At 46.5% G+C, this 285,047-nt stretch overlaps 8 protein-coding genes and 1 long non-coding RNA gene across 13 annotated transcripts in view; 5 read left to right on the forward strand and 4 right to left on the reverse strand.

Moving 5' to 3' along the window:
* LOC135415252 (collagen alpha-1(VII) chain-like) overlaps positions 1-109,877 on the forward strand; it is a 136,794-nt gene extending 26,917 nt beyond the window's left edge. Inside the window, exons 22-80 of the mRNA XM_064656912.1 lie at positions 1,012-1,137; positions 1,832-1,906; positions 3,342-3,422; positions 3,509-3,535; positions 4,668-4,712; positions 7,109-7,177; positions 7,264-7,368; positions 7,597-7,623; positions 7,743-7,796; positions 9,837-9,908; positions 11,950-12,009; positions 12,218-12,253; positions 13,005-13,040; positions 13,295-13,330; positions 15,057-15,089; positions 16,869-16,922; positions 17,009-17,068; positions 21,376-21,411; positions 23,436-23,471; positions 24,654-24,725; positions 27,874-27,909; positions 28,509-28,544; positions 29,338-29,391; positions 30,605-30,643; positions 30,783-30,818; positions 32,184-32,318; positions 33,281-33,397; positions 35,523-35,651; positions 35,870-35,986; positions 42,981-43,181; positions 47,403-47,447; positions 49,684-49,728; positions 51,311-51,346; positions 52,753-52,788; positions 55,108-55,167; positions 57,358-57,483; positions 58,531-58,602; positions 59,359-59,394; positions 59,662-59,721; positions 61,215-61,259; positions 63,407-63,442; positions 64,474-64,509; positions 67,741-67,797; positions 67,912-67,983; positions 76,888-76,959; positions 79,333-79,368; positions 84,944-85,024; positions 90,754-90,807; positions 90,943-90,996; positions 92,826-92,966; positions 93,161-93,442; positions 94,408-94,524; positions 97,734-97,811; positions 99,689-99,742; positions 101,513-101,561; positions 103,243-103,491; positions 105,396-105,467; positions 107,331-107,501; positions 109,587-109,877. Of these exons, the coding sequence (XP_064512982.1) occupies positions 1,012-1,137; positions 1,832-1,906; positions 3,342-3,422; positions 3,509-3,535; positions 4,668-4,712; positions 7,109-7,177; positions 7,264-7,368; positions 7,597-7,623; positions 7,743-7,796; positions 9,837-9,908; positions 11,950-12,009; positions 12,218-12,253; positions 13,005-13,040; positions 13,295-13,330; positions 15,057-15,089; positions 16,869-16,922; positions 17,009-17,068; positions 21,376-21,411; positions 23,436-23,471; positions 24,654-24,725; positions 27,874-27,909; positions 28,509-28,544; positions 29,338-29,391; positions 30,605-30,643; positions 30,783-30,818; positions 32,184-32,318; positions 33,281-33,397; positions 35,523-35,651; positions 35,870-35,986; positions 42,981-43,181; positions 47,403-47,447; positions 49,684-49,728; positions 51,311-51,346; positions 52,753-52,788; positions 55,108-55,167; positions 57,358-57,483; positions 58,531-58,602; positions 59,359-59,394; positions 59,662-59,721; positions 61,215-61,259; positions 63,407-63,442; positions 64,474-64,509; positions 67,741-67,797; positions 67,912-67,983; positions 76,888-76,959; positions 79,333-79,368; positions 84,944-85,024; positions 90,754-90,807; positions 90,943-90,996; positions 92,826-92,966; positions 93,161-93,442; positions 94,408-94,524; positions 97,734-97,811; positions 99,689-99,742; positions 101,513-101,561; positions 103,243-103,491; positions 105,396-105,467; positions 107,331-107,501; positions 109,587-109,600 (4,326 nt within the window). The 3' untranslated portion in view covers positions 109,601-109,877. The remainder of the gene's footprint in view (positions 1-1,011; positions 1,138-1,831; positions 1,907-3,341; positions 3,423-3,508; positions 3,536-4,667; positions 4,713-7,108; positions 7,178-7,263; positions 7,369-7,596; positions 7,624-7,742; positions 7,797-9,836; positions 9,909-11,949; positions 12,010-12,217; positions 12,254-13,004; positions 13,041-13,294; positions 13,331-15,056; positions 15,090-16,868; positions 16,923-17,008; positions 17,069-21,375; positions 21,412-23,435; positions 23,472-24,653; positions 24,726-27,873; positions 27,910-28,508; positions 28,545-29,337; positions 29,392-30,604; positions 30,644-30,782; positions 30,819-32,183; positions 32,319-33,280; positions 33,398-35,522; positions 35,652-35,869; positions 35,987-42,980; positions 43,182-47,402; positions 47,448-49,683; positions 49,729-51,310; positions 51,347-52,752; positions 52,789-55,107; positions 55,168-57,357; positions 57,484-58,530; positions 58,603-59,358; positions 59,395-59,661; positions 59,722-61,214; positions 61,260-63,406; positions 63,443-64,473; positions 64,510-67,740; positions 67,798-67,911; positions 67,984-76,887; positions 76,960-79,332; positions 79,369-84,943; positions 85,025-90,753; positions 90,808-90,942; positions 90,997-92,825; positions 92,967-93,160; positions 93,443-94,407; positions 94,525-97,733; positions 97,812-99,688; positions 99,743-101,512; positions 101,562-103,242; positions 103,492-105,395; positions 105,468-107,330; positions 107,502-109,586) is intronic.
* An 11,152-nt stretch (positions 109,878-121,029) lies between these two features.
* Positions 121,030-127,606, forward strand: UCN3 (urocortin 3). Its single transcript, XM_064656606.1, has 2 exons — positions 121,030-121,219; positions 126,866-127,606. The coding sequence occupies exon 2, from the start codon at positions 126,867-126,869 to the stop codon at positions 127,347-127,349; it is 483 nt and encodes a 160-aa protein (XP_064512676.1). The 5' UTR covers positions 121,030-121,219; position 126,866; the 3' UTR covers positions 127,350-127,606.
* Positions 127,607-132,358: 4,752 nt separating this feature from the next.
* Positions 132,359-158,647, reverse strand: TUBAL3 (tubulin alpha like 3). Of its 3 annotated transcripts, none has more exons than XM_064656609.1 (5): positions 158,326-158,647; positions 155,517-155,703; positions 136,594-136,837; positions 134,340-134,488; positions 132,359-133,713 (listed from the first exon to the last, which is right to left on the reverse strand). In XM_064656609.1, exons 3-5 carry the CDS (start codon positions 136,793-136,795, stop codon positions 132,721-132,723), a joined length of 1,344 nt encoding a protein of 447 aa, XP_064512679.1. In that variant the 5' UTR covers positions 136,796-136,837; positions 155,517-155,703; positions 158,326-158,647; the 3' UTR covers positions 132,359-132,720. The 3 variants fall into 3 exon arrangements, with proteins under 3 accessions (XP_064512679.1, XP_064512678.1, XP_064512677.1); XM_064656608.1 differs by lacking the exon at positions 158,326-158,647 and adding an exon at positions 156,796-157,058 and having other exon boundaries at positions 155,517-156,765; XM_064656607.1 differs by lacking the exons at positions 155,517-155,703; positions 158,326-158,647 and adding an exon at positions 144,722-144,908.
* Positions 158,648-158,831: 184 nt separating this feature from the next.
* Positions 158,832-226,161, forward strand: NET1 (neuroepithelial cell transforming 1). 3 transcript variants are annotated; one of them, XM_064656610.1, is made up of 12 exons: positions 158,832-158,962; positions 192,583-192,649; positions 198,277-198,336; positions 216,140-216,247; positions 217,405-217,572; positions 219,034-219,096; positions 219,829-219,925; positions 220,026-220,102; positions 221,339-221,596; positions 221,908-222,078; positions 222,890-223,076; positions 224,601-226,161. In XM_064656610.1, the coding sequence occupies exons 1-12, from the start codon at positions 158,853-158,855 to the stop codon at positions 224,966-224,968; spliced, it is 1,734 nt and encodes a 577-aa protein (XP_064512680.1). In that variant the 5' UTR covers positions 158,832-158,852; the 3' UTR covers positions 224,969-226,161. The 3 variants fall into 3 exon arrangements, with proteins under 3 accessions (XP_064512680.1, XP_064512682.1, XP_064512681.1); XM_064656612.1 differs by lacking the exon at positions 224,601-226,161 and adding an exon at positions 223,864-224,589; XM_064656611.1 differs by lacking the exons at positions 158,832-158,962; positions 192,583-192,649; positions 198,277-198,336 and adding an exon at positions 208,833-208,967.
* Positions 214,363-214,873, reverse strand: LOC135415079 (uncharacterized). The gene is made up of 3 exons (XR_010430965.1): positions 214,733-214,873; positions 214,551-214,593; positions 214,363-214,496 (listed from the first exon to the last, which is right to left on the reverse strand). It is a non-coding gene; the product is annotated as an uncharacterized LOC135415079 (long non-coding RNA).
* Positions 226,162-233,896: 7,735 nt separating the features above from the next.
* Positions 233,897-236,667, forward strand: LOC135415080 (calmodulin, striated muscle). The gene is made up of 2 exons (XM_064656614.1): positions 233,897-235,561; positions 236,386-236,667. The coding sequence occupies exon 1, from the start codon at positions 235,086-235,088 to the stop codon at positions 235,533-235,535; it is 450 nt and encodes a 149-aa protein (XP_064512684.1). The 5' UTR covers positions 233,897-235,085; the 3' UTR covers positions 235,536-235,561; positions 236,386-236,667.
* Positions 236,668-256,656: 19,989 nt separating this feature from the next.
* Positions 256,657-268,224, reverse strand: ASB13 (ankyrin repeat and SOCS box containing 13). Its single transcript, XM_064656644.1, is given in 7 exon segments — positions 256,657-256,917; positions 259,241-259,432; positions 259,827-259,961; positions 262,276-262,321; positions 262,323-262,427; positions 264,057-264,244; positions 268,066-268,224. Coding segments are annotated over 7 exon segments (837 nt in total). The 5' UTR covers positions 268,109-268,224; the 3' UTR covers positions 256,657-256,789.
* Positions 268,225-271,012: 2,788 nt separating this feature from the next.
* LOC135415097 (uncharacterized) lies at positions 271,013-274,764 on the reverse strand. Its single transcript, XM_064656653.1, has 2 exons — positions 274,704-274,764; positions 271,013-274,586 (listed from the first exon to the last, which is right to left on the reverse strand). Exons 1-2 carry the CDS (start codon positions 274,762-274,764, stop codon positions 273,565-273,567), a joined length of 1,083 nt encoding a protein of 360 aa, XP_064512723.1. The 3' UTR covers positions 271,013-273,564.
* LOC135415081 (protein TASOR-like) overlaps positions 274,596-285,047 on the forward strand; it is a 17,835-nt gene continuing 7,383 nt past the window's right edge. Inside the window, exon 1 of the mRNA XM_064656615.1 lies at positions 274,596-275,999. Within this exon, the coding sequence (XP_064512685.1) occupies positions 275,948-275,999 (52 nt within the window). The 5' untranslated portion in view covers positions 274,596-275,947. The remainder of the gene's footprint in view (positions 276,000-285,047) is intronic.

The raw sequence follows: 285,047 nt of genomic DNA on the forward strand, positions 1-285,047 counted from the left end.
AAGCACGGACATAAGCACGGACATAAGCACGGACATAAGCACGGACATAAGCACGGACATAAGCACGGACATAAGCACGGACATAAGCACGGACATAAACACGGACATAAACACGGACATAAACACAGATTAAACACAGACTTAGACTTAAAGACAGGCTAAAACACAGACTAATCCACAGATTTAAACACAGCCTTAAACACAGCCTTAAACACAGCCTTAAACACAGCCTTAAACACAGCCTTAAACACAGCCTTAAACACAGCCTTAAACACAGCCTTAAACACAGCCTTAAACACAGCCTTAAACACAGCCTTAAACACAGCCTTAAACACAGATTAAACACAGACTAAAACACAGACTAAAACACAGACTAAAACACAGACTAAAACACAGACTAAAACACAGACTAAAACACAGACTAAAACACAGACTAAAACACAGACTAAAACACAGACTAAAACACAGACTAAAACACAGACTAAAACACAGACTAAAACACAGACTTAAACACAGACTTAAACACAGACTTAAACACAGACTTAAACACAGACTTAAACACAGACTTAAACACAGACTTAAACACATATTAAAGCACAGACTTAAACACAGACTTAAACACAGACTTAAACACAGACTTAAACACAGACTTAAACACAGACTTAAACACAGACTTAAACACAGACTTAAACACAGACTTAAACACAGACTTAAACACAGACACCGCCTTATACTAAACGACAGACTAAACCACAGACACGCCTCCCAAATTTGAGTGGGAGCTCCCAAAAATCCCATCCCTTCATCTTCTCTTCCTCTTCCTCATCTCCTCTGCCCCTTTATCCCCCCTTCTGGAATTCCCAGAAATTTCCAGGGGGCTCGAAGAGACCCTACCTTTGTGCCTGTCGGGCTCGAGGGAGGGCGAGTGGGGATATTAAAGGATATCAAAGCTCCTGAGACCTGTTGGAAGTCGGTTTTCGATCCCTAATCCGAGCCCAACTCTGTCCCCAGGTTGCCAAAAACGAGGCCCCGGAGCCCTTTGGTGACACGGAGCCCAAGGCCCAGGACCCTGATCCGTCATCAACCCAACCACACATCCCAAAAGAGCAGGAGCCTTGTGGGCCTTGGTGTTCCCAGGTGAGAATCAGATCTCAGGGGGGCACATTTCAAATAAAAATAGGCTTGAAATGATTAGTCTTTAAATGATTAGTCTTTAAATAGACTTGAAATAAAGAAAAAAAAAATAGTCTGAGGAGATGAAAAGGTCTCCTGGGTGGGCAACTCGGCCTCTTCCTTTTGTTGCACGAGCCAAGGAGTGTTTTAGTCTGTGTTTTAGTCTGTGTTTTAGTCTGTGTTTTAGTCTGTGTCTAAGTCTGTGTCTAAGTCTGTGTCTAAGTCTGTGTCTAAGTCTGTGTCTAAGTCTGTGTCTAAGTCTGTGTCTAAGTCTGTGTCTAAGTCTGTGTCTAAGTCTGTGTCTAAGTCTGTGTCTAAGTCTGTGTCTAAGTCTGTGTCTAAGTCTGTGTCTAAGTCTGTGTCTAAGTCTGTGTCTAAGTCTGTGTCTAAGTCTGTGTTCAAGTCTTTATTTAAATCCGTGGTTTAGTCCGTGGTTTAGTCCATGGTTTAATCTGTCTTTTAATGTGTTAAAACCTGCATTTTAGTCTGCGTTTAAGTCTATGGTTTAGTCCGTGTTTAAGCCTGTGGTTAAGCCTGTGGTTTAACCTGTGGTTTAGTCTGGGTTTAGTGTCTGGTCTGGTCTGAATTTATTTGGCATCTCCTGCCGGATTTAATTCCCTGATCGTTTTTCTCCCCCTGTTTTCCTTTGCCTTGGAAGAGCTCCAGGGCTCCGGCAGCTCCCAGAGGCTCCGACCCCAACGGCTCCACCACGAAGGGGGAGAAGGGGGAGAGGGTGAGTCCAGCACTTATCCAACCACTTGGATAAGGAATATCATGGAATGCTTTGGGTGGGAACGGACCCCAGGGATCATCCACTTCCAACCCCAGGGACACCTCCCGCTGTCCCAGGTTGCTCCAACCCGGCCTTGGACACTTCCAGGGATCCAGGGGCAGCCACAGCTTCTCTGGGAATTCCATTCCAGCCCCTCCCCACCCTCCCAGACAGCAATTCCTTCCCAATATCCCACCTATCCCAATATCCTCTGGCACTGGGAAGCCATTCCCTGTGTCCTGTCCCTCCAGGCCTTGTTCCCAGTCCCTCTCCAGCTCTCCTGGAGCCCCTTTAGGCCCTGGAAGGGGCTCCAAGGACTCTGTGGCCCCATTTGGAACTGGAATTTGGGGGTGGTCTGTGCCAGGAGCATCCAGAGCTTTGTTTTTCCTCCTGGATCCAGCATTTCCCTTGGCTGGGAATGGTTAAACTGGAGAGAGACCTGAAAGCACAGGGGATGGATCCTAAACCCCCTCATTTCTTAAAATCCTGGAATGGTTTGCATTGGAAGGGACCTTAAAGCCCATCCAGTTCCAACTCGAGGGACACCTCCCACTCTCCCAGGTTGCTCCAACCTGCCCTTGGACACTTCCAGGGATCCAGGGGCAGCCACAGCTTCTCTGGAAAAACCATTCCAGCCCCTCCCCACCCTCCCAGCCAGCAATTCCTTCTCGATATCCCACCTATCCCTGCCCTCTGGCTCTGGGAAGCCATTCCCTGTGTCCTGTCCCTCCATCCCTTGTCCCCAGTCCCTCTCCAGCTCTCCTGGAGCCCCTTTAGCTACTGGAAGGGGCTTCAAGGATTCAGTGGCCCCATTTGGAACTGGAATTTGGGGCTGGGCTGTGCCAGGAGCATCCAGAGCTTTGTTTTCCCTCCTGTATCCAGCATTTCCCTTGGCTGGGAATGGTTAAGCTGGAGAGAGAGACCTGGAAGCACCGAGGGTGGATCTTAAACGTCCTAATTTCTGAAAATCCTGGAATGGTTTGGGTTGGAAGGGACCTTAAAGTCCACTCAGTTCCAGCCCCAGGGACACCTTTCACTATCCCAGGTTGCTCCAGCCTGCCCTTGGACACTCCCAGGGATCCAGGGGCAGCCACAGCTTCTCTGGGAAATCCATTCCATCCCTTCCCCACCCTCCCAGCCAGGAATTCCTTCCCCATATCCAGTCTAACCCTGCCCTCTGCCACTACACCCAACTAAATTACTGGAATTAAGGAAGAGCTCCAGCAAAGAATCCTCTTGGGATCTTCCGGGTTGGATTTTGAAAATCAGGCCAAAGGGAACAAACGTGTTTTATATGCGTGCTCTGGAATTTTTTGGGATGCTCCCAAGCATTCCAGAAAGAGTTGGAAGACCCAAGGCAGTGACTTTTCCACGCTGTTTCCTTCCCTGCCTTTAGGGACTCCCTGGGAAGGATGGAATTCCCGGGCTGCCGGGCAGGCCGGGCCGGGCGGGTCCTCCCGGTCCCCCCGGAGTCACGGTGGGTGTTTGTTTGGACTGACTTTGTCACAGTGTCACTCGGGAGGGAGGGTGGCCCTCAAATACCTCCCTCTCCCTGTTTTCCAGGGTATTCCCGGCGTCCAAGGCGATGTTGTGAGTATTTGGAATCATGGAATGGTTTGGGTGGGAAGGGACAAAGCCCATCCAGTTCCAACCCCAACATTTTCCACTCTCCCAGGTTGCTCCAACCTGGCCTTGGACACTTCCAGGGATCCAGGGGCAGCCACAGCTTCTCTGGGAATTCTGTTCCAGTCCCTCCCTGCTCTCCCAGCCAGGAATTTCTTCCCAATATCCTCTGGCAGTGGGAAGCCATTCCCTGTGTCCTGTCCCTCCATCCCTTGTCCCAAATCCCTCTCCAGCTCTCCTGGAGCCCCTTCAGGCCCTGCAAGGGTCTCCAAGGACTCTGTGGCCCCATTTGGAACTGGAATTTGGGGCTGGGCTGTGCCAGGAGCATCCAGAGCTTTGTTTTCCCTCCTGCATCCAGCATTTCCCTTGGCTGGGAATGGTTAAGCTGGAGAGAGACCTGGAAGCACAGAGGATGGAGCTTAAACGTCCTAATTTCTTGGAATCCTGGAATGGTTTGGGTTAGATGGACCTTAAAGCCCATCCAGTTCCAACCCGAAGGACACCTCCCGCTGTCCCAGGTTGCTCCAACCTGGCCTTGGACACTTCCAGGGATCCAGGGGCAGCCACAGCTTCTCTGGGAATTCCATTCCAGCCCCTCCCCACCCTCCCAGCCAGGAATTCCTTCCCAATATCCCATCCATCCCTGCCCTCTGGCACTGGGAAGCCATTCCCTGTGTCCTGTCCCTCCAGGCCTTGTCCCCAGTCCCTCTCCAGCTCTCCTGGAGCCCCTTTAGCCACCAGAAGGGGCTCCAAGGACTCTGTGGCCCCATTTGGAACTGGAATTTGGGGCTGGGCTGTGCCAGGAGCATCCAGAGCTTTGTTTTCCCTCCTGCATCCTGCATTTCCCTTGGCTGGGAATGGTTAAGCTGGAGAGAGAGACCTGGAAGCACCGAGGGTGGATCCTAAACCCCCTCATTTCTGAAAATCATGGAATGGTTTGGGTGGGAAGGACCCTAAAGTCCATCCACTTCCAACCCCAGGGACACCTCCCACTATCCCAGGTTGTTCCAACCTGGCCCTGGACACTTCCAGGGATGGAGCATCCATGGTTTTGTGGGTGATTTCCTGTTTAACCTTCAGAATCTACTTCTAATTCCAGGGATCTCCCGGCTACCCAGGACCGGCGGGGCCAAAAGGAGACAGAGTGAGTTTCATTCCCGGGTTTTATTGGGAAAAAAAAAGCTATTTTGGAGCTCTGATCCCTGTTTTCCAAGCATTTTCCCAGTGATCTTGGGTGAACCTGAACTTCTAAGCTGGGTCTAACTCCTAATCTTCACCTGGGGGAGTTGTCCATCAGTATTCCAAGGAGGAATTTTCTGTCTTTGTGGAGAAATCCCGGGACTTGGCACATTTAATTGGCTGTTCCCAGAAGAAGGTGGGACTTGGATGGGTCCTTCTTCCCGCTCGAGTTTCCAACGGGAACAAACCCACTGTTCCTGCATTTGGGGCATCAAAATGTTTGAATATCCCAGGAGCTTCTCATCCTTCCCTTTTCTCCCAGTGCAATCCCAGGAGCTTCTTATCCTTCCCTTTTCTCCCAGTGCAATCCCAGGAGCTTCTTATCCTTTCCCCTTTCTCCCACTGCAATCCCAGGAGCTTCTTATCCTTCCCCTGTCTCCCAGTGCAATCCCAGGAGCTTCTTATCCTTCCCCCGTTTCCCAGTGCAATCCCAGGAGCTTCTTATCCTTCCCTTTTCTCCTACTGCAATCCCAGGAGCTTCTTATCCTTCCCTTGTCTCCCAGTTCGATCCCAGGAGCTTCTTATCCTTCCCCTTTCTCCCAGTGCAATCCCAGGAGCTTCTTGTCCTTTTCCTGTCTCCCAGTGCAATCCCAGGAGCTTCTTATCCTTCCTTTTACTCCCAGTGCAATCCCAGGAGCTTCTTATCCTTCCCCTTTCTCCCACTGCAATCCCAGGAGCTTCTTATCCTTCTCCTTTCTCCCAGTGCAATCCCAGGAGCTTCTTATCCTTCCCCTTTCTCCCACTGCAATCCCAGGAGCTTCTTATCCTTCCCTTTTCTCCCACTGCAATCCCAGGAGCTTCTTATCCTTCTCCTTTCTCCCAGTGCAACCCCAGGAGCTTCTTATCCTTCCCCTTTCTCCCAGAGCAATCCCAGGAGCTTCTTATCCTTCCCTTTTGTCCCAGACAATCCCAGGAGCTTCTTATCCTTCCCCTTTCTCCCAGAGCAATCCCAGGAGCTTCTTGTCCTTCCCTCTTCTCCCAATGCAATCCCAGGAGCTTCTTGTCCTTCCCTTGTCTCCCAGGCAATCCCAGGAGTTTCTTATCCTTCCCCTTTCTCCCAGTGCAATCCCAGGAGCTTCTTATCCTTCCCCTGTCTCCCAGTGCAATCCCAGGAGCTTCTTATCCTTCCCCTTTCTCCCAGTGCAATCCCAGGAGTTTCTTATCCTTCCCTTGTCTCTCAGGGCAATCCCAGGAGTTTCTTATCCTTCCCTTGTCTCCCAGGCAATCCCAGGAGTTTCTTATCCTTCCCTTGTCTCTCAGGGCAATCCCAGGAGTTTCTTATCCTTCTCCTTTCTCCCACTGCAATCCCAGGAGCTTCTTATCCTTCCCTTTTCTCCCAGTGCAATCCCATGAACTTCTTATCCTTCCCTCTTCTCCCACTGCAATCCCAGGAGCTTCTTATCCTTCCCCTGTCTTCCAGTGCAATCCCAGGAGCTTCTCATCCTTCCTTTTTCTCCCAGTGCAATCCCAGGAGCTTTTTATCCTTTCCCTGTTTCCCAGTGCAATCCCAGGCAATTCCAGGAGCTTCTTATCCTTCCCTTTTCTCCCACTGCAATCCCTGGAGCTTCTTATCCTTCCCCTGTTTCCCAGTGTAATCCCAGGAGCTTCTTATCCTTCCCCTTTCTCCCAGTGCAATCCCAGGAGCTTCTTATCCTTCTCCTTTCTCCCAGTACAATCCCAGGAGCTTCTTATCCTTCTCCTTTCTCCCTGTGCAATCCCAGGAGCTTCTTATCCTTCCATTTGCTCCCAGCGCAATCCCAGGAGCTTCTTATCCTTCCCTTGTCTCCCACTGCAATCCCAGGAGCTTCTTATCCTTCCCCTTTCTCCCAGTGCAATCCCAGGAGCTTCTTATCCTTCCCTTGTCTCCCACTGCAATCCCAGGAGCTTCTTATCCTTCCCTTGTCTCCCACTGCAATCCCAGGAGCTTCTTATCCTTCTCCTTTCTCCCAGTGCAATCCCAGGAGCTTCTTATCCTTCTCTTTTTTCCCAGTGCAATCCCAGGAGCTTCTTATCCTTCCCTTTTCTCCCACTGCACATTCCTGCTCCTTCCCTGCATCCCCCTGATATGTCAGTGTGACTGAAAACCGGGAATGGATCCTTCTGAAATCCAACCTCCTTTTTTTTCCCCCCTCTGGAATTAATTTTCTTCCAAACCTTCAAACAAATCCCGTGTCTCGGCCACATGGTTTTGCTGCCAAAGGAGATGGTTTGGGTCCAACTTTGCTTTCCCTGCTGATGGAATCGCCCCTAAATCATCAAATTCCCAGATTTCCCAACGTTTCCTCCCGCCTTTGTCCGCAGGGCGAGCCGGGATACGTCCTGGGAGGAGTGGAGGTGATTCCCGGCCGGAATGGGCAACCGGGCCCCCCTGTGAGTATCAGGGCTGGAGGAGAAGCAAAAGGAGAGATGGGAGAGATCCCAAATCCCTTCCCTCTCCTGGTTTTCCCTCCTTTCAGGGACCCAAAGGGCAGCCAGGTGTTCCTGGGGCGGCAGGACCGCCGGGATCACCGGGAATGCCGGGACCACCGGGAATGCCGGGACCTCCAGGGATCTCCATCAAGGTGAGAGAGGGGGGTTGTTGCCTTTGATGTGCCCCAAGAAGAGGGGACCTGACCCCAAATCGTGCAGGTTGAGGTGTCTGGACTCCTTTGCCTTCCCTTGGGAGTGGGAATTTTGGGTTTTTGGGCTCGTCAGGCCCCAGGAGCTTTTCTTTTTATGGGTGAAGTTGGGAGAGGAACCTCTTGAGGTTCCACATCCCAGGTTGATTGTCCTTGTCCTTCGTGTTTCAGGGCCAACCAGGGGATTCAGGAGCCAGGGTAAGTCCTGAGGTTCACCTTGGTGACAATGAAAAGCCCCTTTTTCCTCATTATTTCCGCCAAACTTCCCGAAAATCCATGGAAATGCGTGGAGTGAGAGTGTGCTGTGCTCCATGCAGGGCCCTCGGGGGAGGAGCGGCCTCAAGGGGGACAGAGGAGGCCCAGGAGAGCCGGTGAGTGGTCCAGGGATGGCTCCAGGAGCTTGGGAAGAGCTGCCCAGCCATGGTGGGAAGGGGTTGGTGGCCTTGGAATGTCCTCTGGAATGAGGGGTGGGTGTAGAGGGACAGTGTCTGCTGCCACATCTCCTGTTCTTCCTCCTGGAATGTGACCCTTCTCCTTCCCAAATCCCACCTCCCCTGGGCTCAGTGGCCCTTCTCCTTCCCAAATCCCACCTTCCCCAGGGTCAAGAGATCAGGGAAATCCTGGGATAGATCCAGAGGAAGGAGAAAAGGTGGGACAGCAAATCAGGCAGCAGATTTCACAAAATCCCGGGATATTCTGAGTGGGATCCACAGGGATCATCACCCAGAGCAAGAGAGGTGGTTTTTCCCAGAAGAAATTCCACAGGGATGTTTGGGAAGGGGTTGGTGGCCTTGGAATGTCCTCTGGAATGAGGGGTGGGTGTAGAGGGACAATTCCTGCTGGCAGATCTCCTGCTCTTCCTCCTGGAATGTGACCCTTCTCCTTCCCAAATCCTACCTCCCCTGGGCTCAGTGACCCTTCTCCTTCCCAAATCCCACCTCCCCTGGGTTCAGGAGGTCAGGAAAATCCTGGAACAGATCCAGAGGAAGGAGAGAAGGTGGGACAGCAAACCAGGCAGCAGATTTCACAAAATCCCAGGATATTCTGAGTTGGATCCACAGGGATCATCACCCAGAGCAAGAGAGGTGGTTCTTCCCAGAAGAATTCCCACAGGGATGTTTGGAATGTGGGAGGTTGGAGCTGAAGGGGAGAAAAGAGAATTTGAAAGGTTCAGGGAGGACTAGATAAGAAATAAAAGGTAATAAATGAAAGGTAATCAATAAAAGGTAATCAATAAAAGATAATAAATAAATGTAAACAATAAAAGGTAATCAATAAAAGATAAGAAATAAAAGATAATAAATAAAAGGTAATCAATAAAAGATAAGAAATAAAAGATAATAAATAAAAGGTAGTCAATAAAAGATAAGAAATAAAAGGTAATAAATAAAAGGTAATCAATAAAAGATAATAAATAAAAGGTAATCAATAAAAGGTAAGAAATAAAAGATAAGAAATAAAAGATAAGAAATGAAAGGTAATCAATAAAAGGTAATCAATAAAAGGTAATCAATAAAAGGTAATCAATAAGAGATAATCAATAAGAGATAATCAATAAGAGATAATCAATAAGAGATAATCAATAAGAGATAATCAATAAGAGATAATCAATAAAAGGTAATCAATAAGAGATAATCAATAAGAGATAATCAATAAGAGATAATCAATAAGAGGTGATCAATAAAAGGTGATCAATAAAAGGTGATCAATAAAAGATAATAAGGTATTTAGATAATAATAAAAGAAAAGAAAGTTTGGGCAATCCCTGGATTACCAAAGGCTGGAAGCCGCGGGATTCCTGAGGGATCACGTCCATGTCCTGTTCCTGCTCCTTCCCAACTTTCCTGTTCCTGCTCCTTCCCAACTTTCCTGTTCCTGCTCCTTCCCAACTCTCCTGTTCCTGCTCCTTCCCAACTCTCCTGTTCCTGCTCCTTCCCGACTTTCCTGTTCCTGCTCCTTCCCGACTTTCCTGTTCCTGCTCCTTCCCAACTCTCCTGTTCCTGCTCCTTCCCAACTTTCCTGTTCCTGCTCCTTCCCAACTCTCCTGTTCCTGCTCCTTCCCAACTCTCCTGTTCCTGCTCCTTCCCAACTTTCCTGTTCCCGTCCCTCACGACCCACGGGGCCTTTTTTCCTTCCCATTTCCATGCTGTGGAGCTGTATCCCAGGGATCAGCCCTTTCCATGGATTCTCTTCCCATCCCAGCCAACACCTCCTTATTTCCCCTTCCTCGGCAAAGCCAGTGATCCGTAACTCATTTCTGCAGGAAAAGGGAATTTGGGAATACCCTCCAAACCCTCAGTTTAGGGTGGGAATATCGGGGGAGATGTTTCTCTGCTCGGGCTTTTTGCACTTCAAAATGAACCTTTTCGGGCTGGAAGGGAAAGATTTGAGGCTGGATCTTCCTTTTTTAGGGAAAACCTGGTTTGCCAGGCCCTGTGGGGCTCCGTGGAGTTCCTGGACTTCCTGGACCACCGGGAGAAAAGGTCACGTCCCAACATCAGATGTTCCCTGAATCCATCGGCCCCGGGGGGAGCTGAGGGCAGGGAGCCCAAGGAACAGCAGGGGGGAGTTGTGGGAAGGCAGGTTGGGATCTCCCAACGTTCCTGGAGCAGCCAAACGTTCCCGGAGGGAATTTCTCCCCCTCCTGGGGGAGGAACTTTTCCCAAGGGAATGATCAATAATCCTTGTTCCAGCAGCTCCCTCCCCCGGCTCCTGTGGGACCTGGGCAGGGAGGGCAGAGCTGGTCCCCGAGGTGTCCCCTGTGCTGCTGGAGGGGAACTGCTTGGATTTCCCAAATCCCAGCCGGGCTCAGATCCAGTGGATCCCTTTGTTGGAGAGTAAAACTCGGCTCAGGGCTCAGCTCTGGGGCTTCAGCTGATCCCTGTAGACTTAGACCCCGCCTAGAGCTTGGGGAAAGGCTTAACTGAGCTGAACTGCTGGGTTTGGGGGTTCCCGGTGCTCTGTGCTCATCCCACACCTGACCGGGGGATTGGGATACCGAGGGATGGGGATACCGAGGGATGGGGATACCGAGGGGTCGGGATACTGAGGGATGGGGATACTTGAGGGATGGGGATACTTGAGGGATGGGGATCCTGAGGGATGGGGATACCGAGGGGTCGGGATACTGAGGGATGGGGATGCTGAGGGGTCGGGATGCTGAGGGATGGGGATACTCGAGGGATGGGGCTACTTGAGGGACGGGGATACTGAGGGATGGGAATACTGAGGGGTCGGGATACTGAGAGATTGGGATACTTGAGGGATGGGGATACTGAGGGATTGGGATACTTGAGGGACGGGATACTGAGGGATGGGGATACTGAGGGATGGGGATACTGAGGGATGGGGATACCGAGGGGTCGGGATACCGAGGGATTGGGATACTTGAGGGATGGGGATACTTGAGGGATGGGGATACCGAGGGATGGGGATACTGAGAGTTGCGATACCGAGGGATTGGGATACCGAGGGGATGGGGATACTCACCGTTGGCTGGCCCCCAGGATATCTTATAGTGAGTTATCCCAGGAAGCCCCTTCCAGGAGAGCTTCAAGCTGCTCCCAGCGGTGTCGGTGACCCTCAGGTCCTGGATGGGCTGGATGGGCTGGGATTCTGCAGGAGGGGCTGGAGAAAGGAACCAGGGGGAGATGGCTGAGGGAACAACCCCAAGGTGGAAGGGGGCAGAGCCACAAATCAAGGAATTCCCAAAGCAAGGAATTCTCAAAAACTCAAGACCCCAAGTTGGAAGAGGCAGAATCACAATTAATTCCCAAATCAAAGAATTCCCAAAATCTCAAGACCCCAGGTTTGGAAGGGGCAGAGCCACGAATCAAGGCACTCCCAAATCAAGGAACTCCCAAAACTTCCAGACCCCAAGTTCGGAAAGGGCAGACCCACAAATTAAAGAATTCCCAAAACCTCAAGACTCCAGGTTGGAATGGGCAGAGCCACAAATCAAGGAATTCCCAAATCAAGGAACTCCCCAAACTCCAAGACCCCAAGTTTGGGAGGGGCAGAACCACAAATCAAGGCACTCCCAAATCAAGGAATTCCCAAACCTCAAGACCCCAAGTTTGGAAGGGGGCAGAACCACAAATTAAAGAATTCCCAAAACGTCAAGACTCCAGGTTGGAAGGGGCAGAGCCACAAATCAAGGCATTCCCAAATCAAGGAATTCCCAAACCTCAAAGCTCAAGGCTCAGGGCTCAGCTCTGGGGCTTCAGCTGACCCCTGTAGACTTAGACCCCGCCTAGAGCTTGGGGAAAGGCTTAACTGAGCTGAACTGCTGGGTTTGGGGGTTCCTGGTGCTCTGTGCTCATCCCACACCTGCCCCAGGGGATTGGGATACCGAGGGATCGGGATACTCATCCCGGGATATCCCGTGGCAAACATTTCCAGAGCGAATTTCTCCCCTCCCGCTTCGTGGGGAGAGCTCCGAAGCAGATTTTGGGGAGGGGACAAAACGCTCTGGGACAACTTCGGGAAGCGGCTTTTCCTGAGAATTCCGCGCTTGCCTCGCAGGGAACGGCGGGAACGGGAATTCCTGGCGCTCCAGGCTCCAAGGGGGAAGAAGGAGAGCAGGTGGGTCGGGAATTTTGCGGCAAAATTTGAATTTAAAGCCCCCCTGGAGGCTCCAGCGTCTCCAAATTCTCCTCCAACACCAGGATTTTTCCTGGAAGGTGAATCCTGTGGTGAATCCTGCGGTGAATCTCCTGTGGGAATGTGGAGAAGAAGGGAAAATGTTGGGATTTAAACTCAGAGCTTTCCCCATTTCTCCCGTCGTTTCCAGGGGCCGACGGGACCTCCGGGAGCACCAGGACCGAAGGTAGGCACTGAAATCCCGAATTCCTGCCCCTGGTTTCAGGTGCCAAGGGAATTTTTTATCCCTAACCATCGTCAGGGGCTGTGGGAATCAGGGAATCGTGGAATAGTTCACTTTGGAAGTGACTTTCCAAGGTCAAGGAGATCTTCAACTGGTCTTTTCCAACCCGACCTCGACCCTTTTTTTTTAACTCAAAAAAGCAAAGAAAGGGGATAATTTTACACCTCAGCAATTCCCTGGGCTGTGGAATTCCGGCTGCAGAGACCTGGGATGGGGTGGGAAGATGGGATATTTTAATAAAATAAACTATATTTTAATAAAATAATAAATGTCACTTTTGTAAGACCCCCCAGAACTGCAGAATTTCACCCCAAACGTGGTTTAGGAGGCGAATTGTCTCCCACCTAAATTTGGGAACGCCTCCCTCCGAACATTCCAGGCCCGGATTCTGCTTTCCAGCGGGGAAATTCCAGCCCTGTGAGAGGTGATCCCTCATCCTTGATGGATTTTTCCCTGGGAAAATGGGACCGCACCGCGCTCCTGGTAGTTGGAAATCAAAGCTTTCCCGGGCTTGGGAATTCCCATTTTTCAGCCAAGAGCCCCCTCTGGAAAAAATATCTTGGAATTAGTGGGAAAACTGGAGGCTGAAGAGCTTCATCCTCCTCCTCTCCCTCTTCCTGGGAAGGTCTCCCAAAACCGGGAGCGAAAGCGCGGAATCTCTCCTGAATCCGGCGGGATTTTTGGTGTCTTCCAGGGAATTCCAGGAGCTCCAGGGCAGAAGGGAGAGCAAGTGAGTGAGACAGGAAGAGGGAGCAGCTCAGCTGGGGGTATCCCGACTTTTTCCCAGCTGGATCCCAAGCTCTTGGAAGCTCAGCTTGGTGGGTGAAACCACCGGGAACGTCCTCGAGCTCGGCGTCTCCTCCGATCCACCTCGCGCTTCCCGGATGAGTTGGGAGCGGTTTTAAGGGAAGAATGGGGGGGGAAAAACCAGGAATGGGAAGTTTTTGCCGCCCCACATTCCTCTGATGTCCTTTTTCCTTGCAGGGAAACCCGGGAATTCCAGGTGCTCCGGCTGTGGGGGTAACTATGAGCGGGATCCCGGACCTCGAGTCACCCCCATGGAGCGGGAGGGACGCATCCCAGAATTTCAGGAATAGCCCACAGGCCTTTTCCATGACCTTCCAGCCAACTCCCTCGCTCCACTCCTCGTATTCCCAACCCTTCGTGTATTCCCAGCCTTTTTTTTTTCTTGGTATTCCCAGCTCCTCCTCAAAGGAGCTTCCTGGAAAATCCTTCCCTGGAAAATCCTTCCCTGGAAAATCCTTCCCTGGAAAATCCTTCCCCGGAAAATCCTACAGGGTGACACGAGAGTGCAAAATTCCACCTTTTTTTTTGGGTTGTTGGGAAAGTAATCCAGTTATTAATCAGAAAAAAAAACACTGGGAAACTTTAAATTCCCGTTTTCTCCCGTGGATCACCCAGGGAATGGGAGCAGGACGAGGAGACGATGGAATCGCTTTTCCAAGCTCCGAGTTCTCCCCAGATCTCTTTCCAGGGAATATTTATTACCCCAGTGGGGTTTTTTTCCCAGGTTTTCCAGCCCTGAGGCAAAAAAAGGGGGGAGAAATTCCCGCACGAGGGAAAGAAAAGACCGGATTTGGATGAGGAAGTTGTTGGAGATCATTCCATGTTGGTCTTTTTTTTTTCCAAGTAACAAAAAATGGGAGAAGGGAATATTGTTTTCCTCTGGTTCCTGCTGGAGAACCCTCAGGGGTGTCCCATCCAATTCCAACTGGACTTCCATCCGGGAATGGGACCACCCTCAGGGACTGGGAGCGCCTCCAGCGTCCTGGAGGATGTTTGGAGGAGCAGGAATTCCCTGTGGGAAGGTCTGGGTGTGTCACCCAGAGCAAGAGAGGTGGTTCTTCCCAGAAGAAATTCCCACAGGGATGTTTGGGAAGGGGTTGGTGGCCTTGGAATGTCCTCTGGTGGGTGTGGAGGGACAATTTCTGCTTCCAGATTTCCTGCTCTTCCTCCTGGAATGTGACCCTTCTCCTTCCCAAATCCCACCTGCCCTGGGATCAGGAGATCAGGGAAATCCTGGGATAGATCCAGAGGGAGGAGAGAAGGTGGATGAAGAGGGTGGGACAGCAAACCAGGCAGCAGAGTTCACAAAATCCCGGGATATTCTAAGTGGGAAAGAACCCACAGGGATCATCACCCAGAGCAAGAGAGGTGGTTCTTCCCAGAAGAAATTCCCACAGGGATGTTTGGGAAGGGGTTGGTGGCCTTGGAATGTCCTCTGGTGGGTGTGGAGGGACAATTTCTGCTTCCAGATCTCCTGCTCTTCCTCCTGGAATGTGACCCTTCTCAAATCCCACTCTTCTGCTTCCCAAATCCCACCTCCCCTGGGCTCAGTGACCCTTCTCCTTCCCAAATCCCACCCTTCTCCTTCCCAAATCCCACCTCCCCCCCGGGAAGGACGAGCAGGAGGACGTTTGGACGAGCAGGAATTCCCAGTGGGAAGCTCTGGAAAAAGCTCTTCCTTGGGAGGGGTCATCGATCCCCGGAGCCAAAACCTCCGGCGGTTCCGTGGGATTCTTCCCGAGCTTCTCTGCATTTGGGATTTCCCTCCTAATAAATCCCAAATTTCGGGAATTTTGGGGGTTTGTGGAGCCCTTTCTGGGTTTTCTATCCCAGGATAAGGCTGAGATTCCTTTTTCCCGGGAAAACAAGGAACACAAGGAAGGGAGATCCTTTTGTTTTTTAATCCCAAAGAAAATCTGGGAATTCTCTTCCTCCGCAGGTTTTGGGACCTCCAGGCAAAAAAGGGGCCAAGGTGAGTTCATTATCCAGGAATTGGAACTGTCCTGGAAAAGGGAATGTTGTACCATGGGGGGGTTTTTAATCCTATTTTTCTTGGGATTGCTGGAAAAGAGAGGTTGGAAAAGTGGGAATAATCTGATCCTGGAGGGGTTTTCTGGCTTTTAATCAGATTTTGGGCCTGGGGTTGTTTTCCAGCCTTGATTTGTGGGGAAATTGGGGATTTCCACGTGCTCTTTTCCCAGGAAAAAAATTATAACTATAATTAAAATTATAAAATTATTATATACAAAAATATTAAATTATAACGTGCAAAATATATTATTATATAAATATATAAATATATAATAATATATTAATTTACATTAATAATATATAATTTATATAATATGCAATACGATTACAATAATAAAATCAATAAATTTAATGAATTAATTATTAATATAAAAAAATTATTAATAAAATTACCTAGTAAAATTACATAATAAAATTATATAATCATATAATTATATATCATATTATATATATAATAATTATATATAATGATATAGTATATATTATATTAATAACACAATATATAATCTGTAATCTACATTATAGATTATTATAGATTATTATTGTAATTAATGTTATAATTATAGCATTTTAATAATGTAGTATAACTATAAAATCTAATAATAGTATATAAGTATATAATATAAATATTAATATAATATAAATATTAATATAAATAATAGAATATCATAATATAAGTATTATGATATAAATATATTATATTATAAAGAATATAAGATAAAACAATAATATAATAATATAGTTATATTATTATAATTAATATTATGTTGAGAATTAATATATAATTATATATATTTCTAAAATAAATATATAATTGTATATTAATAATTTATATTATATAATATATAGTGATATAATTATATGTAACTCTAAAATAAATATATAATTAGATATTAATAATTTATATTATATAATATATAATGATATAATTGTATCTAACTAAAATAAATATATAGTTACATATTAATAATTTATATTATATACTATATAATAATATAATTATATCTAATTTTGAAATAAATATATAATTATATATTTATAATTTATTTTATATACTATATAATTATGTAATTGTATCTAATTCTAAAATAAATATATAATTATATATTAATAATTTTTTTATATACTATATAATGATATAATTATATCTAATTCTAAAATAAATATGTAATTACATATTAATAATTTATATTATATACTATATAATGATATAATCGTATCTAATTCTAAAATAAATATGTAATTATATATTAATAATCTATATTATGTACTATATAACGATGTAATTGTATCTAATTCTTTAATAAATATGTAACTATATATTAATAATTTATATTATATATTATATAATTATGTAATTGTATCTAATTCTAAAATAAATATGTAATTATATATTAATAATTTATATTATATACTATATAATGATGTAATTGTATCTAATTCTAAAATAAATATGTAATTATATATTAATAATTTATTTACTATATATTTACAAAAATCTATCTAATTCTAAAATAAATATATAATTATCTATTATATAATTTATATCCTCTAACCTATATAATTATTAATAATTGTTGTAATTATCATTATTACTTTATTACTTTACATTATAATTATTACTTTTTATTTTCCATTATCATAATTTCATTAATTTATTCCCTTTTAATATTGAATTTCTTCTCCAGCCCTCGTTTCTGACGGAATATTTTTATTCCAGGGAGATCCTGGAGCCCGAGGAGAGCCAGGAATCCCGGGAGACAAAGGGGAGAAGGTGAAAAACTGGAATTTTCCAGCCCATCCTTCATGGAGTTGAAGCTCCAAAAATGACAAATCCCTGGGATTTTTTTTTTTTCCCAGGGAAGTCCAGGATTTGGGATTCCCGGTCAGCCCGGGCTGAAGGGAGACACGGGAGACAGGGTGAGTGGGGGGAAAATGTGGGAAAGGGAGGGATAAAGGGAAAATTGGGAGGTTTGGGGGAAAATCAGGAGATTTAGACACAAAATGTCAACTCCAGGCAGGGGGGGAAATGGGAAAAAGGGAGGAGATAAAGGGGAAAATCAGGAGGTTTGGGGACAAAATGTCTCTTGTGAACTCCATGTAGGGGAAAAAATGTGGGAAAGGGAGGGAAAAAGGGGAAAATCAGGAGGTTTGGGGAAAAATGTCTCTGTCAACTCCATGTAGGGGAAAAAATGTGGGAAGGGAAGGGATAAAGGGGAAAATTTGGAGGTTTGGGGACAAAATCAGGAGTTTTGGGGACAAAATCAGGAGATTTAGACACAAAATGTCAGCTCCAGGCAGGGGGAAAAATGGGAAAAAGGTAGGGATGAAGGGGAAAATCAGGAGGTTAAGAGAGAAAATCAGGAGGTTTAGAGACAAAATGTCTCTTGTCGACTCCAGGCAGGGGAAAAAAATGTGGGAAAGGGAGGGATAAAGAGAAAAATCAGGAGGTTTGGGGACAAAATGTCTCTTGTGAACTCCAGGCAGGGGGAAAAAATGTGGGAAGGGGAAGGTTTAGGGGGAAAATCAGGAGGTTTAGGGACAAAATCAGGAGGTTTGGGGACAAAATGTCTCTTGTGAACTCCAGGTAGGGGAAAAAATGTGGGAAAGGGAGGGATTAGGGGGGAAATTGGGAGGTTTGGTGGGAAAATTAGGAGATTTGAGGACAAAATCAGGAGATTTAGACACAAAATGTCAATTCCAGGCAGGGGGGAAATGGGAAAAAGGGAGGGATAAAGGGGAAAATTGGGAGGTTTTGGGGGAAAATGTCTCTTGTGAACTCCAGGCAGGGGAAAAAATGTGGGAAAGGGAGGGATTAGGGGGAAAATCAGGAGGTAAAGAGAGAAAATCAGGGGGTTTGGAGACAAAATGTCTCTTGTCAACTCCAGGCAGGGGAAAAAATTAGGAAAAGGGAGGGATAAAGGGGAAAATCAGGAGGTTTAGGGACAAAATGTCTCTTATGAACTCCAGGGGAAGGGAAGGGATAAAGGAGAAAATCAGGAGGTTTGGAGACAAAATGTCTCTTGTCGACTCCAGGCAGGGGAAGAAATGTGGGAAGGGGAGGGATAAAGGGGAAAATCAGGAGGTTTAGGGACAAAATCAGGAGTTTTGGGGACAAAATCAGGAGATTTAGACACAAAATGTCAGCTCCAGGCAGGGGGAAAAATGGGAAAAAGGGAGGGATAAAGGGGAAAATCAGGAGATTTGGGGACACAGTGTTTCTTGTCAGCTCCAGGCAGGGAAAAAATGTGGGAAAGGGAGGGTTTAGGGGGAAAATCAGGACATTTAGAGATAAAATGTATCTTTGAACTCCAGGCAGGGGAAAAAATGTGGGAAGGGATAAAGGAGAAAATCAGGAGGTAAAGAGAGAAAATCAGGAGGTTTGGGGACAAAATGTCTCTTGTCAGCTCCAGGCAGGTGAAAAAATGTGGGGAAGGGAGGGATAAAGGGGAAAATCAGGAGGTAAAGGGACAAAATCAGGAGGTTTGGGGACAAAATGTCTCTGTCAGCTCCAGGCAGGTGAAAAAATGTGGGAAGGGGAGGGTTTAGGGGGAAAATCAGGAGGTAAAGAGAGAAAATCAGGGGGTTTGGAGACAAAATGTCTCTTGTCAACTCCAGGGAGGGGAAAAAATGTGGGAAAGGGAGGGATAAAGGGGAAAATCAGGAGGTTAAGAGAGAAAATCAGGAGGTTTGGGGAGAAAATCAGGAGATTTAGACACAAAATGTCAACTCCAGGCAGGGGAAAAATGGGAAAAAGGGAGGGATAAAGGGGAAAATCAGGAGATTTAGACACAAAATGTCAGCTCCAGGCAGGGGGAAAAATGGGAAAAAGGGAGGGATAAAGGGGAAAATCAGGAGGTTTGGGGACAAAATGTCTCTTGTGAACTCCATGTAGGGGAAAAAATGTGGGAAGGGGAGGATTTAGGGGGAAAATCAGGAGGTAAAGAGAGAAAATCAGGAGGTTTGGAGACAAAATGTCTCTTGTCGACTCCAGGCAGGGGAAAAAATTAGGAAAAGGGAGGGATAAAGGGGAAAATCAGGAGGTTTAGGGACAAAATGTCTCTTGTGAACTCCAGGAAGGGGAAAAAATGTGGGAAGGAAAGGGATAAATGGGAAAATCAGAAGGTAAAGGGACAAAATCAGAAGGTTTGGGGACAAAATGTCTCTTGTCAACTCCAGGGAGGGGAAAAAATGTGGGAAAGGGAGGGATTAGGGGGAAAATTGGGAGGTTTGGTGGGAAAATTAGGAGGTTTGGGGACAAAATCAGGAGATTTAGACACAAAATGTCAACTCCAGGCAGGGGGAAAAATGGGAAAAAGGGAGGGATAAAGGGGAAAATCAGGAGGTTTGGGGACAAAATGTCTCTTGTGAACTCCAGGCAGGGGAAAAAATGTGGGAAGGGGAGGATTTAGGGGGAAAATCAGGAGGTAAAGAGAGAAAATCAGGGGGTTTGGAGATAAAATGTCTCTTGGGAACTCCATGTAGGGGAAAAAATGTGGGAAAGGGAGGGATAAAGGGGAAAATCAGGAGGTTTGGAGACAAAATCAGGAGGTTTAGAGACAAAATGTCTCTTGTCGGCTCCAGGCAGGGGAAAAAATGTGGGAAAGGGAGGGTTTAGGGGGGAAATTGGGAGGGTTTAGGGGGGAAATCAGGAGGTTTGGGGACAAAATGTCTCTGTCAGCTCCAGGCAGGTGAAAAAATGTGGGAAGGGGAGGGATTAGGGGGGAAATTGGGAGGTTTGGGGGGAAAATCGGGAGGTTTGGGGGGAAAATCAGGAGGTTTGGGGACAAAATCAGGAGATTTAGACACAAAATGTCAACTCCAGGCAGGGGAAAAAAATGTGGGAAAGGGAGGGATAAAGAGAAAAATCAGGAGGTTTGGGGACAAAATCTCTCTTGTGAACTCCAGGCAGGTGAAAAAATGTGGGAAGGGGAGGGTTTAGGGGGAAAATCAGGAGGTTAAGAGAGAAAATCAGGAGGTTTGGAAACAAAATGTCTCTTTTCAGTTCCAGGGAGGGGAAAAAATGTGGGAAGGGGAGGGATTAGGGGGGAAATTGGGAGGTTTGGTGGGAAAATCAGGAGGTTTGGGGACAAAATCAGGAGATTTAGACACGAAAGGTCAACTCCAGGCAGGGGGGAAAATGGGAAAAAGGGAGGGATAAAGGGGAAAATCAGGAGGTTTGGGGACAAAATGTCTCTTGTGAACTCCAGGCAGGGGAAAAAATGTGGGAAGGGGAGGATTTAGGGGGAAAATCAGGAGGTAAAGAGAGAAAATGAGGAGGTTTGGAGACAAAATGTCTCTTTTCAGTTCCAGGGAGGGGAAAAAATGTGGGAAAGGGAGGGATAAAGGGGAAAATCAGGAGGTTAAGAGAGAAAATCAGGAGGTTTGGGGAGAAAATCAGGAGATTTAGACACAAAATGTCAACTCCAGGCAGGGGAAAAATGGGAAAAAGGGAGGGATAAAGGGGAAAATCAGGAGGTTTGGGGACAAAATCAGGAGGTTTAGAGACAAAATGTCTCTTGTCGGCTCCAGGCAGGGGAAAAAATGTGGGAAAGGGAGGGTTTAGGGGGGAAATTGGGAGGGTTTAGGGGGGAAATAGGGAGGTTTGGGGACAAAATGTCTCTGTCAGCTCCAGGCAGGTGAAAAAATGTGGGAAGGGGAGGGATTAGGGGGGAAATTGGGAGGTTTGGGGGGAAAATCGGGAGGTTTGGGGGGAAAATCAGGAGGTTTGGGGACAAAATCAGGAGATTTAGACACAAAATGTCAACTCCAGGCAGGGGAAAAAAATGTGGGAAAGGGAGGGATAAAGAGAAAAATCAGGAGGTTTGGGGACAAAATGTCTCTTGTGAACTCCAGGCAGGTGAAAAAATGTGGGAAGGGGAGGGTTTAGGGGGAAAATCAGGAGGTTAAGAGAGAAAATCAGGAGGTTTGGAAACAAAATGTCTCTTTTCAGTTCCAGGGAGGGGAAAAAATGTGGGAAAGGGAGGGATAAAGGGGAAAATCAGGAGGTTTGGGGACAAAATCAGGAGGTTTGGAAGAAAAAATGTCACTTGTCAACTCCAGGCAGGGGAAAAAATGTGGGAAAGGGAGGGTTTAGGGGGAAAATCAAGAGGTTTAAGACCTCAGGACACCCCATTTCCCCCCTCTCTGGTTTTCCTGCTGCTGCTATTCCAGTTATTCCCCCTGTGTCCTCCTTGCCCTGGCACTGATGGTCTCTATTCCTGCAGGGAAATGTGGGTTTGTCTGGAAAACCGGGTCAGAAGGTGAGTCCTGGGGGGATGAAACGCATTGTTCCCTGGGAGGGTGGGGAGGGGCTGGTTTCTTAAACCCTTCTTATCCCAAACTTGGCCAACTTGGCTTTGGAAAATCACTCCAAGCACAGCCAGGGAGGACCTTTCTCCAGTTCCAAGGGCTGGGTTATCCCTGGATATCAGGTGGAAAAGGATCCCTCTTAAAAATCTTAGGATCAAAAACATCAGGACTGGCCACTGGAAAACTGTTTTTTTAAAACTCTTCTTATCCCCAACTTGGCTTTTGGAAAAACTCTCCTACAGCAGGGCCAGGGAAGACCTTTCTCCAGTTCCAAGGGCTGGGTTATCCCTGGATATCAGGTGGAAAAGGATCCCTCTTAATAATCCTCTCACAGAAACATCAGGGCTGGCCTCTGGAAAACTGGTTTCTTAAACCCTTCTTATCCCCAACTTGTCCAACTTGGCTTTGGAAAATCACTCCAAGCACAGCCAGGGAAGACTTTTCTCCAGTTCCAAGGTCTGGGTTATCCCTGGATATCAAATGGAAAAGGATCCCTCTTAATAATCTTAGGATCAAAGGAGGTGTCCCCTCACAAAAACATCAGGACTGGCCTCTGGAAAATTGTTTTTTTAAACTCTTCTTATCCCCAACTTGGCTTTTGGAAAAAGTCTCCTAAAGCAGAGCCAGGGAAGACCTTCCTCCAGTTCCAAGGGCTGGGTTATCCCTGGAAAAGGAGCACCAAGGAAGTCACAGAAAAAAACCAAGGCCGCGGCCTAGTCGGTGATTTCCCACCAAAATCTCTCGGTCTGAGGAGAAAATTCGGAATAAAAATCTCTTTTGTGGCTGGAAATGTCATCCCAGAGTCCCCAACTTCCCGGGAAGCCCTGGGAATGATGGAAAAGCGGGATGTGCTGTGCCAGAGGTGGTTTAATATCATGGCTTTGAGAGCCCTCTGGGGATTAAATTCCAGGATTTTAACGCCCTCGACCCCCTGGGGCAAAAAATTCCACGTTAATTAATTAAACAGCAGCTGGAAAATCCAACCCCTTGATTCATCTTGAAGAATTTATCTCGTTTATTTTGAAGAATTTCTCTCATTTATTTTGAATAACTTATTTATTTTGAAGAATTTCTCTCATTTATTTTGAATAACTTATTTATTTTGAAGAATTTCTCTCATTTATTTTGAAGAATTTCTCTCATTTATTTTGAAGAATTTCTCTCATTTATTTTGAAGAATTTATCTCGTTTATTTTGAAGAGTTTATCTCGTTTATTTTGAAGAATTTATCTAAATTATTTTGAAGAATTTATCTAAATTATTTTGAAGAATTTATCTCGTTTATTTTGAAGAATTTATCTCGTTTATTTTGAATAACTTATCTCATTTATTTTGAAGAATTTATCTCATTTATTTTGAAGAATTTATCTCATTTATTTGGCCTTAGATGAGGCTCTGGAAAATCCCCTTCCCGGCTTTGCTTCCTTTTTTTCCCTCTGTTTTCCTCCTCTGGACCTAAAAGCTGTAAGGAAAAGGCCAAAAAAAACAACTAAATTGCTTTTTTTTAGCTCTGGGAGATGGTTCTTTATGTTCTGCACAAACAAAAACGTGGAATATTCCAAGTTGGAAAATCCCACTTTATCCCTGAGGGCGTCATCCCAACATTCCCAGAACTCCTAATATTGGGATTTGGTGGAAATAACTCCTTAATATGAACATTTAATTATCATTTTAAATATATTTATTTATAATTTATATTATAATTTATTGTTTGTTTATTTGTTTATTTATTTATCTTAATTTATTTCTTCATTAAGACATCTCAGATGACATAAAGTCACCTTTATTTTGATTTTTCCAAGGATTAAGAGGAAATTAAATCCCTGGGAATGGTGGGTGGGTTTGGTTCTCTCCCTGAACCTGCTCCAAGTGCATTAAAATCAGGGATAAAATCGGGGATAAAATCAGGATCCCCAAGGAATGTTGAACTTGGATGGAGGAATATTTTAAAACTGCTTTTCCCTCTCTTTTTCAGGGAGAAGCTGGAGAACCAGGAGTGAGAGGAATCAGGGTAATAATTATTGTAATTGTTGTAAAAATTTATTATGATTGTTATAAAAATTACTTTTATAGAATTATTATAGAAATTATTAGAAAATTAAGAATTATTTTAAAATCACAATTATGCTAAAAATATAATTATTATATGAATTATTAAAACTATTATAAAATTATTATAATTGTTATAAAATTATTAACAATATTATTAAAATTATTATAAAATAATAATTATTATAAAATTATAGTTATTATAAAATATAATCATTATAGAATATATTATAATAATTATAAAATTTTCATAAAATATTATTATAAAGTTACAAATATGATTAAAATATAATGTTAATAAAAATATTATAAATATTAGAACAGTTATTGTAATTGTTATAAAATTGTAATTAGAAAAATTACTATGAAATTATTATAATTATTATAATTATTACAAAATTATAATTATTATGAAACTATTGTAATTATTATAAAATTATTAATTATTATGAAATTATGATTATGATAAAATATAATCTCCATAAATATTATAATTGTAATAACAATTATTATAATTTTTAGAAAAATATTAAAATTATTATAAGATGATAATTGTTATAAAATTATAATTCTGCTAAAATATAATCATTAAGAAATTATTAAAATTGTTATAAAAATTATTATGTTTGTTCTCAAATTATTATAACTATTATTAAAATTAATATAAAAATAATAATTGTTAAAAATTATAATTCTGCTAAAAATATAATTATTATGAAAATATTATAATTATTATAATATATTTTTATTATAAAATTATAATTATTACAAAATATTATTTCATTAAATTATTATAATTATAATAATTATTTCGAGATTATTATTAAAATTATTATAATTATTATTAAAATTATTATAAAATAATAATTTTTATAAAATTATGATTCTACTAAAAATCTAATCATTGTGAAATTATAATTATAAAAATTATTATTCTTATTATAAACTTATAATTATTATAAAAATTATACATATTGTAAAAATTAAAAATTATTATAATTATTTTTTTAAAAAGCTGAGCACCAGGGGAGACTCAACTTCTGCCCAGGAGAGGATTTTCCTTCTCCATCCCACTGGGAATCCCAGTTTTTCTGCCCAGGTTTTATTCCTGATTTTTTTTTTCTCTCTGTTTCTGCCCTTGCAGGGCCCTCCTGGAATCCCGGGCCGACCCGGAGAGCGAGGAATGAAAGGAGACACGGGACAACCTGGAAAGGATGTAAGGAATTCCCTGGGGGAATTTCCACAGGATGGGCTTGGGAATGGGGCAATTCCAGAAAAAAAATTGGATTTATTTTCTGCCTTAAAGTTTGCAGGGTGTGAAAAAAAACCCCACCCTCCTCTCCTGTGGAGCGGGATCTCCTCTTCCAAGGGAATATTGGGATTTTCCACCTTTTTGTTTAATAATTAGGACGTAAATTAATATAATTGGAACATAATTAATATAATTGGCACATAATTAATATAATTAGGACATAAATTAAACGAAAAGCTGCTGAGATCCCTTCCCACAGCTCCTCCTCATCCTACCTCTTCTCCCTCTCATTCCCAAGGAATCCCTGGAAGATTCTCCCAAGGGAGGATCTGATCCCAAGCTCGAAAACCTTTGGAAAACACCGGCCCAGACCGGATCCATTGTCGGGGTCTCCAAGGCTTGGTGTTCCCGAATATTTTGTGGAACTGAGGAGAGGAAATTCCCTGTAGAGCCCAATCCCTGAGGAGCAGGAAAATGAGGATAACAAGCTCATTCCTAATGAAATCTCAGAGAATTCCCATGCAGGGGAAATTTAGGGAAATCCAGATTTCCTGAGCTCACTGTTCATCCATCAGATCCTGAGATCCCTTCCCACAGCTCCTCCTCATCCTGCCTCTTTCTCCCATTCCCAAGGAATCCCTGGAAGATTCTCCCAAGGGAGGATCTGATCCCAAGCTCTAAAACCTTTGGAAAACACCGGCCCAGACCGGATCCATTGTCGGGGTCTCCAAGGCTTAGTGTTCCCAAATATTTTGTGGAACTGAGGAGAGGAAATTCCCTAAAGAGCCCAATCCCTGAGGAGCAGAAAAATGAGGATAATGAGCTCATTCCTAACGAAATCTCAGAGAATTCCCGTGCAGGGGAAATCCAGGGAAATCCAGATTTCCTGAGCTCATTGTTCATCCATCAGATCCTGAGATCCCTTCCCACGGCTCCTCCTCGTCCTGCCTCTTCTCCCTCCCATTCCCATGGAATTCCTGGAAGATTCTCCCAAGGCAGGATCTGATCCCAAGCTTGAAAACCTTTGGAAAACACCGGCCCAGACCGGATCCATTGTCGGGGTCTCCAAGGCTTAGTGTTCCCAAATATTTTGTGGAACTGAGGAGAGGAAATTCCCTAAAGAGCCCAATCCCTGAGGAGCAGAAAAATGAGGATAACGACCTCATTCCTAATGAAATCTCAGAGAATTCCTGGGCAGAGGAAATCCAGGGAAATCCAGATTTCCTGATCTCATTGTTCATCCATCAGATCCTGAGATCCCTTCCCACAGCTCCTCCTCATCCTGCCTCTTTCTCCCATTCCCAAGGAATCCCTGGAAGATTCTCCCAAGGGAGGATCTGATCCCAAGCTCTAAATCCTTTGGAAAACACCGACCCAGATCGGATCCGTTGTCAGGGTCTCCAAGGCTTGGTGTTCCCAAATATTTTGTGGAACTGAGGAGAGGAAATTCCCTAAAGAGCCTGATCCCAGGAGAAGGAGGATAATGAGGATAATGAACCCATTCCTAATGAAATCTCAGAGGATTCCCATGCAGGGGAAATCCAGGGAAATCCACATTTCCTGAGCTAACTGTTCATCCATCAGATCCTGAGATCCCTTCCCACAGCTCCTCCTCATCCTGCCTCTTCTCCCTCCCATTCCCAAGGAATCCCTGGAAGATTCTCCCAAGGGAGGATCTGATCCCACTCTAAAACCTTTGGAAAACACCGACCCAGACTGGATCCATTGTCGAGGTCTCCAAGGCTTGGTGTTCCCACAAACTTTGTGAGGAAATTCCCTGTAGAGCCCAATCCCTGAGGAGCAGAAAAATGAGGATAACGAGCTCATTCCTAATGAAATCTCAGAGAATTCCCATGCAGGCAGGGGAAATCCAGGGAAATCCAGATTTCCTGAGCTAACTGTTGATCCATCAGATCCTGAGATCCCTTCCCACGGCTCCTCCTCATCCTACCTCTTCTCCCTCTCATTCCCAAGGAATCCCTGGAAGATTCTCCCAAGGGAGGATCTGATCCCGAGCTTGAAAACATTTGGAAAACACCGGCCCAGACCAGATCCATTGTCGGGGTCTCCAAGGCTTGGTGTTCCCAAATATTTTGTGGAACTGAGGAGAGGAAATTCCCTAAAGAGCCCAATCCCTGAGGAGCAGGAAAATGAGGATAATGAGCTCATTCCTAAAGAAATCTCAGAGAATTCCCGTGCAGGGGAAATCCAGGGAAATCCACATTTCCTGAGCTCACTGTTCATCCATCAGATCCTGAGATCCCTTCCCACAGCTCCTTCTTCTCCTCCTGCCTCTTTCTCCCATTCCCAGGGAATCCCTGGAAGATTCTCCCAAGGCAGGATCTGATCCCAAGCTCGAAAACCTTTGGAAAACACCGGCCCAGACCGGATCCGTTGTCGGGGTCTCCAAGGCTTGGTGTTCCCAAATATTTTGTGGAACTGAGGAGTGGAAATTCCCTAAAGAGCCCAATCCCTGAGGAGTAGAAAAATGAGGATAACGAGCTCATTCCTAATGAAATCTCAGAGAATTCCCATGCAGGGGAAATCCTGGGAAATCCAGATTTCCTGATCTCATTGTTCATCCATCAGATCCTGAGATCCCTTCCCACAGCTCCTCCTCATCCTGCCTCTTTCTCCCATTCCCAGGGAATCCTTGGAAGATTCTCCCAAGGGAGGATCTGATCCCAAGCTCTAAAACCTTTGGAAAACACTGGCCCAGATCGGATCCATTGTCAGGGTTTCCAAGGCTTGGTGTTCCCAAAAACTTTGTGAAGAAATTCCCTAGAGGCCAATCCCTGAGGAGCAGGAAAATGAGGATAACGAGCTCATTCCTAATGAAATCTCAGAGAATTCCCATGCAGGGGAAATCCAGGGAAATCCAGATTTCCCGAGCTCATTGTTCATCCATCAGATCCTGAGATCCCTTCCCAAAACTCCTTCTTATCCTGCTTCTTCTCCCTCCCATTCCCAGGGAATTCCAGGAGACAAGGAAGAATCCATAGGTTTGCACCTTCCCATTAAGATTTTTGCCTGAGGGAGAGTTAATTTAAGGGATAAAATGTTGAGTTTCTCTTCTCCCTGTTTTTTTTGGGGGGATGTTGTGTCTCCACAGGGGGAGCCTGGACTGCCTGGAATTCCTGGAAGTGTGGTGAGTTCCACCCATTTCTGCTGATTTTTGGATCTCAGCCCCATTTTTGGGGTTTTTTTTGTCTATTTGATCTCTTGTCTCTTGTTTATCCCATTCCACCTGAGCTCTGGAATATTTGGGAGTGGGACACGGCGAATCCAAGCATCTCCTGCTCCCTGAAAAACTGGGAAGAGCTTTTTGTTCCAGGGTTTTTTTTGCCTATTTGGTCTCTTGTTCTCTTGTTTATCCCACACTCCTTGAGCTCTGGAATATTTGGGAGTGGGACACGGGGAATCCAAGCCTCTCCTGTTCCCTGAAAAACTGGGAAGAGCTTTTTGTTCCAGGGTTTTTTTGTCTATTTGGGCTCCTGTTCTCTTGTTTATCCTGCTCTACTTGAGCTCTGGAATATTTGGGAATGGGACATGGGGAATCCAAGCACCTCCTGTTCCCTGAAAAACTGGGAAGAGCTTTTTGTTCCAGAGTTTTTTTGTCTATTTGGGCTCCTGTTCTCTTGTTTATCCCTCTCTACTTGAGCTCTGGAATGTTTGGGAGTGGAATATGGGGAATCCGAGCACCTCCTGTTCCCTGAAAAACAGATTTTTCCCTGTTTTTTTTCCCAGATAACTTCCTTGGAGAACATCCTGAAAGGAGACAAGGTAAGACCTTGAGCTCTTCCGAGGGTTGGAAGCTCCAGGTGGGATTATTTTTCACATCTCCTGTATTTTCACTCCTTTTATGAGTCAAAGATCCCCAAAACAGCCTAAAACTCCTGATTTCCCGAAGAAAATTCCCACTTCCAACCACAAAAATCCTCCCAGTGCATCGGTTTTGGGTGATTGGTGGGACAAGGTGAAGTTTTCCTTCCACATTCCCACAGGGAAAAACCAGAGGGATTTTCAGCCCAGGAACCAGAGGGATCAATCCCATGCTCCATTTCCCTGATTGCTTTGGGAAAACAGGGAATAAGATGACTTGGAATGCTGGGATAACTCCAGTTTGTGGAAGACAAAGAGCTTCCAAGGAATGTGGGTCTGGAAGCTCCCAAACCCCACTTAAAGCTCCCAGGCCCGGCTTTTCCAAGGAAACGACGTTGTTCCATCGGCCAGGCTGGGATTACAAGGAAGTGGAGGCAGAGTTGGGTTGGGAATTCCATTATTAGCCCAAGGAGGGGAAAGGAAAAGCAGGAAAAGCGGGAAAATTCTCGGGAATATGAGCTGTAGGTCGAGCGAAGAGTTAACGGAAAAACGGGAACGAGCGAGATCCAAGGAAAAGCTCCTGGTCCACCTGGAAAAGGTGGTGTTAATTCGGGGCCAGCACGGACCAGGACACAAGGAATGCTGGAATGGATGAAGAATGGATTCCTCATCCAATGGGAATCCATTCCAGCGTCATCACCACCGGGAATTTTAGAAGGGACAAAGAACTAACACACATTCCTGCTCCTTCCAGGGGGATCCCGGGAAGGACGGATTGAGAGGGGAAAGAGGCCCCCCAGGCCCAAAGGTACGTCCTGGGTGTTGTGTCCAGAGGGGGAAAAACCCCCATTCCAAGCTTTTCTGACCCCCCCCAAAGGGGGTTGGGTTTTCTGGGATGGACTCCCAAACCCGTAGGAGGAAAAATGTTGTCCAAGGAGCGGAATGGGATCGAATTCCAAAGGGTTCGGAGCTTTTTTTCCTTCTCTCCTTCCTTCCTGCGAGCTCAGGAAGGGCTGGAAGGAGAAGTGGCTTCAGGCACCACACACATCCTGGGATCTCTAGAGGGGGGGACCAACCCCTTCCCAAAAAAGGGGAGGGAAACGCTGCGGGAAGAGGGTACAGGTGGATTTTCTGATGGGCAGGAGATCCAGGGCTCTGGAGAGCAGGACTTGGCCAGGTGACATGAACAGGCTGTGCCTCAGACATTCCTAGTCCAGCCAGTCCATCCCTCCATGGTGGATCAGACATTCCCAGTCCAGCCAGTCCATCCCTCCATGGTGGCTCAGACATTCCCAGTTCAACCAGTCCATCCCAGTTCAGCCATTCCATCCCAGTCCAGCCAGTCCATCCCAGTCCAGCCAGTCCATCCCAGTCCAGCCAGTCCATCCCTCCATGGTGACTCAGATATTCCCAGTCCAGCCAGTCCATCCCAGTCCAGCCATTCCATCCCAATCCAGCCAGTCCATCCCAGTCCAGCCATTCCATCCCAGTCCAGCCATTCCATCCCAGTCCAGCCAGTCCATCCCAATCCAGCCAGTCCATCCCAGTCCAGCCATTCCATCCCAGTCCAGCCAGTCCATCCCAATCCAGCCATTCCATCCCAGTCCAGCCACTCCATCCCAGTCCAGCCAGTCCATCCCAGTCCAGCCAGTCCATCCCAATCCAGCCAGTCCATCCCTCCATGGTGACTCAGACATTCCCAGTTCAGCCATTCCATCCCAATCCATCCCAGTCCATCCCTCCATGGTGGCCCAGACATGGAGAAGGGGGTGGTGCAAAGGCCTTGGCCCAAATTTCACGGCTGGTTCTGCTCCAGGCTTGGAAAATCCCGGGAAACGACCGTGTCCGATGGAGTGAAGGACGAGCAGGGTGGGATTCCAACCCCCCCTCTGACCTGCCAGGGATTTTTCCGGGATTAATATCCCAGATATGGGATTATCCCCCTTCCTCAGAGCTTTCCTTCTTGCTCCTCATGGAATTAACAACTTAATTAATTTTTATTAATTAATGTTTATTTGAAGGGAGAACCTGGTCCACCGGGCAGAGCCGTGGAACTGGAGGTAAATCCAACCAAAATTATGGAAAAACCTCCCTGTCTGGAGTTGGGGTGGCAGACGGGACCTGGTGCCCCCGTAGGATCCCCTTCCTGGGCTGGAGGAGAGAGGGGGGAGAAGTTCTGACCCTTCCTTCCTCTTCCAGGACCTGGAGAAGCTCTTGGAATCCCACGGGATCAAGGTGGGTGATGCTTTGACCTTCCTGCCGAGGGGGTTGGAATTGAGCTTTTCCAGCTGTTCCCTGGATCTGAGGCCCAGGGAGACTTGGAGCTTGGACTCATCCAATTCCAACCCCACACCTTCCACTCTCCCAGGTTGCTCCAACCCAACCTTGGTCACTTCCAGGGATCCAGGGGCAGCCACAGCTTCTCTGGGAAATCCATTCCAGCCCTTCCCCACCCTTCCAGCCAGCAATTCCTTCCCAATATCCCACCTATCCCTGCCCTCTGGCACTGGAAAGCCATTCCCTGTGTCCTGTCCCTCCATCCCTTATCCCAAATCCCTCTCCAGCTCTCCTGGAGCCCCTTTAGGCCCTGGAAGGGGCTCCAAGGACTCTGTGGCCCCCTGGAGGACACCAGGGCTGGGACGTGGAGGGACTGGGATGGACACTGAGTCCTGGGGGAGCTTCCAACAGATCCCTGGAGAACACCAGGGCTTGGACAGGGACGGACTGGGATGGACATTGAGTCCTGGGGGAGCTTCCAAGACATCCCTGGAGGACACCAGGGCTTGGACATGAAAGGAACTGGGATGGACACTGAGCCCAACAATCCCTGGAGAACACGAGGGCTGGGACATGGAGGGACTGGGATGGACACTGAGTCCTGGGGGAGCTTCCAGCAGATCCCTGGAGAACACCAGGGCTTGGACAGGGACAGACTGAGATGGACATTGAGCCCAACAATCCCTGGAGGACACCAGGGCTGGGACATGGAGGGACTGGGATGGACATGGAGGGACTGGGATGGACATGGACGGACTGGGATGGATGTTGAGTCCTGGGAGAGCTTCCAACAATCCCTGGAGAACACCAGGGCTCAGAGATTTAGGGACTGGGATGGACATTGAGCCCAACAATCCCTGGAGGACACCAGGACATGGAGGGACTGGGATGGACACTGGGCCCAACAATCCCTGGAAGACACCAGGGCTTGGACATGGAGGGACAGGGATGGACATTGAGTCCTGGGGGAGCTTCCAACAGATCCCTGGAGGACACCAGGGCTGGGACATGGAGGGACTGGGATGGACATTGGGCCCAACAATCCCTGGAAGACACCAGGGCTGGGACATTTAGGGACTGGGATGGACATTGAGCCCAACAATCCCTGGAGGACACCAGGGCTGGGACATTTAGGGACTGGGATGGACATTGAGCCCAACAATCCCTGGAGGACACCAGGACATGGAGGGACTGGGATGGACACTGGGCTGGCTGCCCTCACAGGGCAATGTGGGAGGAGCAGGGGGGTGGCACTGGGCCTGACTGGTGTGCCCTGGGCATTACTGGTGTGCACTGGGCCTTACTGGTGTGCACTGGTCCCAGCTGGCCCTGCTGAAGGAACTCTCGGACGCGCTCCTGCGGGCCGGGCCGGACGGGCTCCGGTGGCAGTTGGGGACATCCAGGACGAGCCAGAGCTCCAGGAAGGGCCAGGCAGGCCTGGCTGGCACCAGCCACGGCGTGAGTACCATCATCTGCCTCCCCTGGGGACGGACAGACCCCCCCAGGAACGGGAGAGGGATGGAAATGAGGCGTGGGAGGCTTCGGGGTCACCTCTGTCACCGTGAGGCCCAGGGGACAGTGGCACTTGGAGCTGGGATTCATCCAGTTCCAGCCCCAGGGACACCTCCCACTAGCCCAGGTTGCTCCAGCCTGGCCTTGGACACTTCCAGGGATCCAGGGGCAGCCACAGCTTCTCTGGGAAATCCATTCCAGCCTCGCCCCACCCTCTCAGCCAGCAATTCCTTCCCAATATCCCATCTCTCCCTGCCCTCTGGCACTGGGAAGCCATTCCCTGTGTCCTGTCCCTCCAGGCCTTGTCCCAAATCCCTCTCCAGCTCTCCTGGAGCCCCTTTAGGCCCTGGAAGGGGCTCCAAGGACTCTGTGGCTCCATTTGGAACTGGAATTTGGGGCTGGGCTGTGCCAGGAGCATCCAGAGCTTTGTTTGTCCACCTGTATCCAGCATTTCCCTTGGCTGGGAATGGTTGAGCTGGAGAGAGACCTGGAAGTGCTGAGGATGGACCCTGGGAAATCCATCCCAGCCCTTCCCCGCCCTCCCAGCCAAAAACTCCTTCCCAACATCCCACCTAAACCTCTCTCCTTTCAGTTTTAACCCCCTGGAAAAAGCTGGGCTGGAAGAGACTCCCGGCTGGCCCGAGGATCCGGGATCTTCGGAAGAGCCGGAGGGATCCCGGGGGGGTTGGATTTGCCTGGAAGGAAGGGTTTGGACGTGGCCAGCGAGGAATTGTTGACTTCTCAGTCCATCCTGGTTGAGAAAAGGCCACCAGGTTGGACAGAACACGCTGGAGAGGGGTGGGAAAGCCATTGGGAATAATCCATCGGGATCCAGATCATCAAATGTGGGAATCTTGCCAGCTCAGGTTGGTCCTGGCCCCAGCAACCCCCTTCTTTTGGTGTCACAGGATCCTCTGGGGTTGGATCCTTTTCCCAGTGTCCTGGGCAGTCCTGAGGGGCCAAGAGAAGCCCAGAGCCTGGAGCTGGAACCTCTGGAATTGCCGGTGTCCGGAGGAGTCTCCAAGGTGAGGATAAACAGCGGGACACACGGAGAGATGAAGGGTTGGGGTTTTTTGATGTGTCCCTCAATTCAGGAAGGGAAGGGGGCTGGGAAGGGTCTGGAGAATTCCTGAGGGAGCTGGGGGGGCTCAGCCTGGAGAAAAGGAGGCTCAGGGGGGACCTTCTGGCTCCCTAAAATTCTGTGGAAGGAGGTTGGAGCCGGGGGGGGTCAAGCTCTGCTCCCAGGGAACAAGGGACAGCAGGAGAGGGAACGGCCTCCAACTGTGCCAGGGGAGGGTCAGGTTGGATATTAGGGAAAATTTCCTCATGGAAAGGGTGGTGAGGCCTTGGCAGGGGCTGCCCGGGGAGGTTTGGAGTGCCCATCCCTGGAGGTGTCCAAGGAAGGCCTGGATGTGGCACTCAGTGCTCTGGGCTGGGGGACAAGGTGGACATTGGGCACAGGGGGGATCCATGGGCTGGGAGGGCTTTTCCAACTTAAATAATTCTGGGAATTGTCTCTGCTGCCCTGGCAGGGAAGGATCTGATCCTGCTGTGGGGATGGATTGAGATTGTCCAACAGAGGAGTCCACGGTGGGGCTGCCAGAGCTCCAGGAGTGTCTGGACAACGCCCTCAGGGACAGGGTGGGATTGTTGGGGTGTCTGTGCAGGATGATCCTTGGGGGTCCTTTCCAACTCAGGATATCCCAGGATTCCAGAGCTTGAGTAACCAGACTAATTCCCAGAGACAATCAACTCACCTGCAACTGCAATTAAGATAATCAAGTCCTCTGCCATTGCAATTAACACCTCATTTTTATGGGAATTAGGGATTTATTAAGTTAAGGCTTCATCTCCAGGCTGGGCCCGAATTCCAGGGACAGCTCCAGGAGTGCCATCAGAGGGCTGTATCCAGGTCACCTCCCAGAGCTGCAGGAGGATCTTCATGGATCTTAATCCAGGAGGATCTTCGTGGATTTTAATCCAGGAGGATCTTCATGGATTTTAATCCAGGAGGATCTTCATGGATCTTAATCCAGGAGGATCTTTGTGGATCTTAATCCAGGAGGATCTTCATGGATCTTAATCCAGAAGGACCTTCATGGATTTTAATCCAGAAGGATCTTCGTGGATTTTAATCCAGGAGGATCTTCATGGATTTTAATCCAGAAGGATCTTCATGGTTTTTAATCCAGGAGGATCTTCGTGGATTTTAATCCAGGAGGATCTTCATGGAGAGGATCTTCATGGATTTTAATCCAGGAGGATCTTCATGGATCTTAATCCAGAAGGATCTTCATGGATTTTAATCCAGGAGGATCCTTGTGGATCTTAATCCAGGAGGATCTTCATGGATCTTAATCCAGGAGGATCTTGCAGATCTTAATCCAGGAGGATCTTCATGGATTTTAATCCAGGAGGATCTTCGTGGATTTTAATCTGTCCCTTCTGGACAGGCCTGACAAGAGATATCCCAGGAAACAGCCCCTGGAGCTTTTCTCATCCTCTTTTTAGGGCATCCGAGAAGTGTCTCCACTCTCCAAAAACCCTTCCTGGCAGGAAATGTTGTCTCTCTAACTGGAGGCCCAAGAGCTTGTGGGATATTTGGGATATTTGGAACCACAGGGATGTTTGGAAGCATCTCCTGACGGGTTTATCTCCCTCCTTCCGCTATCCCAGGTCGTTCCAAACCCCATCCAACCTGGCCTTGGACACTTCCAGGGAGGTGTAGACACAAGAATAGACCTTTTTAACCTTTCCACGACCCAACAGACGGGTTAGAAACCCAGGAAAACAAATTCCCTCCTTTTAATTACGGATTCAGGGATTAATTAAGGAGATGCCGACACGTAGAATCCGGAAAACTTATTTTAAAAGGGATTTTGGAAAGGAAAAAAGGGGCTGGGAGTTGACCAGAAAGGTGGGATGTGCCTATGGATAGATGATTTGATCCTCATGGATTGAGCTTTGAGTGCCCTGCCCTCTCCACCTGCGTTGTATCCATTCGTTTTTCCAGCCTTTTAAGGTGGAATCTGGGATAACGCCAGGCTTGGGAGATCACTCGGCACACGCTCCAGAATTACTGATTTTCGGCGTTTTCCATCTGGAATTTTGACCCCCAAAAAAGCAGGAATTTCACATTGGTCTCCACAGGGTCCACCTGCTGGTGGTGCTGAACCCAACCACCAGTTCCTGGGAAACCCTCCTGAATCCTTGGAGAAAACACCCGAGGAAAGCCAGGAGGAGAGAGACTCGAGAGGGAGAAACTCTTCTCTCCTCGGGGTAAGGAAATTCCCGGTCAGGGACTTGAAATTCCTTTTCCATTCGAGCTGATTCCGATTTTCTTGGAATTTCGTTGCAATCCGGAGTTTTGCCCCCGTTTTCCTGCTCGAGTTGGAGAAGGGATAAGGATCAATGGCAGAGCTTGGGAAAGGGCCTCGCTGTCCCTCCTCTGCTCCGGGAATTCATGGAATTGTGCTGTCACTTGTCACCCTCTGCAGGGCTTGGCTGTGCCCCCAAAACTCCCAGGGGATGATCTGCAAGGAAATCAGTCCCTGGAGCTTCCCGAGCCCTTGGAAAAGACAGAGGAAGCACAACCAGAGCTGGAGGCCAGCCAGGTCTGTGTGTCCCGGGATTCCTGGGCGGTGTGGGGATGAGGGAGGGACTGGGATGGACTGGGATGGACCTTGAGTCCTGGGGGAGCTTCCAACACATCCCTGGAGGACACCAGGGCTGGGACATGGAGGGACTGGGATGGACACTGAGCCCAACAATCCCTGGAGGACACCAGGGCTGGGACAAGAAAGGAACTGGGATGGACACTGAGTCCTGGGGGAGCTTCCAAGAAATCCCTGGAGAACACCAAGGCTGGGACATTTAGGGATTGGGATGGACATGGAATCCTGGGGCTGCTTCCAACAATCCCTGGAGGACACCAGGGCTTGGACAGGGACGGACTGGGATGGACACTGAGTTCTGGGGCTGCTTCCAACAATCCCTGGAGGACACCAGGGCTGGGAGATTTAGGGACTGGGATGGACACTGAACCCAACAATCCCTGGAGGACACCAGGACTGGGACATGGAGGGACTGGGATGGACACTGAGCTCAACAATCCCTGGAGGACACCAGGACTCAGAGATTTAGGGACTGGGATGGACACTGAGACCAACAATCCCTGGAGGACACCAGGGCTGGGACATGGAGGGACTGGGATGGACATTGGGCCCAACAATCCCTGGAGGACCCCTGGCTCAGCCCCGGAGCTGGGCAGGAGGCCAAGGGCCCAATTTGACCTTTCGGGAGTTCCCAGAATATCCTGAGTTGGGAGGGACCCCCAAGAACCCCCCAAATCCAACTCTGGAGTGAATGATCCACGCAGGGATCGAACCTGAACCCCCAGAACCTTTGGCCAGTGTTTGGTTGGTTAATTCCCCACTTTTTTGGGGGGGATAAACCAGAAAAATCCTTTTCTGATCCGATCCCACCTGGCCACCCCATCCACACTATTATTTGGGCTTGGTTGGCTCAGTAGTTGTTGATTCCCAACACTGGTTTAAAACTGAGTTTTTATCCTCCAGGGATAGAGCAGAGCCAGGACAGGGAGTTTAAAACATCCCCCCTGACGAGGGAATTCCTTTTCCTTCTTGTTTTCCATGGATAATCCCCAGACCCTCAGGTTTCCCTGCACAGAGTTAGTCCTTTACACCCTGGGAGAAGATCCATATTATAAAATTTCCAGCCTAGCTGGAGGGTGTATCCAGGCTGGAGATGGGAATTATCCCGGCTCAGCTGATGGACAATAATTTGTGGTTGTTTTCCGAGCCCTGATATCCCATTTCCTTCTTTTTTCCTGCCCTCTGAGGGCCCAAATCCTGCTCCAAACCCAGCACCCTCCAGTCTGACCCTCTCCTGGGGGATGGAGGGAATGCTTTCCTTGGAAAAACCCAGAGCCAGGACACCGACAGCCCTAAAAAGTGACCAGGAAAAAAATCCCTGGAATGTTTCCCGGCAGCTGCTGGAATATTAACAAGGATATTTTTAGGAATAGCAACTCCAAGCGTGGCGAGTGAATCTCGCTCTGATTCAGGGAATCCGGGAAACACTCGGTCCCGTTCCCATCCCTTCCTCCTTTTCCTGCCTCTGCCAGTTCCGCTCGGAATTCCCGGAGCTGGAATGAGGGAATGTTCCTTCCAGCAGCCACGAGAGGGCTCCCGGCACAAACACAAACACACCGCGGCCGTGCCAGGGGCATCCAGAGCTTTGTTTTCCCTCCTGGATCCAGCTGGGAATGCTTAAGCTGGAGAGAGACCTGGAAGCACCGAGGATGGAGCTTAAACGTCCCGATTTCTTGGAATCCTGGAATGGTTTGGGTTGGAAGGGACCTTAAAACCCACCCAGTTCCAACCCCAGGGACATCTCCCACAATCCCAGGTTGCTCCAACCTGCACTTGGACACTTCCAGAGATCCAGGGGCAGCCACAGCTTCTCTGGGAAATCCATTCCAGCCCCTCCCCACCCTCCCAGCCAGCAATTCCTTCCCAATATCCCATCTAACCCTGCCCTCTGGCACTGGGAAGCCATTCCCTGTGTCCTGTCCCTCCATCCCTTATCCCAAATCCCTCTCCAGCTCTCCTGGAGCCCCTTCAGGCCCTTCAAGGGGCTCCAAGGACTCTGTGGCCCCATTTGGAACTGGAATTTGGGGCTGGGCTGTGCCAGGAGCATCCAGAGCTTTGTTTTCCCTCCTGGATCCAGCATTTCCCTCGGCTGGGAATGGTTAAGCTGGAGAGAGACCTGGAAGCACTGAGGGTAGATTCTAAACCCCCTCATTTCTGAAAATCCTGGAATGGTTTGGGTTAGAAGGGACCTTAAAGTCCACCCAGTTCCAACCCCAGGGACACCTTCCACTATCCCAGGTTGCTCCAACCTGCCCTTGGACACTTCCAGGGATTCAGGGGCAGCCACAGCTTTTCTGGGAATTCCAACCCAGCCCCTCCCCACCCTCCCAGCCAGCAATTCCTTCCCAATATCCCATCCATCCCTGTCCTCTGGCACTGGGAAGCCATTCCCTGTGTCCTGTCCCTCCCTGCCTTGTCCCAAATCCCTCTCCAGCTCTCCTGGAGCCCCTTTAGGCCCTGCCAGGGGCTCTCAGCTCTCCCTGGAGCCTTCTCTTCTCCAGGGGAACATTCCCAGCTCTCCCAGCCTGGCTCCAGAGCCGAGGGAATCCAGCCCTCGGAACATCTCCGGAGCTTCCTCCGGACTCTTTCCAGCAGCTCCACCAGCAAATCCAAGGTTCCCCATTTCCTCAGGAACTTTGTAACACTGAAAAAACCCCCCCAAGTTTTTTAGGACACTTCCAACCCTCCCCAGCACTGGGATCTGCACCCCAGGGGTTGGTGTGGAACCCCCTTTATCCCGAGGAGGAGAAATCGGGATCCCAAGGCAAGGAAAAAGCGGGAATGAGCCGGAGCCGGTTGTTTTCCCGGCAGCAATCCCGGATTTTGCCTGTTCAAAGGTTCCTGGGGCCCTGGCAGCCCATAATAACCCCGGAGCTTCATCCCACGGGATGCAGTTTGTTCATTAGGGAGGGAAATGAGGGGCTGGAAAAGGCGGGATGAGCACGGGAACGGATCCTTGGATATTCCAGGATCACCCCCCCAACAATTCCAGCCTCCCCCACCTCCCAGCTGCTCCTTTCCAAACTTAATTCCTATAAATTCCCCTTCATTTCCTTCCTTTTCTCTTACTCTTTTTCCTCTTCTTTCTTATCATAAATATTTTTCATTTTACTCCCCCTTTAATTCCCATTTTTTGCTTTATTCCCACCCTAATTTTCCCTTGTTCCTTTTCTCCCTTCTCCCTTTTTTCCCTCTTTTTTTCCTCACTTTTCCTTCTTTTTTTTTCTCCCTTTTCTCTTTTCCTTCTTTTTTTTTCCTCTCTCCCCTCCTTTCCTTTTTTCTTTTTGTTTTTTTCTCCCCTTCCTGCAGCAAATCATTCCTTTAGAAAAACAGCTTTTCTTTGGCTGGAAATGGTGGGATGGTCCCGGGAATGGATCCTTGGATATTCCAGGATCACCCCCAACAATTCCAGCCTCCCCCACCTCCTCATTCTCAGACTTAATTCCTATAAATTCCCCTTCATTTCCCTCCTTTCTCTTGCTCTTTTTCCTTTTTCCTCTTTCTTTTCATAAACATTTTTCATTTTACTCCCCCTTTAATTCCCATTTTTCGCTTTATTCCCGCCCTAATTTTCCCTTGTTCCTTTTCTCCCTTCTCCTTTTTTTTCCCTCTTTTTTTTTCTCACTTTTCCTTCTTTTTTTTTTCTCCCTTTTCTCTTTTCCTTCTTTTTTTTTCCTCTCTCCCCTCCTTTCCTTTTTTCTTTTTATTTTTTTCCCCTGCCTGCAGCAAATCATTCCTTTCGAAAAACAGCTTTTCTTTGCCTGGAAAAGGCAGGATGAGCCCGGGAACGGATCCTTGGATATTCCAGGATCACCCCCCCAACAATTCCAGCCTCCCCCATCTCCTCATTCTCAGACTTAATTCCTATAAATTCCCCTTCATTTCCCTCCTTTCTCTTGCTCTTTTTCCTTTTTCCTCTTTCTTTTCATAAACATTTTTCATTTTACTCTCCCTTTAATTCCCATTTTTCACTTTATTCCCGCCCTAATTTTCCCTTGTTCCTTTTCTCCCTTTTCTCCCTTTTTTCCTTCTTTTTTTTTCCTCTCTCTGCTCCTTTTTCCTTTTCTCTTTTTATTTTTTTCTCCCCCGCCTGCAGCAAATCACTCTTTTAGAAAAACAGCTTTTCTTTTGAGCACCAAACTGCTCTGAAATTGCCGCAGGAATTTGCGGAATGGAGTCATTACCCCCCGGCAATTTTCCCGGCGACCCCCAGGAAATTGGGATTTCACGGACACGGGGCCCAGCCCGACCCTCAACGAGGTCTTGGCGACCCTTTGGAGCTGTTCCCACGTCTGAGGATTGAAGGAGGAGCTGAGATGAGGAGAAAAAAAGAGCATTTTCCAGCAGAGAAACCCGAGCCAGGGCCTTCCAGCCAGGAATTCCTTCCCAATATCCCACCCATCCCTGCCCTCTGGCAGTGGGAAGCCATTCCCTGTGTCCTGTCTCTCCATCCTTTGTCCTAAATCCCTCTCCAGCTCTCCTGGAGCCCCTTTAGGCCATGGAAGGAGCTCCAAGGTTTCCCTGGAGCCTTCTCTTCTCCAGGGGAACATTCCCAGCTCTCCCAGCCTGGCTCCAGAGCAGAGGGATCCAGAACTATGGAATCCCAGGATTGTTTTGGGTTGGAAGGGGCCTTAAAAACCTCCAGTGCCACCCCTGCCATGGGCAGGGACACCTTCCACTATCCCAGGTTGATCCATCCTGGCCTTGGACACTCCCAGGGATCCAGGGGCAGCCACAGCTCCTCTGGGAAATCCATTCCAGCCCCTCCCCACCCTCCCAGCCAGGAATTCCTTCCCAATATCCCATCCATCCCTGCCCTCTGGCACTGGGAAGCCATTCCCTGTGTCCTGTCCCTCCATCTCTTGTCCCAAATCCCTCTCCAGCTCTCCTGGAGCCCCTTCAGGCCCTGCAAGGGTCTCCAAGGACTCTGTGACCCCATTTGGAACTGGAATTTGGGGCTGGGCTGTGCCAGGAGCATCCAGAGCTTTGTTTTCCCTCCTGAATCCAGCATTTCCCTCGTCTGGGAATGGTTGAGCTGGAGAGAGACCTGGAAGCACAAAGAATGGAGATTAAACCTCCTAATTTCTTGGAATCATGGAATGGTTTGGGTTGGAAGGGATCTTAAAGCCCATCCAGTTCCAACCCCAGGGACACCTCCCACTATCCCAGGTTGATCCATCCCGGCCTTGGACACTTCCAGGGATCCAGGGGCAGCCACAGCTTCTCTGGGAAATCCATTCCAGCCCCTCCCCACCCTCCCAGCCAGCAATTCCTTCCCAATATCCCATCTATCCCAATATCCTTTGGCACTGGGAAGCCATTCCCTGTGTCCTGTCCCTCCATCCCTTGTCCCAAATCCCTCTCCAGCTCTCCTGGAGCCCCTTTAGGCCATGGAAGGAGCTCCAAGTTTTCCCTGGAGCTTTCCCTTCTCCGGGTGAACATTCCCAGCCGGATCCGTCTCCGGATGGATGGGAACATCCCTGTGGTCTTATCCCATGGGATCTCTGAGCCCCCAGATAAGCCTGGAGATGTTTCTCTTATCCCAAAAAAACCCTGGATGGGTCCTCCCTGTTCCTCTCTTTTATTCCTCCTTTTCCCACCCTCGTCCTTCTTCAGGAATTTCAATTTTCCTCGGATCGATCCCAATTCCCTTTTTCCCCCCCTTTATGTATTTGAAATAGATTTGTTTTATTTATATTCTTATTATTTATATTATTCTTATAAGGTCTCGAGGTTCCTAATTTGATTTTATAGATCTGGTTTTATATATTTATAGATTTATATAAAAATAAATATAATTATATATATAATGATTGATTTATTTCTATAAATGTATATAAATAAAACGATATAGTATTTATTTATATAAATATATAGAAATAAATATAATTCTATAGAATTATTTGTTTATTTAAATATAGAAACTAAATTTTATAGAATTACTTATTTATATAAATATATAGAAATAAATGTAATTCGATAGAATTATTTATTTATTAAATATAGAAACTAAATTTTATAGAATTATTTATATAAATATATAGAAATAAATTAACATTAATATCGATTTAATGCTAATAACATTAATGTTGGTGATCAACAGAAACAAAGAAAATATTAATTTAAATTAATTTAAATAATTTGGTTCTAATGTTAATGGTGTTAATAATAATTAATATCAATATCAATTTAATGTTATTATTTTTAATAATATTAGTAACAAATATTATTTTTATTATTAATATTATTATTAATATTATTACTTTATATATTTTTACTTTATATATTATTAATATATTAAGATATATTATTATTTTATAGATTTCATATCCTGTTCATATTAATTTAATTGATATTGATATATATTCATATTAATTGATATTAATATCAATTTAGTGATAAATATTCTTTTTGTAGATAAATATTTCTCTTTAGATAATGGAGAAATACATATTAATTTAAATTAATGTAAATAAATTGGTTCTCATGTTAATGATATTAATAACAATTAATATTAATAACAATTTAATGTTAATATTTTTAACATTAATAATAAATATTTAGATAATGAAGAAATTTAAATACATCAACGGAAATAAATAAAATAATAATTTACATTAATATCAATTGATTGGTTCTAATGTTAATGGCCTTCATATTAATTAATATTAATATCGATTTAATGTTGATATTGTTGAATTACACAAACAGGAATAAATAAAATATTAATAATGTTAATAATGTTAATATGAATTGGATTTTAATAATTTGTTAATAACAATTTTTAATAACAATTATTAAATTATTGGATAATTATTAGATAATTATTAATAATTAATTTAAACAATGTTTATGTTAAATAATTTCAATATTAAATATTATTAATTAATATTTTAATATTTTTTAATAATAATTACTATTTTCCTCGTCACAGGAAAACCGGGATTCAGGGAACGGCTCCGCATTCCCGAGGCGCATCCGAACCAGGAGATCTCCCGCGGAACACACGGAAAAAATCCCCTTTCCCAACCCTTTGGAAGATCCCGGAGGAGCCAACGCCCCTTTGCCGGCGGCTCCGGCCCCGATCCATCCCCCCGGAGCTCCGGGAGCTCGGAAATTCCCGCCGGGATCCACGGTGAGCATCGGGATGAGCGGGAAAGGCGGGAGGGGGAAAATTAGGGATAAATATTCCCAAATAAAACCCTGTAAATCCATATTTTTTTTTACGGCAGATCCCTCGGGATCTTCTTGGAATATCAACATTAATCCAGGAGGGAATAAAAAAAAGTTGGGATAACTGAGAGGGTGTTTTGTGCCCTGAGATATTTGGGGTCGGATCCAGGAAATTTGGGAGATGAGAAACTTTTCCTAAACATTCCCTGGAACGCCCAGACGGTCCCGTCGGACTTTAACGCGACATTCCAGGGAGGAAAAGGGCAAGGAGTTGGTTTTTATGGAATTGAAGAGGAAAACACCTGTTTATGTGGATATAAATATGGATACAGGGGTTGGTATTTAAGGGAAGATGAGGAAGGGTTAAGGAGGGAAAATCGGGAATGATTTTCCCTGGAATGAGTCTCAGAGTGATCCCCAGCCTGCATTCCCAGCAGGAATGGCAGCACTGAGCTGGGATATCTGGATGAACGGGAATGGTGGGAGTGTGAAAATTAGGGATAAATATTCCCAAATAAAACCCCGGAAATCCGTCTTTTTTTTTTACTGCAGATCCCTTGGGATCTTCTCCTTGGAAAAGCAAAGTTGATCCAGGAGGGAATAAAAAAAATCCAGGGAATAATTGGGAGGGTTTTTTGTGCCCTGAGATATTTGGGGTCGGATCCAGGAAATTTGGGAGATGAGAAACTTTTCCTAAACATTCCCTGGAACGCCCGGACGGTCCCGTCGGACTTTAATGCGACATTCCAGGATGGAAAAAGGGCAAGGAGTTGGTTTTTATGGAATTGAAGAGGAAAACACTTATTTCTATGGATATAAATATGGATACAGGGGTTGGTATTTAAGGGAAGATGAGGAAGGGTTAAGGAGGGAAAATTGGGAATGATTTTCCCTGGAATGAGTCTCTCGGAGTGATCCTCAGCCTGCATTCCCTGCAGGAATGGCAGCACTGAGCTGGGATATCTGGGAGCACGGAGGCTGCTCCATATCCAGCCAGGAGCACTTCCATGGGATTCTGGTGCTCCTTGGGAACCCTTTCCATGGGATTCTGCTGATCCTTGGGAATGCTTTCCATGGGATTCTGCTGATCCCTGGGAACCCTTTCCATGGGATTCTGGTGATCCCTGGGAACCCTTTCCATGGGATTCTGGTGATCCCTGGGAACCCTTTCCATGGGGTCCTGCTGATCCCTGGAAACCCTTTCCATGGGCTTCTGCTGATCCCTGGTCTGCTGATCCCTGGGAACTCTTTCCATGGGATTCAAGTGATCCTTGGGAACTCTTTCCATGGGGTCCTGCTGATCTCTGGGAACCCTTTCCATGGGATTCAGCTGATCCCTTGGAACCATTTCCATGGGGTTCTGGCGATCCCTGGGAACCCTTTCCATGGGTTCTGCTGATCCCTGGTCTGGTGATCCCTGGGAACCCCTCATAGGGATTCAGGTGATCCTTGGGAACCCTTTCCATGGGATTCAGGTGATCCTTGGGAACCCTTTCCATGGGATTCTGGTGATTCCTGGGAACCCTTTCCATGGTATTCTGGTGATCTTTAGGAACCCTTTCCATGGGGTCCTTCCGATCCCTGGGAACTCCTTCAGTGGGATTCAGGTGATCCTTGGGAACCCTTTCCATGGGGTCCTTCTGATCCCTGGTAACCCCTTCCAGGGGATTCAGGTGATCCTTGGGAACCTCTCAGTGGGGTTCTGGTAATCCTTGGGAATGCTTTCCATGGGGTTCTGGTGATCCCTGGGAACCTTTTCCATGGGGTTCTGCTGATCCCTGGAAACCCTTTCCATGGGCTTCTGCTGATCCCTGGTCTGCTGATCCCTGGGAACTCTTTCCATGGGATTCAGGTGATCCTTGGGAACTCTTTCCATGGGGTCCTGCTGATCTCTGGGAACCCTTTCCATGGGATTCAGCTGATCCCTTGGAACCATTTCTATGGGGTTCTGGCGATCCCTGGGAACCCTTTCCATGGGGTTCTGCTGATCCCTGGTCTGGTGATCCCTGGGAACCCCTCATAGGGATTCAGGTGATCCTTGGGAACCCTTTCCATGGGATTCAGGTGATCCTTGGGAACCCTTTCCATGGGATTCTGGTGATTCCTGGGAACCCTTTCCATGGTATTCTGGTGATCTTTAGGAACCCTTTCCATGGGGTCCTTCCGATCCCTGGGAACTCCTTCAGTGGGATTTAGGTGATCCTTGGGAACCCTTTCCAGGGGATTCTGGTGATCCCTGGTCTGCTGATCCCTGGGAACTCTTTCCATGGGATTCAAGTGATCCCTGGGAACGCTTTCCACGGAGTTCTGGTGATTCCTGGGAACCCTTTCCATGGGGTCCTGCTGATCCCTGGGAACTCTTTCAGTGGGATTCAGGTGATCCTTGGGAACCCTTTCCATGGAGTTTTAGTGATGCCTGGGAACACTTTCCATGGGATTCTGATGATCCCTGGTCTGGTGATCCCTGGGAATTCCTTCAGTGGGGTTCTGGTGATCCCTGGGAACCATTTCCCGGGAGTTCTGAAGATCCACAGGAACCCTTTCTATGGGATTCTGCTGATCCCTGGGAACCTTTTCTGTGGGGTTCTGGTGATCCCTGGGAACCCTTTCCATGGGATTCAGGTGATCCCAGGGAACATTCCTCATCCCTGGAGATTCCATGGGATTCTGGTGATCCCTGGGAACCTTTTCCATGGGGTTCTGCTGATCCCTGGGAACTCTTTCAGTGGGATTCAGGTGATCCTTGGGAACCCTTTCCATGGAGTTTTAGTGATGCCTGGGAACACTTTCCATGGGATTCTGATGATCCCTGGTCTGGTGATCCCTGGCAATTCCTTCAGTGGGATTCTGCTGATCCCTGGGAATTCCTTCCATGTGATTCAGGTGATCCTTGGGAACCCTTTCCGTGGAGTCCTGCTGATCTCTGGGAACCCTTTTTTTGGGATTCAAGTGATCCCTGGGAACCCTTTCCATGGGTTCTGCTGATCCCTGGTCTGCTGATCCCTGGGAATTCCTTCAGTGGGGTCCTGCTGATCTCTGGGAACCCTTTCCATGGGATTCAGGTGATCCCTGGGAACCCTTTCCATGGGATTCAGCTGATCCCTTGGAACCATTTCTATGGGGTTCTGGCGATCCCTGGGAACCCTTTCCATGGGGTTCTGCTGATCCCTGGTCTGGTGATCCCTGGGAACCCCTCATAGGGATTCAGGTGATCCTTGGGAACCCTTTCCATGGGATTCAGGTGATCCTTGGGAACCCTTTCCATGGGGTCCTGCTGATCTCTGGGAACCCTTTCCATGGGATTCAGGTGATCCCTGGGAACCCTTTCCATGGGATTCAGCTGATCCCTTGGAACCATTTCTATGGGGTTCTGCTGATCCCTGGAGTGGTGATTCCTGGGAACCCTTTCCATGGGATTCTGCTGATCCCTGGGAACCTTTTCTGTGGGGTTCTGGTGATCCCTGGGAACCCTTTCCATGGATTCTGGTGATCCCTGGGAACCCTTTCCATGGGATTCTGCTGATCCCTGGGAACTCCTTCCATGAGATTCAGGTGATCCTTGGGAACCTCTCAGTGGGGTTCTGGTAATCCTTGGGAACGCTTTCCATGGGGTCCTGCTGATCCCTGGGAACCCTTTCCATGGGATTCTGCTGATCCTTGGGAACCTTTTCCCTGGGGTCCTGCTGATCCCTGGGAATCCTTTCCATGGGATTCTGCTGATCCTTGGGAACCTTTTCCCTGGGGTTCTGCTGATCCCTGGTCTGGTGATCCCTGGGAACCCTTTCCATGGGATTCTGCTGATCCCTGGGAACCTTTTCTGTGGGGTTCTGGTGATCCCTGGGAACCTTTTCCATGGGATTCAGGTGATCCCTGGGAACCCTTTCCATAGTGTCCTGCCGATCCCAGGGCACACTCCTCCTCCCTGGATATTCCAGCCTCCTCCCCACTTCCTTCCCATCCCCTCCCTCCCCCGAGGAGTCTTTCCCACCTTTCCCTCTCCTCTTTCCCACCTTTCCCTCTCCTCTTTCCCACCTTTCCCTCTCCCCTTTCCCATTCCAGGCGTCTCCAGGCCCTCCCCATCCCAGGAAAACGAAGGTCCAGCTCCCAATCCATCCTCCTCTTCCCCGGGAGGAGGCGGCCGATCCCGAATCCCGGCACATCCCGGTTTTTTTTTTCCTTGCAGGAGGAGGGAACGATCCCGGCGGATCCCCCTTCCCGGGGAAAAAAGGTCGGTGCTTTAATGACAATTTTAATGGAAAATAGGGATGGATGGAAATGGGAATATGGGAGAAATGGGAATAGAGGATAGGGAGAAATGCTGGATAAATAGGAATTTATAGGGATATGGGAGAAATAGGAATTTATATAAATAATTGGTAAATATAAATATGATATAATATAAATAATATAAATATTATATGATATAAATAATATAATATAAATATAATATAAATAAAATATGAATAATATTATAAAAATATTATATTATACAAATAATATAATATAAATATGTTATAAACATGATATAAATAATATTATACAAATAATATATGATATAAATAATATAATAGAAATATAATATAAATATGATATGAATAATATTATATAAATATTATATGGTAACAATAATATAATATAAATTTAATATAAATTTAATATAAATTTAATATAAATATAATGTAAATAACATTTTATAAATATAATATAAATATAATATGCCATAATATAAATATTATATAAATATTATATAAATAAATAATAAATATAATACACAATATATAATAATGAATATAAATATATTATATATATAATATAAATATGTAATATATAGAAGTATAGGATAAATATGAATTTATATAAATATACAGTAAATATAAATGTATAAAATAAATATAGAATATATATTGATATAGGATCAATATAAATTTGTACAAATATGTAATAAATATAAATAGAGAATAAATATAAATATAGAATAAATAGAAATTTATACAAATATATAATGAATATAAATATATAATAAATATACCCTATATAATAAATATAATTGTAGGATAAATAGAAATTTATAGAAATATAGAATAAATATATATTTATATAAATATAGGATAAATAGAAATACAGGATGAATAGAAATTTATAGAAATATAAAATAGAAATATAAAAAATATGAATGTAGAATAAATATAAATTTGTACAAATATACAATAAATATAAATAGAGAATAAATGTAAATATAAGATAAATATAAATTTATACAAATATCAGAAAAATATAAATATATAATAAATATAATTACAACATAGAGATTTAGTTAAATATATGATAAATAGAAATATATAATAAATAGAAATATAGGATAAATAAATGTATATTAAATATAAATTTATACAAATATGGAAAAATATAAAAATATAATAAATATAAATATAGGAAAAATAGAAATTTATATAAATATATAGTAAATATTAATATATGACAAATAGAAATATGTAATAAATACAAATATTAGATAAATATAAATTTATACATATATATGATAGATAGAAATATATAATAAATAGAAATATAGACTAAATATAAATTTAGATAAATATATGGTAAATAGAAATATATAATAAATAGAAATATATAATAAATATAGGATAAATAGAAATTTATACAAATATATGGTAAATAGAAATATATGACAAATAGAAATATATAATAAAAAATATTGGATAAATATAAATTTCTACAAATATATGATAGATAGAAATATAGGATAAATAGAAATTTATATAAATATATGGTAAATATAAATATGGGGAAAATAGAAATATATAATAAATAGAAATATATAATAAATATAGGCTAAATATAAATTTATACAAATATATGGTAAATAGACAGAAATATAGGGTAAATATAAATTTCTACAAATATATGATAAATAGAAATATATTTAATAAAAATAAACATAGGATAAATATAAACATATAGTAAATGCAAATATATGATAAATAGAAATATTAAATAAATATTAATATAGGATAAATATACATTTATGCAACTATATGATCGATAGAAATACAGAAGAAATAGAAATATAAGATAAATAGGAATTTATATAAATATATTGTAAATATATGATAAATAGAAATATATAATAAATATAGGGAAAATATAAATTTATACAAATATATGTTAGAAATATAAGATTAATATAAATGTATATTAAATATAAATTTATACATATATCAGAAAAATATAAATATATAATAAATATAATTATAGGATAAATAGAAATTTATATACGTATATGATAAATAGAAATATAGGATAAATAGAATTTTATATAAATATTGGGTAAATATTAATACATGATAAATAGAAATATATAATCAATAGAAAGATAGGATCAATAGATATTTATATCTATATAAATTTGCAGTTGAAGGGATGATTCCCTGTTTTTTTTCCAGGGAGAAACGGGAGCTCCCGGAATGCGCGGGGACAAAGGAGAAAAGGTAGAGGTGGTGGTTTTCCCAAAATTCCCTGGAAAGGGAGAGGCAGCTGGAACATCCCGATGGAAACCGGGATTGCCACGTTCCTGCCTTTATTCCCAAACCGCTTCCCTCCTTCCGGCAGCGCCGCCGCACTCGGGAATAATCCATAATCTTGGAGGGGAATTCCAACCTAAACAATGGAATGATCCTCTTCCATGAGTCTAAAAATCCAGGAGGGCCTTTCCTGGTTTTCTGCTGGATTGGGAAAGACGAGGAAATGCAGGGATGGAAAAAAGGCCTCAAAAAGCCCAATTTTGGGAATGTTTTTGGCAGGAAAATTTGAAAGGGACCCATAATCTTGGAGGTGAATTCCAACCTGAACGCTGGAATGATCCTCTTCCATGAGTCTAAAAATCCAGGGAGGGCCTTTCCTGGTTTTCTGCTGGATTGGGAAAGACAAGGAAATGCAGGGATGGAAAAAAGGCCTCAAAAAGCCCAATTTTGGGAATGTTTTCAACAGGAAAATTTGAGAGGGATCCATAATCTTGGAGGTGAATTCCAACCTAAACGCTGGAATGATCCTCTTCCACCATTCTAAACATCCAGGGAGGGCCTTTCCTGGTTTTCTGCTGGATTGGGAAAGACGAGGAAATGCAGGGATGGAAAAAAGGCCTCAAAAAGCCCAATTTTGGGAATGTTTTCAACAGGAAAATTTGAGAGGGATCCATAATCTTGGAGGTGAATTCCAACCTAAACGCTGGAATGATCCTCTTCCACCATTCTAAACATCCAGGGAGGGCCTTTCCTGGTTTTCTGCTGGATTGGGAAAGACGAGGAAACGCAGGGATGGAAAAAAGGCCTCAAAAAGCCCAATTTCGGGAATGTTTTCGGCAGGAAAATTTGAGAGGGATCCATAATCTTGGAGGTGAATTCCAACCTAAACAATGGAATGATCCTCTTCCACCACTCTAAACATCCAGGGAGGGCCTTTCCTGGTTTTCTGCTGGATCAGGAAAGATGAGGAAACACAGGGATGGATGGGAATGGAAAAAAGGCCTCACGAAGCCCAATTTCGGGAATGTTTTCAGCAGGAAAATTTGAAAGGGATCCATAATCTTGGAGGTGAATTCCAACCTAAACGCTGGAATGATCCTCTTCCACAAGTCTAAAATTCCAGAGGGGCCTTTCCTGATTTTCTGCTGGATCAGGAAAGACGAGGAAATGCAGGGATGGAAAAAAGGCTTCACAAAGCCAAATTTTGGGAATGTTTTTGGCAGGAAAATCCGAGAGGGATCCATAATCTTGGAGGTGAATTCCAGCTTAAACACTGGAATGATCCTCTTCCACCACTCTAAACATCCAGGGAGGGCCTTTCCTGGTTTTCTGCTGGATCGGGAAAGACGAGGAAACGCAGGGATGGAAAAAAGGCCTCAAAAAGCCCAATTTTGGGAATGTTTTCGGCAGGAAAAGGTTGAGAGGGACCAAACAGCAGCTCTGGGGTGGTGGGACACGGATTTTCAGGAGGAAGACCAGGAAGAGGGAAGAAGGAAGGGAAGGAGGGAGGGAGAAGAAGTTCTGGAATGTGATTGGATTTGCCTTGCAGGGACAGTCCGGAGAGGCGGGAAAACCCGGAGAAAAGGTGAGGTCTGGAATTCCCACGGGCTGCAGGACAATGTTTCTATTTATCCTATTTTTCTATCTGTCATATATTTGTATAAATTTATATTTATCCAATATTTTTATTTATTAAATATTTCTATCACATATTTGTATTTATCATATATTTATATTTACCCTATATTTCTATAAATTTCTATTTATCCTCTATTTCTATTTATTATCTATTTCTATTTCTCCTATATTTCTATAAAATTTATCCTGTATTTCTATTTATTATCTATTTCTATTGCTCCTATATTTCTATAAATTTCTATTTATTCCGTAATTATATTTATTATATATTTATATTTTTACTGTATTTATATAAATTTCTATTTAATATACATTTCTATTTATCCTATTTTTCTATCTGTCATATATTTGTATAAATTTATATTTATCCAATATTTGTATTTATTAAATAGTTCTATTTATCACATATTTCTATTTATCATATATTTATATTTACCCTATATTTCTATAAATTCCTATTTATCCTATATTTCTATATATTACCTATTTCTATTTATCTTATAGTTATATAAATTTCTATTTATCCTATCATTATATTTGTTATATATTTATATTTTTGCTGTATTTATATAAATTTCTATTTATCTTCTATTTCTATATATTATCTATTTCTATTTACCCTATATTTATATAAATTTCTATTTATCCTATATTTCTATTTATTATCTATTTCTATTTACCCTTTATTTCTATAAATTTCTTTTTTATCCTATATTTCTATTGATTATATATTTCTATCTATCATATATTTGTATAAATTTATATTTATCCAATATTTTTATTTATCACATATTTCTATTTATCATAGATTTGTATTTACCCTACATTTATATAAATTTCTATTTATCCTATTATTTCTATTTATTTTATATTTCTATTTATCCTATATTTCTATAAATTTCTATTTATCCAATATTTGTATTTATTTCCTATTTCTATTTATCATATATTTACCCTATATTTCTATAAATTTCTATTTATCCTATATTTCTATTGATTATATGTTTCTATTTATTATATATGAATGTAAATTTCTATTTATCCTATAAATATATTTATTATATATTTATATTTTTCTGTATTTGTTTAAATTTCTATTTCTCCTGTCATTATATCTATTATATATTTATATTTTTCCTGTATTTGTATAAATTTCTATTTATCCTCTATTTCTATTTATTATCTATTTCTGTTTATCCTCTATTCTATTTATCCTATATTTCTATTTATCTTATATTTCTATTTATTATCTATTTCTCTTTCTCCTATATTTCTATACATTTCTATTTATCCTATAATTCTATTTATTATATATTGATATTTTTCCTGGTGATTCCCTGTTTTTTTTCCCAGGGCTCCAAAGGGGACACGGGAGAAGAAGGTCAGAAGGTAAAAACCGGAGTTGGATGTCTCTTCTCCCGGTGGGAATTTCCCTCCTGCTCCCCTTTTCCCGTATCCCTTTTCCTCCTCATCCCATGGAAAGGTGTCCAGGTGACCTCCGGAGCTGAGGAATCAGTGAGGGCGCTGTGGAATCCAGTGGGATCAGCTCCTGGAATGTCCCGGGAGCAGCATCCGGTTGTGGGATCCCTTGGGATCATCTGGGAAGGACTTGGATGTCCAGGGAGCAGCATCCGGTTGTGGGATCCCTTGGGATCAGCTCGGAAGGACTTGGATGTCCAGGGAGCAGCATCTGATTGTGGGATTCCTTGGGATCAGCTCCAAAGGCCCTGGGTGTCCCGGGAGCAGCATCTGGTTGTGGGATTCCTTGGGATCAGCTCCAAAGGACCTGGATGTCCCAGGAGCACCATCCGGTTGTGGGATCCCTTGGGATCATCTGGGAAGGCCCTGGGTGTCCAGGGAGCACCATCTGGTTGTGGGATCCCTTGGGATCAGCTCCAAAGAACCTGGTTGTCCCGGGAGCACCATCTGGTTGTGGGATCCCTTGGGATCATCTGGGAAGGACCTGGTTGTCCCGGTAGCAGCATCTGGTTGTGGAATCCCTTGGGATCACCTCTGAAAGATCTGGGTGTCCAGGAAGCACCATCCAGTTGTGGGATCCCTTGGGATCAGCTCTGATGGAGCTGGGTGTCCCGGGAGCACCATCTGTTTATGGGATCCCTTGGGATCAGCTCGGAAGGACTTGGGTGTCCCAGGAGCAGCATCTGGTTGTGGGATCCTTTGGGATCATCTGGGAAGGACCCAGGTGTCCCAGGAGCACTATCTGCTTGTGGGATCCCTTGGGATCATCTGGGAATGCCCTAGGTATCCAGGGAGCACCATTTGGTTGTGGGATCCCTTGGGATGAGCTCTGATGGAGCTGGGTGTCCTGGGAGCACCATCTGGTTGTGGGATCCCTTGGGATCATCTGGGAAGGATCTGGGTGTGCTGGGAGCAGCATCTGCTTGTGGGATCCCTTGGGATCAGCTCGGAAGGTCCTGGGTGTCCCGGGAGCACCATTTGGTTGTGGGATCCCTTGGGATCATCTCGGAAGGACTTGGATGTCCAGGGAGCACCATCTGGTTGTGGGATCCCTTTGGGATCATTTCGGAAGGACCCGGGTGTCCCAGGAGCAGCATCTGCTTGTGGAATCCCTTGGGATCACCTCTGAAAGATCTGGGTATCCAGGGAGCACCATTTGGTTGTGGGATCCCTTGGGATCATCTCGGAAGGACTTGGATGTCCAGGGAGCACCATCTGGTTGTGGGATCCCTTTGGGATCAGTTCGGAAGGACCTGGGTGTCCCAGGAGCAGCATCTGCTTGTGGAATCCCTTGGGATCACCTCTGAAAGATCTGGGTGTCCAGGAAGCACCATCTGGTTGTGGGATCCCTTGGGATCATCTGGGAAGGACCTGGGTGTCCCGGGAGCACCATCTGGTTGTGTGATCCCTTGGGATCAGCTCAGAAGGTCCTGGGTGTCCAGGGAGCACCATCTGGTTGTGGGATCCCTTGGGATCACCTCTGAAGGATCTGGATGTCCAGGGAGCACCATCCAGTTGTGGGATCCCTTGGGATCATCTGGGAAGGACTTGGATGTCCCGGGAGCACCATTTGGTTGTGGGATCCCTTGGGATCAGCTCGGAAGGATCTGGGTGTGCTGGGAGCACCCTCTGGTTGTGGGATCCCTTGGGATCATCTGGGAAGGCCCTGGGTGTCCAGGGAGCACCATCTGGTTGTGGGATCCCTTGGGATCAGCTCCAAAGGACCTGGGTGTCCCAGGAGCAGCATCTGGCTGTGGGATCCCTTGGGATCAGCTCAGAAGGTCCTGGGTGTCCAGGGAGCAGCATCTGGCTGTGGGATTCCTTGGGATCATCTGGGAAGGACTTGGGTGTCCAGGGAGCACCATCTGGCTTTGGGATCCCTTGGGATCAGCTCTGAAGGATCTGGTTGTCCAGGGAGCACCATGTGGCTGTGGGATCCCTTGGGAACATCTGGGAAGGACCTGGATGTCTATGGAGCAGCATCTCATTGTCGAATCCCTTGGGATCAGCTCGGAAGGACCTGGTTGTCCCAGGAGCACCATCTGCTTGTGGGATCCCTTGGGATCATCTGGGAAGGACCTGATTGTTCCGGGAGCACCATCCAGTTGTGGGATCCCTTGGGATCAGCTCAGAAGGATCTGGTTGTCCAGGGAGCACCATTTGGTTGTGAGGGACCCACAGGACTAATCCTGGACTAATCCTGATTTTTTCCTCACCTTCTATCCACAGGGAGAACCAGGAATTGGGTTCAGAGGTCCCATTGGTCAGGCTGGGCCACCTGGATTTAAGGTGGGACATTCTTCTCTTCCAGGTAGGATCTCACCTGGGGAGGTTTTTTTGGGATTTGTCTCTCTTTATCCTTTGTTTTCCACCGCTGGGTGTTGGAAAACAAAGGCTTTGGAGCTGCAGCTGCAGGGATAAAGCACCAAAGGCAGGAAGGGAAGCCTGGGAAGGCAGGAAAGGCGGGAACACCATTCCATGGGATTGGGACAATGTCCTGTGTCCTCCAAAGGGCCTTTTCAAAGCCTTAAGGTCCAGAGGATAAATATCATGGAATCACAGAATGGTTTGGGCTGGAAGGGACATTTCAAGGTCATCAGTGAGCAGGGACAGCCTCAGCTGGATCAGACTGGGAAAAAATATCCAGGGAATTGTGGGTTCAGCTCGGTTTCAGTGATTCCTTGGGATGTTCCGGGTCAGGAGGGTTTGGATTCACCTCTGAAGGTCTGCAGGGTTTGGATTCTCCTGAAGGTCTGCAGGGTTTGGATTCTCCTGAAGCTCTGCAGGGTTTGGATTCAGCTCAGATGGATCAGGCTGTGAAATAGGACTGGGAAAAAAAAATCCAGGGAATTATGAGCTCAGCAGCATGAGTTTCAGTGATCCCTTGGGATGTCGAAGGGTTTGGATTCCCCTCTGAAGGTCTGGAGGGTTTGGACTCTCCTGAAGGTCTGCAGGGTTTGGATTCACCTCAGCTGGATCAGGCTGTGAAATAGGGCTGGGAAAAATATCCAGGGAATTGTGGGCTCAGCTCAGTTTCAGTGATCCCTTGGGATGTTGAAGGGTTTGGATTCCCCTCTGAAGGTCTGCAGGGTTTGGATTCTCCTGAAGGTCAGGAGGGTTTGGATTCTCCTGAAGGTCTGCAGGGTTTGGATTCACCTCAGCTGGATCAGGCTGTGAAATAGGGCTGGGGAAAAAAATCCAGGGAATTTTGGGCTCAGTAGCACGAGTTTCAGTGATCCCTTGGGATGTTGAAGGGTTTGGAATCCCCTCTGAAGGTCTGCAGGGTTTGGATTCACCTCAGCTGGATCAGGCTGTGAAATAGGGCTGGGGAAAAAAATCCAGGGAATTGTGGGCTCAGCTCAGTTTCAGTGATCCCTGGAGATGCTGAAGAGTTTGGAATCCCCTGTGAAAAGAAATCCAGGGAATTGTGGGCTCAGCAGCAACGAGTTTCAGTGATCCCTTGGGATGTTGAAGGGTTTGGATTCTGCTGAAGGTCTGGAGGGTTTGGATTCTCCTGAAGGTCTGCAGGTTTTGGATTCACCTCAACTACATCAGACTGTGAAATATGGCTGTGGAAAAATATCCAGGGAATTTTGGGCTCAGCAGAGATGACCCCTTGGGATGTTCCAGGTCTGGAGGGTTTGGATTCTGCTGAAGGTCTGCAGGGTTTGGATTCACCTCAGATGGATCAGGCTGTGAAATAGGGCTCCGAAAAAAGATCCAGGGAAGTGTGGGCTCAGCAGAAATGAATTTCAGTGATCCTTTGGGATGTTGGAGAGTTTGGGTTCTCCTGAAGGTCAGGAGGGTTTGGATTCTCCTGAAGGTCTGGAGGGTTTGGGTTCTCCTGAAGGTCAGGAGGGTTTGGGTTCTCCTGAAGGTCAGGAGGGTTTGGGTTCTCCTGAAGGTCTGCAGGGTTTGGATTCTCCTGAAGTTCAGGAGGCTTTGGATTCTCCTGAAGTTTTGCAGGGTTTGGATTCTGCTGAAGGTCTGCAGGGTTTGGATTCTCCTGAAGGTCTGCAGGTTTTGGATTCACCTCAACTACATCAGACTGTGAAATATGGCTGTGGAAAAATATCCAGGGAATTTTGGGCTCAGCAGAGATGACCCCTTGGGATGTTCCAGGTCTGGAGGGTTTGGATTCTCCTGAAGGTCTGTAGGGTTTGGATTCACCTCAGATGGATCAGGCTGTGAAATAGGGCTCCGAAAAAAGATCCAGGGAAGCGTGGGCTCAGCAGAAATGAATTTCAGTGATCCTTTGGGATGTTGGAGAGTTTGGATTCTCCTGAAGGTCAGGAGGGTTTGGATTCTCCTGAAGGGTCTGCAGGATTTGGGTCCTCCCTTATGGACCAGGACTGGAAGGGGTGTCCCAAACTGGGGTCGTGTGAACTCAAGGAGACCCCCCAGGCTTCCCCCTGGACTTTTAGAGGGACACTTAAAATCCCACCTAATCCCCCAAATTCCTTGTGATTCGCTCCACAGGGCGAGCCGGGAGCCCCGGGACCTCCAGGAGCTCAGGGCATCCAGGGCATCCACGGCAACGCCGGAATTCCCGGATCCCAGGGGGGCAGAGGGGCTCCAGGTCTGCCTGGGATGCCGGGACAGAAGGTGAGGGGACACCATGGGTTGGGTTTGTCACCTCAGGGTGGGAATCCAGGTCTCCAGATCTCGATTCCACACGGGGTGAGGAAAAACAGGAACAAATCCTTGCAAAAGGAGAGGGAACAGCGTTGATGGGATCAAAGAAAGGAGATAAAGACCAAAATAAAGGCCCCAAAATGTGGGGCAGGGGGATGTCCCCCGAGGTGAAAGAACCCCAAAGCTGTGGAGCTCCAACCAAATCCTTGGGTTTCACCTTTTAAATTTAATTCTGGTAATCAGAATCTCTGGGATCCAGATCCATGGAGACTTCTGGATCTTTGAATCTCCTGGATCCAGGTCCATGGAGAGTTCTGGATCTTTGAGACTCTTGGATCCAGATCCATGGAGAATTGTGGATCTTTGAGACTCTTGGATCCAGATCCATGGAGAATTGAGGATCTTTGAGACTCCTGGATCCAGCTCCATGGAGAATTCAGGATCTCTGAGGCTCTTGGATCCAGATCTGTGGAGAATTCTGGATCTTTGAGGCTCTTGGATTCAGATCCATGGAGAAGTCCTCAATTTTCTTTGAGGCTCCTGGATCCAGCTCCATGGAGAATTGAGGATCTTTGAGGCTCTTGGATCCAAATCCATGGAGAATTGAGGATCTTTAAAGCTCTTGGATCCAGATCCATGGAGACTTCTGGATCTTTGAATCTCCTGGATCCAGCTCCATGGAGAATTGTGGATCTTTGAGACTCTTGGATCCAGATCCGTGGAGAATTCTGGATCTTTGAGGAGGTGACTGGGAAGAACAGGGGTGTTGAGCACCGGGGGGTTGGGATCAGGCACCCTCAGGAACAGAGGGATCAATGGATAAGTCTCTTTTTAGGGATGAGGGGCATCGACATTCCTCAACTGAAGGTCCTGGCGTAGCTGGAATTCCCTCTCCTTGAGGCTCTTCCTCCTCCTTGGGGAACACCCAGAGCACCAGCTCCTGCCTTTTATCCAGATGAGGGAAAGCAGGACCTTTCCCATCAGCGTGTTCTCCTCTCCAAGGATTTTGTTTTCCAGGGGGAACGCGGGAGGAGAGGTCGGAATGGAATCCCTGGGCCCGCGGGAGCGTCGGGATCGCCGGGAAAAGAGGTGAGTTTGGGACATTGTGCCGGTGCCTGGGGGAGAGGTCGAGGTCCTGTGGACATCCAGCATCCTGCTTTGGGTGTCCTTTTGGGTATCCTTCCACCCCTTTGGAGCGCTGGGATAGGAAGGAATTGAGGGAGGTCACCGGTGGTGTCCCCAGGGATCAGGGCCATGCCCAGTCCTGTTCCATGTCCTTATGGATGACCTGGAGGAGGGGATGGAGGGAACCATCAGCACATTGCAGGTGACCCCAAGCTGGGGGAGTGTTGATGTGCTGGAAGGCAGGAGGGCTCTGCAGAGGGCCCTGGCCAGGCTGGATCCAGGGGCTGATTGCAAGGGGCTGAGGTTCCCCAAGGCCAAGGGCCGGGTCCTGCCCTTTGGCCACAAGAAGCCCCTGCAGCTGCAGGCTGGGCCAGAGGGGCTGGAGAGCAGCCAGGCAGGAAGGGAGCTGGGAGTTGGGCTGGGCAGGAATCATAGAATCCCAGAATCAGCTGGGTTGGAAGGGACCTCTGAAATCATCCAGCCCAACCCTTGATCCAACCCCGCCGTGGTTCCCAGCCCATGGCACTGATGCCACATCCAGTCTGTCCTTAAACACCTTCAGGGATGGAGAATCCCCCCCTTCCCTGGGCAGCCCATTCCAATGGCTGAGCACCCTCTCTGGAAAGAATTCCTTCTTTTCCAACCCAACCGATTCTGGGATTCTGGGATTCCATGCCTTGGAAAGCAAAGTCCTCCTATTTTGTTTTCCTTGTCCTCCAGGGGATTCCCGGGACACCCGGACCCAAAGGCAACAAGGTCAGTGCCAACCTCCTGGGGTGGGAATGGGACATCCCACTGCCCTTCCTGGCTCCTTATCCCTGTCCCCATCCAGCCATTCCAGCCCCAGTTCACCTTCATTCCCTCCTTCCCTGTGGTTGCCGGAGGATCCTCCGGAGCGAGCAGGAATCCCATGGAATTGAGTCTCCGGACTCTTCCTGTGACCAAACTCATCGGGAATTCTGGGATGGGGTGTCTTTGCTCCCGGTGTGACCTGGGGGGGGGGGGGGGGTCTCTGCTCCACAGGGAGAATCCGGCGTCGGAGCCTCCGGCCCCAGAGGTCCCCGTGGAATTCCTGGCCCTCGGGTAGGTCCCTCCGGAAAAATTCCTGGCTCGGCTTCCTGCATCCAAGCCCTTCCTTGTTCCATCACCTCCCGCTCCCGCATCCAGGGTTGATCCCAGAACCTCCTTGGCCCGGGAATGTTCGTTTTCCTCCTGCCCCTGGAGAAGTTCTGGTCTCCTTCTGACCAAGACCCTCCGGAGTCACATTCTCTGGAATTCCTGGAGTTCCCGGCGGGATGGTTTGAGGAGCTGGGATCTGAGGGGGTGTGGTGGCCATCAGTTGGCCTCTCCATCCTTGGAATTCTGGATCTTTGAGGCTCTTGGATCCAGATCCATGGAGAATTGAGGATCCATGGAGAATTGAGGATCCATGGAGAATTGAGGATCATTGAGATTCTTGGATCCAGCTCCATGGAGAATTCTGGATCTTTGAGATTCTTGGATCCAGATCCATGGAGAATTGTGGATCTTTGGATCTCCTGGATCCAGATCCATGGAGAATTCTGGATCTTTGGATCTCCTGGATCCAGATCCATGGAGAATTGAGGATCCATGGAGAACTAAGGGTCTTTGTGATTCTTAGATTCAGATCCATGGAGAATTGTGGATCTTTGAGGTTCCTGGATCCAGATCCATGGGGATTTCTGCATCTTTGAGGTTCTTGGATCCAGATCCATGGAGAATTCCTCAATTCTCTGTGAGGCTCTTGGATCCAGATCCATGGAGAATTGAGGATCTTTGAGGCTCTTGGATCCAGATCCTTGGAAAATTCTGGATTTTTAGGCTCTTGGATCCAGCTCCATGGAGAATTCTGGATCTTTGAGGCTCTGGGATCCAGATCCATGGAAAATTCTGGTTCTTTGAGATTCTTGGATCCAGATCCATGGGGATTTCTGCATCTTTGAGATTCTTGGATCCAGCTCCATGGAGAATTCCTCAGTTCTCTTTGAGATTCTTGGATCCAGATCCATGGAGAATTGAGGATCTTCGAGATTCTTGGATCCAGATCCATGAAGACTTCTGGATCTTTGGATCTCCTGGATCCAGATCCATGGAGAATTCCTCAATTCTCAGTGAGACTCTTGGATCCAGATCCATGGAGAATTGAGGATCCATGGAGAATTGAGGATCTTTGGGACTCCTGGATCCAGATCCATGGAGAATTGAGGATCCATGGAGAACTGAGGATCTTTGAGATTCTTGGATCCAGATCCATGGAGAATTGAGGATCCATGGAGAATTGAGGATCTTTGAGATTCTTGGATCCAGATCCATGGAGAATTGTGGATCTTTGGATCTCCTGGATCCAGATCCATGGAGAATTGAGGATCTTTGGGACTCTTGGATCCAGATCCATGGAGAATTGAGGATCTTTGAGGCTCTGGGATCCAGATCCATGGAGAATTGTGGAAGTTTGGGAATCTTGGATCCGGATCCATTGAGAATTGAGGATCTTTGAGGTTCTTGGATCCAGCTCCATGGAGAATTGTGTATGGAATTCCTCTCCATCCCCCCAGGGTGACGAGGGCCTCGTGGGACTCCGGGGTCCCCTGGGAATGATGGTGAGTGTTAATTATATATATATAAAATATAAATAAATCATATTTATTTTATGTTTGGATTAATTATTTCTAATATAAATAAATAATATTTAGGTTATATTTATATTAATTATATATAAACTAAATTAATAATATTTATTTTGTATTTATGTTAATTATATCAAATCTAAATAAATAATATTTATATTATGTTATATTAATAATATATAATTAAAATAAATAATATTTCTATTGTATTTATATTAATTTTATATAATTAAAATAAATAATATTTCTTTTGCATTTATATTAATTATACATAATCTAAATAAATAATATTTATATTACTAATATCAATAATAAGAAATCAAAGAGATAAAAGTGAAATAGAAATGAAATTAAAGATAACAGTAGAAATAAAATGAAAAATAAAATCGAGGGACTTCTTTAAAAAATAAAATGTGAAAAAAGTGAAAAGGAATTGAAAAAAGGAAATAGAAAAAATAAAAAAAAGGAAAAAAAAAGGAAAAGTAAATTAAAAAAATTGAGGGGGAAAAAGGAAATAGAAAAAGTGAAAAAAAAATAGAAAAAAGGAAAATTAAATGAAGAAAACTGAGGAAAAAACTTCAAATTAAATTTTCTTTTATTTATCAAAATAAAAATAAAATGAAAATAAAATAAAAAATAAGATAAATAAAAAATAAAATAAAAATAAATAAAAGATAAAAATAAATAAAAGAAATTAAAATTAAAATTAAAATAAAAATTAAAATAAAAAAAGAAAAAGAAATAAAAAATAAAATAAAGATAAAAATAAAAAATTAAAATAAAAAAAATTAAATAAAAATGAAAATAAAAATGAAAGAAAAAGAAATAAAAATAAGAAATAAAAGAAATAACAATAAAATTAAAAAGAAAATAAAAAAAATAAAATAGAGATTAAAATAAATGAAAGAATTAAAAATGAAATAAAAATAAAATAAAATAATAGCCCTAAAAATAAAATGAAAAATAAAATAGAGGAACTTCATTAAAAAATAAAATATGAAAAAAAATGAAAAAGAAATGAAAAAAAGAAAATAGAAAAAGTAAAAAAAAAAAAAGAAAAAAAGCAAAATTAAATTAAGAAAACTGAGGAAAAAGATTTTTCCATGTGCAAGAGATTCTGGAGTTTTCCAAGAGCTTGTGCTGGGCAGGAAACTTCAAACTAAATCTTCTCTTATTTATCAAAAATAAAATGAAAATAAAACAAAAAAGAAAAAAATTTTAAAATTAAATAAAAATAAATAAAAGATAAAAATAAATAAAATAAATAAAAATTACATAAAATGAAAATAAAAATAAAAATAAAAGAAAAAGAAATAAAAATAAAAAGAAAATAAATAAAAAGAAAATTAAAAAAGAAAATAAAAAATAAAACTAATATAAAAATAAAGAAAAATTAAATAAAAATATAAATTAATAAAATAAAATAAAATAAATAAAATTGAAATTACAAGACAATAAATAATAAAGAAGAAAAATATCAATATAAATAAAAATAAATAAAATAAATAAAAATGAAATAAAAAAGAAAATGAAAAATAAAATAAATATAAAGAAAAATTAAATAAAAATATAAATAAATAAATAAATAGAAATGAAATTACAAGAAAATTTTAAAAAGAAGAAAAATATCAATATAAATAAAAATTAAAAAAAAGTAAAAATGAAATATAAAAAATAAAAATAAAAATAAAATAAATATAAAGAAAAATTAAATAAAAATATAAATAAATAAATTAATTAAAAAAATGAAATTACAAGAAAATAAAAAAGAAAATAGAGAAGAAAAATAAATATGAAAATAAAAATTAAAAAATAAAGGAAAATTAAATAAAAATAAAGATAAATAAAATTTAAATAAAAATAAAAATAAATTAAATAAAAGTATAAAATCAAATAAAGTAAATAGAAATGAAATTAAATGAAAATAAAAAAGAAAACAAAGAATAAAAATATCTATGAAAATAAAAATAAAAAAGCAGAGGAGAAGCTCATCCAGCAATTCCTCCCCGGTGGAGCCCGGAATTCCATCCTGGGAAACCTTGGGATGGAATCTCCTCTTCCCTCCCCCCTTCCCCCTTCCAGGATTCACCTTCTCACCCGCTTTTCCCGTTCTTTTCCAGGGTCTCAAAGGATTCCCGGGAGCCAAAGGGGAAAGAGTAAGATCCGTCATCTCACCCACCCCGCTGATATTCCCGTTAAAACAGTGGGAATAATCCCGGAATCTCTGGGGGGGGGGGGCTGGGAGGGCACCTGGGGCAGCTCCCTGCGCTGGCTGAGGGGATATCCCGAGGATTTTTGGGAAGGAAAAGTGGGATTCTGGGCAGAAAGGGACCTCTGGAATTCTCTGGGCCATCCCAAGACGTGGAATCCTTGGGAAGAGCTGAGAACCACACCCCAAATGTGAGGAATAGGCCACTGGCAGAGAGATCCCGACAGCTTTCCCGCCCAGAATTCCAAGTTTTAAGGCCTGTCTCCACATTCCTGATCCTCACAGGTTTCCCCCCTGGGGGAAGAGGGGTTGGGATTTGTCCTTCAGGCCGAATTCCCACCTGGAAACCCCCACCCTTTAGCTGGAATCATCCTCCCCTTGGCCTCCTTCTCCCACATCCCACCCGGAATCCTTGGGAAGAGCCGGGAACTGTGAGGGATAGGCTGCTGGCAGAGAGATCCAGGCAGCTTTCCCACCTGGAATTCCCGGTTTTAAAGCCTGTCTCCACATTCCTGGTCCTCACAGGCTTCCCCCTTCTGCTCTTCCCACACCACCCAGAGCACTTATTCCCACCGGGAATGAGTTCCCTCCCTCATCCTCACGTTCCACGATATTCCAAAGGAATCTTCCGGGAACAGCTGATGCCACATTGGAGTGGAAATTCGGGAAAACCTTTCTGCTCCAGGGATTCCATCCCATCCCAGATGTGGGATAGGCACATCCCTCCATCCTGGAGATGCTGCATCCCGCGGGAAGGCCGAATTCCGGCGGCGGATCCACGTCCTGGAATCGCTGAGCTCCAAACCCCTCAGGCCTCCGGGTCTTCGTTTGTTGCCCATCCAAGAAATTTTGGCTCCACACGACACTTTTTTTCCAGAGGGCCCAGAGGAGTTAAATTCCATCTGGGATAGATTTTAATGGGAATCAGTGGCCTGGGAAAAACTCACTGCCTTTTTTTTTCCACTTTCCCGTTTTTAGGGCGATCGGGGACTTCTGGGAGCCAAAGGAGAAAGAGTAAGGACATTCCAGAGGGGGAATTTTTGGGATGGGATTGGGGGGGAAAAAAGGGTTTCCAGGGTTTTCCAGGGAATTGTTTAAATGAGTCAGAGATCCTACAAGGCAGGGGCGTAAACGGGGAAAAACTTGGACAATGTTTTCGGGCACAGGGTGGGAATTCTTGGGATCGGGGAGTTGGACTTGATTGCCATTCCAGCTCAGGGTATTCCATGATTCCACGGTTCTGTGGGATGTTTATACGTGTTTTCCAATGTCTGGAGCTTCAGGAATTTTGTGGGATTTATACTGGGGGAGTTTAGCTCTAAACAGGGTTCCCAGGATGCAAATCCCTTCCTTAGGAGAGGACTTTAAATCCTGCCTTCCATCCATGATGTTGTGCCTGGATTAAGATCCCACTGCCAATGGAATCTTCGGGATTTGAGGTCCAGGATTTCCTGTGTGTCCTTCTTGTCCTTTAAATCCTGCTTTCCATCCATGGTGTTGTTTGCTATCCCTGTTTCTTGGATTAAGATCCCACTGCCAACGGAATCTTCAGGATTTGAGGTCCAGGATTTCCTGTGAGTCCCTCTTGTCCTTGCTCAGGCATTTGGGAGAGGTTTTTCCTTCTGTCCCACTGGAGTTTCCCTTGGAAAACTCTTTCACTCCAACAAAAACCTGGATCCACTCCCTCCATATTCTAGTTGGAATGAGGAGAAGACAACCTACAGATCCCAAACTCATTTTTTGGGATCTCCACCACTCCAAACGCCCTTTGTTGATCCCATCCCTGCACTGGACAAGATTCCAGGTGATGGGATGCAAATCCCTTCCTTAGGAGAGGACTTTAAATCCTGCTTTCCAGCCATGGTGTTGTGCCTGGATTAAGATCCCACTGCCAATGGAATCTTTGGGATCTGAGGTCCAGGATTTCCTGTGTGTCCCTCTTGTCCTTGCTCAGGCATTTGGGAGAGGTTTTTCCTTCTGTCCCATTGGAGTTTCCTTTGGAGCAGCTTCTCTTTTCCCTCCAAGAAAAGTTTGGACCAACTCGAGAAACCACAAGTCCGAGGTTCTGATAGCAACCTCTTATCCCGAAAAATGTTTGGGATCCTCTGGGATGGCCCCAGCCTGGTTGTCAGGGGTGGAAATGGAGCTGAGCACGGAGCCAGCTTTCGATTTGGGCCTGTCAGAGGTGGGAGAGATCCATGGATTTGGGGCTGTCAGACATGGGAAGGATCCATGGATTTGGGGCTGTCAGACATGGGAAGGATCCATGGATTTGGGGCTGTCAGAGATGGGATGGATCCAAGGATTTGGGGCTGTCAGAGGTGGGACAGATCCATGGATTTGGGGCTGTCAGAGGTGGGACAGATCCATGGATTTGGCGCTCGGGGTGAGGGGTTTCCATCTCTTCCCGGGGTTGGGAGCTGGGAAGGGGCAGGATGGGGAAGGGATCTGCCCTTGGAATTGGGATTTCTGGCCATGGAGTGGCACCGAGGGCACCCTCAGAGGTGGCTTTTGGAGGGACAGACCCCCCAAAATTCCATCCAGGGAATCCCACCTGGAAAGGGTTTGGGAAGGATTCCCTTCCCGCCCTGCAGGGCTGCAAACACAAATCCCTGCTCGGGGCGGTTCTCTCGCTGCTGGACTCTCATCCACCCACATTCCCAAAAATCCGATCTTTTTTTTTGGCATTTTATCCAACTCATCCCAGCAGGACCCCGGCCCTGCTTTAATATCCCAGGGTTTAATATCCATGGGTTTAACATCCCCTCCCGCTTCCCAGCTCTCTGTTAAACATGGGATGGGGCTCTATGAATTTTTGGGAGCAAAAGGGAGGATAAAAATCCCTCAGTTTACGCCACAAACCCCGGGATTCACATTCCCTGTTGGATCAAGGCAGGATAAGAAGCAAAACCGAGAAAGGAACAAACCCAATTATCCCAATTATCCCCCCTCCTCCTCCTCCTCCCGTTTTTATCTCGGATTCCACCTCATCTTTTGTTAAGGAAAAACGCATCGCACATTCCTTCGGCCCTTTACAAAGAGGCAAATTAAGGGTTGATTGGTCTCCGGGAGAGGAAAATTAAGGATTGATTGGTCTCCAAGAGAGAGAGCGAATTCCTTTTTTTTTTTTTTTTTTTTTCCAAAAGCAGCTTCCTCGGAGAGAAAAAAAAAATAAATAAAAAAATCGGGGGCTTTAATCATTTCACATCTCATGACTCAAAAGGCAGAGTCGTCATTTGAGGATGGGTTGGGCTTTTTTTTCTCTAAAAACCTCATTTTCTAAACGAGCCGTTCCAGCCGGGAAGGAACAAAAAAAAACCCCGGCTTTTTTTTTTTTTCCCGGCAGCGAATTTTTCCGGCTGTTATTTTTCGTTATGACCCGCTCGGGGCTTCTGGAAAATTGGGTGATTGGGCAAAATTTGGGGTCATCCCCCGAAATCAGGGAGGGAAAATTTTCTCCCGGCTTTAATTTGCAGGAGGGATTTTTTTGTGTAAACCCCCCCCCCCCCCCTCCGGGGGAAATAGTTCCCCCAAAATGATTTTTCATGTTGGTTTTGGAGGATCCCGTCAAAATTTATGGGCCAGGCAAAATTCGAGCCCTGGAGAGGGGTGTCCTGGGCAGGGATGGGATCAATAAAGGGGGTTTAAAAGGGTGGAGATTCCCAGGAAGGATTATGGGATCTGTGGGTTGTCTTCTCCTCATTTCAGACACAACATGGATCCAGGTTTTTCTGGGAGTGAAAGAAGTTGTTCCAAGGGAAACTCCAATGGGACAGAAGGAAAAACATCTCCCAGATGCCTGAGCAAAGACAAGAGGGACACACAGGGAGTCCTGGACCTCAGATCCCGAAGATTCCGTTGGCAGTGGGATCTTAATCCAGGCACAAGGATAGCAAACAACACCATGGATGGAAAGCAGGATTTAAAGTCCTCTCCTAAGGAAGGGATTTGCATCCCATCACCTGGAATTTTGTCCAGTGCAGGGATGGGATACACAAAGTGGGTTTGAAGCAGTGGAGACCCCCAAGAAGGAATTTGGGATCTGTGGGTTGTCTTCTCCTCATTCCATCCAGAGGGGGTGATTAACCCCAACAATTAACATTTTGGGGCGCTCGTGCCTTGGATGAGTTTGGGAAACGCTTTTGTTCATGTGGGAATTCCCACTTATTCCCTCCCTTTCGCCCTCGTCATTCCAAGGACATTCCCACCCCTGTGTCCATCCCTCTCCGTGTCTCCTTTTTCCAGGGGGACACCACGACTATTTTTGGACCTCAGGGCTACAAAGGCAGCAAAGGAGATCCCGTAAGTTTGTCCCTGGTGGATTTTGGAAGTTGTTCCTTCCCTGCCGTTGGTGGATCCAACGGGATCCTCCCGGGATCGATGCGCCCATCCCAGAATTCCCGTCTTGCCTTCCAGGGTGAACAGGGACTGCCGGGATTTGACGGAGACAAAGGAGAGAAGGGAGAGGATGGACCTGTGGGAGACAAGGTAGGAACATCCTGGGGCTGTGGGGACACTCCCTGGATCCCTGGAAGTGTCCCTGGATCCCTCGGAGCAACCTGGGATAGTGGGAGATGTCCCTGCCCGTGGCAGAGGGTGGGGCTGGATGATCCTTAAGGTCCTTCCCACCCCAAACCGTCCTGTGATCCCATAATTTGCCCACTGGAAAACCCAGTGTGAGGACAAACTCCCCCAGTTCCAGCCTGGAAAGGGAGAGGAGGGAGCCAGGCTGGGATTTGGGAATGTGATCCACACCCCCTTTCCCAAATCTGAGCCCAAATGGTGCCACAAATGGTGTCTTTGGGGCCCATTCCTGCAGGGCAGAATCTCTCTGGGATAGGAGGGAGCCAGGCTGGGATTTGGGAATGTGATCCACACCCCCTTTCCCAAATCTGATCCCACAAACAGTCTCTTTGGGGCCCATTTCCTAAGGACAGGGTCCCTCTGGGATAAGGGACCATCCAAGTCCTGCTTCCCCCTCTCCCTCCAGGAGCTGCTCCTTCAATCCCTGCAGCCTTTGGGAATTCCTGCTTGGCTTGTCTGCGAGGACAAATTCCCCCAATTCCATCCTGGAAAGGGAGAGGATGATGCCAGGCTGGGATTTGGGAATGTGATCCACACCCCCTTTCCCAAGTCTGATCCCAAATGTTGTCTTTGGGGCCCATTCCTGCAGGGCAGGATCCCTCTGGGATAAGGGATCATCCAAGTCCTGCCTCCCCCTCTCCCTCCAGGAGCTGCTCCTTCAATCCCTGCAGCCTTTCGGAATTCCTGCTTGGCTCCTCTGCGAGGACAAATTCCCCCAATTCCATCCTGGAAAGGCAGAGGAGGGAGCCAGACTGGGATTTGGGAATGTGATCCACACCCCCTTTCCCAAGTCTGATCCCAAATGTTGTCTTTGGGGCCCATTTCCTAAGGACAGGATCCCTCTGGGATAAGGGATCATCCAAGTCCTGCCTCCCCTTCTCCCTGCTGGAGCTGCTCCTTCAATCCCTGCAGCCTTTGGGAATTCCTGCTTGGCTCCTCTGTGAGGACAAATTCCCCCAATTCCATCCTGGAAAGGCAGAGGAGGGAGCCAGGCTGGGATTTAGGAATGTGATCCACACCCCCTTTCCAAAGTCTGATCCCATAAACAGTCTCTTTGGGACCCGTTTCCTAAGGACAGGATCCCTCTGGGATAAGGGATCATCCAAGTCCTGCCTCCCCTTCTCCCTCCAGGAGCTGCTCCTTCAATCCCTGCAGCCTTTGGGAATTCCTGCTTGGCTCCTCTGCGAGGACAAATTCCCCCAATTCCATCCTGGAAAGGGAGAGGAGGGAGCCAGGCTGGGATTTGGGAATGTGATCCACACCCCCTTTCCCAAATCTGGTCCCTCAAATGGTGCTTTGGGCCCATTTCCTAAGGACAGGATCCCTCTGGGATAAGGGATCATCCAAGTCCTGCCTCCCCCTCTCCCTGCTGGAGCTGCTCCTTCAATCCCTGCAGATAAAAGCCTATCTATGACATCTGTTGTTTAAATTAAAAAAAATACAGAATAAAAAATAATACATAATAAAAAATAATGCATAAAATAACACATAAAAAGCTCCTAAAGCAGGAAGACTCTTGGCCAAATATCTGACTTTTAGCTGTGGAGGAAACCCTTGGAGATGCTCCCATGGGGTGGGTTTTAAGTCAGATAAAAACCCATTTATGATTTCTGTCAGTTAAATAAAAATAATACATAATGAAATATAATATATATTAAAAAATAACACATAAAATACCACATAAAAAGCTCCTAAAGCAGGAAGACTCTTGGCCAAATATCTGAGTGAATTTGGATTAGGAAGGAAACCCTTGGAGATGCTCCCATGGGCGGTTTTAAGTCAGATAAAAGTCCATCTATGACATCTGTTATTTAAATAAAAAATAATATAAAATAAAAATAATATATATTAAAAAATAATATATAAAATACCACATAAAAAGCTCCTGAAGCAGGAAGGCTCTTGGCCAAATATCTGACTTTTAGCTGTGGAGGAAACCCTTGGAGATGCTCCCATGGGGGTTTTAAATCAGATAAAAACCCATCTGTGACATCTGTTATTAAAATAAAAATTAATTCATAATAAAAAATATTATATAATAAAAAATGACACATAAAATAACACATAAAAAGCTTTTAAATTAAAAAGACTCTTGATCAAATATCTGACTTTTAGCTGTGAAGGAAACCCTTGGAGATGCTCCCATGAGGGGCTTTTAAGTCAGATAAAAGTCCATCTATGACATCTGTTATTTAAATAAAAAATAATACAAAATAAAAATTAATATATATTAAAAAATAATATATAAAATAACACATAAAAAGCTCCTGAAGCAGGATATTTGGCACTCTTGGCCAAATATCTGACTTTTAGCTGTGGAGGAAACCCTTGGAGATGCTCCCATGGGGGGTTTTAAGTCAGATAAAAGCCCATCTATAACATCTGTTATTTAAATACAAAATAATACAAAATAAAAATTAATATATATTAAAAAATAATACATAAAATAACACATAAAAAGCTCCTAAAGCAGGAAGACTCTTGGCCAAATATCTGACTTTTAGCTGTGAAAGAAACCCTTGGAGATGCTCCCATGGGGTGGGTTTTAAGTCAGATAAAAACCCATTTATGATTTCTGTCAGTTAAATAAAAATAATACATAATGAAAAATAATATATATTAAAAAATAACACATAAAATACCACATAAAAAGCTCCTAAGCAGGAAGACATTTGGCCAAATATCTGACTTTTAGCTGTGGAGAAAACCCTTGGAGATGCTCCCATGGGGTGGGTTTTAAGTCAGATAAAAGCCCATGTGTGACCTCTGTCAGTTAAATAAAAAATAATACAAAATAAAAAAGAACATATATTAAAAAATAATATATAAAATAACACATAAAAAGCTCCTGAAGCAGGAAGACTCTTGGCCAGATATCTGACTTTTAGGTGTGAAGGAAACCCTTGGAGATGCTCCCATGGGGGGTTTAAATCAGATAAAAGCCCATCTATGACATCTGTTATTTAAATAAAAATTAATTCATAATAAAAAATAATATATAATAAAAAATGACACATAAAATAACACGTAAAAAGCTTTTAAATTGAGAAGACTCTTGGCCAAATATCTGACTTTTAGCTGTGGAGGAAACCCTTGGAGATGCTCCCATGGGGTGGATTTTAAGTCAGATAAAAACCCATTTATGATTTCTGTCAGTTAAATAAAAATAATACAGAATAAAAAATAACATATATTAAAAAATAATACATAAAATAACACATAAAAAGCTCCTGAAGCAGGAAGACATTTGGCCAAATATCTGACTTTTAGCTGTGGAGGAAACCCTTGGAGATGCTCCCATGGTGGTTTTAAGTCAGATAAAAACCCACCAGTGATATCTCTTATTTAAATAAAAAGTAATACAGAATAAAAAATAATATATATTAAAAAATAATATATAAAATAACACATAAAAAGCTCCTAAAGCAGGAAGACTTTGGCCAAATATCTGACTTTTAGCTGTGGAGGAAACTCTGGGAGATGCTCCCATGGGGTGGATTTTAAGTCAGATAAACCCATTTATTATTTCTGTCAGTTAAATAAAAATAATATGTAATAAAAAAAATTATATATTAAAAAATAATACATAAAATGACACATAAAAAGCTCCTAAAGCAGGAAGGCTCTTGGCCAAATATCTGACTTTTAGCTGTGGAGGAAACCCTTGGAGATGCTCCCATGGGCATTTTAAGTCAGATAAAAGCCCATCTATGACATCTGTTATTTAAATAAAAATTAATTCATAATAAAAAATAATATATAATAAAAAATAATACATAAAATAACACGTAAAAAGCTCCTAAAGCAGGAAGACTCTTGATCAAATATCTGACTTTTAACTGTGGAGGAAACCCTTGGAGATGCTCCCATGGGGGTTTTAAATCTGATAAAAACCCATCTGTGACCTCTGTTATTTAAATAAAAATTAATTCATAATAAAAAATATTATATAATAAAAAATGACACATAAAACAACACATAAAAAGCTTTTAAATTGAGAAGACTCTTGGCCAAATATTTCACTTTTAGCTGTGGAGGAAACCCTTGGAGATGCTCCCATGGGGGGTTTTAAGTCAGATAAAAACCCACCTGTGATATCTCTTATTTAAATAAAAAATAATACAGAATAAAAAATAATACAGAATAAAAAATAACCCATAAAATAACACACAAAAAGCTCCTGAAGCAGGAAGTCTCTTGATCAAATATCTGACTTTTAGCTATGAAGGAAACCCTTGGAGATGCTCCCATGGGGGGTTTAAATCAGATAAAAGCCCATCTATGACATCTGTTATTTAAATACAAAATAATACAAAATAAAAATTAATATATATTAAAAAATAATGTATAAAATAGCACACAAACAGCTCCTAAAGCAAGAAAACCTCTTGGCCAAATATCTGAGTTTGGATTGGGAAGGAAACCCTTGGAGATGCTCCCATGGGGGGTTTTAAGTCAGATAAAAACCCATAAATGACATCTGTCAGTTAAATAAAGAATAATAAAAAATAAAAAATAATATATAATAAAAAATAATACATAAAATAACACATAAAAAGCTCCTAAAGCAGGAAGACTCTTGATCAAATATCTGACTTTGGATTGGGAAGGAAACCCTTGGAGATGCTCCCATGGGGGGGGTTTTAAGTCAGATAAAAACCCATTTATGATTTCTGTCAGTTAAATAAAAATAATACATAATGAAATATAATATATATTAAAAAATAACACATAAAATACCACATAAAAAGCTCCTAAAGCAGGAAGACTCTTGACCAAATATCTGAGTGAATTTGGATTAGGAAGGAAACCCTTGGAGATGCTCCCATGGGGGGTTTAAATCAGATAAAAGCCCATCTATGATATCTGTTATTTAAATAAATATTAATTCATAATAAAAAATAATATATATTAAAAAATAATACATAAAATAACACATAAAAAGCTTTTAAATTGAGAAGACTCTTGGCCAAATATCTGACTTTTAGCTGTGGAGGAAACCCTTGGAGATGCTCCCATGGGGTGGATTTTAAGTCAGATAAAAACCCACCAGTGATATCTCTTATTTAAATAAAAAACAATATATAATAAAAATAATATATATTAAAAAATAATATATAAAATACCACATAAAAAGCTCCTGAAGCAGGAAGACATTTGGCCAAATATCTGACTTTTAGCTGTGGAGGAAACCCTTGGAGATGCTCCCATGGGGTGGTTTTAAGTCAGATAAAAACCCACCTGTGATATCTCTTATTTAAATAAAAAATAATACAGAATAAAAAATAATATATATTAAAAAATAATACATAAAATAACACATAAAAAGCTCCTAAAGCAGGAAGACTCTTGGCCAAATATCTGACTTTTAGCTGTGGAGGAAACCCTTGGAGATGCTCCCATGGGGGGTTTAAATCAGATAAAAGCCCATCTATGATATCTGTTATTTAAATAAAAAATAATACAGAATAAAAAATAATATATAATAAAAAATGACACATAAAATACCACATAAAAAGCTTTTAAATTAAGAAGACTCTTGGCCAAATATCTGACTTTTAGCTGTGGAGGAAACCCTTGGAGATGCTCCCATGGGGGTTTTAAATCAGATAAAAACCCATCTGTGATATCTGTTATTTAAATAAAAATTAATTCATAATAAAAAATAATATATATTAAAAAATGACACATAAAATAACACATAAAAAGCTTTTAAATTGAGAAGACTCTTGGCCAAATATCTGACTTTTAGCTGTGGAGGAAACCCTTGGAGATGCTCCCATGGGGTGGGTTTTAAGTCAGATAAACCCATTTATTATTTCTGTCAGTTAAATAAAAATAATATGTAATAAAAAATAATACACAATAAAAAATGACACATAAAATAACACATAAAAAGCTCCTGAAGCAGGAAGTCTCTTGATCAAATATCTGACTTTTAACTGTGAAGGAAACCCTTGGAGATGCTCCCATGGGGGGTTTTAAATCAGATAAAAGCCCATCTATGACATCTGTAATTTAAATTAAAAATAATTCAAAATAAAAATTATAACATATTGAAAAACAATATATAAAATAAGATATTAAATGCTCCTAAAGCAGGAAGACTCTTGGCCAAATATCTGAGTGACTTTGGATCAGGAAGGAAACCCTTGGAGATGCTCCCATGGGGGGTTTTAAATCAGATAAAGGCCCATCTGTGACCTCTGTTATTTAAATAAAAAATAATACAGAATAAAAAATAATATATAATAAAAAATGACACATAAAATACCACATAAAAAGCTTTTAAATTAAGAAGACTCTTGGCCAAATATCTGACTTTTAGCTGTGGAGGAAACCCTTGGAGATGCTCCTATGGGGTGGTTTAAGTCAGATAAACCCATTTATTATTTCTGTCAGTTAAATAAAAATAATATGTAATAAAAAATAATACAAAATAAAAAATGACACATAAAATAACACATAAAAAGCTCCTAAACCAGGAAGACTCTTGGCCAAATATCTGACTTTTAGCTGTGGAGGAAACCCTTGGAGATGCTCCCATGGGGGGTTTTAAGTCAGATAAAAAACCATTTATGATTTCTGTCAGTTAAATAAAAATAATACATAATGAAATATAATATATATTAAAAAATAACACATAAAATACCACATAAAAAGCTCCTAAAGCAGGAAGACTCTTGACCAAATATCTGAGTGAATTTGGATTAGGAAGGAAACCCTTGGAGATGCTCCCATGGGGGGTTTTAAGTTAGAGAAAAACCCATCTATGACATCTGTTGTTTAAATAAAAAATAATACAAAATAAAAATTAATATATATTAAAAAATAACACATAAAATAACACATAAAAAGCTTTTAAATTGAGAAGACTCTTGGCCAAATATCTGACTTTTAGCTGTGAAGGAAACCCTTGGAGATGCTCCCATGGGGGGTTTTAAATCAGATAAAAGCCCATCTATGATATCTGTTATTTAAATAAAAAATAATTCAAAATAAAAATTAATACATATTGAAAAATAATGTATAAAATAAGATATTAAATGCTCCTAAAGCAGGAAGACTCTTGGCCAAATATCTGAGTGACTTTGGTTTAGGAAGGAAACCCTTGGAGATGCTCCCATGGGGGTTTTAAATCAGATAAAGGCCCATCTGTGACATCTGTTATTTAAATAAAAAATAATACAGAATAAAAAATAATATATAATAAAAAATGACACATAAAATAACACATAAAAAGCTTTTAAATTGAGAAGACTCTTGGCCAAATATCTGACTTTTAGCTGTGGAGGAAACCCTTAGAGATGCTCACAGGGGGTGTTTTAAATCAGATAAAAGCCCATCTGTGACATCTGTTATTTAAATAAAAATAATACATAATAAAAACTAATATATATTAAAAAATAATATTTAAAATAAGACATTAAATGCTCCTAAAGCAGGAAGACTCTTGGCCAGATATCTGACTTTTAGGTGTGAAGGAAACCCTTGGAGATGCTCCCATGGGGGTTTTAAATCAGATAAAAACCCACCTGTGATATCTGTTATTTAAATACAAAATAATACAAAATAAAAATTAATATATATTAAAAAATAATGTATAAAATAGCACACAAACAGCTCCTAAAGCAAGAAAACCTCTTGGCCAAATATCTGAGTTTGGATTGGGAAGGAAACCCTTGGAGATGCTCCCATGGGGGGTTTTAAGTCAGATAAAAACCCATAAATGACATCTGTCAGTTAAATAAAGAATAATAAAAAATAAAAAATAATATATAATAAAAAATAATACATAAAATAACACATAAAAAGCTCCTAAAGCAGGAAGACTCTTGATCAAATATCTGACTTTGGATTGGGAAGGAAACCCTTGGAGATGCTCCCATGAGGGCATTTTAAGTCAGATAAAATCTCATCTATGACTTCTGTTATTTAAATAAAAATGAATACATAATAAAAACTAATATATATTAAAAAATAATACATAAAATAACACATAAAAAGCTCCTAAAGCAGGAAGACTCTTGGCCAAATATCTGACTTTTAGCTGTGGAGGAAACCCTTGGAGATGCTCCCATGGGGTGGGTTTTAAGTCAGATAAAAACCCATTTATGATTTCTGTCAGTTAAATAAAAATAATACATAATGAAATATAATATATATTAAAAAATAACACATAAAATACCACATAAAAAGCTCCTAAAGCAGGAAGACTCTTGGCCAAATATCTGAGTGAATTTGGATTAGGAAGGAAACCCTTGGAGATGCTCCCATGGGGGGTTTTAAGTCAGATAAAAGTCCATCTATGACATCTGTTATTTAAATAAAAAATAATACAAAATAAAAATAATATATATTAAAAAATAATATATAAAATACCACATAAAAAGCTCCTGAAGCAGGAAGACTCTTGGCCAAATATCTGACTTTTAGCTGTGGAGGAAACCCTTGGAGATGCTCCCATGGGGGGTTTAAATCAGATAAAAGCCCATCTGTGACATCTGTTATTTAAATAAAAAATAATTCGAAATAAAAATTAATACATATTGAAAAACAATATATAAAATAAGATATTAAATGCTCCTAAAGCAGGAAGACTCTTGGCCAAATATCTGACTTTTAGCTGTGAAGGAAACCCTTGGAGATGCTCCCATGGGCATTTTAAGTCAGATAAAAGCCCATCTATGACATCTGTTATTTAAATAAAAATTCATTCATAATAAAAAATAATCTATAATAAAAAATGGCACATCAAATACCACCTAAAAATGCCAAGGGGATTTAAGAGGTGGTTTCCAATTTCAGGGGGTCAAAGGAGAAGCTGGAGCCAAGGGGGCGATGGGGATTTTCGGAGCCAGAGGCCCCGTGGGACAGAAGGTGAGAGAACGGGAATCTCCAGGGATGGGCTGGAAGAACTGGGGGGAAAAGCACAGAAAATGGGAAAATCACCCGAAATTGGGGTGGGAAATCACTCAGGAACTGGGGTGTAAAGTCACACAAAGCTGGGGTGTAAATCAGAAAAAATTGGTGTGTAAATCACACAAAAATGGTGTGTAAATCACAAAAAATTGGGGTGTAAATCACACAAAAGTGGGGTGTAAATCACAAAAAATGGTGTGTAAATCACAAAAAATTGGTGTGTAAATCAGACAAAACTGGTGTGTAAAATCACACAAAATTGGTGTGTAAATCACAAAAAATTGGTGTGTAAAATCAGACAAAACTGGTGTGTAAAATCACACAAAATTCATGAGTAAATCACACAAAATTGGTGTGTAAATCACAAAAAAATAGTGTGTAAAATCACAAAAAATTGGTGTGTAAATCACACAAAAGTGGGGTGTAAATCACAAAAAATGGTGTGTAAATCACAAAAAATTGGTGTGTAAATCACAAAAAAATGGTGTGTAAATCACAAAAAAATGGTGTGTAAATTGCACAGAATTGGTGTGTAAATCACCCAAAATTGGTGTGTAAATCAAACATAATTGGTGTGTAAATCACAAAAAATTGATGTGTAAAACCACAAAGAATTGATGTGCAAAATCACAAAAAATTAAAGAGTAAAATCACACAAAATTGGTGTGTAAATCACAAAAAATTGGTGTGTAAAATCAGACAAAACCAGTGTGTAAATCACCCAAAATTTGTGTGTTAAATCACCCAAAACTGATTGTAAATCACTCAAGAACTGATATTTAAAATCACACAAAATTGATGTGTAAAATCACACAAAGCTGGTGTGTAAATCACAAAAAAATGGTGTGTAAATCACAAAAAAATGGTGTGTAAATTGCACAAAATTGAAGTGTAAAATCACACAAAATTGATGAGTAAATCACACAAAATTGAAGTGTAAAATCACACAAAATTGGGGTGTAAATCACAAAAAATTGGTGTGTAAAATAACAGAGAACTGATGTGTGAAATCACCTAAAACTGCAAAATCACCCAAAATTCCTGTGTAAAATCAGATGGAACCGTGTGGGAATCACTCAGGAACTGAAGGGTAAATTTACCTCAGCTCCAAATATTCCCTGATTTTTGATTGTCTCATCTCCAAATATTCCCTGATTTTTCTCCAAATATTCCCTAATTTTTGATTATCTTATCTCCAAATATTCCCTAATTTTCAATCCCCTCATCTCCAAATATTCCCTGATTCTTGATTGTTTCATCTCCAAATATTCCCTGATTTTAGATCCCCTTATCTCCAAACATTCCATAATTTTAGATTCCCTCATCTCCAAATATTCCCTGATTTTAGATCACCTCATTTCAAAATATTCCCTGATTTTTCTCCAAATATTCCCTGATTTTAGATCCACTCATCTCCAAATATTCCCTGATTTTAAATCCCCTCTTCTCAAAATATTCCCTGATTTTAGATTGTTCCATCTCCAAATATTCCCTAATTTTAGATCCCCTCCTCTCCAAATATTCCATGATTTTGGATTTCATCATCTCCAAATATTCCCTGATTTCCAATCACCTCCTCTCCAAATATTCCCTTATTTTAGATCCCCTCATCCCAAAATATTCCCTGATTTTAGATCACTTCATCTCCAAATATTCCATAATTTTAGATCCCCTCATCCCAAAATATTCCCTGATTTTAGATCACCTCCTCTCCAAATATTCCCTGATTTTAGATTGTTCCATCTCCAAATATTCCCTGATTTTAGATCCCCTCATCCCAAAATATTCCCTGATTTTAAATCACTTCATCTCCAAATATCCCCTGATTTTAGATCCCCTCCTCTCCAAATATTCCCTGATTTTAAATCACTTCATCTCCAAATATTCCCTGATTTTTTATTTAATTATCTCCAAATATTCCCTGATTTTAGATCCCCTCATGTCCAAATATTCCCTGATTTTAGATCCCCTCTTCCCAAAATATTCCCTGATTTCAGATCTTCTCCTCTCCAAATATTCCCTGATTTGAGATCATCCCATCTCCAAATATTCCCTGATTTTAGATCCCCACATCCCAAAATATTCCATGATTTTAGATTTCATCATATCCAAATATTCCCTGATTTTATATTATTTCATCCCAAAATATTCCCTGATTTTTGATGTAATTATCTCCAAATATTCCCTGATTTTTGATTTAATTATCTCCAAATATTCCCTGATTTTTGATTTAATTATCTCCAAATATTCCCTGATTTTTGATTTAATTATCTCCAAATATTCCCTGATTTTTGATTTAATTATCTCCAAATATTCCCGTTTTCCTTGCAGGGAGAGCCGGGGGAGCCGAGTCAGCCGGGCCCTGCCGTGAGTTTATCCCAGGAATAATTTATACATCCTTAAAAATTGGAATATGGGTCATTTATCCCAGGAAAAATTTCTATATCCTTAAGAAATTAGACTGAGGGTTGTTTATCCCTATATTTTATATATCTTTTTTTATATATATAAATATATATTTTATATATATATATATATTTATATATATAAAATATATATTTATATATATGTAAATTAATAATATAGATTAATTAATAATATATCTAATTAATATAAATATATATAATATAATTAATATAATTAATATAATATATGTAATTAATATAATTAATATTTATATATAAAAGTAATAAAATAATTTTATATATTTTATATATCCCTAAAAAACTGGACTATGGGTTGTTTATTCCATGAAAAAATTATATATCCTTAAGAAACTGAACTGTGGGATTTTTATCCCGTGAAAAATTTTATATATCCTTAAAAAATTGGATTATGGGTTGTTTATTCCAGGAAAATTTGATATATCCTTAAGAAATTGGACTATGAGATTTTTCTCCCAGGAAAAATTTATATATCCTTAAATATTGGAATTTTTAATTATTATTGTTCTTTTTAATTATGATTTTTATTTTTAATTATAATTTTTACTTTCTAATTATTATTTTCATTCTAATTTTTTATTTTTAATCATTATTTTTACTTTTAAATTATTATTATTAATTATTATTTTTACTTTCTAATTATTATTTTTATTTTTAATTATTATTTTTATTTTTTAATTATTTTTATTCTTAATTTTTTTATTTTTAATTATTATTTTTTCCTTTTAATTATCATTTTCATTTTTTAATTATTCTTTTTAAATATTATTTTTATTTTGTCATTATTATTTTTGTTTTTAATCATTATTTTTATTTTCAATTACTTTTTACTTTTTCATTATTATAAATCATTTTTTTTACTTTTTAATTATTATTTTCATTCTTAATTCTTATTTTCACTTTTTAATTATCATTTTCATTTTTTAATCATTATTTTTAAATATTTTTATTTTGTCATTATTATTTTTATTTTTAATTATTATTTTATATTTTTATTATTATTATTAAATTCCTTTATTTATTTCTTTAACTTTTCTTCCCCTTGGCAAAGGACTCCACATCTGCCCTCTGCCTTCTCTCTCTTTCTAATTATTATTTTTATTTTTTAATTATTATTTTCATTTTTAATTATTATTTTTACTTTTAATTATTATTTTTATTTTTTGATTATTATTTTTATTTTTAATTATTATTTTTTCTCTTTATTATTTTTATTTTTCATTATTTTTTTATTTTTTAATTATTTTTAACTTTTTCATTATTATTTTTATTTTTAAATTATTATTTTTACTTTTTAATCATTGTTATTATTTTCAATTATTATTTTTATTTCCAAATATTATTTTTATTTTTAATTATTATTATTTTTAATTATTATTTTTACTTTTTAAATTGTTATTTTCATTTTTAGCTTTTATTTTTTCTTTTTAATTATTATTATTATTTTTTTAGTTATCATTTTTATTTTTAATAAAAGAGGAAAAATGTTCAGCATTTTGAAAAGGGGAAGGAGCTGAAAATAAAAATAATAATTAAAAATTAAAAATATTTAAAAATAAAAATAATCATTAAAAATAAAAATAATCAAGAATAAAAATAATAATTAAAAATAAAAATAATTATTAAAATAAAAATAATCATTAAAAATAAAAATAATCATTAAAAATAAAAATAATCATTAAAAATAAAAATAATGATTAAAATAAAAATAATTATTAAAAATAAAAATAATCATTAAAAATAAAAATAATTAAAAATAAAAATAATAATTAAGAATAAAAATAATAATTAAAAATTAAAAATAATAATTAAAAATAAAAATAATAATTAAAAGTAATAATAATAAAAATAAAATTAATAATCGAAAATAAAAATAATAAATAGTAATAATGAAAATGTAAAAATAATACTTAAAAATAAAAATAATAATAAAAATAATTATAAAAATTAAAAATTAATAATTAAAAATAAAAATAATAATTACAAATATAAATCATAATTAAAAATATAATATTTAGAAATAAAAATAATAATTAATAATAAGGAAAAAGAAAAAATTAGAATTAAAAATAATAATAATTATTAAAAATAAAAGTAATAATTAAAAAATAAAGATAGCAATGAAAAAGTAAAAATAATGCTTAAAAAATGAAAATAATAATGAAAAATAAAAATAATAATTAAAAAGTAAAAAATATAATTAAAAATAATAACAATAATTTAAAATAATTAAAAATAATGAAAAATAAAAATAATAATTAAAAAGTAAAAAATATAATTAAAAATAATAACAATAATTTAAAATAATTAAAAATAATGAAAAATAAAAATAATAATTAAAAATAAAAATAATAATTAAAAGTAAAAATAATTAAAATTAATAATAATTGCAAATAAAAAATTAAAATAATAATTAAAATGAAAATAATGATTAATAATAATAATGAAAAAATAAAAATAAGGATTTAAAATAAAAATTAAAAAGTAAAAAGTAAAAATAAAAATTAAAAATAATAATTATTATTAAAAATAAATGTAATAATTAAAAAGTGAAGATAATAATTAAAAATAAAAACAATAATTAAAAATAAAATAATTATTAAAAATAAAAATAATAATCAAAAATAAAAATAATTATTAAAATAAAAATAATAATTAAAAATAAAAATAATAATTAAAAATAAAAATTGTAATTAAAATAAAAATAATAATTAAAAATAAAAATAATAATTAAAAATGAAAGTAATAATTTAAAAAGTAAAAATAATAATTTAAATTTATAATCATTGAAATTAATAATCATTAAAAATAAAAATAATAACTAAAAATAAAAATAATAGTTAAAAATCAAAATAATAAATAATAATAATAATGAAAAAGTGAAAATAAGAATTAAAAAGAAAAATGAAAAAGTAAAAAGTAAAAATAATAATTAAAAATAATTATTATTATTAAAAATAAAAGTAATAATTAAAAAGTAAAGATAAGAATTAAAAATAAAAACAATAATTACAAATAAAAATAATAATAAAAATAATAATTAAAAAGTAAAAATTATAATTAAAAATAATAACAATACTTTAAAAATAAAAATAATAATTAAAAAATAAAAATAGCAATTAAAAATAAAATAATGATTAAAAAAAAGAGAGAGAAGGAAGAGGAAAAATGTGGAGCCCTTTGCAAAGGGGCAGGAGCTGAATGGAAATGGAAATTCCTCCTCTCCCATTTCCATCCTGGCTCCTGCCAGGGAAAAAAAACCTGGGAAAAAAAGCAGTTCCACGGGAATTTCAAGGAAAACTCATCCCAGAAAACCTTAAACCCCTCCAATTAATGTCAGGATCTTTCAGGCTCAGCCTCCAGAGGAGCCTTTTATTTTTATTTTTTAGCCCTTCCCTTCGGGAAAACCCCTTGGCCAGATGGGCCCTGCCCGGAGAGCTCGGAAAATTCCGGCCTCTCCTGAGATTCCAAGGAAACCCCGAGGCTTTGTTGGCTTTTAACCCCCCCACCAACTGCTTTATTACCCTCCAAACGAGCCCTGTTCCCGTTATCCCTGAATTTTATGGCCCCTTTTACGGAATATTCCCATTATCCCTGAATTTTATGGCCCCTTTTACGGAACATTCCCATTATCCCTGAGTTTTATGGCCCTTTTTTACGGCCCCAGCTGCAACTTCCCCCTGTCAACAAACAGGGAATAATTCCCAGGAGACAACATTTGTTGCCTGAGGGTGCAGGTGGATTTTTCCCCTCGTCCTGCAGAGCCCGAAAAGCTCCCAAAATCTACTTTTTCCTGGGAAAAAAACATAAATTTTTTCATAAAAACCCATAAAAAACATTAAAAAATTCAATTTTTTTCCATCTGGGATTGAAAATTTGGTGTGTGAGGGACCCTGGGCTGGTTTTTTTGTCCCCAGGAACAGTTTGAGCTGTTGCCAGGGAGAGTTTAAATATTATTTTCTTGTGATAAATGTGTTTCCTTCCCACCTCCTACAGCAAATTAATGCCGGGGAGAGGATGTCACTCCTCGTCCCTCTGATCTGCTTTAAGCAGCCAAATTGGTTTTCCCTGGGCACTCGGTGTCTCAAGAGGGGATAAAATCCCATTTTCTCACATCCAGAGGGTGAAAAATGCCAGGAAAATTGGCCAGGATGTGGTAAAAAAAAACTATATATTGAATTTCTTGTGGTTTTTATTTGAGCCCAAATTAAAGGCAAAGAGGTCTGGAATTAGACATAGAATCTGGTTCTATTAGAAGTATAATCTGGTTTTATTAGAAATAGAATATGGTCCTATTAGAAATATAATCTGGTTTTATTAGAGATATAATATGGTTTTATTAGAAATAGAATATGGTTTTATTGGAAATATAATCTGGTTTTATTAGAAATATAATCTGGTTCTATTAGAAATAGAATATGGTTTTATTAGAAATATAATCTGGTTTTATTAGAAATATAATCTGGTTCTATTAGAGATATAATCTGGTTTTATTAGAAATATAATCTGGTTCTATTAGAAATAGAATATGGTCCTATTAGAGATAAAATATGGTTTTATTAGAAATATAATCTGGTTTTATTAGAAATATAATCTGGTTTTATTAGAAATATAATCTGGTTTTATTAGAGATATAATCTGGTTTTATTAGAGATATAATATGGTTTTATTAGAAATATAATCTGGTTTTATTAGAGATATAATATGGTTTTATTAGAAATATAATCTGGTTTTATTAGAGATATAATATGATTTTATTAGAGATATAATCTGGTTTAATTAGAAATTTAATCTGGTTTTATTAGAAATATAATCTGGTTCTATTAGAGATATAATTTGGTTTTATTAGAGATATAATATGGTTTTATTAGAAATATAATCTGGTTTTATTAGAGATATAATATGGTTTTATTAGAAATATAATCTGGTTTTATTAGAGATATAATATGATTTTATTAGAGATATAATCTGGTTTAATTAGAAATTTAATCTGGTTTTATTAGAAATATAATCTGGTTCTATTAGAGATATAATTTGGTTTTATTAGAAATATAATCTGGTTCTATTAGAGATATAATATGGTTTTATTAGAAATATAATCTGGTTTTATTAGAAATATAATCTGGTTCTATTAGAAATAGAATATGTTTATATTAGATATATAATATGGCTATATTAGAAATACAATATGGTTCTATTAGAAATGTAAGATGGTTCTGTTAGAAATAAAATATGGTCTATTAAAAATATAATATGATTCTATTAGAAATATAAGATGGTTCGATTAGAAATATAACCTGGTTATAACCAACTCCCAGGTTTTATTTACATATTTATATTTATTTTATATTTATATATCCAACCCTCCAAACCCAGGAGGGGTTTGTGCCCGATCCCACCCTCGGAATCCCGGACTCCCGGGATCTTCTCGTCGAGTTCCCACCCAGCTGATTGTTCCCACTAAAATCCACGTGGCTTTTTCCCACTTTTTTCCGCAGGGGGCCGCGGGTCTCGACGGGAAGAACGGGAACAAGGGAGCCAAAGGGGACAGAGGATTCCAGGGGCAGAAGGGGAAACCGGTGAGTGGTGGGAAAGGCCACGGATCGTTCTGTGGGAAGAGATTCCATGCCCATATTCCTTTCTCTTCCCACACCCTATCCCTCATTCCCACACCTCATTCCTGGAATCAAGTCTTTCCCAAAGAGAAATCACTCCTTAATCTCCTGGAAAAGCCTCCAATGCCCTTCTTGGCCTGATTTTTAGGAGGATCCTAAAAGATGGAAGGGGCAGGGAAAGGCCTTGGATCGTTCTGTGGGAAGAGATTCCATGCCCATATTCCTTTCTCTTCCCACGCCCTATTCCTCATTCCCACACCCTATCCCTCATTCCCACACCTCATTCCTGGACTCAGGTGAGTCTTTCCCAAAGAGAAATCGCTCCTTAATCTCCTGGAGAAGCCTCCAATGCCCTTCTTGGCCTGATTTTTAGGAGGATCCTAAAAGATGGAAGGGGCAGGAAAGGCCTTGGATCGTTCTGTGGGAAGAGATTCCATGCCCATATTCCTTTCTCTTCCCACACCCTATCCCTCATTCCCACACCTCATTCCCGGAATCAGGTGAGTCTTTCCCAAAGAGAAATCACTCCTTAATCTCCTGGAAAAGCCTCCAATTCCCTTCTTGGCCTGATTTTTGGGAGGATCCTAAAAGAGGGGAAAGGGCAGGGAAAGGCCTTGGATTATTCTGTGGGAAGAGATTCCATGCCCATATTCCTTTCTCTTCCCACGCCCTATCCCTCATTCCCACACCTCATTCCTGGAATCAAGTGAGTCTTTCCCAAAGAGAAATCACTCCTTAACCTCCTGGAAAAGCCTCCAATGCCCTTCTTGGCCTGATTTTTGGGAGGATCCTAAAAGAGGGGAAAGGGCAGGGAAAGGCCTTGGATTATTCTGTGGGAAGAGATTCCATGCCCATATTCCTTTCTCTTCCCACATCCTATCCCTCATTCCCACACCCTATTCCTCATTCCCACACCTCATTCCTGGAATCAAGTGAGTCTTTCCCAAAGAGAAATCACTCCTTAATGTCCTGGAAAAGCCTCCAATTCCCTTCTTGGCCTGATTTTTGGGAGGATCCCAAAAGAGAGAAGGGGCAGGGAAAGGCCTTGGATTGTTCTGTGGGAAGAGATTCCATGCCCATATTCCTTTCTCTTCCCACATCCTATCCCTCATTCCCACACCCTATTCCTCATTCCCACACCTCATTCCTGGAATCAAGTGAGTCTTTCCCAAAGAGAAATCACTCCTTAATGTCCTGGAAAAGCCTCCAATTCCCTTCTTGGCCTGATTTTTGGGAGGATCCCAAAAGAGAGAAGGGGCAGGGAAAGGCCTTGGATTGTTCTGTGGGAAGAGATTCCATGCCCATATTCCTTTCTCTTCCCACATCCTATCCCTCATTCCCACACCCTATTCCTCATTCCCACACCTCATTCCTGGAATCAAGTGAGTCTTTCCCAAAGAGAAATCACTCCTTAATGTCCTGGAAAAACCTGCAATGTCCTTCTTGGCCTGATTTTTGGGAGGATCCTAAAAGAGGGAAGGGGCAGGGAAAGGCCTTGGATCGTTCTGTGGGAAGAGATTCCATGCCCATATTCCTTTCTCTTCCCACACCCTTTTCCTCATTCCCACACCTCATTCCTGGAATCAAGTCTTTCCCAAAGAGAAATCGCTCCTTAATCGCCTGGAAAAGCCTCCAAGGCCCTTCTTGGCCTGATTTTTAGGAGGATCCCAGAAGGGGGAAGGAGCAGGGAAAGGCCTTGGATCGTTCTGTGGGAAGAGATTCCATGCCCATATTCCTTTCTCTTCCCACGCCCTATCCCTCATTCCCACACCTCATTCCCGGAATCAGATGAGTCTTTCCCAAAGAGAAATCACTCCTTAACCTCCTGGAAAAGCCTCCAATGCCCTTCTTGGCCTGATTTTTGGGAGGATCCCAAAAGGGGGAAGGGGCAGGGAAAGGCCACGGATCGTTCTGTGGGAAGAGACTCCATGCCCATATTCCTTTCTCTTCCCACACCCTTTTCCTCATTCCCACACCTCATTCCCAGAATCAGGTGAGCCTTTCCCAAAGAGAAATCGCTCCTTAATCTCCTGGAAAAGCCTCCAATGCCCTTCTTGGCCTGGTTTTTAGGAGGATCCTAAAAGGGGGAAGAGGTGGGATGGGAAACCGGTGAGTGGCGGGAAAGGCCACGGATCGTTCTGTGGGAAGAGATTCCATGCCCATATTCCTTTCTCTTCCCACACCCTCATTCCCACATCTCATTCCTGGAATCAGGTGAGTCTTTCCCAAAGAGAAATCGCTCCTTAACCTCCTGGAAAAGCCTCCAATGCCCTTCTTGGCCTGGTTTTTAGGAGGATCCCAAAAGGGGGAAGGGGCAGGATGGGAAGCCGCTGAGTGGCAGGAAAGGCCTTGGATTTTTCTGTGGGAAGAGACTCCATGCCCATATTCCTTTCTCTTCCCACACCCTATTCCTCATTCCCACACCTCATTCCTGAGGTCAAGTGAGTCTTTCCCAAAGAGAAATCACTCCTTAACCTCCTGGAAAAGCTTCCAATTCCCTTCTTGGCCTGATTTTTGGGAGGATCCTAAAAGAGGGAAGGAGCAGGGAAAGGCCTTGGATTATTCTGTGGGAAGAGATTCCATGCCCATGATCATTTCTCTTCCCACACCCTATCCCTCATTCCCACACCTCATTCCTGAGGTCAGGTGAGTCTTTCCCAAAGAGAAATCACTCCTTAACCTCCTGGAAAAGCCTCCAATGCCCTTCTTGGCTTGATTTTTGGGAGGATCCCAAAAGGGGGAAGAGGTGGGATGGGAAGCTGGTGAGTGGCGGGAAAGGCCTTGGATCGTTCTGTGGGAAGAGATTCCATGCCCATATTCCTTTCTCTTCCCACACCCTATCCCTCATTTCCACACCCTATTCCTCATTCCCACACCTCATTCCTGAGGTCAAGTGAGTCTTTCCCAAAGAGAAATCACTCCTTAATCTCCTGGAAAAGCCTCCAATGCCCTTCTTGGCCTGATTTTTGGGAGGATCCCAAAAGAGAGAAGGGGCAGGGAAAGGCCTTGGATTGTTCTGTGGGAAGAGATTCCATGCCCATATTCCTTTCTCTTCCCACACCCTCATTCCCACATCTCATTCCCGGAATCAGGAGAGTCTTTCCCAAAGAGAAATCACTCCTTAACCTCCTGGAAAAGCCTCCAATGCCCTTCTTGGCTTGATTTTTAGGAGGATCCCAAAAGGGGGAAGGGGCAGGGAAAGGCCACGGATCGTTCTGTGGGAAGAGATTCCATGCCCATATTCCTTTCTCTTCCCACACCCTGTCCCTCATTCCCACACCTTATCCCTCATTCCCACACCTCATCCCTCATTCCCACACCTCATTCCTGGACTCAGGTGAGGCTTTCCCAAAGAGAAATCACTCCTTAATCTCCTGGAAAAGCCTCCAATGCCCTTCTTGGCCTGATTTTTGGGAGGATCCCAAAAGAGGAAAGGGGCAGGGAAAGGCCTTGGATTGTTCTATGGGAAGAGATTCCATGCCCATATTCCTTTCTCTTCCCACACCCTCATTCCCACATCTCATTCCCGGAATCAGGTGAGGCTTTCCCAAAGAGAAATCGCTCCTTAACCTCCTGGAAAAGCCTCCAATTCCCTTCTTGGCCTGATTTTTAGGAGGATCCCAAAAGGGGGAAGGGGCAGGATGGGAAGCCGGTGAGTGGCAGGAAAGGCCTTGGATTTTTCTGTGGGAAGAGATTCCATGTCCATATTCCTTTCTCTTCCCACACCCTATCCCTCATTCCAACACCTCATTCCTGGACTCAGGTGAGTCTTTCCCAAAGAGAAATCACTCCTTAACCTCCTGGAAAAGCCTCCAATGCCCTTCTTGGCCTGGTTTTTAGGAGGATCCTAAAAGAGGGAAGGGGCAGGGAAAGGCCTTGGATCGTTCTGTGGGAAGAGATTCCATGCCCATAATCATTTCTCTTCCCACACCCTCATTCCCACATCTCATTCCTGGAATCAGGTGAGCCTTTCCCAAAGAGAAATCACTCCTTAACCTCCTGGAAAAGCCTCCAATGCCCTTCTTGGCCTGATTTTTGGGAGGATCCCAAAAGAGAGAAGGGGCAGGGAAAGGCCACGGATCGTTCTGTGGGAAGAGATTCCATGCCCATATTCCTTTCTCTTCCCACACCCTCATTCCCACATCTCATTCCCGGAATCAGGTGAGTCTTTCCCAAAGAGAAATCGCTCCTTAATCTCCTGGAAAAGCCTCCAATTCCCTTCTTGGCCTGATTTTTAGGAGGATCCTTCTCCAGCTCTGTCCATGTCTCCAGATTTCCAAGTTATCCCATTTTTCCAGCCTGAGTTTTCCTTGCTTTCTTGCCAAGGCCCAAATTTCAAATTGTTTCCCTGTTCAGTGTTGAGCTGCCTGGTGGAGAGAGCAGGGAAGGAAGGAATCATTCCCTAGAAAGCCCTCATTACTAAAAAAAAATCCCCAAACCAAGACAAACAAAAAAATCCCCTCTAAAAAAAACAAAAACAAAAACAACAACAACAAAAAAAACCAAACAAAAAACCCAAAACAATCAAAAAAACCCAAAAAAACCCACCAAAAAACAAAAACCAAAACAAAAAAAAATTTTAAAAAGAACAACAAAAAAAAATAATTAAAAAAAAAGAAAACCACAAAAAAACCAAAACAAAACAACCAAAAACACCCCCTCGATCCCAAAGAATTTCCTGCTTGTGGATGGGAGACTTTGGCCCATAATTACTAAAAAAAAACCCCAAACCAAGACAAACAAAAAAACCTCAAACCAAAATAACAAAAAAATCCCCCCCAAAAAAAACCAAAACAAAAAAAAAAAAAAAGAAGCCCAAAAAATCACAAAAAAAAACCACAAAAAAACCACAAAAAACCAAAAAAAATAAAAAAAAACAAACAAAACAAACAAACAAACAAAAAATAATAATTTCCTGCTCGTGGATGGGAGACTTTGATCCATAATTACTAAAAAAAACCCTGAACCAAGACAAACAAAAAAATCCCCTCCAAGAAAAACAAAACAAAAACAAAAAAAAAAAACCCAAATGATTTCCTGCTCGTGGATGGGAGACTTTGACCCATAATTACTAAAAAAAAAATCCCCAAACCAAGACAAACAAAAAAATCCTCTCCAAAAAAAACCAAAACAAAAAAAATCCAAAACCAAAAACAACCCCACCAAAAAAACAAACAAAAAAACCCAAAACAACCAAAAAAAACAAACAAAAAACAAACAAAAAAAACACAAAAAAATTTTTAAAAAAAACAAAAACAAACAAAAAAATAATAATAAAAAAAGAAAACCACAAAAAAACCCAAAAAAACCCCAAAAATAATTAAAAAATTTAAAAAATAAAAAAATTAAAAAATAAAAATAAAAAAAAATAAAAAATTTTAAAAAATTAAAAAAAAATAAAAAATAAAATAAAAGAAATGCATCTTCAGGGTGACGTTTCCTGGGAATTTTCTGCTTTTTCCGTTTGGTTTTTCCAAACTTTTCCCATCCTCTCCCACTTCCCTACAGCCCTGCCCTTCTCCCAGGTCATTCCCAGTCCCATTCCAGCAACAAATTGACCACGAGCTCCCAATTTCCCAGGATCTTCTGGCGTTGGAAAACGCAACAAAAAAACGCAAAATTCCTCCCGAGTTATCCCCCGGGGTTGGATCCTTCCCCATGGAATGTTTATCCTGGTTTTTTTTCCCATGTAGGGATGGAAAGGTGATCCCGGGACCGCCGGTGACGCCGGGCAGAAAGGAGCAAAGGTAGGAGATGGGGGGGAAATCCTATGGAATCTCCACCCTTGGAGAGATTCCAAAGCTTTCCGGGCTTGGTTCCCGTCGGACATCTCGGAATTCCTTGATTTTACACCGACCTCTGGGATCTTCCTTTATCCTCAGGGATTCCCAGGACTTCCAGGCCTCGCCGGCGCTCCCGGAGCAAAAGGCACCAAGGTGGGATAATCCCGAATTCCCATTTCCCAGAGCCAAAGGCACCAAGGTGGGAGAATCCCGAATTCCCATTTCCCAGAGCCAAAGGCACCAAGGTGGGAGAATCCCGAATTCCCATTTCCCACAGCCAAAGGCACCAAGGTGGGATAAAATCCCCAATTCCCATTTCCCAGAGCCAAAGGCACCAAGGTGGGATAAAATCCCGAATTCCCATTTCCCAGAGCCAAAGGCACCAAGGTGGGATAATCCCGAATTCCCATTTCCCAGAGCCAAAGGCCCCAAGGTGGGATAAAATCCCGAATTCCCATTTCCCAGAGCCAAAGGCACCAACGTGGGAGAATCCCAAATTCCCATTTCCTGGAACCAAAGGCACCAAGGTGGGATAATCCCGAATTCCCATTTCCCGGAGCCAAAGGCACCAAGGTGGGAGAATCCCAAATTCCCATTTCCCAGAGCCAAAGGCACCAAGGTGGGATAAAATCCCCAATTCCCATTTCCCAGAGCCAAAGGCACCAAGGTGGGAGAATCCCGAATTCCCATTTCCCAGAGCCAAAGGCACCAAGGTGGGACAATCCCAAATTCCCATTTCCTGGAACCAAAGGCACCAAGGTGGGAGAATCCCAAATTCCCATTTCCCAGCAGGAAGAACCCACCCAGCCCCGGTGGGAAAAATCCCTCTGGGAAACCCATGAGGAACAAGGAGAAGAAATTTTAGGATTCCAGGGAACTCCTGGATAATCTGGGACAAAAACTACCCCAGGCCTGGCCTAAATCCCCTCCTGACCCGTGGCTTAGCAACGGCCTGGGCTCAGTTCTAGTTCCTCATTAGTCCTCGCTCCGTAAACAACCGGATAATGACCCTTAATGAGCTTTTTATGGGAGGTTTTAAAATCTTGGATGAGGAATCAGGGAGCTGTTGGGGGCTGAGCCCGTGGGATGTGGCTTTATTGGCGTTATAATTGTAATTATTATTGGTGTTGCTGGGAATGTTTTCCTTTGGTTTCGCTCTCCGCCTTTCCTTGTCCTTTTCTCTGGGATGATCCCCGATAATTCCGAATTCCCGGCTCTCCCAGAGCCTTTAAACAAAGTCTTTTAGTCTGGAATTTTGGGGAAAATGAGGAAAAATCCCGATTCATCTGCACCCTCTGGATTCATCACGAACGAGGGAACGATCCCAGGAAACGCAGCAGAAGGAAAAACCCAACCCCCAACCTCCTGGAAAACAGGGATCTGTGGGAAAGAGGAGGGCAGGAGAGACATTGGGAATGATGTTTTCCCAAAAAAAAATCAGTCAAAGCGACGACGACCCCTTTGAGATCCCAAATCCCACGGGAGGCAGGAAGGGCGTTAAAATTAAAAGGGCGTTAAAATTAATATATTAAGATTTTATTCATATTTTTCACGGCAGAACTGGAGGCAGGAAGGGCGTTAAAATTAAAAGGGCATTAAAATTAACATATTAATACTTTATTCATATTTTTAATTAATATTTCCCACATTTTTTTTCCCCCATTAATATTATTTCATTGATATTTCCCTCGGAATTTTCCCCACCTACTTTCCCGGAGCTGAGAGACGACCTAAAATCCGTGGTGATTTAAAATGAGCCGAGTTAAATTACTCTCAATTAATTCCAGGAGTCTAATTAGTGAAATTAGGCCTTAGTTAAATTTAGATCTAAAAAAATTTACGGCCTTAATTAAGACTTTACCTGCACTTTGATTTTCCCCCTTTGATTATCCTTCTCCTTGCTTTTTCCAGAGCCACTTTTCCCAGTTTTTTCAGGGCTTCTGTTTGTCCTCACGGCCCATCCGCTTCTTTTCCACCCACAGGGAGAAAGGGGAAGTCCTGGAAAACCGGGAACGCCGGGATCGGATGGACGGCACGGAGCGAAGGCGAGCGTCTGGAATTGTGGGATCACAGAGGGTGGATTTGGGTGGGAAGGGACCTTAAAACTCCCCCAGTTCCATAAATAAGAGGTTTTCCCAAAAGCTTTGCTGCAAATCCACCTCTGCCAAGTGTTTATTCCTTTCAAATTGGGATTATCGGGAATCTGTTCCCGTAAATCGACGTGGATCCGGGTGGAGACGTTTGGACGCTGGGATGGGGGATTTTCCTCCTCTCCACGAGTCAGGTTTCCCACTCCCATCCCCCAGGCTGACCCCAGAAAACTGGGATTCAACCAGGGAATGCTTCTCAACCGGCTTCATCCACCCCCCCGGCCCTGTTGGAATTCTCAAGGAATGGGAATTTTTCACGGAATTTTTCCCTCTCCTCAGCGAATAACTCCGTGACCCAAAGACAAGGAAATTCCTCGTTCATCCAGGAAATTCCAGCCTTGCCAGGGCCACATCAGCCACCATTTTTTCCTCTTGGCTCCTTCCAGGGGGAACGGGGAGCGGCGGGAAACGCCGGAGCCTCGGGAATTCCGGGGGAGAAAGGAGAAAAGGTCGGTGCTCCCCGGCCCTTCAGGGAAAAGCAATTCCCACATCCCTCAGGTCGGGTTAACGAGATTCCCTCTTTTTTCCATCACATTCCCAGAGGGCAGAGGGCAACTGTCTGGAGCAGGAAAGGCTGGGAATGCAGCTGGAAAAGGCAGGAGAGGGAAATCTCCTTAAATCCCGATGTACAGAATTCCAGGGGATCCTGGTTTTTTAGGAAAAACCACCCCAAGGCCCCGATTTTGGGATTGGCAGAGTTTATCCCGTCACCATTCCTGGGGTTAAAGGGTTCCTGGGATGCTGTGGGGTGGAAAAAAATGTGGGAGTGGCAAAAGTTTCCGAGCTTCCCCGAGGGAATTCCCACCTGGATCCCTCCCCGTCGAACTCCCTCATCTGCGTCGCTTCGTTTTCCGTCGAAAAGATTGGAATTGAAAGTTAAAATTCTTCTATTTAAAAATTCTTGAATTTAAAATTCTTTAAACTGGAAAGAATGTGACCAAAAAAAAAAAATTTGTGGCTTTTCCATGGAAGGGAGGGGGGGAAAAAATGGGATTTCAGTTAAAACAGTAACTCCTTGGAAAAAAAAAGAAAAGGAGAAAGGAAAGCATCCAACAATTCCAGCAGGTCCCATCCAGTGGGGTTTTTTTGGCATTTTCCAGCCCCTCGGGCCCTTCCTGCATCCCAGTGGGATTTGGGATCTCATTCCCTGTCCCTCCTGTCCTCCTCCTTCCCACAGATCCCTGTTTTCCACCCTCGCTGGAGGTTGGGGGTTGGGTTTTTCCTTCTGCTGCATTTCCTGGGATCGTTTCTCGGGATGAATCCCGGGGGTGCAGATGAGTCGGGATTTTATGGATCGGTGCTCCCCGTTTTTTCCAAGGTTCTAGATTAAAGGACTCTGGGAGAGCTGGGAATTAGAAATTGGATGATGTTTGGCTGGAACATCTCTAAACCCACCTCTGGTGGTGATTCCCAGGGAGCCAAAGGAGTTCCTGGACTGGGAGGCTTCAAGGGACGGATGGGATGGCCCGGGAAGGCCGGAATTGCTGGAGCAGACGGACCTCAAGGGCCACAGGGAGAACCAGGACCACAGGTGAGATGGGCTGGGACCAAACCCTCCCAGATGTGTCCCCAGATGGGTCCCCACATCCACATCTCCCTCCTCTTCCAAGCTCCTACATCCACATCTCCCTCCTCTTCCAAGCTCCCACATCCACATCTCCCTCCTCTTCCAAATCCACATCTCCCTCCTACACCCACATCTCGCTCCTCTTCCAAGCTCCCACATCTCCCTCCTCTTCCAAGCTCCCACATCTCCCTCCTCTTCCAAGTTCCTACATCCACATCTCCCTCCCACATCCACATCTCCCTCCTCTTCCAAGCTCCCACATCTCCCTCCTCTTCCAAGCTCCCACATCCACATCTCCCTCCCACATCCACATCTCGCTCCTCTTCCAAATCCACATCTCCATCCTACACCCACATCTCCCTCCTCTTCCAAGCTCCCACATCTCCCTCCTCTTCCCATCTCCCACACCCACATCTCCCACCTCTTCCAAGCTCCCATATCCACATCTCCCTCCTCTTCCAAGCTCCCACATCTCCCTCCCACATCCACCTCTCCCTCCTCTTCCAAACTCCCACATCCACATCTCCCTCCTCTTCCAAACTCCCACATCCACATCTTCCGCCTCTTCCAAGCTCCCACATCTCCCTCCTCTTCCAAGCTCCCACATCCACATCTCCCTCCTCTTGCAAGCTCCCACATCTCCCTCCTCTTCCAAGCTCCTACATCCACATTTCCCTCCTCTTCCAAGGTCCCACATCCACATCTCCCTCCCACATCCACATCTCCCTCCTCTTCCAATCTCCCACATCCACATCTCCCTCATCTTCCAAGCTCCCACATCCCATATCTCACTCCTCTTCCAAGCTCCTACATCCATATTTCCCTCCACTTCCAAGCTCTCACATCTCCCTCCTCTTCCAAACTCCCACATCCACATCTCCCTCCTCTTCCAAGCTTCTACACCTCCCTCCCCTTCCAAGCTCCCACATCTCCCTCCTCTTCCAAGCTCCCACATCCACATCTCCCTCCTACACCCACATCTCCCTCCTCTTCCAAGCTCCTACACCTCCCTCCCCTTCCAAGATCCCTCATCCACATCCCCCTCCTCTTCCAAGTTCCTACATCCACATCTCCCTCCCACATCCACATCTCCCTCCTCTTCTCATCTCCCACATCCACACCTCCCTCTTCTTCCAACCTCCCACATCCCCCTCCTCTTCCAAGTTCCTACATCCACATCTCCCTCCCACATCCACATCTCCTTCCTCTTCCAATCTCCCACATCCACATTTCCCTTCCACATCCACATCTCCTTCCTCTTCCAATCTCCCACATCCACATCTCCCTCCTCTTCTTCTAAGCTCCCACATCCACATTTCCCTCCCACATCCACATCTCCCTCCTCTTCCAACCTCCCACACCTCGCTCCTCTTCCAAGCTCCCACATCCCCTCTTCCCATGGGATCTCACTTCATCCCTCTCTCCCATCCCCTCTTCCCATGGGATTTCACTTCATCCCTCTCTCCCATCCCCTCTTCCCATGGAATTTCCCTTCATCCATCTCTCCCATCCCCTCTTCCTGTGGGATTTCCCTTCATCCCTCTCTCCCTTTCCCCCAGGTAGATTTTCCTCCTCCTTCCCTCCCTCCTTTCCCCGTTTTCAGGGGCGAGACTCGACCTTTCCAGGGATAATTTCCAATTATCCCGCCCTCCAGTGCCCCCCTAATTATCCTAATTACCCCTAATGATCAGAGTGCTCGTGTTTAAGGAGCATCTCAGCCTTCAGGACACGCTGGGAACCTTTGGAAAGGGAATAAAAAGCCTTGGAAATGAGGATTTAATGGAGTTTCCGAGCGGGGTCGGGAGGCGCCGGTTGGGTGATAATGAGGAGGTGCCAAAACAAGGGAGGGATTAATTCAAGATGGGAAGGAATGAAGGGTTTTTTTCAAGGGAGAGAGGGCTGGGAGTTAAAGTTTTTTAGGGTTGAAGTTGTTTTGAATTAAAAAAACAAAGAAAACCAAAAAAAAAAAAAAAAACAAACAAAAAAACCCAAACAAAACCAAAAAAAAAAACCAAAACAAAAAAACCCAACAAAAACCGAAAAATAAATTTAAAAAAAAAAAACAAAGAAAAACCAAAAAACCCCCAAAAAACAGACAAAACCCCCCAAAACAAAACAAAACAAAAAAAAAACAAAACCAAACAAACAAAAAAAAAAAACAGAAACGAGACAAAAAAAAATTTTTAAAAAAAGCCAAAAAAACAAACCAAACTAACAAAACCCAAAAAACAAAACCAAACAAAAAACCCCAAAAGAAAAAAAAAAAACAAACAAAAAAATCAAACCAAAACAAACCAAAAACCCCACAAAAAAACACAAAAAAGACAAAACAAACAGAAAACCAAACAAAAAACAAACAAAAAACCCACAAAAAACCACCAAAACCAAAACAAACAAAAAACACACAAAAAATAAAAAACAAACCGAAACAAACAAAAAACCCCACAAAAAAACCCAAAACAAACAAACAAAACCCAAAACAAACAAAAAAAGAAAATAAACAAAAATCCAAACAAACCCCCAAAAAACCAGAAAAAAATCAACAGGAAACCAAAAAAACCAAAACAAACAAAAAAACCCAAAAAAACCCAAAAGAAAACAAACAAACAAACAAAAAAAAAAAACCACAAAAACCCCAAGCCAAAACAAACAAAAAAACCCAAAAAAAATCCTGAAAAACCCAAACCAAAACAAACAAAAAACCACAAAACAAGACAACCAAAACCCAAAAAAAAACCCCAAAAAAAACCACAAAAAAATCCAAAAACCCCCAAAAAAGCCAAAAAACCCCAAAACAAAACAAACAAAAAAACCAAAAAAAAAAACCAAAACAGACCAAAAAAACCCACAAAAAATTAAAAAAAATAAAAAATAAAAATAAAAAATAAAAATAAAAAATAAAAAATTCCCAGCCAGGAATTCCTTCCCAATATCCCACCTAACCCCACCCTCTGGAATTTTGAAGCCTCTTTCCCCCTTTGTCACTCCCAAGCTCTTCCAAATATTCCCTTTCCATCTTTTGTTTTTGGCTCCCTTCAGGTCCTGGAAGGCCCCAAAAAACTGGGTTTCCTTTCCAGGCTGAACATTCCGTGGGATTGAAGGGGAAAATCCCCCTTGGAGCTGTGGGATAAAGGTCTGGAAGGGGCTGACTGAGCTCTGCTTTCCCTCTCCAGGGGCCTCCGGGGAAAAGAGGGAAAAGCCGGATCGGCCCCAGGGGACCCCCGGGAATGGACGGACCCAAGGGAGCCAGGGTGAGTGTGGGATGATCCCAAAGGAGCCAGGGGGAGTGTGGGATGATCCCAAAAGAGCCAGGGGGAGTGTGGGATGATCCCAAAGGAGCCAGAGTGAGTGTGGGATGATCCCAAAGGAGCCAGGGTGAGTTTGGGATGATCCATCTGTATGGGATGATCTCAAAGGAGACAGGATTGGGATGGGATGATCCCAAAGAGTCAGGGCCAGGATGGGATGATCCATCTGTATGGAGGATCCCAAAGGAGACAGGGTCCCTATGGGATGATCCCAAAGGAGCCAGGGTGAGTTTGGGATGATCCCAAAGGAGCCAGAGTGAGTGTGGGATGATCCCAAAGGAGCCAGGGGGAGTGTGGGATGATCCCAAAGGAGCCAGGGGGAGTGTGGGATGATCCCAAAGGAGCCAGGGGGAGTGTGGGATGATCCCAAAGGAGCCAGGGTGAGTGTGGGATGATCCCAAAGGAGCCAGGGTGAGTGGGGGATGATCCCAAAGGAGCCAGGGTGAGTCTGGGATGATCCCAAAGGAGCCAGGGGGAGTGTGGGATGATCCCAAAGGAGCCAGGATGAGTTTGGGATGATCCCAAAGGAGCCAGGGTGAGAGTGGGATGATCCCAAAGGAGCCAGGGTGAGGATGGGATGATCCCAAAGGAGCCAGGGTGAGTTTGGGATGATCCATCTGTATGGGATGATCTCAAAGGAGACAGGATTGGGATGGGATGATCCCAAAGAGTCAGGGCCAGAATGGGATGATCCATCTGTATGGAGGATCCCAAAGGAGACAGGGTCCCTATGGGATAATCCCAAAGGAGCCAGGGTGAGTGTGGGATGATCCCAAAGGAGACAGGGTGAGTGGGGGATGATCCCAAAGGAGCCAGGGGGAGTCTGGGATGATCCCAAAGGAGCCAGGGTGAGTTTGGGATGATCCATCTGTATGGGATGATCTCAAAGGAGACAGGGTTTGGATGGGATGATCCCAAAGGAACCAGGGGCAGGATGGGATGATCCCAAAGGAGCCAGGGTGAGTGTGGGATGATCCCAAAAACCAGACAATGGATATGGGAATTCACTTCTCCAGCTGGGACAATCCCGGGATTCCTGGGGGCTTCCAGTTGTTTTTAAATCCAGTTTCTTTGGGAAAACCCCATATTTTGGAGCAGCACATCCTCACTGACTTTCCCACAGAAAAGCAGGAAAAAAACCCCAATATTCCACCTTTTCCTGCCCATCAGGGAACACAAACAAGAGCCTCACCCCACAGTCCCAAATCCCAGCTCCTGCCAACCATTTCCCGGGATTTTTGGGATCAGGAAGCGGCTCTGCTTTGCCTCCATGTGCTGCTGGGAGTTAATGCGATTTTCCCCCTCATGTTCCAGCCCTTGGATTGAGAAAAATGACCCTCCCTGCCCCTAATTCGGGTCGTTCTTCTTGTTCTCCGCGTCCTTTAATATTTTTAAGCGGGTTTTTTTCACCCACAAATCCGGTTTTCGGGGACATTTTTCAAGGAATTTAATCCCTTGCTGACAAACTTCCCCCCGGGGGGGTCGCTCCTGGTTTTCCACACCCTCTCCCCGCCCCCACCCGAGCGCTTTTAACCCCTTAAAAACCCGAAAATAAATAAATAAAACCCGGCTGTGTTAAAAATCTTTATTTTTTTGGGAGTCGAGCAGAGCAAAAAAATCTCCCCTTCCCCCCCCCCAAAAAAATCCAGGAGCTCTGCTCCACGCTTTTATTCTTATTTTCTTGCACAGATATCCCTAAAATTCGTAGGGAAATAAGAGTGTTTTTCGGCTCATCTCCTGGAAATGAGGTGAATTTTATTCTCGAGAGCGTTTAAGGCTCGAGCTGCCTTTTGTAATGACTTTAAGTGGTTTTTTAACAGGGTGAAAATGGCCCGGCGGGACCCAAAGGAGAAAAGGGAGACCCTGGGCTGACTGTGAGTGATTTCATCGTGTTGGGAAGAGGGGAAATAGAACCAACTAGAATAGAAAATCCCTGTTGCAGATCCCTTAAAATTTGGGTCTCCATCCTGTTGAAAATTGGGGTTTGTGCCATCTAATTGATGCTTTAATTTTTCCAGATCAGGGGAAAATCCCTGTTGCAGATCCCTCAAAATTTGGGTCTCCATCCTGTTGTAAATTGAGTTTTGTGCCATTTAATTTATCCTTTAATTTTTCCAGAGGGTTTAGGATTAATTTGAGCAATTCCTGCTTGGCCCCAGGGCTGATCCAACACTTGGGAAGAGCAGGAGACAGGAATGTGCCCCATTTTCCAAGCCCTCTGGGAGCAATCCTGAAGGAAAAGGAGTGGTTGACCCACATGGATCAGGGGAAAATCCCTGTTGAAGATCCCTTAAAATTCAGGTCTCCATCCTGTTGCAAATTGGATTTTGTACCACTTAATTTATCCTTTAATTTTTCCAGATCAGGGGAAAATCCCTGTTGTAGATCCCTGGAAATTTAGGTCTTTATCCCATTGCAAATTGGGTTTTGTGCCACTTAATTTATCCTTTAATTTTTCCAGAGGGTTTAGGATTAATTTGAGCAGCTCCTGCTTGATCCAACACCAGGGAAAAGCAGGAGACAGGAATGGGCCCCATTTTCCAAGGCATCTGGGAGCAATCCTGAAGGAAAAGGAGTGGTTGATCCACATGGATCAGGGGAAATTCCTGTTGCAGATCCCTTAAAATTTAGGTCTCCATCATGTTGCAAATTGGATTTTGTGCCACTTAATTTAAATTTTTCCAGATCAGGGGAAAATCCCTGTTGCAGATCCCTTAAAATTTAAGTCTCCACCCTGTTGTAAATTGAGTTTTGTGCCATTTAATTTATCCTTTAATTTTTCCAGAGCGTTTAGGATTAATTTGATCCACCTAAGTATAAAGAATAAATCAAATGCCACAAAATCCATTTAGGCAACAGGATGGAGACCTAAATTTTAAAGGAGATCCAGCAGGGATTTTCCTCCTGATCCACGTGGATTTTTTTCCTTCAGGATTTATAAGCCTGGAAAAGCAGCTTTTCCCTACTGGCACATTCCTGTCTCCTGCTTTTCCCAAATGTTGGATCAAGCAGGAGCTGCTCAAATTAATCCTAAACCCTCTGGAAAAATTAAAGGATAAATTAAATGGCAAAAAACCAATTTGTGACAGGATGGAGACCCAAGTTTTGAGGGATCTGCAACAGGGATTTTCCCCTGATCTGGAAAAATTAAAGCATCAATTAAGTGGCACAAAACCCAATTTGCAACAGGATAAAGACCCAAATTTTAAGGGATCTGCAACAGGGATTTTCCCCTGATCCATGTGGATCAACCACTCCTTTTCCTTCAGGATTGCTCCCAGAGGGCTTGGAAAATGGGGCACATTCCTGTCTCCTGCTCATCCCATGTCTTGGATCAGCCCTGGGGCCAAGCAGGAGCTGCTCAAATTAATCCTAAACCCTCTGGAAAAATTAAAGTATAAATCAAGTGGCACAAAACCCAATTTGCAACAGATTCAAGACCCAAATTTCAAGGATCAGGGGAAAATCCCCATTGCAGATCCCTCAAATTTTAGATCTTTATCCCATTGCAAATCGGGTTTTGTACCATTTAGTTGATAATTTAAATTTTCCAGAGTCAATCCACTGGGGGAATGAGCAGAGGGATTTGCTGCCAGGGTGGAAAAATCCCGTTTTTAATCCCTTTTTTTCCTGCCTTGGCACAGGAGGAAGAGGTGAAGGAGGTGGTGAGGAGCGAGCTGAGGTGCTCCGGGGGTGAGTTGGCAGCTGCCAGCGGCTAAATTGGAGCAATTTGGGAGCTGGCACAAGGCTCAGCCATGGAAATGTCACCCCATTAACAGCCCGGGGGAGCTTTGTCACCTCTCCCCGCTCAGAAATGAGGCCAAAATGTCTTTTCATCCCACTGAAAGTCCGATTTTTTTCCCCCTTAAAACCCCTTTCTTCTCTTTTCTTTCCCTGCTTTGATCCCTGTTTTCTCCCTGCTCAGAAATCAGGGTGGAATTCTGAGCCACAACATCTTTTCATCCCACTGAAACTCTCATTTTTCCCCCCTTAAATCCCCTCTCTTCCCATTTCTTTCCCTGTTTTTTTTTGTGGTCATACATTCTTCCCTCATCCCATCCATCCCTCATTCCATTCATCCCTCATTCCATTCATCCCTCATTCCATCCATCCCTCATTCCCTTTATCCCTGATCACTGAAAGTTTGGAGCTGCATTTTCCCTCCTAACCCCCTTTAATTCCTGCTTTAATCCCTGTTTTCCCTCTGCTCAGAAATCAGGGTGGAATTCTGAGCCACAACATCTTTTCATCCCACTGAAACTCTCATTTTTCCCCTTAAATCCCCTCTCTTCCCATTTCTTTCCCTGTTTTTTATGGCAAATCCTTCCTTCCTGCTCATTCCATCCCTCCCTCATTCCATTCATCCCTCATTCTATTCATCCCTCATTCCATTCATCCCTCATTCCATCCATCCCTCATTCCCTTTATCCCTGATTACTAAAAGTTTGGAGCTGCATTTTCCCTCCTAACCCCCTTTAATTCCTGATTTAATCCCTGTTTTCCCTCTGCTCAGAAATGAGGGTGGAATTCTGAGCCACAACATCTTTTCATCCCACTGAAACTCTCATTTTTCCCCTTAAATCCCCTCTCTTCCCATTTCTTTCCCTGTTTTTTTGTGGCAAATCCTTCCTCCCTGCTCCTTCCATTCATCCCTCATTCCATTCATCCCTCATTCCATCCATCCCTCATTCCCTTTATCCCTGATTACTAAAAGTTTGGAGCTGCATTTTCCCTCCTAAGCCCCTTTAATTCCTGTTTTAATCCCTGTTTTCTCCCTGCTCAGAAATCAGGGTGGAATTCTGAGCCACAACATCTTTTCATCCCACTGAAACTCTGATTTTTTTCCCCCTTAAATCCCCTCTCTTCCCATTTCTTTCCCTGTTTTTTGTGGCAAATCCTTCTTCCCTCCTCATTCCATTCCTCCCTCATTCCATTCATCCCTCATTCCCTTTATCCCTGATTAGTGAAAGTTTGGAGCTGCATTTTCCCTCCCAACACCCTTTAATTCCTGATTTAATCCCTGTTTTCCCTCTGCTCAGAAATCAGTGTGGAATTCTGAGCCACAACATCTTTTCATCCCACTGAAACTCTCATTTTTTCCCCCTTAAATCCCCTCTCTTCCCATTTCTTTCCCTCTTTTTTATGGCAAATCCTTTCTCCCTGCTCATTCCATCCATCCCTCATTCCATCCATCCCTCATTCCATCCATCCCTCATTCCATCCATTCCTCATCCCATTTATCCCTCATCCCATTAATCCCTCATCCCATTCCTCCCTCATTCCCTTTATCCCTGACTACTGAAAGTTTGGAGCTGCATTTTCCCTCCTAACCCCCTTTAATTCCTGCTTTAATCCCTGTTTTCCCTCTGCTCAGAAATGAGGGTGGAATTCTGGGCCACAGTGTCTGGAATCCCACTCCTGGAGATGTCAGGAAGCATTTGGATGCTTGGAAGGGGGGGAATAAAGGCTGGAAAACAGGCCCTGAAAGCGTTTGCTGCCTGGAAAAATCAGGATTTTGTTGGAAAATCTTATTTATACCCGGAAAAACGGAGCGAACTCGGCCCTGCCTTTGGTGTCTTTGCAGATTGTGGAGGGGAGTCGGGAATGGTGCTCCTGGAAAAGGGTAAGGAAATCCAGGGAATGCACAGGAATTCACCCAATGGGACCCCGGGTCACCCAATGGGATCTTGGATCACTCAATGGGATCTTGGATCACCCACTGGGATCCTGGAACACCAAATGAGATCCTGGAACACCAAATGGATCCTGGATCACCAAATGGAATCTTGGGTCACCCAATGGGATCCTGGATCATTCAATGGGATTCTGGGTCACCCAATGGGATCCTGGGTCACCCAATGGGATCTTGGATCACCCAGTGGGATCCTGGATCACCCAATGGGATTCTGGGTCACCCAATGGGATCCTGGGTCACCCAATGGGATCTTGGATCACCCAGTGGGATCTTGGATCACCCAGTGGGATCCTGGATTACCAAATGGATCCTGGATTACCAAATGGGACCTTGGATCACCCAGTGGCTCCTGGAACACCAAATGGATCCTGGATCACCAAATGGAATCTTGGGTCACCCAATGGGATCCTGGATCATTCAATGGGTTCCTGGGTCACCCAATGGGATCCTGGAACACCCAGTGGGATCTTGGATCACCAACTGTGTCCCCTGGATCACCTAATGGGATCTTGGATCACCAATAGGATGCTAGGTCACCAAATGGGATCTTGGATCACCAATTGCACCCCTGGATCACTCAATGGGATCCGGGATCATCCAGTGGGATCCTGGATCACCCAATGGGATCCTGGATCACTAAATGGGATCCTGGATCACTAAATGGGATCCTGGATCACCAAATGGATCTGGGATAACCTAGTGGAATCCTGGATCACCCAATGGGATCTTGGATTACCAACTGTGCCCCTGGATCACCCAGTGGGATCTTGGATCACCCAATGGGATCCTGGATCACCCAATGGGATCTTGGATCACCAATTGTGAGCTTGGGTCACCAAATGGGATCCTGGATCACCCAATGGGATCTTGGATCACCAAATGTGACCCCAGATCACCAAATGTGACCCCAGATCACCAAATGGGATCCTGGATCACCCAATGGGATCCTGGATCACCAGCGGTGCCCCTGGATCACCCAATGGGATCCTGGATCACCCAGTGGGATCCTGGATCACCCAATGGGATCTTGGATCACCCAATGGGATCCTGGATCACCCAGTGGGATCCTGGATCACCCAATGGGATCTTGGATCACCCAATGGGATTCTGGATCAAATTCCACCCTCAAGCCCTGAAGGGTTTTGGAGCTGAGGAGTGGAAATCCAGAGGGATGCAAAGATTTGGACACAGCCCAGAGGGTCCCATCCTCCACGGGACAACATTCCAGCCCTTGGGAAGGGTCACAGCAGCTCCAGTGGCAAAACAGGGGGTTCTTAAAAGTCTCCTGCCCAGTTTGGGAACGCTGAGCTCGGATTTCCCTGGTTTGGGGTGGAAGGATTCCCCTCATCCCACAATATCCCACCTTCTGCTCCCCATGACAATTCCCAGGGCAAGGAACAACCTCTCCTGAGGTCGGTGTTGGACATCCAAGGTTTGAATTCCCTTCCTGCCAGGGCAGGATTTGGGATCCGGGGGCCGTTCCCACCCCGTTAAATCCCGCCCCATAAATCCCCGTGGCTCCCTTGTCGCCGCCGAATTACGATCGCTCCCGGGTTTTCCAAAGGCTCCCGGGTTTTCCAAAGGCTCCAGGGCTTTCCAAAGGCTCCAGGGCTTTCCAAAGGCTCTGGAGCTTTCCAAAGCTCCAGCCCTGACATTTCTCTCCCCACAAACAGCCACTCCCATTTTTCCCCGGAGCTGTTTAACCCCATTAAAGGGGTTTTATTGTTCCGTCCCTCGTTATCCCGGGAAGGCTCCGCCCGATCCCTGTTTTAAGTGGGGAGTTAATTAGTTTGTGAGCCCTCATTAAGAGTCATTCCCATTTGCTCCCGCAGAGACGACTCCAGAGGAGGCAACAAATCCCCGGGAGCGGGAGCAGAGCCAAGGAATCCGCAGAGAATTCCCGGGTGAGGCAAAGTGACATTTAGGGAATCCAATTCCCTCCCGGGAAGGGGTTTTTTTGGGATGGAGGGACGTGGGGCTGAGCCAGCCGAGCTTAAAGCTGGGTTTAGGACTCGGCTTAAAGCAGGAAGGATTCCCCTCATCCCACAATATCCCACCTTCTCCTCCACTTGGACGTTTTCCCTGGGCAGGAGAAGAGGATCCATCCCAAAAAATGTACAACAGGGGAAAAAACCAGGATTCAAAATTCAAGGATTGGTTCAAAATTCCGCTCCCGGGTCCTCGAGGCTTTTGGAGGTGTGGAGTGGGAATCCAGAGGGATGCAGAGGTTTGGTTTTCATCCCATCCGGATCCCACCGGGAAAATCCGCAGGGAGAGTCCTCCGGGCACTTCCCCAAATCCAAACATTCCTCCTCCTCCCAGGATTCCGGGATTCATCCCCTCCTTGCAAAGGTCACAGGCACCACAGGGGTGGGTTATTCCCACCGGGAATGTGCTGCTGGATGCCCTCCTTGGTCCTTGCTTCCCCTTTTTCCCCTGCCAACCCCGTTTCTTTGGGATCAGGTGGGGCTGTGGATCCCTAAATGGTGGGTTCCTAAAACAACCCCACACGCTTTTCCTGGGAAAACAGGGCTGGCAGAGCGTGGCCTTTTCCCAACTCCACATATTTTCCTGGGAAAACGGGACTGGCAGAGCGTGGCCTTTTCCCAATTCCCAATTTTCCTGGGAAAACGGGGCTGGTAGAGCGTGGCCTTTTCCCAACTCCACATATTTTCCTGGGAAAACGGGACTGGCAGAGCGTGGCCTTTTCCCAATTCCCAATTTTCCTGGGAAAACAGGGCTGGTAGAGCGTGGCCTTTTCCCAACTCCACATATTTTCCTGGGAAAACGGGGCTGTCAGAGTGTGGCCTTTTCCCAATTCCACACGTTTTCCCAGGAAAACGGGACTGGCAGAGCTTGGCCTCTTCCCAACTCCACACGTTTTCCTGGGAAAACAGGGCTGGCAGAGCTTGGCCTCTTCCCAACTCCACACGTTTTCCTGGGAAAACGGGGCTGGCAGAGCGTGGCCTTTTCCCAACTCCAAACATTTTCCTGGGAAAACAGGGCTGGCAGAGTGTGGCCTTTTCCCAATTCCACACATTTTCCTGGGAAAACAAGGCTGGCAGAAAGTGTGGCCTTTTCCCAATTCCACACATTTTCCTGGGAAAATGGGGCTGGCAGAGCGTGGTCTTTTCCCAATTCCACATATTTTCCCGGGAAAACGGGGCTGACAGAATGTGGCTTTTTCCCAACTCCACACATTTTCCTGGGAAAACAGTGCTGGCAGAGCGTGGCCTTTTCCCAATTCCACACATTTTCCTGGGAAAATGGGGCTGGCAGAGCGTGGTCTTTTCCCAATTCCACATATTTTCCCAGGAAAACGGGGCTGGCAGAGCGTGGCCTTTTCCCAATTCCCAATTTTCCTGGGAAAACGGGGCTGGCAGAACGTGGCCTTTTCCCAACTCCACACGTTTTCCTGGGAAAACAGGGTTGGAAGAGCGTGGCCTTTTCCCAATTCCACACGTTTTCCTCAGAAAACTGGGCTGGCAGAGCGTGGCCTTTTCCCAACTCCAAACATTTTCCCGGGAAAACAGGGCTGGCAGAGTGTGGCCTTTTCCCAACTCCAAACATTTTCCTGGGAAAACAAGGCTGGCAGAAAGTGTGGCCTTTTCCCAACTCCAAACATTTTCCCTGAAAACGGGGCTGTCAGAGTGTGGCCTTTTCCCAACTCCACACGTTTTCCTGGGAAAACGGGGCTGGCGGAGCGCGGGGCCTTTTCCCACCTGGATCCAACACGTGAGTTGGGATTTGGGGATGTCCTCCCGCAGCCTCCTGCCTGCAGCCCATGGATGAGGGATCCTGCCAGGATTATTCCCTGCTCTGGTACTTCCACCCCCAGGCCAAGGCCTGCAGGCCCTTCCTTTTCGGGGGATGCCGAGGGAACGGGAATCGCTTCCCATCCCGGCGGGAATGCGAGCGGCGCTGCGGAGCCTCGGCAGGTAAGGCAGCCCCTGGAGTCCTCCAGATCCAGCCAGGAGGGAGGGAAAAGCAGGAAAACCTGGATCACCAACTGGGACCCTGGATCACCCAACGGATCTTGGGTCACCCAATGGGATCCTGGATCTCCCCGTGGGATCCTGGATCACCCAATGGGATCCTGGATCACTAAATGGATCTTGGAAAAGCCCTCCATGGCCATCCCAACCATCCCACTCCCATTGCCTTCCCCTCACCGGGATCGGGAGAAGGCTCGGAGCGACGTCCCTAATTTCCAAGGGTTTGTTCCCCTCTCATTCCCAGCTGGATTTGACCCCTTTCCAGGAGCTCCTGGGCATCCCTTCCCTCGGGCCACTTCCAGAAAAGCAGGAAAACCCTCCATGGCCATCCCAACCATCTCATCCCTATTGCCTTCCCCTCACCGGGATCGGGAGAAAGCTTGGAATGCTGTCCCTAATCTCCAAGGGTTTGTTCCCCTCCCATTCCCAGCTGGCTTTGACCCCTTTCCAGAAGCTCCTGGATGTCCCCTCCCTTGGGCCACTTCCAGGAAAGCAGGAAAACCCCTCCATGGCCATCCCAACCATCCCACTCCCATTGCCTTCCCCTCACCGGGATCGGGAGAAAGCTTGGAATGCTGTCCCTGATTCCCAAGGGTTTGTTCCCCTCCCATTCCCAGCTGGCTTTGACCCCCTTCCAGGAGCTCCTGGATGTCCCCTCCTTGGGCCACTTCCACTGGTGGCCCTGTGGGTGACGAGGAGGGTCCAGCTGGGATGGGTTGTGCTTTCCGAGGGCAGGAATTCCAGGAATTCCTCTGGAATTCTCCATCCAACCACCTCCTTGGCATCTCCAGCCACCAAGGGCTCCAAACCTCCTCCAGACCACCTTGTGAGCAGCTCCAGCCTTGGGCTCCCACCTAATCCAAGCTTTCCATGGCAAAAACTTCCCTCCCGGAAGCGCGGCTGGGCTTCCGTTGCCGGATATCCGGGATTTGCGTGGATTTTCCTGGTCTCCAGGGGAAAAGGGCCCTGGCAGGGAGTCAGACCCTCTGATGCCAAGCTTTGCTGGTTAAAACCAGCATTCCTAGAAAGATTTTCCTCCTGGGCCTGGAGACAATTCCTCTGGGAAGCGGAAGCGGGAAAAAATTCATTTGTTTTCCGGAATACATTCCAAAAAAAATTCCCCCCCCGGGAGGTTCATCTGCTCTGGGTTTGGAGGCCAATTAATAAAGAGAAATAAATCAGAGATGGAGATCTACAATTCCAGGAATTCCTGAATTTCTACGATTCCAGAAATTCCCGAATTTCTACAATTCCAGAAATTCCCGAAATTCCATTTCGGAGCTTTCTGGGAACTCTTCGGTCGGTTTTTTAGGGCGGGCACCTCTCAATCCTAAAAATCAACCTCCCGGGAATGTTCTCATCCCCCTGGAATCTTCCCGAGGTGCTAAAAGGGGCTCTGGGTGGCCAAACATTCCCGATTCGGAAGGAATAAAGGCAGGGAAAATATTCCAGGTGGCCCTGGAAAGCTCAGGAGCTCTCTGGGAAGGGCTGTGCCGGTCGGGAATTAGGGATTTGCTGTCCCGGTGACCGGAGGCTTGGGATCCATCCAGCCCAAGGCTTGGGATCATTCCATGGAAACCATTCCCAGGGCTTTAAATCCGGCACCGGGGAAGGAAGGAACCTCTTCCTGGGGTTTTATCCCAGGGAATGACACTGGGAGACACTGTGGGATCGGGAAGCAGCTGGAGGTGCCTCCAGCACTGGGGATGGAGTGGGATTCATCCAATCCCACATGGATTGGGATTCATCCAATCCCACATGGAGTGGGATTCATCCAATCCCACACGGAGTGGGATTCATCCAATCCCACATGGAATGGGATTCATCCAATCCCAACAATCCGCGGGGTCGTTTCTCCGAGTGGTGCCGGGATCGGGATCCTCTCATCCATGTTTTCCTTCTGGCTGTTGGATGTGCTGGGACATCACCTGGCACAGGCGATCCCAGGGTGTCCCGAGCCAGCTTGGGAATTCCAAGAGGGATTCTGGCATTCCCTTCCTTTCCTCTTCCCTCTCTTCCCAACGCCAGGCAGAGGGAGCTGAGCAGCTGGAATTCCCTGGGAATTCAAATCCCAGGGAAACGGAGCTGGGAGAAGGTTCTCCGGGACGTCTCGGACGAGCAGGACAAACCTTTGGACAGGAAAAGGTTGGGAAAACGGGAATTCTGAAGAGGAAATCCAGCGGGATGAGGGGAGGGAAACACCCCTGGAAAGGGGGGATGTCCAAAGGCTCCCGACTTCATCCCACGGGATGGGAAGGTGGGAAAAAAAAAACCCCGGAGTGTATTTTTGGAAAATAAAAGTGTGTCAACGCTGCGGAATTCCCGTTGGTTCGCCTGGGAAAAGGAAATCTTGGGAAAGACCTCAAGGAAAGGTGGGAATATCTGATTTCAGCCTGATCCTGACTTTGGGAAGTCCCTCCTCCTCCTCCTCCTCTTTCCCTCGATGGTTTTCCCTGGGCAGGAGAAGAGGATCCATCCCAAAAAAATGTGTAATGAGAGAAAAAAATCGGGATTGGAAACTCAAGGATCGGCTCAAAATTCCAGCCTCGAGTCCTGGAAGTTTTTTGGAGCTGAGGATTTGGGAAATCCAACCAGAGGGATAAAAAGTGTTGGTGGCCACGTGGCCACAGCTCAGGGGGACACACCTGTCCCACATGGGACAATATTCCATTGGGAATGTTGGGAAGGGTCGCAGCAGCTCCAGTGGCAAAGGAGTTATTGAATATATAATTATATATATTATATATATAATAATATTATATGCTATTAAATGTAATACATATTAAAATATATAATAATATTATATATTATATATAATATTGTATATTATTATATATAATAAAATTATATATAATAACATTATATTATGTATTATATATTATCTATAATAAAAAATATTTTATTTTATTATATATATTATTTTATATATTATATTATGTATTATATTTTATTATATATATTTATTATATATATTCTACATAACATTATGTATATTACATATATTATATATTATATATTATTATATATTACATAATATATATTATATATATTTTACTATAAATATGTATTATATTTTATATATTATTATATATTATATATATAATTATATATAAAACATAAAATATATTACTATATATAATAATACATCATATATGATATTATACATAATATATATTACAATATACATTATATATCATAGCATATAATAGTATATATAATAATATTATATACTATCATATATTATATATATTATATATTATAATATATAATATATATATGTTATGTATAATTTATATATTTATATATTTATGTATTTATGTATTATTTATATACTTTTATATATTTATATATTTATGTATTATTTTTATATTTGTTATATATAATATTACATATATTATGTATAATATATGTTATTATATATTATAAAATATATTATATATAACAGTATATAATATAACAAATATAATAGTATATAATATTATTATATATTATAATACATTTTTATATAATATACTATATATTATACATACTAATAATATATTATTATATATAATATATAGTAATTTATAATATACAATAATATATATTATTATATATAATACATATTATATATATTATGCATATATAATGTATAATACATAATATATAATATATAATGTATAATATATAATATATAATATATAATATATAATATATAATATATAATATATAATATATAATATATAATATATAATATATAATATATAATATATATTATATAATATATAATATATAATAGTAACAAGGGGTTATTAAATCTTTTCCACACCGAGCTCAGATTTCCCTGGTTTTGGGGTCATCCCGTTGCCCTGGTAGAATTCCCTTTATCCACAATATCCCAGGCACTGGAGGAGGGAGATTTGGTGACTTTTATTCCCCTGGCAGGAAAACCTTTTTTTTCCTTAAAAAAACCACCAAAACCAACCCAAAATCTGATTTTTTCCTTGGTGACGGAACTTTCCCGGGAATTCTGAGGGCTTGGGATGCCTGCAGAGCCCCCAGCCAGGCTGGGAAGCTTCCGGAATTCCCAGGAAGTAGTGGAGGGATTGGAATTCCAGAGACCATCCGGGGGGGGGGGGGGGGGGGGGTGAAGAGTTTGGAACCATCCGGAAAAAACGCGTCGTTCCGGAATTATACGGGAAAAATAATCCCTGTGGGCAGGAAAACAGGGAAGGGCGGAGCCACAGCTGGAAAAGGGAATCGTGGCACGGCAAAGCAGCTGCTCCCAAGGGGAGAAAGGGAATTAATTCCCAGTTTTTCCCTTCTGGAAAGACTTTAGGAGCAAGAACGGGTTTTTGGGATGGAGCTGCTCCCAAGGAAACAGAGTGACTCAATTCCCATTTTTTCCTTCTGGAAAGACTTTAGGAGTGGGAGCAGGTTTTTGGGATGGAGCAAGGAACTGTCCACCTGGATGGAGCTGCTCCCAAGGGAACAAAGTGACTTAATTCCCATTTTTTCCTTCTGGAAAGACTTTAGGAATGAGAGCAGGTTTTTGGGATGGAGCAAGGAACTGTCCACCTGGATGGAGCTGCTCCCAAGGGAACAAAGTGACTTAATTCCCATTTTTTCCTTCTGGAAAGACTTTAGGAATGAGAGCAGGTTTTTGGGATGGAGCAAGGAACTGTCCACCTGGATGGAGCTGCTCCCAAGGGAAAAAAGTGACTTAATTCCCATTTTTTTTGTTCTGGAAAGACTTCAGGAGTTGAGAGCAGGTTTTTGGGATGGAGCAAGGAATTGTCCACCTGGATGGAGCAGCTCCCAAGGGAACAAAGTGACTCAATTCCCATTTCTTTCTTTTTGGAAAGACTTTAGGATCGAGAGCAGGTTTTTGGGATGGAGCTGCTCCCAAGGGAACAAAGTGACTCAATTCCCATTTCTTTCTTTTGGGAAAGACTTTAGGATCGAGAGCAGGTTTGGGAATTAAGTCCCTTTGTTCCCTTGGGAGCAGCTCCATCCCAAAAACCTGCTCTCGATCCTAAAGTCTTTCCAGAATGAAAGAAAAAAATGGGAATTAAGTCGCTTTGTTCCCTAGGGAGCAGCTCCATCCCACAGAACTGTTCTTGCTCCTGAAGTCTTTCCAGAAAGAAAGAAAAAAATGGGAATTGAGTCACTTTGTTCCCTAGGGAGCAGCTCCATCCAGGTGGACAATTCCTTGCTCCATCCCACAAACCCGTTCTCATTCCTAAAGTCTTTCCAGAAAGAAAGAAAAAAATGGGAATTAAGTCCCTTTGTTCGCTTGGGAGCAGCTCCATCCCAAAAACCTGCTCCCACTCCTAAAGTCTTTCCAGAAGGAAAGAAATGGGAATTAAGTCCCTTCATTCCCTTGGGAGCAGCTCCATCCCGGTGGACAATTCCTTGCTCCATCCCAAAAACCTGCTCTCGCTCCCAAAGTCTTTCCAGAAAGAAAGAAAAAAATGGGAATTAAGTCCCTTTGTTCCCTTGGGAGCAGCTCCATCCCGAAAACCTGTTCTCACTCCTAAAGTCTTTCCAGAAAGAAAGAAAGAAATGGGAATTAAGTCCCTTCATTCCCTTGGGAGCAGCTCCATCCCGGTGGACAATTCCTTGCTCCATCCCCCAAACCCGCTCTCGGAATTCCCCGTCCGGGCTCCGGGAGCTCTCCCGGGAATTCCAGAACCGGATTCTTTGGAATCCCTGGGAGCCCTGGAACGTTCCCGAGGGATTTTTCCCTCCCGGACAATTCCGGGAAGGGCTCCTGGGGGGCGGTTTCCTTGGAAATGGCTCGTCCGGTTCATCGGGTTTCCCGGCGGGATTGGGTTCGCGGCCTCGGGGGAGGGACGATTCTCCCGCTTTTCCAGGCTCCGGGAGCCGCTCCGGGAGTCGAGGAATTCCTGGATGAGTCAGGGAATTCCTGGATGAGTCAGGGAATTCCTGGATGTGTCAGGGAATTCCCGGATGTGTCAGGGGTTGGAAGCTCGGGAAGCAGGGAAAGGAGGGATCGGGGAAAAGTGGGGGGTTATTTCGGAAAATTCAGGTTTTATCGGGGAAAATTGGGGTTTTATCGGGGAAAATTGGGGTTTAAAATAAGAAAATTGGGGTTTAAAATAAGAAAATTGGGGTTTTACTTGTGAAAATTTGGGGGTTATGTGTGAAAATTGGGGGTTAAAATGTGAAAATTGGGGATTATTTGTGAAAATTGGGGGGTTATCTGTGAAAATTGGGGGTTTGAATGTGAAAATTGGGGTTTAAAATATGAAAATTGGGGGTTTATCTGTGAAAATTGGGGTTTATTTGTGAAAATTGGGGGGTTATCTGTGAAAATTGGGGGTTTAAATATGAAAAATTGGGGGTTTATCTGTGAAAATTGGGGGTTTGAATGTGAAAATTGGGGTTTTAAATATGAAAATTGGGGGTTATTTGTGAAAATTGGGGTTTTATCTGTGAAAATTGGGGTTTAAATGTGAAAATTGGAGTTTAAAATATGAAAATTTGGGGTTTATCTGTGAAAATTTGGGGGTTATTTTTGAAAATTTGGGGGTTTACTTGTGAAAATTTGGGGTTTATGTGTGAAAATTGGGGGTTCTCTGTGAAAATTGGGGATTATTTGTGAAAATTGGGGGGTTATTTGTGAAAATTGGGGGGTTAGGTGTGAAAATTGGGTTTTTTTCTGTGAAAATTGGGGTTTATTTGAGAAAATTGGGGGTTTAGGTGTGAAAATTGGAGTTTAAAATATGAAAATTTGGGGTTTATCTGTGAAAATTGGGGGTTTACTTGTGAAAATTGGGGTTTATTTGTGAAAATTGGGGGTTTATCTGTGAAAATTGGGGTTTAAAATATGAAAATTTGGTGGTTTAAATGTGAAAATTGGAGTTTAAAATATGAAAATTTGGGGTTTATCTGTGAAAATTGGGGGTTTATTTTTGAAAATTTGGGGGTTTATTTGTGAAAATTGGGGGTTTATTTGTGAAAATTTGAGGTTTAGGTGTGAAAATTGGGGTTTTAAATATGAAAATTGGGGGTTATCTGTAAAAAATTGGGGGTTTGCTTGTGAAAATTGAGGGTTTATTTGTGAAAATCGGGGGTTTATTTGTGAAAATTGGGGTTTCATCTGTGAAAATATGGTATTTTAAATATGAAAATTGGGGATTATTTGTGAAAATTGGGGTTTATTTGTGAAAATTGGGGGGTTATCTGTGAAAATTGGGGTTTTAAATATGAAAAATTGGGGGTTTATCTGTGAAAATTGGGGGTTTGAATGTGAAAATTGGGGTTTTAAATACGAAAATTGGGGGTTATTTGTGAAAACTGGGGGTTTATCTGTGAAAATTTGGGGTTTAGGTGTGAAAATTGGGGTTTTAAATATGAAAATTTGGGTTGTACTAGTGAAAATTGGGGGTTTATGTGTGAAAATTGGGTTTTTTCTGTGAAAATTGGGGTTTATTTCAGAAAACTGGGGGTTTAAACGTGAAAATTGGGGTTTTATCTGTGCAACTTGGGGTTTATTTGTGAAAATTTGGGGTTATTGGTGAAAATTAGGGGTTTATTGGTGAAAATTGGGGTTTATTTGTAAAAATTGGGGTTTATTTGAGAAAATCGGGGGTTTATGTGTGAAAATTGGGAGTTTAAAATATGAAAATTGGGGTTTATTTGTTAAAATTGGGGTTTTATCTGTGAAAATTAGGAGGTTATTTGTGAAAATTGGGGGTTTATCTGTGAAAATTGGGGTTTTAAATATGAAAATTTGGGGTTTAAATGTGAAAATTGGGGTTTAAAATATGAAAATTTGGGGTTTAAATGTGAAAATTGGAGTTTAAAATATGAAAATTTGGGGGTTATCTGTGAAAATTGGGGGTTTATTTTTGAAAATTTGGGGGTTTATTTGTGAAAATTGGGGGTTTATTTGTGAAAATTTGAGGTTTAGGTGTGAAAATTGAGGTTTTAAATATGAAAATTGGGGTTCATCTGTAAAAAATTGGGGGTTTACTTGTGAAAATTGAGGGTTTATTTGTGAAAATCGGGGGTTTATTTGTGAAAATTGGGGTTTCATCTGTGAAAATATGGTATTTTAAATATGAAAATTGGGGATTATTTGTGAAAATTGGGGTTTATTTGTGAAAATTGGGGGGTTATCTGTGAAAATTGGGGTTTTAAATATGAAAAATTGGGGGTTTATCTGTGAAAATTGGGGGTTTGAATGTGAAAATTTGGGGTTTTAAATACGAAAACTGGGGGTTATTTGTGAAAATTGGGGTTTTATCTGTGAAAATTTGGGGTTTAGGTGTGAAAATTGGGGTTTTAAATATGAAAATTTGGGTTGTACTAGTGAAAATTGGGGGTTTATGTGTGAAAATTGGGTTTTTTCTGTGAAAATTGGGGTTTATTTCAGAAAACTGGGGGTTTAAATGTGAAAATTGGGGTTTTATCTGTGCAACTTGGGGTTTATTTGTGAAAATTTGGGGTTATTGGTGAAAATTAGGGGTTTATTGGTGAAAATTGGGGTTTATTTGTAAAAATTGAGGTTTATTTGAGAAAATTGGGGGTTTATGTGTGAAAATTGGGAATTTAAAATATGAAAATTGGGGTTTATTTGTGAAAATTGGGGTTTATTTGTGAAAATTTGGGATTTAAAATATGAAAATTGGGGTTTATTTGTTAAAATTGGGGTTTTACCTGGGAAAATTTGGGGGTTATTTGTGAAAATTGGGGGTTTTTCTGTGAAAATTGGGGTTTATTTGTGAAAATTGCCGGGGGGTTTATGTGGGAAAACTGGGGGTTATTGGTGAAAATTGAGGGTTTATTTGTGAAAATTGTGGGTTTAGGTGTGAAAATTGTAGGTTTATTTGTGAAAATTGGGGTTTATTTGTGAAAATTGGAGTTTTATCTGTGAAAATTTGGGGGTTTTATGTGAAAATTAGGGGTTTAGGTGTGAAATTTGGGGGTTATTTGAAAAAATTGGGGTTTTATGTGGGAAAATTGTGGGTTTGTTTGTGAAAATTGGGGTTTTAAATATGAAAATTGGGGTTTATCTGTGAAAAATTGGGGGTTTACTTGTGAAAATTGAGGGTTTATTTGTGAAAATCGGGGGTTTATTTGTGAAAATTGGGGTTTCATCTGTGAAAATATGGTATTTTAAATATGAAAATTGGGGATTATTTGTGAAAATTGGGGTTTATTTGTGAAAATTGGGGGCGTGAATGTGAAAATTTGGGGTTTAAATATGAAAATTTGGCGTTATTTGTGAAAATTGGGGTTTTATCTGTGAAAATTGGGGTTTACTTGTGAAAATTGGGGGGTTATCTGTGAAAATTGGGGTTTAAAATATGAAAATTTGGGGGTTAAATGTGAAAATTGGAGTTTAAAATATGAAAATTTGGGGTTTATCTGTGAAAATTGGGGGTTTATTTTTGAAAATTTGGGGGTTTATTTGTGAAAATTGGGGGTTTATTTGTGAAAATTTGAGGTTTAGGTGTGAAAATTGAGGTTTTAAATATGAAAATTGGGGTTCATCTGTAAAAAATTGGGGGTTTACTTGTGAAAATTGAGGGTTTATTTGTGAAAATCGGGGGTTTATTTGTGAAAATTGGGATTTCATCTGTGAAAATATGGTGTTTTAAATATGAAAATTGGAGATTATTTGTGAAAATTGGGGTTTATTTGTGAAAATTGGGGGGTTATCTGTGAAAATTGGGGGTTTAAATATGAAAAATTGGGGGTTTATCTGTGAAAATTGGGGGTTTGAATGTGAAAATTTGGGGTTTTAAATACGAAAACTGGGGGTTATTTGTGAAAATTGGGGTTTTATCTGTGAAAATTTGGGGTTTAGGTGTGAAAATTGGGGTTTTAAATATGAAAATTTGGGTTGTACTAGTGAAAATTGGGGGTTTATGTGTGAAAATTGGGTTTTTTCTGTGAAAATTGGGGTTTATTTCAGAAAACTGGGGGTTTAAACGTGAAAATTGGGGTTTTATCTGTGCAACTTGGGGTTTATTTGTGAAAATTTGGGGTTATTGGTGAAAATTAGGGGTTTATTGGTGAAAATTGGGGTTTATTTGTAAAAATTGGGGTTTATTTGAGAAAATTGGGGGTTTATGTGTGAAAATTGGGAGTTTAAAATATGAAAATTGGGGTTTATTTGTGAAAATTGGGGTTTATTTGTGAAAATTTGGGATTTAAAATATGAAAATTGGGGTTTATTTGTTAAAATTGGGGTTTTACCTGGGAAAATTTGGGGGTTATTTGTGAAAATTGGGGGTTTTTCTGTGAAAATTGGGGTTTATTTGTGAAAATTGGGGGTTTAAAATATGAAAATTGGGGGGTTTTCTGTGAAAATTTGGGGTTTATCTGTGAAAATTTGGGGGTTTATGTGGGAAAACTGGGGGTTATTGGAGAAAACTGGAGTTTATTTGTGAAAATTGGGATTTATTTGTGAAAATTGTGGGGTTAGGTGTGAAAATTGTAGGTTTATTTGTGAAAATTGGAGTTTATTTGTGAAAATTGGAGTTTTATCTGTGAAAATTTGGGGGGTTTATGTGAAAATTAGGGGTTTATTTGTGAAATTTGGGGTTTATTTGAAAAAATTGGGGTTTTATGTGGGAAAATTGTGGGTTTGTTTGTGAAAATTGGGGTTTTAAATATGAAAATTGGGGTTTATCTGTGAAAAATTGGGGGTTTATCTGTGAAAATTGGGGGTTTATCTGTGAAAATTTGGGACTCCAAACTGGGAGGTTCCTGGGACCCCAAACTGGGAGGATTCTTGGACCCCAAAGTGGTACTGGGAGCCCGAACTGGGAGGTTTCTGGGACCAGAGTTCTACTGGGATCCCAAACTGGGACCCCAAAGTGGTACTGGGACCCCAAACTGGGAGGTTTCTGGGACCCCAAACTGGGAGGTTTCTGGGATCAGAGTTCTACTGGGATCCCAAACTGGGACCCCAAACTGGGACCCCAAACTGGAACCCCAAAGTGTTTCTGGGACCCCAAACTGGGCGGTTTCTCAGACCCCAAACTGAGACCCCAAACCGGGCCTCCAAATTGGTGCTTGGACCCCAAACTGGGAGGTTCCTGAGATCACAGTGGTATTACTGGAATCCCAAACTGGGAGGCTTCTGGGATCCCAAACTGGAATCCCAAACTGGGACCCCAAACTGGTACTGGGACCCTGAACTGGGAGGTTTCTGGAACCCCAAACTGGTACTGGGACCCCAAACTGGGAGGTTTCTGGAACCCCAAACTGGTACTGGGACCCCGAACTGGGAGGTTCCTGGGATCACAGTGGTACTGGGATCCCAAACTGGGAGGTTTCTCGGACCCCAAACTGGAATCCCAAACTGGGAGCCCAAAGTGGTACTGGGACCCCAAACTGGGAGGCTTCTGGGACCCCAGAGTGTTACTGGGACCCCAAACTGGGATCCCAAACTGGGACACCAAACTGGGAGGTTCCTGGGACCAGAGTTCTACTGGGACCCCAAACTGGGAGGTTTCTAGGACTCCATACTGGGAGGTTTCTGGGATCAGACTGGTACTGGGACCCCAAACTGGGACCCCAAACTGGTACTGGGACCCAAACTGGGAGGTTTCTGGGACCAGAGTTCTACTGGGACCCCAAACTGGGAGGTTTCTTGGACCCCAAACTGGGAGGTTTCTGGAACCAGAGTTCTACTGGAACCCCAAACTGGAACCCCAAACTGGGACCCCAAAGTGTTACTGGGACCCCAAACTGGGAGGATTCTGGGACCAGAGTTCTACTGGGATCCCATATTGGGACCCCAAAGTGGTACTGGGACGCCAAACTGGGAGGTTTCTGGGACCCCAAACTGGGAGGATTCTGGGACCAGAGTTCTACTGGGATCCCAAACTGGGACACCAAACTGGGATCCCAAACTGGGACCCCAGAGTGTTACTGGGACCCCAAACTGGGAGGATTCTTGGACCCCAAAGTGGTACTGGGAGCCCGAACTGGGAGGTTTCTGGGACCAGAGTTCTACTGGGATCCCAAACTGGGACACCAAACTGGGACACCAAACTGGGACACCAAACTGGTACTGGGAACCCAAACTGGGAGGTTTCTGGGACCCCAGACTGGGAGGTTTCTGGGACCAGAGTTCTACTGGGACCCCAAACTGGGACCCCAAAGTGGGAGGTTTCTGGGACCCCAAACTGGGACCCCCAAACTGGTACTGGGCCCCCAAACTGGGAGGATTCTTGGACCCCAAAGTGGTACTGGGAGCCCGAACTGGGAGGTTTCTGGGACCAGAGTTCTACTGGGATCCCAAACTGGGACAGCAAACTGGTACTGGGAACCCAAACTGGGCGGTTTCTGGGACCCCAAACTGGGAGGCTTTTGGGACCCCAAAGTGGAACTGGGACCCCAAACTGGGCCACCAAACTGGGACCCCAGAGTGTTACTGGGACCCCAAACTGGGAGGTTTCTGGGACCAGAGTTCTACTGGGATTCCACACTGGGACCCCAAAGTGGTACTGGGACGCCAAACTGGGAGGTTTCTGGGACCCCAAACTGGGAGGTTTCTGGGACCAGAGTTCTACTGGGACCCCAAACTGGGACACCAAACTGGGACACCAAACTGGGACCCCAGAGTGTTACTGGGACCCCAAACTGGGAGGTTTTGGGATCAAACTGGTACTGGGACCCCAAACTGGGAGGATTCTGGGACCCCAGAGTGTTACTGGGACCCCAAACTGGGACTCCAAACTGGGAGGATTCTGGGACTCCAGAGTTCTACTGGGATCCCAAACTGGGATCCCAAACTGGGCCACCAAACTGGGACCCCAGAGTGTTACTGGGCCCCCAAACTGGGAGGATTCTGGGACCAGAGTTCTACTGGGATCCCAAACTGGGACCCCAAAGTGGTACTGGGAAGCCAAACTGGGAAGTTTCTGGGACCAGAGTTCTACTGGGATCCCAAACTGGGATCCCAAACTGGGACCCCAGAGTGTTACTGGGACCCCAAACTGGGAGGTTTCTGGGACCAAAGTTCTACTGGGACCCCAAACTGGGAGGTTTCTGGGAGCAGACAGACGGGTCAGAGCAGGGCCCCTCTGTGGGGTTTGAGCCACCACCTGGTGCCAAAACCCTTGGAACAAACCCCAGGAAAAGCGGGAATAACACCACAAACGCAGGCCGAGCCCCCTCCCCCCTTCCCTCGGCACCATAATTCGATTTAATAATTCAATTTAAACCCATTTCGAGCTTTTAAAACCAACCCCTCCCCGCCCCGAGCGCGGCCGTGCGTGATCCTGCTGACGACAACCCCCCAATTTGGGGGGCTCAGACGTCTTTTCCCCCCCTCCCTTTTCCCTGTTTTTCCCTATTTTTTCCCCCCTCTGGATGCGGGAGAGGCTCCGTGACGTCCCTCCCGCTCCCCCGTGATGTCACCCCGACGAAAAAACTCGGGAATTACGACTCCCAACCCCGTGATCCCGGGTTTTTTTCATGTTTATTTATATATATATGTACACGGGGAAAGGGGGGAAAAGCGTTTCCAAGGAGAGGGAAAACTATCCCAGCCCTCGGAAGGGATCATAAAACCCGAATCCCAGGGAACAGGAGTCGAGGGGAGAAAAAAAGGGGGGGGGAAAAAGCACCTGATGCCTCTTTCCCGGGAGTGAGACGGCGGCAAGTCCTTCCCATCCCGACAGGAAAAGCAGGTGAGTTCCCGGGATTTCATTCCTTAAACTGCTCCGGATTTATTGGGAATGTTTCAGTGCTTCCCTCTGGGAGAGAAGCTTCCAGGTTTCCCTGGGAAAAAAAAGTAGGGAAGGGAAAGGCAGGATGTTAAAATGACATTAAAATATTCCCCTCAAGTCCTTCCCATCCCTGGGATTTCATTCCTGAACCTGCTCCGGATTGATTGGGAATGTTTTGGTGCTTCCCTCTGGAAGAGAAGCTTCCAGGTTTCCCTGGGAAAAAAAGCAGGGAAGGGAAAGGCAGGATGTTAAAATGACATTAAAATATTCCCCTCAAGTCCTTCCTATCCCTGGGATTTCATTCCTTAACCTGCTCCGGATTTATTGGGAATGTTTCAGGGCTTCCCTGTGGGAGAGAAGCTTCCAGGTTTCCCTGGGAAAAAGAAAAGCAGCAGGGAAGGGAAGGGGAAAAATAAGGAAGCAGGGAAGGGAAGTTTGGGATGTTAAAAGGATATTAAAATATTCCCCTCAAGTCCTTCCCATCCTGGGCACAAACAGGTGAATTCCTGGGATTTCATTCCTTAAACTGCTCCGGATTTATGGGAATGTTTTGGGGCTTCCCTTTGGGAGAGAAGCTTCCAGGTTTCCCTGGGGGAAAAAAGCAGGGAAGGGAAGTTCAGGACGTTAAAATGATATTAAAATATTCCCCTCAAGTCCTTCCCATCCCTGGGATTTCATTCCTTAACCTGCTCCGGATTTATTGGGAATGTTTTGGGGCTTCCCTTTGGGAGAGAAGCTTCCAGGTTTCCCTGGGGAAAAAAAAAGCAGCAGGGAAGGGAAGAGGGAAAATAAAGAAGAAGGAAGGGAAGGTTTGGGAAGGTTTGGGAAGGGAAGGGAAAAGGGAAGGGAAAAGGGAAGGGAAAAGGGAAGGGAAAAGGGAAGGGAAAAGGGAAGGGAAAAGGGAAGGGAAAAGGGAAGGGAAGTTCAGGACGATAAAAAGATTTATTAAAAGATTTCCCCTTGGATATTTCCTGGCATCAGGGAATTTTTATTTTTAAATGATTACAGGAATTTTTTCGGAGGCCCGAGAAACGTGGGAAGGGTTTGGAAAAGCCTCGAGGGGGGAAAACAGGGAGAAGACAAATCCTTGTTGTCGCTAAAGGGGGTGGGGAAGGAGAGATTCCAGCCGGAATTTTTAGGGAATCGGCGCCGCCGGGAGAGACTCGTTAGGGAAGAGAGACTTTCAGAAGTCCGCAGGAATGATTTTTTTATTCCAGACTTACTTTTTCCCAGGGAAAAAAAAAAAACCAGCTCCATCCAGCGGCTCCAACCGGTAAATCCCTCCCGCTTCGCCGGGAACAGGTTGGATTTCTCTCCTTTCGAGCCCAGATGCCATTCCCGTAAAATTCCCGGCGCTATCCCAGCAAATTCCCACCGGCTGGAGCGGGAAAAGCTCCCCCCGGGTCGCGGCGGGATTAAAATCCACCCCGGGGGGGGAGGAATTTTCTTAATTTTCTTAATTTTCTTCTTTCCCTGCTTTTTTTTTTTTTTTTTTGAGCAGGGAGGAAATCCCGACTCCAGCTTTTTCCCCCGCTCCATAAAAACTTGGAGGGGGCAAAAATAACCCCCCGAAATCCAAAATATCGGCGGCCAAACGCTGCTTTTCCTCGATTTTTTTTTTTGTTTTTTTCCCCCTTTTTTTTGTGCCGGGATTTCCGGGAAAGTGGGAGCTGGGTGTGGATGGGTTTGGTTGGTTTTTTTCCCTGCTCAGCCGAGATTCCCAACGATTGGAAAAGCCTCGGGAAGCGCAGGGACGAGCCACAGGTTTCAGCCGGGGGAGAGGAGAGGGGGGAGAAGCTCTTCCAGAAGCTCTTCCAGCTTCCCGGCATTCCCATTCCCGGCATTCCCAGGACAGCAGGGCTGCGGGGGGTGGGAAAAATCGGCAATTCCTAAATTTCCCCTGGGAAAAAGGAGCAATCCCTAAATTCCCTGCCCCGAGGAATTCGCCAGACTTACTTTTTTTCCTGATTTATTTTTCTTTTTCCTGATTTATTTTTCTTTTTCCTGACGGGAAATCCCATCCCGAGCTCGAGGAGGAGGAGGAGGAGGAGGAGGGAGACGCTTCCCTTGGGAATGAAAAAAAACCAGCCGGGAATGGGGCAGGTTTTGGGGTGGGGAAAAAGGATTTTTGCGTGGAAAACCAACCCCCGGGATGTCCCGATTGTCCCTAAAATCCCCAAATCTGATTTGGGGTTCAAGGGAGGAGGGTTTGACGTCCTGGGAAGGGTTTTCCTGCCCCATCCCGAATTTTCCAGCTCTGTTGGTGCTGCCCGGGTGGATCCAGGCGGGTTTTCCGGGATGCAGGGAAGGGGTGGAGGGGTTGGATGTTGCCCGAGGAGCTCTGGGGGGTTTTTTTTGGGGAGGAAGGGAAGTGGGAATGGAGGAAATCCCTCAAATCCTGCCGGTTTGAGCCGCCCCAAATCGCTGCCCTCGAGGGGGGGGAGAGGGGAGAATTAAGGGAATAAACCTGCCCAAAATTCCCAATCTGAGGGACAGCAAAGGGCAGAATTCAGGGAATAAACCTGCCCAAAATTCCCCCTTTCCATGGACAGTAGAGGGCAGAATTCAGGGAATAAACCTGCCCAAAATTCCCACTCTGAGGGACAAAAAAGGGCAGAATTCAGGGAATAAACCTGCCCAAAATTCCCACTCAGAGGGACAGCAAAGGGCAGAATTCAGGGAATAAACCTACCCAAAATTCCCACTCTGAGGGACAACAAAGGGCAGAATTCAGGGAATAAACCTGCCCAAAATTCCCCCTTTCCATGGACAGTAGAGGGCAGAATTCAGGGAATAAACCTGCCCAAAATTCCCACTCTGAGGGACAACAGAGGGCAGAATTCAGGGAATAAACCTGCCCAAAATTCCCACTCAGAGGGACAAAAAAGGGCAGAATTCAGGGAATGAACCTGCCCAAAATTCCCACTCGGAGGGACAAAAAAGGGCAGAATTCAGGGAATGAACCTGCCCAAAATTCCCCCTTTCCATGGACAGTAGAGGGCAGAATTCAGGGAATAAACCTGCCCAAAATTCCCACTCTGAGGGACAGCAAAGGGCAGAATTCAGGGAATAAACCTGCCCCAAATTCCCACTCGGAGGGACAGCAAGGGGCAGAATTCAGGGAATAAATCTGCCCAAAATTCCCCCTTTCCATGGACAGTAGAGGGCAGAATTCAGGGAATAAACCTGCCCAAAATTCCCACTCTGAGGGACAAAAAAGGGCAGAATTCAGGGAATAAACCTGCCCTGATCCTACTGCCAAAGACATGGCAAAGGGTGGAATTAAGGGGATTAAACTGCCCAAAATTCCCCCCTCCATGGACAGCAGAGGGCAGAGTTTTAAGGTGATAAGTCTGTCCCGATTCCATCCCCCAAGACATGGAAAAAGGTGGAATTAAGGGGATTAAACTGCCCAAAATTCCCAATCTGAGGGACAGCAAAGGGCAGAGTTTTAAGGGGATAAACCTGCCCTGATCCTACTCCCCAAGACATGGCACAGGGTGGAATTAAGGGGATAAACCCCAAAACCCCTCTAGGACTCCCAACCCCCCCCCACCAAGGGACGCCCCAAGACCCCCGGGACACCCCCAGGACTGCCCAAGACCCCCCAGGACCCCCTGGGACCCCCCAATGTCCCCCTCCCATCCCGAGACCCCCCCGGGACCCTCCAACCCCCCAAACTCTCCTGGGACCCCCCGGGACCCCCCCGGGACCCCCAGTATTCCCCCTCCATCCCAGGACCCCCCAAAACCCCCCAGTGTCCCCCACACACACACTGAGACCCTCCCGGGACCCTCAACCCCCCAAACTCTCCTGGGACCCCCCCCGGGACCCCCCAGTATTCCCCCCCTATCCCGGGACTCCCCCGGGACCCTCCAATGTCCCCTCCCCATCCCGGGACCCCCCCGGGACCACCCCCCAATGTCCCCCCCTCCATCCCGGGACCCCCCCCGGGACCCCCCCAGTATTCCCCCCCATCCCGGGACCCCCCCGGGACTCCCCAATGTCCCCACCCCATCCCGGGACCCTCCTGAGACTCCCCAATGTCCCCACCCCATCCCGAGACCTCCCCGGGACCCCCCAATGTCCCCGCTCCATCCCGGGACCCCTCCGGAACCCCCCGGTGTCCCCACCCCATCCCGGGACCCCCCTGAGACCCCCCAATGTCCCCCCCCCATCCCGGGACCCCCCTGAGACCCCCCAATGTCCTCCCCCCATCCCGGGACCCCCCCGGGACCCCCCAATGTCCTCCCCCCATCCCGGGACCCCCCTGGGACCCCCCAATGTCCCCCCTCCCATCCCGGGACCCCCCAAAAGCCCCCCGCGAAGCCCCCCCCGGGACCCCCCAAATCCCGGGAATTGCCGCGCCGCGTCTTTGCCGCAAGATGGGGCCCGAAGATCGGGAACGGCAGCCAGGATTGGGAATTCCAGGGCCGGTTTTCCCATCCTGGACTCCCGGCAGGAGGTGACTCGTGGGATTCCAGGGATTTCTGAGCCTCAGACACCCCTCAGAGCAGACAGCTCAGACCCCAGAGCAGCTCCTTGGAGGAGGAGGAGACCCCAAGGCAGCTCATTCCCAACTGTCCTAACCTTGGGATGGGATCTGGGAGATGAAACTTGGGATGGGAGCTCAGGGAATGAGGGAGGACGAGCAGAGGGTGGATCCCTGCCCCAGATCCCGTGGGAAGCTCCTGTCCCTGGGTGGAGACCTGGGAGTTTAAGGGAGTTTAGGGAAGGGGGGAGGACGAGCCTCTAGAGGGTGGATCCTTGTCTCAGATCCCATGGGAAGCTCCTGTCCATGGGTGGAGACCTGGAAGTTGAACCCTGGGATGGGAGTTTAGGGAATGAGGGAGGACAAGTAGAGGGTGGATCTCAGCCCCAAATCCCATGGGAAGCTCCTGTCCCTGGGAGCTGAACCCTGGGATGGGAGTTTAGGGAATGGGGGGTGGTTCTGTGCCCCATATCCCACAGGAATCTCACATTCCCAGGTGTCCCCCTCCACTCCAGGATGTCCCAGCCCAGGCTGATCCTGACCCTGATGCTGATCCCGATGCTGATCCCGATCCTGATCCTGATCCCAATCCCAGCCGTGCCCTCAGGCCCTACAACACCGAGACCCCAAAGCAGCTCCTTGGAGGAGGAGGAGACCCCAAGGCAGCTCAATCCCACCTCTCCTAACCTTGGGATGGGATCTGGGGGATGAAACTTGGGATGGGAGCTCAGGGAACGAGGGAGGACGAGCAGAGGGTGGATCCCTGCCCCAAATCCCGTGGGAAGCTCCTGTCCCTGGGTGGAGACCTGGGAGGTGAATCCTGGGATGGGAGTTTAGGGAATGGGAGAGGATGAGCCTCTAGAGGATGGATCCTTGTCTCAGATCCCATGGGAAGCTCCCGTCCCTGGGTGGAGACCTGGGAGTTTAAGGGAGTTTAGGGAATGAGGGAGGACAAGCAGAGGGTGGATCTCAGCCCCAAATCCCATGGGAAGCTCCTGTCCCTGGGTGGAGACCTGGGAGCTGAACCCTGGGATGGGAGTTTAGGGAATGGGGGATGGTTCTCTGCCCTGGATCCCATGGGAATCTCACATTCCCGGGTGTCTCCCCCGCTCCAGGATGTCCCAGCCCAGGCTGCTGCTGCTCCTGACCCTGCTCTGTGCCCAGCCCAGCCGCGCCCTCGGCCCCTCCGCCGCCGCCTCCTCCCTCCTCAGCTGCCTCCACTCCGCCCTGGCCCAAATCCAGGAGAACATCCCCCAGGAAAACTCCGTCCTGGACAAGCGCGGCAGCGGCTTCGACCTCCTCCCGCCGGCCCGGGAGGCGTCGGAGGAGCGGGAGCGGGAACGGGAGCGGGAACGCGGCGGAGAAGCGGAGGAGGAGCTCGGGAAAAGGACATTCCCGGGGGAAGGGCGCTCCAAAGCCGCGTCCCGGGCGCCGGCCAAGGGCAAGGCGGCCCCCAAGAACCGGGCCAAGGTCACGCTGTCCCTGGACGTGCCCACCAACATCATGAACATCCTCTTCGACATCGCCAAGGCCAAGAACTTGCGGGCCAAGGCGGCCGCCAACGCCCACCTGATGGCCCAGATCGGCCGCAGGAAGTGACCCCGAGGGGCTCAGGGGGGGTCTGGGGGGTCCCCACAGGAGACTGGGGGCCACGGGTGGGGTGGTTCTGACCACCCCGGTTTCATATCTCCTCCTCCTCCTCCTCCTCCTCCTCCTCGTCCCGCCCTCCCCGATCTCCGTCGATCCCGGACATTTCCACGCGCTCCAGGGAAGAGGCTCCGGCCCACGAGGGACGTGTCACCTCCCCCCCTCCCCGGGAAGGGTCCTGATTAAAGCTGCGGTCTCTTGGCTTTCCAGGGGGTTCTCCCACCAGTTTGTTCTCCCACCAGTTTGTTCTCCCACCAGTTTGTTCTCCCATCGATTTGTTCTCCCACCAGTTTGTTCTTCCACCAGTTTGTTCTCCCACCAGTTTGTTCTCCCACCAGTTTGTTCTTCCACCAGTTTGTTCTCCCACCAGTTTGTTCTCCCATCGATTTTTTCTCCCATCGATTTGTTCTCCCATCTCCTGTTCCTGGTGCTCCGTCGGGTCCGTGTGGGCCTGTAGGGTTTCCAAAGCTTCTCCTAATTCCACAAATCCCCACCACAGTCCAGATCCTTTTCCCTCCTAATTCCACAAATCCCCACACACGAGCTGTCCCTGCACACAATTCCTTGGGAAAGGAAAAGCAGGACTGGCCAGAAAACCTCAGGAGGGATTTCCCAGTTTTTCATCACAGAGATTCCCTGGGGTTTAAGGTTGTTTTGCATCCACTCCAGGGCCTGGAGGGTTTCCAAAGCCTCATGGTCTTGTCCCCACCACGGTCCAGACCCTTCTCCCTCCCAAATCCACAAATCCCTTTAACCAAAAATTGCGTCCCTGCACACAATTCCCCAGGAAAGGAAAGAGACATTTCCCGATTTCTCCTCCTGGGAATTCCCTGAGGTTTAAGGTTGTTTTGCATCCACTCCAGGGCCTGGAGGGTTTCCAAAGCCTCATGGTCTCATCCCCAACACCATCCAGATCCTTCTCCCTTCTAATTCCACAAATCCCCACCACAGTCCAGACCATTCTCCCTCCTAATTCCACAAATCCCCACACACGAGCTGTCCCTGCACACAATTCCTTGGGAAGGGAAAAGCAGGAAGGTCAGGAAACCTCAGGAGGGATTTCCCAGTTTCTCCTCCTGGGAATTCCCTGGGGTTTAAGGTTGTTTTGCATCCACTCCTTCCCCCACCAGCACCTCCAGGGCCTGGAGGGTTTCCAAAGCCTCGTGGCCTCACCCCCAACACCACCCAGACCCTTCTCCCTCCTAATTCCACAAATCCCCAACAACATCCAGACCCTTCTCCCTCCTAATTCCACAAATCCCTATATACAAAAATTGTGTCCCTGCACACAATTCCCCAGGAATGGAAAGAGACATTTCCTGATTTCTCCTCCTGAGAATTCCCTGTGATTTAAGGTTGTTTTGCATCCACTCCAGGGCCTGGAGGGTTTCCAAAGCCTCATGGTCTCATCCCCACCACAGTCCAGATCCTTCTCCCTTCCAAATCCTCAAATCCCCAACACCATCCAGACCCTTCTCCCTCCTAATTCCCCAAATCCCCACACACGAGCTGTCCCTGCACACAATTCCCTGGAAAGGGAAAAGCAGGACTGGTCAGGAAACCTCAGGAGGGATTTCCCAGTTTCTCCTCCTGGGAATTCCCTGGGGTTTAAGGTTGTTTTGCATCCACTCCAGGGCCTGGAGGGTTTCCAAAGCCTCGTGGTCTCGTCCCCACCACAGTCCAGATCCTTCTCCCTCCCAAATCCACAAATCCCCACCACAGTCCAGACCCTTCTCCCTCCTAATTCCACAAATCCCCAACACCATCCAGACCCTTCTCCCTCCTAATTCCACAAATCCACACACACAATTCCTTGGAAGGGAAAAGCAGGAAGGTCAGGAAACCTCAGGAGGGAACTCCTAGTTTCTCCTCCTGGGAATTCCCTGGGGTTTAAGGTTGTTTTGCATCCACTCCAGGGCCTGGAGGGTTTCCAAAGCCTCATGGTCTCATCCCCACCACCATCCAGACCCTTCTCCCTTCTAATTCCACAAATCCCCATCACCATCCAGACCCTTCTCCCTCTCAAATCCCCGAATCCCCACACACGAGCTGTCCCTGCACACAATTCCCTGGGAAGTGAAAAGCAGGAAGGTCAGGAAACCTCAGGAGGGAACTCCCAGTTTCTCCTCCTGGGAATTCCCTGTGATTTAAGGTTGTTTTGCATCCACTCCAGGGCCTGGAGGGTTTCCAAAGCCTCGTGGCCTCGTTCCCATCACAGTCCAGATCCTTCTCCCTTCCAAATCCACAAATCCCCAACACCATCCAGACCCTTCTCCCTCCCAAATCCACAAATCCCTCTACACAAAAATTGTGGGAGGTTTATCAGTTAAGCCTGACCTTGGACTCGGCTTTATGGGAGGCTGAGGCTGCCAAAGCCCGTGAATTCCCAACCCAGCTCCAGTTAAACTTCCAGGCAGGCCCAGCCCTGGCAGCCAGGAGGGCCGGCTGTGTCCTGCTGATCGAGGAATCACCGGAAAACCATCGGAAAAACCGGATTTAGCCCAAAAGCCGAAGCGTGACGAAGCTCCCCGGGGAGGCTCAAACTCACCAGGAGGTCAAAGCACGGAGAAAAAGCAGATTAAAAGCTGAGTTTAGTTAATCTGAGACTAAAACCAGCCCCAAATTTGCCGTGGGGGGGCTGGGGATGGAAAAGGGGGAGGGCAGGGAAGGGGGAGGAGAAAATAAGGGAGGATTTCCCAAGGGTCAGAGCGGAGCCCTAGACTCGACCACCAGTTTAGGACTAAAGGTTTGAGCAGCACTTAAACTCACCAGCACTTAATCCACAGCCTAATTTAGACCATTGAACAATTTATCATCACCATTGAAGAATTTACCATCAGCACACCAGGAACTCACTCCTAGGCCTGGCTTAACCACGGGTCTAATGGACTAAAGGTTTGAACAGCACTTAAACTCATCAGCACTTAATCCACAGCCTAATTTAGATCATTGAACAGAAAATCCCACAGAATTTACCATCAGCACAACAGGAACTCGCTCCTAGGCCTGGCTTAACCACGGGTCTAATGGACTAAAGGTTTGAACAGCACTTAAATTTACCAGCACTTAATCCACAGCCTAATTTAGACCATTGAACAAAACCCCACAGAATTTACCATCAGCACACCGGGAGCTCACTCCTAGGCCTGGCTTAACCACAGGTCTAATGGACTAAAGATTTGAGCAGCACTTAAATTTACCAACATTTAAACCACAGCCTAATTTAGATCATTGAGCAAAATCCCATCAAATTTACCATCAGCACAACAGGAACTCACTCCTAGGCCCGGCTTAACTACAGCACTTAAACTCATCAGCACTTAATCCACAGCCTAATTTAGACCATTGAACAAAACCCCACAGAATTTACCATCAGCACAACAGGAACTCACTCCTAGGCCTGGTTTAACCACGGGTCTAATGGACTAAAGGTTTGAGCAGCACTTAAACTCACCCACACTTAATCCACAGCCTAATTTAGATCATTGAACAAAATCCCACAGAATTTACCATCAGCACACCGGGAGCTCACTCCTAGGCCCGGCTTAACCACGGGTCTAATGGACTAAAGGAAAATAAACACAAAAAATGAAGCCCAAACTTGGTTATTCCAAGGAAAATAAACACAAAAAATGAAGCCCAAATTTGGCTATTCCAGGGAAAAATAAACACAAAAAATGAAGCACAAACTTGGTTATTCCAAGGAAAATAAACACAAAAAAATCAAGCAAAAACTTTGCTATTCCAGGGAAAAATAAATACAAAAAATAAAGCCCAAACTTGGCTATTCCAGGGGAAAATAAACACAAAAAATGAAGCACAAACTTGGCTATTCCAGGGAAAATAAACACAAAAAATGAAGCACAAACTTTGCTATTCCAGGGAAAAATAAACACAAAAAGTGAAGCACAAACTTGGTTATTCCAGGGGAAAATAAACACAAAAAATGAAGCACAAACCTTGCTATTTCAGGGAAAAATAAGCACAAAAAATGAAGCCAAAATTTGGCTATTCCAGGGGAAAATAGACACAAAAAATGAAGCACAAACTTTGCTATTCCAGGGGAAAATAAACTTTCTGAGAGGGGTAATTTTGCCTCCCAAAATATTGTCCAGGTCCTTTCTGAGGATGTTGATTTTCCCTCCTAAAATACTGCCCAGATCCTTTTTGAGGGTGTTGATTTTTCCCTCCTAAATTAATGTCCAGATCCTTTTTGTGAGGGTTGGTTTTCCCTCCTAAAATTCTCTCCAGGTCCTTTTTGAGAACATTGATTTTCCCTCCTGAAACACTCTCCAGGTCCTTTCTGAGAGGGGTAATTTTGCCTCCCAAAATATTGTCCAGGTCCTTTCTGAGGATGTTGATTTTCCCTCCTAAACTAATGTCCAGATCCTTTTTGGGAGGGCTGATTTTCCCTCCTAAAACACTCTCCAGGCCCTTTTTGAGAACATTGATCCTCCTTGGGGTCCAACTTCTGCCTGTCCACGCTGTCACCACCTGGAATTTTAGCTCCTGGGCTCCTTCCACCTCCCCAGGAAACATTTTGGGAGCATCTCCCAAGTCTCCAGCCCCGCCTCAACAACCAGGACACAGCCCAGAGATGGTGGGGAGGCAAAACCCCACCAAAAAAAGCACTTTTTAACCCCCAGTTTGGCCCCGGTCACAGTGCAAAAACCCCGGGGAGCGAAGATTCCGTTAAAAAACCACCGGGAAAAAGGGGGGGGGGAATTTATGGATTTAATATCTAATCCCAAGGGTTTAGGGGAGATTTTTTTTTTCCAACCAGTTACTCCTTTGCACCCACAAAAAAAAAAAAAAAGAAAAAAAAAAAGGTGCCACTCGTGCTACTCTTTAAATAAAGTTTCCAGCTGGATCAGCCAGAATTTTTCACGGGTTGCAGGTTGGTTTTGGTTTTTTTGGGGTGTTTTTTTTTAATTACACCAAGGAATTCTCTGAGCCAAAAAGGCAAAAAAAAAGGTCTTTATTCACATACAAAAAAAAGGCGGTTGCATAGAAGGACAGGCGCGTTCCTAACCCAAAAAAAAAAGTGCTTTTACACTCAAAAGCCAGAGCCAGAGTTTTGCCATTCCAGCCAAAGCAGCTCGTAGCATTTTTCCCCCCCTGGAGCAGGAGGAGACCGGGATCATCCTGCCTGGGCGGGACACTAAGCCGGGCCTTAACTCAGCGCTAAAACAGCAGCGTGGCAAAGCTCAGGACACCCAGGACTACGCGAAGCGGGGGAAGGTTTAACATGCCAAGGGATGGTCCCGATGCCTCCAGGCCCTGGGCACGGAAGGTCTCTGAGGTTTGGCTCCGCTGCGTCCCCTCAGTACTCGTCCTCCTCGGCCTCCTCCTCCTCCTCCTCCTCCCCGTCGGCGGAGTCCCTGCCCACCTCCTCGTAATCCTTCTCCAGCGCCGCCAGGTCCTCCCTGGCCTCGGAGAACTCGCCCTCCTCCATGCCCTCGCCCACGTACCAGTGCACGAAGGCCCTCTTGGCGTACATGAGGTCGAACTTGTGGTCGAGGCGGGCCCAGGCCTCGGCGATGGCCGTGGTGTTGCTCAGCATGCACACGGCCCTCTGCACCTTGGCCAGGTCGCCGCCGGGCACCACGGTGGGCGGCTGGTAGTTGATGCCCACCTTGAAGCCCGTGGGGCACCAGTCGACGAACTGGATGGAGCGGCGCGTCTTGATGGCGGCGATGGCGGCGTTGACGTCCTTGGGCACCACGTCGCCGCGGTAGAGGAGGCAGCAGGCCATGTACTTGCCGCGCCGCGGGTCGCACTTCACCATCTGGTTGGAGAACTCGAAGCAGGCGTTGGTGATCTCCGGCACGGAGAGCTGCTCGTGGTAGGCCTTCTCCGCCGACACGATGGGCGCGTAGGTGGTCAGCGGGAAGTGGATGCGCGGGTAGGGCACCAGGTTGGTCTGGAACTCGATGAGGTCGACGTTGAGGGCGCCGTTGAAGCGCAGCGAGGCCGTGACCGAGGAGACGATCTGGCCGATGAGGCGGTTGAGGTTGGTGTAGGTGGGGCGCTCGATGTCCAGGTTGCGGTGGCAGATGTCGTAGATGGCCTCGTTGTCCACCATGAAGGAGCAGTCCGAGTGCTCCAGCGTGGTGTGCGTGGTGAGGATGGAGTTGTAGGGCTCCACCACGGCCGTGGACACCTGCGGGGCCGGGTACACCGAGAACTCCAGCTTGGATTTCTTGCTGTACTCCACGGAGAGCCGCTCCATGAGCAGGGAGGTGAAGCCGGAGCCGGTGCCTCCCCCGAAGCTGTGGAAGACCAGGAAGCCTTGGAGGCCGCTGCACTGGTCAGCCTGCGGCAGAACGAGGCCTGTTTATCTCTTAGTTACCCCAGCCCTTAATCCCAAAGAAAATCCCAAAGAAAACCAGGGACGAATCCCGCTCGGAGCCCTTTCCTGAAGGGATTCACTCACTATATCGCCAGGCCCAGCACCTCCATTAAAGCTTTGCTGAGCCCCCAAAACAAATCCCAGCAGCAGCAGCCCTTGGAAATCACACAAATATGGGGGGTTTTTTGGTTCTGGTTTTTTTTTTTTATTTTAAGACTTTTCTCCCAAACCCAAAGTTCAACCGCGTCGTCCACAGACGAGTTATTTATTTAGAGGTGTTATTTTAAACGTGTCAACTTAAAATTCATCAGGATTCGTAGTGATAGGATAAAGAATCAAATCGAAAAAAGGGGGAATTTAGGTCGGATAATGGGAATTCTTGGTGCTGAGGCCCCTGGAACAGGCTGCCTCATCCTTGGAAGCATCCAAGGCCGGGTTGGAGCAACCCGGGATAGCAGACCCGCTACAGGGAGAGTTGGGATATTAAGTTCCCCTTAATATCCCATGATTCCTTAATATTCCTTAATATTCCACAGTTCTAGCCCCCCCGATATCCCAGGATTCCACGGCAATCCCGACATCCCTCTCACCATCTTGCGGATCCTGCTGAGCACGGTGTCGATGATCTCCTTGCCGATGGTGTAGTGGCCGCGGGCGTAGTTGTTGGCGGCGTCTTCCTTACCGCTGATGAGCTGCTCCGGGTGGAAGAGCCCGTGGTAGGGGCCGGTCCTGATCTCATCTGGAAAAGGGGGAGAGGAGCAGAGCACAGTTACGGGGCCGGGACGTCGCCGGGACAGAGCGAAACACGTGGGGATTGAGTCCATCATCAGATGACCCCAAGCTGGGGGAGTGTTGATGTGCTGGAAGGCAGGAGGGCTCTGCAGAGGGCCCTGGCCAGGCTGGATCCAGGGGCTGATTGCAAGGGGCTGAGGTTCCCCAAGGCCAAGGGCCGGGTCCTGCCCTTTGGCCACAAGAAGCCCCTGCAGCTGCAGGCTGGGCCAGAGGGGCTGGAGAGCAGCCAGGCAGGAAGGGAGCTGGGAGTTGGGCTGGGCAGGGAGCTGAAGAGGAGCCCGAGTGTGGCCAGGGGGGCAAGAGGGCCAAGGGCTGCTGGGCTGGCTGAGGAAGAGTGTGGCAGCAGGAGCAGGGCAGGGCTTGTGCCCCTGGGCTGGGCGCTGGGGAGGCCACCCCTGGAGTGCTGTGTCCAGCTCTGGGCCCTGAGCTCAGGAAGGCCCTGGAGGGGCTGGAGCAGGGGCAGAGAAGAGCAGCGAGGCTGGGGAAGGGACTGGAGCCCAAGTGCTGGGAGGAGAGGCTGAGGGAGCTGGGGGGGCTCAGCCTGGAGAGGAGGAGGCTCAGGGGAGACCTCCTCACTCTCTGCAACTCCCTGCCAGGAGGGGGGAGCCGGGGGGTTTGGGCTCTTTTCCCAGGCAACCATCAGCAAGACAAGAGGGCTCGGTCTCAAGCTGTGCCAGGGGAGGTTTAGGTTGGATATCAGGAAGAATTTCTTTGCAGAGAGGGTGCTCAGCCATTGGAATGGGCTGCCCAGGGAAGTGGGGGATTCTCCGTCCCTGGAGGTGTTTAAGGACAGACTGGATGTGGCATCAGTGCCATGGGCTGGGAACCACGGCGGGGTTGGATCAAGGGTTGGGCTGGATGATCTCGGAGGTCCCTTCCAACCCGGCTGATTCTGGGATTCTGGGATTCTATGAATGGTCACCAAAAAGGGGCAGTTCCAACCGGGAATGACGGAAGGGGCAGGAATGACCGATTTGTCAAAGGTCCTGCTGCCTCTCCTCCGTCTTCCACCTCGAGATCCCAAATTAGCCCGGCTTAAGGAGTTCGGACCCTGCCTGTGCTCCCAGTTTTTGTGGGATTGGTCACCACAAGAAGCTGGTTTTCCGGCTCGTTCCCAAAGCATCTGGAAGAGTCTGGAAGCTCCTCAACACAAGGCAAAGGGCTTCCAGTGTTGATCCAGCTTCCAAGACAGGCATCAGGAGCAGTTTTCCCTCAGCTGAGGTTGGAGGCAGCTCCAGAGGGTTTTTGGATCCGCTCAGTCCCAACACTGGATACACTTCATATCCTACAGATTCAATCCCTGCACTCCCAATTGAATCAAGATTAATAATTAAGCTGAGCCCAAACAGAAGTCTGCACTCCTTTCCTTGGATGATCCAGTGACTCCCACATCCCACAGGGGGGGAGAGGAGGAGAATCCCGGGAGGCAGAAGCAGGGGGAGGGATGCAGGAGCCTGGGTTGGGAATGATTTCCACCAATTCCTTGAGCAAAAAAAAAAAAAGGAATTTGTTCTCCAGGGAGGTGCCACGACTGAGTCAAACACCCAGGGATCACCAAGGAAACTGGGAATGGAAGGGGAATTGGAAGTCTTGCAGGAGCAAGAATCCCACGAGGAATTAGGTTGGGAAAAGACCTCCAAGGTCGAGTCCGACCTTTGACCGAACGGGACACCCCGTTCCCAAAAAACCACGGAGTGGTGGCACCAAAGGTGCTCCAGGGGGGGCATCAGAACCAGGTTTAGTTTAATTAAGCCCAGGTGTGCCACACCTGGATGGCGCAATTCCATCCAGGAGCACCGAGGCTGATAAATCCAGGATAAATCCAGGATAAATCACTTCCCACCCGCTGGGAAGAACGGGCCTCAAAAGGGGGGATCAACCAAAGCCGGGCGTGGTGACAGCATTTGTCACCCCCAGATCCACTTGGAAAGGCGAATTCCACCTCCTGTGGACGGCTGGGAATGTTTTATTGGAGCGGGATCTGCCGGGAAACACGGGCGGCAACCCGATTCCCAAGGAAGAAGGGCGGGGAATCCCCAAAAACCCTCTTACCGATGACCGTGGGCTCCAGGTCGATGAACACGGCCCTGGGCACGTGTTTCCCGGACGCCGTCTCGCAGAAGAAGGTCTCGAAGGAAGAGTCCGCCTGCTCCGAGCCGGGCTCCGGGGATTTGCCCTGCTTGGGTGCCGGGATGGTGCCGTCGGCGCGGATGCCGTGCTCCAGGCAGTACAGCTCCCAGCAGGCATTGCCCATCTGCACCCCGGCCTGCCCGATGTGGATGGAGATGCACTCCCTCTGGAACGGGAAACGGGCTCGTCAGGGAGAGGGTTTGGACACCCTGCGGCTCGGGAGCAGGAATTCCAGTCCCGGTTGGAGTGGTTTGTTATGGTGGATAAGGAGGAAAACAGGCGGAAAACAGGAGGAAAACAGGAGGAAAACAGGAGGAAAACAGGAGGAAAACAGGCGGCTTCCACCCGCTGCGGGGAGCTGGAGTTGGGATCAAACCAGGGCAGCTGGAAACAGCATCTATAGGAAGGGGACAGCATTCCGAGGAAGGGGACACGGCATCCATAGGAACGGGACACACAGCCCGAGGAAGGGGACATGGCATTCCTAGGAAGGGGACACAGCATTCCTAGGAAGGGGACACGGCATCCCAAGGAAAGGGACACGGCATTCCTAGGAAGGGAACAGCAATCCTAGGAAGGGGACACACATCCCTAGGAAGGGGACACAGAATCCATAGGAAGGGGACACACATCCCTAGGAAGGGGACATGACATTCCTAGGAAGGGGACACGGCATCCCAAGGAAAAGGACACGGCATTCCTAGGAAGGGGACACAGAATCCCAAGGAAGGGGACACACATCCCTAGGAAGGGGACACACATCCCTAGGAAGGGGACACACATCCATAGGAAGGGGACACACATCCCTAAAAAGGGGACACACATCCCTAGGAAGGGGATACACATCCCTAAAAAGGGGACACACATCCCAAGGAAGGGGACACACATCCCTAGGAAGGGGGGACAGCATTCCTAGGAAGGGGACACAGCATTCCTAGGAAGGGGACACGGCATTCCTAGGAAGGGGACACAGAATCCCAAGGAAGGGGACACAGAATCCATAGGAAGGGGACATGGCATTCCTAGGAAGGGGACACAGAATCCATAGGAAGGGGACACACATCCCTAGGAAGGGGACATGACATCCCTAGGAAGGGGACACGGCATCTCAAGGAAAGGGACACGGCATTCCTAGGAAGGGGACACAGAATCCATAGGAAGGGGACACAGAATCCATAGGAAGGGGACACAGAATCCATAGGAAGGGGACACAGAATCCATAGGAAGGGGACACACATCCATAGGAAGGGGGGACAGCACTCCTAGGAAGGGAACAGCAATCCTAGGAAGGGGACACACATCCCTAGGAAGGGGACACACATCCCTAGGAAGGGGACACACATCCCTAGGAAGGGGACACAGCATCTTGAGGAAATAGACACGGCATCCATAGGAAGGGGACACACATCCATAGGAAGGGGACACACATCCCTAGGAAGGGGACACACATCCCAAGGAAGGGGACAGCATCCCTAGGAAGAGGACACACATCCATAGGAAGGGGACACACATCCCAAGGAAGGGGACACACATCCCAAGGAAGGGGACAGCATCCCTAGGAAGAGGACACACATCCATAGGAAGGGGACACACATCCATAGGAAGGGGACACACATCCCTAAAAAGGGGACACACATCCATAGGAAGGGAACAGCAATCCTAGGAAGGGGACATGACATCCCTAGGAAGGGGACACACGTCCATAGGAAGGGGACACAGAATCCATAGGAAGGGGACACATATCCCTAGGAAGGGGACACACATCCCTAGGAAGGGGACACAGCATCCATAGGAAGGGGACACATCCCTAGGAAGGGGACACGGCATCCCTAAAAAGGGGACACGGCATCCCTAGGAAGGGGACACACATCCCGAGGAAGGGGACACACATCCATAGGAAGGGGGGACAGCATTCCTAGGAAGGGGACACGGCATCCATAGGAAGGGGACACACATCTATAGGAAGGGAACAGCAATCCTAGGAAGGGGGGACACATCCCTAGGAAGGGGGGACACATCCCAAGGAAGGGGACACACATCCATAGGAAGGGGGGACAGCATTCCTAGGAAGGGGACACGGCATCCATAGGAAGGGGACACACATCCCTAAAAAGGAGACAGCATTCCTAGGAAGGGGACACACATCCATAGGAAGGGGACATGGCATCCATAGGAAGGGAACAGCAATCCTAGGAAGGGGACACACATCCCTAAAAAGGGGACACAGCATCTTGAGGAAACAGACATGGCATCCATAGGAAGGGGACACACATCCATAGGAAGGGGACACACATCCATAGGAAGGGGACAGCAATCCTAGGAAGGGGACACGGCATCCATACGAAGGGGACACACATCCCTAGGAAGGGGACATGGCATCCCAAGGAAGGGGACACACATCCCTAGGAAGGGGACACGGCATTCCTAGGAAGGGGACACAGAATCCATAGGAAGGGGACACAGCATCCCTAACTCCTTGGATCTGACCCAATCCCTAGGAAGGAGAAAGGAAGGAGGTGGGAAGGCGGGAAGCAGCCGAGCGGCGCTGGCTCCTCGCTCGGCCGGAGCTTCCCTGGAGATCCCGGAGAAACGGGACACCAGGGACAACAGCTCCAGGCTCCTGACCCAAAAAAAAGGGAGAAGCCAAGCTTGGGAAAGCCACATCCGAGCTTGGAAAAGCCACATCCAAGCTTGGGAAAGCCACATCCGAGCTTGGGAAAGCCACATCCGAGCTTGGGAAAGCCACATCCGAGCTTGGGAAAGCCACATCCGAGCTTGGGAAAGCCACATCCGAGCTTGGGATCCCAGCAGGAAAGGCTGGAGGAAAGCAGCAGGTGCCTGGGGCCACAACAAGGCCCCGGGAGCGGCTCCGAGTCCTGGTTCATCCAGGTTTATCCAGGTTTATCCAGGTTTATCCAGGTTTATCCAGGTCACTCCAGGAGCTTCTGACTCCAGGGAATCCTGAAGGCACCGGAGACTCTCCCAGGGGACTTTTGATGGCTGAGCATTCCCGGGATAATTGGCACCTGCTGCCGGGATCAAAGGGATGGCGGCGCCTCCCATCCCATCCCGGCTCCCCGGCTGGGAGAATCCCAACTCCTGCCGCCCCGGGAAGCTGGGAATCCCACCTGGGAATGGCAAAGCGGGCACTGAGCCCACCAGTGTGGCACCTTGGCTTAGGTCCGGCCTAACTGCACCGAGATAAGCCCGGCTTAGTTAGTCCTGGGCACCAGATTTTCCTCTTTCTTTCTTTTTTTTTTTTTTTTTTTTTTTTTTTTTTTTTTTTTTCCAGATTTTCCTCATTTTTTATGAATTTTTTTGGCAGATTTTCCTCATTTTTTATGATTTTTTTTGCAGATTTTCCTCATTTTTTCATTGCTTTTTTTGCAGATTTTCCTCATTTTTTATGAATTTTTTGCAGATTTTCCTCATTTTTCATTACTTTTTTTGCAGATTTTCCTCATTTTTTATGATTTTTTTTTGCTTTTTTCCTCATTTTTTATGAATTTTTTTTGCAGATTTTCCTCATTTTTTATGAATTTTTTTGGCCGATTTTCCTCATTTTTTATGATTTTTTTTGGCAGATTTTCCTCATTTTTTATGAATATTTTTTGCAGATTTTCCTCATTTTTATGAATTTTTTTTGCAGATTTTCCTCATTTTTTATGATTTTTTTGGCAGATTTTCCTCATTTTTTATTACTTTTATGCAGATTTTCCTCATTTTTCATTACTTTTTTTGCAGATTTTCCTCATTTTTTATGAATTTTTTTGCAGATTTTCCTCATTTTTCACTATTTTTTTTGCAGATTTTCCTCATTTTTTATGAATTTTTTTTCAGATTTTCCTCATTTTTTATGAATTTTTTTGGCAGATTTTCCTCATTTTTTATGATTTTTTGGCAGATTTTCCTCATTTTTTATTACTTTTATGCAGATTTTCCTCATTTTTCATTACTTTTTTTGCAGATTTTCCTCATTTTTTATGAATTTTTTTGCAGATTTTCCTCATTTTTCACTACTTTTTTTGTAGATTTTCCTCATTTTTCATTACTTTTGTTGCAGATTTTCCTCATTTTTCATTACTTTTGTTGCAGATTTTCCTCATTTTTCATTACTTTTTTTGCAGATTTTCCTCATTTTTATATGAATTTTTTTGGCCGATTTTCCTCATTTTTTATGAATTTTTTTGGCCGATTTTCCTCATTTTTTATGAATTTTTCTGGCAGATTTTCCTCATTTTTTATGATTTTTTTTTGGCAGATTTTCCTCATTTTTTTATTACTTTTTTGCAGATTTTCCTCATTTTTGATGAATTTTTTTTGGCAGATTTTCCTCATTTTTTTATTACTTTTTTGCAGATTTTCCTCATTTTTTATGAATTTTTTTGCAGATTTTCCTCATTTTTTATGAATTTTTTTGCAGATTTTCCTCATTTTTCATGAATTTTTTTTGGCAGATTTTGCTGATTTTTTTTACGATGTTTTTGCAGATCACGCAGATTTTTCCGTATATTTTTACTGATTTTCCTAATATTCCATGAGTTTTTGGGGCAGATTATACTGAGTTTTGACTAATTTTTTGGGGGAAAATTTTTGACGAATTTTTTTGCAGATTTTTGCTGATTTTTTATGATCTTTTCGCGGATTTTGCTGATTTTTTAAGAATTTTTTTCGGCATATTTTCCTCACTTTTTATTACTTTTATTTTCAGATTTTCCTGATTTTTGACGAATTTTTTTTTGGCACATTTTCCTCACTTTTTATAACTTTTTTTTCAGATTTTCCTGATTTTTGACGAATTTTTTTTGCCGATTTTCTGGTTTTTGATGAATTTTTTTTGCTGATTTTTTAATGACATTTTTGCAGATTACGCAGATTTTTCCACATATTTTTAGATTTTTGATATTTGACGAGTTTTTGGGCAGATTAAACCGAGCTTTGACTACATTTTTTTTGAAGCTTCCCACTGAGTTTTTTTATGATCTTTTAGCGGATTTTCCCGATTTTTCCGACGTTTTCGCGTATTTTCGCTGACTTTCGATGACTTTTGCAGATTCCACTCATTTTTCACTGCTTATTTTTGCACATTTTACTGATCTCTGATCAAACCCTCTTTCCCAGCTGATATTCCCTCTCTCCCAGCTGACATTCCCTCTTTCCCAGCTGACATTCCCTCTCTCCCAGCTGATATTCCCTCTTTCCCAGCTGATATTCCCTCTCTCCCAGCTGATATTCCCTCTTTCCCAGCTGATATTCCCTCTCTCCCAGCTGATATTCCCTCTCTCCCAGCTGACATTCCCCCTTTCCCAGCTGACATTCCCTCTTTCCCAGTTGATATTCCCTCTTTTCCAGCTGACATTCCCTCTCTCCCAGCTGACATTCCCTCTTTCCCAGCTGACATTCCCTCTTTCCCACCTGATATTCCCTCTCTCCCAGCTGATATTCCCCCTTTCCAAGCTGATATTCCCTCTCTCCCAGCTAATATTCCCTCTCTCCCAGCTGACATTCCCTCTTTCCCAGCTGACATTCCCTCTCTCCCAGCTGACATGCCCTCTTTCCCAGCTGATATTCCCTCTTTTCCAGCTGATATTCCCTCTCTCCCAGGTGACATTCCCTCTCTCCCAGCTCATATTCCCTCTCTCCCAGCTGACATTCCCTCTCTCCCAGCTGATATTCCCTCTTTTCCAGCTGACATTCCCTCTCTCCCAGCTGACATTCCCTCTCTCCCAGCTGATATTCCCTCTCTCCCAGCTGACATTCCCTCTTTCCCAGCTGATATTCCCTCTTTCCCAGCTGACATTCCCTCTTTTCCAGCTCACATTCCCTCTCTCCCAGTTGATATTCCCTCTTTTCCAGCTCATATTCCCTCTTTTCCAGCTCATATTCCCTCTCTCCCAGCTGATATTCCCTCTCTCCCAGCTGACATTCCCTCTTTCCCAGCCGATATTCCCTCTCTCCCAGCCGATATTCCCTCTTTCCCAGCTGATATTCCCTCTTTTCCAGCTCATATTCCCTCTCTCCCAGCCGATATTCCCTCTCTCCCAGCTGATATTCCCCTATTCCCAGTTGATATTCCCTCTCTCCCAGCTGATATTCTCTCTTTCCCAGCTGATATTCCCTCTCTCCCAGCTGACATTCCCTCTCTCCCAGCTGACATTCCCCCTTTCCCAGCTGACATTCCCTCTCTCCCAGCTGACATTCCCTCTTTCCCAGCTGACATTCCCTCTCTCCCAGCTGACATTCCCTCTCTCCCAGCTGATATTCCCTCTCTCCCAGCTGATATTCCCCCTTTCCCAGCCGATATTCCCTCTTTCCCAGCTGATATTCCCCCTTTCCCAGCTGATATTCCCCCTTTCCCAGCTGATATTCCCTCTCTCCCAGCTGATATTCCCCCTTTCCCAGCTGACATTCCCTCTTTCCCAGCTGATATTCCCCCTTTCCCAGCTGATATTCCCCCTTTCCCAGCTGATATTCCCTCTCTCCCAGCTGATATTCCCTCTCTCCCAGCTGATATTCCCCCTTTCCCAGCCGATATTCCCTCTCTCCCAGCTGATATTCCCCCTTTCCCAGCTGACATTCCCTCTTTCCCAGCTGATATTCCCTGTTTTCCAGCTGTCATTCCCTCTTTCCCAGCTGACATTCCCACTATGTTGGAAATGCTGCCCACCCCTCCCAGCGGGATGGTTGCAATAGTTCCCAGCCCCCGGGTTTTTCGGGATCAGCTGTTCCCATCTCCTCTTATCCCACATTCCCAGCTCCCCACATTCCCAGCACCTGCTGGCTCCTGGTAATTCCAGAACCCGGGAACGGGAACAAAGGAAAGGGAAAAAACCCAGGAAAAAAAGAAAATTAAAACCATAAGGAACCCCAAAAAAAAAAAAAAAAATCAAGACCTGCTCTAAAGGAACAAAAATGCAGCTTTTTGGGGCAGTTTTTTCAGGGTTTTTTTTTTTTCCCCTCCCACTTTAAATATCCCAGAAAGTTTTGGGTTTGTTGGTTTGTTTGGGGTTTTTTTGTGAGATCCCAGATCCAGACAAATTTGCCTCTGGTTGTTGTTCTCCAGCTGATTTTTCCCATTGGGAAAAAAAAAAGAAAAAAAAACAAAACCATATAAATATTTAACTGTTTTATAGCCCAGACAGCCCAGGCAGGAGGAGATTAAAGGGAAAAAAAAGTTCAAAAAGCTCCGTGGCTTTGAAGTTTTCTCCCCCCCCCCCCCCCCCTCAGTTTTTCCAACATGCAGATTTTTTTTTTTCCAACCAGTTACTCCTTTGCATCCACAAAAAAAAATAATAATAAAAAAAAAGTGCCACTTGTGCTACTCTTTAAATTAAAGTTTCCAGCTGGATCAGCCTGAATTTTTTCAGGGGTTTTGCAGGTTGGTTTTGGGTTGTTGGTTTTTTTTTTTTTTTAATAATCCACTTGAATTTCCACAGCTGCGAAAATTCCATTAAAAAAAAAAAAAAAAACACCGGGAAAAAGGGGGGGAATTTATGGATTTAATATCTAATCCCAAGGGATTTTTAAGAGCAGACAAAGGCAACATGGCAGCTCCTTCTTAAGGAAAAAAAAAAAAAGGGGGGGAAAAAAACTTAAAAATTGGGATTTTAGTTCTCGGTTTAAAACATTTGAGGTGTTAAATTTAGGGGGAGGGGGGAGAAACAGCGAAGTTTAAATTTAGAGTTGAGCTCGGGATGGAGATAATGATCTTTCAGCCCCCAAAAAAATAAGGAAATTAAACTCAATTTGTCGTAAGGAGACGGAAACTTTGCAACCCGGAGGCCGCCCCGAGCCACATCCCTCGACTTTTTCCCCTTATAAAGGAGCAAACCCCCAATCAATGAAGGCAGAAGTTAATGAGCAATTAGAGCAAAAAACCCGCCGGGAGTGAACAAACCCCGGCAGGAAGGGAGGAGAGAAAGAGGGGGGGAAAAAAAAGAGGAAAAAACTTGGAAAAAAAAACAACCAAAAAAAAAAAAAAAAAAAAAAAAAAAAAAAACCCGAGTTTTGTATTTTTTTTAAGTGGAGCTCGATCCGGAGCCGCTCTTACCATGGTGAGGCTTGGGAAGATCCAAGGAAAACAGCTGCTGCTCCTGCCTCTCCCTCCCCCCGCGATTTTATAGCCCGGGAAAGGGCTTTGACTCCACCTGGATGGCGAAGTTTTGCGGGGCTTAAAGGAGCAGAGCTCCTTTTCCTTCCCCTCCCTGGGAAAAGGGGATAAAATCACCCCCGGGGTTAAACCCGGCTCAGCGGGAGGGTTTGGTTTTGGTTTTGTCTTCAAGAGGCTCAGCTCGAGGGGGGAAAAATGTAGAGGTGGAAATGTGGGAGTTTGGGGGCGGCTGAAAAAGCGGGAAACTCCAGGGGAGGTTGTTGCGCCCCCCAAATAATTCGCTTTATCCCGGGAAAACGGCCGCGCCCTCATCGTTATCCAGAGCGTTTGTCTGGTTTTAGGCACAATCCCACAGTTTTGGGGCTTTGTTCCTGGATTCCATGGGAATCTCCTGGGTGTTGCACTCAGGTTTGGGCCCTTTTCCTGATTTTCTGAGCTTTGGGATTCGGGTTTTTTGTCCTCCTGCCGAAGGATCGAGAGCCGGTTTTGGCCCCGTCCTGCGAGACTTCCTTGGATTCTTGAGGATTCTTGGATTCTTGGATTCTTGGATTCTTGGAATCTTGAGGATTCTTGAGGATTCTTGGATTCTTGAGGATTCTTGGATTCTTGGATTCTTGAGGATTCTTGGATTCTTGAGGATTCTTGGATTCTTGAGGATTCTTGAGGATTCTTGAGGATTCTTGGAATCTTGAGGATTCTTGAGGATTCTTGAGGATTCTTGGATTCTTGGATTCTTGGATTCTTGGATTCTTGAGGATTCTTGGATTCTTGGATTCTTGAGGATTCTTGGAATCTTGAGGATTCTTGAGGATTCTTGAGGATTCTTGGATTCTTGAGGATTCTTGGAATCTTGAGGATTCTTGGATTCTTGGATTCTTGGAATCTTGAGGATTCTTGAGGATTCTTGGATTCTTGTATTCTTGAGGATTCTTGAGGATTCTTGGATTCTTGAGGATTCTTGGATTCTTGAGGATTCTTGAGGATTCTTGGATTCTTGAGGATTCTTGGAATCTTGAGGATTCTTGAGGATTCTTGAGGATTCTTGGAATCTTGAGGATTCTTGGATTCTTGGAATCTTGAGGATTCTTGAGGATTCTTGAGGATTCTTGGATTCTTGAGGATTCTTGGATTCTTGGATTCTTGGGGATTCTTGGAATCTTGGATTCTTGAGGATTCTTGAGGATTCTTGGATTCTTGAGGATTCTTGGATTCTTGAGGATTCTTGAGGATTCTTGGAATCTTGAGGACTCTTGGAATCTTGAGGATTCTTGGATTCTTGAGGATTCTTGGATTCTTGAGGATTCTTGAGGATTCTTGGATTCTTGGATTCTTGAGGATTCTTGGATTCTTGGATTCTTGGATTCTTGAGGATTCTTGAGGATTCTTGGATTCTTGAGGATTCTTGGATTCTTGGATTCTTGGATTCTTGGATTCTTGGAATCTTGAGGATTCTTGAGGATTCTTGGAATCTTGAGGATTCTTGGAATCTTAGGATTCTTGGATTCTTGAGGATTCTTGGATTCTTGGAATCTTGAGGATTCTTGGATTCTTGGATTCTTGGATTCTTGAGGATTCTTGGATTCTTGGATTCTTGAGGATTCTTGAGGATTCTTGGAATCTTGAGGATTCTTGAGGATTCTTGGATTCTTGAGGATTCTTGGATTCTTGGATTCTTGAGGATTCTTGAGGATTCTTGGATTCTTGGAATCTTGAGGATTCTTGAGGATTCTTGGAATCTTGGATTCTTGAGGATTCTTGAGGATTCTTGGATTCTTGAGGATTCTTGGATTCTTGAGGACTCTTGGAATCTTGAGGATTCTTGGATTCTTGGATTCTTGGATTCTTGAGGATTCTTGGATTCTTGGATTCTTGAGGATTCTTGGAATCTTGAGGATTCTTGGAATCTTGAGGATTCTTGGATTCTTGAGGATTCTTAGAATCTTGAGGATTCTTGGATTCTTGGATTCTTGGAATCTTGAGGATTCTTGAGGATTCTTGGATTCTTGGATTCTTGAGGATTCTTGGATTCTTGGATTCTTGAGGATTCTTGAGGATTCTTGGATTCTTGAGGATTCTTGGAATCTTGAGGATTCTTGGATTCTTGGATTCTTGAGGACTCTTGGAATCTTGAGGACTCTTGGAATCTTGAGGATTCTTGGATTCTTGAGGATTCTTGGAATCTTGAGGATTCTTGGATTCTTGGATTCTTGGATTCTTGAGGATTCTTGGATTCTTGAGGATTCTTGGAATCTTGAGGATTCTTGGAATCTTGAGGATTCTTGGATTCTTGAGGATTCTTGGAATCTTGAGGATTCTTGGATTCTTGGATTCTTGGAATCTTGAGGATTCTTGAGGATTCTTGGATTCTTGGATTCTTGGATTCTTGAGGATTCTTGGATTCTTGGATTCTTGAGGACTCTTGGAATCTTGAGGACTCTTGGAATCTTGAGGATTCTTGGAATCTTGAGGATTCTTGGATTCTTGAGGATTCTTGGATTCTTGAGGATTCTTGAGGATTCTTGGATTCTTGAGGATTCTTGGATTCTTGAGGATTCCTTGGATCTGATCCGTCCCTAAATCCCGGCAGTGCCCGGCGGACAAGAGGCTTTAGTGGGAATTTATTCCACTAAAATTCCCTAATTTACCTCTGGATTTTCCCACTAAAAATTCCCCCAAACCGCTTTTGGTTCATCCAGGTTGGAAGGGCCGGGGTGGGGGTGACGACGACGTCACAAATGACGTCACAAATGACGTCACAAACGACGTCACAAACGACGTCAAAACGAGCAAAGGAAAGAAGTTTTTCCCTGTTTTTAGATCCTGGGAGATCCCAAAGATTGGGAGATGTTGGATTTTGGAATCTGGGATGTGGGAGGGCAGGGTGAGCGTGGAGTTGGATGATCCTCAAGAAGGGAGAGTTTTAAATTCTCCCTGAAATTCACCCTTTAAATTCTCCCTTAAAGGGAGACCTTTAAATATAAATTCTGGGGAGATGTTGGAGCAGGAACACAAAAAAATGTGGGAATTTTGGAATTTTCATCTCCTTGGATGGGCCCAAAACTCCCCGAGTGACCTGTTCTAAAGGTGACCTCAAGGTGGTTCAGGAGGGAAAATCAACCCTCCCAAAAAGGAGCTGGAGAGGGTTTTAGGAGGCAAAATCAACCCTCTAAAAAGGACCTGGATATTTTTTTAGGAGGGAAAATCAACCCTCTAAAAAGGACCTGGATATTTTTTTAGGAGGGAAAATCAACCCCCTCAAAAGGGACCTGGGCAGTGTTTTAGGAGGGAAAATCAACCCTCCCAAAAAGGACCTGAAGAGGGTTTTAGGGGACAAAAATGACCCTCACAAGAAGGACCTGGAGAGGGTTTTAGGGGACAAAATCAACCCCCTCAAAAGGGACCTGGAGAGGGTTTTAGGAGGGAAAATCAACCCTCCCAAAAAGGACCTGGATTTTATTTAGGAGGCAAAATGAACCCCCACAAAAAGGACCTGGGCAGTGTTTTAGGAGGCCAAAAACCCCCCCAAGCTCCCCAAACACGTGCCCCAAACCTGCTGGTCGGGCCAGATCTTCGCCTCTTCCCAAGAGGAATCTGCTCCTTGGCAGGAAAGGAGAAAACGAGGAACTTGGGTGACTTGAGAGCATGAAACGTTTATTTACTCAATAAATCTATTTAGTAAATAATTTATTTATAATAACATATAAATATATTATTGAAATATATGGAAATATATTGAAATTTATTGAAATATATTATATAATATATAAATATATATAATATATTATATATTACATTATATATTGTATATTATATATTATATATTATAATTATAATGATTTATAATATATAATAATGTATAATATATAATATATATTTATTTTTACATATTTTATATGTTGTATAAAAATATGTAAAATATATAAGATATATTATATAAGATATATTATATTATATTATTTTATATATTATATTATATATATTAGATGTATTATATTTTATATATTATATTATATATTATATTATATTATATATATTATATAATACATAATATACAGTAATATATTATTATATATTATTATAATATATTATTGTATCTCATATATTATATATTATACTTTATATATTATATATTATGTATTATACATTATACATTATATATTATGTATTATATATTATAAATATAATTATAATAATTTATTTATTTACTAATAACTTATTTATCCACTAAAGAAATTTATTTACTTAACGAAACAAATACTATTATTAAATAATTATCAAATAAAAACAATTATCATTAATAATTATTAAATATTATTCCTTATAAATTTATTTCCTGAATAAATTTCTAAACTTCTGGTCAACCCCGAGTTAAAACTGTCGGGCGTGAATTCTGCCTTTTCCAGGGGGGAAAAATGGAAAGGAAAACAGGGAATTGCTGGCTCTCAGCTCCAGGACATATTTGGAATTAGCAGCAAGGGCAGAGCCCACCCCACCCCAACCACCCAGGGCACCTTTTTATAGCCAACCCTGCAGCTGCTGCCTCCTTCCCGCTCCCACAGCCCAAAGATTCCCGCCCGGCGCTCCCACAGCCCAAAGATTCCCGCCCGGCTCTTCCCGGGGCTTCCCGGCGCTGTGGTCGGGCAGCAGCTGCTCTCTGGGGAGAGGGAGGATGGGGGAGGTCCCAAAAAACCACAGGGATGAGAGGCTGGGGAGGAGCTGGGGGAAATGTTTGACCCCCAACTGTAGGGACCGTCCTGTGACCGGGGGGACATCGGGGGGAGAGACCACCCTGTGCCCGGGGAGGATTCCCCGCTGGAGCTGGGGGAGGCAGGAAGGAGGCCCAGGATGGAGCAGGAAGGAGGCCCCGGATGGAGCAGGAAGGAGGCCCAGGAAGGAGCAGGAAGGAGGTCCAGGAAGGAGCAGGAAGGAGGCCCAGGATGGAGCAGGAAAGAGCAGGAAGGAGCAGGAAGGAGGCCCAGGATGGAGCAGGAAGGAGGCCCAGGATGGAGCAGGAAGGAGGCCCAAGATGGATCAGGGGGATGCAGGAAGGAGGCCCAGGATGGAGCAGGAAGGAGGCCCAGGATGGAGGCCCAGGATGGAGCAGGAAGGAGCAGGAAGAAGGCCCAGGATAGAGCAGGAAGGAGGCCCAAGATGGATCAGGGGGATGCAGGAAGGAGGCCCAGGATGGAGCAGGGGGATGCAGGAAGAAGGCCCAGGATGGAGCAGGAAGGAGCAGGAAGGAGGCCCAGGATGGAGCAGGAAGAAGGCCCAGGATGGAGCAGGAAGGAGCAGGAAGGAGGCCCAGGATGGATCATGTGGATGAAGGAAGGAGGCCGAGGATGGAGCAGGGGGATGCAGGAAGGAAGTCCAGGATGGAGCAGGAAGGAGGCCCAGGAAGGAGCAGGAAGGAGGCCCAGGAAGGAGCAGGAAAGAGCAGGAAGGAGACCCAGGATGGAGCAGGAAGGAGGCCCAGGATGGAGGAGGAAGGAGGTCCAGGATGGAGCAGGAAGGAGCAGGAAGGAGGCCCAGGATGGAGCAGGAAGGAGTAGGATGGAGGCCCAGGATGGAGTAGGAAGGAGGCCCAGGATGGAGCAGGAAGGAGCAGGATGGAGGCCCAGGATGGAGTAGGAAGGAGGCCCAGGATGGAGCAGGAAGGAGGCCCAGGAAGAAGCAGGAAGGAGCAGGAAGGAGGCCCAGGATGGAGGAGGAAAGAGCAGGAAGGAGACCCAGGATGGAGCAGGAAGGAGGCCCAGGATGGAGCAGGAAGGAGGCCCAGGATGGAGCAGGAAGGAGGCCCAGGATGGAGCAGGAGGGAGCAGGAAGGAGGCCCAGGATGGAGCAGGAGGAGCAGGAAGGAGGCCCAGGATGGAGCAGGAAGGAGGCCCAGGATGGATCACGGGGATGCAGGAAGGAGGCCCAGGAAGGAGGAGGGGGATAAAACATCAGAGGTTGTTTTATAAATATAAAACATGTAAATAAATATATAAAAAATAGATAATATGCTATGTATATAAAAAATTTAATGTATTACATATATCTAAACTTAAAACATAAAAATCAGAGCTCAGAAAACATCAGGGGATGTTTTAGAAATATAAATCATATAAATATATATATTATATATATAAATATAATATACAATATATATAAATATAATATACAGTATATATAAATACAAAACATAAAAGAGATGATAAAACACTGGGGATGTTTTATAAATATAAAATTTACAAATAAACATATAAATATACATATAAATATAATGTAATATAATATATATTTATATAGAAATATAATATATAACATATATACAAATATAAAACTTGAAAATCAGAGATGATGAAATGTCAGGGGAAATTTTTATAAATATAAAACATATAAATAAATAAATGTAAATATATATGGAATATGTACTTATACATATATAAATATGATATATAAAATATAAATAAATATAAACATAAAAATAAGATATGAGGAATGTTTTATAAATATAGAACATAACATATTTTTATATTTATATATAAAAATATATAAATATAATATATAATATATATTTGTATATAAAAATATAATACATTATATATGTAAATATAAAACATAAAAATCAGAGGTGACAAAATGTCAGGGGATGTTTTATAAATATAAAAATATAAATAAATAAAAATATATAAATATATTATATTATATATATTTATATATAAATTTATTTTATATATAAATATGTTTATATATAAACATATAAATAGATAAAAATATATAAATGTATTATATAATATATATTTAAATATAAACATGTTTTATATATAAATATAAAACATATAAATATATAAAGTTATATGAATACATTCTATATATAAACATAAAACATAAAATTAGATATAATGAAAAGTATTAAAAAATGAGGAAAATCCACAAAAATATTCAGCAAAAATCAGCAAAATCTGAAAAAAATCAGCAAAAAATGAGTAAAATCTGCAAAAAAATTCATAAGAAGTCAGAAAAATTTGCAAAAAAAAAATTTATCGAAAATCAGTAAAATCTGCAAAAATCAAAGATTGGTAAAATCTGCAAAAAGTCACCAGAGATCAGTAAAATCTGCAAAAAAGCAATGAAAAATTAGTAAAATGTGCAAAAGTCATCACAAGTCAGCAGAAATGTGGAAAAAAATTCATCAAAAATCAGCAAAATCTGCAAGAAAATCGTCAAAAATCAGCCGTATTCGTCAAAAATCGGAAAAATCTACAAAAAAAAAAATCAAAGATCAATAAAATCTGCAAAAGTCATCAAAAATCAGCAAAAATATGGGAAAAAATTCATCAAAAATCAGCAAAATCTGCAAAAAAAAAAATCAAAGATCAGTAAAATCTGCAAAAGTCCTCAAAAATCAGCAAACTCTGGTTTAAGAACTGGGAAATTCCCGATGCCAGGGAACGGTCGGAGCTCTGCCGGGGGGATGTTGAGGTTGGATTTCAGGAAAAGGTTTTTCCCAGAGGGTGGTGGGGCACGGAATGGGCTCCCCGGGGAAGAGGGAACGGCACCGGAGCTCGGGGAATGTTTGGGCAGGGTGGGGTTGTTGGGGTGTCTGTGCAGGGCCAGGAGTTGGATCAATCCCAGAATCCCAGAATCAGCCGGGTTGGAAGGGACCTCCGAGATCCTCCAGCCCAACCCTTGATCCAACCCCGCCGTGGTTCCCAGCTCATGGCACTGATGCCACATCCAGTCTGTCCTTAAACACCTCCAGGGATGGAGAATCCCCCCCTTCCCTGGGCAGCCCATTCCAATGGCTGAGCACCCTCTCTGCAAAGAAATTCTTCCTGATATCCAACCTAAACCTCCCCTGGCACAGCTTGAGACCGAGCCCTCTTGTCTTGCTGATGGTTGCCTGGGAAAAGAGCCCAACCCCCCCGGCTCCCCCCTCCTGGCAGGGAGTTGCAGAGAGTGAGGAGGTCTCCCCTGAGCCTCCTCCTCTCCAGGCTGAGCCCCCCCAGCTCCCTCAGCCTCTCCTCCCAGCACTTGGGCTCCAGTCCCTTCCCCAGCCTCGTTGCTCTTCTCTGGAGTTTCACGATCACTGTGTCCCAGACATCCTCTGGCCACCACATCTCCCACCAGCCCCTCTGTGTTTGTGAACAGGAGGTCTAGTGGGGCTCCGTCCCTGGCAGGCTCATTTCATAGAATCATAGAATAGAATCCCAGAATCAGCTGGGTTGGAAGGGACCTCCGAGATCATCCAGCCCAACCCTTGATCCAACCCCGCCGTGGTTCCCAGCCCATGGCACTGATGCCACATCCAGTCTCTTTTAAAAAAGTCTCCCCCGATGTTTCTGGTTTTGCTTCCAAACCTAAACAGTTTTAACATTTCAAATTTCATTTCTATTGGATGGACATCCCCACGCTTCATCTCCACCTGCTCAGGGGAGACCTCCTCACTCTCTGCAACTCCCTGCCAGGAGGGGGGAGCCGGGGGGGGGGTTGGGCTCTGCTCCAGGCAACCATCAGCAAGACAAGAGGGCTCGGTCTGCAGCTGTGCCAGGGGAGGTTTAGGTTGGATATCAGGAAGAATTTCTTTGCAGAGAGGGTGCTCAGCCATTGGAATGGGCTGCCCAGGGAAGGGGGGGATTCTCCGTCCCTGGAGGTGTTTAAGGACAGACTGGATGTGGCATCAGTGCCATGGGCTGGGAACCACGGCGGGGTTGGATCAAGGGTTGGGCTGGAGGATCTCAGAGGTCCCTTCCAACCCAGCTGATTCTGGGATTCTGGGATTCTGGGATTAATTTAAAAAATCAAATGTGTATTTGGAGTTTTACCGGGGGGGTTTATTCCCAAAGCGGGTTCTGGGTGTCTGGAAGGGAGGTTTACACACAACCCCTTCAGACAATCCCCCTTCCCCAGGCCTCAAACCCAGCTCCCAGGAAACAAATCCCAAATTTCCAGTCCATATTTCAGCCTGAAGTTTCTCTGAGAGACTGCTGAGATTTTAGGAATCATTAATTTAAAAAAAATCAAATGTGTGTTTGGAGTTTGGAGTTAAACCCCCTCTTTTAATTATCTCCAGGAATAAATATTAATTAAATGTATAATAATAAATATATACTGACAAACATATGCTAGTAAATATTAATTTTATATTACTTAAATATTAATTATTTACAGGGATAAGTATTAATTAAATATATAATAATAAATGGTCTTAAAGAGCTTAATGTACTTAAAGAGCTGTTAAAGAGCCGTTAAAGAGCCTTTCCCTGCTGAGCCGAGCAAAGGGGAATTTGGGATCCCACTGCCCTGGACAAAGCCAGGAGCTGCCTGACAATCCAATTACTCACAGCCCAGGGAGCTTTCCTGCTGCTCCTGAGGCCCTGACAGGGAGAAAACGGGTCACTCAGCCCAGGAAAATGATTGTTTAAAAGATGGAAAAGCAAAATATGTTCTCCTTCATCTTCTGAAAGTTGGGGAAAAATTACACTTTTGATGTGGCAGCATCAAAAGTGGCTTTTTTTTGATGTTGGTACAACAGAACTCAAGAGAGGCTCAGCTTTGACAGGGTGGAAGGTGCAAGGAGTGGGGCCAGAGGAGCAGAGGGACCTGCATTGGCCCAACTCAGCTGCTGCATTTTTTAATCTATAAAAAGAAATATTTTCCACAACATAAAAGATTTGGGAATCACATCCCTGGAGCAGCTCAGGTGCCTCTGGGCCTCCTGGAATTGCTGTGAACCCTTCCATGAGCTGATTGTGTCCCCTGGCAGGGTTCCTGTCCTGGCTGTGAACCACCTTATTATCCCCCCAAACACCCACTGGCTCCCTGGAATCCATCCCAACTTCCTTTCAGTTTTATTGCACTTATTTTCTGGTTGTTTGGGCTTTTTTTTCCCAGATGAAGACACAAGGCAGGCTGGTTTTGTTTGTTTGTTTGTTTTTTAATGGCTCTAAACACTGCTGGTGTCACACCCTCTAATCTAATTTATGGCCTGGGGTTTTATGGCCCTTTAAATGTCTTGGAGCTGCCTGGAATCCTCCAAAATCCCACCCTCCAAATAATGCAGGTGCTTTAAATGAGCAAGTGTGGAAAATCCCACGTGAAAACTTGACCTTTTGAGCCCTGAAAGAGATCAGTGTCACTGAGCTGGGCTTTAATCTTGGCCTAATTAAGTCTGTTTGTTGGAGAGCCACAGGTCCTTCATGTGTGTTACTAATCCCTGCTTAATCCAAACAGTCTTTCCAACAGGGAATGGGGATATTTAAATCCATGGAGTCTCTCCTGCTCCTTGCTGGGAGAGGGGAGGAGAAAACCCAGAGGGCAAAAGGTAAAATCTGTCCTCTGAGGATGGAGCAAAGCTGGGGATGCCCTTGGAGGTCTCCAGTGGGATGAGGGAGGAAATGGGGGAGAGGAAGATCCAAGCTCAGGAAGGATTTCCCTGGGCAGCCTCTGGCTCCTGTGAGGAAAGGAAATCCTGGCTTCCTGCAGGGAAAAGGAAACTGGGAGGAGGTTTGAGATCCTCTGAGCACAAAGAAAAGACCTCTGGGATCGAGTCCAACCATCAACCCACACCGTTAAATCACGTCCCCAAGTGCCACATCCATGGGTTTTTTGGACTCTTCCAGGGATGGTGAGATTCCACCACCTCCTTCCAGTGATTTACAATCCCTTCCAGGACAATTCTTTTCCTTAATTTCCAATCTAAACCCCAAGTTAAGGCAGTTCCCCCCCATCCTGTCATTTCTTGTCCTCTCACCTGTCGCCTCGTTCCTCTCACGGTGTCTTGGGTTGTCTCTCCCCTGGCTCCTGCTCAGGAATTCCTGCTTTTCCATCCCTGCCAGGCACAGGGATGAGCAGATGGATAAACAGGATAAACCCTGCCTCAAACACAGGCTCCAGCTACAAGGTCCTGTTCCCCAAACCAACCCAAATCCTTCCAGGACCTGCAGGGAGACGACAGGAAAGGTGGAGAGGGACTGGAGGGACAGGACAGGACGAGGGGGAATGGGTTCAAATTGAAAGGGAGCAGGGTTAGGTGGGATATTGGGAAGGAATTCCTGGCTGGGAGGGTGGGGAGGGGCTGGAATGGATTTCCCAGAGAAGCTCTGGCTGCCCCTGGATCCCTGGGAGTGTCCAAGGCCAGGCTGGAGCAACCTGGGAGAGTGGGAGGTGTCCCTGCCCGTGGCAGGGGGTGGGATGGGATGAGCTTTAAATTCCCTTCCAACCCAAAGCACTCTGGGATCCTGTGATTCCATGGAGTTGGAGGTAGGGATGGCTCCAGACAATTCCTGGGGGATGCTGCTTCCAGGGATTAAAGCAAAAAACTAAACTCCAGGGAGAGCTGAGAGCCCCTTCCAGGGCCTAAAGGGGCTCCAGGAGAGCTGGAGAGGGACTGGGGACAAGGCCTGGAGGGACAGGACACAGGGAATGGCTTCCCAGTGCCAGAGGGCAGGGATGGATGGGATATTGGGAAGGAATTGCTGGCTGGGAGGGTGGGGAGGGGCTGGGATGGATTTCCCAGAGAAGCTGTGGCTGCCCCTGGATCCCTGGAAGTGTCCAAGGCCGGGTTGGAGCAACCTGGGAGAGTGGGAGGTGTTGGGGTTGGAACTGGCTGATCTTTAAGTTCCCTTCCAACCCAAACCATTCCAGGATTCCCTGATTTCACCAGCTGCTGGAGGGGGGGGTGTTCCTTTCCCTGGGTTTAACCCTTTCCCTGGGATTCCTTTCCCTCTCTTTAAGCAGAGCCTTCAGTGCCAACTTCCCCAGCAGAAACCCCCCTGCTGATCCCATCCTTGGCCCTGCTTTGCCCTCCTGGGCCTGTAAAAAGGATGATTTCAGCAGACAAGGCCTGTCCCAAAAACCTCTGGGACCACTGAAGTCTCTGCTCAGCTCTCCAACCAGCTGGAAAAGCCATTCCATAAATCCATGGAGTGTGTGAGGGGGGAGGATACAGAGCTCAGGGGAGCAGCTGAATGCGAAGAACAGGAGGGTTTGAAACTCAAACCCTCAAAAACCAGGAGGTTTCTGTTTCAGACTCCTCAAAACCAGGAGGACAAACCAGCCCAGAGACCAGGGAAGGAGGGAGGAGGCAGCTGTGGGGAGAAGGACTGGGAAGAAATCCAGGGATTTGGCAGGTGGGGATGAAGCATGTGGATGTCCATCCAATATAAATGAAATTCCAAAGGCTAAAACTGTTTGGGTTTGGAAGCAAAAACCAGAAACGTCAGGGGTTTGTCCTGTTGAGTCTGCACTGGGATAAAATAAACGGAATTAAATCCCCTCAGTTTTGGCCTCGGGGCTGAGTCTGACTCCTCCTCGCTGAAACCCAGCCAAGAGAGCGAAATTCCAGGGGGGTTTTGAAGGAGTTTCCAGGAATTCCATCCCAGAAAATCCACCTGTGGCTCAGATGAACACGACCAAGTGTAAAAGGCTGTTCCAGCCTCGCTGTCTGGGCTGGAAATGTTGTTAAAGGCAGAGATTTTTGCCAAAGCACTCGGGTCTGAAGGCAGATTTGGACTCTGGAGGAGATATATTGTATATGTTATATTATATGTAACATAAAGATCAATATATCAGAGTATTACATTCTATATATATTATATACAGGTCAATATATCAGAATATATATATCTTATAATATATTATATATAACATAAAGATCAATATATCAGAGTATGACATTCTATATATATTATATAGAGGTCACTATATCAGAATATATATATGTTATGTTATATACAACATAAAGATCAATATATGAGAGTATTACATTCTATATATATTATATAGAGGTCAATATAACAGAATATATATATGTTATAACAGATTATATATAACATAAAGACCAATATATGAGAGTATTACATTCTATATATATTATATAGAGGTCAATATCTCAGAATATATATATATCTTATAATATATTATATATAACATAATATATTATAATATTATATATAATATAATATATTATATATATAATATAATATAATATATATTATAATATATAATTATAATATATAATATATACTATATAATTATATTATACCATATATAATTATATATATTATATATAATATATATAATATTATAATATATATATTATAATAAATTATAATACTCTGATCAATATATCAGAGTATTACATGCTATATATACATTATATAGAGGTCAATATCTCAGAATATATGTATGTTATAACAGATTATATATAACATAAAGATCAGCATGTCAGAGTATGACATTCTATATATATATTATATAGGGGGCAATATCTCAGAATATATATATGTTATAACATATTATATATAACATAAAGATCAATATATCAGAGTATGACATTCAAATAATTCTGGGAATTGTCTCTGCTGCCCTGGCAGGGAAGGATCTGATCCTGCTGTGGGGATGGATCGAGATGCTCCAGGAGTGTTTGGACAACGCCCTCAGGGACGGGGTGGGATTGTTGGGGTGTCTGTGCAGGACGATCCTTGGGGATCTCTTCCAACTCAGGATATCCCAGGATTCCAGAGCCTGAGTAACCAGACCAATTCCCAGAGACAATCCACCTGCATCCTTTGCAATCGCAATTAACACCTCGCGTTTACGGGAATTAGGGATTTATTGGCGTTGTCGAGGCTTCATCTCCGCGCCGGGCCCAAATCCCAGCGCGGTTCCAGCACAGCCCCAGGGCGGCCATCAGCGGGCTGTATCCAGGTCACCTCCCGGAGCGGCAGGTGGCACTCACTGCTCTGGGCTGGGTGACAAGGTGGGTGCGGGTCAGCGGTCGGACTGGGTGATCTCAGAGGTCCCGTCCAACCCAATTATCCTATAATTCCATGGAATGTCGGGCGCTGCCCCCCCCGCTCCGTGCCTCGGTTTTCCCCTCAGCGGGGGGGCGCCCGCGCCGCCAGGGGGCGCTGCTCCCCCCCGCCCTCCCGCGGAGCCCGCGCCTCGCTCTGGCCACGCCCCCGCCGCTCCTGATTGGCCGCCGCGGCCGCCGCCGCCATTTTCAAACCGCCGCCGGCGCCGCCGCCGCCATTTGTGACCGGGCTGAGGCGGCTCCGCTCCCGCTTCCAGTCCTTCTCCCAGCCCCATGGAGGCAGAGCCCCCGGGCCAGAAACCCCCTCGGCGGAGACGCAGCAGGGCCAGCAGCCCGCCCCGCCCGGCGGACGGCACCCCCGGCGTGGCCGCCTCCTGCAGCCGGTAGGAGTCGCGATCCCCCCGCGCGTCCCCCCTCCGTGAGGGGCTGAGGGTGACCCGCGGGCCGGGGGTGCCCTGAGGGGACACCCCGCTCAGCTCCCCTCGTTCTCCCCTCAGCTCCCCTCCCGCCTTCCCCGGCTGGCTGTGGGGGAGCCCTCCCGCTCCTGTTTTCCCTGGGAAATCCCCTCCTTCCCGCTGTACGGCACCTGCTCTGGTGTCATGGAGGGAATTCCTCTCCTCCAGGCTCCGGGAGGGTTCACCAGCCCGGGTTGTTCCAGCCTGGCCTTGGACACTTCCAGGGATCCAGGGGCACTTCTCTGGGCAACCTGGGCCTCCCCACCCTCCCAGCCAGCCATTCCTTCCCAATATCCCACCGAAATTCCCACCCCCGTGTGCCAAACTTTCACGGAAAAACCTCCCCCATGTCCCCCGGGTTGCCCGCATCCCTTCGGGAAAACGAGGAGAGGCTTCTTGTCGCTCCTTGGGGTGGGAATAATTTGGGGACGGGGTGTGTTTTATACCCCCTGGAGACACGGGCTGGATATCCCTGATCCCTGCGGGCTGGAACGCTCGATCATCTCCCTCTCCTGGATGGGGGAAGGTCCTCCAGCATCAGCTTTGCCTTTTATTCTGATTTTTAAACCCCTGTGTGTGCCATCTGTTACTGTTATTCTGATATATCGGCCTCTGTGCAATAGATACGTATATAAAATATATATTGATATATTGACCTTTATATTATATTATAGCATAACATGTAGTATATATATTCTGATATATTGACCTCTATAATATATATAGAATGTAATATTCTATATTGACCTTTATGTTATATATAATATATTATAACATATATATATATATTTTCTGAGATATTGACCTTTATATAATATATATAAAAATATAAATTCTGGTATATTGCCCTATATATAATATAGGTATAAAATATACCTTCTGATACATTGACCTTTGTGTTATATATAATATATAATATATATAACATATAATATATATTCTGATACATTTACCTTTATGTAACATATATAATAATATATATAACCTGAGATACTGACCTATAATATATATAAAATATATCTTCTGATATATTGACCTCTATATGACATATAATACATAATATATACAATAACATATAATATATAATCTAATAGATGGACCTTTATGTTATATATAATATATATAACATTTATTCTAATATATTGAGCTGTATCTTATATATAATAGATACAATATTATAAATATAATATATATAAAAATATGTTCTGAGATGTTGATCTGTGGATAATGTATATAATATATGCATTCTGAGGTATTGACCTATAATAGGTATAAAATATATCTTCTGATATATTTTATATATAATATATATACTATATATTATATATAGTACATAAAATATATAATATATATATTTTATAATATATATGTATTTTATATATAATATATACTATATATTATATATAGTATATAAAATGTATAATATATATTTTATATTTTATATATATAATATATATTATATATAAAATATATCAAAAGATATATTGACTTGTATATTATATATATTATATAATACATACAATATTATAATATATAATAGATAATCTGGTATATTATCTATATATAATATAGATAAAATATATCTTCTGATATATTGACCTGTATATAATGTACATATGTATTCTGAGATATTGACATATACATGATCTATTATATATAATGTATAATAGATATATAATAATGAATATATATATATATATTCTGATCCATTGACCTGATATATTCCCACGACCACCCACTAAAAGGAACTTAAGAGAGGAGTTAACCTGGAATTCAGTTTATCTGGGTGTGTTTGGACCTTTATCAGCAGTGACCCCTGAGTGACCCAGGTCTGACCAAACCCCTCCTGATCAGCAGAGGTTTGTGGCTTTTGTGGCTCTCAGGGCTATGAAATGATGTTTAAACTCACATTTCTATGTGACAACTGTGGCTTTAGATCCCCCCAGCCCAGGCAGTTTCAACTTCCAGGGGCAAAGATTCCCTCCTGGATCGGGATCTGACTCCGCTCGCCGGGGTGTTGTCGCTGCCCTTTGCATCCCGGGTGGGATCCGAGGGCTGGGGGATGTTCCTGCTCCTCCTCCAGCCTGGGAATGCTGCGGGAACGACCCAGGGAAGGGGAGATTGGAAACCTGCTGGGATTCCCCTGGGAATCCACAGGGGATGTTCTTCCTTAGGTGCCCAAAGCATCGATGAGCTTGAGGTTTGTGCCCGTTTCAGGGTCTGGCTGGCAGAGCTGGTCAGAGAGCTTCTCAAAAGCCACGTGCAGTCCCACAGCACCCACAGGGTGGACGAGGGATCAGAGCCAGCCAGCACCCAGGGGTTGGGAAGGGCAGGGCCTGAGTTCATTCCTTGGCTTGTCCGTGTGGAGACTCCAGGGAAATGGGGATAAAACTCCCAGAGGAACTGCTGCAGGGAAGAATTACATGGATTAAATAGAACCAAGCTGTATTTTTATCTATTATAATCTCTCTATCTGTGTATATATATATATATATATCAATATATGCATCTTTTTTGCTGGCTGTGCTCCAGTTGCTGTTGTTTCCTGGGCTGGGAAGGCCCAAAGCTGGTCCCAGTATCCAGATGGGATCTCCCAAATCCCAACTGGCACCGCTTGGCCTTGCTTTGCTTTCCCCCTCCAAGCCAGGAATAACAGAATTTTCAATGGTTTAATCCCTGCAGCTGTTGGGCAAGCGGCAAAAAGTAGGACAGAGGGACAGGATTGGGGTTTGAAATCAAAAAATAACAATAATTTAAAAATAATAGTAAAATTAATAATAAATTTAATGATAATAGATGAAAAATAATAATAAATATAATAATAAATTTAATAATAATAGGTTAAAATAATAGTAAAATTAATAATAAATGTAATAATAGGTTAAAAATAACAGTAAATATAATAATAAATTTAATAATAATAGGTTAAAATAAAAGTAAATATAATGGTAAATTTAATAATAATAGGTTAAAATAATGGTAAATTTAATAATAAATTTAATGATAATAGATTAAAAATAATAGTAAAATTAATAATAAGTTTAATGATAATAGATTAAAAATAATAGTAAAATTAATAATAAGTTTAATGATAATAGATTAAAAATAATAATAAATATAATGGTAAATTTAACAATAATAGGTTAAAATAATAGTAAAATTAATAATAAATGTAATAATAATAGGTTAAAAATAATAGTAAATATAATAATAAATTTAATAATAATAGGTTAAAATAATGGTAAATTTAATAATAAATTTAATGATAATAGATTAAAAATAATAGTAAAATTAATAATAAGTTTAATGATAATAGATTAAAAATAATAGTAAAATTAATAATAAGTTTAATGATAATAGATTAAAAATAATAGTAAATTTAATAATAAGTTTAATGATAATAGGTTAAAATAATAGTTAAATGAATAATAAATTTAATAATAATAGGTTAAAATAATAGTAAAATTAATAATAAATTTAATAATAATAGGTTAGAATAATAGTAAAATTAATAATAAATTTAATAATAATAGGTTAAAATAATAGTAAATTTAATAATAAATGTAATAATAATAGATTAAAAATAATAGTAAATTTAATAATAGGTTAAAATAATAGTTAAATTAATAATAAATTTAATAATATATTAAAATAATAGTAAATTTAATAATAAATGTAATAATAAATTTAAAATAATAAATTAAACAATAAAAATAATACATTTAATAATAAGTTAATAATAATACATTTAATAATAAATTTAAAATAATAATAAATTCGATAATAATATTTTTTAAAAATAACAATACACTTTAAATTCAAAACCTGGCAGCAGTTGAGGTCTTTTTAAATGACTTTTAGCCAATTGTACAAAGTCTGTGTCTTATGTTCAAGGGTCTGACTTGGGTTTGGAGCAAAGGCCTCCACTCTCTAAACAAGTGCTTTTTTCACTAAGACATAAATGTATCTAACATATGCACAACTAAAAAGAATAATAATAATAATTAAAATAATAATAAATTTAAAAATCCAAACCTGGAAGCACTCTTAGCCAAATGTACAAAGTCTGTGTCTTAAATTTGAGGGTCTGACTGGGGCCTTAAGCAAAGGCCTCCCCTCTCTAAACAAGTGGGTTTTTTCTCTAAGACATAATTATATTTAACATGTGCACAATTAATAACAATAATAATAATACACTTTAAAATCCAAACCTGGAAGCACTTGGGGGGTTTTTAAATGACTTTTAGCCAAATGTGCAAAATCTTTTCGAGGGCCTGACTTGGGCCTTAAGCAAAGAACTCCACTCTCTAAACAAGTGCTTTTTTCACTAAGACATAAATATATTTCACATATGCACAATCTAAAATAATAACAATAATACATTTTAAAATCAAAACCTGGAAGAACTTGGGTTTTTAAATGACTTTTAGCCAAATGTATAAAATCTGTACAAGGGTCTGACTTGGGCCTTGAGCAAAGAACTCCTCCCTGAGCAAGTGCTTTTTACACTAAGACATAAATACATTTCACATGTGCACAATTAATAATAATAATACTACACTTTAAAATCCAAGCCTGGAAGCACTTGGGGGGTTTTTAAATGACTTTTAGCCAAATGTGCAAAGTCTTTTCGAGGGCCTGACTTGGGCCTTGAGCGAAGGCCTCCACTCTCTAAACAAGTGCTTTTTTCACTAAGACATAAATATATTTCACATATGCACAACTAAAAAGAATAATAATAATAAATAAAATAATAATAAATTTTAAAATCCAAACCTGGAAGCCCTTTTAGCCAAATGTACAAAATCTGTGTCTGAAGTTCCAGGGTCTGACTGGGGCTTAAGCAAAGGCCTCCACTCTCTAAACAAGTGCTTTTTGCACTAAGATATAAATATATTTAACATGTGCACAATTAATAATAATAATAAATTTTAAAATCCAAACCTGGAAGCACTTGGGGGGTTTTTAAATGACTTTTAGCCAAATGTGCAAAATCTGTTCGAGGGCCTGACTTGGGCCTTAAGCAAAGAACTCCATTCTCTAAACAAGTGCTTTTTTCACTAAGACATAAATATATTTAACATATGCACAATCTAAAATAATAATAATAATACATTTTAAAATCAAAACCTGGAAGAACTTGGGTTTTAAAATGACCTTTAGCCAAATGTATAAAATCTGTACAAGGGTCTGACTTGGGCCTTAAGCAAAGAACTCCTCCCTCAGCAAGTGCTTTTTTCACTAAGACATAAATACATTTAACATGTGCACAATTAATAATAGTAATAATAATACACTTTAAAATCCAAACCTGGAAGCACTTGGGGGGGTTTTAAATGACTTTTAGCCAAATGTGCAAAATCTTTTCGAGGGCCTGACTTGGGCCTTAAGCAAAGAACTCCACTCCCTTTTTGCACTGAGACATAAATATACTGAATTAGACATAAATACACTGGATTAGACATAAATACACTGAATTAGACATAGATATACTGAATTAGTCATAAATATACTGAATTAATATTAGGTTTAAATCGGTTTAATTAATATTCTGTGCCCAGCAAATGCCCTGCCAGCTCACCCTCCCCTCGGGATTGTGTCCACCCAGCCAGGAAGGAGTTTTATCCCTGCAACCTGCTGCTTGGAGGAGTTTCCCTCCGCCCCCCCGCCTGATTTTGGTCCAATCTCAGCGCCGGCAGCACCAGAGAGACTCGGGGAAGGCCCTAAACCCCCCCGGCGGTGTTTGAGGGCGAGGTAATCTCCTTTCTTAGCCCTCTTCTCCAGCCCCTCCTGGCTGTTTTCCCCTCGGATTCCCGAGGCTCCGACATTCCCGAGCTCTCTCCAACCCCCTCTTGTCGCCGCCGGTATTTTGAAGCATCGAATTTCCCTCGTGCGATCGCGGGAGAATTCCTGAGGCTCCCAAAAGAAAAGGGAATGTGGCCGGGGGAGCTGCGAGGGGCCGAGTATTTGTGGCTTCTCGGTGTCATCCCGGAGCTGGGGCTGAAAAGGGAGGAGGAGACACGGGCGGGGGGTGCTGGAGACGGTGACTTCACCCAGTTATAGGGGACGGTTCGTCTGGAACAGCGTCTCGTTTTCTATTTAGCCCTTTTTCCCCTCGGGCAAAAGCACCTGCAGCTCCTGCACAGCAACAGGAGTCGGGTTTCGGGGAGAAACCGGAGAGGGAATCGCTCTGGGAAGGAGGGAAGCCACAGAGAAGGGCAGGCCTGGAGGAAAAGGGAGGGATGGGGAAAAAACACGTGTTTTTCCAGCTCCTTGCTGAGCCTGAGAGCACATTTCAGGGAGAGGGAATCGCTCTGGGAAGGAGGGGAAGCCATGAAGTGTACCCAAAGAAAGGCAGGCCTGGAGGAAAAGTGAGGAATGGGGAAAAAACACCTCTTTTTCCAGCTCCTTTTTGAGCCTGAGAGCACAACCAGCGTTTCAGGGAGAGGCAATCTCTCTGGAAAGGAGAGGAAGCCACAGAGAAGGGCAGTCCTGGAGGAGAAGTGAGGAATAGGATAAAAAACCCTCTTTTTCCAGCCCCTTTCTGAGCCTGAGAGCACAACCAGTGTTTTAGGGAGAGGGAATCGCTTTGGGAAGGAGGGGAAGCCACAGAGTGTGCCCAAAGAAGGGCAGGCCTGGAGGAAAAGGGAGGAATGGGATAAAAAACACCTGTTTTTCCAGCCCCTTTCTGAGCCTGAGAACACAAGGAGTGTTTCAAGGAAAGGTAATTGCTCTGGAAAGATGGAGAAGCCACAAAGAAGGGCAGTCCTGGAGGAAAAGTGAGGGATGGGGAAAAAAACCCCTCTTTTTTCAGCTCCTTTCTGAGCCTGAGAGCACATTTCAGGGAGAGGGAATCGCTCTGGGAAGGAGGGGAAGCCACAGAGAAGGGCAGTGCTGGAGGAAAGTGAGGAATGGGGAAAAAACCCTCTTTTTCCAGCCCCTTTTTGAGCCAGAAACACAACCAGTGTTTCAAGGAAAGGTAATTGCTCTGGGAAGGAGGAGAAGCCACAGAGAAGGGCAGGCCTGGAGGAAAAGTGAGGAATGGGATTAAAAACCCCTCTTTTTCCAGCCCCTTTCTGAGCCAGAAACACAACCAGTGTTTCAGGGAGAGGGAATGGCTCTGGGAAGGAGGGGAAGCCACAGAGAAGGGCAGGCCTGGAGGAAAAGTGATTGATGGGATATTAAACCCCTCTTTTTCCAGCTCCTTTCGGATCCTGAGAGAACATTTCAGGGAGAGGGAATCAGTCTGGGAAGGAGGGAAGCCACAAAGAAGGGCAGGCCTGGAGGAAAAGTGAGGAATGGGATAAAAACCCCTCTTTTTCCAGCTCCTTTCTGAGCCTGAGAGCACAAGGAGTGTTTCAAGGAAAGGTAATTGCTCTGGGAAGGAGGGGGAGCCACAAAGAAGGGCAGGCCTGGAGGAAAAGTGAGGAATGGGGAAAAAACACGTGTTTTTCCAGCCCCTTTCTGAGCCTGAGAGCACATTTCAGGGAGAGGGAATCAGTCTGGAAAGGAGGGAAGCCACAGAGAAGGGCAGGCCTGGAGGAAAAGTGAGGAATGGGATTAAAAACCCCTCTTTTTCCAGCCCCTTTCTGAGCCAGAAACACAACCATATTGATTATCAACAGGAGTAAATATTAATTAAATATAGACTAACAAACATATACTAGTAAATATGAATTGGATATTAATTAAATATTAATTATCTATAGGAATAAATGTTAAAATAAATATATAATAATAAATACATAATAAATATAGACTAATAAATATGAATTAGATATTGATTAGACATTAATTATCTACATGAATCAAAATGACATATATAATAATAAATATACACTAACAAACATATACTAGTAAATATTAATTGGATCTTAATTAAATATTAATTATATCCAGGAATAAATATAATACATAATAATAAATATATATACTAATAAATATTAATTAGATATTGATTGAATATTAATTATCTCCAGGAATAAATATTAAATATATCGTAAAAATATATACTAACAAACATATGCTAATAAATATTAATTGGATGTTAAATATTATCTACAGGAATCAAAATTAAATAAATAATAAATATATAAAAATAAATATTAATTAGATATTGATTAGATATTAATTATCTACATGAATCAAAATTAAATATATAGTAATAAATATACCCTAACAAACATATACTAGTAAACATTAATTGGATATTAATTAAATATTAATTATCGACATGAAGAAAAATCAAATATATAATAATAAATATAGATTAATAAATATGAATTAGATATTGATTAGATATTAATTATCTACATGAATAAAAATTAAATATATAATAATAAATATACACTAACAAACATATACTAGTAAATATTAATTGGATATTAATTAAATATTAATTATCTACAGGAATAAAAATTAAATATATAATAATAAATATGAATTAGATATTGATTAGATATTAATTATCTACATGAATCAAAATTAAATATATAATAATAAATATGCACTAACAAACAGAAACAGCAGCAAATAATCTGATTTTTTCCCTCAGGGGAAGGACTGGTTCTAACCAGGCACCCGAAGCCAGAGAGTCCTTCCTGAATTACATCTTCCCATATTTAAAAAAAAATATAAAAAAGCTTTTAAAGTCTTCCCTGAGCACCCCTTGTCCTGCACAATCTGCACTAAACTCTTCAATTTATCCATTTAACCCATTTAAAGGCAGGTTTTTGTTGCCCAGTGACCTCCAAGGAGTGGTTTTGATGGTGATGTTCTCCCTAACTGTGTTTTTTCTGTTGCTTTGCCCTTGATGTCTCTGGGATTAAAACCCTCCCTTTCCACCACACTTCCCTGGTTGGGGAGACAATCCCAACACACACTTTTTTTATTTTCCTTCCCATTAGCACATCAAAGTTCACCCCAAAATTCCCTTTTCCCCCCTCTGCAGAAGGTGCCAATTCAAAAAGCTCCAGGGAAAGGGCTGAAGGCTCCAGTTCCGAGGGGGTTTATTCCCAAAGCAGGTTCTGGGTGTCTGGATGGGAGGTTCAGACCCAGCTCCCAGGAAAGAAATCCCAAATTTCCAGTCCAGATTTCAGCCTGAGGTTTCTCTGAGAGACTGTGGAGACTTTAGGAATCATTAATTTAAAAAATCAAATGTATATTTGGAGTTTTATTGGGGGGGTTTTATTCCCAAAGCAAGGTCTGAGTATCTGGATGGGAGGTTCAGACCCAGCTCCCAGGAAAGAAATCCCAAATTTCCAGTCCAGATTTCAGCCTCAAGTTTCTCTGAGAGACTGTGGAGACTTTGGGAATCATGAATTTAAAAAATCAAATGTGTATTTGGAGTTTTACTAGGCAGGTTTTATTCCCAAAGCAGGTTCTGAGTGACTGGATGGGAGGTTTAGACCCAGCTCCCAGGAAAGAAATCCCAAATTTCCAGTCCAGATTTCAGCCTGAAGTTTCTCTAAGAGTCTGTTGAGACTTTGGGAATTGTTAATTTAAAAATCAAATGTATATTTGGAGTTTTACCAGGAGGGTTTATTCCCAAAGCAGGTTCTGAGTGTCTGGATGGGAGGTTCAGACCCAGCTCCCAGGAAACAAATCCCAAATTTCCAGTCCAGATTTCAGCCTGAAGTTTCTCTGAGAGACTGCTGAGATTTTAGGAATCATTAATTTAAAAATCAAATGTATATTTGGAGTTTTACCAGGAGGGTTTTATTCCCAAGGCAAGGTCTGAGTGACTGGATGGGAGGTTTAGACCCAACCCCTTCAGACAATGGCCTCAAACTCAGCTCCCAGGAAAGAAATCCCAAATTTCCAGTCCAGATTTCGGCCTGACGTTTCTCTAAGAGACTGCTGAGACTTTAGGAGTTTTTAATTTAAAAAATCAAATGTGTGTTTGGAGTTTTACTTGGGGGGGTTTTATTCCCAAGGCAAAGTCTGAGTGTCTGGATGGGAGGTTTAGACCCAGCTCCCAGGAAACAAATCCCAAATTTCCAGTCCAGATTTCAGCCTGAAGTTTCTCTGAGAGACTGCTGAGATTTTAGGAATCATTAATTTAAAAATCAAATGTATATTTGGAGTTTTACCAGGAGGGGTTTATTCCCAAAGCAGGTTCTGGGTGTCTGGATGGGAGGTTTAGCCCCAGCTCCCAGGAAGGAAATCCCAAATTTCCAGTCCAGATTTCAGCCTGAAGTTTCTCTGAGAGACTGTGGACACTTCAGGACTCATTGATTTAAAAAATCAAATGTGTGTTTGGAGTTTTACTGGGGGGATTTTATTCCCAAGGCAAGTTCTGAGTGTCTGGATGGGAGGTTTAGACACAACCCCTTCAGACAATTGTCCTTCCAAACCCAGCTCCCAGGAAACAAATCCCAAATTTCCAGTCCATATTTTACCCTGAAGTTTCTCTAAGAGACTGCTGAGACTTTAGGAGTTGTTAATTTAAAAAATCAAATGTGTGTTTGGAGTTTTACTTGGGGGGGTTTTATTCCCAAGGCAAGGTCTGAGTGTCTGGATGGGAGGTTCAGACCCAGCTCCCAGGAAGCAAATCCCAAATTTCCAGTCCAGATTTCAGTCTGAAGTTTCTCTGAGAGACTGTTGAGATTTTAGGAATCATTGATTTAAAAAATCAAATGTATATTTGGAGTTTGGAGTTAAACCCCCTCTTTTAATTATCTCCAGGAATAAATATTAATTAAATGTATAATGATAAATATATACTGACAAACACATGCTAGTAAATATTAATTGGATATTAATTAAATATTGATTATCAACAGGAGAAAAACATTAATTAGATATGTAATAATAAATATATACTGACAAACATCTGCTAGTAAATATTAATTGGATATTAATTAAATATTGATTATCAACAGGAGTAAATATTAATTAAATATATAATAATAAATATATACTGGTAAATATTAATCGGATATTAATTAAATATTAATTAACTACATGAATAAAAATTGAATATATAATAATTAATATAGACTAACAAACTTTTACTAGTAAATATTCATTGGATATTAATTAGATAGTAATTATCTACAGGAATAAGTATTGATTAAAATATAATAGTATATATATGCTAACAAACATATACTAGTAAATATTAATTGGATATTAAATATTAATTATCTACAGGAATAAATAGTAATTAAATATATCATTAAAATATATACTAATAAATATTAATTAGCTATTGATTAGATATTAATTATCTACAGTAATAAGTATTAATTGAATATATAATAATAAATATATACAAATAAATATTAATTAGCTATTGATTAGATATTAATTATCTACAGGAAAAATTAAACAAATATATAATAATAAATATATACTGATAGATATTAATTTGATATTGATTAGATATTAATCATCTACAGGAATAAATATTAATTAAATATGTAAAATAAATATCTACTAACAAACATATACTAGTAAATATTAGTTGGATATTAATTAAATATTAATTATCTGCAGGAATAAGTATTAATTGAATATAGAATAATAAATTTATACTAATAAGTATTAATTACATATTGATTAGATATTAATTATCTACAGGAATAAATATTAATTAAATATATATAATAAATCTCTACTAACAAAATCTTAATTATCTACAGGACTAAGTATTAATTGAATATAGAACAATAACATTTTCCCCTGATGATGGGGCTGCTCCTCATTGTCCTGGAAAGCAGGAGTCGAGCTCCACTTCCCAAACCATCACCTTCCCTCACAAATCATCTCCCTCAGCACCCAACTCCAGGCCACTTGTTACTGCTGTAATTCAGAGTTTTCAGGGCAGGCTCGTCCCAGCTGCTCTGCAGATCAAAACTCGCCGGGTTTCTGGGCTGCTAATTAAATTAATTGGGGGGAGAGTCAAAAGATGAGGGAATGTGTCCTGTTCAAATGGGCCCTCGGTGATAAAAACCAGGGAGGACAAAATCCAGTCCCTGTTTTCCTTGTGAGGAGCTGCAGAAATTGTGAATGAAAACCCAAAGCACATGGGAGTGGTGGGGATGGAGCTGCTTCCAGCTGGGATCCGTCCCCAGGGGGGTCCCCAGGGCTCAGTGCTGGGCCCAGTCCTGTTTAATGTCTTTATTGGTGATTTAGAGGAGGGGATGGAGGGAACCATCAGCACATTGCAGGTGACCCCAAGCTGGGGGAGTGTTGATGTGCTGGAAGGCAGGAGGGCTCTGCAGAGGGCCCTGGCCAGGCTGGATCCAGGGGCTGATTGCAAGGGGCTGAGGTTCCCCAAGGCCAAGGGCCGGGTCCTGCCCTTTGGCCACAAGAAGCCCCTGCAGCTGCAGGCTGGGCCAGAGGGGCTGGAGAGCAGCCAGGCAGGAAGGGAGCTGGGAGTTGGGCTGGGCAGGGAGCTGAAGAGGAGCCCGAGTGTGGCCAGGGGGGCAAGAGGGCCAAGGGCTGCTGGGCTGGCTGAGGAAGAGTGTGGCAGCAGGAGCAGGGCAGGGCTTGTGCCCCTGGGCTGGGGGCTGGGGAGGCCACCCCTGGAGTGCTGTGTCCAGCTCTGGGCCCTGAGCTCAGGAAGGCCCTGGAGGGGCTGGAGCAGGGGCAGAGAAGAGCAGCGAGGCTGGGGAAGGGACTGGAGCCCAAGTGCTGGGAGGAGAGGCTGAGGGAGCTGGGGGGGCTCAGCCTGGAGAGGAGGAGGCTCAGGGGAGACCTCCTCACTCTCTGCAACTCCCTGCCAGGAGGGGGGAGCCGGGGGGGGTTGGGCTCTTTTCCCAGGCAACCATCAGCAAGACAAGAGGGCTCGGTCTTCAGCTGTGCCAGGGGAGGTTTAGGTTGGATATCAGGAAGAATTTCTTTGCAGAGAGGGTGCTCAGCCACTGGAATGGGCTGCCCAGGGAAGGGGGGGATTCTCCGTCCCTGGAGGTGTTTAAGGACAGACTGGATGTGGCATCAGTGCCATGGGCTGGGAACCACGGCGGGGTTGGATCAAGGGTTGGGCTGGATGAGCTCAGAGGGCTTTTCCAACCCAGCTGATTCTGGGATTCTGGGATTCACTTCACTGCACTCGGAGCAGAGGTTGGGGTTGCTCTGCTGGGATCCAGGACCCAGATCATTAAAATCTTCTTTCCAAATCCCGAATTCTTTGAAGGTCCAATCATGGAGCTCAGAGGTGTTTCCTGCAAACCAGAGCCTGCAGAAGGTTTCTTTGTGCCGCTCCCTGCGGACTAAACACATCCCCAGATCCCCTGGGCAAGTTTGTTACAATCCCTGGATCTCCTGGAATCTGCTGGGGAAGGAGAAGAGGGAAAAAATCACAGCTTTATGGAATGGGCCTTGCTGCTTTTCCAGGGAAAAGCCAAGGAAAAGCACCTCACCCTCAAAATCCCGCTGCTCTGGCCGGGGGAGAACTGGCTGATTCCAAATGTGAAGTGTTTGTGCTGCCAACCCATCCCTGCTCCCCTTTATCCCTGGTTTTTATGTTGGAGGAGCCAAAGCAAAACCAGACTCAACAAACAAAGGGAGAAACAAAAAAAAAAAGGGGGCAAAAAGCCAAAAGTATCCTTAGAATTGCAAATCCAGGTGGGCCCCACCTGGTGTGGAGGAGGAGGAAGAGCTTCAGCCAAGGTTTGCTGCGTGTTCCAGCAGGCAATTCCAGGGGCAGAGAAACCCAGGCTGCTTTTCCCGGGATTCTCTGATGTCGTCTGGACTCCCCAGAGGCTGAGTTCCCTCATCCCATCCTCTGGAGTCCCCTATTCCATCCTTTGGAGTCCCCTATTCCATCCTTTGGAGTCCCCTATTCCATCCCTTGAATTCCCTCATTCCATCCCCTTAAATTCCCTCATTCCATCCCCTTAAATTCCCTCATTCCATCCCCTTCAATTCCTTCATTCCATCCCCCTGAATTCCCTCATTCCATCCCCTGGAATTCCCTCATTCCATCCCTTGAATTCCCTCATTCCATCCCTTGAATTCCCTCATTCCATCCCCTTGAATTCCCTCATTCCATCCCCTTGAATTCCCTCATTCCATCCCCCTGAATTCCCTCATTCCATCCCCTGGAATTCCCTCATTCCATCCCCTGGAATTCCCTCATTCCATCCCCCTGAATTCCCTCATTCCATCCCCATGGCTGAGGTGGAACTGCTCCTTCCCAACCTACAAAGCTGGGATGGGAAAGCTTAAAAAACCCCAAAAAGCACATGGACATCAAGTCCTGGAGTCTGGGAATGCAGGGAAAGGAGTCTGGAGTCCCAAAGGAGTCTGGGAATGTTGGGAAAGGAGTCTGGACTCCCAAAGGAGTCTGGGAATGCAGGGAAAGGAGTCTGGGAATGCAGGGAAAGGAGTCTGGAGTCCTAAAGGAGTCTGGGAATGCAGGGAAAGGAGTCTGGATTCCCAAAGGAGTCTGGGAATGTTGGGAAAGGAGTTTGGAGTCCTAAAGGAGTCTGGGAATGTTGGGAAAGGAGTCTGGATTCCCAAAGGAGTCTGGGAATGCAGGGAAAGGAGTCTGGAGTCCTAAAGGAGTCTGGGAATGTTGGGAAAGGAGTCTGGAGTCCTAAAGGAGTCTGGGAATGCAGGGAAAGGAGTCTGGGAATGTTGGGAAAGGCGTAACCGGCTCCCCCGGTGATCCAGAGGTGCCCGGCGTGGTTTGCATCCCAGTGCTCTTCCCAAACTGGGAGGGGTGGTGGGAACAGGAGCTCTTGGGAAGGCAGAGACCTTCCAGCACCCTCTGGAAGAGGTTCAGGCTTCTCCCTGGTCTCCTCTGGCTTTTCCAGGGGTTTTCCTGGAGCGCTGTTACACCAGAGTTTGTTCTGGCTGTCACACACAGGGAGCTCCAGAGGATGGAACGGGGGATTTAAGGGATGGAATAAGGGAATTCAAAGGGATGGAATAGGGGAATTCAAGGGGATGGAATGAGGGATTTAAGGGATGGAATGAGGGAATTCAAGGGGATGGAATAAGGGAATTTAGGGGATGGAATGAGAGAATTCAAGGGGATGGAATGAGGGAATTCAAGGGGATGGAATGAGGAGATTCAAGGGGATGGAATAAGGGAATTTAGGGGATGGAATAGGGGAACTCAAGGGGATGGAATGAGGGAACTCAAGGGATGGAATGAGGGAATTTAGGGGATAGAATGAGGGAATTCAAGGGATGGAATGAGGGACTCCAGAGGATGGAATAAGGAAATTCAAGGGGATGGAATGAGGGAGCTCCAAAGGATGGAATGAGGGAATTGAAGGGGATGGAATAAGAGAATTTAGGGGATAGAATGAGGGACTCCAGAGGATGGAATAAGGAAATTCAAGCGGATGGAATGAGGGAATTTAAGGGGATGGAATAAGGGAATTCAAGGGGATGGAATGAGGGAACTCAAGGGGATGGAATAAGGGAATTTAGGGGATAGAATGAGGGACTCCAGAGGATGGAATGAGTGAGCTCCAAAGGATGGAATAAGGGAATTCAAGGGGATGGAATAAGGGAACTGAAGGGGATGGAACGACGGAACTCCAGAGCCACTACTGGCTCAGGCAGAGCCGTGTAATTCCTTTTTCATTCCCGTCGGGAGCCGCCAAGCCCGCAGTGAAATCCTTTCCCTGTAGGTGTCGCCGCTGGATTGGGAATATCGGAGCTTTTCCTTTCATTTTGGGCTCCGGCCCCAGCCGAGCGTTCCCCTTTCACTCCTGCTCCGAGCTCGATATTTCGGATCGACTGAGCCACCGGGATGAGTTTTGCTTTCCTGCTTTAGCGCTTGGAAAAATGGAATGGAAAGGCAATAATTCCTTGGATCCCACCCTGAATTAATGTCATGGAATCACGGGATGGTTCGGGTTGGGAACGACCTTAAAGCTCCTCCAGTCTCACCCTCTGCCGTGGGCAGGGACACCTCCCACTATCCCAGGTTTTTCCAAGCCCCATCCAGCCTGGGATTGAATATTCTTCCATGGCACACCCTGTGCCTTTCCTAAACCCCCCTGTGCTTTTCCTAAAGGATTTTAAGCTCCGTTTAAAGCTGCTTTTTCCAGGGAATCCGAGCAGGTGAACGTGCCCCGTGGGTGGGCTGGGGGAGGAGCAGCAGCAGGGCTGGGGCTGCACTTCAAAGCTGCTCTGCAAAGCTCCCTGGGTGGCTCTGAAAACCTCCCAGCACCTTAATCTTCCCCAGCAGAGAGACCACAGAGAGTTTATTGCACGAAGGGCCAATTATTAACTCGATTTTCCTGCCTCCCACCCCCCCCACACACAAAGGTTTGAAGGCTTTGTAGCCCTTGCTCAGGGAGAAGCAGCAGTTCCAGGGCTTGGCTTGGTTTAACCTCTGGGTGAGGTTTTTCCAGGTGATTTCATTCCTGGGAGGGATTTTTTTGAATGGCATTTGTGTGTTCATGAGTCCCTTAAACTCCTCTTCCCTTTGCCCAGAGGAGCTGTGGCTGCCCCTGGATCCCTGGAAGTGTCCAAGGCCAGGATGGAGCAACCTGGGAGAGTGGGAAGTGTTGGGGTTGGACCTGGATGGTCTTTAAGGCCCCTTCCATCCCAAACCATTCCATGATCTCCCATCTCTCCCAGCTCAGGGGTGTTTGTTCCTCAGCTCTAAGAATTGACTCTCAAACTGTTTTTTCCCTCTGGTGACAAATCCAGAGGAACTGGGGCCTGTTTGTTCTCCCTGTTTGCACAGAGAGGATTTGACCCCTGGCTCTGCCCAGTGCAGGAGTTCCTCCCCTGCCGGGAGCAGAGATTCCATGGATTTATATTTCTCTCAGTGCCTGAGCAGTGCTGGGGACATGTCAAGACCATAAACATGGGTTTTAGTCATTTTGAGACCCAGCAAAGCCCAAAAGGCTTCAGAGAAGCCTTTCAAGATCTCCTGGGCTTGGACATCTGGAGATCCCAACAGGGATTTCAGGCAACCTCTGGCCCCCTCTCTCTGTGCTGGGCAGCACCCAAGGGGCAAAGCTTGTTGCCCAGAGGAGCTGTGGCTGCCCCTGGATCCCTGGAAGTGCCCAAAACCAGGATGGAGCAACCTGGGAGAGTGGAATGTGTCCCTCTGAAGTGTTCTCAGCAGTTCTTATCTCTCTTATCAAGCCACGTTTCCTCCCCTGGCTTTACATATGTAACATTTTACCTTGCTGCTCCTTGTTTCCACCTTAATATCGATCTTAATTCTGATTTGTTGGTGATTATTTGCATCAGACCTGCCCTGCTTTTGCACCAGAACTCAGCCACATCAGGGGGCAGCTCTGAGGTGCTCCTGCCACCTAAATAAACCCCTTCCCTTTGTGCCAACAATTGCTTCGGGGTAATCTTTGAGCAGAGACAGACTGAGCTCTGTGTTAACTCTCCAAGAACGTTCTCCCGAGCTGAGCGAGGTTTAATAACAGGTTTCCTGTGTCAGACTTTCCCTCCCCTAAATCCAAGTGTGCTCTCTCCAGGAGAGCTGCTCTCTCCCCCCCCTCGGAGCTTTGTTTTGTGTGTGGGGGCGGGTTGGTTGCTCGGTTTGTTTGTTGTTAACGACTGGAAATGACTCCTGAGGCTTTTATTAAAGCTTCGTGATTCCCCTCCCCGATTAAAACCTGCAAACAAACTTCAGGTGTGTTTATCCCTCGAGATGAGAGGCTCGTGGCTGAACTCTCCTCCCTTTTCTCCTCCTGCCTCCCTTGGCCCCTGAGCTGCTTTTCCCTGCCAGGCTCCAGAAAATTATCCCTGGAGGCAGCAGTTCCTTGTCTGCTGCAGCAACTGCCGTTTTCCTGGACTTCTTAAGCCTTCAGCTGGGTTGTTTTGTCTGAGTTTCGAGCTCTTTTTCTCTCCTTGCAAGCCTTTCTTTTCTCTGTCCTTTTATTGATGATTTAGGTGAGGGGATGGAGGGAACCATCAGCACATTGCAGGTGACCCCAAGCTGGGGGAGTGTTGATGTGCTGGAAGGCAGGAGGGCTCTGCAGAGGGCCCTGGCCAGGCTGGATCCAGGGGCTGATTGCAAGGGGCTGAGGTTCCCCAAGGCCAAGGGCCGGGTCCTGCCCTTTGGCCACAAGAAGCCCCTGCAGCTGCAGGCTGGGCCAGAGGGGCTGGAGAGCAGCCAGGCAGGAAGGGAGCTGGGAGTTGGGCTGGGCAGGGAGCTGAAGAGGAGCCCGAGTGTGGCCAGGGGGGCAAGAGGGCCAAGGGCTGCTGGGCTGGCTGAGGAAGAGTGTGGCAGCAGGAGCAGGGCAGGGCTTGTGCCCCTGGGCTGGGCACTGGGGAGGCCACCCCTGGAGTGCTGTGTCCAGCTCTGGGCCCTGAGCTCAGGAAGGCCCTGGAGGGGCTGGAGCAGGGGCAGAGAAGAGCAGCGAGGCTGGGGAAGGGACTGGAGCCCAAGTGCTGGGAGGAGAGGCTGAGGGAGCTGGGGGGGCTCAGCCTGGAGAGGAGGAGGCTCAGGGGAGACCTCCTCACTCTCTGCAACTCCCTGCCAGGAGGGGGGAGCCGGGGGGGGTTGGGCTCTTTTCCCAGGCAACCATCAGCAAGACAAGAGGGCTCGGTCTTCAGCTGTGCCAGGGGAGGTTTAGGTTGGACATCAGGAAGAATTTCTTTGCAGAGAGGGTGCTCAGCCATTGGAATGGGCTGCCCAGGGAAGGGGGGGATTTTCCATCCCTGGAGGTGTTTAAGGACAGACTGGATGTGGCATCAGTGCCATGGGCTGGGAACCACGGCGGGGTTGGATCAAGGGTTGGATGGATGATCTCAGAGATCCCTTCCAACCCGGCTGATCTGGGATTCTGTGATCTGCCTCTAAAACCTCCCCCGTGGCCACACAACCAAACTCCAACCCTCTCATCCCCACAAGGAGAATTAATTTGGATTCCATGTGCGAACTGAGCCAGATCAGGAGAATTGGGGAGAGATCTCAAACTGGAAAATGTCATCTGGTAACCTGAAAGAAATCATTTCAGAGCTGATATTTATCCCTCCTCCAGCAAGGAGTGGAGGAACATCAGCAGGAAGGACCGTGAGGGATCCAAACCCACCCAGATGGGCAGGGAAGGCTGAGAAACCCTCCCGTGGTTTGATGTTGGGGGAAGGAAAGCAGTGAAAGGAACAGTTATCTCGCCTCCAAGTGCCTTAAATGACTTTAATCAGACCGTGCAAACCCTGTCGGAGGAAAGGAGCTCTCCTGGGGTGGTTCCCGGGGCTCCTTCCTGGCTCCGGGATATCAGCGCTACTTACACGTGTTTACTTTTCTTTTTTCTTGCGTTTGGCAAAGAAAGTAAAAGCATTAAACGATCCCTTTTGTGCGAGCAAAGTACACCTCCGAGAGCCCTCGGAACGTGTAAATATTTAGACTGTGAAGTCACTCGGTGCTGCTTTTTACCACCCACCTCCTCGGGGCTTTTCCTCTTCCCACCTTGCCCTCGGTTGTTGTAGAGACATTAAATCCGCAGCTCCTCCCTGCACCGTTTCCTGCCCAGCTCTTGGGCCTCCTCACTCTTTTCTCTCAGTGGGATTATTGGAAAATAATCCCAAAGTCTCCTTTCCTCGTGTTTTCCTCCCTCACTCCCATCCTGCTCCTGCCCGAGTCTGACCCTGCCCCGTGGGTTAAGTGTTAAACCCCCTTCGGCTTTTTATAGCCCTGCTGAAGGCACGGAGGCGAAATTCCCGAAGAATAAAGGTCCCTGTGCTGTTCCCAAAAATATTTGGGTGTTAAGCAGAACGAGACTGACGTTTGTGAGGCTCCTTTTTCCTGCCTGCACCAGTTTTGGAGCTGCCTGTTCGTCCCCCCCCCCCCGGTAAATCTCTTCCAAAGCTTTGCCTGGACCCGTCCTGATCCCACATGGACTTTTCCCCTCCAGCTTTTGGCAGGAATCCCGCAGCTCTCGGGCTGTGCCGAGGCCGGGAAAGCCTCTCCTCCCCCCCAAAAAAGGGCAGGAAGAAGGGCCGTGACCTCCCCCACGCCCGGCACTTCATGGCTCCTACAGAACTGCCTGGAGCGGGAGGGGAAAACGCCGGCCGGGATTCTCCCGGGTTTGTTTGGGGTGTGAATCACCGGGAATTACAAGCGCATTGTTGATGTTCTGATGAGCTGCAAACCCACACGTGGCAGCTCCTCCAGCCCCGTCACCTCCTCCCCTTGGAGAGCCTGGAGCTGCAGTGCGGTCAGATTTATTATTTTATAAGCAAAATAAAAAGCTTTGCTCTCCAAGCTGGTTTTTAAGAACTTTCTCCAGCCACATAGAATCCCAGAATCCCAGAATCAGCTGGGTTGGAAGGGACCTCTGAGATCATCCAGCCCAACCCTTGATCCAACCCCGCTGTGGTTCCCAGCCCATGGCACTGATGCCACATCCAGTCTGTCCTTAAACACCCCCAGGGACGGAGAATCCCCCACTTCCCTGGGCAGCCCATTCCAATGGCTGAGCACCCTCTCTGCAAAGAAATTCTTTCAAATATCCAACCTAAACCTCCCCTGGCACAGCTTGAGACCAAACCCTCTTGTCTTGCTGATGGTTGCCTGGGAAAAGAGCCCGACCCCCCCCCGGCTCCCCCCTCCTGGCAGGGAGTTGCAGAGAGTGAGGAGGTCTCCCCTGAGCCTCCTCCTCTCCAGGCTGAGCCCCCCCAGCTCCCTCAGCCTCTCCTCCCAGCACTTGGGCTCCAGTCCCTTCCCCAGCCTCGCTGCTCTTCTCTGCCCCTGCTCCAGCCCCTCCAGGGCCTTCCTGAGCTCAGGGGCCAGAGCTGGACACAGCACTCCAGGGGTGGCCTCCCCAGCGCCCAGCCCAGGGGCACAAGCCCTGCCCTGCTCCTGCTGCCACACTCTTCCTCAGCCAGCCCAGCAGCCCTTGGCCCTCTTGCCCCCCTGGCCACACTCGGGCTCCTCTTCAGCTCCCTGCCCAGCCCAACTCCCAGCTCCCTTCCTGCCTGGCTGCTCTCCAGCCCCTCTGGCCCAGCCTGCAGCTGCAGGGGCTTCTTGTGGCCAAAGGGCAGGACCCGGCCCTTGGCCTTGGGGAACCTCAGCCCCTTGCAATCAGCCCCTGGATCCAGCCTGGCCAGGGCCCTCTGCAGAGCCCTCCTGCCTTCCAGCACATCAACACTCCCCCAGCTTGGGGTCACCTGCAATGTGCTGATGGTTCCCTCCATCCCCTCATCTAAATCATCAATAAAGACATTAAACAGGACTGGGCCCAGCACTGATCCCTGGGGGATCATGTCCCATCTCAGCACATAAAGCTGGTGTTTCCTTCACCCCAGCCTGACTAAACTCTTGTTGGGCTGTTGTTTGCAAAGATATCTGAGAACTCAGTGGCAACTTTTCCACCACATTAAATTCCTGTTTTGAGCCCAAAAACTGGCACGACTTTGATCCAAAGCAGGAGCTGCGGGGGCAGTTTGGATACAAAAACCAGAGCAGGCAGCTGAAAAAAAAAACAGGGGAAAGTTCGTGTCTGTCAGGGCTAAAATGTGTCTTTTGCTGAGCCTTCTCTTGTGATAACTCTCGATATTTATTGCCCTGAGCTGGGTTCCCACAAGGACTCAAAATAGTCGTCTGGGTTTGAAGCCCCATGGCCCTGGGCTGGCCCAGCTCTCTCTCCCATGGATCCTGGGCACTTGGAATTCCTCTGGCCAGGCCCCTCTCCCCTGGGAATGTTCAAAATAGGTACCCCGGGGGTGACCCCGAGGGGGAACTGGGTTAAAAACAACCCAGGCCGGCTCCACGTGGGGCCTCTGGCCTGGAAATGTGGGAAAAGGGAGGAGTTCCCTCCGAGCCCTGAGTTTTGGGGAATTCAAAAGGGCAGGTCGAGTTAACCTGGAGGGTCTGGGGGTCATTAAAGCACCCAAGGCCTTCACTTTGGGCCATAAAACACTGTTGGAAGGTGCCTGGTCTCCAGTCCAGCCCCTGTGAGTCAGTGCTTTCCTGCAGGAATGGCTGTTCCTTCCTTTCCCTCTCCTCTTGGATCCAACCCAGAGTCCAAAATGTTAATTTGTGGCATTTTCTGGGCTCGTGCAGATCCCCTGCTCACATCAAATGTAGCAGCTCTGCTTGGAGAAATCGGGGTTTTTGTGCTGCTGGTGGTTTTTTGGGACACATTTCTGCCCTTGGGACCAAAATCTTTCTCGTTTTTCCTTGGATCAAATCCAGACTCCTAAACATGGCATTTTCTGTGCTCATGCAGATCCCCTGCTCACGTTAAACTGAACATTTCTGCACTGAAAAGTCTGGTTTTTGTGCTGCTGGTGGTTTTTTGGGACTCATTTCTGACCTTGATCCTTCTCTCTCCTCCTTGGATCCAACCCAGATCCCGAAATGTTTCCTTGTGGCATTTTCTGGGCTGGTGCAGATCCCCTGCTCACATCAAATGTAACAGCTCTGCTTGGAGAAATCAGGTTTTTTGTGCAGCTGGTGGTTTTTTGGGACACATTTCTGACCTTGGGACCAAAATCTTTCTCGTTTTTCCTTGGATCAAATCCAGACTCCTAAACATGGCATTTTCTGTGCTCGTGCAGATCCCCTGCTCACGTTAAACTGAACATTTCTGCACTGAAAAGTCTGGTTTTTGTGCTGCTGGTGATTTTTTGGGACTCATTTCTGACCTTGATCTTTCCCTCTCCTCCTTGGATCCAACCCAGATTCCAAAATGTTAATTTGTGGCATTTTCTGGGCTCGTGCAGATCCCCTGCTCACATCAAATGTAAGATCTCTGCTTGGAGAAATTGGGTTTTTTGTGCTAATTGTGGTTTTTCTGGGATTCATTTCTGACCTTGGGACCAAAATCTTTCCCTCTCCTCCTTGGATCCAACCCAGATTCCAAAATATTTATTTGTGGCATTTTCTGGGCTTGTCCATGTCCACCTGCTCACATGGAGTGTAACATCTCTGCTTTGAGAAGTGGGGTTTTTTGTGCTAATGTTGGTTTTTCTGGGACTCATTTCTGCCCCTGATCTTTCCCTCTCCTCCCTGGATCCAACTCAGATTCTGAAATGTTTCTTTGTGGCATTTTCTGTCCCTGTCCACCTGCTCACATCAGATGTGACATTTCTGCTTTGAGAAGTCTTTTTTTTTTTCTGCTAATTGTGATTTTTCTGGGACTCATTTCTGACCTTGGGACCAAAATCTTTCTCTCTCCTCCCTGGATCCAACCCAGATTCCTAAATATTTATTTGTGGCATTTTCTGGGCTTGTCCCTGTCCACCTGCTCACATTAAACTTCACATTTCTGCATTGAGAAATCAGGTTTTTGTGCTGCTGGTGGTTTTTTGGGACTCATTTCTGACCTTGATCCTTCTCTCTCCTCCTTGGATCCAACCCAGATTCCGAAATGTTTCCTTGTGGCATTTTCTGGGCTGGTGCAGATCCCCTGCTCACATCAAATGTAACAGCTCTGCTTGGAGAAATTGGTTTTTTTGTGCTAATGGTGATTTTTCTGGGATTCATTTCTGACCTTGGGACCAAAATCTTTCCCTCTCCTCCTTGGATCCAACCCAGATTCCAAAATATTTATTTGTGGCATTTTCTGGGTTTGTCCATGTCCACCTGCTCACATGGAGTGTAACATCTCTGCTTGGAGAAGTGGGGTTTTTTGTGCTAATGTTGGTTTTTTGGGACTCATTTCTGACCTTGATCTTTCTCTCTCCTCCCTGGATCCAACCCAGATTCCAAAATGTTAATTTGTGGCATTTTCTGGACTGGTGCAGATCCCCTGCTCACATCAAATGTAGCAGCTCTGCTTGGAGAAATCAGGTTTTTTGTGCAGCTGGTGGTTTTTTGGGACACATTTCTGCCCTTGGGACCAAAATCTTTCTCATTTTTCCTTGGATCAAATCCAGATTCCTAAACATGGCATTTTCTGTGCTCGTGCAGATCCCCTGCTCACGTTAAACTGAACATTTCTGCACTGAAAAGTCTGGGGTTTGTGCTGCTGGTGATTTTTTGGGACTCATTTCTGACCTTGATCCTTCTCTCTCCTCCCTGGATCCAACCCAGATTCTGAAATGTTTCTTTGTGGCATTTTCTGTCCCTGTCCACCTGCTCACATCAGATGTGACATTTCTGCTTTGAGAAGTCTTTTTTTTTTCTGCTAATTGTGGTTTTTCTGGGATTCATTTCTGACCTTGGGACCAAAATCTTTCCCTCTCCTCCTTGGATCCAACCCAGATTCCGAAATATTTATTTGTGGCATTTTCTGGGCTTGTCCCTGTCCACCTGCTCACATTACACTTAACATTTCTGCATTGAAAAGTCTGGTTTTTGTGCTGCTGGTGGTTTTTTGGGACTCATTTCTGCCCTTGATCCTTCTCTCTCCTCCTTGGATCCAACCCAGATTCCAAAATGTTTCTTTGTGGCATTTTCTGGGCTCTGCTCACATCAAATGTAACAGCTCTGCCTGGAGAACCCTCCCCCGTGTTGTTCCATGCTGACTCAGGACCTCTGGGCCGGGCACTCCTGGCACAGGGACGGGCACAGGGCAGGGCAAAGCAACCCTGGAAGCTTTTCCCTGCCTGCTGAGGCCCTGCAGGGCTGATCAGGGCTCAAAACACGGGGTGATGGATGGAAAGGAGCTCGGGAATAACATCCCAGGGCCTGGAGAGAGCCAAAGAAAGCGTCCTGCCCCTGGATTAATTGGATTAATTGCCCTGTTTACTGCAGAGCTGCTCCAAGATATCCCATCCAGAGAGAGCCCCAACAAAGGGGTTGGAGCTGGGTCACTTCCTGGAAAAAAGAGCTTTCCTGGCAGCCCTGGCTCCGGGATAATCTCCTGCTTGGAGACAGGATGAGCAGCTCCAGCCTCTCTCTCCTTATCTCATCAAGGCCCAACTGTTAATTAATTAGGCTGGTTCATATTTCCAGGTGATTAAGGGTTATGTGGAGGCCCTAAAAATAATCCCCTGGGGGGTGGGTGGTTAAAAAACCAAAAAAAAATCCCTCCAAAATGCCTCCAAATCCCTCCAAAATGCCTCCAAATCCCGAGCTCGGGAAGAACAAACATTCCTGGTTTTTTGGGTTTTTTTTTCTGCTCCAAGGAATGAATTGTTCCAGGCTCATCCCCAGCTTTTCCAGAGCCTGTTTAAATCGAGATTAAAAGAGGTTAAAAGAGGGAATGGGGGTGGGATCAGCTGGAAAAGTTTGGGAATGTGGAGAGAGAGAGAGGGAGGGGGGAAGTGCTGGGCACAAAACCTGTCGGGCCACATAGCAAGGGCCTCAATAATCTGAATTATAGAGGAAGTTTGGGTGATTCAGGAGATAAAGGATCGATAAAGGCAGTGAAATGGAGCTGAGGAAACTCTCATTGTTCCCCACCTTTCCTTGGATAAACAGCCCGGGGTCCTACTTTGGCTGGGAAGTTGAGGAGGGGAAGGATAAAGAGCAGTGGAAAAAAAAAAAAACAAACCCGCTTTTTTTTTAAGTTTTAAAGCGATTTTTAGATTTTTAATTTTTTTTTAATTTTAAGGCAATTTTTAATTTTTTTTAATTTTAAAGCGATTTTTAAATTTTCAAGTTTTTTTTCATTTTAAAGCAATTTTTTTAAATTTTTAAATTTTTTTTTTCATTTGAAAGCGATTTTTAAATTTTAAAGCGACTCCTCAAAAAGCAAATGTTTCTTTTTAATATTTCTTAAGTATCTTTTTCTGTGGCTTGTCTTCACCAGGTACATTTTTATTTTTTGTGGGGTTTTTTTTTTTTTTTGTTTGTTTGTTTGTTTTAAGGAAGGGGGGAAAAAAAAAGCCATAAATAAGATTTTTGGGGTCAACAAAGACACCCCAAAATAAGGGTGTCTTGGAACAGCTTCCCACCAGTGGAAACCAGAAGAGCTTCACTCCCCAGCAGAACTGTTTTTATTCCCTTTTTCCTGTAAATCCACCTAACCAGCACCACTCACAGCCTGAACATTATTTTTATTTTAATTTTTAAATTTTTTTTGGCCTTGTTCTTGATGAATTCTCCAGGAAAGTGCAAGAAATGCTTTGATCTGGCAGCTCCCTTCACTTTTTTATTTTTTTAAAAGCTCCAAAGTACATTTTTCGGGCTGGGCAGCCATTCCAGGGTTTCCTTCCCCTCTGACTTCCAACCTCTCCTTTTTTTAATGATTTTTGGTGTGTGTTTGCAGAGGGAGCTGCTCTTAAATATAAAATATAAACCACTTGCAGCAGTTAAAACATCAAAATGAATTGAACAGGAATGGATTAAAAAGGAGGTTTTTTTTCCCCCAAACAGGTGAGTTGCTGTTTGGAATGACCAAGAGTGGAAAAGCTGCCACAAAGAGCTTTTGGAATTTGGATTTAAAGCTTTTCTGCAGGGAAAAAAACCCTAAAAAACAACAAACTGGATTTTTCCAGTTAATGTTTCCAACTCCAACAATATCCAGGGGTTTGTGCAAACAAACTGAGGGCACTCAGGGCTGGGCTTATCTTGGAAAAGTTTCTTCTCCAGGGAAACTTTTTTTCCAGAGGGGAAAAAAAAAAAAGCCTTTTTGGAAGGAAAACCAAAAAATAAATCTCTTGATGGGACATTTGGAATGGCTCAAAGAAGGAAATAAAGTTCAGGCTGGGGAGGAAAAAGGTGCTGCTTGAAGCCAAAGGAATTGGGATCCTCGTGGTTCCAGTGATCCAGGGAGCAAAGGAATGGTGGGATTGCTCCCTGGAAAGCTGCAGCCAGGAATTCCAGAGGTTCCAGCTCTCCAGGAGGCAGGAAAAGTCCTGGGATGAGGTGGGAGCTCCTCGTGCTTTCCGGCCGCTCCGGAATCGCCGTTGGTTTGTTCTCTGCTCTTGGAACGAGCTCTGCCCGGCAGAGGAAGCGCCTTGGGAAGGTTGGATTGGAGCAGGAAGGGTTTGGAAGTGGGTTTGGAAGTGGCTGTTCCACTCCTGAAGGGTTTGCTCCTCACCAGGGGCCCTGGAATCTCGGAGGCCTTTAGTGTGGAGCTGCAATCAGAGGCTCTGGACGGGGGCAGATAAGCCCTGAGGGGATCAAACATGCCCTGATATCCTGGAATATCCTGGAATAATCCCCCGGGGAGCTGCCCAAGAGCAGCCTCTGCACACCAACACACCAATATCCAGCTCTGGGGGAGGGTTGCAGGGATATCTTCCCACCACACACTTCCCTCTGAGTCAAACATCTCCCTTCCAGCTGCCTCCACGCTTCCCTCCCCGGCTCCAGGGCAAAGCTGGGCAATGCCAAACTCCCTGACACCGGGGCTGAGCCTGGCAGGGCTTCTGCAGGAGAAAGGGAAGAGCCCTTCAGTGGGACAAGAGCCCTTCAGTGGGATAAGATCCCTTTAGTGGGACAAGATCCCTTCAGTGGGACAAGATCCTTTTAGTGGGACAAGATCCTTTCGGTAAGACAAGATCATCCCAGCAGGACAAAACCCCTTCAGTGGGACAAGATCCCTCCAGTGGGATAAGATCCCTTCAATGGGACAAGATCCTTTCAGTGGGACCAGATCCTTTTAGTAGGACAAGATCCCTTCAGTGGGATAAGATCCCTTCAGTGGGATAAGATCCTTCCAGTGGGACAAGATCCTTTCAGTAGGAAAGGATAATTCCAGCAGGACAAGATCCTTTCAGCAGGACAAGATCCCTTCAGTAGGACAAAATCCTTTCAGTGGGACAAGATCCTTTCAGGGGGAGAAGATCCCTTCAGTAGGACAAGATCTCTTTAGTGGGAGAAGATCCTTTCAGCTGGACAAGATCCCTTCAAGGTCCTTTCAGTGGGACAAGATCCTTTCAGTAGGAGAAGATCCCTTCAGTGGGACAAGACCATTCCAGCAGGACAAGATCCCTTCAGTGGGACAAGATTCTTTTAGTAGGACAAGATCTTTTCACTGGGACAAGATCCTTTCAATAGGACAAGATCCTTTGAGTGGGACAAGATCCCTTCAGTAGGAAAAGATCATTCTAGGAGGACAAGATCCTTTCAGTAGGACAAGATCCCTCCAGTGGGACAAGATCCTTTCAGTGGGACAAGATCCCTCCAGTGGGACAAGATCCTTTCAGTGGGACAAGATTCTTTTAGTGGGACAAGATCCCTCCAGTGGGACAAGATCCTTTCAAATAGGACAAGATCCTTTCAGTAGGACAAGATCATTCCAGCAGGACAAGATCCCTTCAGAGGGACAAGATCCCTTCAGTGGGACAAGATCTTTCCAGTGGGACAAGATCCCTTCAGTGGGACAAGATCTTTCCAGTGGGACAAGACAATTCCAGGAGGACAAGATCATTCCAGCAGGACAAAACCCCTTCAGTAGGACAAGATCCCCTCAGTGGGACAAGATCCTTCCAGCAGGCCACGGTGGAGGCTCCTCTTTTCCCGCCCCAATCCCTTTCCCAGAGTTCCGTGTCGGTGCTCCCGGAGCAGGGCTGCAGCTCTGCCCCGGGACAGGTGCCAGGAGTCCCCGGGGAGGGTTGTTTGCTGTTCCAGGGAGTTGATCCATGACATAACTCCGCAAACACCGGAGCTGGCCCAGCTCGGAGGGAGCAAACACCAGCCTGGGGAGGGAAAGCTTTGGAGCTGCCCCGCTGGGAAAACTCTTGGAGCAGAACCAGCCCAGAGAACCTGGAGGAGGAAGCACAGAAATCTGGGATGTCTGGAGCAGTTCCAGGCCGTGGCCAAGCACCCCTGGACGGGAGCTGTGGTGTTCCAGAAGTACAAGGCGTGGGAGGGAGCTGGTGTCCCTCAGCATGAAATCATGGAATTAGGGGTTGGAAGGGACCTTAGAGATCATCCAGTTCCACTCCCAGTCCCTCCCTGGAATCCAGGAGCAGCCTCTGCTCCCCACACGTGCCAGGGCAGGGCTGTCCCGAGGGAATCGCCTTCTCCAGGCAGGAATTCCTGGAAGGGAGGACTGGGAGGGGGATAATCCATCCCTAGAAAGAGCAAAACTCGCTTCTTTAGGAAGAGAAAAAGCTGCTGACAGAAGGACCTGATCCATGATTGAGGGCTGGCTCTTCCCACTCCAGGAGCTGTTCCCTTTTCCAGGGATGGGATGCAAACACCCGGGAGCAGAGCTGGAGGAAGCAGCTGAGAAAAGATGGGATCATCCCTGGCAGAGGACTCGGCTCCCGGGGCAGATCCAAGGACCCTCCCAGCTCCCAAATTTGGAGCAGCAGGCCCTTGGAGCAGCAGGCCCTTGTCAATCAGTGGGATTGATGAGCTGGGGGGACGATCCTGATCCCTAAAAACCAGCAGCAGGAATAAAAGCCACGTGCCAAAGGTTGGCTCCCCTTTTCCTGCCGGGCTGGGCTCATCTCCCGGCTCAGGGGTCACTTGTCCAGCCCTCCCTGGACCTGATCCATGATTGAGGGCTGGCTCTTCCCACTCCAGGAGCTCTTTGTGTGCCCTTTTCCAGGGATGGGATGCAAACACCCTGGAGCAGAGCTGGAGAAAGCAGCTGAGAAAAGATTTGGCTGCTGTGGGATGGGACCGTCCCTGGCAGAGGACTCGGCTCCCGAGGCAGATCCAAGGATCCTCCCAGCTCCCAAATTTGGAGCACCAGACCCTTGGAGCAGCAGGCCCTTGGAGCAGCAGGCCCTTGTCAATCAGTGGGATTGATGAGCTGGGGGGACAATCCTGATCCCTAAAAACCAGCAGCAGGAATAAAAGCCACGCGCCAAAGGTTGGCTCCCCTTTTCCTGCCGGGCTGGGCTCATCTCCCGGCTCAGGGGTCACTTGTCCAGCCCTCCCTGGACCTGATCCATGATTGAGGGCTGGCTCTTCCCACTCCAGCAGCTCTTTGTGTGCCCTTTTCCAGGGATGGGATGCAAACACCCAGGAGCAGAGCTGGAGGAAGCAGCTGAGAAAAGATGGGATCATCCCTGGCAGAGGACTCGGCTCCCGGGGCAGATCCAAGGATCCTCCCAGCTCCCAAATTTGGAGCACCAGGCCCTTGGAGCAGCAGGCCCTTGTCAATCAGTGGGATTGATGAGCTGGGAGGATAATCCTGATCCTTAAAAACCAGCAGCAGGAATAAAAGCCCTTTTCCTGCCAGGCTGGGCTCATCTCCCAGCTCATGTGTCACTTGTCCAGCCCTCCCTGTCACTCCTGACACCTCCAGCCAGGAATTTTAAGCTTGGCTCTGCCCTGGAGGCGCCTCTGCTTCGCCAGGGGCTAAAAAGGAAGGCTCCAGTTTAAGGAATGGGGCTTTGAAGTGCCCAAAGTGGGGTGGAATTAATCTGCCAGCTCCTGGAATTCCTGCCCAGAGCTCAGACATGAGGTTCATAAAGACATTTTTGGCTCATTGGGTCATGTCATGCGAGCTGGGCCCTGGCAGAGCAGGTACTTGGGGATAAAATCTGACTAAATTTGCTTTAAATAGTTCACAAGCTCTGCAGGGGTTTTTGTCCCGGGGGCAGAAATGTGGCCCAGAAAGCACCAGCACAAAAAAAAAAACAGATTTCTCCAAGCAGAGATGTCACATCTGATGTGAGCAGGGGATCTGCACCAGCACAGAAAATGCCAGAAATAAACATTTTGGAATCTGGGTTGGATCCAGGGAGGAGAGAGAAAGATCAAGGGCAGAAATGAGTCCCGGAAAAACCAACATTAGCACAAAAAAACCCCACTTCTCAAAGCAGAGATGTTACATTTCATGTGAGCAGGTTGACAGGGACAAGCCCAGAAAATGCCACAAAGAAATATTTTGGAATCTGGGTTGGATCCAAGGAGGAGAGGGAAAGATTTTGGTCCCAAGGTCAGAAATGAATCCCAGAAAAATCAAAATTAGCACAAAACCCCCGATTTCTCCAAGCAGAGCTGTCACATTTGATGTGAGCAGGGGATCTTCCCACTTTGTCCGAGGATCTGTTCCCCTCCATATCCGTTTATTCCCGTTCCCGGTGTTCCCGGCAGATCCCAGCTCCGCATGTTTGGCCTTGGAAAGGGAGGAGGATCACCCTGGGTGTTGTGGGGGGTGGGAAGGAGCAGTTTGGGATTTCTGCTTTGCCCTCTTCTCTTGTTTGACTCCTTTACCGGACCCTTGAAGGGGAAATCATGGAATTATGGAATCACGGAATTATGGAACAGAAGGGACCTTAAAGATCATCCAGTTCCAACCCCAACACCTCCCACTATCCCAGGTTGCTCCAGCCTGGCCTTGGACACTTCCAGGGATCCAGAGGTGGCCACAGCTTCTCTGGGAAACCCATTCCAGCCCCTCCCAGACAGCAATTCCTTCCCAATATCCCACCTATCCCTGCCCTCTGGCACTGGGAAGCCATTCCCTGTGTCCTGTCCCTCCAGGCCTTGTCCCCAGTCCCTCTCCAGCTCTCCTGGAGCCCCTTTAGGCCCTGCCAGGGGCTCTCAGCTCTCCCTGGAGCCTTCTCTCCTCCAGGGGAACATTCCCAGCTCTCCCAGCCTGGCTCCAGAGCAGAGGGATCCAGAATCATGGAATCCCAGGATTGTCTGGGTGGGAAGGGACCTTAAATCCCATCCTTTCCCACCCCCTGCCATGGCCAGAGACACCTTCCACTAGCCCAGGTTGCTCCAACCCAACCTTGGACACTCCCAGGGATCCAGGGGCAGCCACAGCTTCTCTGGGAAATCCATTCCAGCCCCTCCCAGCAGCAATTCCTTCCCAATCTCCCACCTATCCCTGCCCTCTGGCACTGGGAAGCCATTCCCACCTCAAGCCCCCAAGTTTCCCTGGTGGAATCTGAGCTGGAGAAATCCCTCCCCAACCTCCTGGAGAGCTGGAAAACCGGGAGCTGCCTGATTTTGGAGCCTTAATCCCCCCCTCCTCCCCCATCCCTACGACTCCTTTCCCAGGGAATTCCTCTCCTCCACCATCCTTTCTCCTTTCCATGCTGGATATCCCGGATGTGGATTCCTGGGAGTTTTCCTGGATGCTTTTCCAGCCTCATGGCGACTTCCAGGCCTCCCTTTTGGCTGCTGCCGGCGTCGGGAATTCCAAAATTCCCGGAATCCACCGGTGCTCCTGCTTCCCAAACCAGAAAACCCGGGATTCCGAGGCTCCATTTGCGGCTCCGCTCGTTCCCTCTTCGCTTTTCTCCGGGAAGGTTCCATCCAACTCTGGAATTCTGGGATTGAGCAGCAAGTTTTCTTCCTCATTTTCTTGGAAATATTTGAAATTCCCAAGAAATCCCAAGCTCATTCCCAGATTTTTTCTTCCTGAGCAGTTTGTGCTCTTCTAAATCCCATGGAATGATCCCTTCCCGAGGTTTCTACCAATCCATGGAATGATTAGTTTTGTATTTTATAGTAAATTTCTATTTTATATTAGTTTTATATTTTATTATTAATTTATATAATTTTTATTGCTATGTTATTTTATAGTATTTAGTTTATTGTTTTGTATTTTATAATTTACTTTTATTACTTTTATTTATTAATTTATTATCATAATTATAGTTATTATTACTTTATATAGTTTTTATTCTTTTATATTATTTTATACTCTATATTATTTTATATTTGATATATTATTTTCCATTTTTATTAATTTCTATTATTTTATTTACCTTCTTATTATATTATTTTTATTCTTTTAAATTATTTAATAGTCTATATTATTTTATATTTCATATATTATTTTCCATTTTTATTAATTTCTATTATTTTATTTAACTTATTATATTATTTTTATTAATAATTTAATTACTTTAATTAATTTATTGTTTTAGACGCTAACGTTATTTTTATTACTAAATTTTATTTTTACTATTTAATTATTATTTAATTATTCTTTTTATCAGATTTATATTATTTTTATTAATAATTTTATGACGTTAATTAATTTATTGGTTTAGATACTAATGTTATTTTATCACTAAATTTTATTTTTATTATTTAATTATTATTTTACATTCTTTTTATCAGACTTATATTTTTATTGTTATTATTTTATTTTTATTATATATTTCTGTAACTTATATAACATATAAGTTTATATAATTCTAAGTTTATATATAAAATATATAATATAATAATATATATAATATATTATATTATTATATATTATATATTATAACAATATCATAATATAATATAATTATAATATAATATATAAATATTATATTATATATATTATATATCATACATATTATATATAATATATTTTATATATATATAATAAATATATAATTATATATATGTTTATATATATTTATATATATAAATATATATAATAAATATATAATATATATATTATATTATATATAATATATAATATAATTATATATTATATAATATATAAAATATTATATGTTATAATATAATGTTATATATAATATTATATAATATATTATATATAATATTATATTATATTATATATTATATATTATATTATATATTATATCTAATATATAAATATATATTAGATATAAATATTATATATTATATATTATAATATATAATATATATATTATGTTATATATATAAGTTTCTATATAAGTTATTATATAACTTGGGAGGTTTTTCCACAGATCCCTTTACTGTAGAAAACCAGGATTTCCAATCCTGGGAATCCTTCCCAGCCTTTTCCTTCCCCCTTCCCAAAATCTGGGCTCCAACATTCCCTGGGCTCTCCCAGGAAGGACCCGCTGGGCTCTGGGACCATCAAACCTTGGATTGATCCCCCTCAATCCTTCCTTTCCCACAGGTACCCCCTGAGGAGGGGCAGCTCCTTCACATTCCTGACTCCGGGCCCACCCTGGGATTTCACCCTGGTGAGTGAACAGCCGGAAAAAAGCGGGAATGCAGAGGGAAAAGGGTCTGGAAGAGAAGGAAAATCCACCCATTCCTTCCCACCTGAGCCTTCCCAGCTTTCCCCAAGGTGCTTTTTGCCCCCAGGGATTGAGGGCAGGCTGGATATCCCGGGGTTTTCCTTCCTAAATCCTGATTTTCTGAGGTGGGAATGCCATGGGCAGGATGGAAAACATCCTTTAAGAATAAAGTGGGGTTTTTTTATTCCTAAAAATCCAAAATTCTGGTGTTTATTTGGTGTGGAGAAGCTCCCTGGTGCTCTTCACATTCCTGACTCCAGGCCCACACTGGGATCCCACCCTGGTGAGGAAAACAGCTGGAAAAAAAAGCAGGAATGCAGAGGGAAAATTTGGAGAAGAAGGAGAATCCACTCATTCCTCCCCATCCAACCAGGCTCTTCCTGAGCCTTCCCAGCTTTCCCAAAGGTGCTTTTTGCCCCCAGGGATTGAGGGCAGGCTGGATATCCCGGGGTTTTCCTTTCTCATTCCTTATTTTCTGAGGTGGGAATGCCATGGGCAGGATGGAAAACATCCTTTAAGAATAAAGTGGGGGGTTTTTATTCCTAAAAATCCCAAACTCTGGGTTTTCTGTGGTGTGGAGAAGCTCCCTGGTGCTCTTCACATTCCTGACTCCAGGACCACACTGGGATCCCACCCTGGTGAGGAAAACAGCTGGAAAAAAAAGCAGGAATGCAGAGGGAAAATTTGGAGAAGAAGGAGAATCCACTCATTCCTCCCCATCCAACCAGGCTCTTCCTGAGCCTTCCCAGCTTTCCCCAAGGTACTTTTTGCCCCCAGGGATTGAGGGCAGGCTGGATATCCCGGGGTTTTCCTTCCTAAATCCTTATTTTCTGAGGTGGGAATGCCATGGGCAGGATGGAAAACACCATGTAGGAATAAAGTGGGGGTTTTTTGTTCCTAAAAATCCCAAACTCCGGGTTTTCTTTGGTGTGGAGAAGCTCCCTGGTGCTCTCCTCTCTCCATCCTTTACCATCCAGCCTCTGGAGCTGAACCACTGGGATTCTGTTCAGAATTCCTGCTTCTTGGAGTCTGATCATCCGGGAGGTTTTATTGGTTTTGAAGGATTCCATTGATTTTGAAGGATTCCATTGGTTTGAAGGATTCCATTAATTTTAAGGATTTCTTTGGATTTGAAGGATTCCATTGGTTTTGAAGGATTCCATTGGTTTGAAGGATTCCTTTGGTTTGAAGGATTCCATTGGATTTGAAGGATTCCATTGATTTTGAGGATTCCATTGATTTTGAAGGATTCCATTGATTTTAAAGGATTTAACTGGTTTTAAAGGATTCCATTGGTTTGAAAAATTCCATTGATTTTTAAGGATTCCATTAGTTTGAAGAATTCCTTTGGTTTGAAGCATTCCATTGGTTTAAAGGATTCCATTGTTTTTAAGGATTTAATTGATTTTGAAGGATTCCATTGGTTTAAAGGATTCCATTGTTTTTAAGGATTTAACTGGTTTTGAAGGATTCCATTTTTTTGAAGAATTCCATTGGTTTTGAGAATTCCATTGGATGTGAAGGATTCCATTTGGTTTAAAGGATTTAAATGGTTTTGAAGGATTCCATTGATTTTAAGGATTCCATTGATTTTAAGGATTCCATTGATTTTAAGGATTCCATTGGTTTGAAGGATTCCATTGGTTTGAAGGATTCCATTGGTTTTAAGGATTCCATTGCTTTGAAGGATTCCATTGGTTTCAAAGGATTCCACAGGGATGATCCCTAAAAACCAGAATATCCAGGCTTGGGGCAAAAAGCCTTTAGTGGGAGAGAGGAAAACTGGATGATTGGAATTGTTTTCCAATGGAAAACCAGAATGTAGGAATGATGGATAATTGGAATTGTTTTCCAATGGAAAACCAGCATTTTCTCTGGGAAAACTGAATTATTGGAATTGTTTTCCAATGGAAAACCAGTATTTTCTTTAGGAGAGACAAAAAATGGATCATTGGAATTGTTTTCCAATGGAAAACCAGTATTTAGAAAAACTGGATGACTGGAATTGTTTTCCAATGGAACACCAGTATTTTCTCTAGGAAAACTGAATTATTGGAATTGTTTTCCAATGGAAAACCAGTATTTTCCTTAAGAGAGAGGAAAACTGAATGATTGGAATTGTTTTCCAATGGAACACCAGCATTTTCTTTAGGAAAATTGAATTATTGGAATTGTTTTCCAATGGAAAACCAGTATTTTCAATGGATGATTGGAATTGTTTTCCAATTGAACACCAGTATTTCCTTTAGGAAAACTGAATTATTGGAATTGTTTTCCAATGGAAACCCAGTATTTCCTTTAGGAAAACTGAATTATTGGAATTGTTTTCCAATTGAAAACCAGTATTTTCTCTAGGAAAACTGAATTATTGGAATTGTTTTCCAGTGGAAAAACAGTATTTTCAATGGATGACTGGAATTTTTTTCCAATAAAAAACCCAGTATTTTCTTTATAAAAACTGAATTATTGGAATTGTTTTCCCATTGAACATAGGTATTTTCTTTAGGAGAGGGGGAGACTGGATCATTGGAATTGTTTTCCAGTTGAACCACCAGCATTTTCTCTGGGAAAACTGAATTACTGGAATTATTTTCCAGTTGAAAACCAGTATTTTCTTTAGGAAAACTGGATGATTGAAATTGTTTCCCAATGGAAAACCAGTATTTCCTCTAGGAAAACTGAATTATTGGAATTGGTTTCCAATGGAAAACCAGTATTTTCCTTAAAAAAATTCCTTTCCTTTGATCCGAACCCTCGAAACGCTCCCGGGATTTTTTGGGCGTTCCTAAAAATAACCCCCCCCAATATTTACATTTCCCCATTTTAGCATCTCTTTTTTTAGGTTTCTCCCTCCCCCAAACCTAAACCTGCTCTTGGGTGTTTTTCCCCCTTCGACAACTTCCCGAAAAATCCCTTTTTTTTGGGATTCTGGGAGAGAAGGGGAAAGGATCAAACCCGCGCCGGGGAAACGGCGCCGGGGCTTCCAAACCCCGCCTGGAGAGAGCCTTTTTTCTTGGAATGTGCTGCTGGGAATGACACAGCTGGGAAATATCCATGTTTTTTTTGGAACAAAATTCTATTGGGCAAAGGGAAAAAAAAGGGATCCCAGGCCAAAAGCCGGGGTTTTATTGCACGAAGTCTCGACGGTCTGAAAACAAAGCTCTGGCTCTGCTCTCCTGGACGGGAAAGATGTTCCAGAGGGGGAATCTGGGAAATGTCCTGCTCCAGGAAAGCCAAAAAAAAAAGGCCCTGCTGCTGTCTGGGTTTAAACTGCGAATTTTCTTCTCTTAAATAAATTTAAATATCGTGGAATCACGGAATCAGAAAGGTTGGGAGTCATCAAATCCAACCCCGCCGTGGTTCCCAGCCCGTGGCACTGATGCCACGTCCAGTCTGTCCTTGAACACCTCCAGGGGATTTATTTATCGCTGCAGATTTAATATTTATTATATGGAATTAATGTTTAATTAATTATTAGTGCTTGTCCCCTCTCTACAGAAAAATTCACAGCAACACTAAAATAATCTAAATCATCTCTCCCTGGTTGTAATAAATGTGAATTTAGACAAATATTCATCATATTCCCAACTCCTACATCAGGCAAAGACTGGAGAAATCCAACTTTTCAGGCAATCAGATGTTTCCTACAGCTTATCCTGAATATTTTGGAGAAACATTTTGTTCAAACAACCCCCCTAATGCCTCCACAATTATAATTTCCCAGTCTTCAGGAAAAAAAAAAAGACTTTTTATTCCTCTCTGCACCTGCAGCCCCTTTTGGAGGATCCCTGGATAATCTGGATGATTCCAATGCGATGATTCCCCTCATTTGGAATCAGCCAGTTCTCCCCCGGCCAGAGCAGCGGGATTTTGAGGGTGAGGTGCTTTTCCTTGGCTTTTCCCTGGAAAAGCAGCAAGGCCCATTCCATAAAGCTCCTTCAAGGAGCTGGGATTTCTCCCTCTTCTCCTTCCCCAGCGGATTCCAGGAGATCCAGGGATTGTAACAAACTTGCCCAGGGGATCTGGGGATGTGTTTAGTCCGCAGGGAGCGGCACAAAGAAACCTTTTGCAGGCTCTGGTTTGCAGGAAACACCTCTGAGCTCCATGATTGGACCTTCAAAGAATTTGGGCTTTTGGAAAGAAGATTTTAATGATCTGGGTCCTGGATCCCAGCAGAGCAACCCCAACCTCTGCTCCGAGTGCAGTGAAGTGAATCCCAGAATCCCAGAATCAGCTGGGTTGGAAGGGACCTCCGAGATCATCCAGCCCAACCCTTGATCCAACCCCGCCGTGGTTCCCAGCCCATGGCACTGATGCCACATCCAGTCTGTCCTTAAACACCTCCAGGGACGGAGAATCCCCCCCTTCCCTGGGCAGCCCATTCCAATGGCTGAGCACCCTCTCTGCAAAGAAATTCTTCCTGATATCCAACCTAAACCTCCCCTGGCACAACTTGAGACCGAGCCCTCTTGTCTTGCTGATGGTTGCCTGGGAAAAGAGCCCAACCCCCCCCCCAGCTTCCCCCTCCTGGCAGGGAGTTGCAGAGAGTGAGGAGGTCTCCCCTGAGCCTCCTCCTCTCCAGGCTGAGCCCCCCCAGCTCCCTCAGCCTCTCCTCCCAGCACTTGGGCTCCAGTCCCTTCCCCAGCCTCGCTGCTCTTCTCTGCCCCTGCTCCAGCCCCTCCAGGGCCTTCCTGAGCTCAGGGCCCAGAGCTGGACACAGCACTCCAGGGGTGGCCTCCCCAGCGCCCAGCCCAGGGGCACAAGCCCTGCCCTGCTCCTGCTGCCACACTCTTCCTCAGCCAGCCCAGCAGCCCTTGGCCCTCTTGCCCCCCTGGCCACACTCGGGCTCCTCTTCAGCTCCCTGCCCAGCCCAACTCCCAGCTCCCTTCCTGCCTGGCTGCTCTCCAGCCCCTCTGGCCCAGCCTGCAGCTGCAGGGGGTTGTTCCTGAAGAGCAGGAAGGACCAACCTGGTTCAAAAGTGCTTTAAGCTGGAGGAAGGCGGGGTCGGGTTGGATAATTAGGGATTGGATAATTAGGAGTTGGATAATTAGGAATTAGATCATTAGGAACAAATACTGTGAAGGTAAAGCTTGCCCAGAGAAGCTGTGGCTGCCCCTGGATCCCTGGAAGTGTCCCGGGCCAGGCTGGAACCACCTGGGATAGTGGGAGGTGTTGGACATGGAACTGGATGGGCTTTGATGTCCCTTCCCACCCAAACCATTCCAGGATTCCATGATTTTATGTCCCTAAATGAAGTCTAACCACTTCCCACTGGCATCTGCTGCATTCTGTGCTGCTCCTGAGTTTTCCTGCTTTTGATCCCCCCACAACCACAATTCCAGGAGCACAGAGGAACCAACTTCCAACGTGGAGGAATGGGGTGACAAACCCCCCATAGCAGCACAAACCCCCTTTGCCTTTGGGTTGAACGTTGATTTTTTGGAGTTATTCCACCAGTTAAAGGTGTAAATGAAAGAAACCTCCCTGAACTGCTGGATTAAAGCTCAGAATGTGTCCCATTAAAGCTCAGACTCGCGTCTCCCAACACAGCCCCGTTTTCTCTCTTGCAGAAGAGGAAGCGCCGCGAGAAGGACGATGACGTGGTGAGCCTCAACAGCCTGGACTTCAAGGTAACCCAGCTGCTGTCAAATGTTTCAAATGTCAACTCAACAACTCTGTCACCTCCTCTGCTGGGCCAGGAACATCCTCCTGCCCGTGTTTGCTTTGCCCCAGCCCCATTTTAGGGCCCGGCCCAGCTGTGTTTGCTCCGGGGAACCAGCTCAGGGTGGGCCCAGTCCTGCTGGGGCTTCTCCCCAGCGCTGCTTTAACCATTTAAACTGCTTCTTTTCACCTTAAAACTCCTTAATTTAACCTGAAATCAATGTGTGGGACCCCCTGCTCCAGTACCAGGGAGCAAAACTCTGCAAAGCCTCTGCAAATGTCACTTTTGTTTGAGAACAGGCTGGACTGGCTGCGGGGTAAACTGGGCTTAAAGCCGGGATTAAAGGGATTGACAGACCTACTGAAAATGGAAAACCAGTGTTTTCTTTGGGAAAACTGGGTGATTGGAATTGTTTTCCAGTGGAAAACCAGTATTTTCTTCGTGAAAACTGAATTATTGGAATTGTTTTCCTATGGAAAACCAGTATTTTCTTCATGAAAACTGAATTATTGGAATTGTTTTCCAATGGAAAACCAGTATTTTCTTTAGGAAAACTGAATGATTGGAATTGTTTTCCAATGGAAAACCAGTATTTAGGAAAACTGAATGATTGGAATTGTTTTCCAGTTGAACACCAGTATTTTCTCTAGGAAAACTGAGTGATTGGAATTGTTTTCCCATGGAAAACCAGTATTTTCTTCATGAAAGCTGAATTATTGGAATTGTTTTCCAATGGAAAACCAGTATTTTCTTTAGGAAAACTGAATGACTGGAATTGTTTTCCAATGGAAAACCAGTATTTTCCTAGGAAAACTGGATGACTGGAATTGTTTTCCTGCTTCCCAATGTCCCTGTGTCCCTCTGGAGAAGGGAAGGGAGCCCAGGAGAGTTTAACTAATCAGGGTTTAAGGTTAATTAGGCTGAGATTAAAAGCCATTTGCTGGTGGGGCGTTTCCTGTGTGAGAGCTTCATTTGCATATCTGAATTATTCATGAGCCTCCCCTTTCATTGGCCCAGGACAGTTTCCTCCAGATTCTGGGCTTTGATCTCCTGGTCCGGATAAAACCACCCCCAAAATCCCCCCAAAATAATGTCAGATAACATCAATTAATGAATGAAATACATTAATAAAATACATTAATAAAATACATTAATAAAATAAATGAATAAAATAAATGAATAAAATAAATGAATAAAATAAATGAATAAAATAAATGAATAAAATAAATTGATAAAATATATTAAAACAGAAATAAATTGATAAAATACATTAAACCAAAAATAAATGAATAAAATACATTAAACCAAAAATAAATGAATAAAATACATTAAACCAAAAATAAATGAATAAAATATATTAAATAAAAAATAAATTAATGAAATACATTAAACCAAAAATAAATTGATAAAATACATTAAATCAAAAATAAATTAATAAAATATATTAAGAATAAATTAATAAGATATATTAAAAGAAAAATAAATTAATATAATACATTACAACAAAAATAAATTAATAAAATATATTAAAGCAAAAATAAATTAATAAAATACGTTAAACCAAAAATAAATTAATAAACTATATTAAACAAAAAATAAATTAATAAAATGCATTAATAAAATAAGTTAATAAAATACATTAAACCAAAAATAAATTAATAAAATATATTAAATAATAAATAAATTAATGAAATACATTAAACCAAAAATAAATGAATAAAATACATTAAATCAAAAATAAATTAATAAAATATATTAAGAATAAATTAATAAGATATATTAAAAGAAAAATAAATTAATATAATACATTACAACAAAAATAAATTAATAAAATATATCAAAGCAAAAATAAATTAATAAAATACGTTAAACCAAAAATAAATTAATAAACTATATTAAACAAAAAATAAATTAATAAAATGCATTAATAAAATAAGTTAATAAAATACATTAAACCAAAAATAAATTAATAAAATACATTAAACCAAAAATAAATTGATAAAATATATTAAACCAGAAATAAATTAATAAAATACATTAAAATCCATTTGATCCCGACAAATCCCAACCTCTGGCACCTGGAGCTTCCTGCTCCGTTAATCCCTGTGTCCCACAGCATCCCTGCCTTCCCCAGGCCGTGTTTTCCGGCCTTTCCCTCATATTCCCGAGGCGGAATTGGCTTTTCCAGCCCGGGAACACGAGGATTGTGGAGGTGCCAGAGGTTGGATCTCCCTCCAAATCCATCCCAGAGCTGGTTTTTTGGGAGCATTTTTGGTATTATAAGTCACCATCCCGAAAAAAACGCTGCATTCCAGGGAAATGCTGCCATTCCAGGGAAATGCTGCATTCCAGGGAAATGCTGCATTCCAGGGAAATGCTGCCATTCCAGGGAAATGCTGCATTCCAGGGAAATGCTGCATTCCAGGGAAATGCTGCCATTCCAGGGAAATGCTGCATTCCAGGGAAATGCTGCCATTCCAGGGAAATGCTGCATTCCAGGGAAATGCTGCCATTCCAGGGAAATGCTGCCATTCCAGGGAAATGCTGCATTCCAGGGAAATGCTGCCATTCCAGGGAAATGCTGCCATTCCAGGCCGGCTCCCTGAGCTTCCGATGACCCAAGGAGTCTCCCGGTGGGTCGTTTTTCCAGAATCCCTGCTCCCAGTTTGGCTCTGGGTTATAAATATCCGGGAGCTGGAATGTCAAACCCAACTGGGAGAAGGGGAGAGGGGAAAAGGAGCACAGTCCTGATTTATTCCTTATTTATCCCAGTCCTGGTTTATTCCTTATTTATCCCAGACCTGATTTATTCCTTATTTATCCCAGTCCTGATTTATTCCTTATTTATCCCAGTCCTGATTTACTCCTTATTTATCCCAGTCCTGGTTTATTCCTTATTTATCCCAGACCTGATTTACTCCTTATTTATCCCAGAATTGATTTATTCCTTATTTATCCCAGACCTGATTTATTCCTTATTTATCCCAGACCTGATTTATTCCTTATTTATCCCAGACCTGGTTTATTCCTTATTTATCCCAGTCCTGGTTTATTCCTTATTTATCCCAGTCCTGGTTTATTCCTTATTTATCCCAGACCTGATTTACTCCTTATTTATCCCAGAATTGATTTATTCCTTATTTATCCCAGACCTCATTTATTGCTTATTTATCCCAGTCCTGATTTATTCCTTATTTATCCCAGTCCTGATTTATTCCTTATTTATCCCAGTCCTGATTTATTCCTTATTTATCCCAGACCTGATTTATTCCTTATTTATCCCAGACCTGGTTTATTCCTTATTTATCCCAGTCCTGGCGCGTGTCCTGTGCGTTGCACTATAAATAGCACATTAAAAATAGCTGGGAAAAGGGAGGGATGAGGTGGATTTTGGCTCCCGGGAAACGGGATTTCAGACCCTACGGCGAGGAACGGGAATACGGGCGTGGAGTGGGTGCTTTGGTTCTCCCCCTGTTCCAAGATTCCTTCTTGGAATCTTGTCAGCAGCAGGGTTGGGAATAACATGGAGCAATCCTGAAGTGGGTTGGGTTAGGGATGAAATCAAGGAATTCTGGGTGATTTTTGGGGAACGTGGCCAGACCTGGACCATGAGGACACGGAAGGTGCAGCTCAGTCTGCTCCTCTCCAGCCAGTGTAGGATGGGATGTTTCCTTCTTGGAATCTTGTCAGCAGCAGGGTTGGGAATAACATGGAGCAATCCTGAAGTGGGTTGGGTTAGGGAGGAAATCAAGGAATTCTGGGTGATTTTTGGGGAATGTGGCCAGACCTGGACCGTGAGGACACTGAAGGTGCAGCTCAGTCTGCTCCTCTCCAGCCAGTGCAGGATGGGATGATTCCTTCTTGGAATCTTGTCAGCAGCAGGAAAATCCCCCTCTGGCAGGGTTAGGAATAACATGGAGCAGTCCCAAAGTGGGTTGGGTTAGGGATGAAATGAAGGAATTCTGGGTGATTTTTGGGACTGGAAACGTGGCCAGACCTGGACCATGAGGACACGGAAGGTGCAGCTCAGTCTGCTCCTCTCCAGCCAGTGCAGGATGGGATGATTCCCTCTTGGAATCTTGTCAGCAGCAGGACTGGGAATAACATGGAGCAATCCTGAGGTGGGTTGGGTGTAAAATCAAGGAATTCTGGGTGATTTTTGGGACTGGAAACGTGGCCAGACCTGGACCGTGAGGACACGGAAGGTGCAGCTGAGGCTGCTCCTCTCCAGCCAGTGTAGGATGGGATGATTCCTTCTTGGAATCTTGTCAGCAGCAGGGTTGGGAATAACACGGAGCAATCCTGAAGTGGGTTGGGTTAGAGATATAAACTCAAGGAATTCTGGGTGATTTTTGGGACTGGAAATGTGGCCAGGCCTGGACCGTGAGGACACCGAAGGTGCTGCAGTGACCATTTTCCACTCTTTTGAGCTGAAAATCCCAATCCAGGCCTGGCTTAGGATGAAAATCCCAACCCAGGCCTAGGGTTTTGTGTTACCTGGGCCTTCCTGCTGCTCCAACACGTCATTCCCGGGAGTTTTGCCAGGAGAAAAGGCAGGATCAGGCCGTGTGCGTGTCGGAATTCCGGGGCAGAATTCCTGCATCCCACCCTTGGCACCCCTTGGCTGCCCAGTGTCCCTTCAACAACTGGGAAAAAAAACTTCCCTCGGTCTGGAATTGCACACTGGGATTTAGATGCCTGTTTTCTATGGAATTCATTTATTAACCTTAAATATATTCCATGAAGCTTTTGGGAGGGGGCTGAAATAACTCCGTGGCACGTCAACAACCCGGAGGGAATTCCTGGTTTTTTTAGTGGCAGCCCTTCCCAGAATAACTTGGAGCAGCCAGGAATGTCACAGGTATGAGGCTCCCCCCCCCAGGGCTCAAACAGCAACAACAACAAGGGCTGGGGTGGCTCCTCTGTCATCCCAACTCTTCCCAGCTCCCTAATTTAATTTGATTGTAGGAATCAAGCAGGAATTTTGCTCCTGGCAGTGAAAAATCTCCGGGTGGGGATGGGGGAGGGATGTTTTTAATCCCTCTTGGCAGGAGAGCAGGAAGAACTGGTCTGTTGGAGGGGCAGGAGAGGGCAAAATCCGGGTTTTGCTCCAGGTCAGGGAGCACAGAGGGAGATGGTCTGGGGTGGGAGGGAAAGTCCTGAGTTGCAGGGAAACTGGGATTGGGGGAATCCCAAAGCCTGGTCGGTCGGTTCTGCTGCACAGGGAACGGTTCTCCTTCCGTATTCCGTCGGGTTTGGTGTTCCAGAGTCCCTCACCGGGACCCTCTCCGAGGTCAAGGCAGCAAGGACCCGTCACATGGGGCTCATCTCACCCCTTGGGATGGATTCCTGGGGTTCCTGGTGCTCATCTCCATCCCTCAGGATGGATTGATGGAGCTTGTCTCCATCCTCAGGATGGATTCCTGGTGCTCATCTCGGGATGGATGCCTAGTGCTCATCTCATCCCTCAGGATGGATTCCTGGGGTTCCTGGGGCTCATCTCATCCCTCAGGATGGATTCCTTTTATTCCTGGTGCTCATCTCCATCCCTGGGGATGGATTTATGGAGCTCATCTCATCCCTCAGGTTGGATTCCCGTGCTCATCTCTGTCCCTCAGGATGCATTCCTGATATTCCTGGAGCTCATCTCCATCCCTCAGGATGGATTCCTGGTGCTCCCTCAGGATAGATTGATGGAGCCCATCTCCATCCTCAGGATGGATTCCTGGTGCTCATCTCATCCCTCAGGATGGATTTATGGAGCTCATCTCATCCCTAAGAACGGATTCCTGGTGTTCATCTCATCCCTCAGGATGGATTCCTTGTGCTCATCCCTCAGGATAGATCTATGGAGCTCATCCCATCCCTCAGGATGGATCTATGGAGCTCATCCCATCCCTCAGGATGGATCTATGGAGCTCATCTCATCCCTCAGGATGGATCTATGGAGCTCATCCCATCCCTCAGGATGGATCTATGGAGCTCATCCCATCCCTCAGGATGGATTCCTGGTATTCCTGGTGCTCCCTCAGGATAGATTGATGGAGCCCATCTCCATCCTCAGGATGGATTCCTGGTGCTCATCTCAGGATGGATTCCTGGTGCTCATCCTTTGGGATGAAATTGTGGAGCTCATCTCATCCCTCAGGATGGATTCCTGGTGCTCATGTCCATCCCTCAGGATGGATTTGTGGAGCTCATCTCCATCCCTCAGGATGGATTCCTTTTATTCCTAGTGCTCATCTCCATCCCTCAGGATGGATCTATGGAGCTCATTTCATCCCTCAGGATGGTTTCCTGGTGCTCATCTCATCCCTCAGGATGGATTCATGGAGCTCATCTCATCCCTCAGGATGGATTCATGGAGCTCATCTCATCCTCAGGATGGATTCCTGGTGCTTACCTCCATCCCTCAGGATGGATTTGTGATGGTCATCCCTCAGGATGGATTTATGGAGCTCATCTCACCCCTCAGGATGGATTTATGGAGCTCATCTCACCCGTCAGGATGGATTTATGGAGCTCATCTCACCCCTCAGGATGGATTTATGGAGCTCATCTCACCCCTCAGGATGGATTCCTGGTGCTTACCTCCATCCCTCAGGATGGATTCCTGGTGCTCATCTCATCCTCAGGATGGATTTATGGAGCTCATCTCCATTCCTCAGGAGGGATTCCTGGTGCTCATCCTTTGGGATGAAATTGTGAAGCTCATCTCCATCCCTCAGGATGGATTCCTGGTGCTCCCTCAGGATGGATTTATGGAGCTCATCTCATCCCTCAGGATGGATTCCTGGTGCTCATCTCATCCCTCAGGATGGATTCCTGGTGCTCATGTCCATCCCTCGGGATGGATTTGTGGAGCTCATCTCCATCCCTCAGGTTGGATTCCTTTTATTCCTGGTGCTCATCTCCATCCCTCAGGATGGATTCCTGGTGCTCATCCTTTGGGATGAAATTGTGGAGCTCATCTCATCCCTCAGGATGGATTCCTGGTGCTTATCTCCATCCCTCAGGATGGATTTATGGAGCTCATCTCCATCCTTCAGGATGGATTCCTGGAGCTCATCCCATCCCTCAGGATGGATTTGTGGTGCTCATCCTTCAGGATGGATTCATGGAGCTCATCTCATCCCTCAGGATGGATTTATGGAGCTCATCCCATCCCTCAGGATGGATTCCTGGAGCTCATCTCATCCCTCAGGATGGATCTATGGAGCTCATCCCATCCCTCAGGATGGATTCCTGGAGCTCATCCCATCCCTCAGGATGGATTCTGCCTCCAGCCGGTGCCGCTGATCCATCAGGAGGCAGCTGCCCCACAAACCCCCTCCCATTCCAACCTGGAGCCGCTTCTTTTAGGGCTCCTTATTCCTTTAAGGCCTTTCCCACCCCTTTCCCTGAACACAGGGCGCTTTTCCAAGGGCACAAATCCCTCTTCCCGTGCCAGAGGCAGCCCTGTTGCATCATCCCACGGGGCCCCTCGTGCTCCCAGCCCGTGACCTCAGCGGGGCCTCGCGTCACCGGGAATGATTCACTCCCAAAGTGTCACCTCCGAGTCAGGGATCTCCTGGGGGTGAATCAGGGGGGGACAATTAAACACTTCACGGGCCAGCTGAGGTGCTCTGGGACACGGGACACCCTCCAGGACATCCCCAGGGAAAACACTCCCAGGAAAAACATCCCCGGGCCTTCCCGGTCTGGTGCCACCTCTGGGAGTGTGACTCTGGTTCACCCCTTCCCTTCACAGCTCCTGGCTCTTCATCCCTGCTTTTATTTTTAGTTGGCTCTGCTGCATCTCCCTGGGAGAAAAAAAAAGGGTCCAGAAGTGCTCCTGAAGCTTTAGGCCGAGTTTAACAGAGCCTCGAGCTGAGACTGGAGGAGAAATGGGTCTGATGCTCCAGCAGTGCCCAGCTCAGCCTTCTCTGATGTTTTCTCCTTGGATCTTGTCAGCAGCAGGGCTGGGAATAACATGGAGCAATCCTCAGGTGTCCTGGGTGTAAAATCAAGGAATTCTGAGGCGTCCTGGGTGTAAAATCAAGGAATTCTGAGGCGTCCTGGGTGTAAAATCAAAGAATTCTGAGGCGTCCTGGGTGATTTTTGGGGACTGGAAATGTGGCCAGGCCTGAACCGTGAGGACACCGAAGGTGCTGCAGTGACCATTTTCCGCTGTTTTTTAGGCTGAAAATCCCAATCCAGGCCTGGTTTAGGCTGAAAATCCCAACCCAGGCCTAGGGTTTTGTGTGAACTGGGCCTTCCTGCTGCTCCAACGCGTCATTCCCGGGAGTTTTGCCGAGAGAAAAGGCAGGATCAGGCCGTGTGCGTGTCGGAATTCCGGGGCAGAATTCCTGCATCCCACCCTTGGCACCCCTTGGCTGCCCAGTGTCCCTTCAACAACTGGGAAAAAAACTTCCCTCAGTCTGGAATTGCACACTGGGATTTGGATGCCTGTTTTCTATGGAATTAATTAGTTTATTAATCCTAAATTCCTGCATCCCACACTTGGCAACCCCTGGACTACCCAGAAACGGGTTTGATGCTTCCCAAAAAAATAATGGATCCAACCCAGCACAGGGTTTTCCTGCTCCTCCCCAGAGTCTGCATCTCTTTGGTGTTAAAAATGCTCGGTTTTGGTGATTTTTAGTCATCCAAAAAAGGGAGTTTTTCCTCAGTGTATCCCAAATTTCTGATGATCCCACAGTGGAGAATCCTGGACATCCTGGCAGAGGTGAAGTGGGTGCAGATTTGCTGAGAGAAGCAAACAAAGCCCTCCTAAAAAAATAGCCAGGGGAGGGGAGAGCAGGACTCTCCTCCTCTTCTTCTTCTTCCTCCTCCTCATTCCTCATTCCTCAAAAACGCTGGGAACACGCCCCAAAATTCCACTCCACAGGTGGGAACCACCAAAACCCACCCCAGTTTTATTTTCACCCAGCACCTTTTTATTCCCAGAGGTTTTGCAGGAATAAAAACGTCGAGTTGGGACAAACAAAAACACCAAATCCTCGGCGAGTCCCAGCCAGGGGCCTGCTGGGACAGGATCCCCCGGGAGACAAGGGGAGAGGCTGGGCCCAGCCCTCTGCCTGACAGAGCTCGGGGCAGACTTCAAAGGGCAGGTCCAGACAGGAATTCTGGGTCGTTGGGTTTGGGTTTTGTTGTTTTTTTTTTAAGCAAGGTAAAGAAAAAACAACTCCCAGCAGCGAAGGTTTGATATTCCAGAGGGGTGGAGGAGTCCCGGCCCGGGAGGAGCTGGTCCCACCAGCTGCTCCTGGGAGGTGGTGGTAGGGGAAAAAATACCTGGAAAATGGGGGAAACCCCCCCCCAAAAAAAAGTTTGGGTTTATGTCTTTTTGGCACAAGCAGCACAAGGGTTTGGAATTGTGGGATTGTGGAATGTTAAGGGGTCGGAATGGAACTTAAATCCCATCCAGTGCCATTCCCTGCCCACACCTTCCACCATCCCAGGTTGTTCCAGCCTGGCCTTGGACACTTCCAGGGATCCAGGGGCAGCCACAGCTTCTCTGGGAAATCTGTTCCAGTCCCTCCCCACCCTCCCAGCCAGGAATTCCTTCCCAATATCCAACTTAAATTTCCCCCCTCTGGATTTGTATCCCTCGCTCCGTGTCCCACCCCTGCAGTTCCTGATGGATTTCCAACCCCTTTTCCCGGTGGGGTGTGGTGGAACAGCTCCCTCAGCCCTCAGTGGGTGCTCCCCCTTGTCCTGCCTTGAGGCAGAACCTCCCAGAGATCCCGTTTTCCAGCGAATCCCGGGATGGGTCAGGTTGGAAGGGCCCGCAGTGGGTCACTGCTCCATGGCACAGGATTGTGTCCAGAGGGTTCTGGAATATCCAGAGGGTTCTGGAGTGAGGGAGACTCCACACCCTCCCTGGGCAGCCTGTTCAGTGCTCAGGGATGAAGTTTTTCCTCATGTCCAGGTGGAACTTTCTGGGCATCGGTTCCTGCCCATTCCTCTCGTCCCATCCCTGGGCTCCCTCTCCATCCTCCGATCCCTCCCTGCAGACCCTGACAGTGATAAAACCCCTCTCAGCCTTTTCTCCAGGCTAAACAGCTCCCTCAGCTCCTCCTCAGAAGGGAGATGCTCCAATCCCTTCATCATCTTCGCATCCTTCCCTTGGACCCGCTCCAGGATCTCCCGGAGTCACGGGATGGGGCAGCTTGGAAGGGACCACAGCAGTCACCTGCTCCAACCTGCCCCTCTCTCTTGTCCTGAGGAGCCCAGCCCCGTCCACAGCACCCCAGCTGCGCCTCCCCAGGGCTGAGCAGAGGGGCAGGAATTTTTGGGGAGATTTTGGAACAAATTGGGGCTCCCGGAGTGTCCAGTGTCTCCAGGGGGCGTGGCTTGGGGCGTGGCTTGTGTCGGCGGGGGCGTGGCCTCCCTTCTGGCCCCGCCCCCCTGGGTGAGGTCGGGGCGCGGCGCGCGGAGCCCTCAGAGCGCGATGAGCGCGGGCTGAGGGAGGGTCGGGGGCGGGGGGGGAAGGAAACCGCCGCCATGGTGGCTCACGACGAGCTCGGAGGGCTGCTGCCCATCAAAAGGACTATCCGCGTCATCGACGCGCAGAACCAGCACTTCAGGGAGCAGGAGGTGAGCGGCGAAGGGGAAAACGGGGGGGTTATTTGAGGGGAAAGTGTGTGCGTGAGGGGGGAGCTCCCTCAGCGTCCCGCTGGCCGCGCCTGAGGGGAGAGGGCGAGGCGGGTGCGCTGCCCGCTGCGGGCCGGGCGGAGCGAGGGGCACCCAGCCGACTAAATAACTCTCTCTGTATATTTTAATCATTGTATACGCGCGTGTGTATGTATATATATCGTCTACATATATATTTAAATTCATAGCCCCTGAGGGGTGGGGGACCAGTGCGCCAAAACCCACCTCGGCGCCTCACCTGACCCCGCTCCTCCCAGGGGAATTTTCATGTAAAAATCGCCGGGTTTCGTTTAAAAAAAATCGCCGATTTTCATTTTAAAAAATCGCCGGTTCTCATTTAAAAAGCGCCCCGTGCCTCTCTGCGCTCTTTCCACTGACGGGTTTGGGTTTTTTCCCTAATTAGGTGCTAAAAAAAAACCCCTCGTGGGGGGTTGTGCGGGCTTTTGAGGGCTCCGGTTTGTTGTTGTTATTTTTTTATCGCGTGTTGTTATGTGGATGGCAATAATTGCGGCTCCAGGAGAGCAAAAGTTCAGCAGCCAGGTAGGGACCGGCTGCCTTGGGCTGGGTTTATTGGTTTATTGCCCAGATTAGCGCCGAGATTAAGTGGAAAAGTTTATTTAAAAAAAAAAAAAGAAAAAAAAAGGCGTTTCCAGACGTTCTCTTGAGGGCTCAGCCTCCGAAAATCCTGGCGCTGGAACAGCCCAAACTTGGGCAATCTCATTGTGCGAAAGGGAAACCAGATGTTGGGGGGAGAGAGAGAGAAAAAAAAAAAAAGAACATAAAGCAGAGCTCTGGAAAGGGAGAGTAAATCGCCCTCTTAAATTCTTCATCGGCCGAGCCAACGCTCCTCGAGTGCTGGGGGAGCCGCTGAACCCGATTAGGGTTTTGTCCCTCAGTTGGGAACAGGGAATTTGGGAAAGGAGGGATGTTCCCTTCGAGTTCAGAGCGTCTCAGAACAGCCTGAACTCTTAAACCGGCACGTGGACCTTGAGACGCTCTGGTCATGTGCCGATGATTTCTGGCACGAGTTGTTCCAGCTGCTGACTAAAAATCCCTTTTTTTTTATTTTTTGCTGAATTGGCTGAATTCAGAGAATTCGGGAGAAGTTTTGCCCTGCGTGGTTTCTCCACGGGTCACCCTGTTTTTGTCCCGGGACAGGCACGTAGGACATTGCACTCGAGTAAAGGGAGTCTCGTAAAAACCACTTAATTATTACCCAGCACAGGGGGAAAGGTTGTGTGGGTGTGATGCCGGGTGCAGGAAAACCTTCCTTGCTCAAAAGTAGAGCCTGGATTTCTTTCTTTTTTGGTGCTGCAACCTTTTAATGGCTTAAACCGAATTCCATCGGTGTGAAATCTGGCCCAAATTTAGCTTTAGTGTCTGTGCTCGTGATGTGTAATTCGCTTTTAATAAAGTGAAAAAAAAAAAAAACAGTTCGTGGAACTGTTGACCCCGCCGGGGTTTTTAATTATCTGTGGGTGCTGTAACACCACGGGCTCGGTACAGGAACTTCCCCCAGCCCTCCTTCTAATCTGGGTTCCTGCGAGGAACACGGAGACAGGAGGCTCATTGTTTGCAAGCCCGGGACTAAAAAAAAACCCCCCCTGAGCCCGAGTTATCCGCAGTATGAAGTGCGGGGAGTCTCGGCTTACAGCGGGCTGAGCCGGGCTTTAGGGGGAGTGCGTGACCCTGAGCTGAAACCCAGAGCCCAGACAAGGTGAAGCTGCCAAGGAGAAGGAGGAAGGGGGGGTTTATTTTCCTCCTCCCGCCTCGGATCAAACGCTGGAAGGAGAAGAAGGAGCAGATGCTTTTTTTTTTGGCAGTCGGGCCGTGTCTGAGGAGCTCTCACAGGACTGAAAGTGGGATTTTATTTATTTTATTTTTTTTTTTCCTTTTAAGACAGGGAAAACGGCCTTTGGCCAAGTTGGATTTGTAGGTACAGGAGCTCCTCTCTCGGGCACAAACTGTGGGATTCCTCCCTCCCTGGTGTCAACTGTTCCCCAAATCCATTTCTAATCCCGGGAGCCCCGCGGAGAGGCAGGAATTCCTCGTGCACGTGCCTGCGCCGCCTCATCCCGGCACAGAAGTGCTGGGAAAGGCATTCCCACATGGCCCCGGCCACCGGGAGCCTGTCACTGGAGCCGACCCTTGCACGGTGACCTGCAGAATGCTGCTCGAGCCTCCCCGGAGCTTTCTTGCTATTCCTTTTCGGTGTCACATTTTTATTTTTTTTTTTCTTCTTCTCCGGGCTATTTTTATCCCTCCCTGGCCCTGCCAGAGCTTTGTGTCTGTGTTTTCCCTGCCTGCAGCCGGAGCTTCTCTTGGCTCGTGTCTCTTTTATCCCGATCTCTGATTTTTTTTCAAGGAGTAAATAAATAAATACCTCTCTTTTCCTTCCACTCCCAAACATCTGCACCTAATTAACGCTCTTTTCGAGCCCGGCCTTCTGCATAATCCTTTCCCAAACTACCCCTGCCTCGAGCCCGGGGGCAAAAGGCAAAGAAACAACTGCAGCAAAATTCCCAGTTGGTTTTTTTTTTTTCTTACCCAAACCCAGGGTCGAGAACACTCTTTTCCCTTGAGATCACCCAGACCTTTCGAGCCTCAGTGCTGTGCCAAGAGCTCTTTGTGTCCTTCAATTGTTTCTTTTCATGTTTTCCCCCCCCCTGCAGCTCCCGAGGCTGAATTAGGGTGAGCTCACCCTTGAGCTCACCTCCTCCTCCCGTGTGGGATGAGCCACTCCTGGGCTCGTGTTGCTGAAATCAGAGCTGACACAGACGTGGGGAGCTCTGCTGCTTCCTCAATCCCATGACTGGAATCCAGCCCTGGCTGTTCCCCTTCCCCCTATTTTTTATTTTTTATATTTTTTTTGCTTTTTCATTTCGAGAATTTGTCGCTTCTCTCCCCGCCCGGAGCAAAGATTCGGGCACCAAACCGGGCTGGAAATAAAGACCAGGCTGGAAATAAAGACCGGGCCTGAGCAGCCTCCTCAGGCTTTTGCCCTTTCGAAACACGAGAGGAGAATTTCAACACTTAATTAACCAATTTTAACTGAGGCCACCCCAAAATGAGCTTCACGTTGAGAAGCGTCCTCGTGCTCAGTGAGTCACGGGAGCACCAGGACACCCCTGCAGGCTTTAAATCCATCCCTTCCCCCTGTGCACACCTTTCCTGTCGGTGTCAAACGCGTCGATTGGCAGCAGAACTGACCGGCCCAGCCGAGGGAGGTTTGCACGGGGCGTTCCCTCTTCGGGGCCGGGCCGGGCTCGGGCTCCCGGCGGGGATTAAAGTGGTGGGGAAAAGCAGAAGCTCCGGCTTTGAAATCCAAACGAAGGCGGAAGAAAAGTTACAGCGGGTTGTGGGGGTGGGGGAGAGAGCCCGGGAGCAGGAGGAGACCTTGAAAAGTGAAGCTGCTCAGCTTTTCTCCACCAGAAATGTTCAGCCTGTGGTGGTTTGTTAGGAGAGCCCAGGAGGAGGAGGAGACCTTGAAAAGTGAAGCTTTTCAGCTTTTCTCCATGAGGAATGTTCAGCCTGTGGTGGTTTGATGTTTGTTAGGAGAGCCCAGGAGGAGGAGATGTTGCAAAGTGAAGCTTTTCAGCTTTTTCTCCATGAGGGATGTTCAGCCTGTGGTGGTTTGATGTTTGTCAGGAGAGCCCAGAAGGAGGAGGAGACATTGCAAAGTGAAGCTGTTCAGCTTTTCTCCACCAGAAATGTTCAGCCTGTGGTGGTTTGTTAGGAGAGCCCAGAAGGAGGAGGAGACTTCTAAGCTTTTTTCCCTGAGGAATGTTCATCCTGTAGTGGTTTGATGTTTGTTGGGAGAGCCCAGGAGGAGGAGGAGACCTTGCAAAGTGAAGCTTTTCAGCTTTTTCTCCCTGAGGAATGTTCATCCTGTGGTGGTTTGATGTTTGTTGGGAGAGCCCAGAAGGAGGAGGAGACATTGCAAAGTGAAGCTTTTCAGCTTTTCTCCTCTCAGTGGGTGAGGAATGTTCATCCTGTGGTGGTTTGATGTTTGTTGGGAGAGCCCAGAAGGGGGAGGAGACCTTGCAAAGTGAAGCTTTTAAGCTTTTCTCCACCAGGAATGTTCAGCCTGTGGTGGTTTGTTAGGAGAGCCCAGAAGGAGGAGGAGACCTTGCAAAGTGAAGCTTTTCAGCTTTTTCTCCCTGAGGAATGTTCATCCTGTAGTGGTTTGATGTTTGTTAGGAGAGCCCAGAAGGAGGAGGAGACTTTTAAGCTTTTTTCCACTAAGAATGTTCAGCCTGTGGTGGTTTGATGTTTGTTAGGAGAGCCCAGGAGGAGGAAGAGACTTAAGCTTTTCTCCATGAGGAATGTTCATCCTGTGGTAGTTTGATGTTTGTTAGGAGAGCTCAGGAGGAGGAGGAGACCTTGCAAAGTGAAGCTTTTCAGCTTTTTCTCCATGAGGAATGTTCAGCCTGTGGTGGTTTGATGTTTGTTGGGAGAGCCCAGAAGGAGGAGGAGACATTGCAAAGTGAAGCTTTTCAGCTTTTCTCCATTTCAGCCTGTGGTGGTTTGATGTTTGTTAGGAGAGCCCAGGAGGAGGAGGAGACTTTTAAGCTTTTCTCCCTGAGGAATGTTCATCCTGTGGTGGTTTGATGTTTGTTAGGAGAGCCCAGAAGGAGGAGGAGACCTTGCAAAGTGAAGCTTTTCAGCTTTTTCTCCATGAGGAATGTTCAGCCTGTGGTGGTTTGATGCTTGTTGGGAGAGCCCAGAAGGAGGAGGAGACCTTGCAAAGTGAAGCTTTTCAGCTTTTCTCCACCAGGAATGTTCAGCCTGTGGTGGTTTGTTAGGAGAGCCCAGAAGGAGGAGGAGACTTCTAAGCTTTTTTCCCTGAGGAATGTTCATCCTGTAGTGGTTTGATGTTTGTTGGGAGAGCTCAGGAGAAGGAGGAGACCTTGCAAAGTGAAGCTTTTGAGCTTTTTCTCCATGAGGAATGTTCATCCTGTGGTGGTTTGATGCTTGTTGGGAGAGCCCAGAAGGAGGAGGAGCCCTTGCAAAGTGAAGCCTTTAAGCATTTCTCCTCTCACTTGGTGAGGAATGTTCATCCTGTGGTGGTTTGATACTTGTTGGGAGAGCCCAGGAGGAGGAGGAGCCCTTGCAAAGTGAAGCTTTTTTATTTAAGCTTTTCTCCCTGAGGAATGTTCAGCCTCTGGTGGTTTGATGCTTGTTGGGAGAGCCCAGAAGGAGGAGGAGACCTTGCAAAGTGAAGCTTTTTTAAGCTTTTCTCTATGAGGAATGTTCAGCCTGTGGTGGTCTCATGTTTGTTAGGAGAGCCTGAGCTGCTTTTCCCTCCAAACTAAAACGGGCAAACACGTTCTTGCTCCCAAGGAAAAGCTGCTAAAAGGCAGCAGCACATCCCAGCTCCACCTTTAGGTGACAACCACTCGCCTCTATTTCTGTTCAAAGCACACCAGCCCCGTTTTAACCCTGCCTGGTGTTCTCTTCCCACTTTCTCACCTCTCATGTTCTTCTCCCCTCTTTCCCACCTCTGTTCTCTCCCCTCTCTCACACCTCTGATGTTCTCTCCCCTCTTTCCCACCTCTGATATTCTCACCTCTGATGTTCCCTCCCCTCTTTCCCACCTCTCATGTTCTCTCCCCTCTCTCACACCTCTGCTGTTCTCTCCCCCCTTTCCCACCTCTCATGTTCTCTCCCCTCTCTCACACCTCTGAGTTCTCTCCCCTCTTTCCCACCTCTGCTGTTCTCTCCCCTCTTTCCCACCTCTGCACAGTCTAATCCCAGCCTGGGGAAGTTCAGGCAAATATTTACAGCCTCTGCTTCCCTTTCCCTTTTCCCTGCTTCCAAAGGCTCTCCTTGCCGGGTTTTCCGCTCCTGGGGCGGGTTGGTGTTGGTTTAAACCTGCCTGGGCAGCTGGAGAAGCCTCTGTCTGGAGTTCAGCAAAGCCTTTGGCACCGTCTCCCCCAGCACACTCCTGGGAAAGCTGCAGCCAGGGCTTGGCCAGGGGCACCGTGTGCTGGGGGAGGAACTGGCTGAGGGCCCAGAGTGGTGGGGATGGAGCTGCTTCCAGCTGGGATCCGTCCCCAGGGGTGTCCCCAGGGATCAGTGCTGGGCCCAGTCCTGTTTAATGTCTTTATTGATGATTTAGAGGAGGGGATGGAGGGAACCATCAGCACATTGCAGGTGACCCCAAGCTGGGGGAGTGTTGATGTGCTGGAAGGCAGGAGGGCTCTGCAGAGGGCCCTGGCCAGGCTGGATCCAGGGGCTGATTGCAAGGGGCTGAGGTTCCCCAAGGCCAAGGGCCGGGTCCTGCCCTTTGGCCACAAGAAGCCCCTGCAGCTGCAGGCTGGGCCAGAGGGGCTGGAGAGCAGCCAGGCAGGAAGGGAGCTGGGAGTTGGGCTGGGCAGGGAGCTGAAGAGGAGCCCGAGTGTGGCCAGGGGGGCAAGAGGGCCAAGGGCTGCTGGGCTGGCTGAGGAAGAGTGTGGCAGCAGGAGCAGGGCAGGGCTTGTGCCCCTGGGCTGGGCGCTGGGGAGGCCACCCCTGGAGTGCTGTGTCCAGCTCTGGGCCCTGAGCTCAGGAAGGCCCTGGAGGGGCTGGAGCAGGGGCAGAGAAGAGCAGCGAGGCTGGGGAAGGGACTGGAGCCCAAGTGCTGGGAGGAGAGGCTGAGGGAGCTGGGGGGGCTCAGCCTGGAGAGGAGGAGGCTCAGGGGAGACCTCCTCACTCTCTGCAACTCCCTGCCAGGAGGGGGGAGCCGGGGGGGGTTGGGCTCTTTTCCCAGGCAACCATCAGCAAGACAAGAGGGTTTGGTCTTCAGCTGTGCCAGGGGAGGTTTAGGTTGGATATCAGGAAGAATTTCTTTGCAGAGAGGGTGCTCAGCCATTGGAATGGGCTGCCCAGGGAAGGGGGGGATTCTCCATCCCTGGAGGTGTTTAAGGACAGACTGGATGTGGCATCAGTGCCATGGGCTGGGAACCACGGCGGGGTTGGATCAAGGGTTGGGCTGGATGATCTCGGAGGTCCCTTCCAACCCGGCTGATTCTCTGATTCCATCCCAGCTGATCTGGGATTCTGGGATTCTCTGATTCCAACCCAGCTAATTCCAGGATTCTGGGCCTCAGTGGTTTGTCCTGTGTTTGTTCCAGGAGCCCAGCACCAAGCGGGTCCGGCCCCTGGCTCGGGTCACGTCCTTGGCAAACCTGATCTCTCCGGTCCGAAATGGGGCCGTTCGGCGCTTCGGGCAGACCATCCAGGTACAAAAAACCAGGAATTCCAGTCTAATTCCAGAGGTTTGGGGAAAGGACCAGCTGGGAATGGGGTAAAAAGGGGATTTTGGGGGGCTTCTCGTGAAAATCAGCAACGTAAGGATGGGAGAGTCACTTGGAGCAGAGGGGGGAGAGAAACAAGTTATTGAGGGTTTAAAGAATAAAGAAATGAAGTTTAGTTGTTTATATATTTATTTATATAGTTTATATATTTATAAATGTATTTATATATTTATTTTTTTTAATATAAAAATAGCCAAATAGAGATAGGTCACTTAGGGAAGAGGAGGGAGAAACAAGTTATTGAGGGTGTAAATAATAAAAAAATGAAGTTTAGTTGTTTATATATTTATTTATGTGATTTATATATTTATAAATCTATTTTTATATTTATTTTTTAATAAAAAGAGATAGAGCTAGAGATAGGTCACTTGGAGCATAGGGGGAGAAACAAGTTACTGAGGGTGTAAATAATGAAGAAATGAAGTTTAGTTGTTTATATATTTATTTATATAGTTCATATATTTATAAATGTGTTTATATATTTATTTTTTAATAAAAATAGCAAGGTATAGGTCACTTGGAGCATAGGGGGAGAAACAAGTTATTGAGGGTGTAAATAATAAAAAAATGAAGTTTAGTTGTTTATGTATTTATTTATGTGATTTATATCTTTATAAACATATTTATATATTTATTTTTTAATAAAAAGAGATAGAGCTTGAGATAGGTCACTTGGAGCAGAGGGGGGAGAAACAAGTTATTGAGGGTGTTTATTATGGTTTTTAAATTTTTTTGTAATATTTTTAAGTGAACTTTTGAGGGGATTAACTTTTTTTTTGTAATTTTTTAAATTTTTTTTAATGGTGCTTTTAAACAGGAATTTTAAATGGGGTTTTTAATTATTTTTAAATTTTTTTGTCATTTCTTTTTAATATTTTTTAAAATTTTTTTGTAATATTTTTTAATGGGCTTTTGAGGGGATTAATTTTTTTTTTTCATTTTTTATTTTTTTTTTATGAGGGTTTTAAACAGGAATTTTAAATGGGGGGGGTTTTAATTATTTTTAATTTTTTTTGTAATTTCATTTTAGTGGTTTTTTTTTTAATTTTTTTGGCAATAATTTGTTTTTTGATTCCCCGCAGTCGTTCACCCTCCGCAGCGACAGCAAATCCCCCGGATGTTCCCAGAAATCCTGGAGCAGATCCGCCGCTCCCACGCCCCCGAAAAGAAGGAACAGCGTCCTGTGGTCGGAAATGTTGGATGTCAACACCAAGGAGTCCCTGAGCTCCAAGGAAATCAAGCGCCAGGAGGTAGGGTGGGATTGGGAAAGGGAATTCCTTCCCAAGGGAAAAGAGTCCCTGAGCTCCAAGGAAATCAAGTGCCAGGAGGTAGGGTGGGATTGGGAAAAGGAATTCCTTCCCAAGGGAAAAGAGTCCCTGAGCTCCAAGGAAATCCAGTGCCAGGAGGTAGGATGGGATTGGGAAAAGGAATTCCTGCCTTTGTCCTTCCCGAGGGAAAAGAGTCCTTGAGCTCCAAGGAAAGCCAGTGCCAGGAGGCAGGATGGGATTGGGAAAGGGAATTCCAGCTAATTTGTCCTTCCCAACACCAAAGAGTCCCTGAGCTCCAAGGAAATCAAGCGCCAGGAGGTAGGATGGGATTGGGAAAGGGAATTCCTGCCTTTGTCCTTCCCAAGGGAAAAGAGTCCCTGAGCTCCAAGGGAATCCAGTGCCAGGAGGTAGGATGGGATTGGGAAAGGGAATTCCTGCCTTTGTCCTTCCCGAGGGAAAAGAGTCCCTGAGCTCCAAGGAAATCAAGTTCCAAGAAGAAGGATGGGATTGGGAAAAGCAGCCAATTCCAGCTAATTTGTCCTTCCCAAGGAAAAAGAGTCCCTGAGCTCCAAGGAAATCAAGTTCCAAGAGGTAGGATGGAGTTGGGAAGGAGAATTCCTGCCTTTGTCCTTCCCGAGGGAAAAGAGTCCCTGAGCTCCAAGAAAATCAAGTGCCAGGAGGTAGGATGGGATTGGGAAAAGCAGCCAATTCCAGCCTTTGTCCTTCCCAAGGGAAAAGAGTCCCTGAGCTCCAAGGAATCAAGTGCCAGGAGGTAGGATGGGATTGGGAAAGGGAATTCCTGCCTTTGTCCTTCCCGAGGGAAAAGAGTCCCAACCATCCACAGGAGGCCGGATCTTCCCGTGCACTTCCACCCCCAAACCCCAAATTTACACCTGGATTAGGGGTGGGAAAAGGTGGATTCCTCTCTCCCCAGCCACTGTGGAATTCATCTTGGGAGATGCCAAACTCTTCCCAACATTCCAGAATCCCTGCAGCAATCCCATGGCCAGATTCCTCCTAAAACTGAGGAACTTTCTCCTAAAACTGAGGAACTTCCTCCTAAAACTCCTGGCACTTGGCAACGAACCCATCCCAAAAAAAGGGTGATGGCAACAACCCTGTCCTGCCCAGCTGGTTGGGGAATCCCTCTGCCAGATGTTCTCCCACTTTTAGGCAGGAAAATCCTGATCCTAAGCCTTGGCTTGCCTTTTTCCTTGGACAGATCCTCTGGAGACACCACCTGGAGCAGCCCCCTGGGATGTGCCAGAGCAGGGATTTCAAAGGCCCTAAAAATATTCCCTTTGGCTCAGGAGGGGCAGGGCTGGGAAAGCTTTGGAATTCCCAGCTGAGGGCAGGATGGACATCCTGGGAGCCGAAAAGGCTCTTTCCCAGAAATCCTGGCATTAAAAACTGACCCTGAGTGCTTTGTCCCCTTCCTCCCAGGCCATATATGAGATGTCCAGGGGAGAGCAGGACCTGATCGAAGACCTCAAACTCGCCAGGAAGGTGAGTTTGGGGCTTTTTTTGGGGCTTTTTTTTGCAGCCAGAAATCCTATCCCAGATAACAGGGGCAAAAAAAAAGGGTGGTGGCAACAAACCCAACCAAAAAAAAAGGGTGATGGCAACAAACCCAACCAAAAAAAAAGGGTGATGGCAACAAACCCAGGCAAAAAAAAAGGGTGATGGCAACAAACCCAGGCAAAAAAAAAAGGGTGATGGCAACAAATCCAACCAAAAAAAAAGGGGGATGGAACAAACCCAGCCAAAAAAAAGAAAGGGGGATGGCAACAAACCCAACCAAAAAAAAGAAAGGGTGATGGCAACAAACCCAACCAAAAAAAAGAAAGGGTGATGGCAACAAACCCAACCAAAAAAAAGAAAGGGTGATGGCAACAAACCCAACCAAAAAAAAAGGGGGATGGCAACAAACCCAGCCAAAAAAAAGAAAGGGTGATGGCAACAAACCCAACCAAAAAAAAGAAAGGGTGATGGCAACAAACCCAGCCAAAAAAAAGGGGGATGGCAACAAACCTGGCAGTCCTGCCCAACTGGTTGGGGAATCCCTCTGCCAGATGTTCTCCCAGTTCAAGCAGTGAAGTCCTCAACACCTTCCCACAGACCCTTTAAACCTCCAGGTCTCTGGATTTCACTGCACTTTGTGCTCCTCTCTGATTTAACTTGGCAGGTTTGGGGAATGTTCAGGCTGGGATGTGTTGTAACAGTGGCATTCTTTGACAGGCCTACCACGATCCCATGCTCAAACTCTCCATCATGTCCGAGGAGGAGCTCACCCACATCTTTGGGGACCTGGATTCCTACATCCCCCTGCACGAGGGTAGGAGCAGTTTGGGGTCGTTTGCTGACCAGGAGTTCCCCCCTGTGCTTTCTCCCAGGGGAATCCTCACAATTCCTGATGTTTTGTGTTTCAATTCCAGACTTATTGGCGAGTTTGGGAGAGGCAACAAAACCAGACGGGACGGTGGAGCAGATTGGGCCCATTCTGGTGAAGTGGGTGAGTTCCCAGCCTGGGGACAACGGGCTAAAACTGAGCTTAGGGAGCGCTTAAAGCCGGGCAGCCCAAGAGCTCTGGAGTTTCGTGGCCTCAGGCACAAACTGGAAGGGAAATCCTGGTTGTTTGGAGAACAGTGGGACTCCCTCAGCTGTGATGGGCCCTGATTTCACCCTGGAGATGGGCACTGGTGTGCCTGCAGTTGTTTGGGATTGATGTTTGGGTGTCTGTGTCTGCTGGGCTCTTTGTCACTGGTGTCACTCAGGGTGTTATCACTGGTAATCCCAACTGGCAGAGCTTCCAAGGCTCCACATGTGGGGTGTCCCTGCTCCCACAGCACCCCAGGTACTAACAGGATACTCCTTAGCTTTCCTTATTGGGAAAAGTAGCACAGTAAGTAATCATAGAATGATAGAATCAGAGAATCAGCTGGGTTGGAAAAGCCCTCCGAGATCATCCAGCCCAACCCTTGATCCAACCCCGCCGTGGTTCCCAGCCCATGGCACTGATGCCACATCCAGTCTGTCCTTAAACACCTCCAGGGATGGAGAATCCCCCCCTTCCCTGGGCAGCCCATTCCGATGGCTGAGCACCCTCTCTGCAAAGAAATTCTTTCAAATATCCAACCTAAACCTCCCCTGGCACAGTTTCAGACCCAGCCCTCTTGTCTTGCTGATGGTTGCCTGGGAAAAGAGCCCAACCCCCCCCGGCTCCCCCCTCCTGGCAGGGAGTTGCAGAGAGTGAGGAGGTCTCCCCTGAGCCTCCTCCTCTCCAGGCTGAGCCCCCCCAGCTCCCTCAGCCTCTCCTCCCAGCACTTGGGCTCCAGTCCCTTCCCCAGCCTCGCTGCTCTTCTCTGCCCCTGCTCCAGCCCCTCCAGGGCCTTCCTGAGCTCAGGGCCCAGAGCTGGACACAGCACTCCAGGGGTGGCCTCCCCAGCACCCAGCCCAGGGGCACAAGCCCTGCCCTGCTCCTGCTGCCACACTCTTCCTCAGCCAGCCCAGCAGCCATTGGCCCTCTTGCCCCCCTGGCCACACTCGGGCTCCTCTTCAGCTCCCTGCCCAGCCCAACTCCCAGCTCCCTTCCTGCCTGGCTGCTCTCCAGCCCCTCTGGCCCAGCCTGCAGCTGCATTGGGGTTGTTGTGGCCAAAGGACAGGACCCGACCCTTGCCCAAATGCGACACCTTAACGTGATTTGCTTTTCCCGCCTGGAATTGACTCCTGGATATCCCGTTCCCTGCAGCTCCCACGGCTCCACGCCTACAAAGGCTACTGCAGCAACCAGCTGGCAGCCAAGGCCCTGCTGGACCAGAAGAAGCAGGACAGGAGAGTCCAGGACTTCCTGCAGCGCTGCCTGGAGTCTCCCTTCAGCCGCAAGCTGGACCTCTGGAGCTTCCTGGACATCCCGCGGAGCCGGCTGGTGAAGTACCCGCTGCTCCTCAAGGAGATCCTGCGGCACACGCCCAAGGACCATCCCGACATCCACATCCTGGAGGAGGCCGTAAGTGAGGGCGGCTCCGACGGGAACGCGTTCCTTTGGAGCTCCGGGAAACTCCCTCAAACCCTCGGGGATCTCACCGGGTGTTAACTCGGGGTTGAGCCGGATTTCCCTGAGGGTTTGAGTTCCAGTGTCGGGGTGGGTTTATGGCAGACACAAACCTGTGAGTCACCCTCTCCGAGAGGAAGCGAGGGATCAATCCACAGGAATTCCATTGCCTGGAGCTCTGAAGTAGCACCTACCAGGAAGAAGCCCGTGCAGGGGTCACTGCTAATCATCTCTTTGCTGATTAATAAATTCATCTGCTGTTGCAGATATCCATAATCCAAGGGGTCCTCTCCGACATCAACCTGAAGAAGGGCGAGTCCGAGTGCCAGTACTACATCGACAAGCTGGAATACCTGGATGAGAAGCAGAAGGATCCAAGGATTGAAAGCAGCAAAGCTCTGCTGTGCCACGGGGAGCTGAAGAATAAAAACGGACATGTAAGGCCCTCCTGCTCCTGGGAATTCGTTCTCAAGGGAATTAATTCCCAAGTTCAGACTGGGAGCCTTCACTCCTTTGGGATAGTTCAGACTCGGGGCTGAGTTTAAAAAGCAGAGGGGAAAGCCCTTGGTGGCAACCCGGATTTTGGGCTGGGAGGGAAAGTTTCCTTGCTGGCAACCTTGGGAAGCTGGAGAACAATGAGCACAAAAGGGAGCACAGAAGTGCTCTCCATCCCCAGGGATTTCCTGCCCCTGTTTGCTTTCAGGTGCCCTGACACGGCCCTTCAGGAGCTCTGCTCCAAACAAAAGGCTTCCTGCAAAAAGGCCTCTTTGGCTTGGAGCTGAGCTCAGCCAGGAGTTTTATCTCCCACTGGACTCCAGGGATTGCTGCCTTTTGTGCTGCCTTGGTTTTAAACATCAAATCTTTCCATGTTTTCTTTATTTTTTATTTTTTTTTTTTAGTTAATTGGAGGATTGTTTGGGTTTTTTTGTATTTTTATTTAACTTGGCCGTTGCATTTCTGCACACGGGGCGGGTTTGTGCTGCCAGAACAGATAATTGCTCCTAATCACCCCTCTCCTTGGCATCTGCAAATCAGAATCCCAGGGCTGAGGATCAATAAAACAATAAAAAGCCGTTGAGGTCATTCCGCTCCGTGCCAGAACTCGGAGAGACTCACAAACTTATCGTGGGTGAAACCACAGATAAGGCAGCCCCGGATCCCAGAGGGGGGAGGATTTGTGACCTTGTGGAACACGGAGCACGAGGCTTTGCTGCCACCCCAACGTGCTTCTCCTCCCCCTTTTTCCAGAAGCTCTACGTGTTCCTCTTCCAAGACATCCTGGTGCTGACCCGGCCGGTGACGCGCAACGAGCGCCAGGCCTTCCAGGTGTACCGGCAGCCCATCCCCGTGCAGGACCTGCTCCTGGAGGACCTCCAGGACGGGGATGTGAAGATGGGGGGATCCTTCCGAGGGGCTTTCGGCAACTCCGACAAAGGTACGGACCAAACCGGACGGGAAGGCGCCTGTTCCGATCGGATCCGGGCGGTGTTTGGGGGGGATTTTGAATCCAAAAAATCCAGTATAATGAAAACTGCCCAGAGACTCTTGATCTTTGAGCAGCAAAGGTGTTTATTGGCAGCACTGAGAGCAAACTGGACTGGATTTGGACCAAGGGTTGGACTCGATGATCTCGGAGGTCTTTTCCAACCCAGTCGATTCTATGATTCCATGATTCCATGATTCTATGATTCTAAACTTGCTCAACTTGAAAGTGCAAAAACCAAGCCATTTTATCCACTCTAGGTACATGGTTACATCATTTATTAGACATATTAATAACTAGGCCAATCTCTGGGCACAGTCTTTCCAGACATGCCCAGTCTTCTGCTGTGGGGTCTTCTCCTCAAGCCTTCACCATGGGCATCTTCCTCAATTTGACCTCTTCAGTGAGGTGCCCTGAATTCTTCAAGCTTGCAAAACCCTGGCTCTGGGCCTTCTAGGTCTTATTCAAACCTCTAGTTTACCCAATTTATTACTCTGTGTGTGTGTACTACTCCTGTTCTTTCTGTAATAAGAACAGAACATGAGATTATCCAGTGCTCCTAAAATGTTCTTCCAGCAGAACAGGTACTGGGGTTTCTCAGCAGGCCAAGACATCTCAGTTCACTCTTTTAGGCCTGGCTCCTGTTTCAGTTTCAGGCACTTTCCCCCAAGCAGAGGCTCCCATGGAAGCTCTAAATCCCAAGCTCAGGGCTGACGTGTTTTCCTCCCGTTCTCTCCAGCCAAGAACATCTTCCGGTTGTGATTCCAGGATTCCGGGCCGGGCCATTCCCACACGCTGCAGGCCAATGGTTCTTGTGTTGTCATCTCCTGCAGACCTCTCATTTTTGTTTGCAGTAATTTTAAAAAATGGGGGTAATCTGTGTAAATAAGAGCTTTTTTAAAAAAAAAAACCCAAACAACAGAAGCCAGGAAGGTCGGGTGTGACAGGTTGTGTTCTGCCCCACTTCTTTTGTAGCTTTTACTGAGTCCCCTGACCCATGAAAAAGTTCCTGTTAGGGAAAAATCTCCATTTCCAGTCTTGGCATTCTCCTGATCCCTGCATTTTTCACAGGCTGTGAATTTGTGGTGCAGGTTGAAATGAACTGGTATGGTCATATTTTAGCCATTTTAGCTTTGTCTGTCCAGAGACAGTGCTGCTGGCAGGGCTGGATTCATAACAGCAGCTCTCCAAGGCTTCACAGTGAAGCCTCCCTGGTAGTTCTGACATCACAGTCCAAGGGAAAACTGATGCCCTGACGTGGAACAGGATGACTGACTGCCCCAGTCTGGAATGACACGAAGACAGAAAGTTCCTTTTAACAGCAGAAGATTTCCTTAGCAGGCCAAAACATCTCAGTTCACTCTTTTAGGCCTGGCTCCTGTTTCAGTTTCAGGCACTTTCCCCAAAGCAGAGGCTCCCATGGAATCTCTAAATCCCAGGCTCAGGGCTGACGTGTTTCCCCCCCGTTCTCTCCAGCCAAGAACATCTTCCGGGTGCGATTCCAGGATTCCGGGCCGGGCCATTCCCACACGCTGCAGGCCAACGACGTGTTCCACAAGCAGCAGTGGGTGAACTGCATCCGTGGCGCCATCGCCCCCTTCCAGAGCTCCGCGGCCCCCTCCGAGCTCCAGGAGCTGCCGGAGCTGCGCGAGGAATCCGAGGAGAACGACCCCTCGGTGCCCAACGTCCCGGCCCGCCGGCGCCGCTCCGGAATATCCCACATGGAGCTGGACGAGGGCGCGGCCGAGCTGGACTCGGGGGAATCCAGAGCAGGGGGGAAAGCCCCCAGAGCCTCGGCCGGGCTGAGGAGATCCCGGGAGAAGCGGAAAGAAACGCTGGTGTAGGGAGAAGAGGAGCCCCCGGAGCGGGTTCCTTCCCTCGTTCCCGGAGGGAAAACTGTTTATTTATAAATAACGCCGTGTACATTTGTGGGATCGGGGCAGATCCCGGGGTTCTGTTGGAATGGCAGCTACTTGGTGTTCGCTCCCCTGTTGAGCTCTGGGGGCTGGTTTTTACCCAGGGAAAAAACCCTCAGGCAAATCCCAAAGTTGGGCTCTCCTCCTGAAGGGTTTCCTGAAGGGGAGAGAGCCTTTCAGAGTGGAGTCACCTTGTGTGGGGGGTGATTGTGGCAACCCACATGGAAAAACCAAAAAAAAACCCCAAACCCAGCCCCAGGTCCAACAGGTTCTCCATTTACCTACTGGAATCTTTTCACCTTCCCTTTGTACATTCCTCGTTTTCGCTCTTGGATCCTGCCAACTATTTAATTTTTTTTTTTCCAGTACTTTTTTTGTTGTTGTTGTTGTTGTTGTTGTTGTGTCCAGTTTGGGATTTGGGATTTTTTTCCGGTTGTTTTTGTTTCCTTTGGGGGTTTTTTCCCCCCTTTTTTTTTTTTTTTTTTAACTTTTGTATTTTGTTTGTCCAGACTTGGCATTTTTTTTTTTTTCCCTCCCAGTTACTCGATGATCCTTCGCGCTCCAGAGGGAGGGATGTGTGTGTGTGCGTCCACAGCATTCCCCGTGGAACGAGCAATCCAGAGGCTGAGGGAGGAGGAGGGAGTTCCTCCGGGGTGTAGGAAGGTTGTAGGGACGTTGTAGAGGGTTTTGGGAGGGGGAGAGGAGCAGTTAGAGGGGAGTAGCAGCGAGCGGAGGTAGATTTTGTGTTACCGTTGCCTTTTGGGAATGAAACCCCTTCCCGTGGGAACGAAACCCCTTCCCGTGGGAACGAAACCCCTTCCCGTGGGAATGAAACCCCTTCCCGTGGGAAGGCAGGACTGGAGGGGCAACCAAGGGGATTCCTGCATGTGGTAGAAAGGTAGAGAAGAGGAAGAGTTTGAGGTGTAGGGAGAGGAGAGGGAATGTTGTAAATACTCCGACTGCCAGAGAGCCAGGCGGGGGATCCGGCCCGGAAATCCCTGGAATTGCGTGTCCTGTGCCGTGTGTGGCCGCTGGGAGAGGGGAGGAGGGTGCACATGGACAGCTCTGTAAATGTCTTGTACAGTTCCAGTGCCAAGAACATTAAATTCCTGATGCCTCTCTCTCTCTCTGTCTCTCTCTGTCTCTCTCCTGCCTCCTCCTGTCGCTGCCGGGAGGGATCCGGGATGGGGTGGGATAACACGGAGCTCCACTGGGATCCTGGGTCCTCCTGCCGTGCTTCCAGTGGACAGGGGGGCAGGAGTTCACAGTTTAGGGAGGTCAGGGAGCAGTGGGATACTCCTCACTTCCCTGACACCCTCTGCCTGTGGAAAAGTCCCCGTTTAGCAAATATCTAGGAATCCCGTTCTCCAGGAATCTTGGGAAGGGGGATCCCGCTGGGCCAGCTCAGGGCACCTTCCAGGGGAACATCTGGTTACATCACCAGGACAAATCCCTCCAGTCTCCACAGCCCTTCCCAAAAACCCGTGGCCTGACCATGTGTCGGGAATGTCTGGGCACAGCTGCAGCTCCCGGGAAGAGCTGCCCTGGGATCCGCAGGGAAGGAGCAGCTGGAATTTTAGGGACGGGTTTTACAGCTGAGCTTTGTCCTGTTTCGATCCAGAGGGGACTCGGCCCTTCCCAAGCAGGGAAGGGGCTGCTGGGTGTGAAATTTGGGATTGGGGAGAGGCTGAGCTGGAGGGTGATCCCACAGTGGCTGCAGGGGCATCCAGGGGCTGCTGGGGGGGAAATTTGGGATTCGGGGCCTTGCTTCAGCCACTGTTTCCAGCGAGGTTCCCAAAGCCAAGGGAGAGCTGTGGAGTCTCTGGTTTTCCAGAAGGTGGTTTTCCAGCTTCTCCTGCAAAAATAAAAGGCAGTAGTTGTGCTGGGACTCAGGGCTTGATCCCAAGGGAGAGGAAATCCTGGATCCTGCTGGGCCTCCGGGCTCAGCCTTCGTCTCATCCCTCAGCCAACGGCAAATTAACCAAGAACTTCCCTTCCCTTTGGAAGTGAGGCCCCGACTCCTGGTGGTTCCCATCCCTGAGGAATGCGCAGACACCGCAGCCGGCCCCGGCTGGGCCAGACTAAACAAGCTTTCCAGGCTTTCCTGGTTTCCTCCCAGCCTGAATTCCAGGGGGTCCCGGCCGGGCCTCTCCCTGTCTGTGCTGCTGAACCTTCATCCCCTGGATGGGGACACCCCGGGACACAGCGGGGCGGGATTCCCATGGGCAGGGCGGGATTCCCGAGGGCAGGGCAGGATTCCCGAGGGCAGGGCGGGATTCCCGAGGGCAGGGTGGGATTCCCGAGGGCAGGGCGGGATTCCCGAGGGCAGGGCAGGATTCCCGAGGGCAGGGTGGGATTCCCGAGGGCAGGGCAGGATTCCCGAGGGCAGGGCGGGATTCCCGAGGGCAGGGCAGGATTCCCGAGGGCAGGGCGGGGAGCTGGGCCAGCCCCGATCCCGAGGAGCCCCTCCAGCCTGGCCCCATGGAACGGGAAGGTGTCCATGGCCAGGGATGTCTGTGGGCAACTCCACCCCGGAGCAGCTCCCTCTGGATCCACCCGGCTCCGGAGCTACGTGTGGAGCGGAGCCGACGCCTCCATGGATAACAGGTGAGACCTTCCCGGAGTCGGGATCAGGGGCACAGTGGGGCTCATCCCTCTATCCCAACAACTCCCCAGCACCCCAATCCCAAACTCCTCCTCCACGGGGACATCTCTGCCAGGCCCAAACGTGGGATCAGCGTTCCTTGGCTTGGGCTGGAAAAGCCTGGATTTAGGATCTGCCCTGGAGGCTCCACAGCTCCTCCTTGGCTTTGGGAACCCCTCTGGAAACAGTGGCTAAAGCAAGCCCCTGAATCCCAAATTTCCCCCCCAGCAGCCCCTGGATGCCCCTGCAGCCACTGTGGGATCACCCTCCGACTCAGCCTCTCCCAAATCCCAAATTTCCCACCCAGCAGCTGCTGTGGGATCACCCCCCAGCTCAGCCTCTCCCAAATCCCAAATTTCCCCCCCAGCAGCCGCTGTGGGATCACCCCCCAGCTCAGCCTCTCCCAAATCCCAAATTTCCCACCCAGCAGCTGCTGTGGGATCACCCTCTGGCTCAACCTCTCCCAAATCCCACTTCCCACATTAACCCTCCGTGGAGTTCACGCCGGGTTTTGTGGAGGTTCCTCCCCATCCCCGCTCGGGCTCCTGTGGGGCCCCGCGGAGGCTTCTCCGTCGGAGCCTTTCCCTCTCCTCCTCCAACTTTCCCTTTTTCCATGAATCCATCATCCTCCCCCACGCCCCCTCCCGCTGCTCCGTCTGCAGACCCAGACCCAGACGTCTCCGCACATCTGGATTATCCAGCTGGGAGCTTACAACCCTCTGGATCGGGGGGAGTTTTTCCACCATTCCCTGGATCAGACCCCTCGAATCCAGACGCCGGGGTCGGGACGAGCGGCGTCACCCGGAAAACTCCGTGTGAGGTTTTGAACGGCGGCCGCTTCCAGCCTCCCTCCTTCCCTCCGGCTCCAGCTGGAGAAATCCCAGGAAAAGCAGCTGCCAGAACCCCCGGCAGCCGGAGGCTCCCGCTCCCGCCTCCCACCAGGGTGGTCTCTGCCTCCCCATCCCACCCCACAGAGTCTGGGATAAATAGGACTTGGACATGAATTGTGGGATCTGTGGGCCGGAGGGAAGTTTATTGGGATAATGATCCGGCCGGGATAACGAGGGGCAGCGGAGCACAAAGGCAAGGGCTGGGCTGGACCTGCTCCCAGGGATTGGTGGGAATGTGGGAGGGGATGGGATGGGATGGGATGGGTGCTGGGGATGGGGATGGGGATGGGGATGGGATGGGACGAGATGGGATGGGATGGGACGGGATGGGACGGGACGGGATGGAATGGGATGGGTGCTGGGGATGGGATGGGATGGGATGGGTGCTGGGCATGGGATGGGATGGGTGCTGGGCATGGGATGGGATGGGATGGGATGGGATGGGATGGGATGGGATGGGATGGGATGGGATGGGATGGGATGGATGCTGGTGATGGGGATGGGATGGATGCTGGTGATGGGGATGGGATGGGATGAGATGGGATGGGATGGGGGATGGGGGATGGGGATGGGATGGGTGCTGGGGATGGGATGGGATGGGATGGGATGGGACGGGACGGGACGGGACGGGATGGGACGGGACGGGACGGGATGGGATGGGATGAGATGGGATGGGATGGGATGGGTGCTGGGGATGGGATGGGATGGGATGGGATGGGATGGGATGGGATGGGATGGGATGGGATGGGTGCTAGTTATGGGGAATGGGATGGGGTGGGTGCTGGGGATGGGATGGGTGCTGGGGATGGGATGGGATGGGTGCTAGTTATGGGGAATGGGATGGGGTGGGTGCTGGTGATGGGAATGGGATGAGGTGGATGGGATGGGATGGGATGAGTGCTGGGAATGGGATAGGGTGGGATGAGTGCTGCTCATGGGATGGGTGCTGGTGATGGGGATGGGATGAGATGGGATGGAACGGAATGGGATGGGATGAGAGGCGATGGGTGCTGGCAGTGGGTGCTGGTCATGGAAGTGATGGAGAGGTGACAGGTGCTGGTCATGGGGATGGGATGGGATGGGATGGGATGGGATGGGATGGGATGGGATGGGATGGGATGGGATGGGATGAAATGGAATGGAATGGAATGGGAAGGGATGGGATGGGAAGGGATGGGATGAAATGGAACGGAACAGGATGGAATGGAATGGAATGGAATGGAATGGAATGGAATGGAATGGAATGGATTGGGAAGGGATGGGATGGGATGAAATGGAACGGAACGGGATGGAATGGAATGGAATGGAATGGAATGGAATGGAATGGAATGGAATGGAATGGATTGGGAAGGGATGGGATGGGATGAAATGGAACGGAACGGGATGGAATGGAATGGAATGGGATGGAATTGAACAGAACGGGACGGAATGGGATGGGACGGGACGGGATGGGACGGGACGGGATGGGATGGGATGGGATGGGATGGGATGGGATGGGATGGGATGGGATGGGATGGGATGGGACAGGATGGGATGAGAGGCAATGGGGCTGACAGTAGGTGCTGGTCATGGGATGGGATGTGATGGGATGGGAGGAAATGGAGGAGCTGCTCCTGTGGAGATGATGGGAAGGAAGCAGCACTTCCAGTTCCACTCAGCACCAAGGAACCCCCCGGGCAGAGCGACCCCTCCACCCTCAGCGAAGAGACCCCGGGACCCCCCACCCACCCACAACCCCCCAGTGCTTGAACCAGCACCTGAACCCTCCCCGGCCTCTCCCGATCCCGGAGATCCATTGGTGTTCACTTCTCCCAGACGGGTTGGGATCAGCTCCTCCTCCCGCTGGCTCCTGGCTCGGCTGCCCAGGGCCCTATCCTGGCATTTGGGATTGGATCTGGTTAAACCTGGCTCAGCAGGGCAGTTGGGATTGGTTATGGTTAAACCTGGCTCAGCAGGGCAGTTGGGATTGGTTAAACCTGGCTCAGCAGGGCAGTTGGGATTGGATCTGGTTAAACCTGGCTCAGCAGGGCAGTTGGGATTGGTTAAACCTGGCTCAGCAGGGCAGTTGGGATTGGATCTGGTTAAACCTGGCTCAGCAGGGCAGTTGGGATTGGTTAAACCTGGCTCAGCAGGGCAGTTGGGATTGGATCTGGTTAAACCTGGCTCAGCAGGGCAGTTGGGGTTGGTTAAACCTGGGTCAGCAGGGCAGTTGGGATTGGATCTGGTTAAACCTGGCTCAGCAGGGCAGTTGGGATAGGACATGGTTAAACCTGGCTCAGCAGGGCAGTTGGGATTGGAGATGGTTAAACCTGGCTCAGCAGGGCAGTTGGGATTGGAGATGGTTAAACCTGGCTCAGCAGGGCAGTTGGGATTGGATCTGGTTAAACCTGGCTCAGCAGGGTAGTTGGGATTGGAGATGGTTAAACCTGGCTCAGCAGGGCAGTTGGGATTGGAGATGGTTAAACCTGGCTCAGCAGGGCAGTTGGGATTGGAGATGGTTAAACCTGGCTCAGCAGGGCAGTTGGGATTGGTTAAACCTGGCTCAGCAGGGCAGTTGGGATTGGATCTGGTTAAACCTGGCTCAGCAGGGCAGTTGGGATTGGTTAAATCTGGTTAAACCTGGCTCAGCAGGGCAGTTGGGATTGGTTAAACCTGGCTCAGCAGGGCAGCTGGGATTGGTTAAACCTGGCTCAGCGAGGCCGCCGTGGGCAATCCCACGGACAATCAGGGAGCAGCTTCTGGCACAGGAGGAGCTCTGGGGCCTCCCCTCCCCAGGCTCTGCCTCTCACCAGACCGGTTCCCAGCACGGATCACACAATTCCCTCTGGGAATCTCGGTGTTCCGCATGCCCACAGTTTTCTCCAGAGGAGCTTTTCCCGCAGGAGGTGATCCCCCTCCCAGGTTTATCCCACCTGGAGCCCTCCCGTGTTCCTCAGCTGTCCCTTGGGTTGGATTCTCGAGGCCTTCCCTGCGAATCCCACAGCTCCGATTCCACGCTGGGTTAAACTGGGATAAACCGGTGCTGTTTCCCTGTAGCTGGGAAAGTCAAATTATCCCGGGCTGCGGAACTTGGTCGGCTGGTCCTGCAGCTCCGGGGCCGGGCTGCGCGAGAGCACGAGGGCTGTGGGAGCAGAGGAGAGAGGGAGGGAGGGAGGGAGGGAGGGCAACTGGATGTACGGATGGATGGGCAGATGGAGGGATGGATGGGGGGATGGATGGGTGGGTGAATGATGAGTGGATGGATGGACAGATGATGGATGGATGGATGGAGGGATGATTGGGCAGCTGGATGTATGGATGAATGGGCAGATGGTTGGAGGGATGGGTGGATGGATGAATGAATGGATGGATGGATGGAAGGATAAATGGATGGATGGATGGATGGATGAATGGGCATAGGGAGGGATGGATGGATGGACAGATGGATGGATAAATGGATGGATGAATGGATGGATAGATGGATGGATAAATGCATGGATAGATGGATGGATAGATGGATGGATGGATGGATGAATGGGTGGATGGATGGATGATGGATGGATGGGCATATGGATGGATGGATGGAGGGATGGGTGGATGGATGGGTGGATGGATGGAGGGATGGATGGATGGAGGCATGGATGGATGGAGGGATGATTGGGCAACTGGATGTATGGATGAATGGGCAGATGGTTGGAGGGATGGGTGGATGGATGGATGGGCAGATGGATGAATGGAGGGATAGATGGGCATATGGATGGATGAATGGATGATGGGTGGATGGGTGGATGATGGATGGATGATAGATGATGGATGGATGGATGGACGGATGGATAGATGGATGGATGAATGGATGGATAGATGGATGGATGAATGGGCATAGGGATGGATGGATGGATGGATGGATGACTGCACATATGGATGGATGATGGATGGATAGATGGATGGAGGGATGGGTGGATGGATGGACGGATGGAGGGATGGGTAGATGGATGATGGATGGAGGCATGGATGGATGGAGGGATGATTGGGCAACTGGACGTATGGATGAATGGGCAGATGGTTTGATGGATGGATGGATGGATGGATGGGCAGATGGATGAATGGAGGGATGGGTGGATGGATGATGGATGGATGGGTGGGTGGATAGATGACTGGGCATATGGATGGATGGAGGGATGGGTGGATGGATGGATGGGCAGATGGATCAATGGATAGATGGATGGATGGATGAATGGATGGATGGATGGATGGATGGATGGATGAATGGATGGATGGATGGATGGATGAATGGATGGATGGATGGATGGATGAATGGATGGATGGATGGATGGATGAATGGATGGATACTTGAGTGTCACGGGCACATAGGGAACGGAAAGAGAAACAGGTAAAGGGATGAGAATGTAAAATCATGGATGGATGAACAGACGTTGGATGGATCGGTGGGTGGATGGACGAACGGGCAATGGGATGGATGAACAGATGGATGGATGGATGAATGGATGGATGGCCAGAGAAACAGCCCATCCTTTGTCCCCGACCCCTCCCGTCCGTCAGAGCTGAGTCAAACCACCGTCAGGACGTTCCAAGGCGGTGAATTCACCCTCAGGTGGCCCCTGAGTAACCCGGGCAGGCCCGGACACCCTCCCCTGGCACAGCCCCACGTCACCATCCCCAGGGAGCCCCAGCCAGGCCCCACCATGACTCAGGCTCACCATCAGCTCCAGGCAGGATCTGCCTGGACCCGCATGGGGAACCCTCCCTGGGCAACTCCCACCCGCTGCCAACACCTCCGGGGTGGCCCCGGGGCGGGAGGACCCTCTGACTCCCTGCAGACCCTTCCCACAGCTCCAAACCTCTCCAAAACTGCCTTAAAATTGGCAAAACCAGCACGTTTCGCCCCCACCCCGCTCGGCCCCTCCCCAAAACCACCGCCAAATCCCTTAATTAGGGGGTTTGTCGGGTTCCAGCTCCATCAAGTGCCACCAGCAGAGCAGTGGGGGTGTCCCCAGGGAATCAGGTGTCCCCAGGGGGTTGGGTGTCCCCAAGGGAGTTGGGTGTCCCCAGGGGGTCAGGTGATCCTTCTCCTCTGGGCCAGCTCCCCCAGGACCCGCCCTGATCCGCAGGGAAGGAGCAGCTCGGATTTTAGGGACAGGTTTGACAGCTGAGCTTCGACCTGTGAAGCTGAGTTTTGATCCAGAGGGGACTCAGCCCTTCCCGAGCAGGGAGAAGCTGGAAATGCCACCAGCAGAGCAGCGGGGGTTGTCCCCAGGGAGTTGGGTGACCCTCCTCCTCCAACACCCCAAGGTTCCCCTGCCTGCTCTGCCAGGATCCAGCTGCTCCATTCCTGAGGCTCAGCCTCTCCCAGTTCCTGCCTCCTCCTCCAAAAACCCAAAACTCCCATGCCTGCTGTGCCAGGATCCACCTGATCCATTCCTGAGGCTCAGCCCCTCCCAGTTCCTCCTCCTCCAGCATCCCAAAACTTCCCTGCCTGCTGTAGATCCAACTGCTCCATTCCTGAGGCTCAGCTTCTCCCAGCTCCTGCCTCCTGCTCCTCCTCCAGCGCCCCAAAATTCCCTGTTTGCTGTTGATCCAACTGCTCCATTCCTGCCAGCTCAGCCTCTCTCAGCTCCTGCCTTCTCCTCCTCCTCCTCCAACACCCCAAAACTCCCCTGCCTGCTGTGCCAGGATCCAGCTGCTCCATTCCTGAGGCTCAGCCTCTCCCAGTTCCTTCCTCCTCCTCCAACACCCCAAAACTCCTGTTTGCTGTGGATCCAACTACTCTATCCCTGTGGCTCAGCCTCTCCCAACTCCTTCCTCTTCCTCCTCCTCCTCCAACACCCCGAAACTCCCCTCTTTGCTGTGGATCCAGCTGCTCCATTCCCGAGGCTCTCCCAGTTCCTTCCTCCTCCTCCAACACCCCAAAACTCCCCTGCCTGCTGTGCCAGGATCCAACTGCTCCATTCCTGAGGCTCAGCCTCTCCCAGCTCCTGCCTCCTCCTCCTCCAACACCCCAAAACTCCCCTGCCTGCTGTGCCAGGATCCAGCTGCTCCATTCCTGAGGCTCAGCCTCTCCCAGCTCCTGCCTCCTCCTCCAACACCCCAAAACTCCCTGTTTGCTGAGCCAGGGTCCGGCTCATCCATCCCCGTGGCTCAGCCTCTCCCAGCTCCTCTCTCCTTCTCCAACACCCCAAAACTCCCCTCTTCGCTTTGGATCCAGCTGCTCCATTCCCGAGGCTCTCCCAGTTCCTTCCTCCTCCTCCAACACCCCAAAACTCCCCTGCCTTGCTGTGCCAGGATCCAACTGCTCCATTCCTGAGGCTCAACCTCTCCCAGCTCCTGCCTTCTCCTCCTCCTCCTCCAACACCCCAAAACTCCCCTGCCTGCTGTGCCAGGATCCAGCTGCTCCATTCCTGAGGCTCAGCCTCTCCCAGTTCCTTCCCCCTCCTCCTCCTCCTTCTCCTCCTCCTCCTCCTGCTGCCTTAGGCAGAGGCAGCGCGGGACGTGCCGGGGCAGAGCCGGGAGCGCCATGGCCGAGCGGCTGTCGGAGGAGAAGATCGCCGAGTTCAAGGAGGCCTTTTCCCTCTTCGACCGGGACGGCGACGGCTCCATCACCACGCGGGAGCTCGGCACCGTCATGCGCTCGCTGGGCCAGAACCCCACCGAGGCCGAGCTGCGGGACATGGTGGGCGAGGTGGACGCCGACGGCAGCGGCACCGTCGACTTCCCGGAGTTCCTGTCGCTGATGGCCAGGAGGATGCGGGACACGGACGGCGAGGAGGAGATCCGGGAGGCCTTCCGGGTCTTCGACAAGGACGGCAACGGGTACATCAGCGCGGCCGAGCTGCGGCACGTCATGACCAACCTGGGCGAGAAGCTGACGGACGAGGAGGTGGACGAGATGATCCGCGAGGCCGACTGCAACAACGACGGGCAGGTCAACTACGAGGAGTTCGTCAGGATGATGACGGAGAAGTGACTCCCGGCCCGGCTCCGGCCCCGCAGGTGGGTTTGGCTCCTGGGACGGGGTCGTCCCGCGCCCACTGGATGTTCCCTGACATCCCTGAGACCGATAATGGAATGTCCCCCCCGTGTCCTGGCGCTGCCGGTGCTTCCTTCGACTTCTCCTTGGGATCTTGGATGGAAACACCCCCCCCAAATTATCCCGGGGCTGGATCAGGCCCCAGTCCCCGCCCCACCCCGATGGCCACCCCAGGAATTGCGTCTCCCCCATCCCATGGTTGGAAAAGTGGGGATTGGCGGCCCCCGTCCCGCTCGTACCAGGGGGTGGGAAAATCCACATCTATGGCCCCATCCCGCTCGTGCCAGGGGGTGGGAAAATCCACGTCCGTGACCCCATCCTGCTTGTGCCAGGGGGTGGGAAAATCCACGTTCGTGGCTCCATGCCACTCATTCCAGGCGCTGGAAGAATCTGTCTATTGTCCCATCCCACTCATTCCAGGGGTTGGAAAAATCTGTGTCCATGGCCCCACCCCAGTCATGCCAGAGACTGGGAAAGTCTACATCCATGGCCCCATCCCACTCATTCCAGGGGTTGGAAAAATCTGTGTCCGTGGCCCCATCCCACTCATTCAAGGGGTTGGAAAATTCTGTGTCCATGGCCCCACCCCACTCATGCCAGAGACTGGGAAAATCCACGTTCATGGCCCCATCCCACCCTCCTCATGCCAGAGGTTGGGAAAATCCATGTTCGTGGTGCTTTTATTTATTTATTTATTTATTTATTTATTTATTTATTTATTTATTTATTTATTTATTTTAATTTTAAATTTTTTTTTTTATTATTGTCCCTTCTTTTTTTTCCGTAGGGAGCGGAGGTTTCCCCGAGCCCCTCCAACCCCTCCCACCTTCTCCGCGCCATTCCAGGCTGGAAAAAATCCCACACACACACCATTCCAGGCTGGAAAAATCCTCTTTGGTCCCGGTTGGAATGTTGGCAAGTAGGGTCTCCGTTGGATACGGGCGGGAGGGGGACTGGGATACAGCTGGACACGGGATCCCCCAGGAGACATCTCGTGTCCGTAGAGATTCCAGAGGCCACTGGATGTTCCCTGACATCCCTGAGTCCAATAAAGGAATGTTCCCCCATGTCCTGGTGCTGCCGGTGCTTCCTTCGGCTTCTCCTTGGGATCCTGGATGGAAACAACCCCCCCAGATTATTCCAGGGCTGGATCAACCCCGAGGTCGTCTCCACCCTCTTTCTCCTCTGTCCTTTTTCCCTGGAAAGATGCCCCTGGTGGGTACTGGAGACCCTGCAGCTGCAGCCCCACGGATCGTGTCCGTCCCCATCCCAAATCCCCATCCCAAATCCCCATCCCAAATCCCGTCGCTTTTGGGTTCTGCTGTCTCCACCCCCTGGATCCCAGGGAGAGCCTTTTCCCTCCTCCAAGGCAAGCTGGCTGCTGGATTTATCCCTGATAACAAATCCCAACCGATCCCAGATTTATCCCTAACAGTTAATCCCTGAGGGTTAATCCGAAAAATCAGCAGGATTTGCCTTTCCCAGTGGATCCGCCCCGTGACTCGGTTTCCCCACAAATTCCCTTCGCATCCCGGTCTGGGATAATTCCCTGAAGGAACGTGGATTTCCATGGATCAAACCGTTGATTCCCGGTTTCCAGCCGGGCCGGGCTGTTCCGGGGGGAATATCCTGGCACCGGGACCTCGGAGCCACCGCGACGCCTCCGTCCCCCATTCCCGGCCCTTCCCTGGGGCAGCTCTGGCAATCCCGGTTGTTTTCCCGGTGCTGGGAATGCCGGGCGGGTGCCGGCATGCTGAGCACACCCACACCCGCCCTGCCCCGGGCACGGCCTCCCCGAGTGGGGGAGAGGGGGGAAAAAACACAAATTTGGCAAAAAGCCACAAATTTGGCAAAAAAATCAACAAATACGGCAAAAAAACCTGAACTCCAGCCAAAAAATCCAGCAAAAAACCAATAATTACAGCAACAAAACAATAATTACAGAAAAAAAAACCTAAAAAAAAAAGCAAAAAAATCCCCAAATCTGGCAAAAAATCCCCAAATCCAGCAAAAAAAAACCCAAATCCAGCAAAAAGCCCCGAATTCTGGCAAAAAAATCCAGCAAACCCCCATAATTACAGCAAAAAAATCCCCAAATCCAGCAAAAAAAACCCCAAGTCCAGCAAAAACCCCCGAATTCTGGCAAAAAAATCCAGCAAAAAACCAATAATTACAGCAAAAAAATCAGCAAAAAAATCCCCAAATCCAGCAAAAAACCCCTGCATCCCAGCAAAAAATTCCAGCAAAAACTCTGAAATTACAGGGAAAAAAAATAAAATCCAGCAAAAAATATCCCCAAATCCAGCAAAAAAACACCCAAATCCAGCAAAACAAAACTCCAAAGCCAACAAAAAAACCCTGAATCCCAGCAGAAAACTCCAGCAAAAAAACCTGAAAGTACAGGGAAAAAAAAAATAACAAAATCCAGGAAAAAAAAAATCCAGTAGAAAAAAAATCCAGAAAAAAACCCTCCAATATTCAACCAAAAATACAGCCAAAAAAAAAATTCCAGCAAAAAAAACAATATCCAGCAAAGAAACCCTCCAAAATCCAGTGAAAAATCTCAAAATGCAGCAAAAAAATCCCAAATCCAGCAAAATAACTCATAATCCAGCAAAAATCCCTGAAATCCAGCCAAAAAATCCAAGATCCAGCAAAAAGAGACCAAAGTCCAGAAAAAAAATCGAAATCAAGTAAAAACCACCAAAAAACGAGGAAAAAAACCCCAAAATGCAGCAACCTCCCCAAATTCCAACAAAAAAATTTAAAATGCAGCAAGAAATCCCAAAGCCAGTATAATAACTGGAAATCCAACAAAAAACCCACATCCAGCAAAAAAAGCTAAAATTCCCAAAAAACCCTCCAAAATTCAGCCAAAAATCACAAAATCCAGCAAAAATCCCCCAAATTCCAACATGATGGATGGATGATGGATGATGGATGGATGATGGATGGATGATGGATGATGGATGATGGATGATGGATGATGGATGGATGATGGATGGATGATGGATGGATGATGGATGATGGATGATGGATGATGGATATATGATGGATGATGGATGATGGATGATGGATGATGGATGATGGATGATGGATGATGGATGATGGATGATGGATGGATGATGGATGGATGATGGATGGATGATGGATGGATGATGGATGGATGATGGATGATGGATGATGGATGATGGATGATGGATGGATGATGGATGGATGATGGATGATGGATGGATGATGGATGATGGATGATGGATGGATGATGGATGATGGATGATGGATGATGGATGGATGATGGATGATGGATGATGGATGATGGATGGATGATGGATGATGGATGATGGATGATGGATGATGGATGATGGATGGATGATGGATGGATGATGGATGGATGATGGATGATGGATGATGGATGATGGATGGATGATGGATGATGGATGATGGATGATGGATGATGGATGGATGATGGATGGATGATGGATGGATGATGGATGGATGATGGATGATGGATGATGGATGATGGATGATGGATGATGGATGATGGATGATGGATGATGGATGGATGATGGATGATGGATGATGGATGATGGATGGATGATGGATGGATGATGGATGGATGATGGATGGATGATGGATGATGGATGATGGATGATGGATGGATGATGGATGGATGATGGATGGATGATGGATGATGGATGGATGATGGATGGATGATGGATGGATGATGGATGGATGATGGATGATGGATGGATGGATGATGGATGGATGATGGATGATGGATGGATGATGGATGGATGATGGATGATGGATGATGGATGGATGATGGATGGATGATGGATGATGGATGATGGATGGATGATGGATGATGGATGATGGATGGATGATGGATGGATGATGGATGATGGATGATGGATGATGGATGGATGATGGATGGATGGATGATGGATGATGGATGGATGGATGGATGATGGATGATGGATGATGGATGGATGATGGATGGATGGATGATGGATGATGGATGGATGATGGATGATGGATGATGGATGATGGATGATGGATGATGGATGGATGGATGATGGATGATGGATGATGGATGATGGATGGATGATGGATGGATGATGGATGATGGATGGATGATGGATGATGGATGGATGATGGATGATGGATGATGGATGATGGATGATGGATGATGGATGATGGATGATGGATGGATGATGGATGGATGATGGATGATGGATGATGGATGATGGATGGATGATGGATGGATGATGGATGGATGATGGATGGATGATGGATGATGGATGATGGATGATGGATGGATGATGGATGATGGATGATGGATGATGGATGATGGATGATGGATGATGGATGATGGATGGATGATGGATGATGGATGATGGATGATGGATGGATGATGGATGGATGGATGGATGGATGATGGATGGATGATGGATGATGGATGGATGATGGATGATGGATGGATGATGGATGATGGATGATGGATGATGGATGATGGATGATGGATGATGGATGGATGATGGATGATGGATGATGGATGATGGATGATGGATGGATGATGGATGATGGATGATGGATGATGGATGATGGATGATGGATGGATGATGGATGGATGATGGATGATGGATGGATGATGGATGATGGATGATGGATGATGGATGATGGATGATGGATGATGGATGATGGATGATGGATGGATGATGGATGGATGATGGATGATGGATGATGGATGATGGATGATGGATGATGGATGATGGATGATGGATGATGGATGGATGATGGATGATGGATGATGGATGATGGATGGATGATGGATGATGGATGATGGATGATGGATGGATGATGGATGATGGATGATGGATGATGGATGGATGATGGATGATGGATGATGGATGATGGATGGATGGATGATGGATGATGGATGATGGATGATGGATGATGGATGATGGATGGATGATGGATGGATGATGGATGATGGATGGATGATGGATGATGGATGATGGATGGATGATGGATGATGGATGGATGATGGATGGATGATGGATGGATGGATGGATGATGGATGGATGATGGATGGATGGATGGATGATGGATGGATGATGGATGATGGATGATGGATGATGGATGATGGATGATGGATGGATGATGGATGGATGATGGATGATGGATGATGGATGATGGATGATGGATGAGGGATGATGGATGATGGATGGATGATGGATGGATGATGGATGGATGATGGATGGATGATGGATGATGGATGATGGATGATGGATGGATGACGGATGATGGATGGATGATGGATGATGGATGGATGATGGATGGATGATGGATGATGGATGGATGATGGATGATGGATGATGGATGATGGATGGATGATGGATGATGGATGATGGATGATGGATATATGATGGATGATGGATGATGGATGATGGATGATGGATGATGGATGATGGATGATGGATGATGGATGGATGATGGATGATGGATGATGGATGATGGATGGATGATGGATGATGGATGATGGATGAGGGATGATGGATGATGGATGGATGATGGATGGATGATGGATGATGGATGGATGATGGATGATGGATGATGGATGAGGGATGATGGATGATGGATGGATGATGGATGGATGATGGATGGATGATGGATGGATGATGGATGATGGATGGATGATGGATGATGGATGATGGATGATGGATGGATGATGGATGATGGATGGATGATGGATATATGATGGATGATGGATGATGGATGATGGATGATGGATGATGGATGGATGATGGATGGATGATGGATGATGGATGATGGATGATGGATGATGGATGATGGATGATGGATGGATGATGGATGGATGGATAATGGATGATGGATGACGGATGGATGATGGATGATGGATGGATGATGGATGATGGATGGACCAACAGTCCGTCCTGTTTGCTCCAGCAGTGTCAGGGAATGGGATTTACTTCCCAAATCCCAGTTTTCAGGCCCAGTCTGTCCCTTTGGAGGGGAGGAGTTGATGGGGTGAGAGGGATCCCTTCTGGAATGGGCAGATCCAGGTGGACACAGGATTTTACCAGGAACCCGGGAGGTTTGGGGGATCCCTGGTGTCTCCTTTCCCTCCTCCATATCCCGGTTTTCCACCCCAAAATCTGGTCAGGATGATCCCCCTGAACCTGGGAATGGGGATTGGAGGATGGGAGCTGGTGCAAGGATCACATGGGATGATCCTGGGCGATCATGTAGTGTGGGATCTGGGATAGGGATCCCATGGGATGTGTCCTGGGGGAATATTGAATGTGGGATCTGGGATAAGGATGACCCAGGATGGGTCCTGGGGGATCATCTGGTGTGGGATCTGGAGTTGGGATCACCTGGGATGGGTCCTGGGGGGATCATCCAGTGTGGGATCTGGGACAGGGATCACTTGAATTGGAACCTGGTGGATCATCTAAGGTAGGACTGGGATAGGGATCACTTGGGATGTGTTCTGGGGGATCATCCGGTGTGGGATCTGGGATAGGAACCACCTGAGATGATCCTGGGGGATCATCTAGTCTGGGATCTGGGATAGAGGTCACCTGGGACGTGTCCTGGGGGAATATCGAGTGTGGGATCTGGGATAGGAATGACCCAGGATGGGTCCTGGGGGATCATCCGGTGTGGGATCTGGAGCTGGGATCACCTGGGATGGGTCTTGGGTGATCATCCAGTGTGGGATCTGGGACAGGGATGACCAAGGATGGGTCCTGGGTGATCATCCAGTGTGGGATCTGGGATAAGGATCACTTGAATTGGAACCTGGGGGATCATCTGGTGTGGGATCTGGGATAGGAACCACCTGGGATGATCCTGGGGAACCATCTAAGCCAGGGCCTGGGAGATCCTTTGGAATAAGACCTGAAGGATCAGATAAGGTGGGATCTGAGAGGGGGTCACCCAGGATGACACCCTCGGGAATGGGACTTGGAGGATCCTCCAAGGGACTGGACCTGGAGAATCCCTCGGGATGGGACCTGGGAGGGGGGACACATGGAATGGTAGGTGAGGGATCACTTGAAATGACCTGGGATGGGATCCGGGGGTTCATTTAGGATGGGACACAGGGATCCCCTACAATGGGACCCCTCCCTTGGGGTGGGGCTTGGGGATCCCTCGGGATGAGACCCGGGGGGGATCTCCTGGATCCAACCTGTTCCAGCTGCTTCCATCTCCACTGCTTTTCCATACATTTTCCTCCATCTTTCCCACAAAATAAACCCCCCAGGGCTCTGGCACCTCCCAGATTTAACCCCCCACCCCTTTCCCTGCTCCAGGTTCTGCTCCACCTGGACACAATTTTTCCTCCAAAATGGGACTTTGGAGGAAAAAAAGCAGCTCCTGCCCCCCCCCCCCCCCCCATTCCCAACATCCCCCAGCCCAAGGAACCGGAGCTGTCCTTGCTCCAGCTCCGTGGAATCAATCCCAAATCCCCCCCATTCCCTTTAATTTTAGCGACACAGGGATATTTGAATCCCGTTTCAACGACGAGGCTTTAAAAACACGTTGGGAAATCAGCACCGAGGCCTCCCAGGGAGCTTTTCCGAACTCTCCCGAAGGAAACGTAGGATTTTGTTCAATCCAGGTTATTTATCCAGGGATAAATAATTCAACGAAATGTCCCCCCAAAAAATATTCCTTGGGAAAGATGTTTTCCCAGCGTTTAATTTGGCAGGGAATGGTTTCATTTCTCAGGTTTGGGGGTTTTTTTAACCTGTTTAAAGGGTTTGTTTTTTTTTTTCCACTTTGGGGTTATTTGGGAAAAGGGGGAATTGCTGGAAGGGGGGGAGGAATTAATAAAAACCCCGCAAATCACCCCAAAGTCCGGGTATGGGACACAGGGAAACATAGGAAAAGTGTTCAGGTTATGCCAAATGGAGAAATTTGGCACCAGTTCCAGCACAGGGGTTGCACCAGCTGGGACAAAATTCCTGATTTTGGGACTGGAGTGGTTGGTTTTACTCTTTTTTATGTTTTTGGGGCTTTATTCCCTCTGTTCCAGGTGGGAATTCCAGGGATAAGGAGAGAGGACAAGAAGACGGGGATGAGCAGGAGGAGAGGGGGTAAAAGGGAGGAGGAGAATAGTGGGATGAGGAGAGGGGGAAAAATGGGATTGGGATCTGGGACAAGAGGGACCAAGGGAGGGGGAAAAGGGGAGCAGGAGATGGAAAAAATGGGAGCAGGAGATGGGAATGAGCAGGACAAGGAGAAGGGACCAGTGGGAGCAGGGGACAAGGACAAGGGGGACCAGGAGGTGGGGACAAGTTGGATCAGGAGAAGGGAGCAGTGGGAGCAAGGGAGAAGGAAAAGTGGGATGAGGAGAAGGAGACAAGTTGGATCAGAAAGGACCAGGGGATGAGTGGGAGCAGGAGACAAGGGGGACAAGGAGAGGGGACCAAAAATCAGGAGATGGGGACAAGCTGGAACCAGGAGAGGGGGATCAGTGGGGATCAGGGACAAGGAAAAGTGGGAGCAAGAGATGGAGACAAGCTGGATCAGGAGAAGGGAGCAGTGGGACAAGGACAAAGTGGGACCAGGAGACCAGGACAAGATTTTGGGTTGGGAATAAGTGAGAACAGGAGGCAAACGGGAAAAGGAGAGGGGACAAGAAAAACCAGGAGATGGGGAAAAGCTGGAACCAGGAGAAGGGAGCAGTGGGACCAGGGGATGAGGAAAAGTGGGATGAGGAGATGGAGACAAGCTGGAACAGGAGAAGGGAGCAGTGGGAACAGGGGATAAGTGGGATGAGGAGATGGAGACAAATTGGATCAGGAGAAAGGAGCAGTGGGACCAGGGGACAAGGAAAAGTGGGATGAGGAGATGGAGACAAGCTGGAACCAGGAGAGGGGATCAGGGGACAAGGAAAAGTGGGAGCAGGAGATGGAGACAAGCTGGATCAAGAGAAGTGACCAGTGGGACAAGGACAAGTGGGACCAGGAGACCAGGACAAGATTTTGGGTTGGGAATAAGTGGGAAGAGGAGGCAAACGGGAAAAGGAGAGGGGGGCCAGAAAAACCAGGAGATGGGGAAAAGCTGGAACCAGGAGAAGGGAGCGGTGGGACCAGGGGATGAGGAAAAGTGGGATGAGGAGATGGAGGCAAGCTGGATCAGGAGAAGGGACCAGTGGGAAAAGGGGATAAGTCGGATGAGGAGATGGAGACAAGCTGGATCAGGAGAAAGGACCAGGAGACCAGGACAAGATTTTGGGTTGGGAATAAGTGGGAGCAGGAGACAAACGGGAACAGGAGAGGGGCCAGAAAAACCAGGAGATGGGGACAGGTGGAACCAGGAGAGGGGATCAGGGGACAAGGAAAAGTGGGATCAGGAGACCGGGACAAGACTTTGAGACGGGACGAGCCCTGTGCCCTCCATCCCCTCCATCCCATTTCCCCAGCATTCCCAAGGTTCCGTGTGAATCCCAAGGGATTTTTGGGGGCTCCCTCCTCATGGGGAGCCCTCCAGCCACCACGACATTCCAGAGGCTCCTCTCCCCCTTCCACTGAGGGGTTTTTTTTCCAAGCTCAAATTCCCAAAATAAGCCCCCAAAGGTCTCCCGTTGGTGAAATCCCATCGGTGATGGATCCAATTCCAACATCCGGGATGGGCCGGTGTGGCTCCAGCCCGGATCCTGGAGGGAGGATTAAACTGGAATGAGGGCTCTGGAGACTCCAAGAGGGATTTTTGGGCATCCAAAGGGATCCTGGATCCCCCCGAGGAGCTGCAGCCTCCGGAGGTGGTGACTCCCCCACCTCCAGGGGCTGGAAAAAAAATCCCTCAATCCCAAAATCCCGGAATCCCTGCAGGGGTTCACTGCAACTGGAGCCGCCTCCTTTTCCATGCCCGCGGGCGCTGGAGCCGTCGGGAATTTTGACAAATCGGGAATTAATAGCTCCATGACCTCAGCCCCCACACACGCGGCTCGTCCCGTCCCGGGGGGGGGGGAGGTTTTTGGGATCTTCTCCCTCTTTTCTCCCCCTTGGATGGGGCAGGAGGATGGAGCTGTAGGTCCGGAAATCACCCCCCTCCCAGGGACAAACAATTCCCAGGAACATTCCCAGCTCCACAGCTTCGGATCCCGGCTCCTTCCCCCCCCTTCAGAGGTCGGGAAAAGAAAACAAATCCCACTTTTGTCCCCCCTGATTTCCCACGTTGGGGAAATTAATTTCTAATTAATTACTGATTCGTTGCTAATCCCAAATCAGCCCTGGAAAAGCAGAAATCCCTTTCCCCCCCAAAAAAATGAGCCCAGGCAAAGCTCGAAGAAGAAACAACTGTTGTGCAGCCCCTCTGCCCTTATTTATCCATATTTTCTCCTATTTATCCCTATATTTATCCCTATTTTCCCTATTTATCCCTATTTGTCCCTCTTTTTCCCTATTTATCCTTATTTTTCCCTGTTTCTCTCTATTTATCCCTATTATTCCCTATTTATCCCTATTTTTCCCTATTTCTGCCTGTTTTTTCCCCATTTGTCCCTGTTTTTCCTTATTCTTCCCTATTTCTCCCTATTTTTCCCCATTTCCCCCTATTTACCTCTATTTCCCCATTTATCTCTATTTTTCCCTATTTATCCCTATTTTCCCCTATTTATCTCTATTTATCCCTATTTTCCCTCTTTATCCCTGTTTTTCCCTATTTATCCCAATTTTCCCCTATTTATCCCTATTTTCCCCTATTTTTCCCTACTTTCCTGTATTTATCCCTATTTTTCCTATTTATCCCCATTTTTCCCTGTTTATGCCTATTTTTCTTTATTTATCCCTATTTTTCCTTATTTATCCCTATTTTTCCCTATTTCCCCCTATTTATCCCTATTTCCCCCCTTTTTTCCCTATTTATCCGAATTTTCCCTATTTACCCCTATTTTTCCCTATTTATCCCCATTTTCCCCTATTTTCCCCTATTTACCCCTATTTTCCCCATTTATCCCCATTTTTCCCTATTTACCCCTATTTTTCTCTATTTATCCCCATTTTTCCTGAATATTCCCGATTTTTCCCTATTTATTCCTATTTATCCTCACTTTCTCCTATTTTTCCCTATTTATCCATATTTTTCCCCATTTATCCCTATTTTTCCCTATTTCTCCCTTTTTTCCCTATTTATCCCTATTCTCCCCTATTTCTCCCTATTTATCTGGATTTTTCCCTATTTCTCCCCATTTTTCCCTATTTTTCTCTATTTATCTCTATTTATCCCTATTTTCCCTATTTATCCTTATTTTTCCGTTTCTTCCTATTTTTCCCTATTTTCCCTATTTATCCCTATTTTTCTCTATTTTTTCCTATTTATCCTTCTTTTCCCCTATTTTCCCTATTTTCCCCTATTTATCTCTATTTTTCCCTATTTTTCCTTATTTATCCCTATTTTTCCCTCTTTATCCCTATTTTCCCCTATTTTTCCTATTTATCCCTATTTTTCCCTATTTATCCCTATCTATCCTTATTGTTCCCTATTTTCCCTGTTTATCCCTATTTTTCCCTATTTTTCCGTAGTTATCCCTATTTTTCCCTATTTCTGCCTATTTTTCCCTATTTATCCCAGTTTTTCCCTCTTGTTCCCCCATTTTTCCCGGGAAAACCCCAAGCACAGGTGAAGCAGGAGCTGCCTTTGCTCCTTTTCCCGGAGTTTTCCCGGGATAAAAGAGCATTTCTTTAGTTATTGCCTTATTTTTATTATTGCCTTATTTTTATTATGTCATTATTTTAATTATTGCACTATTTTCATTATTTCATTGGATTTATTATTTCATTATTTCATATTTATTCATGTTCATATTTATTATTTATTATTTCATTATTATTGTTATTATGACTGCATTATTTTTATTCTTTCATTATTTTTATTATTTCATTATTTTCATTATTAAGTTATTTTTAGAAAGTGGGAAAATGGGGAGAAATAGGGATAAATAGGGAAAAGTAGGGAAAATAGGGATAAATAGGGAAAAATAAGGATAAATAGGGAAAATAATTTAATTATTTCATGTTTATTCACATTCATACTTATTATTTATAATTTTATTATTATTATTATTCTTTAATTATTATTACTGCACTATTTTTATTATTTCAGTATTTTTATTATTTCACTATTTTTATTATTGCATTATTTTTATTATTTCATTATTATTACTGCCTTACTTTTATTACTGCACCATTTTTATTATTTCATTATTTTCATTATTAAGTTATTTTCATTATTAAGTTATTTTTATTATTGCATTATTTGTATTATTGCATTATTTTTATTATTGCATTATTGTTATTGCGTTATTTTTATTCTTATTTATTTTCATTATTTCATTGGTTTTACTATTTAATTTTTTTTATTATTTTGTTATTTTCCTTCTTAAGCTATTTTTATTATTGCATTATTTTTATTATTTCATTGGGTTTATTATATCATTATTGTTATTGAGTTATTTTTATTACTGCACCATTTTTATTATTTCATTATTTTTGTTATTTCATTATTTTCATTATTAAGTTATTTTTAGAAAGTGGGAAAAATAGGGAGAAATAGGGATAAATAGGGAAAAGTAGGGAAAAATAGGGAAAATAATTTCATTATTTCATGTTTATTCATATTCATATTTATTATTTATTATTTCATTATTATTATTATTCTTTCATTATTTTTATTACCGCACTATTTTTATTATTTCACTATTTTTATTATTGCATTATTTTTATTATTTCATTATTATTACTGCCTTATTTTTATTACTGCATTATTTTTATTATTTTTATTACTTTTATTATTTCATTATTTTCATTATTATTTTTGTTATTTCATTATTTTTATTATTGCACTATTTTTATTATTTCATTATTATTATTGCGTTATTTTTATTACTGCACCATTTTTATTATTTCATTATTTTTATTATTTCATTATTTTCCTTATTAAGTTATTTTTATTATTGCATTATTTGTATTATTGCATTATTGTTATTGCATTATTTTTATTCTTCTTTATTTTTATTATTGCATTATTTTTATTATTTCATTATTTTTATTATTTCATTGGTTTTATTATTTCATTATTGTTATTGAGTTATTTCTATTACTGCACCATTTTTATTATTTCATTATTTTTGTTATTTCATTATTTTCCTTCTTAAGTTATTTGTATTATCGCATTATTTTTATAATTTCATTATTTTCATTATTAAGCTGTTTTTATTATTTCATTATTTTTATTATTTCATTATTTTCATTATTAAGTTATTTTTAGAAAGTGGGAAAAATAGGGAAAAGTAGGGATAAATAGGGGAAAATAGGGGAAAATAGGAATAAATAGGGAAAAATAAGGATAAATAGGGAAAATAATTTCATTATTTCATATTTATTCATATTTATTATTTCCTATTTCATTATTATTGATATTATTTCATTATTACTGCACTATTTTTATTATTTCACTATTTTTATTATTGCATTATTTTTATTATTGCACTATTTTTATTATTGCACTATTTTTATTATTTCATTGTTTTTATAATTTCATTATTTTCCTTATTAAGTTATTCTTATTATTGCACTATTTTTATTATTTCATTATTATCATTCTGTTATTTTTATTACTGCATTATTTTTATTATTTTTATTATTTAATTATTTTCCTTCTTAAGTTATTTTTATTATTTAATTATTTTCCTTCTTAAGTTATTTTTATTATTGCATTATTTTTGTTACTTCATTATTTTCCTTATTAAGTTATTTTTATTATTGCACTATTTTTATTATTTCATTATTATCATTCTGTTATTTTTATTACTGCATTATTTTTATTACTGCTCTATTTTTATTATTTTTATTATTTCATTATTTTCCTTCTCAAGTTATTTTTATTATTGCATTATTTTTATTACTGCACTATTTTTATTATTTCATTATTTCTATCATTTCATTCTTTTTCTTATTAAGTTATTTTTATTATTTCATTATTTTTACCATTTCATTCTTTTCCTTATTAAGTTATTTTTATTATTTCCTTCACCTGCTCCTTCGGGGAGCGGATTTTTCCAAAGCTTTCCCAGGATTTGCGTCCCTCTCCCGGCGGGTGGGACATTCCCGCTCCAGAGGGACCTTTTCCCGCTTTTCCTCAGGGAAGCGGCTCCTCCAAGCGGCGCCGCGGCGGGAAGCGGCTCCTGGAGCCAAATCCTGAGGATTTTTGGGAGCTTTTGGTGCCGATTCCCGAAAAAAAACCCCCACAAACCTCCCCAAAAAAACCCCCCAGGGGCCTTTTCCCCATCCAGGCTCCTGGAGCCAAATCCTGAGGATTTTTGGGAGCTTTTGGTGCCAATTCCCCAAAAAAATCCAACCCATAAACTTCCCAAAAAAACCCCCCAGGTGCCTTTTCCCCATCCAGGCTCCTGGAGCCAAATCCTGAGGATTTTTTGGGAGTTTTTGGTGCCAATTCCCAAAAAAAACCCCCACAAACCTCCCAAAAAAAACCCCCAGGCGCCTTTTCCCCATCCTGGAGCCAAATCCTGAGGATTTTTTGGGAGCTTTCAGTGCCAATTCCCAAAAAAAACAATCCTACAAACCTCCCAAAAAAAACCCCCAGGTGCCTTTTCCCCATCCAGGCTCCTGGAGCCAAATCCTGAGGATTTTTGGGAGTTTTTGGTGCCAATTCCCAAAAACAAAGCAACCCATAAACTTCCAAAAAAAACCCCATAGGAGCCTTTTCCCCATCCAGGCTCCTGGATCCCAATCCTGAGGATTTTTTGGTAGCTTTTGGTGACAATTCCCGAAAAAAAACTTCCATAAACCTCCCCAAAAAATCCCCCAATCTCCTTTTCCCCATCCAGGCTCCTGGATCCCAATCCCGAGGATTCCTGGGAGCTTTTGGTGCCAATTCCCAAAAAAAACAACCCCACAAACCTCCCAAAAAACCCCCCAAGCACCTTTTCCCCATCCAGGCTCCTGGAGCCAAATCCTGGGGTTTTTCAGGAGCTTTTGGTGCCAATTCCCCCCAAAACAACCCCACAAACCTCCCAAAAAACCCTCCAGGTGCCTTTTTCCCATCCCGGCTCCTGGATCCCAATCCTGAGGATTTTTGGGAGCTTTTGGTGCCAATTCCCCAAAAAAACCCCACAAACCTCCCAAAAAACCCTCCAGGTGCCTTTTTCCCATCCCGGCTCCTGGATCCCAATCCTGAGGATTTTTGGGAGCTTTTGGTGCCAATTCCCAAAAAAAAACAACCCCACAAATCTCCCAAAAAACCCCCCAGGTGCCTTTTCCCAATCCAGGCTCCTGCATCCAAATCCTGAGGATTTTTGGGAGCTTTTGGTGCCAATTCCCAAAAAAACCCCACGCAAACCTCCCAAAAAACCCCCCAGGCGCCTTTTCCCCATCCAGGCTCCTGGAGCCAAATCCTGAGGATTTTTGGGAGCTTTTGGTGCCGATTCCCAAAAAAAAAAACCAACATAAACTTCCCAAAAAAAAACCCAGGTGCCTTTTCCCCATCCAGGCTCCCAGATCCCAATCCTGAGGATTTTTTGGGAGTTTTTGGTGCCAATTCCCAAAAAAAAACAACCCATAAACTTTCCAAAAAACCCTCCAGGCGTCTTTTCCCCATCCTGGATCCCAATCCTGAGGATTTTTGGGAGCTTTTGGTGCCAATTCCCAAAAAAAAACAACCCCATAAACCTCCCAAAAAAACCCCCAGGCACCTTTTCCCCATCCTGGATCCAAACCCTGAGGATTTTTGGGAGCTTTTGGTGCCAATTCCCGAAAAAAAATCCCCCATAAACCTCCCAAAAAAACCCCAGGAGCCTTTTCCCCATCCAGGCTCCTGGAGCCAAATCCTGAGGATTTTTGGGAGCTTTTGGTGCCAATTCCCAAAAAAACCAACCCCACAAACCTCCCAAAAAACCCCCCAGGCGCCTTTTCCCCATCCAGAATCCTGGAGCCAAATCCTGGGGTTTTTCAGGAGCTTTTGGTGCCAATTCCCAAAAATACAACCCCACAAACCTCCCAAAAAAACCCCCAAGCACCTTTTCCCCATCCAGGCTCCTGGATCCCAATCCCGAGGATTCCTGGGAGCTTTTGGTGCCAATTCCCAAAAAAAAAAAACCAGAAACCTCCCAAAAAAAACCCCAGATGCCTTTTCCCCATCCAGGCTCCTGGAGCCAAATCCTGGGGTTTTTCAGGAGCTTTTGGTGCCGATTCCCAAAAAAACCCCCCACAAACCTCCCAAAAAAACCCCCCAGGTGCCTTTTCCCCATCCAGGCTCCTGCATCCAAATCCTGAGGATTTTTGGGAGCTTTTGGTGCTGATTCCAAAAAAAAAAAAACCCACAAACCTCCCAAAAAAAACCCCCAGGGGCCTTTTCCCCATCCTGGATCCAAACCCTGAGGATTTTTGGGAGCTTTTGGTGCCAATTCCCCAAAAAAACCCCACAAACCTCCCCAAAAAACCCTCCAGGGGCCTTTTCCCCATCCAGAATCCTGGAGCCAAATCCTGAGGATTTTTGGGAGTTTTTGGTGCCGATTCCCAAAAACAAAGCAACCCATAAACTTCCCAAAAAAACCCCACAGGAGCCTTTTCCCCATCCAGGCTCCTGGAGCCCAATCCTGGGGTTTTTCAGGAGCTTTTGGTGCCAATTCCCAAAAAAAACAACCCCACAAACCTCCCAAAAAAATCCCCCCAGGCGCCTTTTCCCCATCCAGGCTCCTGGAGCCAAATCCTGAGGATTCTTGGGAGCTTTTGGTGTCGATTCCCGAAAAAACAACCCCACAAACCTCCCAAAAAATCCCACAGGGGCCTTTTCCCAATCCTGGAGCCAAATCCTGAGGATTTTTGGGAGCTTTTGGTGCCGATTCCCAAAAAAACCCCCCCACAAACCTCCCAAAAAAACCCCAGGAGCCTTTTCCCCATCCAGGCTCCTGGAGCCAAATCCTGAGGATTTTTGGGAGTTTTTGGTGCCAATTCCCGAAAAAACCACCCATAAACCTCCCAAAAAAACCCCCCAGGCACCTTTTCCCCATCCTGGATCCAAATAATGAGGATTTTTGGGAGCTTTTGGTGTCGATTCCCGAAAAAAACAACCCCACAAACCTCCCAAAAAAACCCCCAGGTGCCTTTTCCCCATCCAGGCTCCTGGATCTAAATAATGAGGATTTCTGGGAGTTTTTGGTGCCAATTCCCAAAAAAAACCTACAAACCTCCCCAAAAAACCCTCCAAGCACCTTTTCCCCATCCAGGTTCCTGGATCCCAATCCTGAGGATTTCTGGGAGCTTTTGGTGCCGATTCCCAAAAAAAACCCCATAAACTTCCCCAAAAAAACCCTCCAGGGGCCTTTTCCCCATCCAGGCTCCTGGAGCCAAATCCTGAGGATTTTTGGGAGTTTTTGGTGCCGATTCCCAAAAAAAAGAATCCTACAAACCTCCCAAAAAACCCCCCAGGCGCCTTTTCCCCATCCAGGCTCCCGGATCCAAATCCTGAGGATTTTTGGGAGCTTTTGGTGCCGATTCCCGAAAAAAAAACCCCACAAACCTCCCCAAAAAACCCCACAGGGGCCTTTTCCCCATCAAGGCTCCCGGAGCCAAAACCTGAGGATTTTTGGGAGCTTTTGGTGCCAATTCCCAAAAAAAAACCCACGCAAACCTCCCCAAAAAAAAACCCCAGGGGCCTTTTCCCCATCCAGGCTCCTGGATCCAAATCCTGAGGATTATTTGGGAGCTTTTGGTGCCAATTCCCAAAAAAAACAACCCCACAAACCTCCCAAAAAAACCCCCCAGGCACCTTTTCCCCATCCTGGATCCAAATAATGAGGATTTTTGGGAGCTTTTGGTGCCAATTCCCGAAAAAACCCCCACAAACCTCCCAAAAAACCCTCCAGGGGCCTTTTCCCAATCCCAAGGGATCCAGAGGCATTCCTCAGGGAAAAGAGGAAATTTAAAAGGAGGAGATTTAAAGCAAAGAAATTTAAAATGAAGGAATTTAAAACAAAGGAATTTAAAGTGAAGAAATTTTAAATAAAGAGATTTAAAACAAAGGGATTTAAAATAAAGAGATTTAAAATAAGGAGATTTAAAGCAGAGAAATTTAAAATGAAGGAATTTAAAACAAAGGAATTTAAAGAGATTTAAAGTAAAGAAATTTAAAATAAAGAAATTTAAAACACAGGAATTTAAAATAAAGAGATTTAAAAGAAGGAGATTTAAAGCAAAGAAATTTAAAATAAAGGAATTTAAAACAAAGGAATTTAAAGTAAAGAGATTTAAAACAGAGGAATTTAAAATAAGGAGATTTAAAGCAAAGAAATTTAAAATAAAGAAATCTAAAATAAAGAGATTTAAAAAAAAGGAATTTAAAATAAAGATATTTAAAAGACAGAAATTTAACATAAAGAGATTTAAAATCAATTTAAAATGAAGATATTTAAAATCAATTTAAAATAAAGAGCTTTAAGACAAAGGAATTTAAAATAAAGCATTTTAAAATAAAGAAATTTAATGTAAAGAGATTTAAAATCAATTTAAAATAAAGATATTTAAAATCAATTTAAAATAAAGAGATTTAGAGCAAAGGAATTTAAAATAAAGTATTTTAAAATAAAGAAATTTAAAATAGGTTTCAAATAAAGGCATTTAAAATAAAGGAATTTAAAATAAAGATATTTAAAAGAAAGAAATTTAATGTAAAGAGATTTAAAATCTATTTAAAATGAAGAGATTTAAAATGAAGAGTTTTAAAATCAATTTAAAATGAAAAGATTTAAAATCAATTTAAAATAAAGAGATTTAAAATGAAGAGATTTAAAATCAAGATATTTAAAAGACAGAAATTTAACATATATTTAAAATCAATTTAAAAAGAAGAGACTTAAAATGAAAAGATTTAAGAGATTTAAAAGAAAGAAATTTGACATAAATAGATTTTAAATCAATTTAAAATGAAAAGATTTAAAATCAATTTAAAATAAAGAGATTTAAAATGAAGAGATTTAAAAGAAAGAAATTTAACATCAAGAGTTTTAAAATCAATTTAAAATGAAAAGATTTAAAATGAAGATATTTAAAATGAAGGAATTTAAAATGAAGAGATTTAAAAGAAAGAAATTTGACATGAAGAGATTTAAAATCAATTTAAAATGAAAAGATTTAAAATGAAGATATTTAAAATGAAGGAATTTAAAATGAAGAGATTTAAAAGAAAGAAATTTGACATGAAGAGATTTAAAATCAATTTAAAATGAAAAGATTTAAAATCAATTTAAAATGAAAAGATTTAAAATCAATTTAAAATAAAGAGACTTAAAATCAATTCAAAATAAAGAGATTTAAAATAAAAAGATTTAAAATAAAGAGATTTAATGTAAATAGATTTAAAATCAATTTAAAATGAGGAGATTTAACACAAAGAAATTTAAAACCTAGTTTAAAAGAGCTTTAAACCAAACAACTGAACTTTAGGACTTTACAGAGAGGGTGAAAAAAAAGCCCCAAAGACGACACGAAGAGGATCCTGGAATTTTATTCTCGGTTGTCCAAGGAATTTTTTTGGCTTTTCCGACGGAAATTTGGGATTTATTGCTTCACCAGTGTCAAAAAAGTAACTCAATAATCAGATTTTTGACCCAAAAGGAGAGTTTTTCACCCCAATCCATGTTTATCCATCAGTTGGGCAGGACAAGCTTTTCCCGGGGAGATCCAACAAAAAAGGTTGGAATGAACGGCCCCGGGAAGCCCCTTCCAAGCCAAACTCTTCCCTAAAATTCCCATCCATGAGTCCCACACCGAACAACCTGGAGGGTTTTCCCTGAGCTTCACATTTCTGGGATTTGAAACACTAAAAAAACCTGGGATTGGAAGAGCGGGATGTTGGGAATTTTTCTTGGGAATTTTTCCCGATCCGGCACAAAAAAAAAAAAAGGGATGTTGGGGGGGGGAAATTTAACTAAAAATTAAAAATGAAGTGGTTTTCTGCTGGCCATAAAGTGCTTCATCCCGGCTCTCCCAGCCTGGATCCTCCTTCCCAAGGAGGAGACCCTTTGGAAGCGACCTCTGGGATGGGATCCCGGCGGGAATGGTGTCGGGAGCCCCGGATTCCGCCTTGGACAAGGGGGGTTCATCCCGTTTTGGAGGGATTTGTTCCCATCCCAGCCAGGGGGGGCTCCTCAGGGAGCTCCATCCCATCCCAGGATCCCGTGGAATTCCAACCCAGGACGACAGGGAACGGCCCCTCTGGAAATTTTGGATGGTTTTGGCTCCCTAAGGACGAAGCTCCGGGAATTCCGGCCCGGGAATCCGGGGCTGCCAAACTCTGGAGAGGGGGGAAAAAAAAAACCAAATCGACCTAAAAATCCCCCAGAATTCCAGGCAGATCCCACAGGGATGTGTCCCACTTATTGCACACGGAGCGGAGGGAATATTTTGGGAGCAGGGAAGAATCCCTGGGCTTGGAATTGAGCCTGGGAATGGGGGGACTGGAAGAAGGAGCCGAAGCCAGACCCGGCAGCGGCTTTTCCTTAATCCTGGTGCGGAGCCAAAGCCTGTGGATCCCCCTGGAAAAGCCGGGAAGAGCCTCTAATTAGCCCCGAGCTTAATTTGGGGGTTTAATTTGCCTCCGGCGGGTCCTGAGCTTTGTCCCTGGGTGTGGATCCTCTGGAGAACCACCCAAATCCAAGGTCATTCCCTCCCCTCTCCCAGTGCAGCCAGCGGGGACAGGTGTCCTGGAGCCATTCCGGGTGTCCTGGAGCCATTCCGGGTGTCCTGGAGCCATTCCAGGTGTCCTGGAGCCATTCCAGGTGTCCCGGATCATCCCGGCCACGGGAATCTAAAAAGGGGACGGACGAATCCCGTTCCAGGAGTATCCATTTCTTCCCCCCCTGGCTCCAAAGGGAGCCTTGGTTGGAGCACAGGGAAAAAAGAGGGAACATCAATCCTGTTCCACCAGCCTAAAAAACCCCCCAATTCCCCCCCGGGAGCTTTCCCGGGATTCGCCCACGGAGCAGAAGGAAGCGCGGCCTCAGAAATACTATTTACACCAGTTTGGCTTTAAATTAAAACTTTGAGTTTCTTGGGGAGAGGGGGGAGGTAGAAGAGGAAGAGAAGACCCTTGGTGGCGCGGGAATTCCGGGGGGGTTCCTCCTTCCCGGTCATTCCCTGTCAGTTGTAGGAGAGGTACTGGATGAGCCGGGGGGGAATGTCGAGCTTGGAGATCTTCTCCAGGGCCCTCTGCCCGGCGGCTTTCCGGACCGTCACCCTGCACAGCTGGGACAGGCTCAGCGGGGTCTCTGCCGGGAGAAAACGGGGGGAAAAACGGGATCAGGGGGGTGCTGAGGGGATGCAGGGCAAAGATTCCCGGCCGGGGGACATCTGGAATTGTCCACGAGGCTGGATCGACCTCCCGCAGCTCCCAAATGCTCAGATTTGCCCCAAGAACTCTCTGCCTCCAAGGGAAGAAGTTCTGGAGTTCCCCCATCCAGGTTGGAGCAACCTGGGATGGTGGAAGGTGTTGGGGTTGGAACTGGATGACCTTTAAGGTCCCTTCCAACCCAAAATGTGTGTTTCTGTGACTTTTAGGACCATCCAATGCAGGGGTGTTGAGCGGGGTCTTGCAAATGCTCAGATTTGCTCCCAAGAACTCTCTGCCTTCAGGGGAAGAAGTTCCAGAGTTCCCCCATCCAGGTTGGAGCAACCTGGGATGGTGGAAGGTGTTGGGGTTGGAACTCGATGATCTTTAAGGTCTCTTCCAACCCAAAATATGTGACTTTTAGGACCATCCAAGGCAGGGGTGTTGAGCAGGGGCTGCAAATGCTCAGATTTGCCCCCGAGAACTCTCCTCCTCCAAGGGAAGAAGCCCTGGAGTTCCCCCATCCAGGTTGGAGCAACCTGGGATGGTGGAAGGTGTCGGGGTTGGAACTGGATGACCTTTAAGGTCCCTTCCAACCCAAAATGTGTATTTCTGTGACTTTCAGGACCATCCAATGCAGGGGTGTTGAGCAGGGTCTGCAAATGCTCAGATTTGCTCCCAAGAACTCTCTGCCTTCATGGGAAGAAGTTCTGGAGTTCCCCCATCCAGGTTGGAGCAACCTGGGATGGTGGAAGGTGCTGGGGTTGGAACTGGATGATCTTTAAGGTCCCTTCCAACCTAAAATGTGTGTTTCTGTGACTTTTAGGATCATCCAGGCTGGAGCAACCCGTGATGGTGGAAGGTGTTGAGGTTGGAACTGGATAACCTTTAAGGTCCCTTCCAGCCCCAAAATATGTGACTTTTAGGACCATCCAATGCAGGGGTGTTGAACAGGGTCTAGATTTGCCCCCAAGAACTCTCTGCCTTCAGGGGAAGAAGCTCTGGAGTTCCCCCATCCAGGCTGGAGCAACCTGGGCTGGTGGAAGGTGTTGGGGTTGGAACTGGATGACCTTTAAGGTCCCTTCCAACCCAAAATGTGTGTTTCTGTGACTTTTAGGACCATCCAATGCAGGGGTGTTGAACAGGGTCTAGATTTGCCCCCGAGAACTCTCTGTCTCCAAGGGAAGAAGTTTCAGAGTTTCCCCATCCAGGTTGGAGCAACCTGGGATGGTGGAAGGTGTTGGGGTTGGAACTGGATGGTCTTTAAGGTCCCTTCCAACCTAAAATGTGTGTTTCTGTGACTTTTAGGATCATCCAGGCTGGAGCAACCCGGGATGGTGGAAGGTGTTGGGGTTGGAACTGGATGATCTTTAAGGTCCCTTCCAACCCAAAATATGTGATTTTTAGGACCATCCAATGCAGGGGTGTTGAGCAGGGTCTGCAAATGCTCAGATTTGCCCCCAAGAACTCTCTGCCTTCAGGGGAGGAAGTTCCAGAGTTTCCCCATCCAGGCTGGAGCAACCTGGGATGGTGGAAGGTGTCCCTGCCCACAGGGTTGGAACTGGATGGTCTTTAAGGTCCCTTCCAACCCCAAAATGTGTGTTTCTGTGACTTTTAGGACCATCCAATGCAGGGGTGTTGAGCGGGGTCTTGCAAATGCTCAGATTTGCCCCTGAGAACTCTCTGCCTTCATGGGAAGAAGTTCCAGAGTTCCCCCATCCAGGTTGGAGCAATCTGGGATAGCGGAAGGTGTTGGGGTTGGAATTGGATGGTCTTATAGGTCTTCCAACCTAAAATATGTGACTTTTAGGACCATCCAATGCAGGGGTGTTGAGTGGGGTCTGCAAATGCTCAGATTTGCCCCTGAGAACTCTCTGCCTCCAAGGGAAGAAGTTCTGGATTTCCCCCATCCAGGCTGGAGCAACCTGGGCTGGTGGAAGGTGCTGGGGTTGGAACTGGATGGTCTTTAAGGTCCCTTCCAACCCAAAATGTGTGTTTCTGTGACTTTTAGGACCATCCAATGCAGGGGTGTTGAGCAGAGTCTAGATTTGCCCCCAAGAACTCTCTGCCTCCAGGGGAAGAATGTTCCAGAGTTCACCTAATCCAGGTTGGAGCAACCTGGGCTGGTGGAAGGTGTTGGGGATGGAACTGGATCATCTTTAAGGTCCCTTCCAACCCAACCCATTCCACGACTCCGAGACGCCCGGGATCAAACCGGGCTGAGAACCAGGAGAGCCAATTCCCGGGCTTTTCCCCTCACTTACTCTCGTAGTACTCGAAGCACTTGGCTGTGGGGCTGCTGCTCCAGGTGTAATCCGAGGGTTTCTTGCCCCGGTTGTCCCTGGCGTAGATGTTGCCCCCGAACTCCACCAGCATCTCCACCAGGTCCACGTTCTTCACCTTGGCCGCGTGGTGAAGGGCCGTCTCGTGCAGCTTGGCCGCGTTCACGTTGGCCCCTGAGGAGAGAAAACCATCCCAAACCCATGTGGGAATCCCTCCCTCGACCCAAACACCGGGAGCGGTCGGAGCGGGGTGAAAAAACGGCGTTAAAAAAACGCACAAAAAGCTGGGAAAGATCCCCCAAAAAAACCCCCAAAAAACCGGCACAAACGGGGAAGGTTTGGGAAGGGAAGGTTTGGGAAGGTTTGGGAAGGGAAGGCTTGAGAAGGGAAGGTTTGAGAAGGGAAGGATTGAGATGGGAAGGTTTGAGAAGGGAAGGATTGAGATGGGAAGGTTTGAGATGGGAAGGTTTGAGATGGGAAGGTTGGGGAAGGAATTCCGCCGAGGAGCCGCTTCCCACGGACACCACTGCGTCCTGCCCACCCACAGGGACCCCTGTGGGTGCCATACCTGCCTTGAGCAGCAGCTTGGCACAGTCCAGGTGTTCCCTGGCACAGGCCACGTGCAGGGGAGTCCCAAAGTGACAGTCGTGAGCCTCCAGGTTGGCGCCGACGTCGATGAGGAGCTGGACACACTCGGGGCTGCCTTTGGGAAGGGAAGAGCCCAGTCAAAAGCCAAGAATCCAGCTCAGATCCCAGAATCCCAGAATCATAGAATCCCAGAATCAGCTGGGTTGGAAAAGCCCTCTGAGATCATCCAGCCCAACCCTTGATCCAACCCCGCCGTGGTTCCCAGCCCATGGCACTGATGTCACATCCAGTCTGTCCTTAAACACCTCCAGGGACGGAGAATCCCCCACTTCCCTGGGCAGCCCATTCCAATGGCTGAGCACTCTCCATGGAAAACACTCCTTCCTGATATCCAACCTAAACCTCCCCTGGCACAGCTGAAGACCGAGCCCTCTTGTCTTGCTGATGGTTGCCTGGGAAAAGAGCCCAACCCCCCCGGCTCCCCCCTCCTGGCAGGGAGTTGCAGAGAGTGAGGAGGTCTCCCCTGAGCCTCCTCCTCTCCAGGCTGAGCCCCCCCAGCTCCCTCAGCCTCTCCTCCCAGCACTTGGGCTCCAGTCCCTTCCCCAGCCTCGCTGCTCTTCTCTGCCCCTGCTCCAGCCCCTCCAGGGCCTTCCTGAGCTCAGGGCCCAGAGCTGGACACAGCACTCCAGGGGTGGCCTCCCCAGCGCCCAGCCCAGGGGCACAAGCCCTGCCCTGCTCCTGCTGCCACACTCTTCCTCAGCCAGCCCAGCAGCCCTTGGCCCTCTTGCCCCCCTGGCCACACTCGGGCTCCTCTTCAGCTCCCTGCCCAGCCCAACTCCCAGCTCCCTTCCTGCCTGGCTGCTCTCCAGCCCCTCTGGCCCAGCCTGCAGCTGCAGGGGCTTCTTGTGGCCAAAGGGCAGGACCCGGCCCTTGGCCTTGGGGAACCTCAGCCCCTTGCAATCAGCCCCTGGATCCAGCCTGGCCAGGGCCCTCTGCAGAGCCCTCCTGCCTTCCAGCACATCAACACTCCCCCAGCTTGGGGTCACCTGCGATGTGCTGATGGTTCCCTCCATCCCCTCACCTAAATCATCAATAAAGACATTAAACAGGACTGGGCCCAGCACTGATCCCTGGGGACACCCCTGGGGACGGATCCCAGCTGGAAGCAGCTCCATCCCCACCACTCTCTGGGCCCTCAGCCAGTTCCTCCCCCAGCCCAGAGTGCCCCTGGCCAAGCCCTGGCTGCAGCTTTTCCAGGAGTGTCCCGTGGGAGATGGGATTTTGGGATGAGCCCGTGTGGTGTTTGGGGCCGTGGCTGTGACCTGGGAAGGCTCGTGAGCCAACACAACACGAGCAGGACACAAGGAATGGAGCGGCCGGGCCGGAGCCAACAGGGAATCAGGTCAAACGACCCCAAATCCAAGGATTTGCACCAAATCCCCTGTTGTTTCTGGAGCTGCTGTGCTGCTGATCCTGCCCTGGGTGGGTTTGATCACCCTCAAGGCCATTCCAGCTTTGTTTTTTCCAGTGGTGATAATTCAGCTTAACAAAAAGCAGGGAATTATCACCGAGCCTCGGGAAAAGGCTTAACGAGGAAAAGCTCCACAGGAGCTGCCAGGTGTGGATTTAACAACCAACTGATTGTCCAAAATGCTCCAGAATTGAAGGAAAACTGTGTCCAGATCACAGTAGATCACAAAAACATGAAACAGGAAGAATTACATTTTACTGAGGGCAAAGTGAGGCACAAAATGGTGAACGAGGAAGAGATTTGGCAACAATTATCCAACGTGGACATTGCTGCTCCCACATCCAGGTTTTCCTGCTGCTCTGTCTGTGCAGGTGGAAGATTGAAGGATGAATTATAATTAAATTAGTAAAGGTAATCAGTAAATTCTTGCCTGTGAGGGTGGGGAGGGGCTGGAATGGATCTCCCAGAGAAGCTGTGGCTGCCTCTGTATCCCTGGGAGTGTCCAAGGCCAGGTTGGAGCAACCTGGGATAGTGGGAGGTGTCCCTGCCCATGGCAGGGGTGGCACTGGATGGGCTTTAAGGTCCTTTCCAGCCCAAACCATCCTGGGATTCCATGATCCTATGGTTAAATCCTCCTCTGATCGAAATATCCCAAAAAGGATCAAGCAGAGGCCGAGGGAAGCACAGAGGAGTTGGGTTTGTCCCAAACATCATTTTGGCCCCTGCTGTTTTCCCTTATTCCCTAGACACACCCCCCCCAGCTGGAAAAGGCTGGGAGAAGGACAAAGGAGCAGCACAGGGAGCAGCAGCATTCCCAACAATCCCTGGCACTTGTTCCCCACCCAACAACCCCCAGCAGGAGGGGTCTGAACAACAACTGAAGGTCCTTGGTGCTGCTTTTTTTTTTGCTCCTCCAAGCCCCAAATAAACACGGAGAGACAAATCCCACTGGATTTACCATTCATGCAGGCTTCATGGAGAGGGGAGGCCGTGTAGAGGGGGGGGGTTCACCTTGGCACCGTGGGACAGCAGCACCTTGACACACTCGATGCTCCCCGAGGCACAGGCGTCGCACAGGGGGGTGCTGCCGTCGATGTTCCTGGCGTCCACCTGCAGGGAAACCGCGGAATCCTGGGATTAGCCGGCTTGGGAGAGCGTTCAAGGGCACCAACCGAAGCAGCACTGCCACTGGATCGTGTCCTCAGGCGCCACATCCACACCTGGTGCCCGTGGAACACAAAGGAGCAGCTTCTAACAACTTCTAACTTCTAACCAACTTCTAACAACTTCTAACAACTTCTAACAACTTCTAACAACTTCTAACAACTTCTAACAACTTCTAACAACTTCTAACAACTTCTAACAACTTCTAACTCCTGGACCACTCACCAAGAGCACCAAATTCCCCCCAGATGTGAGGATCATGGAATCATTAAGGTTGGGAAAGGCCTCTGAGGTCCTTGAGACCAAGAGTTAACCCGGCCCTGCAAAGACCAGCCCCTGTCCCCAAGTGCCACGTCCACACCTTGTCTGAACACTTCCAGGGATGGGGATTCCACCACGGCCTGGGCAGCCCCTTCCAAGGCCTCACCACCCTTTCCGTGAGGAAATCTTCCCTGATATCCAACCTGAATTGTCCTGCAGGACCCACAACTTCTTCTGGAATCAGGGAATCATTTGGGTTGGATGATCTGAGATTGTCGGGTCAAACAATCCCCAGCAGTGCCGAGGCCACCACTGACCATGTCTCCAAGTGCCACATCCACAGGGATTTTAAACCCCTCCAGGGATGGGGACTCCAGGCTGTTCCAATGCCTGACCACCCCTTCCATGAGGAAATTTTCCCTAATATCCAACCTGCCCCTCCCCTGGCACAGCCTGAGGCCGTTCCCTCTCCTCCTGTCCCTTGTTCCCTGGAGCAGAGCCCGACCCCCCCCGGCTCCCCCCTCCTGGCAGGGAGTTGCAGAGAGTGAGGAGGTCTCCCCTGAGCCTCCTCCTCTCCAGGCTGAGCCCCCCCAGCTCCCTCAGCCTCTCCTCCCAGCACTTGGGCTCCAGTCCCTTCCCCAGCCTCGCTGCTCTTCTCTGCCCCTGCTCCAGCCCCTCCAGGGCCTTCCTGAGCTCAGGGCCCAGAGCTGGACACAGCACTCCAGGGGTGGCCTCCCCAGCGCCCAGCCCAGGGGCACAAGCCCTGCCCTGCTCCTGCTGCCACACTCTTCCTCAGCCAGCCCAGCAGCCACTGGCCCTCTTGCCCCCCTGGCCACACTCGGGCTCCTCTTCAGCTCCCTGCCCAGCCCAACTCCCAGCTCCCTTCCTGCCTGGCTGCTCTCCAGCCCCTCTGGCCCAGCCTGCAGCTGCAGGGGCTTCTTGTGGCCAAAGGGCAGGACCCGGCCCTTGGCCTTGGGGAACCTCAGCCCCTTGCAATCAGCCCCTGGATCCAGCCTGGCCAGGGCCCTCTGCAGAGCCCTCCTGCCTTCCAGCACATCAACACTCCCCCAGGCTTGGGGTCACCTGCAATGTGCTGATGGTTCCCTCCATCCTCTCATCTAAATCATCATAAAGACATTAAACAGGACTGGGCCCAGCACTGATCCCTGGGGACACCACCAGTGACCGGCCGCCAACCGGACGCAGCGTCCTTTCACTCCAATCCACCCCAAGGGAATTATTGACAAGGACCTGGGTCACCCCCCTGCCCTTTTCCTGGGGAACAGAAAAGGCCCCGAGGAGAAGCTCCCTGACCTGTGCCCCCGCATCCAGCAGCAGTTTGACACACTGGGTCTGTCCCCGCAGGCTGGCCTCGTGCAGGGGCGTGATGGAGTCGTAGGTGACGGCGTTGACGCAGGCCCCGCTCTCGATGAGCTGCTGCAGCTGCAGGATCTCCCCGCGCCGCGCCGCCTCGTGCACCGGGGTGCGGTCGGCCCAGAAGCCTGGAGAGGGAAGGGAGGCGTGGGTGAGGGAAGGAAGGAACCCGGAGGCGGAGAGGAAATGTGGGTGCCCCACAGAGCGGGAAGGAACTGCTGGGTGGGAGGGTTGGGGAGGTCCTGGCAGGGGTTGGGAGGTTCTGGTACAGGTTGGGGAGGTCCTGAAAATGGGTTGGGAGGTCCTGGTACAGGTTGGGGAGGTCCTGGCAGGGGCTGGGGAGGTCCTGGCAGGGGCTGGGGAGGTCCTGGCAGGGGTTGGGGAGGTCCTGGTATGGGTTGGGGAGGTCCTGGCAGGGGTTGGGGAGGTGCTGGTACGGGTTGGGGAGGTCCTGGCAGGGGCTGGGGAGGTCCTGGCACAGGTTGGGGAGGTCCTGGCAGGGGTTGGGGAGGTCCTGGCAGGGGTTGGGGAGGTCCTGGCAGGGGTTAGGGAGGTCCTGGCACAGGTTGGGGAGGTCCTGGCAGGGGTTGGGGGAGGTTCTGGCAGGGGTTGGGGAGGTTCTGGCAGGGGTTGGGGAGGTTCTGGCACGGGTTGGGGAGGTCCTGGTAGGGGTTAGGATGGTCCTGGTACAGGTTGGGGAGGTCCTGGCAGGGGCTGGGGAGGTCCTGGCACAGGTTGGGGAGGTCCCGGCACAGGTTGGGGAGGTCCTGGCACAGGTTGGGGAGGTCCTGGCACAGATTGGGGAGGTCCTGGCAGGGGTTGGGGAGGTCCTGCAGGGGTTGGGGGACGGTCCTGGTAGGGGTTGGGATGGTCCTGGTACAGGTTGGGGAGGTCCCGGCAGGGGTTGGGGAGGTCCTGGCAGGGGTTGGGAAGGTCCCTGGCACGGGTTGGGGAGGTCCTGGCAGGGGTTGGAAGGTCCTGGTACAGGTTGGGGAGGTCCTGGCAGGGGCTGGGGAGGTCCTGGCACAGGTTGGGGAGGTCCTGGCAGGGGGTTGGGAAGGTCCTGGCACGGGTTGGGGAGGTCCTGGCACAGGTTGGGGAGGTTCTGGCAGGGGCTGGGGAGGTCCTGGCAGGGGCTGGGGAGGTTCTGGCACGGGTTGGGGAGGTCCTGGCAGGGGTTGGGGAGGTCCTGGTACGGGTTGGGGAGGTCCTGGTACAGGTTGGGGAGGGCCTGGCACAGGTTGGGGAGGTCCTGGCAGGGAAGGAGAAGGAGAAGGAGAAGGAGAAGGAGAAGGAGAAGGAGAAGGAGAAGGAGAAGGAGAAGGAGAAGGAAAAGGAGAAGGAGAAGGAGAAGGAGAAGGAGAAGGAGAAGGAGAAGGAGAGGAGAAGGAGAAGGAGAAGAGAAGGAGAAGGAGAAGGAGAAGGAGAAGGAGAAGGAGAAGGAGAAGGAGAAGGAGAAGGAGAAGGAGAAGGAGAAGGAGAAGGAGAAGGAGAAGGAGAAGGAGAAGGAGAAGGGAAGGGGAAAGGGAAAGGGAAAGGGAAAGGGAAAGGGGAGGAGGGGGGGGGGAGAGGGGGGGGGAGAAGGGGAAAGGGAAAGGAAAGGGGAAAGGGAAAGGGAAAGGGAAAGGGAAAGGAAAAGGAAAAGGAAAAGGAAAAGGAAAAGGAAAAGGAAAAGGAAAAGGAAAAGGAAAAGGAAAAGGAAAAGGAAAAGGAAAAGGAAAAGGAAAAGGAAAAGGAAAAGGAAAAGGAAAAGGAAAAGGAAAAGGAAAAGGAAAAGGAAAAGGAAAAGGAAAAGGACACGGGCCGGCAGTTGGAAGAGAGAGCTGGGACTGAGGAGCAACTCAGCAGGAAAAAACACATCCCCTCCATAAAAATCAGGGGAATCATGAATCCCAAAATTTGGACAGCACAGAGTCTGTGCAGGTTTTTGTTACTGGCTCGTTAGATCCTCGTTCCCTTTGCCCAATATCCCTGGGCAGGATGTTTTTCCTTCCCTGGAGCTCCCTGTGGTTTATGTCAGGAGAAACAAGAAGTTCAAACGAGACTGGAGACCTTGGAGTCCCTGGCAGGGCCTAAAGGGGCTCCAGGAGAGCTGGAGAGGGACTGGGGACAAGGGATGGAGGGACAGGACACAGGGAATGGCTTCCCAGTGCCAGAGGGCAGGGATAGGTGGGATATTGGGAAGGAATTGCTGGCTGGGAGGGTGGGGAGGGGCTGGAATGGATTTCCCAGAGAAGCTGTGGCTGCCCCTGGATCCCTGGAAGTGTCCAAGGCCGGGTTGGAGCAACTTGGGATAGTGGGAGGTGTTGGGGCCAGAATTCCTGGGGCCAGAATTCCTAAATCCGCAATCAGAATTCCTAAATCTGGGGCCAGAATTTCTAAATCTCAAGCCAGAATTCCTAAATCTGGGGCCTGAATTCCTAAATCTGCAGCCAGAATTCTTGAATCTGAGGCCAGAATTCCTAAATCTGCAGCCAGAATTCCTAAATCTGTGGCCTGAATTCCTAAACCTGCTGCCAGAATTCCTAAATCTGCACCCAGAATTCCTACACATGGGGCCAGAATTCCTAAATCTGGGGCCAGAATTCCTAAATCTGGGCCTGAATTCCTAAATCTGAGGCCAGAATTCCTAAATCTGCGGCAGAATTCCTAAATCTGCGGCCAGAATTCCTAAATCTGGGGCCAGAATTCCTAAATCTCCAGCCAGAATTCCTAAATCTCCAGCCAGAATTCCTAAATCTCCAGCCAGAATTCCTAAATCTGCGGACAGAATTTCAAAACCACCCTGTCACCCCCAAAACAATCCTGAAACCCCCCAAAACCACCCTGTCACCCCCAAAAATGTCCTGCAACCCCCAAAAACTACCCTGTCACCCCTAAAACCACCCTGTCATCCCCAATCCATCCTGACCTCCCAAAAACCATCCTGTAACCTCCAAAACCACCCTGTCACCCCCAAAACCACCCTGTCACCCCCAAAACTGTCCTGCAATCCCCAAAACCGTCCTGCAATCCCCAAAACAGTCCTGCAGCCCTCCAAACTATCCTGCAACTCCCAAAACCACCCTGTCACCCCAAAACCATCCTGCAACCCCCAAAACCACCCTGTCACCCCCAAAACTGTCCTCCAGCCCTCCAAACTATCCTGCAATTCCCAAAACCACCGTGTCACCCCCAAAACTGTCCTGCAATTCCCAAAACCACCTTGTCACCCCCAAAACCATCCTGCAATTCCCAAAACCACCGTGTCACCCCCAAAACTGTCCTGCAGCCCTCCAAACTATCCTGCAATTCCCAAAACCACCGTGTCACCCCCAAAGCTGTCCTGCAACCCCCAAAACCACTGTCACCCCAAAACCATTCTGCAACCCCCAAAACCGTCTTGAAACCCCAAAAACCACTCTGCAACCCCCCAAACCGTCCTGCAATCCCCCAAACCATCCTGTCACTCCCTCAAAACCACCCTGTCACCCCCAATCCCACTCTGTCATTGCCAATCCATCCTGACCTCCCCAAAGCCACTCTGCAACCCCCAAACCCACCCTGTCACCTCTAAAATCACCCTGTCACCCCCACAACCGTCCTGTCACCCCCAAAACCATCCTGCAACCCCAAACACCATCCTGCCCATCCCAAAACCGTCCTGCAACCCCCAACACCACCCTGTCACCCTCAAAACCGTCCTGCAACCCCCAACACCACCCTGTCACCTCCAAAACCTTCCTGCAACCCCCAAAACCGTCCTGCAACCCCCCAAACCGTCCCGCAACCCCCAGAACCACCCTGTCACCTCCAAAGCCACCCTGTCACCCCTCAGTGCACCCTGCCCTGCCCCAAACCACGCCGCTGCCCGCAGCCCCCGTCCCTTCCCAGCTCCCTTCCCAGCTCAATCCCCGGCTCCCTTCCCGGCTCCCCTCCCATCCCACGCCACCCCCCGGGCCCCACGCACTGATCTCTCCCCTCAGGGAGCCGCTGCTGACGGGGCTCTCCATGGCCGGGCCCGCCGGGAGCCGCCGGCTCCGGCCTCGTCCCGCTCCGCCCTCACGGCCCCTGACGGCCCCTGACGGCCCGCGGGGCTCCGCCCGCTCCCTCACGGCTCCTCCTGCCCCGCACGGCCCCGGCCGCGGAGCACAGCGGGAGTTGTAGTGCCCGGGGAGCCCGGGGGGAACAGGGGATGGGGGCACTGCAGCGTGTGTGGGGAGGGGGAACGGGAGGTCTGGTGTGGTGGGGGGAATGGGGGCACTGGAGTGTGTGGGGAGAGGGACTGGGGCACTGGAGTGTGTGGGGAGAGGGACTGGGAGCACTGGTGTGTGTGGGGAGAGGGACTGGGGGCACTGGAGTGTGTGGGGAGAGGTAATGGCGGCACTGGTGTGTGTGGGGAGAGGGACTGGGGGCACTGGAGTGTGTGGGGAGAGGTAATGGTGGCACTGGAGTGTGTGGGGAGAGGGACTGGGAGCACTGGAGTGTGTGGGGAGAGGGACTGGGAGCACTGGTGTGTGTGGGGAGAGGGACTGGGGGCCCTGGAGTGTGTGGGGAGAGGGACTGGGAGCACTGGTGTGTGTGGGGAGAGGGACTGGGAGCACTGGTGTGTGTGGGGATCACGTAATGGGGGTACTGGGGGTGCTGGAGTGTGTGGGGAGAGGGACTGGTATGGTGGGAGAGGAACTGGGAGCACTGGTGTGTCGGGGGGGTAATGGGGGCACTGGAGTGTGTGGGGAGAGGGACTGGGAGCACTGGTGGGGGGGGGCGCTGGTTTGTATGAGGAGAGGGACTGGGGTCACTGGTATTGGGGGGAGAGGGACTGGGAGGTCTGGTGTGTGCAAGGAGCAGGTAATGGGGTATTGGTGTGGGGACAGGGGAACTGGTGTGTGCAGGAAGGGGATACTGGGTGCACTGGTGTGTGTGGGGGGGGTGTACTGGTGCGTGCAAGGAGTGGATAATGGGAGCACGGGTATGGGGATAGGGGCACTGCTGTGTGTGCGGAGGGGTAATAGGGGCACTGGTGTGTGCTGGGAAGGAGTAGTGGAAGCACTGGTGTGTGTGGGGAGGGGTAATGGAAGCACTGGTGTCTGTGGGGAGGGTGTAGTGGAAGCACTGGTGTGTGTGGGGAGGGGTAATGGCGGCACTGGAGTGTATGGGGAGAGCATAACGGGGTTACTGGTGTGTGGGGGAAGAGGGTAAGCGGGGTACTGGGGGCACTGGTGTGGGGACAGTGATGCCGGGGAAAGGCGCCGGTAGTAAAACTCAATACCCACAGGTGCTATTAAGCTGGTATTTGGTTATTTAGGCGCCGGACGCGCGCAGCGTATCTGCACCCAACGCGCATGCGCCGCTGCTCCGTCATGGCTTCCATTTTACGCATTGGCTCATAAATATTCATGACTCCCGAGAGTGGGCGGTGTTCTATGTAAATCTAGGGACACGCCCCCTGGCGCCTGCGCACTGCTCTCTGCTGTTCGTCTCGGGCGGTCGCGGGGCATGAAGGCTCAACGTCTTCCTCTCTCTGAGCATGCGCGGTCCCTCAGCCCCTCCCCCTGGCGGCGGCTCCTCATTGGCCGCCCGTCCGCTCGGCGTCCCATTGGCTGTCTTCTATTGGCTACGTGTTGCTGCTTTGCGCATCCTCCCATTGGCTGCCCCTTCGCGCCACCACGCAGCGTTCCCATTGGCTGCCTCTGGGCGGCTTCCCATTGGCTGCTCCGCGGCAAGATGGCGGCTGTCTTGGCAACATGGCCGCTCTGTCGGCAACGGCACACGAACCTTAAAACTGCACTTATTGAACTGTGCTGGCTACAAGGCAGCTCAACATCCTCCCCACCAACCGCAGCTTAACGTTTTCCCTTACCAAGAGGGACTGGGGGCACTGGTGTGCGTGGGGAGAGGGACTGGGGGCACTGGAGTGTGTGGGGAGAGGGACTGGGGGCACTGGAGTGTGTGGGGAGAGGGACTGGGGGCACTGGAGTGTGTGGGGAGAGGGACTGGGGGCACTGGAGTGTGTGGGGAGAGGGACTGGGAGCACTGGAGTGTGTGGGGAGAGGGACTGGGGGCACTGGAGTGTGTGGGGAGAGGGACTGGGAGCACTGGAGTGTGTGGGGAGAGGGACTGGGGGCACTGGAGTGTGTGGGGAGAGGGACTGGAGACACTGGTATGAGGAGGAGAGGGACTGGGGACACTGGAGTGTGGGGAGAGGGACTGGGAGCACTGGAGTGTGTAGGGAGAGGGACTGGGGGCACTGGTGTGTGTGGGGAGAGGGACTGGGAGCACTGGAGTGTGTGGGGAGAGGGACTGGGGGCACTGGTATGGGGTTGTTGGGGTACTGGGACAAGGGGCTGAAGGGACAGGACACAGGGAATGGCTTCCCAGTGCCAGAGGGCAGGGATAGGTGGGATATCGGGAAGGAATTCCTGGCTGGGAGGGTGGGGAGGAACTGGAATGGATTTCCCAGAGAAGCTGTGGCTGCCCCTGGATCCCTGGGAGTGTCCAAGGGAGGGTTGGAGCAACCTGGGATAATGGGAGGTGTCCCTGTTGTTGCAACTGGATGATCTTTAAGTCCCTTCCAACCCAACCCATTCCTTAATTCCACGATTTTGCCACGATCATTTTGCTTCGAGTATCTCCCGGCTCCGTGTGCCTAGTAAGAAACAAAATTAATGTTTAAACTCTTATTTTCAGGCTTACATCGCAAAAATACAGGATAAGCAGCACAATTAATAATTTTTAATAACAACCCCAATACTGATTTTTTTTTTTTTTTTAAATAGAGGGAAAATGGCAAAGGGACTTGAAAAAAAAATCATTAATCATTTGCTCCGTGCTGAGAATACTTATCTGGATTTTGGCACTTTCTTGTCGTCTTTGCCTCGGTTCCTGAGCGTGGTTTTACAGTTTGCAGGAACACAGGAGACTTTCCCCATATTTTTGACAGAATTAAAGGTCTTGGGATGGTCTTTGCTGGGGTATTTTTGAAGGCTTTCCCCATATTTTTTACATAAAATGAAAGGCCTTGGGCAAAATTTGGTTGTGGTTGCTGCAAGATCCTAAAGGGATTAAGGGAGTTTTTCTGGAAGGATGGGGCAAGACACTTTTAGGGGACGAGATAAACCTTGGCAGTGGTGGAGAATAAAGCAGAAATTTGGGTCAGGAGCTTCCAGACTTTGCATTTTATCCTTTGGTTGCCCAGAGAAGCTGTGGCTGCCCCTGGATCCCTGGGAGTGTCCAAGGAAAGGTTGGAGCAACCTGGGCTAGTGGGAGGTGTCCCTGTTGTTGCAACTGGATGATCTTTAAGTCCCTTCCAACCCAACCCATTCCATGAGCTGTGATTTTAAAGAAATAAGAGAAAACCAGTTTCCACGGATTTCCATCTTCTACCCCGTGTTCCCCAAGGCAGGAAAAGGGGATTGAGCAGCTCCTATCCCTGTTTTCAGGGGTGTTTATCCACTTTAAGCAGCATTTCACCCTCCTGACCTGCCCCAAAGAGTCAACAACGAGCTCACACCTAATTATTTGCTTTATCCTTGTCAGGGCTGTCATCCTTGAGCTGCTCCCACCTCCCAGTTGACTCATTCCATCGCTGCTTATTTCCTTGATTGATGGCACCATTCATGGGTTTTTTATTGTGAATAAAAGAGGAATTAGGACTTCAGATGGCTGCTGCTTCCTTATTTTAGGCTTGGGACTCCCGTGAGTCAGTCTTCCAAAGAAGCCAAAATAGAGGAATGAGGTGCCCACCACGGTGAGGTCACCGTGCCCACCACGGGCTCTCCTCTCACGCCAGTTTACACCCAAAAAAAACTTGTGGAGCGCTGCAAGAGGAGCATAAAAACTCCAGTTAGAAACCGGTCAGGCCCCCAGAGGCTCCAGTTACTCCCCCCTGCAAAATTATATCGAATCATTAAGGCTGGAAAAGAACCCTGAAGTCTTTTCATCGAGTCCAGCCATCAAAATTGATGATAAAATTCCTTCCAAGTCTTTGTTTTTCTAACAGAATAGATCGTTTCTCACCCGAAATCCTACGTTTCCTCACCAGAAATGACTCCCACTACTAAAACACTCATGACAGGGGACTGAGGGGTCACGTTTGAGGCGTCAAACTGGATGTTCTGGCCGCGGATCTGCTGATCTTTCAGGGGATTGGGGCACTTTGAACTCCCTGCTGCTGCCAGGGGTGGGTGAAACATCCGTAAGGGCTCGTTATGGACTTGTTTGGGTAATAAGTCACTTATAAATGAGACACCCTTCGGTGTCTCCTTGTTCCTTCTCCTTTTTTTTCCCCCTTCTTTGTTTGCTGATCTTTCCTGCCAAGGGGTGAGATCAGCAGAGTAGAGAAACACCCAAATGCCAGCGAGGCTCGGAAGCCTCGGGATTTCAGCCTGTCTGTGGATTTTTTATGGATAATAATAATTTATTACGGGTGATAGTCATTTATTTTTTAACATTCTCACGGATCTCGTTGCCAAAAGCACCTGGAATGCCAGGTGGGCTCCCCTCCAAGACTGGCCACAGCCAAACACGTGCCCAGACACGGGCACAGGGTGTTCCTACAACCCTCTTGCGTAAGAGGTTGGGCAAGCCCAGGTCTCCCTGTTCCCTGCTCCAGCTTCTGTCGCAACATCCCCGATTTCCTGCGTTTCTGGGTGTTCCTCAGAGGCTGCTGAGCCTGGTGGGACCTAAAAATCATCTGCTCCTGCTGTTCCGATGATACCGCGACGAGGCAACTCATCCAAAGGGACACTTGACCCTTCCCTGATCCCCTCAGGCTCTTCCCTCCCATCTTTATCCGTTCTGGGCCCTTCCCTCATCTCCTCACCCCTTTTCCATGGCCTTCAGTGCCTCCCTTCAGTCCCTCAGCCCCATCCCACTCCCTTGGAGCAGCACAAAGGATCCGGAGCACGGGGGGCTCTCCTCTGTTCTCCCCGTTGGAGGAATTGGTTTGGGAAGGAGGAGACATTAAGGGATTCACCTGACCAAGCAGGGCAAGAGAATTTTCCCCATGGAGCTGGACAGACTTGTATGGAGAGCTCTAAACTGAGCCGTGTCCAGCTCTGGGGTCTCCAACTTCGCAAGGACATGGAGATGCTGGAGCAAATCTAGAGGAAGCCATGGATCTGCTCCCAGGGCTGGATCCCTCTGCTCTGGAGCCAGGCTGGGAGAGCTGGGAATGTTCCCCTGGAGAAGAGAAGGCTCCAGGGAGAGCTGAGAGCCCCTGGCAGGGCCTAAAGGGGCTCCAGGAGAGCTGGAGAGGGACTGGGGACAAGGGATGGAGGGACAGGACACAGGGAATGGCTTCCCAGTGCCAGAGGGCAGGGTTAGATGGGATATTGGGAAGGAATTCCTGCTGGGAGGGTGGGGAGGGGCTGGAATGGAATTCCCAGAGAAGCTGTGGCTGCCCCTGGATCCCTGGAAGTGTCCAAGGCCAGGTTGGACTGGGCTTGGAGCAACCTGGAATAATGGTTTACATGCAACTGCTCAAGGCCAAACTCTTTCCCTGCTGGGCTGATCCAGACAGATTCCAGGTGCTGGTGGAAAAACAGATTATTTTTCTACTTTTTCTGCTTAAACACCCATTTCCCTGTGTGTGTGTGAGTGTCTGTGTGGCCTGGAGCCACCCCAGAGGGACTGCAGGGGTACCCCATGCCATGAGGGACAAGGGGGACATCGAGGACAGGGATGGGGCTGAGGACTGAAGGGAGGCACTGAGGCCAGAGCCACAGAAAGGGGGTGAGGAGATGAGGGAAGGGACCAGAAGGGAGAAAGGAAGATGGAAAAAGGCCCTGAGAGAAGAGCCAAAGGAAGAAAATCCCTGATCCTGAGGGCATCTGGGAGGGGACGGCACTGAGGGGGAAGGACTGAGGTCGGGGAAAGGGCTCTGGGAATGATTGGAGGAGTGAGGGAAAGAGGGGTGAGGGGAAGGGTTCGAGGGGGGCTGAGGGAAGATCCAAACCAAGGGGCCAAGGGAAGACACTGAGGGGAAAGGATTGAGGTGAGGGAAGGGGCTCTGGGAATGATTTGGGGAGTGAGGGAAAGAGGGGATGAGGGGAAGGGGTTGAGGGGATGAGGGAAGGGGTTGTGGGACTGAGGGAAGGTCCAAACCGAGGGAAGGTACCAAGGGGGAAGGACTGAGGTGAGGGAAGGGACTCTGGCCATGGTGTGAGGGGATGAGGAAAGGAGTTTTGGGATTGAGGGAAGGCCCGAAACAAGGCTCTGGGGAAGGCACTGAGGTGAGGGATGGGCTCAGAGCGGGAGAAGACTGAGAAGAGGAGGAAGGGGCAGTGGGAAGAGCTGAAAACAGGTATGGAGGGGCTGAGGGGATCAGGGAGGGTGTTGAGGGGCTGAGAGAAAATACTGAGGGCAAAAAGGGCTGGGGTGATGGAAGGGGCTCAGGGAAAGATGTTGGAGGGTGAGGGAAAGAGGGGATGAGGGGAAGGGGTTGGGGGGGACTGAGGGAAGGTCCAAAACAAGCCTCTTGGAAAGGCACTGAGGTGAGTTACGGGGCTCAGGGCAGGAGAAGACAAGGGAAGGGGCAAAGGCAAGAACAGAAGATGGAGGGGCTGAGGGGATCAGAGTCAGAGGGAACTAAGGCAAGATCCACACCAAAGGGCTGAAGGAAAACATTGAAGGGGAAGGACTGAGGTGAAAAAGGGTCTCTGGCCATGGTGTGAAGGGTGAGGGGAAGAGGGAAGGTCCAAAAACAAGAAGGCACTGAGGTGAGGGTCAGACTCAGGGCAGGAGAAGACTGAGGGAACAAGGGAAGGGGCAGCGGGAAGAGCTGAAGACACGAACTGAGGCGATCAAGGAGGGGACTGAGGGGGAGCGAGGGAAGATCCAAACAGAGGGGCTGAGGGAAAACGCTGAGGGGGGAGGAATGAGGTGAGAAAAAGGGGCCCTGGGCACGATGTGAGGGGTGAAAGAAAGAAGGGATGAGGTGAATGGGCCGAGGGAATGAGGGAAGGGGTTGTGGGACTGAGGGAGGGTCCACACCAAGGGGCTGAGGGGAAAACAATGAGGGGGAAGGACTGAGGCGAGAAAAGGGGTCTCTGGCCATGGTGTGAGGGGTGAAAGAAAGAAGGGATGAGGTGAATGGGCCGAGGGAATGAGGGAAGGGGTTGTGGGATTGGGGGATGGTCCACACCAAGGGGCTGAGGGAAAACACTGAGGGGAAAGGACTGAGGCGAGAAAAGGGGTCTCTGGCCATGGTGTGAGGGGTGAGGGAATGAGGGAAGGGGCTGTGGGACTGAGGGATGGTCCACACCAAGGGGCTGAGGGAAAACAATGAGGGGAGAGGACTGAGGCGAGAAAAGGGGCTCAGGCCATGGTGTGAGGGGACGAGGGAAGGGCCAGCGGGAAGCGCTGCCAAGAGGCGTGGAGGGGCTGAGGGAAAACACCGGGGCCGGAGCCAGGAGTCGGCCATGAGGGAGCAGCGCTGGGGGACGGCAGGGTGAGGGAAAACCCGGGCACAGCCACCCAGGGCTCGGCGACCGCGGGAAGGAGAAAACCCGGGCGCAGCCACCGTGGCTCGGTGACCGCGGGAAGAAGAAAAAACCCGCGCGGGCGGCCCCTCGGATTTCTTTCCGGTTCAGTTTTCACTTTCTGTTTTTTTCCTCCCTCCCACCAACCCCCCCCCCCCCCTCCTCCACCCACACGCACGCAGCCCCTCCGCTCCCGCCTCCCGTTCCTTCCCTCTTTCCCTTCCCCTTCCCTTCTTCCCTTTTCCCGCCCTTCCACTTCCCGGGGCCGGCGGTCGGCGGCGGCCGCCCCGCTCCGCTGTGTCCCGCGGCGGGGCCCGGGCGGGGCGGCCATGAGGGCGGCCTGAGGGAGGAGGAGCGGCGGCGGCGGCCATGGACGGGCGGCGGGAGCGGCGGGAGCGGCGGAGCGGCGAGACCGGCACGGGTGAGGGGGGGAGAGGGAACGGGAGGGCGGGCGGCTCCGGCCCGACCTTAACCGGCGCAAGGGAGGGTTAACAGCTTCATCCCGAGCTTTCCCGGGACGAGGGAGGGTTAACGGCTCCATCCCGAGCTTTCCCGGGACGAGGGAGGATAAAGGACTCCATTCCACCCTTCCCCGGGACAGGGGAGGGTGAGCGGTTTTATTCCACCCTTACCTGGGACAATGGAGGGTTAAGGGCTCCATCCCAACCTTTCTCGGGACAGGGAAGGGTAAGGGCTCCATCCCAACCTTTCCCAGGACAAGGGAGGGTTAAGGACTTCATCCCAACTTTTCCAGAGACAAGGAAGGGTTAAGAACTCCATCCCACCCTTTCTTGGGACAGGAGAAGGTAAGGGCTCCATTCCAACCTTTCCCGGCAGAAGGGAGGTTTAAGGCCTCCATCCCAACCTTTCTCAGGACATGGAAGTATAAGGGCTCCATCCCAACCTTTCCCAGGATAAGGGAGAGTTAAGGGCTCCATCCCGAGCTTTCCTGGGACAAGGGAGGGTTAAGGATTCCATTCCAACCTTTCCCAGGACAAGGGAGGATGAGCAGTTTCATCCCAACCTTTCCCAGGACAAGGGAGGGTTAAGGACTCCATCCCAGTCTTTCCCGGGACAGGGGAGGGTTAAGGCCTCCATCCCAACCTTTCCCGGCACAAGGGAGGTTTAAGGCCTCCATCCCAACCTTTCTCGGGACATGGAAGGATAAGGGCTCCATCCCAACATTTCCCAGGACAAGGGAGGGTTAAGGGCTCCATCCCGAGCTTTCCTGGGACAAGGGAGGGTTAAGGGCTCCATCCCGAGCTTTCCTGGGACAAGGGAGGGTTAAGGGCTCCATTCCACCCTTCCCTGGGACAGAGGAGGGTGAGCAGTTTCATCCTGACCTTTCCCAGGACAAGGGAGGGTTAAGGCTCCATCCCAATCTTTCCCCGGACAAGGGAGGTTTAAGGCCTCTATCCCAACCTTTCTCGGGACATGGAAGTATAAGGTCTCCATCCCAATCTTTCCCAGGACAGGGAAGGGTTAAGGCTCCATCCCAATCTTTCCAGGGACAGGGAAGGGTTAAGGGCTCCATCCCCACCTTTCCCGGCACAAGGGAGGGTTAAGGCACAAGGGAGGGTTAACGGCTCCATCCCGAGCTTTCCTGGGACGAGGGAGGATAAAGGACTCCATTCCAACCTTTCCCGGGACAGGGGAGGGTGAGCGGTTTTATTCCACTCTTTCCGGGGACAGGGAAGGGTAAGGGCTCCATCCCAACCTTTCTTGGGACAGGAGAAGGTAAGGGCTCCATCCCACCTTTCCCGGGACAAGGGAGGTTTAAGGCCTCCATCCCAACCTTTCTCGGGACATGGAAGTATAAGGGCTCCATCCCAACCTTTCCCAGGATAAGGGAGGGTTAAGGGCTCCATTCCAACCTTTCCAGGGACAAGGGAGGATAAAGGACTCCATTCCACCCTTCCCTGGGACAGGGGAGGGTGAGCAGTTTCATCCCAACCTTTCCCAGGACAAGGGAGGGTTAAGGCTCCATCCCAACCTTTCTCGGGACATGGAAGTATAAGGGCTCCATCCCAATCTTTCCCAGGATAAGGGAAGGATAAGGGCTCCATCCCAACCTTCCCCGGGACAGGGGAGGGTGAGAGGTTTTATTCCACCCTTTCCCGGGACCGGGCAGGGTAAGGGCTCCATCCCAACCTTTCCAGGGACAGGGAAGGGTTAAGGGTTCCATCCCCACCTTTCCCAGGACAAGGGAGGGTTAAGGGCTCCATCCCAACCTTCCCCGGGACAGGGGAGGGTGAGAGGTTTTATTCCACCCTTTCCCGGGACATGGCAGGGTAAGGGCTCCATCCCGAGCTTTCCTGGGACAAGGGACGGTTAAGGGCTCCATCCTGACCTTCCCTGGAACGGGGAGGGGTCCTTCTTTCATCCCACCCTTCCCTGGGAGAGGGGAAGGTTACTGGCTCCATCCCACTTTTCCCTAGGGAGGAGAGGATTACTGGCTCCATCCCACTTTTCCTTGAGGAGGAGAGGATTACTGGCTCCATCCCACTTTTCCCTAGGGAGGAGAGGATTACCAGCTGCATCCCACTTTCCTTGGGGAGGAGAGGATTACTGGCCCCATCCCACTTTTCCATGGGAGAGGGGAGAGTGACCATCCCCATCCCACTTTTCCCTTGGGAAGCCGGGCTGGCCCTTTCCGGAGCGGGATTTGGGAATGCAAACAGCCTGGATGCCTCCTGGTCCCTTCCTGGGAACCTGGATCCTCTTTGCTCCCCCTTTGGAGCAGGGCTGAAATTTGGCCTGAAAAATGGGGGGGAAAACTACATTTCTGCCTCTGTCCTGCCCGATTCCGATCCCAAATTATCCTGTGAAAGCTTGGATAGGAGCAGCTGGAAGCCTGCACTCCTTAGGGAGGGGGATAATCTGGGATAGACCAAGGAAAGAGGAGGGTGGATGGCACAGAAAGAGCTGGAAAAAGTCTTTCACTCCTTTCATGGAAGTTTTTCTGTCTAAAAAAGCGTGGAAAAGCCTGGAGTGATCCACATCCCGGGGCTTTGGAGGCAGGAGGTGCTGGGGGAAGCTCTGCTTTTTTGGGATATTCCAGGCAGGGCTTAAACCCTCCTGGATTTCCCCCCAAATGGATGTTTTTTTAGTGACAGGGACCCGGGGCTGTCCTGGCACTAATCCCGGGGAGGAGCCTGGAAATCCCTGCCCTGCTCTGGAAGGGATTTGTCACAGGGGGTTGTTGTTGTCCAGGAAAGCTGGGATTTCACGGAAATTCCTGCTTTTCAGCCCAAAAGTGGTTTGCTCAGAGGCTTTCTGACCCGCTCTGCTCTCTGGGAATCCATGGAATAAAAATTCCTGCAACAATTTGGATTAAAAACAGCCTTTTTCAGTAAATTTTCTGCTGCACTTGGTTGGTTTTATTTCCTTCCAGCCCCAGGAGGGGAAGAGAAGGAATTCTGGGAAAGGATTTCCATAGTTCACCCACCAGAATCCTTTTGGGATCCCAAATTGTCTGGATTTATTAATGAATTTTCTGTTAATCACCTGCCAGAGTGACCAACTGGTTGTTCTTGGGTTTCTTCTTGAGGTTCTTCTCTTTGAGACAAGGAATTAAAATGTTGATTTTTTTTTTTTTCCCCATAAATGCTGGTTTTGCCCAGTTTGGGAATTTTTATTTTGGTGCTGAGAAAACCCCCCTTATTCTTTGGAAATCCATGGAATAAAAAATCCCTGCAACAATTTGGTTTAAAAACAGCCTTTTTTAGTTAATTTTCGGCTGCACTTGGCTGGTTTTATTTCCTTCCAGCCCCAGGAGGGGAAGAGAAGGAATTCTGGAACGTGGATTTCCCACCAGAATCCTTTTGGGATCCCAAATTGTCTGGATTTATTAATGAATTTTCTGTTAATCACCTGCCAGAGTGACCAACAGGTTGTTCTTGGGTTTCTTCTTGGATTTGTTCTTGGATTTCTTCTTGGATTTCTTCTTGGATTTGAGTTTATTCTTGAGTTTATTCTTGAGTTTATTCTTGAGTTTATTCTTGAGTTTATTCTTGAGTTTATTCTTGAGTTTATTCTTGAGATTCTTCTCTTTGAGACAAGGAATTAAAATGTTGATTTTTTTTTTCCCCATAAATGCTGTGTTTGCCCAGTTTGGGGATTTTATTTTGGTGCTGAGTTGGTTTTTTTTTTTGGGTTTTTTTTCCATCCCCTTCCCTGTCCATGAGGAAACCTAATCCTGTGTTTTATTCCCAACCCCCTGGATGCATTGGGAAATCCCCGTGGGATGGAATGAGAGGAATTCCAGGAATTCCCTGCCTGACCTAAAACCCCTCCCGGGATGGGGGTGAAAAGCATCACCAAAGCTCAGCATTCCCAGATTCCCTGATCCCAGAGGGAATTCCAGACACGGTGGGTCAAACACAGCTTTCCAAAAGATCTCATCCCACCCCAAGCAGGGCCGTAATTCCCGGGTTTAATTAATTATTAATTCCGGAGCCGCCTCATCTTTTCCGTCTTTCTCCTGGAGACTCCTGTCACCTGGGGGGGGTTGGTGGCTTCCTGAGGAAAAGGTGGAATGTTTGGATGGAATGGGCTGGTTTTTTTATTCCTCCCAGAGCTGATTTTTTGAGCTCATCCCGTGAGGAAACCTCCGGGAAGCGCCACTGGTTCCCGGGGCCTTCGGCATTCCCAGTGGGAATTCCCCCTTTCCTTTGCCAGCAGACTCACTCCTTATCCCTGGATGTCTCCATGATCCCAGTTTAAACCAGAGGCCTTGTTTTGCCTGGACCATCAGCACAATCCTGCTCTGCTTCTCTCCCATCCGTCCCATTCCCAATGTTTTCCGTGGAAAATCCCGGCCGGGTTGGCTCCGGTGCCGTGGGTTTGGATCGGAGCCGTTATCCCTTGGAATGTTCAGCCAACTCTGCTCCAGAAGGAACGAGGTCAAGGCAGAGCTCTGTGCCTTGGGGTGGGAAAAGCAGGAGGGGAAAGCTGGGAAAGCGGGATCATGGGATCATTCCGGTTGGAAAAGCCCTCAGAGATCGATCGTCCGATCCCATCGTTCTCCCGGCGCTGCCGAGGCCACCACGGATCCCTGTCCCCAAGTGCCACATCCACAGGGCTTTTAAATCCAGGGATGGGGGATCCAGCACGTCTTCCAGTGCTTTTTGGACAAGCTGGACAAGGAAGAAATTTTCCCTGATATCCGTTAAATTCCCGTTTAAACCTCCTGGTTGTTGGGAATGCCGCCGGTCCGACGCTCACAAACCACTCCAGGGAGCGGGGCCAGCTGGAGAAGGATGATCCAAGATGATCCTGAGGCTGGAATCAGCCAGGATGAGGGTTCCTGGGCCGTTCCCATCCAGGGAAAGCCGGGAATCGGGATGGGAGGTGGATTCCAGCGGAGCTGGAGAAGTTGGGAAGGCGATCCCAATGGAACAGAGCGGGATGTGGTGGGGCCAGAGCTGACAGTGCCACTGATTCCCGTTGTTCCAGCTCATCCTAAGGATGGGATCATGGCAGGAAAATCCAGGGAATCCGGGCTGGAGAGGAGAAGGAGCTGGGAAGGCCCCCAGGGGAACACTGGGAGCGCGTTCCCGGAGTGCCGGGCTCTGGAATTCGGTGGATTTGGCAGGACACGAGTGTTTGGAGCCAACACTCCTGGAATTTTAAGGTTAAAACCCAGGGAAAAAAAGCAAACTCTCCACACGAGCAGCTGGAAATCCATGGATTTTCCTTCTGGATTGATGCTGGAAGTGAGGCACAAAACAAAGGGAAGAGCCTAAAGAACGTCCTGGATTGGGAAGTTTTTGTTTCCATGACCATTCCAGCCCTAAATTGGGAAGGGGGGCACAGACCTGCATATCCCAAGGGATTTGTGGTCCGTGGATATCTGCCTGGAACAGGGAATGTCGGGATATTTGCAGGCAGGATCCAGGAGGAGAGGTCAGAGGAGCAGGTTCCAGAAAAGGGAGGAGGAAGGAGCAGATTGAATTCCTTGAATTCCAAGGAATACAAGGCTCTTGGAGGGCGATTCCCTCACGGCCACGCAGAGGGAAAATCAGGTTTCCTTGGAATTCTGAGCTCCAAAGGTGCCTGATTTAATTCCTGGTTATCGGGGAGGGAATCACTGGGCCTGGAAAAAAGCAAACTCTCCGTACAAGTGGCTGGAAATCCATGGATTTTCCTTCTGGATTGATGCTGGAAGTGAGGCACAAAACAAAGGGAAGAGCCTAAAGAACGTCCTGGATTGGGAAGTTTGTGTTTCCATGACCATTCCAGCCCTAAATTGGGAAGGGGGGCACAGACCTGCATATCCCGAGGGATTTGTGATCCGTGGATATCTGCCCAGAACAGGGAATGTCGGGATATTTGCAGGCAGGATCCAGGAGGAGAGGTCGGAGGAGCAGGTTCCGAGTCCGGAAAAGGGAGGAGATTTACAGAATTCCAAGGAATAAAAGGCTCTGTGAGGGTGATTCCTGCACAGCCACGCAGAGGGAAAATCAGCTTTCCTTGGAATTCCGAGTTCCAAAGGTGCCTGATTGAATTTCTGGTTATCAGAGGAGGAAGGAGCAGATTGAATTCCTTGAATTCCAAGGAATACAAGGCTCTTGGAGGGCGATTCTCTCACAGCCACCCGGAGGGAAAATGAGCTTTCCTTGGAATTCTGAGCTCCAAAGGTGCCTGATTTAATTCCTGGTTATCGGGGAGGGAATCACCAGGCCAGGAAAAAAGCAAACTCTCTGTACAAGTGGCTGGAAATCCATGGATTTTCCTTCTGGATTGATGCTGGAAGTGGGTGTGTGGTGAGGCACAAAACAGAGGGAAGAGCCTAAAGAACGTCCTGGATTGGGAAGTTTTTGTTTCCGTGACCATTCCAGCCCTAAATTGGGAAGGGGGGCACAGACCTGCATATCCCAAGGGATTTGTGGTCCGTGGATATCTGCCCAGAACAGGGAATGTCGGGATATTTGCTGGCAGGATCCAGGAGGAGAGGTCAGAGGAGCAGGTTCCGAGTCCGGAAAAGGGAGGAGGAAGGAGCAGATTGAATTCCTTGAATTCCAAGGAATACAAGGCTCTTGGAGAGTGATTCCTGCTCAGCCATGCAGAGAGAAAATCAGCTTTCCTTGGAATTCCGAGCTCCAAAGGTGCCTGATTTAATTCCTGGTTATCAGGGTAGGAAGGAGCAGATTGAATTCCTTGAATTCCAAGGAATACAAGGCTCTTGGAGGGCGATTCCCTCACGGCCACGCAGAGGGAAAATCAGCTTTCCTTGGAATTCTGAGCTCCAAAGGTGCCTGATTTAATTCCTGGTTATCAGGGAGGGAATCACCGGGCCAGGAAAAAAGCAAACTCTCCACATGAGCAGCTGGAAATCCATGGATTTTCCTTCTGGATTGATGCTGGAAGTGAGGCACGAAACAAAGGGAAGAGCCTAAAGAACGTCCTGGATTGGGAAGTTTTTGTTTCCATGACCATTCCAGCCCTAAATTGGGAAGGGGGGCACAGACCTGCATATCCCAAGGGATTTGTGGTCCGTGGATATCTGCCCAGAACAGGGAATGTTGGGATATTTGCAGGCAGGATCCAGGAGGAGAGGTCGGAGGAGCAGGTTCCGAGTCCGGAAAAGGGAGATTTACAGAATTCCAAGGAATAAAAGGCTCTGTGAGGGTGATTCCCTCACAGCCACGTGGAGGGAAAATCAGATTTCCTTGGAATTCCGAGCTCCAAAGGTGCCTGATTGAATTCCTGGTTATCAGAGGAGGAAGGAGCAGATTGAATTCCTTGAATTCCAAGGAATACAAGGCTCTTGGAGGGCGATTCCCTCACGGCCACCCGGAGGGAAAATGAGCTTTCCTTGGAATTCCGAGCTCCAAAGGTGCCTGATTTAATTCCTGGTTATCAGGGGAGGGAATCACCGGGCCAGGAAAAAAGCAAACTCTCCACATGAGTGGCTGGAAATCCATGGATTTTCCTTCTGGAATGATGTCAGAAGTGGGTGTGTGGTGAGGCACAAAACAAAGGAATGAGCCTAAAGAATGTCCTGGATTGGGAAGTTTGTGTTTCCATGACCATTCCAGCCCTAAATTGGGAAGGGGGGCACAGACCTGCATATCCCGAGGGATTTGTGGTCCGTGGATATCTGCCCGGAACAGGGAATGTCGGGATATTTGCAGGCAGGATCCAGGAGGAGAGGTCAGAGGAGCAGGTTCCAGAAAATGGAGGAGGAAGGAGCAGATTGAATTCCTTGAATTCCAAGGAATACAAGGCTCTTGGAGGGTGATTCCCTCACGGCCATGCGGATGGAAAATCAGCTTTCCTTGGAATTCCGAGCTCCAAAGGTGCCTGATTTAATTCCTGGTTATCAGAGGAGGAAGGAGCAGATTGAATTCCTTGAATTCCAAGGAATACAAGGCTCTTGGAGGGCGATTCCCTCACGGCCACACAGAGGGAAAATCAGCTTTCCTTGGAATTCCAAGCTCCAAAGGTGCCTGATTTAATTCCTGGTTATCAGGGGAGGGAATCACCCGACCAGGCTGTGAATTCCCTCCCTGAGGATTCCCTGGATAACCCCCAGCGTGGGTGTCTCCATCCCACAATCCCGGGATGCCTGTGCTGTCCGACTCCCACAGGAAGTCCATCCCATTCCCTGAGGATCCTCCCTGAGCATTCCCAAGCTGCTCTCAGGGGGGAGTTGGGACACTTTCACTTTTCCTTCTGCCTTGGCCACTTTCACTTTCTCCTCCTGCTCAGATCCAGGACTTTTTTCTGCTCCTCCAGATAAAAACCTGGATGTGCCAAGACTCCCCTGCCTCTTCCCGGGAGGCTTTTCCTTCCCAAGGGTGCCCCTCAATCCCACAGGGCAGCTGGAATCCGGGCTGGGATCGTTTCCTCTCTCCTCTTTCTTTATTTATTGCACATTATTAATGACCTTGGGGTTGTTTTTTTTTTTCGTTCCCTTTCTGGACTTTCGTTTTTGCCGAGAGGAGCAAAAGTTGGGAGGGATCCCCTGTGAAATTCCCGGGATTGGGGCTTTTCCAAGAGCTTCCCAGGGGTTTTTTTTGGGTGTTTTTTAAGCCTTTTACCCCTGAAAATCCCTGTTTTGGTGGTGGTGCTCCAGCAAAGGAGGGAAAAAAGGGGGTTTATGGTTTGCTCCAAGCCTTTTAATTCCATGATTTCCATGGAGGAGCCTGGACTCTGGGGCTTCTTCCATGGGATTTACAAGAGCCTTGGGATTTACAGGATCCTTGGGATTTACAGGATCCTTGGGATTTACAAGAGCCTCGGGATTTACAAGATCCTCGGGATTTACAAGATCCTTGGGATTTACAAGATCCTTGGGATTTACAAGATCCTTGGGATTTACAGGATCCTTGGGATTTACAAGATCCTTGGGATTTACAAGAGCCTTGGGATTTACAAGAGCCTTGGGATTTACAAGAGCCTTGGGATTTACAGGATCCTTGGGATTTACAAGAGCCTTGGGATTTACAAGAGCCTTGGGATT

This window comes from Pseudopipra pipra, chromosome 5 (assembly GCF_036250125.1).
Source record: "Pseudopipra pipra isolate bDixPip1 chromosome 5, bDixPip1.hap1, whole genome shotgun sequence".
NCBI lineage: Eukaryota > Metazoa > Chordata > Aves > Passeriformes > Pipridae > Pseudopipra > Pseudopipra pipra.

Bases quoted from the DNA above. Each gene is read 5' to 3' on its own strand.
- UCN3 (XM_064656606.1), top strand. From the start codon at position 126,867: ATGTCCCAGCCCAGGCTGCTGCTGCTCCTGACCCTGCTCTGTGCCCAG.
- TUBAL3 (XM_064656607.1), bottom strand. The intron at 134,489-136,593 runs GTAAGAGGGTTT...CCCCTTTTCCAG, and splicing joins CCTGGAGCCCACGGTCATCG to ATGAGATCAGGACCGGCCCC. The intron at 133,714-134,339 runs GTGAGAGGGATG...GTTCTGCCGCAG, and splicing joins TCAGCAGGATCCGCAAGATG to GCTGACCAGTGCAGCGGCCT.
- NET1 (XM_064656610.1), top strand. From the start codon at position 158,853: ATGGAGGCAGAGCCCCCGGGCCAGAAACCCCCTCGGCGGAGACGCAGC. The intron at 219,097-219,828 runs GTGAGTTTGGGG...ATTCTTTGACAG, and splicing joins ACCTCAAACTCGCCAGGAAG to GCCTACCACGATCCCATGCT. The intron at 219,926-220,025 runs GTAGGAGCAGTT...TTTCAATTCCAG, and splicing joins CTACATCCCCCTGCACGAGG to ACTTATTGGCGAGTTTGGGA.
- LOC135415080 (XM_064656614.1), top strand. From the start codon at position 235,086: ATGGCCGAGCGGCTGTCGGAGGAGAAGATCGCCGAGTTCAAGGAGGCC.
- LOC135415097 (XM_064656653.1), bottom strand. From the start codon at position 274,764: ATGGCCAGAGACCCTTTTTCACCTCAGTCCTTCCCCTTCAATGTTTTC. The intron at 274,587-274,703 runs GTGTGGATCTTG...AACTCACCTCAG, and splicing joins TGTTTTCCTTCAGCCCTTTG to TGCCTTTCCAAGAGGCTTGT.